Genomic DNA, 288,358 nt, shown 5'->3' on the forward strand with positions numbered 1-288,358 from the left:
TTTGGGTGTGTTGTTGGTGCTATCCGCCCTGAATGTGGGGCGTGTGTCTGAGCAGTTAGGGAGGAAGGGTAGCTTTAATAATCAAACCTCCTAGGTGTTCCCAGAGATTTAAGGCTGTTGCAAGAGTCCAAGCCTTCACCTGAGTCCCGCCACAGATCGTCTCTGCCACTGACCCACAAGTCCCTGGCACTTGTGTAGGGTCCCTGGGATTTCCGAGCAGGAGCCGTGCTCTTCCAGGACCCCTGCTGAGGGAAGGCTGCAGCACATCACAAGTGTGCGCTGGCCCTCCAGGGAAGCCCTGGGCTGCTGGGCCATGCAGGGGCATTCCCAGCCTGCTGTAAAGATGGCTGAATGGGGAATGTTAATTTCCCCCTTTTCACACAGCTCCTCCTTCCCAGCTCCAGGACAATCAGCTGTGGTTGCCCTAAAGGCCACTGTCCATGGCCAATATTGTGGTGTGTGCGCGGTGCTGCGGGAAACACTCCCCATCACAGTGGGTTTCTTGGTGCGGCTCTGGGCTGTGGGTCTGGCCCCAGGAGGGAGCGTCCCCAGCCCACTGGGGAGATGGTTGCAAGGGGTGCGGTTTCTTTCTCCTCTTGGCTCCCCTCTGCTCCCCAGGCCCCGAGACAATCAGCAGCGGGTGTGGGTAGGGCTATCCTCCACACCAGACACTGAGGTGTTGGGAGAGCCCACTCCTGCCATGCTTCACTGTGCACTTCTCACTGTTGTATCTGTAGTCAGTCCCAGGTTTTGTTTTTTTTTTTAAAAAAAAAAGAACTAGTCCATCTCCAAACACCAACCCACGGTTTCCCCACACCGCAGCGTGGCTGCTGGACTTTCAGCCAGCTCACTTACTTGTTTCAGAATGCAGACTCCCGGTTTCACCAAATGCACAGTCCCTGTGGATTTAGCAGACCTTGTCCGGCTGGCACATCGCTGGAACTGGTGTTCTGGGTCACTTTCTGGCTTTTATCTAGCATTTTTCATGGAGGTGTTTTTTTGACCTGCCTTACCTAGCTGCCATCTTGGGTTCTCTGCTGGGATAGCTGTTTTTTTACCCTTCATACTGGCAGCCACTTTAAAGATTGGTAAGATTCCATGCTGGCAAAAATGTGGGGGAACAGCAACTCATATCTCTAGTAGAAGAGTGAGTTGCTACAACCCTTTTAGAAGGTAATCTGGTAGTATCTATAAAAAATTTGAAATGTACTGACCTTTGATCTGGCAATACCTCTTCTAGGAATTTTCCTAATATATTATTCTCACAAGTCAGCAGAGATTTATGTCTGAGAATGTTCACTGCAATTGGTAGTGGCAAAAAATAAAAAAGGAAAACAATTTGAAAGTCCATCAAAAGGGTAATGGTTTAATGAATTATGGGGCTGCCATACACTGAAATAATGAAATACAGCATGAATTAGCTCTATGGCTGTCGATGATGTATTGTTCAATTTTTTAAAAAAGATGTAAAATGTTGTGCATAATGATGCTATTTTTGTTTTAAACTAGGTGCGAAAGGGGTCCTGTATCTCTACACATATATAATTGCATTGAGTAGAATACAGAGGAAGATCTGCACACACTCACAATTAGTCACAGATGCTCCTCTGCACTCTATAATCACTGCAGTTCATTAAATGTTTGTCGATTACACATTACAATTGAACATTTATACGGTAAAGGTGCACTTGTCTATCAAACCAAAATGCTTTACTTCTGTTAGAAGATGTAATAAACCACACTGGTAAGTGTTCTAAATAACAGAGTGTATATACAATTTTGGTAACATCCTCAGTTCTGGAGAAAGCCTATACCAAAAATGTATTAATCTAATGGGTGCATGCTTGCGCACATGTGTGTGTGTGCTAGTATGCTCATTGAGAAAGTGAAAGGACACTCGGTGTTAACACTGGTTACCCCAGTGGTTGATTGGGGGGAGGATACTTTTATTTTCAAATACATCATTGTACTGTTTGATAACATGCAAGGATTACTTTTGTAATTTAAAAAAGTACTTAGCAAAAATAAAGAGAGAAAGAAAAGAGCAGGGGGGAGGGAAAGAAAGAGAGGAGAGAGAGGGGGGGGGGCAGCAAGGCAGAAGTTGTTGGGGATCAGGTCTGAGCCCTACAGAGAGGCGAGTGCTGGAGGTCAGCCTCGGAGCTGCTAATTCCCACCCATCTGTGGCTGGACTGGCAGGAGCTCCAGTAATGTGGTAAGAAGCAGGACTTCAATGTAATTTTCTGAACCCTCACCTAAAGGAAAGAGAGCAGGCCTCTGAATACATGTTGATGGTTGCGGCTGCTGCAGAAAGCAGACCAGAAATAGGCGGTGGAGCCAACAAGCCAGGCTCCTGAGGAGCCTGGACAGGGCAGGGGCCAGCTTCAAGGAGATGCCAGCCTGGAAGCTTAGGGCTGCAAAACATTCTGCTGCTGCATTGGCAAGCGCCACCCACCCCTTGGGCCATTAAGCTCAGAGGCCGCAAGTACCTCTTGTCACAAGAGGGTGAGAATCTGGAGGAGTAGGTGAGGAAGCACAGATGATCACAGAGGACAGGAACAGGACAGAGAGACAAGCCAATGAGCTGTGCTCATTCCAGCTCTCTCAGCAGCCTGCTGTTTACAGGGGAGTCTGTGGAAGTCTCCTCTATCCATGAGCTGGGAATGAGGAGGTGCCAGGCTAAGGATGGGGGGTTGGAATACAATTCAGAAGAAGGGGAGGCCTGACTCTGAGGAGGAAGAGCCTGTAGCTGGAAACCTCAGCTGGGAAATTAGCCCACTTTGATGAAACATTTTGAGGCCTTGCAGACAAGGGAAGAAGTTGAGTGTGCAAGCTCTGGATTCAAATTTCAACTCTGCCACTTGCTAATGGTGACCTTGAGCAAGTTACTTGACCTGTCTGGGATTCAGTGTCTGTTTTGTAAAATTGAGACAATAATATTATTACCTATCCCACAGGGTTATTGCAAAATTAAAGATACTAATGCCTGTGAAGTATAGTGCCTGGCAAAATTTAAGTGCTCAATAAATCTTAGTTATTATTAGAACAGTAATTAATGTGTCATTTGTGTACAGAGCCCTATACCAGGTGCTGAGCTTTAATAGCTGTGAAGGCTCCTAAGATTCCCTCTCCTTCCACCATCTCTAAACCCTCCCCATCTCTACTTCCTGCTCCTGCCAGTGCCGGATCTAAAATTCTATCTTGCCTTGGAGTGTCTCCAGCTGTTTTCTCATTTTCCACTGGCCCGCTGGGTCCCCATACACACATCACATTCCCTTTGGACAGACTTTCACTTGGAGAGTGAAGCCCCCCCCCCCAAGCCCCCTCTCTTCCAAGTCTATGTGGAACGGAAGTGGGAGATGGAGGAGTTTGGGGGACAGTCTTAAGTCACAGTCACCACAGGGAACCGAGAAAGGATATGGAGTCCCTTCAGGGTGCTCGAGTCAGCTAACAACAAATGCTTAAGGTTGGGTTTTTTACCCAAGCATCTGCAGTTGCTGGGTGTAACCCTAGCCTCCTTTCTGTGAAATGTGTGAATGTGCTATCTCAAGCATTCCGCATATTGATTCTCTCACATCTCACTGACTTGATCCCTCTGTGCCCCCATTAACTCTGCATAATGGGCACTTGCTCTTTCAAATCCAGATCAACTCCACAGAAGACTGAGTGTTATAATGCTTAACCAACCGTCACTATCTGCCCAATGTCTTCTCAGAATATGTCAGTCTATAAATGAAAATCCCAGGCGTAAGGGGGAAGCCAAGGATTATTTCTTTGAACCTTCACTTGTTTGGCCAAAGTATAAATATGATGTTGCAGAATGTGTCCAAATGTTCCCAAAATAGAACCAGTGCTGAGACTGTGCTCATGCCTGGGCATTCCCGGAACTGGTTTCGCTACCCAGCTTCAAGTCACTATCTCCACAGAAGGTGGTGAGGAATTCTCACTTGATGTGGTGCCGAATAGCCAATTCTTTAAGATTAGAAAAGCATCTTGATTTAGGAGACATATGTTATGGAAAGATCTCAGTCGCCCACTGGGTAATCGCCTTCTCCCCTCATTTCTTACCCTTGCCCCAGCCCCTTCTCAAGCAGGTTATAGCCATTGCAATGATGTGATTTGTATATGGTCAGCTTGGACCACTCAGGGCAACCCTGGCTTTCCACATTCTCATTTATTTTCTCCAAGTTGCTCAGAGTAGACATGCTTCTCTTTAGCTACTCATGTCAGCTGCCACACTTGTCATCACCATCACCCACCATGTCTTTAGAAAACATATCTTTATTGAGTCTGTCTACAAACATTAAACAGGATTATTATAAATATTGAAAATTTACCGAACCACAGTCTAACCATGAGAAAACCATTAGACAACCCTAAATTGAGGGGCATCATATAAAATACTTGATCAGTATTCCTCAAAATTGTCCAGATCATCAAAAACAAGGAAAGTCTGAGAAACTCACAGCCCAGAGGAGCCTAAGGAGACACAGTGACTAAATATAATGTGGTATCCTGCACGGGACCCTGGAACAGAAAAAAGGACATTGGGGGAAACTAGTGAAATCTGAATAAAGTGTTGGCTTTAGTTATTAACATGCCAATATAAGTTCATTAGTTGAAACAAATATAACATAGTCGTGTGAGATGTTATGTGTAGGGGAAACTGGGTGCAGGGCGTATGGAAACTCTCTGTACTATCTTTGTACATTTTCTGTAAATCTAAAAATACTTTAAAATTAAAAGTTTATTTAAATATTTTTTAAGTTACAGAAAGGGGGTTGGGCAGAGATTGACCTGGGTGGGGCATGAGGGAACTTTCTAGGGTGTTGGCAATGTTCTATGTCTTGATAGGGCACACAGGGGTATGCTTCCATTTCTCAAAACCCAATGAGCCATTCACGTAAGATGTGTGCAATTCATTGCATGTAGATTTTATCACAAAAGGAAAAACACTGTAAACAAGTATTGAACTGCAGGTAATAACATGCACGCTGAAGTATTTGGGAAAAGTTACTGATGTCAGCAACTTTCCTTGAAATGCATAAAAATATAAGTTGGATTGAAGGGATGAGTAGAGAGATGGATAGTAGGAGAAATATGTGATAAAGAAGGTAAAGTAAAATGTTAATGGCAGGATCTAGATAGGGGAAATATGGCTGTTCACTGTATAATTCTACTTTTCTGAATATTAAAAATTTGTTCATGATGAAATGTCAGAAAAATTACAGGTAGATTTAAGGTGGAATGTACTTATAATCCTCCTACCCAGGAATAACCACTAAGTTTGTTGTATAGTTGTCCACATTTTTCCACAATATGCATATATTTTTAAAATTGAAGACAACTATACTCATACAGTTCTGAACTCACTGTTTTCATTGAGCCATTTATCTTGGGCATTTTCACATGGCATTCTTATTAATGTGGCTGCATAATACTCCATCATATGTTTCTGCAATAAGTTGTCATTTTCTATTGCAGGAAATTTTAGAATTGTATAAGGATTTTTGTTTGTTTGTTTACTGTTATAAACTTTGTGCACTTGTGTGAGTGTATCTGTGGAACAAATTGCTAGAAATGGAATTCCTGGGCTAAAAATACTGTGCCAGTTTATACTACCACCAATGATGTATGAGAAAGCTTGGGTCCTCACATCATCACCAATACTAATTATTACCAATTTTGTTTTAACATCTGTAAATCTGGAAGGTGAAAGATGAAAAATAATTGTATTTATAATTTTAATGTCTATATTAGTGAGGCTGAACATCTTTTCTGTGTTTACTGGCTTTTTGTATTTCTTCCCCTGATAATTGCCTATTCATTTCCCTGCCCATTTTCTACTTTCTTCTTACTTGTAGAGCCTTTTGTATACTAAGCCCTTTGTAGTATGTGTTGCAAGTGTTTCCTTTCTTTAATTTTCCCACATTTTATCATTCAGAGTGTTTGAAGTGGAGCTGTTTTTCATTTTCTTTTGTTTTGCTATTTTCATGCCTTGCATATGGCTGCTTTTGCCACACTCTCTCGCCTTTTTCTATCACCTTTTAAAGGTTAACACCCCTTCAAAGTAGATAGATGAAGGGATGTTAAAAGGTCACATTAGTTGCTCCAAGGTCACACAAGTGGTGATGAAACTGAGACTTGAACCAAGTCTCCTCACTCCTAATACAAGATCTTCTCCATTACCAGGGAAGATCAGGAATAGTTATTTCCACTTAACAGAAGGGAAAATGTTGTTCTCCATGCCTGTCGCTAGGCCTTGCTGGAGAAATACACGCCATCAAGTCATGATTACTAATCTCAACGGGACCCTTGCTGCTACCCCACAGTCTTTTTTAATTCCTAAATAGCTTATTCTACTCTCCTCCACAGTGAACAATTTCAAATATTCTTCCCTTTTCCCAAACATTTGACCACCATCTTCCACCTCCCCCCCTTTCATTTCAAAGAGAAAATACAGGAACACTCAACTTTTTACCCCACCACTCCTAACTTGTCTAATAGGTAGTTCCCCATCTTCTCCCTCCTTCCTCCTGTCACAACGGAAGAGGTGTCTCTTCTCTTTCATGCCGAATCCATCAGCCATGCAGGCAGGCAGGGTCCCACCTTTTGCCTTCCTCTCCAGGCTATTATTCCCTTCTCCTTCTTGTATCTTCAACTTCTCCCTCTCTATTGACTCTCCTATCAGCACTTAAGCATGCCCAAGAGTTTCCCTTTTTTAAGAAATGTAAGCAAACACAATCACCCTTTTTCAACCCTAGGTTCTTCTCCTAGTTTCCTGGACTCATTATGTAACTGTAAAAACAAAGATCCTGCCTCGGGACAAAGAGTCTGAGAGACTTTGGATGTGGTGTCAAGTTGCTACAAAACTGCCTTGAAGGTAAGGGGGAAAGTACTCTTTGTGGTACAGGAGACCTGCATTTGGGCCCACCGAGCTGCTTTGGGGAAAAATGTGTCTTGGCTAAGGAGAGAGGAGACTGACTTGGGAAATCGGCCTGACTCCTTTCCTCCACTGGCCCACTGGACTGAGTTTAAGCCCCCCAGTTGAGAAAAAGGGCCAGAAACAAACAGAGATTTTGTAAGATTCTGGGTGAGAGCTGAGGCCCAGAATCTGATGGAATAATTCACTATTGACTTTATGAGACTCTGGGCTTAAGCAAGCCTAGCTTTGAGTTCCGCTGGTACAGTGTGGAATAGAATTAGAGAAAGGATGGTTTGTCCTGCCTCTGCACATAACTCAGCTCTCTGGTGGCCCCCAGAGGGGTATATGATGCCAGATCCTAGGCATGGACATCAGCATGCTCAAGATGGCCACCCTTAGCAACAACAGAAGTGTGGACCATGGGTTCTGGAGTAGGAGAAAAAGAGTAGAGTTGTGACTACTGCTGAAAGACTAGTTTATAGACACATAGGAGGCATCGCTTTGAGGGATTCTCAGAAAAAAGTGGGGGGTGCTCTGAGGAGGACCAAGTTCCACCTGGAGCAGTGGAGGGATGGAGAAGCATAGAAACTTGAGCCTAACTATAAATGTGACCCAGAGTCACCCACATACAGAATTTATACAAGCTGTACATGTATACTGCACAGAGAGATAATGATTTGAAGGGTGGCATCTATCTTAAGCTACTATGGTTTGAGTTTAACTGCCACAACTTGGCTCCAGTCTAAGGTGACCCCAAGGGGACTGCTCCTATTGGCAGCAGTTGGCGAGTCCAGTCCAGCCATCTCAAAGAACCTGAGGAGGCTGTGTTTCCAGGATACTCAAGATCACCAAATTAGGTTAATTAGCATTTACTGAGCAACTATTAACAATAGCTAGTCATGTACTGATTCTTTCAGTGTGCTAGGCGCTTTACATGTATCATCTTGCTCCACAACCCTCTGAGGTGTGTATCATCATGAGGAAACTGAGGTGCCAAGAAGTTAAATCACTTACCAAGGTCACTCGGCATGTAAGTGGCAAAGCAGGAAGTCTGATTTGTCTGCATAATTCAAGATGCTGTGCTGACTCCTTCCAAAGATTTTTCAATCAATTATCTTTTCCCCGTCATTCCTTTCCAGCATTCTCAAAAGAGCAATCCACAGTAGCTGCCTTCTGTTCCTACCACCAACGCATTCTTTAACACTTTCCCTCTGGCTTTCCCTGTCCCTCCACTAATCAGCCATCTGACTGACCAGTGACAGTCACCAGCAAATCAAATGGCCTCTTCTCAGCCTTCAGTTGGAACACATCTGCAGCATGAGACACTTCCTCTTTCTTGAAACTCTCCTCTCCTTTGGCCTCTACAATTTTCCCATGCTCCTGTTACCTTCCTGATCCTTCCTCCTCTGTCATCTTCAATGGATTCCTTTATGCCTTTTCCTCCCCACCCATAAATGTAAGGCTCTGCCCTCAGCCTTGCCTTCACTGTCCTAGGCTCAGGTATTATCACTGCAGCTGAGATGGTCTTCTGTGAGAGGTAGCATAGCCTAAATGACTATACACACTGACTTCAGAGTCAGTCTGCCTGAGTTCCAATACCTCCTCTGTCACATGCTAGTAATTTGGCAAGTTACTCTATGCCTCTTTTTACTCATATGTAAAATGAGAATTAATTGAGATCTTGTATATAGAGCTCTTGGACCAGTACCTGACAAGTAAGCCTCATGCAAGTGAGGCCCTAACTTTCACCAGCACCTCAGGTCCATTCTAACTGGTTGCTTGACATCTTCCCCTGAGGGTCTCTAAGAAACTCAGCATGTCCATAATTGCTTTCATGTCTATTTCATTTACCCTCACAAAGTGCCACTTTTTATTTACTCAGCCCTGTTAATGGCATCACCACCATCCCAATCAGCACACCATCAAAATCTAATGAGCTTGACTCTTCCCTCTCACATGACTCCTATATTCTATTGGTTGCATAGCTTTGTCAATTCTATCTTTAAAACGTCCCCAATCTGTCCATGTCTCTCAACCTCCATTGCCACCACCATAATCCAAGCTGTTGCCATCTCTCTTCTGCACTACTGTTTTTTATGCTACCAATTCAGTAGGTTTAAGAGTAAAGCCTGGGAATGTGTGCTACTAACAAGTACCTCAGGGAATGCTCACTAAAGTTTGGGAACCATTGTCTATGGGATGAAATTCAAACTCTTTAGTTTGGCAAGGTGCTTTATTTCTGCACCTAGTGTGTCTCTCTTTCCCTTCATTTTACTTTTTCCTATAATTGCCTTATATTTGGGCCAAAGATGATAATTTGTCATGAACTGAGGAGTAGGATTAAGACAACCCTCTGATCTTCAAGGAGAAAGAAAGAGAGAGAGAGAAAGGAAGAGAGAGCAGGGGAGAAAGAGAGGGTGGAAAGGGAGAGGAGAGAAGGAAAGGGAGAGCTCTGGATTTAGATCTTAGTTTAAATCCTAGCTCCACTACTAAACGAGCTATATGACCCAAAGTAAGTTACTTAACCTCTCTGATCCTGTTTCCTCTTCTGTTAAAAAATAATAATATTACCTCACAGTCTTGCTGTGAAGATTAAATGAGAGAACATGCAATATGTTTAGTATTTATGTATTTGCAATACTTTTGTTAAAAAATTAATGGGTTTTTAACCTTAAAAAGGGAAATTACACGTGTAAATTACCTCACTTTTCAGTAAAAGTCACAGTTGTTTTCTCAGAGCTTAGTCCAGTGTGTGGTACATATCAAGGGCTAAATTTTGTTTTCTGCTGTTTTTGTAATTATTATAAATATTATCAAAGTTGAGGCTAGGATCAAGCACACTGGCAGAGACTTAACCTTGGCAAGGTGAAGGAGCACATCTGCCTGAGAGCCAAAAGTGTTTCAGATGGCTGTGTGGAGATGACTCACGTGGTAGCCGAAGGAGCTCCTGTCAGTTGGCCTCAATCTTCTCAGTAATGAAGGAGGTGAAGTCATCTCCTGAGAATGAGGGGGAGGGATGGGGCTGGGGGCTTGAAAAGAAGGCAGGAAGTTTGGAGCAGCTGCTGTAGGGAATGTGATAGGGAGTCAGTAAGTGAGGAATGAACGGATTGTTGAACAGCCAGAGAGGCCAGCTTAGGGTAAAGAGCATGCGCTGGCAGGGAACACGATGGGCAAGGTTTCCCCAACAAGCCAAGAGTGGAAACAGCCACCTTCAAGGGGTCACCCAGGGCTGTGTATTGGAAAGGCAGGAATGTGATGAAGGTAAGGTGGTGAGAAATTCTAAGGTGGGCACAAGAACAATGAAAATGCTAAAAAAGAAAGTTTATTCATTTTTTATCAGATATTTCCTGCATATTATATAAATAGTTTACAAGTGCTTAGGCATGGGAATACTGCAAGGAAATGGACACACAAAATCCCTGCACTTAACATAGATCTACACAAAAGATTGCACACAAATGCTCCTAAAAGCTGTCTTCATAATTGCCAAAAACTGGAAAAATTCATACGTCATTCAACAGGTGATTAGATAAACAAGTATGTTATATCCCTACAATGAAATATTACTCAGAAATAAAAGGAAACAAACTATTGATACATACAACAAACCTCGAAATCAGTATGCTAGGTGAAAGAAGTACATATTGCATGATTCCACTTACATAAAATTCTAGAAGATATACAATAATCTATAGCAACAAAAAGCAGATCATTGGTTGTCTGGGACCAGTAGGAAGGAGACACAAAGGATCACAAGGAAACTTTGGAGATGATGGGTATGTTCATTATCTTGATTTGGGTGATGATTTCATGGGTGTACACATATGTCAAAACTCATCAAATTATACACTTTAAATAAGTGCAGTTTATTGTTTGTCAATTATACCTCAAAAGAGGTATAAAAATATGTAAACTTTTAAAAATTTTGACCTAAAGAACCATGCCTTCATGGGAGCCTACATGGGAGAGACTGAAAGTTAATTTGTAATAAATAAACAAACATGATAATTTTAGACAGTATTTCATGCTATAGAGGAAATAAACAAGACAGTGGGGTAGAGAATACAGTGAGGGTGAGGGCAAAGGAGAAAGGAGTAACTATAGATAGGATGGTGAAGGATGTCCCCTGGGGAAGCAGCATTTGAGCCAAGACATAAATGACAAGGGAGACATCTTACATGAGGAGATGTTGTGGAAGAAACTTCCAGGCAGAGAAAACAGAACATGCAAAGGCTCTGAGACAGGAATGAGCTTGGTGTGCTCAAGAAACAACAAGAAGGCTAGTGTATCTTGAGGTTAGTGAGCAAGGGGACAGCATCAGGAGATAAGGTTTAGAGAAGTCAGCAAGGGTCAGATCATGTAGGCCATGTAGACTATGGTAAGAAGTTGAGATTATATTCTAACTGCATGGGTAATCCAAACGAGAGCTTTAAGTAGAGAAAGGATATGACCTGTTCTAATATTTTAATATTAATATTGCTCTGGCTGTTGTGTAAATAACTCAATGTGGGGTAGGGTGGGCAGAGGGCAAGAGTAAAGGCAGGGAGAGCAGTTAGGAAGTATTGTGTGTGTCCAAGTAAGAAATGATGGGAGTATAGACTAGGGAGCTAGAAGTGGTCATGAGTGGTAGTCATATGCAGAGTTCCTTTTGGAGGTAGAATTGACAGGACTTGGCTCCTAGATTGGGTGCAAGAGGGTGAGGAAAAGGACAGTCTTCAAATGACTCCTGTTTTGACCTAAGCAACTGGGTAGGTGGTGATACTATTTACAAAAATGGGGAGATTTAACATGTTGATGCCCTCCTGCCAAAAACCGCCAGGAACACACCTGTAGTTTAACAAGTTGGGTTTATTCCTCAGTGTAGCAAGAAAGAACACACACCATGGGAAGCCATGGGTGTCTCAGGAAGAGGCTGTTAGAAAGCACTTATTATTGGACTGGGTCTTATGTTTAGTGATTTGGGGGAGGGTCCAAGGGAACCAGTGTTTACTCTGGATTGGGTGCTGTCAGGAAGCAAGAGTAATTGTTTGAGTATATTAATAAATCTTATCTAGAATGAGGGCACTTTAGAGTGAGACTAAAGCTATAATTGCTAAAGAATTAGTAGTCCTTTACATTAGCTAGGAAAGGGAGATGTTTGGTATTTTGTGGATTTCATGGTCAACATTGTTTTTGTCTTTGCTTAGACAAAACTATGAAATAGTCTTGTTTTTTCTCACTTCATCATGGTCTTAGAGGGACCCTGACTGATTCTGGTGCTCTGTAAGATTGTTTGTGTCCAACAGGAGAATAACATGTCCTACCTGAGAGCACCAGTCCAGCTTCTAACATCCCTGAGGCATAGATGTGAGTGTCAGACTAGTTCCTGGATGTCAGAGGTTGCTTTTCCTTTCTCAAATAGGATAGCCAATTTTGAGGGCAGGTACTTGAGAACTCTGTTTTGGATATGTTAACTGTGAGGCAAGTTTAGATACCAAGGTGGAGATGTTAAGTGGGCAGTCAGATATGCAAGTCTGGAACTCAGAATAGGAACTTTAGGGATAAAAATATAAATTTGAGAGTGATCATTGTAAAGATGGTACTTATATGTAAATGTGGTAGTTACCAGGTTGGGACTAGTTGACATCACCAAGAAAGTATGTAGATGGAGAAGAGAAGAGGTCCCAGGATGGAGCTCTGGGCAGGTCAACATTTAGAATTTGAGGAGGTGAGAAGGTAAGGAGGAACCAGCCAAAGAGACTGAGAAGGAAAAGAGCTGGTGAAGAAGGAGGAAAACAAGGAGAGTGAGGTGTTTAAGAGTTCCAAGGAGGAAGGAGTGATCAAGTGCATTAAATGCTACTAAATAGTCACAGAAAATGAGGGCTGACTATCAAGTTTTAGATATGGCAACATGCAGATTATTGGTGACCATGATGAAGCAGTTTCACTGGCATTGTGGTGGTGACAACCCTACTGCAATGGATTGAGGAGAGATTATTAGGTGAGGAGTTTTACTCTAAACAGGAGAAGAGAAATGGGGCAATAGCTGAAGTGGAGACTGGGTCAAGAGAGGGTTGTTTTTAAGGTTGGTTTATATGCTGATGGGAATAAGACAAATAGAGCCAGAGGCAGCTTCTGACTCAGGAGAATAGGGAGGGTGGAGGGATTAGCAGTCAAGATGAGGGGGAGGCACAGAATGATAGCTACCATTACTGAACCCTTATACTAAGCCAGGCATGTGTTTACCATTCTATCTTTTCAACAACCCTGGGAGGAAGATACTGTTATTACTTCCATTTTACAGATGTGGAAAGGAGGCTTGGAGAAGGTTAACTAAATTTCCTGATGTCACCCAGCTAGTGAAAAGCAGACCATAGATTTGGACCCAAGCAGTAGGGCTTTTAGAGCCCATGCCCTTATGTACTACACTATTTTGCTTTAGTGGGTAATGGAGAAAGTCAAAATGTGGGGATTCTTGAGCTGACCAGCCCCTAGACTTGCTACACTGTAATCCCAAATTTCTGAGGGATGGTGCCAGTTACTTGGGCCCTGGAATGGAGTCGAACCCAGCTGACTCGGGAGCTGTCACTTCCAAGTATGGCTTGGTTTAGTACAGACTTTCAGGGAGATGGCAGTAAAATGATGAGAATTCCATCCTTACAGTCTTCAGGGAGGTGCATTCTAGTATTTTTTCCTGCACTGACTTCAGCCATTGATCTCCTGAGTCCTGTTTGTTAAGGTAGCCTTCCAATGGGCAGAGAGCTAATTGGGGAGTGGGACAAGGGCTGATCTCCCTTTCAATCTGCTCTAATTACTCCCATCCCTACCTCCACCCTAGGAAATGCAGGTGCCCACCTAGCTGGCTGAGGGTTGTAGTCTTCCAAACACCCTAAGAGGTAGTGGCGATAAAGAAAAAGTCATAGAAGGCTTGAGGAACAAGCCTTACTCATATCAGACTTGAGGGTCCTAGGACAAGCTCCTCTTCATACTTCTTTCCTTGAAAGTCCACCATAAAATTTGCATTTCTTTGGATCACCATCTGGATGAGTAGTAGATTAGATGTGAATGAATATGATCATTAGATTCTGGCAGGAGGGAAGGGATAATTTTGGGGTGAGAGGTAGCAGAGGGAAGCTTGGAACAGGAAGGGAAAAATTAGATAAATACCAATCCCACAATTTGGCCAAGGGCTGGTCTTGACCATGGTGCCTGAGAAAAGTGGGGTATGGCAGATAACCCAGCAAGAAGAAGGAGTCTCCATTCTTTCTCTGGCCGATACTGCTACAGCAGCAAATCCTACTAAATCAAATTGAGAGCCTAAAAAAGAGTGAAGGAAAGGCCCCCCTGTCCCTGAAATGTTTCATGAATGGACATCCTTTGGGCCAGGGAGATGGGAATTCTGCATATTTTTTACTGAAACCCGGTCATTCATGGCTACCCTCATCCTCCCCAGGGTTCCAAGAGCATCTGGCACTGAGTAGAATGTGACTTTAGAAGTTGCGGGAAGTACACATCCACAGGGGAACCCTCCTTACCATGCATAAACATTTCAAAACATCTCCCCTTCCAGATTCTACTGACATCCACAATTAGAGTCTTTCCTTGAGTCTTACCCTACATTGCCTTCAGTGATCTGTGATAAAATGCGAATATCCCTGGAAGGGGAGTCATCTCAAGCAATGATTAATCCTACAGCTTATATGTGAAGTTATTTAGCTGCCTGCTTTTTTTCTCTGACTTAAAAGGACACTGTGGGCCTTCAGGTAAAGGGAAGTAGAGTAGGATGGTGAGAGAGTTATGCGCAGTTTTCTAGTTACCCAAGATTCTGAGAATGGGGGAGGTAGGCTCAGAAATCTGGGAGTTAGTAGCCAAGTGCCTGCAACCCCCTTCTTTGAGCAATAAAAGCCAACTATACATAGTGGAGAATTTTCTCTCTCGCCTCCTCAAATGCCCAAGGACACTTTCCCAAGGAAGGACAATGTAAACCTAACACTTTATAATTCTATAGTTGCTGTACTTCTCCTGGCCCTCCCCGCTATATCTCACTTGATCCTCAAATCCCCACAGCTTTGGAGAATAGGGCCCAGAGAGGTTAAGCAGCTCATCCTGAGAACCAAAGCTCGTTAATTGGCAAAGCCAGGACTTGACCCCAGTTCTCCTGATTTCTGTTCCCTTGATCTCCCCACCACACCAGGGTGCATTTGCTTTACTCCTTAGGCAAGATTGTTTGGAAAGCAGCCCAGACCCCTTTTTAATTTGTTGATACAAATCATGTGCAGATCTCGGGTTTAAAAGCAATTGCAAATCGAAAAGGAGAAGATGGTTAAGTACAAACAAATGAAAAACCTCATTTATATCCCTCTAGAATAGTAAAATCAGCAACAAAGAATTATGTCTTTAAGGGAAGAATAGCTTCCATTTATTTTTGTAATGTTGATGAGCACTTCCAGGCATTCAAACTCAAACCATCTCCTAGTCCCACTTTGTCGAAACCTCAAGTTATGAGTGAGGAAGCATGGGTCTTCTGCTTCATTATTATTGTGGAGCAAAGATCAGAACCTGAACTGAAACAGGAGCTGCTTACATCGAGGGGAGAAATAAGATTGCTGTGGAGTTGAAAAAAGAATCCCTAATTTATTAGAATGTTTTATGTCTTTGAAATTACATTAAAGACAAGGCTATCATTTTCTCAATTTGTAGTCAGATCTTGCTATTCAGGGATACATTATGGGGGTTGGCCAAGCACCCAGATTGTTCTCCTCTCTCTCTTTTGCTGACCACAATTTGGTCACTTCAATATTTCTGACACCACCACTGGCTGGTAAAGAGTTGAGTGTCCAGACTTCTGGGAAACTTCATTATCTGGGACACAGTCACAACCCTGAAATTGTTTGAAAAAAGCTAAGGGGCAGTAAAGCAAATAGCTCTCTCAAAGCCAGTTCACATTTCTTCCTGGGAGAGTTATGTAACTACTCTCGCTAAATGTTTTAATGGGTAGCCTAAGTCATCCTAAAAAAATGTTTAAATGTTTTTAAAAGCAGGGATATTTTCCAACATGCTTTTTTTATTACAGGTATTGTCTCAGTTGCTCCCAGATTCCTTTCTTTTTGGCAATATATTTTTAAAAGATGTCTATGAAAACAATGTTACAAATATGTTTATGAAATTTCAATACTTAAAGTAGTGATTGCGTTTTTGTTAAGGAAACAATCTTGTGTTTCCAGCTATGCCAGATAAATAAGGGACATTATTGTATTTGAAATACAGGGCTCAGGACTGAGCCCCCACATGCTCCTGGCATGGCCGTACATCTGTGCCCTCCCTCCACATCCCCCTCAGGCCTCCCTGCCTGACTGAAATGGCTCTCACATCATCCCCTCTCTTTTTCCTTCACTGTCTTGGACTGCTGCCCAATCCCTGGCTCCTACCTTCCAGGAGAGGGGGCAACCTCAGGACCAGAGCTAGGACTGGAGAGGGGCCAATGGAGCAAGGTCAGTACATCTTCAAGGAGAGAAGCATAGAAATGGCAGTAAGTTCATTTAACTTGATAGCTCCAGATAGGCTGGAAGGTCAAAACAAATGCCTTGAATGAGATTTCTGTATTATCCATGTATTTAAGTGATCCAGAATATCTTTGTTCTGTGATTACTGTGAACCCAGCTGTATTTAGGCAAATTGGCTGTAGTGCTAAGAGGTGATTTTATGTGTTTGATGAAGCCCAAACAGTCATCATCAGATACGAGCATTTCAGCCCTAAGCAGGCAAGTTTCTGATAGCCCTCTTGAGACAGGGAAAATAAATCAGTGAACCCACACCTCTAATTTTACCCCTCATTGGTTGGGATTTCCTAGTACAAGCATTCTTCTCTCTGATTTAGAATATACACTATTTGATGATTTTTTTTAACCTTTAATGAGCCACTTCTTTGAGAGAGTTACAAAAGTGACTAATAAAAATTAGCTTTGATGGTAGCTAATTGTGATTGGTATGAGCTTTTTTTATAAGTGCATGCAGAAAAATTGCAAAAGGAAAGTGGGAAACCCTTATTAGTATTGTGATATTTGCAAGTGCTTCAGAATTAAGGGGAAAAAGGTGAGGGGAAGTAATAAAGCAGGTTTAACTTTGGAAACACTTGAAGAAACAACCTATTTGGCCATATAAACCTTTTCTCCCCCCACAACCATACCTATTATATTGGAACTGGATATGTAGGTAGAGTTGTGTAGGTATAGATATAACAACAACCCATCCCCAAATCCAAAACATCATTTCCAAAAGCAAGTAAGATTTCTTCTCTGGATGGTACTTGGTCTCAAGGCTGGGATATTTAAGAGAAGAGTCTTAAGTTATTGTTTCAACATTTATTATCTGCCTCTGATATTCCCCAGGATTACAGAGCAGGGAATGTCTGAGCCTCATGATCCATTGAGAAGTAGACAGCTGCAATAACAACTGAATCAATATAGAAGAGGCATATGGAGGTATTGGGGTGATACACCCAGTAATGGCTACTGAGAGCAGAAGATGGCAAAGCTACTAAAAATCAGGCAAGTTACCTTTGGGGTGACAACTGGGGATGCAGGAAAACCATACATTTGGGGTCATAGGTGTTCCCTCCCTTTTAAGCTCCCCTCCCCCTTCAGTCCTATTAAGTCCATTCTCTGCCACAGACTGGTCCCAGTGTCCTGCTAGCTCGCTGCTGAAAGAGGGAGGAAGGGAAAAGATGCCTGAGATCGCTTCATTTTCTTTGTTTCTGTCCCTAAGGCAACAGGAAGCTGGAACTGCTGCGGCTGGTCTGGCAGTGATGGCAAGCCTGTTGGCTCTGCAGAGTGAGCAGTCCCCGGCGGCCCCTAGAGTAGCTGCCAGTTAGACGGCCCAGAGTTTGATAGACTTCACTGCTTCATTCAATGCCAAGTGTTGGATTTGCTGGATTCAGTTCCCAGAAGGCTGGAGCATGGTGTCAGGGCTGTCTGAAGACAAGAGAGCAGAGGCAGTTTAGTGTGAGGGGTGGGGGTGGAGGCTTGTAGGGAGAGGAGGGAGAAAATGGTCGGGAGTGGGTAGGGTGGTGCCTCTCCTTCCAGGGCCTTCCAGACAAGGTCTCCTGGCCTCTCATCATTCATTGCCTGGGCCTCAGGTGAGGCAAACCCGGAAAGGGGAGGAAAGTGCGGGACTCACGCCCTGGGATAAGCGAGATGAGGCAGGCACGAGCAAGTTGGGGCAGTGGTTCTAGACCCCCTCGGCGCCCTGGGCGAGGGCAGGGAGCCCCCCGGTGGCAAGCAGGCGGCGGCCCTCAGCCGGTGAGCCAGCGGCAGTCTCGGCGTCGGCGGCGGCCGGAGCACCTCCCGGGGCCCACTCGTGCTCGGCGCAGACCTGGGAAGGCTCGTCCTTGGCCTCGACGAGCTTGCGGGAGCGGGTGTAGGCCAGGATGAGGCCTCCGGCCAGGCAGGCGTAAAAGATCATGATGAGCAGGATGTAGAGATAGGCATCGTCGCCCTTGGCGCTGGTCACCTCGCGGCCCACGAAGGGGTCAGGCACGACCCCCATGCCCATGCTCAGGCCCTGGCCCAGGCCGCTGGCGTTACCCCGGTGGTGCAGCTCGAGCAGCAAGCGGCTTAGGAGGGTTCGCAGCCGCTGGCTCTCGCTGCAGTTCATGGCTGTCGGGGAACGACACGGCGACTCCAGGACGCTGCTGACCTTTCCCCGTGGGCGAGGGGAAGCGAGCGGAGTGAGCGAGCTGGGTGCCGGGTGCGGGGCGCGGCGACGGCGACGGCGGCGGCGGCAGCAGCACCCAGCTCTTGGGCGGGCGGCACAGAGGCTGGGGGCGCCGCCCGCCAAGGACTCCTTATCCCCTCACCCGCGCCCCACCTCCCTGTCCCCACCACGCCCCCTCCCGCCCGCGTCCGGCTCTTCCCAGGCTCCGGCTGCCTCGCCGCTCCGGGGAAAGGGGACAGCTGGTGGGGGGAGGAGGAGGGGACAAGGGAGAGGGCGAAGCCATGGGAAGGGAGGAGGAGGAGGGGGCGGGGGCTCGGAATTCGCGAGGCCCCAGGCAGCAGAGGCTGGCAGGGCGGCTTGCTGGGGCCAAGCCTGGACCCCGGGCTGCGGAAGAGAATTCCTTCCAAGCTCTGGCCACCTGCCCTGCAGGCCCAGCTTTGGCCCAAATACAGCATCTGGCCCCCTAAGGCAGGCCCTGCCCGGGGGCCCTTGAGCGAGACTGTAGAAGCCTTTTCTCTGTTTTCCTGTAACATGGCAGCCAAGACCCTTTGTCCAAATCTTATGGCCATAGACAAGGAACTTGGCCTGTCACATCTTTCTAACCCTCATTCCTTCCCCCAGCCCAAGGGGAGCATCTTATTCAGAAGATACTCAGGCCAAATTTGGTGACTCAGTGGTCAGGTACTTGCTAGAAGACCACAGGACAAAGGACTCCCAGGTCTTCTGAAAAGGTTTCTGATACTCTACCACCCTCCTTGGAAATACCCCTGCTCTGATCTCCTATCACACATTTAGAAGGGCCCATGTCATGTAAGAGTTCAATCCAGGATGTGGCCCTGTTTCCCTTGGGTAAGCCATTTTCCAGAAGTGGAGCCAAATTCCTCCATTAAGAGGAGCAGGGCCATTAAAAAGGCCCTTTGACTATGTTCTCTAGATGTCTCAGGGTCTGAAAAGTGCCAGTTTTAGAGAATATGCTCACCCTTCCTTCACCGCACCCCGGCTTAGGCCAGCACACAGCTATATCCTTCTTCAGGACTCAGTAACAGGTCTAGGATTGCGGGGCAGCCATTTTTTTCTCACAAGGTTGTCTTCTTTTCAGGCGAAAACAGGCACTAAAACAAAGATGAGTCCAGAGTATGGAAACAGACTGGGCTTCATAAAGGAAAAGGGTTCAAAGGGTTGACCTGTAGATAGTGAGGTACAAAAAATATGAGATGGTGCTGGCTAGGTCTGTTTGTATATAGTTGAAAGAGAGAAAGAATATATGCACTCATGCACACCTTAAAATCAAGCTGCCTGCAATTCAATATGCAGGTGCCGTGGGTAAAAACAAAGGTTTTTCTGGTGCCTCTGCCCCAGCCACCCTCCAACTCACCATCCACTCAGGGGCTGCAGCCTTCTTGTGTGTTGGGATGAGGTTGGCACCCAACCAGGTCCAAAGTCTGAAAAAGCCTCTACACAGGCCTCAGAAACAGGCTGCATGACCCTTACTACCTTGCTTCAGTGTTCTCACTTCAGAGGAGCTCAGGGAAGAGTTGTTAAAGTGCTTGGAGTCATCAGTGCCAGAGGACCCAGCTAGGGAATTTTCAAAGCGGTACCAACCTAAGGACATGACTGTGAGATAAAAGACTACTCTGATCTGTTTAAACATTCCCAGAAATACCTAGTTTGTTGGGGTGAGCATGGAGGAAGAAGCCCCTTCAATATAGCATAGAAACAATCATTTAAACTTTTATTGTACTTTCCAACAGCCTTATGAGCTTAGTAGGATTATTCCTGTTTCAGAAGCTGAAACTGAGGTTCAGAGTGATTAAGTAGCAGGACTAGAATCATAGAAGTTAGACCTTGTTCTTAATCCTAATACATTACTCCTATCACATGGGTGGTATCCATGTGTTGCCTCCATTTCCACACTTCTTCCCTGGAACCTTCTAGAATCCAGCACTTTCTGTCAAAAACACTCTCTCTAAGTTCAACAGTTACCTCTGTCAAAACAACTCTCTCTAAGTTCAACAGTGACCTCTTGGCCAAATTCAAGGGCTTCTGCTCAATTTGCATCTTTGATCTCAAGGATGAATTTGATACCATCAACCACCCACTCCTTCCTGTGGCTGTCCTGCCCTTGGCTCTCAAGGCATTACTTTCTCAAGTTTCTCTTCTTATCTCTCTGACCCATCATTCTCTGTCTCCTTTGCTGGCTTTTCTTCTTTCCTCCTCCCATTAACTGTTGGAATCCCTGAAGACTCACTCCTCAGCTATTCTCAATACCCATTTCCTTGGAAATGGGTGTCTCTTTACATAGCTTCAACCATCACCTGGCATATATTTGGTCAAATTTGAATCTCCGTCTCTGATTCTTTCTTAGTAGCATCTCTTAGATATATCTGCTCCTTGCTTTCTGGCTTTACTGCCATAAGCCTAATCCAAGGTCTCATTACCCCAGGTCAAGCATGCAAACTGAGAGGCTCCTGGCAGATCTCCCTTCCTACAACTCAATCCACTATGCTATGGCTAGAATAATTCTCTTCCAACACCACTTCCATTAATTCTGAGCTCAGTCTTCTCCTGTCTTGCAACCCACTTTACCTGTTCCTAGCAGTGCCAGCTTGAAGGTGTGGCCTTCCACTAGCCAATACAGTAGATCCATTCTCAAAAGAGGAAGGAGAATAAATGGGACAGTTCCCGGGTCCAACTGGGGCTTCTCAGTTGTTCCATTGGGATATGTGTAGTATTTGGGGGAGGTAGGGTTGATAAAGATCAAGATATTTGTGAATTGGAGTGGATGTCAGGGGCCTCAAATGCCTTCCTTAGAGACTTCTTGGGTTGTGGTGGGCTTGGGATGAAGGCACCCTACATCCAGAAACCCAGAGTTGCTTCCCATTGTTTCTTTAAAGGAGTCCAATCTTCTGGGATGGGCCTAAAGTCCTCACCACCAATATAGACACTGCCTTCTCACCTTTGCACTTGAAAAATAGCATATTCCTGGAGTTCCTTTCCAATATTTGTGCCTTTGGTCTTTGCAAAGTTCATCGGCTTGAGGCAGCCTTGATTGATACCAGTTTGTGCTCTCAGATTCTTCACAATGCATCACCATCTCCTCCTAGCACTACCCCAACTCGGATTGCAGTGTTCAATGCGGACAACTGGGCAAACACAGATACGCACCAAGAGAAAACAATAGTGTGAATGCATGCACAAACACACACATTGATTGCTTTGTAGCTTATCTTTTTCACTTAACAACATATTGTGATTATTTCCCATGTTAATAACTTTTTCTACAAAAACATTTTATTGTCTATACAATATTTCAATGAATGACTGTACCATAATTTACTTAAACTAGCCCTTATTGTAAGATTTCAGTTATTTCTAGGTTTTTGCTAGTAGCAATAATGTTTTTAAAAACACATACAAGGCTAATTCTAATTCCAGTTAAGAAATAATTATGAGAGAAAGCAAATTGCTAATTTACAGAAGACTGGCATGGAGAGGGGGAGATGTGGAGAAAGGGATGGGGACAGAATAGGGAATAGTCCTAAAATTTTAAAAGTCTCAAAGGTCAAAAAATAAAACAACAGGTGTGTGTTTCAGGGGATAGTGTGAGGGGGTCTGGGTTTCTTTTCATCAAAGGCTGCTGGGAATCCTTTAAAATCCCAGCCCCAGGCAAGCCCTGAATGGCTGAGATGCCAGACACTTTCCCCAACACACTTAATGAAACTCAAATCCGTCAGACAGGGATTGGGTCTCATTCCTCCCCACCCTTCTACCCCCCCCTTCCACACCTGCCCCATACCTGTCAAATAATCATCTGTTTATTCATCATCAAGAACTCACTTATTTCCTGGGTAGTAATTCAGTATGTTGACAAAGGGAAGCAATTTATAATCATGTATTTAGACTTTCAAAAAGCCTCGGAAAAGGTTCTGTTGCATTCCAAGGTTGCTTAAAAGGTACAATGGAGGCGCCATGGGCTAGGAAATGCTTTTGCCATTCCTTGAGACTGTGAATGCTTCCTGCCAAATAGTGCAGCTCCATGGAAGTTGGTTGAATTGAACTCAGTTGAATTTGGCTAGGTGCCAAAGGACGGGCCCACTGGAGTCCAGGAGGCTGGCAAAGCCACAGTGGGCTCTGAGGGACAGGAAGAAACAAGGCTTCATGAAGCACCAACTACAGACTGAGAAAGAGTCATTCATTCATTCATTCATTCAAGAAATATTTATTGCAGGTCAACTTTGTGCTGGGTCCTAGAGACACATTGTTGAACAAGACACAGTCTGTGCCTTTATAACTGTCACAGCCACTTCTCCATGAACTGAGGGAAGGCATGGAGTACCAGAATCTGGAGCAGAATGAGCAGAGGACAGGAAGGCCAGCCAGGTTACTGGTTTGGGGAGAATTTTGACTCTGGATTCAAGCTGTAAGCACTGGACACCACAGCTTTGTTTGAAGAAGGAAGATCCAGTGGTCTGAGCTCAGTCTTCTCCTGTCTTGCAACCCACTTTACCTGTTCCTAGCAGTGCCAGCTTGAAGGTGTGGCCTTCCACTAGCCAATACAGTAGATCCATTCTCAAAAAAGGAAGGAGAATAAATGGGACAGTTCCCGGGTCCAACTGGGGCTTCTCAGTTGTTCCATTGGGATATGTGTAATATTTGGGGGAGGTAGGGTTGATAAAGATCAAGATATTTGTGGATTGGAGTGGATGTCAGGGGCCTCAAATGCCTTCCTTAGAGACTTCTTGGGTTGTGGTGGGCTTGGGATGAAGGCACCCTACATCCAAGCCACATACTAGACCATCAAATACAGTTTCCAGTCTCATTTATCAAGTGACTAGCATGTACCAGGCACATTATATACATTATCATCATTAACCTTACAACAACCCTATATGATGGGTAGAGGTGATATTAAAACTATATAATAGCAGTAGTACTTGGGTACTGTTCAATCAGAATGGAGTAATGAACAATCATAAAAGATCCTGGCCATCAACAACCAGTATGGCCTCTTACAGAGCCACAACATCACGGAGCAAAGACATAGGAGAGTAGCACAGACTAAATAGCCTTCCGTTGTCCAGTAGATCAAACCAAGACTTCATCTACTTGGGCTTCAGAGCTGTCCCTGGGTCATGCTTGAGCCTCTCCTCCACCCTGTGGATGTTCCTACCTGCATCCTGTGCTCATTGCAGGTGCATGAAAACCTCCCTTGCCTGGAACCCCCCTAAAGCAACAACATCTACTGCAGGTGCCTTTTTCTCCTAGCAATTTCCTAAGGATGTGTCTCCTTGACTCAAAATTCTTGAACAGGTCCCACCAGACTGTCAAATGAGTACCATAGTGTGGCCTTCAAGACTCTTTGTACTCTGGCTCAAAGATGCCTTCTGTGCTAGTTTGGATATATTATGTCCCTCCAAAAGCCATATTCTTTAATGCAATCTTGTGAGGGCAGACGTATTAGTGTTGATTACATTGGAATCCTTTGATTGAGTGTTTCCATGGAAATGTGACTCAATCAACTGTGAGTGAAATGTTTGTCGGATAATTTCCATGGAGGCGTTACCTCGCACATTCAGAGTGGGTGTTAATTGGATCAGTGGCGTGTATAAAGGAGTTCACAGACAGAAGGACCTCAGAACAACTGAGAGTGACATTTTGAAGAGGAGCTGCCGCTAAGAGAGGACAAAATGCCCCAAGAGCAACGTTTTGGAGAATGCCATTTTGAAACACAACCTGGGAGCAAGCAGACACCAGCCACATGCCTTCCAAGCTAACAGAGGTTTTCTGGATGCCAATGGCCATCCTTCAGTGAAGGTACCCTACTATTGATGCCTTACTTTGGATACTTTATGACCTTAAGACTATAACTTTGTAACCAAATAAACCCCCTTTATAAAGGTCAATCCATTTCTGGTATTTTGCACAATGGCAGCATTAGCAAACCGGAACACCTTCTAACCATATTTGCAACAATAACTACCCAACATGTCTTTGATGCCAGACACTTTCTCGATTAAACGAAATCTCACTGTCTGTAGCAACCCCACAGTGTAGGAAACAGTGATGTGTGATGTGATGAACTTGTCCAATGGCCCCTACAGTCATTTTGAGGGCAGGTGCTGTGTTCTTCCTCTTCAAATCCCTCACCTAGTCTGGCATGTAGTAGGTGCTCAGGAAATATTTACTTGTGTCTGAGGTCTGCTTTCCTCCACTGAAGGCTTCCAAGTTTGAATACAGAAAAATATTCACTCTGTGCAGGATGTGGAATTTTGTGGTTACATTTTCCCTCCAAAATTTTAGTATGAAAAATTTCAAATATGCAGCATAGTTGAAGGAATTTTACCATATATACCTTGTTACTGACCACCTAGATTCTACCATTAATATTTTACTATTACTATATTAAAATATTATAGTAAAATAATATAATATATTACTATTTACTATATTACTATATGTGGTTTTATCACATATATGTTCACCTGTCTATCCCTCTATCCATTTATCTATCCATTCTCTCTTTTTTAAAATTTTGAAGTTATTTCAAAATAAGTTGCAGAAACCAGTATATGTCACTCCCAAGCACTTTCAGCATGCCTACCATTAACTAGAATTCAATATTTGCTTATTATTCTTTTTCTTTCAAGGTAAAATTTACATGCAATGAAATACACAAACCTTAATTGTACATTGCTGTGTTTTAACAAATGTATTTTGTGTTACTCAAACCCATATTAAGATAAAGAACAGTACCACTGCTCCAGAAACATTTCCTTATGCTTCTTCCCACACAATCCCCTCCCCCATCCCTAGAAGCAACAGGTGTTCTGATTTTTTCCTGCCTGTTACTGAATTTCATATAAATGGGAATCGTATAGCTTGACCGCTTTTGTATAAGACTTGTTTACTCAGCATAATGTTTTCAAGAAACATCCTTGACCTTGTATGTATCAGTAATTTGTTCCTTTTTGTCACTGAGTAGTACTCTATTGTATGACTGCACCACAGTTTCTTTATCCATTCTCTTATTGGTATATGCTTGGACTGTTTCCAGTTTCTGCCTATCATAATTAAAGCTGTTATGAATGTTCTCATACAGATCTTTGTGTGAATGTATGTTTTCATTTTTTCTTGGGTAAATACCTAGGAGTGGAAATGCTGGGTCATAGGGGAGATTAGTTTTGTAAAAAACTGCCAGATCTTTTTCCAAAGTGGATGTATCATTTTACACTCCCACCAACAATGCATGAGGATTCTAATTGTTTCTGGTTACTTTTGCAGCTCTCTGCTTCAATCACATACTTAGCCTTGTATTGCACCCATGAGATGCATTTACCCTTGTACTTATAAAAGACCCAAGCCTGACTATTTGTGGTTTATTACTCAAAGCCCCTCCCCATTTTACTGGCTGCTAAATGTACAACCAAACTCTTGAAAGTTGCTAAAATGTGACAGCCAGCTGTATATAATAACAGCTTTTCCCGAAAGCGTATATGTCAAGCACTGTGTTAAGCATTTATATGCATTATCTCACTTAATCTATACAAAAACCCTGGGAGATAGGAACAATATCATTCCAATTTTACAGTTGAGGAAACTGAGGCCCAGAGAGGTTAAGAAACTTGCCAAATGTCATATAGCTAGTAGGCTTGAACCAGAGACCATGATCTTTGTTACTGCCATGCTATAATGCTGCTTTATAATGTCCTTTGTAGAGAGGCTAACAGGAAAAATATTGTCTCTGAGTTGGAAGGCTCACCTAACTACCTTATTTTATAGCTGAGGATGCTGAGGTCCAGAGAGGAAAAAGGACTTGCTTGAAGTCACCCACTGGTTAATGGCAGAGCCATCCAAATCCAAGTCTCCTGCCTTCCAGCCAGGAAACCTTTCTGCTCTGCTTCTTGGCCTCCTTCAATGCTTTGGGCAATTCAGATTTTATTTATAGCATTTTAATGGTGACAAGGGCCCGACAACTACTTTGAGATCTTTGAAAGTGCATGAATCTGAAAGGTTCAAGTAAAGTCAACCTTCCCTTTATGGCCAAGCCATAAGGTCACATATTAAATTGCCAAACTTGTGTTAATTACTGCCTAAACATCTTGAAAATGTTTCTCCCACCCACTCAGTTTTATCTGTAAAAGAAAAGAAAACAATGTGGATTCTTTTGGTATTCTGTGGGAAAGGAGTGGGAAAGGAAGAGTCCCGGAGGGCACTTTTTTCTTGGACTCCAACAGCACCATCTGGTGGACGCCTGGGGTTTTCATTTGTCGTCATTCAAGATGTTTTCCAGTGAAATGTTTATTGCATGCCTCTGTGCCAGGCTCTGTATTAGGCACTGGGGATGCAGATGAGACTTGATCTCTGGTTGTTAACATTCTTGGGGAGGGGAGGGCAGACAGCTACCCAGACATTACAACAAGGAGTAGTAAAGGCCTCATTAGAGGTAAATAGTAGTGCTTACGAGCAGCAGCTCCAGCCTCAGATGAACCTGCTGTGTTACCTTGAGCAGTCACTCAACTTCTCTGTGCTCAAGTATCCTCATCTGTAAAATGGGGATCATAATAAAAAGTGTTTACCATAGGGTTCTGTGGCAAGGCTTGAAAAAGATAATGCTCATAAAGCATTTAGCATTGTACCTGGAACATATTAAATATTCAATAATAGTTGTATTTTGTAATTCATCATTAACAATAAGCATATGGTGCTGTTGGAACCAGAGGAGGGGCATTTAACTTAACCTTAGAGAGCTCAAGGAAGACTGCCTTTTATTCAACCATTCATTCATTCATCAAACAGTCTCTGAGCACATACTACATGCCAGGCACAGTGGGAGGCAATGGAGATATAACAGCAAATGAGGCAGACACAGCCTTGACCTTCACAGAGCCTACAGTATGCCTGGGACTATGGACATGAAAACAAATCACTGTGACCGTGTACTACCAATGCTCTCCAAAAAGAGATACACATCCAGAATACTGCTTCCCAAAAGTTTCCGTCTCATACCAAACATAGATAATATATATGACCCACTGGGATAAATGGACAAGAGAGCAACATGATGTCAGGGAGCTCTAGCCACCTCAAGGGTGAAGGACACCAATATCACAGGCACACCTACAATCTCTTGAAAAATCTCTCATCTAGAACTACAAACTATGGCCCATGAGAACCTTGTTGCTCTCATCCCTTTTAGCCCTTGAGGGCTCATGGGGCACAGAAGGGATGCTGCTTCAGACGAATACACCCTCTTTGCTACTAGCTAGAATTTGGTAAGTCACTCTTGCCCCTTTAACATTAGGATGAGATTGGAGGCCCCAAGAAAGCCTTCCCAGACAACTGAAACCTAAAACGATCTCTGTCTTTTCCAAATTCCTGCACACTTAGAGTCTTTAGCTCACAGTTCAGCTTCTAATTCACCCTCATGTTCTGATATTATGTACTGATGGCACAAGACCTGCTTTTGTCTCTCCTGTAGTATCTAGCAATACTAAGCAAAAGAGGACTCAGAAGTACTTCTTGTTAGGTACCATGTTTTAAGACGAAGGAAATCTAAGAGAATTGGAATTTAACAGCACCTTAAGCAGAAATGGCTTTGCTATCTAAGAAAAGTCCAATGGACAACTTGTCTTTACAAATTAAATTCCCAAGTTTTAAGAGAGAGAATGAAGTCAGCAGCTCATGCTAACATATTTGTATAGGCTTACTCCTGGAGAGAGGATGCTGAATCCCTGCAGCTCCAGGCCAGTTTGGGAGTTTTTCTTCTCTGAGGAAAACCAAAAGGCCAACTAAGATATCCCAGAACCCCAGGAGCTAGGTTGAAAGAGCTATTTTATACCAAATGCTAAAAGGAAGAGTTCACAAGCAAAGAGAACCAGGGGACCTCTGGCAAAGAAAACAAAGACTCCTGCTGAAATGAAGCAGAAGCCTCCATACCCTTTGGTTTCACTTGGACTCCATGAGTAAGGTTCATTCTTTCACCATCATCAGTCCTGATGGTGAATAAACTGCAGATCTGGATGAGAAACAGTGTTACCTAGAGGAAGGCTAGGGATTCAGATTTGACAGATTTTAATTCATCTCTCTCCACATTACTCCCTCAGTTATTTCATGCCTCAGTCACTGGTTGCTGATTTCTCTCTCTGTCCCTTCCCTCACCCATTCTTGGGGAATTACTTTGCAGTCTTCCTGTGTAGATGTGTGCCATTAACCATTCCAAAGTGAGTGTAGGGATTGGAGTAGCCTATCCTAAGGAATGGTAAAGGTGCAGCTGAGATGAGAAAGATATTTATAAGAGCTGTTGGCCACAAAGAAGAAAAGATATGTGTATGTGTGTAATATATATGTATGAAGTGCATATATCTGATTCTGAGCTTCTTGTAACTCTACGAGGCCAGCAAAGAGCTGGGCACAAGAATAAATATCTGATTTCATAAAGATCATTTCCAGATTTCTGCTGCAAGAGTCGCTCTGGAGAATCACACAGGTGGTTGGATTTGAATATTGTCTCTCTTCTTTTCCCTTTTCCTTTGTCCCTAGGAGTCTTTCTGATAACTTTTTTGCCCAAAAATATGAATTAGCACCTCCAAATGGCCCCACCACTAGACTTCATTTTTGCTTCTTGATACCCTTAGGAGTGTCTTCCAAGAAACTTGCTGTTCCATATCTCATCCTCTCAAGATCTCTTAGGGTTTCTTGTGTTGAAGGAAATAGGTAGCTAACCTGCCAAAGCAAAAGAAAAATCAATTCTGTACAAATGGGAGAGGGGTGAAGGAGACAGCTAACCAGGAGCCGCCTTCCTTGGTAACCTGTGAAGACTGTTACATCTTCTGTGAAATATTGTTTTGGCTTAATCCTAAAGAGAGGTGCTAATAAAGGAATCTACAGATCTTGCAGGAAGGCCATGTTGGTCAGTGAGGGAGGATGAGGCATGGGCGCTGTTTTCTCTATTGTTGCTGTTTGTATATTTTGGGGTTTTTTGTTATCATTGTTAACCTTCCCATGTGATTCCTATCTGAAGCCACGGTGTAGAACCACTGGAACAGATAAGCTTGGCATCATGGAGAATATGGAAGTGAAATATAATGTGGGTTCCTGCTGAAGAGATAAGGTAGGACTGATCTTTTGATTCAGGGACTTGAAAGTCAAGCTGACATTTTTATTTGAGCAGGAATGGCATCAGCAGGGTGGTATTTTAGGCAGGTAAGTTTGGTTGGTTTATGCACAAGATGGAGTATATTGGCAGTGATGGTAAGAAAAGACTTGCCAAGAAATCAGTTAGGATTTTGATGTAGCTGTTATAGATGAAAAGAGGTGAGAATCTGAATGAGGATGGTAATAGTGGGAAGAGAGTAAGAGATGAACTTTATATGCGTGAAAATGTCATGTCTCTCAAAAACTAAGCCTAACTGAGACTACATTGGGGTAAACATTGAAATATACTGGCATATGTTCAAATGTTTTACATTTACCCATGTTGTGTGGCCCTTTCTTCACAGCTGCTTTGGGTCTACTATCTCTCAATCAGGACCACAAAGATGCTCCTCATCAAATGTCCTTTTCAGGCTAGCCCACAACCTTAATTAAACACACCTGCTCCAAAGACTTATCGGTTTGAGGATTAGCACATGCTGGACAATGATGGCTCTGTTTGGTTCATCCTTTTCTCCCCCAGCACACACACATATACCCATCCCTCAACTTCTCCTCTATACTACCAATCTCACCTCCCCAGACCAGACATGTCTGACCCTACCCAGGATGCTCCTGTAAGCAAGAAATAGAACATTTTCAGCACCCCAGAAAGTTCCCTCATGCCCTTTTCCAGTCAATACCACCACTCCCTTCAAAGAAAACCACTATTCTATTTTTCTGTCACCACAGATCTGTTTTGCCTGTCTTGGAACTTCAATTAATTGGAATGCTGTATTCTTTTGTGACTAGCTTCTTTCATACAACATAATATCTGTAAGATCCATCCATGTAGCTGTAGGTAATTTATGTGCTATGTAGTATTTCTTTGTATGGATACACCACAATTTATTTATCCATTCTCCTCTTGATGGACATTTTAGTTGCTTCCAATTTGGTTATTATGAATAGCTCTGCTATGATCGTTCTTCTAACATGTCTTTTGGTGGACAGAAGTACTCATTTCTCTTGGGTATATTCATAGGAGTGGATTGCTAGGTCAGAGGGCGAATGTATGTTTAGCTTTACAGATAGTCAAATGGCTTTCAAAAATACTTGTACCAATTTCCACTCCTTCCAGCAATGTATGAGAATACACATACATTGTTCCACACTTTCATCATCGCTTGGTATTATCAGACTGTAATTTTAGCCATTCTGGTGGATGCATAGCTAAACATCTCTTAGTAACTTAAGGGACAGACCTCTTCACATTTGATAAAGAAATCTTGGGGAGATTTCTGGGTAAAGAATAAAGGCACTCCAGAAAGAAAGAAAACCTGCTAAAAGTACAGTGAATAATTTTTTAAAGCTGTATACCCACAAGGACTGGGAAAATAGAAGTGACAATAGTAACAATATTTTGGAAGTGGAAGACAAATGGGAGATTGAATCTTAACAGAATCCTAAACTTGCAGTGGGAAAACAGAACCAACCTGATTTATATTGTGTAGACTATCCAAAAGGTGCTGGAAATGGCAGCACTAGATACCACTAGAACTGGAGATGAAAGAGTTGAGGCCAAAAATAAGGACTGGTTGAAAACTACTTACAAAAAACATATCCATAGACCACCTCCCTCAACCACACTGCTGGGGAGACAAATTCTCCTCCCCTCAACTCCAGTTTAAGATTGAAGCTGGTAAAACTGAGGGGATATTGGGCACAAGAGAGGGGTACCCTACAGAAAACAGGGCAATTAAGCAAATGTATGCATGCTAAATGAAGAAATAACCCCCGTCCAGCCCTCTGCTTTCACATGGCCCCTAGAACACTGACAGCTTGAAATTTACCCTTCAAAAGAAGAAACTGGTGAATCTTCTTGGGAAAACCAGATTGGTGCTATCGGAAAAATCTAAAGACACTGACATGGATTTCCCAAATGGCCCAGCCAAAATCGCTTTACAGTGAACTTCATTCAACAAGCTCCACCCACACTTAAATGTTCCAATCAGCTTTCAATTAATTTCTTTTGAAATGAGCAGATAAGGATTACCACACCTAACAGGAAATAGAGACTGAAACAAGCAGAAAAAAGCAAAGTGGAATAAACTCTAAAGAGTAGATAGAACATAAAAAAAGGAAAAACTTTTAGAAAACAACCATGAAATAAGAACAGAAAGCTGCAAAAATATTTAAAAAATCACTCTAGGAAAATATAAACATGACAGCAAAAATGAAAAATTCAAGAGAAGAGTTGAAATAACAAGTTGAGGACATTTCCCCAGAAAGTAGAAATTTCTAAAGATGAAAAATAAGAATAGATGAGACTATTAAAGGATCAGCCCAGAAGACTCATCATTTGAATAACAGGAATTAGAGAGAGAGAGAGAGAGAATAAAGGAAATGGAGGAGAAGATGTTAACCGAATAATTCAAGAAAATTTCCCAGAACAGATGTACATGATGAGTTTCTGGATTGCAATGATCTGGCACAATGAATGAAAAGACACCCACACCAAAGCACATCCTCATGAAATTTCAGAGACCAGAGAAGATGCTCTGAGCTTCTGAGAGGAAAAACAAGTCCCATAGAAAGGATCAGAGAAACCAGAATATCTTTGAATTGCCAAAAGTAACACTGGAAGCTAGATGGCAATGGAATCATGTTTTTAACATTGAGGGGAAATTTTCCATCTAGAAGTCTATACCCAGCCAAATTACCAATTAATGTCTCAACTTTACCTCCCATATATCCTTTCTCAGTAAGCTACTGTAGTATCCATTCCATCAAAAAAGAGGAAATAATCCAAGGAATAAAAAGACATGCAATACAGTAAACAGGAGATCCAATACATGATAAAGGTGAAGGGAAATCCCAGGATGATAGTGAAGGTAAATCTCAAGATAACAGGTAAAAGAGGGCAAATAATCTAGACTGGAGCAGGACAGAATGTTTCCAGATGAAATTATTAAAATTCTTATTTGCAGAGTGGTAAGTACATAGAAAACCAAGCAAATACCAAAAAAAGACAATTATTAGCTCCAGGAGATTAAAAATGTAGGAAAGTAAAATTAATCTAGATTTTCTACTACACGTTTCAGCTCTGAATAGCATAGTTACATAAACATTTATTATTGATCTAACTAAACATCTCTATTGGGAGAATGGGAAGTGTTTCTATGCACTGTGAGAGGCCAATAAACAGTGACAGAGTCAAGAAGCAGCAATACAAGCATGTTATTTAGACACAGGACATTAAATACCAAAACAATCAACTGTGATTGTTCAACAATCATGGTGGAAGTGGTTGCCTCTGAGGTAAAGAAAGTGGGAAGGACAAGGGCAGAGGATAGCTGTCTTTAATAGACTTTGTAGAACTAGCTGACTCTTCAAAACTGTGGTTTTCAAAGTGTGGGTTGCAGTCTTCTAGAACTGTGCTGTCCAAAATGGTAGCCACTAGCTACAAGTGGCTATTTAACTTTAAATTAAAATTAAAAATTCAATTCCTCAGTCACACCAGCCACATTTCAAGTACTTAGTAGCCACAGAAGGGTAGTGGCTATTGTAATGGATGGTGCGGATACAGTATATTTCCAACTTCACAGAAAGTTCTATTGGACAGCACTACATAAATTAGTTTAATGGGTCACAACCAGCATTTACATAAATGAAATAGAATAGAAAAATCAGTGCACATCTCATGTAGTGACATTTTTTGCAAAAACATTTCCATAAAATATTGATTTATGTACACATACCTAAGTGTGTGTGCACAGCAATGTGGATCACAGTAAAAAAAAAGTGTGAAAGCATGGCTTTAAATTATGTGTGTGCACAACCCTGATTAATATAAAAAAGCATCATGAGAGTGACAGATTCCCTGTACCTAGTAGAATCCTTATTTCTTCTGATGGCATCATCCACAGTAGTATATTCCCCTGTGGGAAACTAAGGAAATTGGGACATCATTAAAAAACCAAACAAACTTTGGGACAGCAAAATCACAATATTAAAGCTAGACGCGATGGATCTTATGGACTATCACACTCCCTACTTCTTTTGTCATTGTCTTTCCCTTTTTCTAAGGGAATCTTTTTTTAAAAAGCAGTTTTATTGAGATATATTCACACACCATACAATCCATCCAAAGTGTACAATCCATGGTGCTCAGCATATTCACAGTTGTGTATTCATCACGACAATCAATTTTAGAACATCATTCTAAAAAGAAAAACCTCATACCCATCATACCCCCTTTTGTTGACACTAAGCATCAGTGTGGTGTCTTTGTTGCAACCGAGGAAAGAATATTAAAATATTACTGTTAACTACAGTCGATTAGCTTGCATTGGGTTTATTTTTCCCATATACTACCCTATTGTTAACACCTTGCAATAGTGATGCACCCTTGTTCTAGTTCATGAAAGAACATTCTTATATTTGTACTATTAACTACCTTCATTATCCACAACAGGTTCTCTGTGTTATACAGTCCCATGTTTTATCCTCTACCTTTCCTTCTAGTGACATACACAACCCTAAACTTTCCCTTTCAACCAAAATCACAACACATCATTTGGTGCTGTTAATTACACTCACAATAATGTGCTATCATCACCTCTATACATCTCCAAACATTTACAATCAATCTAATTTAAAATTCTACACAAATTAAGCATCAGCTCCTCATTCTCTACACTCATTCTATTTCCAGGTAACCTATATTCTAGATATTAACCACATGAGTTTATTCATTATATTTAGTTCATATTAGTGAGAGCATACAATATATGTCCTTTTGTGTGTGGTTCATTTCACTCAAAATAATGTCTTCAAGGCTCATCTGTGTTGTCACATGAATCAAGATTTAATTCTTTCTTACAGCTGAATAATATTCCATTATAAGTATATACCACATTTTGTTTATCCATTCATCCACTGATGGACACTTGGATTGCTTCCATCTTTCGGCAATTGTGAATAATGCTGCTAGGAACATCAGTGTGCAAATGTCTGTTCAAGTCCATGCTTACAGTTCTCCTGGCTATATACCTAGAAGTGGGATTGCCAGATCATATGGTAATTCTATACTTAGCTTCCTGAGGAGGAACTGCCAAACTCTTCCGCAGTGGCTGTACAATTTTACATCCCCACCAACAGTTAATGAGTGTTCCTATTTGTCCACATCCTCTCCAACACTTGTAGTTTTCTGGGGTTTTTCTTTTTTAACAGTAGCCATTCTAGTATGTGTGAAATGTTATCTCATTGTGGTTTTGATGTGTATTTCCCTAATAGCTAGTTGTGTTTAGCATCTTTCATGTGCTTTTTAGCCATTTGTGTTTCCTCTTTGGAAAAAATGTTTATTCAAGTCTTTTACCCATTTTTAAATTGGATTGTTTGTATTTTTATTGTTGAGCTGTAGGGTTTATTTATATATTCTGGACATTAAACTCTTATCAGATATGTGGTTTCCAAGTATTTTCTCCTATTTAGTAGACTGACTTTTCACTTTCTTGACAAAGTCCTTTGAAACACAAAACTATTGAATTTTGAGGGGATCCCAGTTATCTACTTTTTCTTTCATTGCTTGTGCTTTGGGTGTAAAGTCTAAGAAACTAGAGCTCATCACTAGATCTTGAAGATGTTTCCCTACATTGTCTTCTAGAAGTTTTCTTTTTTTCATTTTATTTTGAAATAAATTCAAAGTTATAGGAACAGTTGCAAAAACAAATACAAAACCCATACACAGAACTCCAGCAAACCCCGACCCCCCTCCCCCGATACCCTGATCCACGAACTTTAACATCCTGTCACACCACCATTTCTTTCTTTCCCTCCCTCCCTCCCTCCCTCCCTATCACCCATCATCTATTGCTCTGTCTTCTGAACATATGAGAGCAAGCTGCACACATCCTTGAACAAACAATGTAATTCACATATATAATTCCCATGAACAAGAACATTCCTTTATGCAATCCCACTAAGCGCAGCTAAGGAGTTCAAGAAATTCAACATTGATATGAAGCTTATATTCTATATTTCCTCTTTTTTTTCTTATGTCCCAACTGTGTCCCTTTGAGCCTACTGTCCTCCATCCTCAGATTCCATCCAGGATCATCCTTGGCATTCAACTGCCATCTATTTAGACTGTCTTTTTTTTTTCCTCAATTGTGGAAACATATATACAGCCTAAATCTTCCCATTCCACCCCCTCCCTAGCATTCCATTAGTGGGATTAATCACATTTAGAATGTTGTAATGCTATCACTTTCCCACCTTCCATTACTAGAAATTTCCCTTCACCTCAAACAGCAACCCTACACTCATTTCTTAACTCCCCATTGCCCCTTCCCCCACTTCTCATAATCTATACTCTACTTTTCATCTTTATGGTCATATTCTCTGATAATTTCTTTGTGTTACTTTGTGTGTAACACAAAGAGCCTTAAATTTAACCTCTTAAATCCATAACAATCTTGTTTTTCTTTGATACCAACTTAACTTCAATAGGACACGTGAACTATGTTCTATACTCCTCCATTCCCCCACCTTTATGTAGTTCTTGTCAAAAATTACGTATTTTACATTGAGTCCAAAACCACTGATTTGTCGTTAGGGTGTGTGTATTTTATATCATGTAGGAAGTAAATAGTGGAGTTACAAATCAAAAATTATTGACTTCTATTTGTATTCCATTGTGGTCAGAGAATGTGCTTTGAATATATTCAGTTGTTTTTTCTTAAAAAACTTATTGAGGCTTATTTTATGTCCCAGCATATGGTCTATTCTGGAGAAAGATCCGTGGTCACTAGAGAAAAATGTGTGTCCTGGTGATTTGGGATGTAAGGTTCTATATATGTCTGTTAAAATTCTCTATATCTCTCTCTCCTTTCTTTGTTTCTCTGTCGGTAGGGCTCCTTTAGTATCTGAAGTAGGGCAGGTCTTTTATTGGCAAAATCTCTCAGTATTTGTTTGTCTGTGAAAAATTTAAGCTCTCCTTCAAATGTGAAGGAGAGTTTTGCTGGATAAAGTATTCTTGGTTGGAAATTTTTCTCTCTCAGAATTTTAAATATGTCATGCCACTGCCTTCTCGCCTCCATGGTGGCCGCTGAGTAGTCACTACTTAGTCTTATGTTGTTTCCTTTGTATGTGGTGAATTGCTTCTCTCTTGCTGCTTTCAGAACTTCCTCTTTCTCTTCAGTATTTGACAGTCTGATCAGAATATGTCTTGCAGTGGTTTTATTTGGATTTATTCTATTTGGAGTTCTCTGGGCATTTATGCTTTGTGTATTTATATTGTGTAGAAGGTTTGGGAAGTTTTCCCCAATAATTTCTTTGAATACTCTTTCTAGACCTTTACCCTTCTCTTCCCCTTCTGGGACACCAATGAGTCTTAAATTTGGACGTTTTATTTTATCTATCGTATCCCTGATATCCATTTTGATTTTTTTGATTTTTTTCCCCATTCTTTCTTTTCTTTCATTTTCCATTCTGTGGTCCTCGAGGACGCTGAGTCGTTGTTGAACTTCCTCTAATCTTGTACTATGAGTATCCAGAGTCTTTTTAATTTGGCCAACAGTTTCTTTTATTTCCATAAGATCTTCTATTTTTTTATTTACTCTTGCAATTTCTTCTTTATGCTCTTCTAGGGTCTTCTTCATGTCCTTTATATCCTGTGCCATGTTCTTCTTCATGTCCTTTATATCCTGTGCCATGCTCTCGTTCTTTGATTGTAGTCCTTTGATTAACTGCGCCAAGTACTGTGTCTCTTCTGATATTTTGATTTGGGTGTTTGGGTTTGGGTTCTCCATATCGTCTGGTTTTATCATATGCTTTAAGATTTTCTGTTGTTTTTGGCCTCTTGGCATTTGCTTTGCTTGATAGGGTTCTTTCAAGTTGTAAAAAATACAACTTGTGGGGAGTGTGTCTGGGTGGTTAGGGAGGCAGGGCAGCTTTAATAATCAAACCTCCCAGGTGTTCCTGGAGATTCAAGGCAGTTGCAAGAGTCTAGGCCTTCATTTCAGTTTTGCCCCAGATTTTCTCTGCTGCTGACCCACCAGTCCCTGGCATTGATGTAGCATCCCTGGGTTTTCCGAGCGGGCCCCCCTTCTCAGCTGTGATCTTCCAGAACCTCTGCTGAGGGAAGGCTGTGCTATGCCACAAGTGTGCGCCATCCCTCAAGGGAAGCCCTGGGCCACCAGGCCGTGCAGGGTCGCTCCTAGCCTGATGCAAAGATGGCTGAATGGGGCGTCTCAACCCCCCACCCCTTTTTGCACAGCTCCGCCTTCCCAGCTCCGGGACAACTGGTGTGGCTCTGGGCTGTGGGTCTGGCCCCAGGCAGGAGTGTTCCCAGCCCACCAGGGAGCCGGCTGCAAGCAGCATGGTTTCTTTCTCCTTTTGGCTCTCCCCTCTGCCCCCTGGCCCTGAGGGAATCAGCAGCAGTCTATCCTCCACGCCAGACACCGAGAGGTTGGCACAGCCCACTCTTGCTCTGCTTCGCTGCACGTTTCTCACCATCTTAACTGCAGCCGCTCCCAGGTTTTTTTTTTTAAAGGAACTAGTCCATCTCCAAACGCCAACCCACAGTTTCCCCACACCGCAGCATGGCTGCCAAACTTTCAGCCAGCTCACTCACTCGTTTCAGAATGCAGACTCCTGGTTTCACCAAGTGCACGGTCCCTGTGGTTTTAGCAGACCTTGTCCAGCTGGTGCATCGCTGAAACTGGTGTTCTGGGTCACATTCTAGTTTTTATCTAGTATTTTTCTTGGAGGTGTTTTTTTGCCCTGTCTCTTAGGTTCTCCTTCTAGAGTTTTATGGTACTGGTTCTTATATTTAGGTCTTTGATCCATTTTGAGTTAAGTTTTGAATAGGGTGTGAGGTAGGGGTCCTCTTTCATTCTTTTGGATATGGATATCCAGTTCTTCCAGCACCATTTGTGGAAGAGACTGTTCTTTCCCAGTTGAGTGGACTTGGCAGCCTCATCAAAAATCAAATGAGACTTCCTGGAAGATGGCAGAATAGGATAGGCAGCACAAACTTCTGCCCCATGGAATAACTAGAGAGAAGGCAGAAAGGACCAGGACAGTGGTTCTAGGGTACAAGCGGCCAGGAAAGGACCTCTACAATGTATAGTGGGGACCTGGATGAAAAAGTGGAGAAATTACATCTGAAAGGATGAGGTAAGTATATTCAATCATGACCGCCACCGCCGGTGCTGGCAGCTATGTGCAGAACAGAGCAGGAGAGGGAGGAGCTCTGCATTCCCACAATCCCATTTCAGCAACCAGCTGGGGAGATAACCCTTCTCAGTCCCACAGTCTGGAGCTCCTGTGAGGGAATTCGGGAACCAGCGGACTTGTGTTGGACACGCAAAGTAATCTTGGTGCAGCGCACAGTGCCTACCCCTCAGTTTTGAGGCAGGCCACTGCGGAGGCCTGGCTCTGAGGAGGATTGGGGGGCCCTCCCCTTGGGAAAAGAGGGGACACATTGCTGAGCAGGGCTGAATCCGACAATTAGCAGGCAAGAGCATCTGTGTGCTGCTGCCTTTACTCTTCCTCCATGGAAGCCCATGGTGTGCAGGGATAAGGGAAGGTGCCACATGGATGCAGCAGGAGCCCCCCACCCCCACTGCAGAGGCCCACAGATACAAGGCAGGCAAGGATCTTGTGGGTGGACTAAAAATGCACCCCTGAGCTGGCTGAGGGCTGGGGAAGGTGAAACTCACAGCCCCACAGGCTGATATTGATCCACTCAGAGGTCTGGGCATCAACAGACCCATTGTGCCCTTAAGTGGATTCTCCACCAAACTGCACAGCAACCACCCCCCATCCCTCAGGGCTGGCAGTCTCCAGTGTGCACAGAGGACTGTTGCACTGATTAGATTCGCACTAGGTTTGGACCCCCCCCCCTCAGTGTGCATATGCAGTCAGGGAAAAGTGGGCTTGAGGGGAAGAGGTGACCCAAGAGCACTATCTGCTGGGAAGACAGGGAAAGTGCACCCTGGCAAATAGCAATTCTGCCAAATTTTATAAAGATGCCCAAATAGATTTGCAGCTTCCAAAATAACCTTACTAGATAAGCAAATGCCATGAAATCAACAGAAAATCACAAAGCTTATGAAGATCCAAGAATATATGGCCAAGCCAAATGACCAAATTAAAAAGCCATAGGAGACACAGAACAAATCAAACTAATCATTAATCAAAGAAGTACATACAACTCTCAAAAGCAACTTCACCCCATTGGCTAAAGACATGAAGGATATCAAGAGGATACTAGAAGAGCATAAGGAAGATTTTGAAAGAGTAAATAGAAAAATAGCAGATCTTATGGAAATGAAAGATACTGTAGATCAAATTAGAAATATACTAGAGAACATAGCAATGTAAACAGCTACTGAAAACTTCTCTCCAGAGATTCAATGAAAAAAAAAGACAATTCTGAATGGTATGAACTCTGGAAGAGGATATAGACTGGAGAAGGACACTGCAAATGCCGAATTGAAGAAGAATCTCAGGTAGGAATTGGGTCTTCTCCCCGTCCCCTCACTTGGTCTCATGTGAGAAAGGCACAGAGTCAGCAGATGGGACCCTTCCCACCATGGACACAGACTATAAAATCTCTCACAGCAGTGAGACAATACCACCACCATTTGAAGACCTGTGGGACAGGGGAGGACATTTCAAGGCCCAAGTCAGTGAGGGACAAAGAGACTGAGAAAACGTGGACACTCCAGCCCTGGGTCTGAAAGCCCTTCCCCCATCCATGAGGGAAGCAGCAGCCAGTGGCCGTTTCCTTGCCTGGGGGATGGCTGAAGTACTGGGTCAGCTGAGGGACTCCTCTGCTACAGGTGGAGCCCCACATCAAGCCACATTTTGGCTGGCAAAGCGAGGGCATAGGAATCCCACTGTTTCAGCTCACCTGTGTAGATGCAGTCTGTGCTGGGAAGCAAAGAAGTTTCTGAGATCAATTAAGTTACCAAACATCACCATTTGCTGAACAGTCTGGAAGGTTCAAGGAAATTGAAAAACTTTTAAAAAGATGCTTCAGACCCTTTCTCAGGACAACAGGAGCAGGTCTACATGCCCTATATGGAAACCTGGCCCTGTTTTGGCTGAAAAATAGGGAAGACCCAACTGTTAAAGCAGGGCTCTAAAACATACCCAGGTATTGCTGGCTGGTGGAAAGCAGAGCACCCGTGGAAGCCAGCAGATTTGTATTACCACACACAGTGAACTTGCTGGGGTGCCCAGTGCCTACCTCCATCCCTGCGGCAGGCCACGGTGAGCACCTGATTTTGGGAGGAAGACTTGGGTGCACAGCCAAACTGACAACTGGCCAGGGAGAGAAAAAAGAAAAGATAGAGATCAAAGACAACCAACAAGAAACCCTAGGAAAAGAGAAAACAACCTCCAGAATAAATTAATCAAGAAAATCAGATGCCTAGACAGCAAAAAGTCATGAGCCACACCAGGAAACATGAATATATAGCCGAGGCAAAGGAACAAACTAACAACTCAACTGAGATTCAGGAGTTGAAACAACTAATTAAAGATGTTCAAACAAATCTTCTAAATCAAATCAATGAGCTGAAAGAAAATGTGACAAAAGAGTTGAAGGATATAAGGAAGACACTGGGTGATCATAAGGAAGAATTCATAAACTTGAAAAAACAAATGGCAGAACCTATGGGAATTAAAGGCAAAATAGAAGAGATGAAAAACACAATGGAGACATACAACAGCAGACTTGGAAAGGCAGAATAAAAGATAAATGAACTAGAGGACAAGACATCTGAAATTCTACGCACAAAAGAACAGATAGGGAAAAGAATGGAAAAATATGAGCAGGGTCTCAGGGAACTGAATGACAAAAAGAAGCACATGAATATATGTGTTATAGGTGGCTCAGAATGAGAAGAGAAGGGAAAAGGGACTGAAGGGATAATAGAGGAAATAATCAATGAAAATTTCCCAACTCTTATGAAAGACATAAAATTACAAGTTTAAGAAGTGCAGCATACCCCAAACAGAATTGATCCAAATAGACCTACTCCAAGACACTTACTAATTCGATTGTCAAATACCAAAGACAAAGAGAGAATTCTGAAAGCAGCAAGACAAAAGCAATCCATCACATACAAGGGAAGCTCAATAAGACTAAGTGCGGATCTCTCAGCAGAAACCATGGCAGTGAGAAGGCTATGGTATGATATATTCAAGATACTGAAAGACAAAAACTACCAAGAATCCTATATCCAGCAAAACTGTCCTTCAAAAATGAGGGAGAGTTTAAAATATTTACAGATAAACAGAAACTGAGAGAGTTTGTGAACAGGAGACCTTCTATACAAGAAATACTAAAGGGAGTGCTACAGGCAGATAGGAAAATACAGGAGAGAGAGGTTTAGAGAAGAGTGTAGAAATGAAGATACGAGGAGACAGAGAATAAAGATCGGGCATTTGATACTGAAGGAGTACAGTACAGAAGGGAGCAAAAGATGTTTCTACAATAATAGTGGGAGACTTCAATACACCACTCTGTTCTATAGATAGAACAACTAGACAGAGGACCAATAAGGAAATTGATATCCTAGCCTATATATTATATTAGCACCTACTAATAATCCACACAACATAGCTACATTTTGTCCCATAATTATCAATGTTACACAAGGGTTCTACTCTATTGACTGTATTACAGAAACAGAATGGGTTCAAATACTCCAAATTAATGCTTGGGACTAGTACAAGCCAGGTTAACTGATTAATGCTATTCCATAAGACTAGAGATGTGTACTTTCAAAATGTGTTTAAAAATTTGGTTAATGGCTATGATAAACAAAAAGGAAATTATTAATTGTCGGTAAGGATGTGGAGAAACTAGAACCCTCATAGGTTGCTGGTGGGGATGTAAAATATTTCAGCTGCTATAGAAAACAGTTTGTCAGTTCCTTAATAAGTTATCAGAGAATTACCATACAATCCCACAATAGCCCTCCTAGGTATTCAAACCTAGGATTTTGAACAAGTATATGAATATACATGTTCAAAGCTGCTCTATGCACAATAGTCAAAAGGTGGAAAGAGCTCAAATATCCACCAATGGATGAATGGATAAACAAATCATGGTATATCCACACAATGGAGTACTATTCAGCCATAAAAAGAGATGGAGTTCTGATACATGCTACAATGAGGATGAACCTCAAAAACACTAGGCTAAATGAAATAAGCCAGATGCAAATGGTCACATATTGTATGATTCCACTTATATAAAATATCCAGAATAGATAAATCCATAGAGACAATGCAGATGGGTGGTTGCCAGGGGCTGGGTGGGAGGAGGGAATGGGGGAAAAGTATTTAATGGATATGGAGTTTTACTTTGGCGTTATGGAAATGTTTTAGAACTAGAAAGACATGGTGGTTGCACCATATGAATGTTCTAAATGCCACAGATTTGTTCACTTTTAAACGGTTAATTTTTTCTTAAGTTTGGCTAATATTCTTCAAACTTGCAAATTTCACTCTTGACACATAATTAAGCACACATTGACTTGATAACATGGGTGGGTTTATTTCTTAAGATTCAAGTGCAAACATAAAAAACAAGAACAAAGCTTTTCATCAAGAATTAACACAAAAATCTAAACAACAATCCCGCAATCATTCATTTTAACAAAAAGTACAAATATGAATACATTCTAATCCTTAACTACATTTGAAAATTAAAATATTTCTCTCTAAATCCAAAATGCCATGCAATATTTAACCTCTTCTCATATCATTACCTTAGAAACATTTGTCATATGCTATCAGGAAAATATAAGCAAGGATTATTAATCAGTCCCAATGATCAAAGAAACATTACTGTCCTTAACTTCTGACTTTTTGAATTATTCATTTGTATTTCAACTCTGAAAAGCCACATAATTATACCTCCATTCTAGAGAAAAAAAATGAATACAAATATCAAGGTGGCAAGAAGATACATTTCATGTCATTAAAGCAAGCGTCACAAGTGTTAGACTAGAAATGTACATACTTGTAGTAAAAGTACAACTTTATTTGATGGCTGACATGTTGTAATAATATTCAACAGTGAACGATTTAAACAGGTATAAAAATGTGGGATCAAAATCTTTAGGCTCAAATACTTGAAAAGTCACCATGAATATGTAAAGATTTGTTTACATAAATATTTTATAGTTTTAGATGAAAAATCAGGGGGTAGTGGCATCTCCCTGGTCCCTTAACAATAATTGGATTTTTGCAAAGAATTAGCAGCACCCAACCTTAAGTGTTAATTATATGTTTCTAAAGGACCTATATAACAGATTAGATGGCAGTGTTCCAGCTTTGGGGAGATGGGGGTAGGTCAGGGTGCAAACATCTGAGATACGATAGCAGGCATGCATCGCACATTTAAAATCACCATTTCAAATGGGAAAAAATTACATATCGAAAAACTCTACAAAAATCATCCTTAAAAGATAAACAAACAGTGGGCCAGGAGCAGTAGAAGCTGAATAGTAGTCTACTTTATAATAACGGTCTTTCACTCCTCAGAGGCAAGTTGTAAAGAATGAGAATACTCACATACACATAACTTCAGGGAAAACTCGCCCAGAATTTTACAATGCAGAACACTGAACAGAAATCTTTACAAAAACCTTCATTCTTGTTTATAATAATATCAGATGATTTTTTCCTTTATTACCACCATATACATAACACTTAAATATTTTCTTTATAAATATTTCAGAGAAAAAAAGAATTAATTTTGTTGCAGTGGTGGCCCACATCTGTACAAAGCAATGTAAGCAACATATATATATGTTTATATATGTATAAAATGATTAAGAAAAAAGTGCAAAGAATAACAGTATTAAGAATTTTTGCCTTTTACAGTCACTATGGTTCAAGTGTGAATATCTGTCAGGGATATATAAACCCAAATTTTAATAAAAGTTTCAAAAAGAAATCCACACTCCAAGTCACTGCACAAATATCAATCCCTTATCGAGTAAGCCTTCTTTCCTCCAAAATCCAGCATTTCCAGTTTTTAAACTCTTCACAAACAGGAAAAAATGATAACAGTGTTATCTTCCCTTTTAGTTTACCTTTCCAAAATTCATCCAAGTTAGTTAATCACCCATAGTTTCAAACAAGATATTGGGGAAGTCATTCATCATAACCCACTTTGCTAAAATTAAAGCAAAATGAAAGGCTTTCTGAAAATACAAACTATGGATCAAGAAGCAAAGTAGCAACAGCAAATGGACCTTCAATTACCAATGTAATTCAATGCAAGTACATTTTTACATCAATTCTTGTTGCCAAAACCAAATTCAGAGTCTAAATCTCTTTCTCAGGTTCAGTGCTGTACAAGGGTCACAACTGCAATTATTTATGATTTTATCACTTTTTTATAAGAGAATATGCTTCCTGCTAAACTTTGTTTAACTTTATCTTTCTACTCTTGGTTTCAGTCTTTCATTTTGAACTAAAATAGAAAGACAGTTTTCAGCACTGTAAAAGATATACTTTCCTCCTAAGTCATTAGAATAATTAGTTACTGATTTTGGAACTCAAAGTTTCAAAAAGGCAGTTCAATTCCCCTTTAAATCTATTACTATATATTTTTGGTGTATATATGTTGTTTTATTCTTACTTTAGGCACTGTAATTATTCATGATATTACAACGAGTCTACATCTAATCTATGCAACAATTATGAATCTTAAAATGGTTTCCAGGGTATTATTTGATTCTATATGTTATATTACAGTCGAATTTTCCCTTCAAGGTAAATGGTTGGAGGAGAATTTTAAAGCCCTGATGCACTTTTGCTTTGAGTAGTGTTAATACCTATATTTTTGTCATGCTTAATATGTAAGCTTCTTCTGAATGAGGAAGACAATAGACATTGGAAGCTGCAAACTTCAAACTACATTCTACTCCAACTCCACTTTATTTTGTTCAATATTAAATATTTTTCTTTAGGAAAACAAGTATATCTTAGGCTAATTTTTAAAAACAGAATTTTTAGTCTAAAATTAGTAACAGTTAAAGGGAAATAACTTTTCAATTTCAGCTTTGCTAGAACTATGCAAATCTAAGCTAAAGTAGACAACAGTTATTTCAATCATTTTTGTTTTTTTTTTTTTAATTACCATATCTTTAGAATGATATACCTACATTCTAACAGACAGCTGGACAAAGGCTTAAAACTCTAGAACTGAAAAGCCTCCTCCCGCACTACTGTAAATAAGAGAGCAGCATTTTATTTGCCCCCATACATTCGCTCAATATCTTTGAGGTAATGGTTCTTCAGCTCCTTCCTTTTCAGTTTGAAAGCATCAGTTACCAAACCAGTTTCAGGGGTCCAAGGTTCTGGGCTTAAGCAAACCTTGATTGGAATTTCAAATCGCTCCAATTTCACTGAAATGAGAAGGAGGAAAAAAGAGAGGGAGAGAGAAATAATTAATAAATTAAACATGAATTTTGCAAGACTTCCTTAGATGATGCAGGTGATGAGGCAAATTTATTTAACGTTATGATAAAATAATTTATTAATGACACTACTAACTTACAATTTCATTTTGTATTTCTCAAAGTATACAAATTCTTTCAGTTGGATAAAGTTTTAATCTTTGCAAAGTTTTTATTCTAATATATATACATACATATACATACACACCCCCTCCTCTTCAGAGCCATTATATTTGTTGTTCCTTCTTCCTGGGATGCTCTTCCCAGCAAAGCTGCATGGCTCATTCCCTCACTTTGTCCAGGTGTCAGCTCAAATGCCACCTCTTCAGAGAAGACTTTTCTGACCACTCTTCCCAAAACAGAAGACCCCTTTGTCTCTCTATATCCTCTAACACTGTGTTTTCTTCAAAGTACTTATTACCACCTATCATATTACATATTTGTTTGTCTCACTACTACAATGTAAGCTCCATGAAAGCAGAGCCATTGTTTTGTTCATTGCAATCCTCAGAGACAACAATGAAAGGCCTCAATAAATACATATGTTTATTAATTCATTCTATAGAAAGTTAAGCCTCTTGACAAATGTTCTTCATAAGTTTTCATTATATACTCAAATAAGAATCAGAAAGGGGAGTATGAATTTCACAATTTTAAATAGTATAAGAATTAATGCAAAACATTGTTTTTGAGTTGGACAATGCAAGAAAATAAGGGCATAGAAACAATCAATACAGTATTCAGTAATTTTCAATTTGATAACATAGTCCATCAATTATGAATACAATTTATTCCTTAAAATTCTGAAGATGTATTAACAAATGTTAATTGGTAGATGAATCTTATTTTTTGTGATTATTTAAGGCAGCAATTGCAAAGAAGTAAACATCTGCATGTTTAAAAATTACTGCTGAACAGCCTTGGTGACTTGAAAAACAATTTGGTTCCAGTGACAAGTATAGAGAACTCAAATTCATGAAAGTTCTTGTTGTAATACCAGTCTAGGTTTTTATGAAAGCTTGATTAAATTTGTGAATTTCTTACTTGAACAAGAGAAAAACATAAAGCTGAGGTGAAAAACAATCTTTCAAATATTACTTAAAATCAAATTCCTAATAATGCCTGAACAGGTAGTAAAGGAACATAAAACATGCTTAAACAATCACTACCTGCTGATACATTTCAGCTTAGTTACACAGAGGTACCAAAAAGGAGCCCAAGTGCTCCCACAGTTGATTTTGATCTCAAGGAAACAGTTGAATTCTCACTTACGGATTTGACTCCAAAACCTTTTATTTAATCTTAATATTTACATAGGCCCTATTCTAGAAATGCTGACAAAATAGGGACAAGGCAGGCACATTGTTTCAGATGCATACAAGCAAATTAAAGCATATTTTAATGTTCTTGTATTTAATCTTTATTACCTAGATTTCTGTTCAAAGAGGGAAAAAAGGCTGCTTTACAGGTATCATTTTGCAAACCCCTAAACATTATCTAATACCACAAGCTATAGAACAACAGTTAATCACACAGTTTCCTATAAACAAAATAAATTGCCAAATAATGAGATTAGGGAAAAATCCTACAACTTTACAAGTGAGCATTTTTATCCAGTTAAGTAGAACATTGTAAAATGTTACTTGCAAGTGGCAGCAAAGGTAAATTTTTACAGCCATTGGTCATTGCTCAAATCAACCCCAAACAATTATTTTGCATCCTTATGACAGTACCTTTACCTCATTCACACCTCTATTTAAAACATGAACAGACCTGATACTAAAGATGTCTGGTTTCTGAGAGATTTAGCTGAATACAGTCAAGTATTTCTTGTATGAGTCTCTGAAATTACAATTTGAAGATCTAAAAATAGTTAACTCTGGCAGATGTATGGACTGGTATGGTATTTTTATTTTAACTTTATACTCAACCATTTTAGTTGAATTTTAAGAATAAGCATGATTTTAAAAATAAGAAAACAAAAATTTCTAATTACATATGTCAAGTGACTTTAGACAAGGGTACCAAGACAGTTCAATGGGGAAAGAACAGTATTTTCAACAATTGGTGCCCAAACAACTGGATAATCACATGCAAGGGAATGAAGTCAGACCCCCACATCATGCCATACAGAAAAATTAACACAGAAAAGATCATAGCAACTTCTCGGAAGATGGCAGAAAAGGAGAGGCAGAGCAATCTTCTCCTCCATGAAAAAAACTAGAGAAAAGGTAGAAAACACCCAGGACAGCAGTTCCAGGGTACGAGCGGCCAGAGAAGGACCTCTACAATACATGGTGGGGACTTGGATGAAGAAGTAGAGAAATTGCATCTGAAAGGATGGGCTGAGTTTATTCAACTGGGACCACTGCTGGGGGCTGGCTGGCAGCTGCAAGCCAGCCACCGATCAGGGGAGGGACGAGTTCTTCACTCCTGTGCACCCATCTCAGCAATTAGCTGGAGAGATAATCCTCCTCAGCCCTGTGGCTGGGAGTTCCTGTGAGGGAACTCAGGAAACAGTGGACCTGTGCTGATCCTATTTACTCTTCCAACACAGAGGTCAATGGTGTGCACAGGTGAGTGGCAACGGTAGGTGAAGGTGCCACACAGAAGCACCAGGATCCCCAACTTCACCCCAAAGGCTTGCGGATGCAGTCAGGCAGACAGCAGAGCACATTTGAGCTGGAGGATGTGACAAACAGGCCCACAGCCCAAGAATGATCCACTTAGAAGCCTGGGAAACACTAGAGCCACTGTGCCCTTAAGCAGACTCCCTGCGGAACTGCACAAGGTCCATACCCACCCACAGAGATGGCATTCCCCAGTGCACACAGAGAACTGGTACACTGATTGGATTTCTACCTTGTTTGGACCCCATCCAGCATGTAGGTACAGTTGGGGATAAGCTGTCTTGAGGGTGAGAGGGAGCTCAAGAGCGCCATCCACTGGGAAGACATGGAAAGTGCACTCCAGTAAGTTGTGGTTCTGCCATATTTTAAATAAGTGTCCAGTTAGTCCACCATTTCCCAAAATAACCTTATCAACATAAGCAAATGCCCTGAAGTCAACAGAAAATCACAAAGCACATGAAGACCTAAGAAGATATGGACAAGCCAAACAACCAAATTAAAAAGCTGGAGGAGACACAAAACTTGAAGCAATTAATTAAGGAAGTACATATAACTCTCCAAAGCAAATTCAATGGGTTGGATAAAGACAGAAAGGACATCAAGAAGACTCTAAAAGAGCATAAAGAAGAATTTGAAAGAGTAAATAGAAAAATAGCAGATCTTATGGAAATGAAAAACAATGTAGATCAACTAAAAATATACTACACACACACACAACAGCAGAATTGAAGAGGCAGAAGAAAAAATAAGTGAACTACAGGACAAATCAATTGAATGCGAAGCACAAAAGAACAGATAGTGAAAGAAATGGAAAAATTTGAAATGGATCTCGGGGAAATGATGGACACATGAAGCAAACAAATATAAGAATCATTGGTGTCCCAGAAGGAGAAAATGGCTAGGAAGAGTATATGAAGAGATAGCTGGGGAAAACTCCCCAACCCTTATAAATAACATAAATATGCAAACAAAGAAGCCCAACAAACTCCAAATAGAATAAATCCAAATAGACCCACTCGAAGACATATTCTAATCAGATTGTCAAATGCTGAAGAGAAGGAGAAAGTCCTGAAAACAGCAAGAGAAGCAATTCACCACATACAAGTGAAACCACATAAAACTAAGTACTGACTTACTCAGTGGGCACCATGGAGGCAAGAAGCCAGTGGTATGAAAAATTTAAGATTCTGAAAGAGAAAATTGCCAGCCAAGAATTCTTATCCAGTAAAGCTCTACTTCAAAACTGAGGGAGAGTTTAACATTTTCACAAACAAATTCGGAGAGAATTTGTTAACAAGAGACCTCCCTTGCAAGAAATACTAAAGGGAGTTCCAATGGCTAAGGAAAAAAGATAGGAGAGTAAGGTCTGGAGAAGGGCACAGAACTGAAGAGTACTAGTAAGGGTAACTTAAAGGAAAAAAAGAGAGAGAGGGAAAAAACAGATCTGACAAATAAAAACCAAAGGATAAGGTGGTTGGTTCAAGAACTGCCTTCACAGTAATAAATTTGAATGTGAATGGGTTAAACTCCCCAATTAAAAGACACAGACTGGCAGAATGGATTAAAAAGTATGATCCATTGATATGCTATTTACAAGAGACTCATCTCAGACCCAGTGACACAAAGAGATTGAAAGTGAAAGGATGGAAAGAAATAGGCCATGCAAGCTGCAGCCAAAAGAAAGCAGGGGTAGCTATACTAATATCAGACAAAATAGACTTTAAATGCAAAGATGTCATAAGAGACAAAGAAGGACACTATATATTAACAAAAGGGACAATTCACCAAGAAGAATGTTTATGCACTCAATCAACAAGCTCCAATGTACATGAGACAAACACTGGCAAACCTGAAGGGAGCATTAGCTATTTCTACAATAATAGCGGGAGACTTCAATACACCACTCTTTTCTATAGATAGAACAAACACACAGAGGACCTATAAGGACACTGAGAACCTAAACAATGTGATAAATGAATTAGACATAACAGACATATACAGATCATTACATCCCAAATTAACAGGATATACATTCTTCCACAGCACCCATGGAATATTCTCCAGGATAGTTCGTATGCTGGAGTACAAAACAAGTCTCAATAAATTTAAAGATTGAAAATTATTCAGTGCACATTTTCTGACCATAACACAATGCAACTAGAAGTCAATATCCACCAAAGAACCAGAACATTCAAAAATATATGGAGGAGAACCTAAGATGGAGGCTAGGTGAGACAGGGCAAAAAAAACACCTCTGTGAAAAATACTAGATAAAAGCCAGAAAGTGACCCAGAACACCAGTTCCAGCGATGCATCAGCATGACAAGGTCTGCTAAATCCACAGGGACCACGCATTTGGTGAAACCGGGAGTCTGCATTCTGAAACGAGTGAGTAAAGCTGGCTGAAAGTCCGGTACCTGTGGTGTGGGGAAACTGCAGGTTGGCGTTTGGAGACAGACTAGTTCTTTTTAAAAAACAAAACAAAACAAAAAAAAACCTGGGAGTGGCTGTAGATACGGCAGTGAGAACCGCGCAGTGAAGCACAGCAGGAGCGGGCTGTAGCCAACCCTTCAGTGTCTGGCATGGAGGAAAGCCCTTCCCACACCTGCTGCTGATTGTCTCGGGCCAGGGGGACAGAGGGGAGCCAAAAGGGGAAAGAAACTGCACCCCTTGCAGCCATCTCCCCGGCAGGCTGGAGACACTCCTGCCTGGGGACAGAGCCATAGCCCAGAGCCGCACCAAGAGTGTTTCCCACAGCATCGTGCACATGCCACAATATCAGCCATGGACAGTGGCCTTTAGTGCATCCACAGCTAATTGTCCCAGAGCTGGGAAGGCAGAGCTGTGCGAAAAGGGGGAAATTAACATGCCGCATTCAACCATCTTTAAAGCAGGCTGGGAACGCCCCTGCACGGACCAGCAGCCCAGGGCTACCCTGGAGGCTGGCGCGCACTTGTGACGTGGCACAGCCTTCCCTCCGCAGAGGTCCTGGAAGAGCACGGATGGGAAGGGGGACCCACATGGAAATCCCAGGGACCCTACACCAATACTAAAGACTTGTGGGTCAGTGGCAGAGATAATCTGTGGCAAGACTAAAATGAAGGCTTAGACTCTTGCAACAGCCTTAAATCTCTGGGAACACCCGGGAGGTTTGATTATTAAAGCTGCCCTGCCTCCCTAACCACCCAGACACACGCCCCACATTCAGGCGGACAGCACCAACAACACACCCAAACTTAGTGCACCAATTGACCCCACAAGAATCAGATCCCCACACACCACAAAGACAAAGTTGGGGAGAACTGACTTGAGGGGAATAGGTGACTTGTGGACACCATCTGCTGGCTAGTTAGAGAAAGTATACGCCACCAAGCTGACAAATTAGAGATTAGTATTTTATAGATCCAGAAAGAACCCTATCAAGTAAAGCAAATGCCAAGAGGCCAAAAACAACAGAAAATTTTAAAGCATATGATAAAACCAGACGATATGGAGAGCCCAAACCCAAATACCCAAATCAAAAGATCAGAAGAGACACAGTACTTGGTGTAATTAATCAAAGACCTAAAATCAAACAACGAGAGCATGGCACAGGACATAAAGGACATGAAGAAGAGCATGGCACAGGATATAAAGGACGTAAAGAGAGGAAAGTAGGTAGAAAGCCAGGAACTGCGTGGACTGGACACCACAGAGCAATCTGACTTTGGGCATACTTCATACAACACTCATGAAAACGTGGAACTGCTGAGATCAGCGAAATCTGTAAGTTTTTGCGGCCAGGGGACCCATGCCCCTCCCTGCCAGGCTCAGTCCCGGGGGAGGAGGGGCTGTCAGCTCCGGGAAGGAGAAGGGAGAACTGCAGTGGCAGCCCTTATCGGAAACTCATTCTACTGATCCAAACTCCAACCATAGATAGACTGAGACCAGACACCAGAGAATCTGAGAGCAGCCAGCCCAGCAGAGAGGAGACAGGCATAGAAAAAAAACAACACGAAAAACTCCAAAATAAAAGCGGAGGATTTTTGGAGTTCTGGTGAACATAGAAAGGGGAAGGGCCCTGAGGCGCATATGCAAATCCCGAAGAAAAGCTGATCTCTCTGCCCTGTGGACCTTTCCTTAATGGCCCTGGTTGCTCTGTCTCTTAGCATTTCAATAACCCATTAGATCTCTGAGGAGGGCCCGTTTTTTTTTTTTTTTTTTTAATCCTTTTTTCTTTTTCTAAAACAATTACTCTAAGAAGCCCAATACAGAAAGCTTCAAAGACTTACTATTTGGGCAGGTCAAGTCAAGAGCAGAACTAGGAGAGCTCTGAGACAAAACGCAATAATCCAGTGGCTGAGAAAATTCACTAAACACCACAACTTCCCAAGAAAAGGGGGGTGTCCGCTCACAGCCATCATCCTGGTGGACAGGAAACACTCCTGCCCATCGCCAACCCCATAGTCCAGAACTGCCCCAGACAACCCAGTGTGACGGAAGTGCTTCAAATAACAGGCACACACCACAAAACTGGGCGTGGACATTAGCCTTCCCTGCAACCTCAGCTGATCGTCCCAGAGTTGGGAAGGTAGAGCAGTGTGAATTAACAAAGCCCCATTCAGCCATCATTTCAGCAGACTGGGAGCCTCCCTACACAGCCCAGCAGCCCAGAACTGCCCTGGGGGGACGGCACTCACCTGTGACATAGCACAGTCATCCCTCAACAGAGGACCCGGGGTGCACGGCCTGGAAGAGGGGCCCACTTGCAAGTCTCAGGAGCCATACGCCAATACCAAGGACTTGTGGGTCAGTGGCAGAGACAAACTGTGGCAGGACTGAACTGAAGGACTAGACTATTGCAGCAGCTTTAAAACTCTAGGATCACCAGGGAGATTTGATTGTTAGAGCCACCCCCCCCTCCCTGACTGCCCAGAAACACGCCCCATATAAAGGGCAGGCAACACCAACTATACACGCAAGCTTGGTACACCAATTGGACCCCACAAGACTCACTCCCCCACTCACCAAAAAGGCGAAGCAGGGGAGAACTGGCTTGTGGAGAACAGGTGGCTCGTGGACGCCACCTGCTGGTTAGTTAGAGAAAGTGTACTCCACGAAGCTGTAGATCTGATAAATTAGAGATAAGGACTTCAATTGGTCTACAAATCCTAAAAGAACCCTATCAAGTTCAGCAAATGCCACGAGGCCAAAAACAACAGAAAATTATAAAGCATATGAAAAAACCAGACGATATGGATAACCCAAGCCCAAGCACCCAAATCAAAAGACCAGAAGAGACACAGCACCTAGAGCAGCTACTCAAAGAACTAAAGATGAACAATGAGACCATAGTACGGGAGATAAAGGAAATCAAGAAGACGCTAGAAGAGCATAAAGAAGACATTGCAAGACTAAATAAAAAAATGGATGATCTTATGGAAATTAAAGAAACTGTTGACCAAATTAAAAAGATTCTGGACACTCATAGTACAAGACTAGAGGAAGTTGAACAACGAATCAGTGACCTCGAAGATGACAGAATGGAAAATGAAAGCATAAAAGAAAGAATGGGGAAAAAAATTGAAAAAATCGAAATGGACCTCAGGGATATGATAGATAATATGAAACGTCCAAATATAAGACTCATTGGTGTCCCAGAAGGGGAAGAAAAGGGTAAAGGTTTGGAAGAGTATTCAAAGAAATTGTTGGGGAAAACTTCCCAAATCTTCTAAACAACATAAATACACAAATCATAAATGCTCAGCGAACTCCAAATAGAATAAATCCAAATAAACCCACTCCGAGACATATACTGATCACACTATCAAACACAGAAGAGAAGGAGCAAGTTCTGAAACCAGCAAGAGAAAAGCAATTCACCGCATACAAAGGAAACAGCATAAGACTAAGTAGTGACTACTCAGCAGCCACCATGGAGGCAAGAAGGCAGTGGCACGATATATTTAAAATTCTGAGTGAGAAAAACTTCCAGCCAAGAATACTTTATCCAGCAAAGCTCTCCTTCAAATTTGAGGGAGAGCTTAAATTTTTCACAGACAAACAAATGCTGAGAGAATTTGCTAACAAGAGACCTGCCCTACTGGAGATACTCAAGAGAGCCCTACAGACAGAGAAACAAAGAAAGGACAGAGAGACTTGGAGAAAGGTTCAGTACTAAAGAGATTCGGTATGGGTACAATAAAGGATATTAATAGACAGAGGGGAAAAATATGCCAAACATAAACCAAAGGATAAGATGGCTGATTCAAGAAATGCCTTCACGGTTATAACGTTGAATGTAAATGGATTAAACTCCCCAATTAAAAGATAAAGATTCGTAGAATGGATCAAAAAAAAATGAACCATCAATATGTTGCATACAAGAGACTCATCTTAGACACAGGGACACAAAGAAACTGAAAGTGAAAGGATGGAAAAAAATATTTCATGCAAGCTACAGCCAAAAGAAAGCAGGTGTAGCAATATTAATCTCAGATAAAATAGACTTCAAATGCAGGGATGTTTTGAGAGACAAAGAAGGCCACTACATACTAATAAAAGGGGCAATTCAGCAAGAAGAAATAACAATCGTAAATGTCTATGCACCCAATCAAGGTGCCACAAAATACATGAGAGAAACACTGGCAAAACTAAAGGAAGCAATTGATGTTTCCACAGTAATTGTGGGAGACTTCAACACATCACTCTCTCCTATAGATAGATCAACCAGACAGAAGACCAATAAGGAAATTGAAAACCTAAACAATCTGATAAATGAATTAGATTTAACAGACATCTACAGGACATTACATCCCAAATCACCAGGATACACATACTTTTCTAGTGCTCATGGAACTTTCTCCAGAATAGATCATATGCTGGGACATAAAACAAGCCTCAATAAATTTAAAAAGATTGAAATTATTCAAAGCACATTCTCTGACCACAATGGAATACAATTAGAAGTCAATAACCATCAGAGACTTAGAAAATTCACAAATACCTGGAGGTTAAACAACACACTCCTAAACAATCAGTGGGTTAAAGAAGAAATAGCAAGAGAAATTGCTAAATATATAGAGACGAATGAAAATGAGAACACAACATACCAAAACCTATGGGATGCAGCAAAAGCAGTGCTAACGGGGAAATTTATAGCACTAAACGCATATATTAAAAAGGAAGAAAGAGCCAAAATCAAAGAACTAATGGATCAACTGAAGAAGCTAGAAAATGAACAGCAAACCAATCCTAAACCAAGTAGAAGAAAAGAAATCACAAGGATTAAAGCAGAAATAAATGACATAGAGAACAAAAAAACAATAGAGAGGATAAATATCACCAAAAGTTGGTTCTTTGAGAAGATCAACAAGATTGACAAGCCCCTCGCTAGACTGACAAAATCAAAAAGAGAGAAGACCCATATAAACAAAATAATGAATGAAAAAGGTGACATAACTGCAGATCCTGAAGAAATTAAAAAAATTATAAGACGATACTATGAACAACTGTATGGCAACAAACTGGATAATGTAGAGGAAATGGACAATTTCCTGGAAACATATGAACAACCTAGACTGACCAGAGAAGAAATAGAAGACCTCAACCAACCCATCACAAGCAAAGAGATCCAATCAGTCATCAAAAATCTTCCCACAAATAAATGCCCAGGGCCAGATGGCTTCACAGGGGAATTCTACCAAACTTTCCAGAAAGAACTGACACCAATCTTACTTAAACTCTTTCAAAACATTGAAGAAAATGGAACACTACCTAACTCATTTTATGAAGCTAACATCAATCTAATACCAAAACCAGGCAAAGATGTTACAAAAAAGGAAAACTACCAGCCAATCTCCCTAATGAATATAGATGCAAAAATCCTCAACAAAATACTTGCAAATCGAATCCAAAGACACATTAAAAAAATCATACACCATGACCAAGTGGGGTTCATTCCAGGCATGCAAGGATGGTTCAACATAAGAAAATCAATCAATGTATTACAACACATTAACAAGTCAAAAGGGAAAAATCAATTGATCATCTCAATAGATGCTAAAAAAGCATTTGACAAAATCCAACATCCCTTTTTGATAAAAACACTTCAAAAGGTAGGAATTGAAGGAAACTTCCTCAACATGATAAAGAGCATATATGAAAAACCCACAGCCAGCATAGTACTCAATGGAGAGAGACTGAAAGCCTTCCCTCTAAGATCAGGAACAAGACAAGGATACCCGCTATCACCACTGTTATTCAACATTGTGCTGGAAGTGCTAGCCAGGGCAATCCGGCAAGACAAAGAAATAAAAGGCATCCAAATTGGAAAAGAAGAAGTAAAACTGTCACTGTTTGCAGATGATATGATCTTATATCTAGAAAACCCTGAGAAATCGACGATACAGCTACTAGAGCTAATAAACAAATTTAGCAAAGAAGCGGGATACAAGGTTAATGCACATAAGTCAGTAATGTTTCTATATGCTAGAAATGAACAAACTGAAGAGACACTCAAGAAAAAGATACCATTTTCAATAGCAACTAAAAAAATCAAGTACCTAGGAATAAACTTAACCAAAGATGTAAAAGACCTATACAAAGAAAACTACATAACTCTACTAAAAGAAATAGAAGGGGACCGTAAAAGATGGAAAAATATTCCATGTTCATGGATAGGAAGGCTAAATGTCATTAAGATGTCAATTCTACCCAAACTCATCTACAGATTCAATGGAATCCCAATCAAAATTCCAACAACCTACTTTGCAGACTTGGAAAAGCTAGTTATCAAATTTATTTGGAAAGGGAACATGCCTCGAATTGCTAAAGACACTCTAAAAAAGAAAAACGAAGTGGGAAGACTTACACTCCCTGACTTTGAAGCTTATTATAAAGCCACAGTTGCCAAAACAGCATGGTACTGGCACAAAGATAGACATATAGATCAATGGAATCGAACTGAGAATTCGGAGATAGACCCTCAGATCTATGGCCGACTGATCTTTGATAAGGCCCCCAAAGTCACTGAACTGAGTCATAATGGTCTTTTCAACAAATGGGGCTGGGAGAGTTGGATATCCATATCCAAAAGAATGAAAGAGGACCCCTACCTCACCCCCTACACAAAAATTAACTCAAAATGGACCAAAGATCTCAATATAAAAGAAAGTACCATAAAACTCCTAGAAGATAATGTAGGAAAACATCTTCAAGACCTTGTATTAGGCGGCCACTTCCTAGACTTTACACCCAAAGCACAAGCAACAAAAGAGAAAATAGATAAATGGGAACTCCTCAAGCTTAGAAGTTTCTGCACCTCAAAGGAATTTCTCAAAAAGGTAAAGAGGCAGCCAACTCAATGGGAAAAAATTTTTGGAAACCATGTATCTGACAAAAGACTGATATCTTGCATATATAAAGAAATCCTAGAACTCAATGACAATAGTACAGTCGGCCCAATTATAAAATGGGCAAAAGATATGAAAAGACAGTTCTCTGAAGAGGAAATACAAATGGCCAAGAAACACATGAAAAAATGTTCAGCTTCACTAGCTATTAGAGAGATGCAAATTAAGACCACAATGAGATACCATCTAACACCGGTTAGAATGGCTGCCATTAAACAAACAGGAAACTACAAATGCTGGAGGGGATGTGGAGAAATTGGAACTCTTATTCACTGTTGGTGGGACTGTATAATGGTTCAGCCACTCTGGAAGTCAGTCTGGCAGTTCCTTAGAAAACTAGATATAGAGTTACCATTCGATCCAGCGATTGCACTTCTCGGTATATACCCGGAAGATCGGAAAGCAGTGACACGAACAGATATCTGCACGCCAATGTTCATAGCAGCATTATTCACAATTGCCAAAAGATGGAAACAACCCAAATGTCCTTCAACAGATGAGTGGATAAATAAAATGTGGTATATACACACGATGGAATACTACGCGGCAGTAAGAAGGAACGATCTCGTGAAACATATGACAACATGGATGAACCTTGAAGACATAATGCTAAGCGAAATAAGCCAGGCACAAAAAGAGAAATATTATATGCTACCACTAATGTGAACTTTGAAAAATGTAAAACAAATGGCTTATAATGTAGAATGTAGGGGAACTAGCAATAGAGAGCAATTAAGGAAGGGGGAACAATAATCCAAGAAGAACAGATGAGCTATTTAACGTTCTGGGGATGCCCAGGAATGACTATGGTCTGTTAATTTCTGATGGATATAGTAGGAGCAAGTTCACAGAAATGTTGCTATATTAGGTAACTTTCTTGGGGTAAAGTAGGAACATGTTGGAAGTTAAGCAGTTATCTTAGGTTAGTTGTCTTTTTCTTACTCCCTTGTTATGGTCTCTTTAAAATGTTCTTTTATTGTATGTTTGTTTTCTTTTTAACTTTTTTTCATATACTTGATTTAAAAAAGAAGGGAAAGTTAAAAAAAAAAAAAAAAAAAAAAACAAGGAAAAAAAAAGATGCAGTGCCCCCTTGAGGAGCCTGTGGAGAATGCAGGGGTATTCGCCTACCCCACCTCCATGGTTGCTAACATGACCACAGACATAGGGGACTGGTGGTTTGATGGGTTGAGCCCTCTACCACAGGTTTTACCCTTGGGAAGACGGTTGCTGCAAAGGAGAGGCTAGGCCTCCCTATGGTTGTGCCTAAGAGCCTCCTCCCGAATGCCTCTTTGTTTCTCAGATGTGGCCCTGTCTCTCTAGCTAAGCCAACTTGAAAGGTGAAATCACTGCCCTCCCCACTACGTGGGATCAGACACCCAGGGGAGTGAATCTCCCTGGCAACGTGGAATATGACTCCCGGGGAGGAATGTAGACCTGGCATCGTGGGACGGAGAACATCTTCTTGACCAAAAGGGGGATGTGAAAGGAAATGAAATAAGCTTCAGTGGCAGAGAGATTCCAAAAGGAGCCGAGAGGTCACTCTGGTGGGCACTCTTACGCACACTTTAGACAACCCTTTTTAGGTTCTAAAGAATTGGGGTAGCTGGTGGTGGATACCTGAAACTATCAAACTACAACCCAGAACCCATGAATCTCGAAGACAGTTGTATAAAAATGTAGCTTATGAGGGGTGACAAAGGGATTGGGAAAGCCATAAGGACCACACTCCACTTTGTCTAGTTTATGGATGGATGAGTAGAAAAATAGGGGAAGGAAACAAACAGACAAAGGTACCCAGTGTTCTTTTTTACTTCAATTGCTCTTTTTCACTCTAATTATTATTCTTGTTATTCTTGTGTGTGTGCTAATGAAGGTGTCAGGGATTGATTTGGGTGATGAATGTACAACTATGTAATGGTACTGTGAACAACCGAAAGTACGATTTGTTTTGTATGACTGCGTGGTATGTGAATATATCTCAATAAAATGAAGATTAAAAAAAAAAAAAAAAGACATAATGCTGAGCAAAATAAGCCAGGCACAAAAAGAGAGATATTGTATGTTACCACTAATGTGAATTCTGTGAAAAACGTACAATGTTTTATACTGTAGAATGTAGGGGACCTAGAGATACCAATTAGTGGAGGGGAAATGATAAGCTAATAAGAACAGATAAACTATGGAGGGTAATCTCAATGTTATGGGAATGCTCAGGAATGATTATGGTTTGTAAACTTTCTTGGATATAGTAAGATCATGTTGGAAGCAATAGAGTTATTTTAGGTGTTTTTTTTCTCTTATTCCTTTGTTTTCTTAGGGGTTGTTAATTTTCTTGGGGTATGGTAGGAACATGTTGGAAGCAATGTAGTTGTTTTAGATTATTTGTTTTTCTTACTCCTCTGTTTTGACATGGTTTATTAATTTTCTTGGGGTATGGTAGGAACATATTGGAAGCAAAGTAGTTATTTTAGGTTATTTGTTTTCCTTAATCCATTGCTTTGTTTGAAATGTTGTGGGGTTTTTTTGGTTGTTGTTTGCCTGTTTGTTTTTAATTTTTTGATAAACAAAGTTAAAAAATTGAAAAAAAATCAGTAGAAAAATGGGAGTAAAAACTAAATGACAAATAGGGTGGGATGGGGGGATGGTTTGGGTATTCTCTTTTCACTTTTATTTTTTATTCTTATTCTGATTCTTTCTGATGTAAGGAAAATGTTCAGAAATAGATTGTGGTGATGAACGCATAACTATATGATCATACTGTGAACAGTTGATTGTATACCATGGATGACTGTATGGTTTGTGAATATATTTCAATAAAACTGAATTAAAAAAAAAAAAAAAAAAGGACGTAAAGAAGATCCTAGAAGAGCATAAAGAAGAAATTGCAAGAGTAAATAAAAAAATGGAAGATCTTATGGAAATAAAACAAACTGTTGTCCAAATTAAAAAGACTCTGGATACTCATAGTACAAGATTAGAGGAAGCTGAACAACGACTCAGCACCCTCGAGGACCACAGAATGGAAAATGAAAGAAAAGAAAGAATGGGGGAAAAATCAAAAAAATCAAAATGGATCTCAGGGATACGATAGATAATAAAACATCCAAATTTAAGACTCATTGGTGTCCCAGAAGGGGAAGAGAAGGGTAAAGGTCTAGAAAGAGTATTCAAAGAAGTTGGGGAAAACTTCCCAAACCTTCTACACAATATAAATACACAAAGCATAAATGCCCAGAGAACTCCAAATAGAATAAATCCAAATAAACCCACTCCAAGACATATTCTGATCAGAATGTCAAATACTGAAGAGAAAGAGGAAGTTCTGAAAGCAGCAAGAGAGAAGCAATTCACCACATACAAAGGAAACAACAGAAGACTAAGTAGTGACTACTCAGCGGCCACCATGGAGGCGAGAAGGCAGTGGCATGACATATTTAAAATTCTGAGAGAGACAACTTTCTAACCAAGAATACTTTATCCAGCAAAACTCTCCTTCACATTTGAGGGAGAGCTTAAATTTTTCACAGACAAACAAATGCTGAGAGATTTTGCTAATAAAAGACCTGCCCTACTTCAGATACTAAAGGGAGCCCTATCGACAGAGAAACAAAGAAAGGAGAGAGAGATATAGAAAAATTTAACAGGCATATATAGAACCTTACATCCCAAATCACCAGGACACACATTCTTCTCTAGTGATCACGGATCTTTCTCCAGAATAGACCATATGCTAGAACATAAAACAAGCCTCAATAATTTTTTTAAAAAAACAACCGAATATATTCAAAGCACATTCTCTAACCACAATGGAATACAAATAGAAGTTAATAATTTTTGATTTGTAACTCCACTATTTACTTCCTACAGGATATAAAATATATAAACTCTAATGACAAAACAGTGGTTTTGGATTCAATGTAAAATATGTAATTTTCGACAAGAACTAAATAAAGGTGGGGGAATGGAGAGCATAGGAACATAGTTTACATGTCCTATTGAAGTTAAGTTGGTATGAAAGAAAAACAAGATTGTTATAGATTTAAGAGGTTAAATTTAAGCCCCACAGTAAACACAAAGAAATTATCAGAGAATATGACCATAGAGATGAAAAGTAGAGTATAGGTTATGAGAAGTGGGGGAAGGGGCAATGGGGAGTTAAGAAATGAGTGTAGGGTTGCTGTTTGAGGTGAAGGGAAATTTCTAGTAATGGAAGGTAGGAAGGTGATAGCATTACAACATTCTAAATGTGATTAATCCCACTAATGGAATGCTAGGGAGGGGGTGGAATGGGAAGATTTAGGCTGTATATATGTTTCCACAATTGAGAGAAAAAAAAAGACAATCTAAATAGATGACAATTGAATGCCAAGGATGATCCTGGATGGGATCTGAGGATGGAGGACAGGAGGTTCAAAGGGACACAATTGGGACATAGGGAAAAAAAAAGGAAATATAGAATGTAAGCTTTGTATCAATGTTGAATTTCTTGAACTTCTTAGCTGCGCTTAATGGGATTGCATGAAAGAATGTTCTTGTTCATGGGAATTGTATATGTGAATTATATTGTTTGTTCAAGGATGTGTGCAGCTTGCTCTCATATGTTCAGAAGACAGAGCAATAGATGATGGATGTTAGATAGGGAGGGAGGGAAAGAAAGAAATGGTGGTGAGACAGGATGTTAAAGTTGGTGGATCAGGGTATCAGGGGAGGGGAGTCGGGGTTTGCTGGAGTTCTGTGTATGGGTTTTGTATTTGTTTTGCAACTGTTCCTGTAAGTTTGAATTTATTTCAAAATAAAATTAAAAAAAATATGGAGGTTAAACAACACACACCTAAAGAATGAGTAGGCCAACGAAGAAACTGCGAGAGAAATTAGTAAATATCTATAGGTAAATGAAGATGAGAACATAACATATCAAAACCTATGGGATGCAGTGAAGGTGGTGCTAAGAGGGAAATTTATATCTCTAAATGTATACATTAAAAAGGACAAAGAGCTAAAACCAAAGACCAAACTGAACAACTGAAGAAGCTAGAAAGTGAGAAGCAAACTAACTATAAGGCAAGTACAAGAAAAGACCTGACAAAGATTAAAGCAGAAATAAAGATCTGGAGAACAACAACAAAAAAACAATAGAGAGAATAAATAAAACCAAAAGTTGGTCCTTTGAGAAGATAAACAAGATTGACAAAACCTTAGCTAGAGTGACAAAGTCAAAAGGAGAAAAGACCCAAACAAACAGAATCAGAAATGAGAGGGGGGTTGTGTTGGTTTGAATCTGCTATTTACCCCATAAAAAACCATATTCCTTAATGCAGTGCTGTGGGGGCAGGCCTATTGTGGGTGGGACCTTTAGATTAGGTTGTTTCCGTGTAGATGTGACTCACTTAACTGTGGGTGAGACCTCTTGATTAGATTATTTCCATGGAGGTGTGGCCCGATCCATTCAAGGTGGGTCTTGATTAGTTTACGGGAGTCCTTAAGAGAGCTCAGGGGCTGACACAGACCCAGATGCTTGGAGAAGTAGACACAAAGATGGTTGGAGATGCGACGCTAAGAGATGAAACCCAGAGTTTGCCCCAGAGAAGCTAAAAGAGGACCCCAGATGCTTGGAGAGAAACGCCCTGTGAGAACAAGCAAGGATGCTCATGAGCTGAGAGAGAGAAGCTAAGAGAGACATAAGCCCAGAGACATTTTGGAGAAAGCCATTTTGAAACCAGAAACCAGGAGCAAGGACTAGCAGACACCAGCCATGTGCCTTCCCAGCTGACAGAGGTGTTCCAGGTGCCACTGGCCTTTCTTCAGTGAAGGTATCCTCTTGTTGATGCCCTAGTTTGGACACTTTTATGGCCTCAGAACCGTAAATTTGTAATCTAATACATCCCCTTTATAAAAGTCAATCCATTTCTGGTATTTTGCATAACAGCAGCTTTAGCAAACCAGGACAGGGGTCATTACTGTGGATCCTGAAGAAATTAAAAAATTCTTAAGAGGATACTATGAACAACTGTATGCCAGCAAACTAGACAACTTAGAGGAAATGGACAATTTCCTAGAAACACATGAACAACCTAGACTGACCCTAGAAGAAACAAAAGACCTCAATAAACCAAACACAACTTAAGTGATCCAATCAGTCATCAAAAATCTTCTTACAAAAAAAGCCCAGGGCCAGATGGCTTCAAAGGGGAATTTTGCCAAACTTTCCAAAAAGAGCTAACACCATTCCTGCTCAAATTCTTTCAAAAAATTGAAGAGAAAGGAAACTACCTAACATATTTTATGAAGCTAACATCATTCTAATACCAAAACCAGATAAAGATACTACAAGAAAGGAAAACTACAGGACAATCTACCTAATGAATATAGATAGCAAAAAGTCTCAACAAAATACTTGCAAATTGACTCCAAAGACATATTAAAAGAATCATACACCACGAACAGGTGGGGTTCACTCCAGGCATGTAAGGGTGTTTCAACATAAGAAAATCAATGTAATATAACACATTAACAAGCTGAAAAGGGAAAAGTCAAATGATCATCTCAATAGATGCTGAAAAAGCATTTGACAAAATTCAGCATCCTTTTTTGTTAAAATCACTTCAAAAGGTAGGGATTGAAGGAAACTTCCTCACTATGATAAAGGACATGTATGAAAAACCCACAGCTATCATACTACTCAACAGTGAGACAAGGATGCCCACTGTCACCACTATTATTTCAACATTGTGCTAGGAGTTCTAGCCAGAGAAATCTTGCAAGACAAAAAGTAACAGGCATCCAAATTGGAAAAGAAGTAAAATTGTCATTATTTGCAGATGATATGCTCTTGTATCTGGAAAATCCTGAGAAATCGATGACAAAGCTACTTGAGCTTATTAATAAGCAAATTTAGCAAAGTGGCAGGATACAAGATTAATGCACAGAAGTCAATAATGTTCCTATACACTAAAAATGACCTAAATGAAGAGGCTCTCAAGAAAAAAAATCCATTCACAATAGCAACTAAAAAAATTAAGTACCTAGGAATAAACTTAACCAAGGACATAAAAGACCTCTACACAGAAAATTACAAAACTTTACTAAACAAAATCAAACAGGACCTAAATAGGTGGAAAGATATTCTGTGTTCATGGATAGGAAGGCTAAACTTTGTTAAGATGTCAATTCTACCCAAAGTGTTCTACAGATTCAACACAATTCCATTCAAAATTCCAACAACCTACTTTGCAGACTTGGAAAAGCTAGTTATCAAATTTTTCCAGAAGGAAAAGGGGCCTTGAATTTGCCAAAAACATTCTAAAGAAGAAGAACGAAGTGGGAGGACTTATACTTCCTGACTTGAAAGCCTACTATAAAGCCACAGTGGTCAAAACAGCATGGTACTGTCACAAAGATAGATCTATTGATCAATGGACTCTAATCGAGAGTTTGTAAATAGATCCTTGGTCTATGGTCAACTGAATTTTGATTAGGCCCCCAAATCCACTGAACTGCGACAGAACAGTCTCTTCAACAAATGGGACTGGGAGAACTGGGTATCCATATCCAAAAGAATGTAAAAAGACCCCTATCTCACACCCTATATAAAAATTAACTCAAAGTGGATCAAAGACTTCAATATAAAAGACAGTGCCATAAAACTCCTAGAAGATAATATAGGGAACCTTCTTCAAGACTTAATAAAAGGAGGTAGCTTCCTAGACCTTACACCCAAAGCAAAAGCAATGAAAGAAAAAAAATAGATGAATGGGAACTCCTCAAAATCAAAACCTTCTGGGCCTCAAAGGACTTTGTCAAAAAGGTGAAGAGGCAGCCAACTCAATGGGAGAAAATATTTGGAAACCATACATCTGATAAGAGACTGATACCCAGCATAAATAAAGAAGTCCAAAAACTCTATGACAATAGTACAGACAACCCAATTATAAAATGGACAAAAGATATGAAAAGACAATTCTCTGAAGAGGAAATACAAATGGCCACGAAACACATGAAGAAATGTTCAGCTTCACTAGCTATTAGAGAGATGCAAATTAAGACCACAATGAGATACCATCTCACAACAATTAGAATGGCTGCCATTAAGCAAACAGGAAACTACAAATGCTGGAGAGGATGTGGAGAAATTGGAACTCTTATTCATTGCTAGTGGGAATGAATAATGGTACAGGTGCTGTGGAAGACAGTTTGGTGGTTCCTCAGAAAACTAGATATCATGTTACCCTATGATCCAGCAATTCCACTTCTTGGTATATACCCAGAAGATCACTGAAAGCAGTGACAGGAACACACATTTGCACACCAATATTCATAGCTGCATTATTCACAATTGCCAAGAGACGGAAACAATGCACATGTCCTTCAACAAACAAGTGGATAAACAAAATGTGGTATATACATGTGATGGAATACTATGCAGCAGTAAGAAGGAATGAGTTCCTGAAACATACGACAACATAGATGAACGCTGAAGACATAATGCTGAGTGAAATAAGTCAGATACAAAAGGAGACATATTGTATGTTATTACTAATGTGAACGCCCTGTACAATGTAAAATCAATGTCTTATAATGTAGAATATAAGGGATCTAGAGAAAGACAGAAACTAGAGAAGGGGGAGCGATTAGCTACTATGCACAGAATTGTTTATGAGGTTGAAATTAACTGTTTGTGAATGGATAGAGGTGATGGTAACTCATTATTGGGATTATAAATAATGCCATATTGTACTTGAATTTGATTGAAAGTGGTTGTTTAAAGTCATGTATGTCATTGATTAACACTACAAATATAAATAAATTCTTGTGTGATCTACTTCTAAGGATGACACTGGTACAAAGTGTTAAGAACAGAACAGTATATGGGAAAAACTACCTATTGCATACTAGGGACTATATTTAATAGGAATACCTTACTAGTACCATACTAATACTAGGGATAAATAATTAGGGAGTGATAAGAGGAGCTTTGGGGTGTTTTGGGCTATGAAAATTGTTTAAAATTGAGAGCAATGATGATTGTACTGCTAAGTGAAGATGGTGTGAGATACTGATTGTTTATCTTGCACAGAATATCTACTATGTGAAATTAGGAACCCCTACTTTATACGTCAAGCCCTCAATCTTGAGTCTTGCTCTTGTGTAACTTTTGGCTGTAAAGGGGAGACTAAACCTACTTATAATTATGACTAAGAGTCACTTCCAGAGATCCCCTTTTGTTACTCAGATATGGCCTCTCTCTCTCTAAGCCCAATTCTGCAAATAAATTCATTATCCTCCCCCATACATGGGACATGATTCCCAGGGGAGTAAGTCTCCCTGGAAATGTGGGGCACGACTCCCAGGAATAAGCCTGGCCCTGGCATTGAGGGATTGAGAATGCCTTCTTGACCAAAAGGGGGAAAAGAAAGGTAACAAAATAAGGTTTTAGTGGCTAAGAGATTTCAAATAGTGCCAAGACGCTACCCTGGAAGTTACTCTTATGCAGGTTCCAGCTAGATTTCCAAATGGCCACAGTAAGCCAAGCCTTAATCAACAGTAGTTCCGAAAATACTAGAGAATAGCTGGGTTCCCATGTGAGATGCCATAAAAGTTTTACTCACTAAATTTATTTTTCAGAAACTTAAATCCTCCAGAGGGTTCCTATGCCAGGGACATCCCCAAACCCAGTGGAAACAGCCTCTTAATGAACTTCAACCAGATGCATCTCCCTTCCCCATAATGTCAACAACCCTTTTCAATATCAACAAGTTAGAGTGGTCACTGCCCAGCTATCCCTGAAGATTGAGAAAGTAATCAAATGAGAGGGAGGGGTGGCAGCAGACAAGATATGATTTAACAAAGATTATGAACACTGAATCTCTATATAAATATATTTCTTTAGTTTCTAGGTTATTAGAATAGCTAGAAGGAAATAAATGACATGGTGGAACCGTAACACATAACATTCTTTGAAATTTGCTCTCTAATTACTTGTTAAATTAAACTTTGAAAGTTATCACCTTTCTGTATATATCTTATATTTCACAATAAGGAAATAACTAAAATTGTGGAAATGCAACCCATACCATTCTTTGAAATTTGCTCTCTGCTTGTTAAATTGCACTTTGAAAGTTTTCACTTTTTTGTGTATATGTTATATTTCACAATAAGTAAATAACTGAAATTGTGGAACAGTAAACAATAACATTCTTTGAAATTTGCTCTCTAACTGCAAATTATACTTTGAAAGTTATCACTTTTCTGTATATATGTTATATTTTACAATAAAAAATCATAATCCTAAAATGTAAGGACTAAAACTGAAAAAGAAAAGAAATGTAGAAAAAATATAGGGGTAAATCTTCATGACATTGGGTTAGAAAATTGTTTCTTACATACAATACAAAAAGCACAAGTGGCAAAAGAAAAAACAGATAAATTAGATCATCAAAATTAAAAACCTTTCAGCTTCAATAGACATAATCAAGAAAGTGAAAAGATAACCCACAGAATGGGAGAAAGTATTTGCAAATCATCCATTCATTAAGGGATTTGTATCTAGAACATATAAAGAACTTTTACAACTTAATAAAAAGACAAATAACCCAATTAAAAGTTTGTAAAGACCATATGACCAGGAAATTCCATTCCTCAGTATATACCCAAAAGAACTAAAAACAGGGCCTCAAAGAGACACTTGTACATCAGTGTTCATAGCAGCATTATTCACAATAGCCAAAAGGTGGAATCAACCTGAGTGCCCATCAACAGATAAAAGGATAAACAAAATGTGGATTGCACATGCAATGGAATATTATTCAGCTATAAAAAGGAATGAAGTTTTGATTCATGCTACAACATAGATGAATCTTGAGAATATTGCGCTAAGTGAAAGAAGCCAGTCACAAAAGGATAAATATTTTATAATTCTACAATATGAAAATCTAGACAAAGCAAAAAAGACAGAAAATTGGTGAGAGGTACCAGGGTCCAAGGAGAGGGAAGAATGGGAGTTATTGATTAATGGATACAGAGTTTCTGTATGAGTGACGAAAAAGTTTTGCTAATGGATTGTGGGAAATGGTAATTGTGCATCCACATTGTGGATATAATGCCACTGCATTGCACACATAAAAATGTAAACTGGCAAAAAAAGGATTGGGTTTCTTTACACTAGCAATGAACAATCTGAAAAGGAAATTAAGACAAAAAACTCCATTTACAATAGCATCTAAAAGAATATAATATTAGGAATAATTTAACCAAAGAGATGAAATAAATTTACCCTGAAAACTACACTATACTCCTGGAAGAAATTAAAGAAGACCTAAATAAATGGGTAGGCATCCTGTATTCATGAATTGGAAGACTTAATATTGTTAAGATAGCAGCAGTACTCTCCAAATAGATATATAAATTCAAATGCAATATCTATCAAAATTCTAGCAGCCTTTTTTTTTTTTTGCAGAAATGGAAAAACCAACCCTCAAATTCATATGTAATAGCAAGGAGCTGTGAATAACCAAAATTTTGAAAAAAAAAAAAAAGAACAAAATTGGAAGACTCAAACTCCTTGATTTCAAAACTTACTACAAAGCTACAGTAATCAAAGGAGTGTGGTACTGGCATAACTGGTAGACATATAGACCATTGGAATAGTATTGAAAGTTCAGAAATAGAACCACATATTCATGGCTAATTGATTTTTGACAAATGTGCCAAATACATGCAATGGGGAAAGAATAGTCTCTTCAACAAATCATGTTGAGAAAATTGGCTATCCACATGCAAAAGAATGAAGTTGGACACCTACCTCACACCATATATAAAAATTAACTCCAAATGGATCAAGGTCTTAAATATAAGAGCTAAAACCATAAAACTATTTGAGGATAACATAGGAGCAAATCCTTATGGTCTTGAATTCAGCAATGTATCCCTAGATATGACACCCAAGGCATACAAAAGAAACAATATATAAATTCAACTTCATCAAGATGAAAAACTTGGGTGCAATCAAAGGAAATTATCAAGAAAGTAAAAAGACAACTTACAGAATGGGAGAAAACAGTTTCAAATCATATATCTGGTATTTGCTATCCAAGGTATATAAAGTGCTCTTACAACTCAACAACAAAAAATAAACAACCCAATTTAAAAATGGGCAAAAACCTTAAATGGACATATTTCCAAAGAGGATATACAAATGGCCAATAAGCACATGAAAAGATGCTCAACATCATTAGTCATTGGGGAAATGCAAATCAAAACCACAATGATATACCACTTCATACTCACAAGGATGACTATTATTTAAAAAACAGACAATAACAAGTGCTGGAGAGTATGCAGAGAAATTGGAACTCTAGTGCATTGTAGATAGTAATGTAAAATGATAAAACCACTGTGGAAAGCAGTATGGTGGTGCCTCAAAAAGTTTAATATAGAATTGCCATATGACCTGGTAATTCCACTCCTAGGTATATACTGAAAGAAACTGAAATAGGGACTCAGAAACTTGTACCTGAAAGTTCATAGCAGCATTATTCACAATAGCCAAAAGGTGGAAACAACTCATGAGTCCATCCAAAGATGAATAGATAAACAAAATGTGGTACATATAGGCAATGGAATATTATTATTCAGCCATAAGAAAGACGGACATTCTGATACATGCTGCAACATGGAGGAACCTTGAAAACATTATGCTGAGTGAAATAAGCAAGGCAATTAATGACATGTCACTTAGCATTTTAATGTAAGCATTCTCCCTTCAGGAGTGGTGCAGTTTTGACCTGTATCAAGGTAAGTGAGATCTGGAGAACCATTAGAAAACAGGCATTCACATCTAATGACAGGCAAAACAAGAAAAACCCCAGAAGAGTGATTGCTGGGGGTGAGAGTCAGGGAGGGGATTGACTGGGAAATTTCTGGGTGTTGATAATGTTCTACATGTTAATGGGGTTGGATTATATAGGTTTATATGCTTGTCAAAATTCAGCAAATGTACACTTGGGATTTGGGTATTTCATTGTATGAAATTTCACATCAAAACAGAAAAACTGTAAAAACATATTGAACTTTGATTAATGATATACATCCAGAAGTATCGGTAATATCTGTAAGTTATACTGAAATGTATCAATAGTAAGATGGATTAGTGGATGAATAGAGACAAGGAGAGATGGATAGATGTCATGGAACAAGTATGATAAAATGTTAATGGTAGACACACTAATACAAGGTGTTAATAATGTGGGGGTATAAGGGAACTCTGTTTTATACATGATTTTTTGGAAATCTACAACTTCTTTAAACAAAAAATGTTAATGGTAGAAACTAGGTACTGGGGATATGGGCATTTACTGTAAAACTCTTTCAACTTTGCTGTATGTTTGAAATGTTTCACAATAAAATGTTGAGAGAAAAAACAAAAAAAAGTAATCTCACCACCCAAAAATAACTACCAAATAAGGAATTATTTCTTTCATCATAATTTTCTGTCCTATCCAATTTTTTATGATGATGGCTGCAATAAAATCAGAAAAATAACATTTTCATTTTTAAAGAAAAAAAATTGATTGAAATTAAGTTAACAGCTTCCAATTAAACATAAAGAGTACAGAATTTATCTGTTTCCCCTGGAACAGAATTTAAATAATTAAGAATAATTAAAAACTTAGGTATTACTCACAAGGATAAAATTAAAACACGATGTAGAGTTTCTGTTTGGGTGATGAAAAATTGCAATAATGGATGTTGGTGATGATGGTAGTACAATATTGTCAATGTAATTAATATAATTGAATAGCACACTTGAAAGTGGTTAAAATGGGAAATTTCAAGTTACACATGTTACTACAATAAAAAGTTCAGAAAATATTAAAATAGAACAAGAGAAGAGGGCAATGGATGAGAGATTTCAACAAAATTTTAGAAGACAAAAAGCAAACAGATTTGCAGCAGAGCGAGCTAAAACCTAACTGTCCACAGAGAATGATGCCAACAAGAAGCACACTGACCTCACAGTAGCACCTTGGAAAGTGCCTCTGAGCCCGTGCCTCTGAAGACGGGGATGAGGGGTGAAGCTAAAAACAAGAGGCCTTGTTCCAAGCCTACTTATAGAACCATTCTCCCTCACCCTGTGCAACTCTTCCCCAACAAGGTTGGAAACTGGTTTACTTTTTAGAAAACCTGAATTAAAGGATTAATGATCTAAATAAGAGCTAAAACTATAAAACTCTTAGAAGAAAATATAGGAAACATCTTCAAGACTTTGTATTAGGCAAATGGATTCTTAGACTACACCAAAAGCACAAGCAACAAAAGAAGAAATAGATGAATTAGACTTCATCAAAATTAAAAACTTCTGTGCACCAAAGGTCATTATCAAAAAAGTGAAAAGACAACTTACAGAGGGGGAGAAAATATTTGGAAATCATATATCTGATAAGGATTTACTACCTAGAATATATAAAGAATTCTTATAACTCAATGATAAGAAGACAAACAACCCAATTAAACAATGAGCAAAGGAACTGAATAGAGATTTCTCCAAAGAAGATATGAAAATGGCTAATAAGCACATGAAATGGCCAATAAACACATGAAAAGATAATCAACATCATTAGCCATTTGGAAAATGCAAATCCAAACTACAATAAGATCCAACTTCATACCCACTAGAATGGTTATTTTTTTTTTTTAAAAAAAAGGAACATAATAAGTTCTAGTGAAAATGTAGAGAAATAGAAACTAGTACATTGCTGGTGAGAATGTAAACTGGTGGTGCAGCCATTATGGAAAACAGTTTGGCAGTTCCTCAAAAAATTAAACATAGAATTACCATAAGACCTGGCACTCCCACCTACAAAAAATTGAAAGCAGGTACTCACACAGACATCTGCACAGCAATGTTCACAGCAGAATTACTCACATTAGCCATAAGGTGGGAATAACCCAAATGTCCATCAGCAGATGAATGGATAAGCAAAATGTGGTACACACATGCAATGGACTATTATTCAGCCATAAAAAGGAATGAAGTTCTGATACATGGATGGACCTTGAAGACATCATGTTGAGTCAAATAAGTCAGACACAAAAGGACAAATACTGTATGATTCCACTTATATGAAATAACTAGAATATACACATAGAAACAGAAAGTAGACTATAAATAGCTACCAGGGGATAGTGGAGGCAAGATGGCAGACTGGTGAGCTGTAAGTTTTAGTTACTCCTCCAGGAAAGTAGGTAAAAAGCCAGGAACTGCATGGACTGGACACCACACAGCAATCTGTCTTTGGGCATACTTCATACAACACTCATGAAAATGTCGAACTGCTGAGATCAGCGAAATCTGTAAGTTTTTGCAGCCAGGGGACCCGCGCCCCTCCCTGCCAGGCTCAGTCCCGTGGGAGGAGGGGCTGCCAGCTCCGGGAAGGAGAAGGGAGAACTGCAGTGGTAGCCCTTCTCGGAAACTCATTCTACTGATTCAAACTCCAACCATAGATAGACTGAGACCAGACACCGGAGAATCTGAGAGCTGCCAGCCCAGCAGAGAGGAGACAGGCATAGAAAAAAAAAAATAACACGAAAAACTCCAAAATAAAAGCAGAGGATTTTTGGAGTTCTGGTGAACACAGAAAGGGGAAGGGCGGAGCTCAGGCCTTGAGGCGCATATGCAAATCCCAAAGAAAAGCTGATCTCTCTGCCCTGTGGACCTTTCCTTAATGGCCCTGGTTGCTTTGTCTATTAGCATTTCAATAACCCATTAGATCTCTGAGGAGGGCCCGTTTTGTTTTTTGTTTTTTTTTTAATCCTTTTTTCTTTTTCTAAAACAATTACTCTAAGAAGCCCAATACACAAAGCTTCAAAGAATTGCAATTTGGGCACGTCAAGTCAAGAGCAGAACTAAGAGAGCTCTGAGACAAAAGGCAATAATCCAGTGGCTGAGAAAATTCACTAAACACCACAACTTCCCAAGAAAAGGGGGGTGTCCGCTCACAGCCACCATCCTGGTGGACAGGAAACACTCATGCCCATCGCCAGCCCCATAGCCCAGAGCTGCCCCAGACAACCCAGTGTGACGGAAGTGCTTCAAATAACAGGCACACACCACAAAACTGGGCGTGGACATTAGCCTTCCCTGCAACCTCAGCTGATTGTCCCAGAGCTGGGAAGGTGGAGCAGTGTGAATTAACAAAGCCCCATTCAGCCATCATTTCAGCAGACTGGGAGCCTCCCTACACAGCCCAGCAGCCCAGAACTGCCCTGGGGGGACGGCACTCACCTGTGACATAGCACAGTCATCCCTCAACAGAGGACCCGGGGTGCACGGCCTGGAAGAGGGGCCCACTTGCAAGTCTCAGGAGCCATACGCCAATAACAAAGACTTGTGGGTCAGTGGCAAAGACAAACTGTGGCAGGACTGAACTGAAGGATTAGACTATTGCAGCAGCTTTAAAACTCTAGGATCATCAGGGAGATTTGATTGTTAGGGCCACCCCCACTCCCCGACTGCCCAGAAACACGCCCCACATACAGGGCAGGCAACACCAACTACACACGCAAGCTTGGTACACCAATTGGGCCCCACAAGACTCACTCCCCCACTCACCAAAAAAAAGGCTAAGCAGGGGAGAACCGGCTTGTGGAGAACAGGTGGCTCGTGGACGCCACCTGCTGGTTAGTTAGAGAAAGTGTACTCCACGAAGCTGTAGATCTGATAAATTAGAGATAAGGACTTCAATAGGTCTACAAACCCTAAAAGAACCCTATCAAGTTCAGCAAATGCCACGAGGCCAAAAACAATAGAAAATTATAAAGCATATGAAAAAACCAGACGATATGGATAACCCAAGCCCAAGCACCCAAATCAAAAGACCAGAAGAGACACAGCACCTAGAGCAGCTACTCAAAGAACTAAAGATGAACAATGAGACCATAGTACGGGAGATAAAGGAAATCAAGAAGACTCTAGAAGAGCATAAAGAAGACATTGCAAGACTAAATAAAAAAATGGATGATCTTATGGAAATTAAAGAAACTGTTGACCAAATTAAAAAGATTCTGGACACTCATAGTACAAGACTAGAGGAAGTTGAACAACGAATCAGTGACCTGGAAGATGACAGAATGGAAAATGAAAGCATAAAAGAAAGAATGGGGAAAAAAATTGAAAAAATCGAAATGGACTTCAGGGATATGATAGATAATATGAAACGTCCAAATATAAGACTCATTGGTGTCCCAGAAGGGGAAGAAAAGGGTAAAGGTCTAGGAAGAGTATTCAAAGAAATTGTTGGGGAAAACTTCCCAAATCTTCAAAACAACATAAATACACAAATCATAAATGCTCAGCGAACTCCAAATAGAATAAATCCAAATAAACCCACTCCGAGACATATACTGATCACACTGTCAAACACAGAAGAGAAGGAGCAAGTTCTGAAAGCAGCAAGAGAAAAGCAATTCACCACATACAAAGGAAACAGCATAAGACTAAGTAGTGACTACTCAGCAGCCACCATGGAGGCAAGAAGGCAGTGGCACGATATATTTAAAATTCTGAGTGAGAAAAATTTCCAGCCAAGAACACTTTATCCAGCAAAGCTCTCCTTCAAATTTGACGGAGAGCTTAAATTTTTCACAGACAAACAAATGCTGAGAGAATTTGCTAACAAGAGACCTGCCCTACTGGAGATACTCAAGGGAGCCCTACAGACAGAGAAACAAAGACAGGACAGAGAGACATGGAGAAAGGTTCAGTACTAAAGAGATTCGGTATGGGTACAATAAAGGATATTAATAGAGAGAGGGAAAAATATGGCAAACATAAACCAAAGGATAAGATGGCCGATTCAAGAAATGCCTTCACGGTTTTAACGTTGAATGTAAATGGATTAAACTCCCCAATTAAAAGATATAGATTCGCAGAATGGATCAAAAAAAATGAACCATCAATATGTTGCATACAAGAGACTCATCTTAGACACAGGGACACAAAGAAACTGAAAGTGAAAGGATGGAAAAAAATATTTCATGCAAGCCACAGCCAAAAGAAAGCAGGTGTAGCAATATTAATCTCAGATAAAATAGACTTCAAATGCAGGGATGTTTTGAGAGACAAAGAAGGCCACTACATACTAATAAAAGGGGCAATTCAGCAAGAAGAAATAACAATCGTAAATGTCTATGCACCCAATCAAGGTGCCACAAAATACATGAGAGAAACACTGGCAAAACTAAAGGAAGCAATTGATGTTTCCACAATAACTGTGGGAGACTTCAGCACATCACTCTCTCCTATAGATAGATCAACCAGACAGAAGACCAATAAGGAAATTGAAAACCTAAACAATTTGATAGATGAATTAGATTTAACAGACATATACAGGACATTACATCCCAAATCACCAGGATACACATACTTTTCTAGTGCTCATGGAACTTTCTCCAGAATAGATCATATGCTGGGACATAAAACAAGCCTCAATAAATTTAAAAAGATTGAAATTATTCAAAGCACATTCTCTGACCACAATGGAATACAATTAGAAGTCAATAACCATCAGAGACTTAGAAAATTCACAAATACCTGGAGGTTAAACAACACACTCCTAAACAATCAGTGGGTTAAAGAAGAAATAGCAAGAGAAATTGCTAAATATATAGAGACGAATGAAAATGAGAACACAACATACCAAAACCTATGGGATGCAGCAAAAGCAGTGCTAACGGGGAAATTTATAGCACTAAACGCATATATTAAAAAGGAAGAAAGAGCCAAAATCAAAGAACTAATGGATCAACTGAAGAAGCTAGAAAATGAACAGCAAACCAATCCTAAACCAAGTAGAAGAAAAGAAATAACAAGGATTAAAGCAGAAATAAATGACATAGAGAACAAAAAAACAATAGAGAGGATAAATATCACCAAAAGTTGTTTCTTTGAGAAGATCAACAAGATTGACAAGCCCCTAGCTAGACTGACAAAATCAAAAAGAGAGAAGACCCATATAAACAAAATAATGAATGAAAAAGGTGACATAACTGCAGATCCTGAAGAAATTAAAAAAATTATAAGAGGATATTATGAACAACAGTATGGCAACAAACTGGATAATGTAGAGGAAATGGACAATTTCCTGGAAACATATGAACAACCTAGACTGACCAGAGAAGAAATAGAAGACCTCAACCAACCCATCACAAGCAAAGAGATCCAATCAGTCATCAAAAATCTTCCCACAAATAAATGCCCAGGGCCAGATGGCTTCACAGGGGAATTCTACCAAACTTTCCAGAAAGAACTGACACCAATCTTACTCAAACTCTTTCAAAACATTGAAAACAATGGAACACTACCTAACTCATTTTATGAAGCTAACATCAATCTAATACCAAAACCAGGCAAAGATGCTACAAAAAAGTAAAACTACCGGCCAATCTCCCTAATGAATATAGATGCAAAAATCCTCAACAAAATACTTGCAAATCGAATCCAAAGACACATTAAAAAAATCATACACCATGACCAAGTGGGGTTCATTCCAGGCATGCAAGGATGGTTCAACATAAGAAAATCAATCAATGTATTACAACACATTAACAAGTCAAAAGGGAAAAATCAATTGATCATCTCAATAGATGCTGAAAAAGCATTTGACAAAATCCAACATCCCTTTTTGATAAAAACACTTCAAAAGGTAGGAATTGAAGGAAACTTCCTCAACATGATAAAGAGCATATATGAAAAACCCACAGCCAGCATAGTACTCAATGGTGAGAGACTGAAAGCCTTCCCTCTTAGATCAGGAACAAGACAAGGATGCCCGCTGTCACCACTGTTATTCAACATTGTGCTGGAAGTGCTAGCCAGGGCAATCCGGCAAGACAAAGAAATAAAAGGCATCCAAATTGGAAAAGAAGAAGTAAAACTGTCATTGTTTGCAGATGATATGATCTTATATCTAGAAAACCCTGAGAAATCGACGATACACCTACTAGAGCTAATAAACAAATTTAGCAAAGTAGCGGGATACAAGATTAATGCACATAAGTCAGTAATGTTTCTATATGCTAGAAATGAACAAGCTGAAGAGACACTCAAGAAAAAGATACCATTTTCAATAGCAACTAAAAAAATCAAGTACCTAGGAATAAACTTAACCAAAGATCTAAAAGAACTATACAAAGAAAACTACATAACTCTACTAAAAGAAATAGAAGGGGACCTTAAAAGATGGAAAAATATTCCATGTTCATGGATAGGAAGGCTAAATGTCATTAAGATGTCCATTCTACCCAAACTCATCTACAGATTCAATGCAATCCCAATCAAAATTCCAACAACCTACTTTGCAGACTTGGAAAAGCTAGTTATCAAATTTATTTGGAAAGGGAAGATGCCTCAAATTGCTAAAGACACTCTAAAAAAGAAAAACGAAGTGGGAGGACTTACACTCCCTGACTCTGAAGCTTATTATAAAGCCACAGTTGCCAAAACAGCATGGTACTGGCACAAAGATAGACATATAGATCAATGGAATCGAATTGAGAATTCAGAGATAGACCCTCAGATCTATGGCTGACTGATCTTTGATAAGGCCCCCAAAGTCACTGAACTGAGCCATAATGGTCTTTTCAACAAATGGGGCTGGGAGAGTTGGATATCCATATCCAAAAGAATGAAAGAGGACCCCTACCTCACACCCTACACAAAAATTAACTCAAAATGGACCAAAGATCTCAGTATAAAAGAAAGTACCATAAAACTCCTAGAAGATAATGTAGGAAAACATCTTCAAGACCTTGTATTAGGCGGCCACTTCCTAGACTTTACACCCAAAGCACGAGCAACAAAAGAGAAAATAGATAAATGGGAACTCCTCAAGCTTAGAAGTTTCTGCACCTCAAAGGAATTTCTCAAAAAGGTAAAGAGGCAGCCAACTCAATGGGAAAAAATTTTTGGAAACCATGTATCTGACAAAAGACTGATATCTTGCATATACAAAGAAATCCTACAACTCAATGACAATAGTACAGACAGCCCAATTATAAAATGGGCAAAAGATATGAAAAGACAGTTCTCTGAAGAGGAAATACAAATGGCCAAGAAACACATAAAAAAATGTTCAGCTTCACTAGCTATTAGAGAGATGCAAATTAAGACCACAATGAGATACCATCTAACACCGGTTAGAATGGCTGCCATTAAACAAACAGGAAACTACAAATGCTGGAGGGGATGTGGAGAAATTGGAACTCTTATTCATTGTTGGTGGGACTGTATAATGGTTCAGCCACTCTGGAAGTCAGTCTGGCAGTTCCTTAGAAAACTAGATATAGAGCTACCATTCGATCCAGCGATTGCACTTCTCGCTATATACCCGGAAGATCGGAAAGCAGTGACACGAACAGATATCTGCACGCCAATGTTCATAGCAGCATTATTCACAATTGCCAAGAGATGGAAACAACCCAAATGTCCTTCAACAGATGAGTGGATAAATAAAATGTGGTATATACACACGATGGAATACTACGCGGCAGTAAGAAGGAACGATCTGGTGAAACATATGACAACATGGTTGAACCTTGAAGACATAATGCTGAGCGAAATAAGCCAGGCACAAAAAGAGAAATATTATATGCTACCACTAATGTGAACTTTGAAAAATGTAAAACAAATGGTTTATAATGTAGAATGTAGGGGAACTAGCAGTAGAGAGCAATTAAGGAAGGGGGAACAATAATCCAAGAAGAACAGATAAGCTATTTAACGTTCTGGGGATGCCCAGAAATGACTACAGTCTGTTAATTTCTGATGGATATAGTAGGAACAAGTTCACAGAAATGTTGCTATATTATGTAACTTTCTTGGGGTAAAGTAGGAACATGTTGGAAGTTAAGCAGTTATCTTAGGTTAGTTGTCTTTTTCTTACTCCCTTGTTATGGTCTCTTTGAAATGTTCTTTTATTGTATGTTTGTTTTCTTTTTAACTTTTTTTTTCATACAGTTGATTTAAAAAAGAAGGGAAAGTTAAAAAAAAAAAAAGAAAAGAAAAACAAGGAAAAAAAAAAGATGTAGTGCCCCCTTGAGGAGCCTGTGGAGAATGCAGGGGTATTCGCCTACCCCACCTCCATGGTTGCTAACATCACCACAGACATAGGGGACTGGTGGTTTGATGGGTTGAGCCCTCTACCATAAGTTTTACCCTTGGGAAGACGGTTGCTGCAAAGGAGAGGCTAGGCCTCCCTGTATTTGTGCCTAAGAGTCTCCTCCTGAATGCCTCTTTGTTGCTCAGATGTGGCCCTCTCTCTTTGGCTAAGCCAACTTGAAAGGTGAAATCACTGCCCTCCCCCCTACGTGGGATCAGACACCCAGGGGAGTGAATCTCCCTGGCAACGTGGAATATGACTCCCGGGGAGGAATGTAGACCCGGCATCGTGGGACGGAGAACATCTTCTTGACCAAAAGGGGGATGTGAAAGGAAATGAAATAAGCTTCAGTGGCAGAGAGATTCCAAAACGAGCCGAGAGATCACTCTGGTGGGCACTCTTACGCACACTTTAGACAACCCTTTTTAGGTTCTAAAGAATTGGGGTAGCTGGTGGTGGATACCTGAAACTATCAAACTACAACCCAGAACCCATGAATCTCGAAGACAGTTGTATAAAAATGTAGCTTATGAGGGGTGACAATGGGATTGGGAAAGCCATAAGGACCACACTCCACTTTGCCTAGTTTATGGATGGATGAGTAGAAAAATAGGGGAAGGAAACAAACAAACAAACAGAGAAAGGTACCCAGTGTTCTTTTTTACTTCAATTGCTCTTTTTCACTCTAATTATTATTCTTGTTATTTTTGTGTGTGTGCTAATGAAGGTGTCAGGGATTGATTTAGGTGATGAATGTACAACTATGTAATGGTACTGTAAACAATCGAAAGTACAATTTGTTTTGTATGACTGCGTGGTATGTGAATATATCTCAATAAAATGATGATTAAAAAAAAATAAATAAATAGTGGAGCTGGGATTCAAACTCCTAAAAAAAAAAAAAAAAATAGCTACCAGGGTGGTAGGAGGGAAAATGGGGAGTTAAAGGATAATGGGTGCAGGGTTTCTCGTTGGGGTGATGGGAATGTTGTGGTAAATGATGGTGGTGAGGGTAACAGAACATTGTGAATGTGATTAATCCCACTAAATCCTTGGCAATGGTTGAGACAGGAAGGTGTATGTTACATATGTTTCCACAGTTAAAAACAAAGAAAAAGCAACTACAAAGACAATGTCAATTAAATGCAATACATGATCCAGGATTGGATTTTATAATGGAAGAGAAAATGTTCAAAGGGTCTTTATTGGGACAACTGGAAAAAATTATAATATTGACTGTGAGCTTTATATCAATGTTTAAGGTCTTAAACTTGATAACTGTACTTAATGTGACTACATAAGTAAATCTCCTTATTCTTAAGAAATATGCATGGAATTATTAAGTGTTCCAGGAGCACGACAAATGCAAGCTATACTCAAATATTTAGAAGATAGACAGATAGACAGACAGACAGAAAGAATGACATAACAAATGTAGCAATATGTTAAAAGTTGGTAAATCTGGGTATCTGGGTAGGGGGTATATTGGAGTTCTTTGTATTGATTTTGTATTATTTTTGCAATGGTCCAATAGTTTGAAATTATCTCAAAATTTAAAAAAATATATTGAACTAGGGAGATGTTGGAGTCAAGGACATTAGGAACAACAGAGGTTGGAATAAGGCTGAAAACAGAAGGATTCAATGAGGGTTAAAGCCTGCCATCCCTTTCCCCCTTTTGGTTACCAGAATACTGATACCCAGACGAGAAACTGGAGAATTCTTTGGAAAAATGGAATTAGCAAAGAGAAAAAGACACTAATATTTGAGTAACTTTTCAGTGAAGCCCACTAAAACTTTCCAAACAGCTTTTTAGTCCTCATTCCTAAATATTAACGGACAGACAAGGATCAGCAGACCCTGAGAGGCAAAGACCAAAGTAAGCAAAATTGGAACTTGGAGGAAAAGGAGACAATAAGAGAAGAAAACTTCATTTAAAAAATCCCTTATCCTCAGAGAAATAAAGCACAGCACAATGCATCCATGAAAAAGAAACAAGATGCTATTAAAGATAACATTTAGAGGACATGAAAGAGCTCCTAAAAATTGAAACTTTAATAGTAGAAATTGAAATTAAATAGAACAGAAGATAAAGATGAGGGGACTCTACCAGAATACAAAACAAAAAGATAAAAGAGATACAACAGAGAGGCGGGGCAAGATGGCAGACTGGTGAGCTGTATGTTTTAGTTACTCCTCCAGGAAAGTAGGTAAAAAGCCAGGAACTGCGTGGACTGGACACCACAGAGCAATCTGTCTTTGGGCATACTTCATACAACACTCATGAAAACGTGGAACTGCTGAGATCAGCGAAATCTGTAAGTTTTTGCGGCCAGGGGACCCGCGCCCCTCCCTGCCAGGCTCAGTCCCGGGGGAGGAGGGGCTATCAGCTCCAGGAAGGAGAAGGGAGAATTGCAGTGGCTGCTCTCATCGGAAACTCATTCTACTGATTCAAACTCCAACCATAGATAGACTGAGGCCAGACACCAGAGACTCTGAGAGCAGCCAGCCCAGCAGAGAGGAGACGGGCATAGAAGGAAAACAACACGAGAAGCTCCAAAGTAAAAGCAGAGGATTTTTGGAGTTCTGGTGAACACAGAAAGGGGAAGGGCGGAGATCAGGCCTTGAGGCGCATATGCAAATCCCGAAGCAAGGCTGATCTCTCTGCCGAGGGCACCTTTCCTTAATGGCCCTGGTTGCTTTGTCTATTAGCATTTCAATAACCCATTAGATCTCTGAGGAGGGCCGTTTTTTTTTTTTTTTTTTTTTTTAAAATCCTTTTTGCTTTTTCTAAAACAATTACTCTAAGAAGCTCAATACAGAAAGCTTCAAAGAATTGAAATTTGGGCACGTCAAGTCAAGAGCAGAAATAAGAGAGCTCTGAGACAAAAGGCAATAATCCAGTGGCTGAGAAAATTCACTAAACAACACAACTTCCCAAGAAAAGGGGGGTGTCCGCTCACAGCCACCATCCTGGTGGACAGGAAACACTCCTGCCCATCGCCAGCCCCATAGCCCAGAGCTGCCCCAGACAACCCAGTGTGACGGAAGTGCTTCAAATAACAGGCACACACCACAAAACTGGGCGTGGACATTAGCCTTCCCTGCAACCTCAGCTGAATGTCCCAGAGCTGGGAAGGGGGAGCAGTGTGAATTAACAGAGCCCCATTCAGCCATCATTTGAGCAGACTGGGAGCCTCCCAACACAGCCCAGCAGCCCAGAACTGCCCTGGGGGGACGGCACTCACCTGTGACATAGCACAGTCATCCCTCAACAGAGGACCCGGGGTGCACAGCCTGGAAGAGGGGCCCACTTGCAAGTCTCAGGAGCCATACGCCAATACCAAAGACTTGTGGGTCAGTGGCAGAGACAAACTGTGGCAGGACTGAACTGAAGGATTAGACTATTGCAGTAGCTTTAAAACTCTAGGATCATCAGGGAGATTTGATTGTTAGGGCCACCCCCCCTCCCCGACTGCCCAGAAACACGCCCCACATACAGGGCAGGCAACACCAACTACACACGCAAGCTTGGGACACCAATTGGGCCCCACAAGACTCACTCCCCCACTCACCAAAAAGGCTAAGCAGGGAAGATCTGGCTTGTGGAGAACAGGTGGCTCGTGGACGCCACCTGCTGGTTAGTTAGAGAAAGTGTACTCCACGAAGCTGTAGATCTGATAAATTAGAGATAAGGACTTCAACTGGTCTACAAACCCTAAAAGAACCCTATCAAGGACAGCAAATGCCACGAGGCCAAAAACAACAGAAAATTATAAAGCATATGAAAAAACCAGACGATATGGATAACCCAAGCCCAAGCACCCAAATCAAAAGACCAGAAGAGACACACCTAGAGCAGCTACTCAAAGAACTAAAGATGAACAATGAGACCCTAGTACGGGATATGAAGGAAATCAAGAAGACCCTAGAAGAGCATAAAGAAGACATTGCAAGACTAAATAAAAAAATGGATGATCTTATGGAAATTAAAGAAACTGTTGACCAAATTAAAAAGATTCTGGACACTCATAGTACAAGACTAGAGGAAGTTGAACAACGAATCAGTGACCTGGAAGATGACAGAATGGAAAATGAAAGCATAAAAGAAAGAATGGGGAAAAAAATTGAAAAACTCGAAATGGACCTCAGGGATATGATAGATAATATGAAGCGTCCGAATATAAGACTCATTGGTGTCCCAGAAGGGGAAGAAAAGGGTAAAGGTCTAGGAAGAGTATTCAAAGAAATTGTTGGGGAAAACTTCCCAAATCTTCTAAACAACATAAATACACAAATCATAAATGCTCAGCGAACTCCAAATAGAATAAATCCAAAAAAACCCACTCCGAGACATATACTGATCACACTGTCAAACATAGAAGAGAAGGAGCAAGTTCTGAAAGCAGCAAGAGAAAAGCAATTCACCACATACAAAGGAAACAGCATAAGACTAAGTAGTGACTACTCAGCAGCCACCATGGAGGCGAGAAGGCAATGGCACGATATATTTAAAATTCTGAGAGAGAGGAATTTCCAGCCAAGAATACTTTATCCAGCAAAGCTCTCCTTCAAATTTGAGGGAGAGCTTAAATTTTTCACAGACAAAGAAATGCTGAGAGAATTTGCTAACAAGAGACCTGCCCTACTGGAGATACTAAAGGGAGCCCTACAGACAGAGAAACAAAGACAGGACAGAGAGACTTGGAGAAAGGTTCAGTACTAAAGAGATTCGGTATGGGTACAATAAAGGATATTAATAGAGAGAGGGAAAAATATGGCAAACATAATCCAAAGGATAAGATGGCCGATTCAAGAAATGCCTTCACGGTTTTAACGTTGAATGTAAATGGATTAAACTCCCCAATTAAAAGATATAGATTCGCAGAATGGATCAAAAAAAATGAACCATCAATATGTTGCATACAAGAGACTCATCTTAGACACAGGGACACAAAGAAATTGAAAGTGAAAGGATGGAAAAAAATATTTCATGCAAGCTACAGCCAAAAGAAAGCAGGTGTAGCAATATTAATCTCAGATAAAATAGACTTCAAATGCAGGGATGTTTTGAGAGACAAAGAAGGCCACTACATACTAATAAAAGGGGCAATTCAGCAAGAAGAAATAACAATCGTAAATGTCTATGCACCCAATCAAGGTGCCACAAAATACATGAGAGAAACATTGGCAAAACTAAAGGAAGCAATTGATGTTTCCACAATAATTGTGGGAGACTTCAACACATCACTCTCTCGTATAGATAGATCAACCAGACAGAAGACCAATAAGGAAATTGAAAACCTAAACAATCTGATAAATGAATTAGATTTAACAGACATCTACAGGACATTACATCCCAAATCACCAGGATACACATACTTTTCTAGTGCTCACGGAACTTTCTCCAGAATAGATCATATGCTGGGACATAAAACAAGCCTCAATAAATTTAAAAAGATTGAAATTATTCAAAGCACATTCTCTGACCACAATGGAATACAATTAGAAGTCAATAACCATCAGAGACTTAGAAAATTCACAAATACCTGGAGGTTAAACAACACACTCCTAAACAATCAGTGGGTTAAAGAAGAAATAGCAAGAGAAATTGCTAAATATATAGAGACGAATGAAAATGAGAACACAACATACCAAAACCTATGGGATGCAGCAAAAGCAGTGCTAAGGGGGAAATTTATAGCACTAAACGCATATATTAAAAAGGAAGAAAGAGCCAAAATCAAAGAACTAATGGATCAACTGAAGAAGCTAGAAAATGAACAGCAAACCAATCCTAAACCAAGTAGAAGAAAAGAAATAACAAGGATTAAAGCAGAAATAAATGACATAGAGAACAAAAAAACAATAGAAAGGATAAATATCACCAAAAGTTGGTTCTTTGAGAAGATCAACAAGATTGACAAGCCCCTAGCTAGACTGACAAAATCAAAAAGAGAGAAGACCCATATAAACAAAATAATGAATGAAAAAGGTGACATAACTGCAGATCCTGAAGAAATTAAAAAAATTATAAGAGGATATTATGAACAACTGTATGGCAACAAACTGGATAATGTAGAAGAAATGGACAATTTCCTGGAAACATATGAACAACCTAGACTGACCAGAGAAGAAATAGAAGACCTCAACCAACCCATCACAAGCAAAGAGATCCAATCAGTCATCAAAAATCTTCCCACAAATAAATGCCCAGGGCCAGATGGCTTCACAGGGGAATTCTACCAAACTTTCCAGAAAGAACTGACACCAATCTTACTCAAACTCTTTCAAAACATTGAAAAAAATGGAACACTACCTAACTCATTTTATGAAGCTAACATCAATCTAATACCAAAACCAGGCAAAGATGCTACAAAAAAGGAAAACTACCGGCCAATCTCCCTAATGAATATAGATGCAAAAATCCTCAACAAAATACTTGCAAATCGAATCCAAAGACACATTAAAAAAATCATACACCATGACCAAGTGGGGTTCATTCCAGGCATGCAAGGATGGTTCAACATCAGAAAAACAATCAATGTATTACAACACATTAAAAACTCGAAAGGGAAAAATCAATTGATCATCTCAATAGATGCTGAAAAAGCATTTGACAAAATCCAACATCCCTTTTTGATAAAAACACTTCAAAAGGTAGGAATTGAAGGAAACTTCCTCAACATGATAAAGAGCATATATGAAAAACCCACAGCCAGCATAGTACTCAATGGTGAGAGACTGAAAGCCTTCCCTCTAAGATCAGGAACAAGACAAGGATGCCCGCTGTCACCACTGTTATTCAACATTGTGCTGGAAGTGCTAGCCAGGGCAATCCGGCAAGACGAAGAAATAAAAGGCATCCAAATCGGAAAAGAAGAAGTAAAACTGTCATTGTTTGCAGATGATATGATCTTATATCTAGAAAACCCTGAGAAATCAACGATACAGCTACTAGAGCTAATAAACAAATTTAGCAAAGTAGCAGGATACAAGATTAATGCACATAAGTCAGTAATGTTTCTATATGCTAGAAATGAACAAACTGAAGAGACACTCAAGAAAAAGATACCATTTTCAATAGCAACTAAAAAAATCAAGTACCTAGGAATCAACTTAACCAAAGATGTAAAAGACCTATACAAAGAAAACTACATAACTCTACTAAAAGAAATAGAAGGGGACCTTAAAAGATGGAAAAATATTCCATGTTCATGGATAGGAAGGCTAAATGTCATTAAGATGTCAATTCTACCCAAACTCATCTACAGATTCAATGCAATCCCAATCAAAATTCCAACAACCTACTTTGCAGACTTGGAAAAGCTAGTTATCAAATTTATTTGGAAAGGGAAGATGCCTCGAATTGCTAAAGACACTCTAAAAAAGAAAAACGAAGTGGGAGGACTTACACTCCCTGACTTTGAAGCTTATTATAAAGCCACAGTTGCCAAGACAGCATGGTACTGGCACAAAGATAGACATATAGATCAATGGAATCGAATTGAGAATTCAGAGATAGACCCTCAGATCTATGGCCGACTGATCTTTGATAAGGCCCCCAAAGTCACCGAACTGAGCCATAATGGTCTTTTCAACAAATGGGGCTGGGAGAGTTGGATATCCATATCCAAAAGAATGAAAGAGGACCCCCACCTCACCCCCTACACAAAAATTAACTCAAAATGGACCAAAGATCTCAATATAAAAGAAAGTACCATAAAACTCCTAGAAGATAATGTAGGAAAACATCTTCAAGACCTTGTATTAGGAGGCCACTTCCTAGACTTTACACCCAAAGCACAAGCAACAAAAGAGAAAATAGATAAATGGGAACTCCTCAAGCTTAGAAGTTTCTGCACCTCAAAGGAATTTCTCAAAAAGGTAAAGAGGCAGCCAACTCAATGGGAAAAAATTTTTGGAAACCATGTATCTGACAAAAGACTGATATCTTGCATATACAAAGAAATCCTACAACTCAATGACAATAGTACAGACAGCCCAATTGTAAAATGGGCAAAGGATATGAAAAGACAGTTCTCTGGGGAGGAAATACAAATGGCCAAGAAACACATGAAGAAGTGTTCAGCTTCACTAGCTATTAGAGAGATGCAAATTAAGACCACAATGAGATACCATCTAACACCGGTTAGAATGGCTGCCATTAAACAAACAGGAAACTACAAATGCTGGAGGGGATGTGGAGAAATTGGAACTCTTATTCATTGTTGGTGGGACTGTATAATGGTTCAGCCACTCTGGAAGTCAGTCTGGCAGTTCCTTAGAAAACTAGATATAGAGCTACCATTCGATCCAGCGATTGCACTCCTCGGTATATACCCGGAAGATCGGAAAGCAGTGACACGAACAGATATCTGCACGCCAATGTTCATAGCAGCATTATTCACAATTGCCAAGAGATGGAAACAACCCAAATGTCCTTCAACAGATGAGTGGATAAATAAAATGTGGTATATACACACGATGGAATACTACGCGGCAGTAAGAAGGAACGATCTGGTGAAACATATGACAACATGGATGAACCTTGAAGACATAATGCTGAGCGAAATAAGCCAGGCACAAAAAGAGAAATATTATATGCTACCACTAATGTGAACTTTGAAAAATGTAAAACAAATGGTTTATAATGTAGAATGTAGGGGAACTAGCAGTAGAGAGCAATTAAGGAAGGGGGAACAATAATCCAGGAAGAACAGATAAGCTATTTAACGTTCTGGGGATGCCCAGAAATGACTATGGTCTGTTAATTTCTGATGGTTGTAGTAGGAACAAGTTCACTGAAATGTTGCTATATTATGTAACTTTCTTGGGGTAAAGTAGGAACATGTTGGAAGTTAAGCAGTTATCTTAGGTTAGTTGTCTTTTTCTTACTCCCTTGCTATGGTCTCTTTGAAATGCTCTTTTATTGTATGTTTGTTTTCTTTTTAACTTTTTTTTTCATACAGGTGATTTGAAAAAAGAAGGGAAAGTTAAAAAAAAAAAAAAAAAAAAAGATGTAGTGCCCCCTTGATGAGCCTGTGGAGAATGCAGGGGTATTCGCCTACCCCACCTCCATGGTTGCTAACATGACCACAGACATAGGGGACTGGTGGTTTGATGGGTTGAGCCCTCTACCATAAGTTTTACCCTTGGGAAGACGGTTGCTGCAAAGGAGAGGCTAGGCCTCCCTGTATTTGTGCCTAAGAGTCTCCTCCTGAATGCCTCTTTGTTGCTCAGATGTGGCCCTCTCTCTCTGGCTAAGCCAACTTGAAAGGTGAAATCACTGCCCTCCCCCCTACGTGGGATCAGACACCCAGGGAAGTGAATCTCCCTGGCAACGTGGAATATGACTCCCAGGGAGGAATGTAGACCTGGCACCGTGGGACGGAGAACATCTTCTTGACCAAAAGGGGGATGTGAAAGGAAATGAAATAAGCTTCAGTGGCAGAGAGATTCCAAAAGGAGCCGAGAGGTCACTCTGGTGGGCACTCTTATGCACACTTTAGACAACCCTTTTTAGGTTCTAAAGAATTGGGGTAGCTGGTGGTGGATACCTGAAACTATCAAACTACAACCCAGAACCCATGAATCTCGAAGACAGTTGTATAAAAATGTAGCTTATGAGGGGTGACAATGGGATTGGGAAAGCCATAAGGACCAAACACCACTTTGTCTAGTTTATGGATGGATGTGTAGAAAAGTAGGGGAAGGAAACAAACAGACAAAGGTACCCAGTGTTCTTTTTTACTTCAATTGCTCTTTTTCACTCTAATTATTATTCTTGTTATTTTTGTGTGTGTGCTAATGAAGGGGTCAGGGATTGATTTAGGTGATGAATGTACAACTATGTAATGGTACTGTAAACAATCGAAAGTACAATTTGTTTTGTATGACTGCGTGGTATGTGAATATATCTCAATAAAATGATGATTTAAAAAAAAAAAAAAAAAAAAAAAAAGATAATTGAATTCCTATTTTCATGGATATAAGACAAAGCATTAAAAGCTTGTAAAAATTTGAAAGTCTCTCTCTGCCCTCTCTTATTAGCTCCTGTCCCTCCCCTCCCTTCCCTTCCCTCTTTATCTCTTTCTCAGTCCTTATTCATTTATTTTTTAACAGCTTTATTCGGATATAATTCACATACCATACAACTCATCCATTTAAAGTGTACAATTCATAGGTTTTTATATTGTATATTCACAAACAGATGCAAGCATCACCACAATTTAGAACATTTCATCAAATTAAAAAAATACCCTGTAAAAAAAAAAAAAAAAAAAAAAAAAGAATAAATGGATCCTTAATGAGATCATCAATTAACCAAAAAAAAAAAAAAAAAAAAAAAAAAAAAAAAAAAAAAAAAAAGAGATACAACAAGGAGAGAAAAAACAGATGATAAAATTAGAGGATAAAATGAGGAGGTTCATCAGCCATATAAAAGCCATCCCTGAAACACACACACACACACAATTTACAGGGAATAAATTATGAAAGAAAACAAACAAAAAAGATCATAAGGGGACATCATTAGGAACTATCAGAATATCAAGAATTTTTTTAAAAACCCAAAGTCTTAGAGAGATAAAATAAAAAACACAAAGGATTAGGAATTACAATAGCATTAGACTTTTCAAACAGCAACACTAGAAGTTAGAAGACTTTGGAGTCAAGATTTCAAAGATCAAAGGAAAATTGATTTTCAATCTAGAATTCTAAAATATGCCAAATTACTTCTCATGAGGATAGAATAAACATGTATTCAGACATACAAGGTTTCCAAAATTTACCTCCTATGCACCTTTCTCAGTAAGCTGTTGGAGGTTGCGCTCTACCTAAATGAGGGAGTAAACCAGGACAAAAACAGAAATGAGACCTAGGAAATGGAGTTCAACACAGGAGAGAGGAAAAGGAAATTTCCAGGATGATACTAAAGGGAAGCCTCAGGAAGCAAACACTCCAAATTTCAACGTGAGTATGAAGGGCTCTAAAACGATATCTCCAAGAAAAAAGAATGTAAGTTTGATGTGCTTTCTTATATATGAAAGGACTCTTACCAGAGTTTAGGCTTAATTGTAGGTACAAAGAAAACTAAGGAAATGAAGAAGAGAGGTAATCTTTAAATCCAGGAGAAAACAAAAAGTTGTCCAAGAAAAACTGTAATCATAAAATACTACCATAGCTCAGCTGTGAATATTTACATAGTTATAACAATGTAAACATGGATATAAAATGTAAAATTGTACTATATACCAGGAATGGAAGTATGTGGAGCTGAACACAAGAAAGCTAAATCATCCTTTATGGTAGGAAGCCAGTAGACAACATCTAAAATGAAAACAGTCAAGAAATAGCAACATAACCATTTTCTTTAGAAATTGGGAGACAAATGCCAGAAATTACAAAACAGCTAAAGTGGAAGGAAGATGGGACTTGGGGGTGAAGAGGGACCCATCGTGGGCTGACATTTGATGCAAGCCTCATAATATTATGTGATTTTTAAAAACCATGTACATTTTTATTATTGATAAAAAATGAAAATTAAACTTAAAGAACTTCTATAGCCCACCTTCTATTTTGCTTATTGAAAGTTTATCTATTTAATTTCCCAATGCAATGTTCCAGGAAGCCTTTTCAGACCTACGTGCTAATTTGAAACTGGTGGGTACTTCCTCTTTCCTGAGACTCTCTTAACAGTGTCCCACACTACCTTTGCTCTCCTTGCATGTTACTCATCATTTCTTCCATGACTTTTCCCCCACCCTTTCCTTAATCGATGGCTGTCTGGGGACACGTCCTCATTTTACAGCTGAACCCATCTATTTTCACAGCTTCAAATATCCTCAAGTCTATATGTACAGACCAGGACTCTCCCTTAAAGTTTGGACTAACATATACAATTTCCTGCTGGACAATTAAAACTTTGATTATCCAACCAGCACTTCAAACTATTTATGTCCTAAAGTGACCTCATCACCTTTACATATAAGCCTGCTCTTCTTCCCGGATTTTCTAGCTAAATTAGTAGCACTGTCTACCCTGTCGTTTGAGCTATAAATCTGGAAGTTAACCTTGACTCCTCTTTTCCCTTACCCACATTACCCAATTATTCAGGACAGCTTGCCAATTTTGCTTCCTCAATGTTTTTTTGACATCTACCACTTCCCTGGTTCAGGCCTCATTCTCCACAGCCCACTCCCATTTAAACCTTTAAACTGCCCTCTGGCCTCAGTCCTGGCCCCCTCAAAAGCATCTTCAGCATAGCCTCCAGAGTGAACAGATCTATCTGAAATGCAAATCTGACCATATCACTAACCTGCTAAAGTCTGTCAATGGCTCTCAATTGCCTACAGGATTAAGTCCAAATTTCTTAACATGACATATAAGGCACTCTGTGACTTGGCCTCTGCTTACCTCTACAGCTTCATCTTGCACTTTGTAACTTCACTAATGACACCAAACTCTTTGGTAGTTCCTTGCACACACTATTATCTTTTTCACACCTCTGCCTTTACTCATGTTTGTCTCTCAGCCTAGAATGCCCTCCCTACTTAATTTCTAGTCAATCCTTAAAGATGAGCTTAGGTAACATCTCCATGAGGAAACCTTCCATAACCTCCTAGATAGGGTTAGGTACCCTTCTCTGTGGTACCATGATCCTCTATCTGTATCTCTATTGCTGTTAAGATTGCTATCCCTCTATATGTCCTTCTCACTAGACAATGAGCTCCTTGAGGGCCAGAAATGTGTCTTACCACCTTCTATATACCTGGTGCATAATACAGTACCTGGAATGCAGTATATACTCAGATGCTCTCCAATTGGTTGAATTAATGCACCAACTTGGACAGTCCATTTAAAGAGCCAAAGTATATAAATAAAATATAATCAGGGTTATGACACTAAAGAGTTATTAGTTTTTACTTTACAGATATAAGGTAGACCTTCATAAGAGATCTATTCAGAATTGGATCTTGGGGAAGTATAAATTCCATTCCCAAAACAGGCTTATTTTGCAGGGATATTGTAACATGGAGTAAAGAATGAGGTAGGTTGTTTTACTATATATAGCATTTAAGGATTCTTCAAACATGAAAGTTCATTCTATATATAGTTGAGAGGAGGTTGTCTTCAAAATCTTGTATTAATGCACAAGACACCATCGAATGAATTTTAGGGACTTCAACAGACAAGACATTTCTTACTGGTATTTGCAGCTTCTCTAATTTCTTTCAGTATTTCAGCTTCCATGGCAGGGTTATTGCAGATATCAACCCAAGTTCCTTCCACCCCTTTCTGTTGTGCCAAAAGAGTCAACCTTTTCTGATTAGGGACCACAAAGCTGATCACATAGGACTGGTCACTAAAAGATTAGAAAATTAAACAAAATAGAAATTAAAACATTGAGAACAATTATTCATAAATTACTCAAAGAAACAATACAGTACAGATAAGGCCAAATATACTTTTTCTTATTTGATAAAGTTTCATTAAGAAATAATAAAGCCCATAATAACAAAACATATTGATGTACAAAGGAAGGGGTTCAATCTCTCGGGCTTTTAATTTAGAAAGACCTGGGTTCAAAACTGATCTCAACATGCAGTAGCTGTGGTACTGTCTTGGGAAAATTATGCTAAGTCTCAGTTTTTATGGATATTAAATGAAACAAGTTTTGTGGCATAGGTAAGTATTAGCAAGATATAGTAGGTGTCCTGTTGAATTCAAGAACTTTCAGAAATGTATAACATTTCCCAACTGTGATAAATGTTCTAAGAGGAGTTTGAGGTTACCCTTAAGATTATATATATAATCTAACTGTTTGCTAATTACCTTTTTACTGTATGTATATGAAACACAAAATGCAACTTTTGAAAGTTACCTTTTGGCAAAAGCACAGATGTTGTCAATAAGTGGACAGTTCTTCAGTGCAGCCTCTACTTTCCCAAGAGATACATACTCTCCTGCTTGCAGCTTCACCAGATCTTTCTTACGATCTAAAAGTCATGACGAATGTTAACTTATCCACTGTTCACTTTATTAATGTATCTACAATTCTGATTTTCTTTGAATCTCTTTGCCTTGATCTTTATTTAAAAAGGTACTTCTTTTAAACTTGCTACATATAATGCTTGCCCGTACACATCAGTGAAAAAGAAAATGCCTAAAGAAGTACTGGCTAAAATGTTACATCATATACCCAAACCTTTAACATCTTAATTATAATCTTAAATACTATAATGGAGTTAATAGAAGGAACAAAGATTTTGGAGCATTAGATTTGAATAGTAGCTCTGTCCATTACCTGCTATGTGACCCTAGGCATGTCAGCTAACCTCTCTAAACCTCAATTTTATCAGAAATAATGATACCTACTTCAAACAGGCATGTAGCACAATGTCTGGCATGCAGAGCATGCTCAAAAAATGGTAATTCACCCTTTTCCATATTTGAGATTATCTTGCTAAAATTAAAGTGCTCTAAGAAAGTGCTGGCACAGGATGGCATAGCTTGTATAATCATCAAGTTGCTATAACCTTTGTTTGAGGGCTGATATGCCTATCCATATACTGGGAGCCCACTCTACATGTTCAAGGAAACAACTTGTGATTCCAGAGAAATTGAGGATCAAGGGGGGAAAAAAAAGGCTTATCAGTCTACATGGACCACATTTCCTGGAAATTTCCCCAGAAGATAAAACTTCTCAATGGGCCTTAGAAACAACCTTCCAAGGAAATCTCTAACTATGTTCGTATACTGTGAGATCAGTGGCAGATTGAAAGGGGTCATGAGAGATGTGACAGGGTAAACTTTATGGCTTGAAAAGGACCTGACAGGGATCCTGCAAAATAGTCCCTATGAGCTAGTCAATTTTTATTCTAACTTTTGCCTGATTAGAAATGATTAGCATAAGGGCCCATTTTAGAGAAGCTTTTTGAACCTGAAGGTCTCCTTCCATAGGCCCCAAAACAGCAATGTGATAGCCACCAACATTTTTCAGAGAAACAGACTACTGTTGAGGGTTGATGTCATCGTTTTCTAAAGTTTAGGGTTAGTTAGAGACATATAAATGGCCACCAGAAGAAAAAAAATCTTTCCTTAGGTGGGGAGAGAAACTGACTACAGGGGTCATATTAGACAAGACTAAAATGAAAAGGTGAGGAAGGCCTAAAATAGGTATGTTACAGTAGATAGTTACCTCTTCTTAGCTCTTTTTGTTTTCTCATTACCAATCTGCTGTTTCCCTGCCCATTTCCCCACCCCTAATGCTGCTGTTGCTTCTAATCCTGCTATTACTTACCAAGTTTCAGGTACTGCTCTAAACATTGTATATATGTCAACTCCTTTAATCCTCATAACAACCCTATGAACTCGGTATTGTTATCTCTGTTTTACAGATGGGGAAGCATAGACATAAACTAAATAATTTTTCCAAAGGTTGAACAATGGAACCATCAACCCTATTAGTGACCTGACCAATATTACCTATCATATATGTTGAAGTTACCAAATGCAAAGAAAACCACATAAAAAGAATACACTGACCAACGATCTGTAAACATCCATCAGGATGGAATTCTCCAATATCACCAGTGCAAAACCACCGCTGTCCATTTTCATCCACAGAATAATCTTCTGCTGTTTTCTCTTCATTCTTAAAATATCCCATGGAGATATTCTGTCCACCAATTACGATCTCACCTCTGGGGTTTGGCTTGTCATGAATTGTATAACCACCTGGCAATCACAAAGCAAATTAGTTAATGTTCTAAAAAAAAATCAACCTTCATTAATTCTTAAAGCTACTAATATTTTTTCTGCTGGTAAAATTTTACACCACTTTATGTAAGAATACTAGCTTAAATTTACTCAGATTTATGTGAGGATAGTGGATGACTGCTCATTGGGTGTGATTTCAGAAGGCTCAATGAGAATCGCCACCATCAACCACCCATCCCAAACCCTCCCATGACCATGAGGCTGAGAAATGAAATTTCACACTTAGAACATCAAGTTTAGTGATTTATATAGTATTGGTAAGATAAAATTATTGGTATTGGTAAGATAAAGTATTGGTAAGATAAAATTACCGCCAAGAAGGCTAATGTAATTCGCTGTTAAAAGCGAATTACTAATACGTTACTATCCATGCATTTCAGATGTTTTCTAAGGAGGTTTTAATCAAAGAGAACAGGTAGTAATCGTCTAAGGAAGGCAACACCAGTAAATGAAAGGGAGGAGGCTAGAAGAAACAGGAGGAAAATTTTTCTTAATTTTGCCTATGGCCAGTCATGACTTTAAAAATTGACACACTGAAATAATTTACAATAACTACTGAAATATTTTATCATTACCTCTTTATTAATGAATAAACCTTACTTTAAGAAAAATACACAAAAATCTGAATTCATAAATTGAGATACTGGTTGGATTTTGTGTCACAAAAGGATTAAAAGTAGAGTTCCTCTCAGCTCTTAACTGTTCTTATAAATTTAAAACTATTCAACATTCCAAAATAACAAATTCCATTACATGCAAACCATGAAGATCATCCCTACTATATGATATAAAGGAGCCTTCATAGCAAGTAAACCCCTCCCCAAAAAAGAGCAAAAATGGACCCACTCCCAAAAACTCACACTAAAGCAGAAAACCAGAACAGTAGAAAATAAAAATTAAAGGTAAAAGTCTCATTACCAAGTTTTACTGTAAACATTGTTTCTCTGATTCTATTGCTTAATAAATTACCCAATATGACAATTTTGATGCTGATGCCCAATACACAGTATTCTACTTATATTTTCTTCAGGTTTTCACTATAAAATTGGAAAGGCATTACTACCAAGGGAAAAAGAAGGAAAAGAACTTACTCAAGATGCAAAACTCTTGGGAATGCAATTGGATTTTAAATGTGATTTTAAAAACAAATAGTAGTTTGCTCATAGAACATTCACAGTAACAGGCATATTAAGAAAGTCACAAAGTAGAAACACCTTCAGAAACTTAGTTTACATCAAATAAAGCCCATTCATGGGATCTGAACATCCCTTAGGTTGTTCAAGGTAACTGGTTCTTTAAATTTTTAGCTCATGGATCCACCCCAAGGTAAGGTATCACCTTTAATATCTTACACATTTTAATTACTCTTGCTTTATCTGGTATGACTAGGCTGTTAATTATTTATCAATCCATCTTATTGCAGTTAAGGCACTTGTTTAATAACTTTCATAAGTTCATTACAGGAAGACTGGTTTACTTTTGCTTTCAGCTCATGTGTTAAAAGGATTATCACCATCACTGATGACTTTCAATGTCTGTGAAATGCAAGTTTCCTCTGAGTGGCTCACCTCAGCAGTTACATATCAAAATTCAACTACATAAGTAGCTAGACAGTTGAGTCTCAACTATGAAAATGTTTGCTGGGGTCATGATCTAAGAAGAGTGTGTGTGTGTGTGTGTGTGTGTGCACCTGCACATAATCAGTTACTCCAACCTCTGAAAATCTGAGGTTTCACTTCCCATCTCAACATGTTCACTAGCAAAGTTGAGCTTCTAACGATAGGGCATATATATCCTCATCTTCTTCAAACCCAGAGAAAGCCCCACCAAGCAATTTTCCCTCTTTACCATCAAGTATTCCCAAGTTCAGAATTGTCATGCCTAGATTCTAGAAATTTCCTTTCCTCTTGGGAAACCAACAATAGAGTTTTACTGGGGAAAAAGAAAGCAAAAAACAAGTAGTAAAGAATCATTTGGTACCTCAGACAACCTAGCACTTTAAAGAAACAAACATCTTAAGGCTCACAGTGGTTTTCAGTGTATCTAGTGTCACTGGAGATTGTCATAAAATTCTTACCTTCCTGCCAATCTTTTAACTTAATTTCACAGCAAATAAGAGGGGCTCCAACTCTGCCAGTAGTATAGTCAGTAACTAGGAGGGGAAAAAAGTAATAAAGATATCAGCATACCAGATTTCAGATCAGTGCTCATATGAGACGAAGAATACTGGAGTTAGAGCCAGAGTATAAGAATGACCAAAGAAGAAGCCATAGTGAAAGGGAGTACAAAGTATGATCATTTTTCAGCATTTCAATTCCATTTCAACAGTGCATTTGATTCCAATGTTGTTACATCATTTTTGCTTCTTATGATTATATTTTGTAGAATTAAGTACAAAAATCTCTTTTTAAAAGAACTGAGACTTTGATTGGAATTTCAGCTCTACCACTACTTAGCTGTATAACTTGGGCAAGTTACTTAAGCTCTCTAAACCTCTGTTTCCTCATCTATGAAATGGGCATAGTATGCTGTGAGGATTAAATGAGATGTTGCATGGACAGTGCTTAACACTTTCTGACACAAACTAAGTATTCAATAAATGTTAGCTGCTATGATTAAGTATGATGATGCTGATGATGCTATTAACTTTAAGAAACTTGCAATTATTCCTAGCACTAACCAACTGTTTATGGGCAGTCTATTACACACCTAGCACTATATTCAATACTGTGAGGAAAACACATAAAGGATAAGGAGATCCTGCCCTCGATAAGCTTACAAACAAACTACTTGGGAAGAAATGCACATGAAACAACTTAGAGAACATTTAAATACTAAACAGCACAGGACTGATTAGTAAGCAAATAGTACCTGAGAGACCACAAGGATGAATGTAAAATGAAAGTAGTTGGGAAAGACTTTATTGAAGAGTTGGGCCTTAAAGGATGGCTGTGAACAGTTAGCAAAAAGAGCATTACAAGACAAGGGAACTGAAAATGCAGAGAGGCAAGTCCAAGAATGCCTGTATGAGAACTAGTGAGAAGACTGGACTGTCTGGAAAGAAAGCTGGGTATGTATATATGTATATGTGTGTGTGTGTGTGTGTGTGTGTAGAAAAGAATGGAAAGTAATGATGGAAGTGTATAATGGTGACAGATCAGAGAGGTCTCAAAAGCTAGGTAAAGGTGAGTTTAGGTTTTATACACTAGGTATCAAGCAATGTTTGAGGTGGGTGCATCTAATAGACATACAGGATAAGTTAGAAATGATATAATATAGGCAGACACAGCAGCTGAAAGGCTATATCTCAGAGCAGTGAGAAGTAATAAAAGGTCAGGTGACAAAGACGGCATAGAGTAAAAGGATTAAACTAATAAAGAAATGGCAAAACCTGATGAAAGTTAAAAGATAATAAAAAAATAGCCAGATGACTTTAAAGCTTATACCCTGAATGACTTTAAGGATGGTGATACCATTGACAAACATTTTGGCTATGGGGAGACAGTATGGGATAACAGCATTGATGAAGGACACAGTAAGTTTGACGTAAAAGTGGAATAACTCGAAAAAAAATCCAAGAATCCAGTGATTCTCAACTGGGGATAATTATCCCCCCTGGGTAGGCATCTAGCTGCTAAACGTCCTACAATACACAGGAGATCCCCCAAACAGCAAAGAATTTTCTGGTTCAAAATTTCAACAGCTCCAAAGTTGAGAAACCTTACTACAGGTTGTTTAAAAATAAAAGAATTGAAAGTAAGCGAGAAGACACAACAGGTATATAGATACGAGAGGAAGCAGGACACTTTAAACCAAGTGTGCAGTTCTCCAAGGAAGTGAGCATTTAGACCAAGGAGACAGTATGTTGAGGAATGACACTGTGACATAAATCATTAAGAGACTTAAAACAAGGTATACATGATATTCTAACTCAAAGTCTATAAAACTAAAAACTACGTAGGTGTGCATAGAATCTGATATTACTTAAGAGGTAATATAAAGTTACTATGGTTTCCCAAGATAATTCAAATGGATTTTATTAGTAGTGGCTAATGTAGAATTATTTGCCACATTAACAATGCTTACCTTAACTATAGAGATAGTAAAAAACCAGTGGTTACCAGGGGGTTTGGTGGGGGGGGATGAATAGGTGGAGCACTGGGCAGTGAAATTAGTCTGTATAATACTACTATAATGGTGGATACATGACATTATGCATTTGTCAAAATCCATAAAAGTATACAACACAAAGAGTGAACCCTAACGTAAACTATGAACTTTAGTTAATGATAACTTATCAATATTGGGTCATCAATTCTAACAGATGTACCACACTAATGCAAGATGTTACCAACAGAGAAACGTGTGTGTGTGTGGAGGGGGTATATGGGAACTCTCTCTACTTCCTGCTCAATTTTTCTGTAAATCTAAAACTGCACTAAAAAATAAAGTCTACTAAAATTTTACCTTCAGTAACTGTCCCAGCACCACATGATTCTGTCAATCCATAGCCCTGGCCAATTGGACAGCAGAAGCAGACATTCATGAATCTATGTGTCTGAGGAGACAGTGGGGCTCCACCAGACAGCATCATCCGGACATTCCCTCCTAGCAGAGCCTTCACCTTTTTAAACAGTATTCTTGATTAAAAAAAAAGGGGGGGGGGGAATACATTATTTTAATACATACACACACACTATTCTTGCCAACATGCTAATTAATAAGCCTTGGGAAGAATTTTCACAATATTGTTTGAACACCTAAATTTCAGAATCATGGTTACAATGAGAGGTTAACAAAGCAACAACTAGTAACAATGAAAAAATGCCAGAAAAACTTTTTTAAAATGCAGAAGTATGTGAAGTGCCTGGAAACTGCTTTGACCCAAGTAAATGAAAGAAAATGATGATGTCAAAGAAAGGAAAAATTGTTTTAAAATTTAAAGTTATCTTTGGAACATTTAATCACCTATCTTATCTCCCTTCCGATGAAAAGTGCTTCTCCATCCTCATTCCCCAGTACCACATGTAAAATAACTGTTATATTTTCATATACTTACTACACTGTTTTATGAATACAATAAATTAGAAGCCTTCATGCAGAATAAATCTAAAAGTAAAGCTTACTTTATTAGCTAGAAAAAAATACTGTTTTTCAACTCAGATATGTTGATTCAAAAGTTTATTCTAATTTGTCTTCATGACACCAAACTTTATAATTAAATCTTTTTCTTTTTTATTGTGATAACATATATATACATAACACAACTTTCCCATTTTAACCATTTTCAAGTGTACACTTCAGTGGTATTATTTAAACTCATAATGTTGGCCTACCATCACCACCACCTATTACATATAATTAAATCTTAAATATTCACTCAGTTATTAAAATGTAATTGCAAAGATCAAAGTTCAGAGTCCTCTGCTTGCTATACAAGCAATGAGGATTAGAAACAAATAAAGGAGAAATTCGATCCTATTATTGTGGTGGTGACCCTCAAATTAAATTAACTAGCCATGTACTTATTCATCTTCCAGATTTATAAAAACACAAAAAGATTTAAAGGCTCAAACTATGGATCCCAAGAAATGTACTTACAGATTGCAAAGAGGTGCATCATATCCCTTTTTGATCTGTTCCAGTTTATAATCATACCCTATCTTGAACAGAGTTTTCTGAATATAGTTCATCTCTTGGACTTTGCTCATAACATTCTTATAAATTCTATCCATGATTTCCTAAAAGGTAAACAAAATATTCAATAATCTGAAAAGAATTACACCAGCACTGAGATAGTCTTTAGTTGCAGATACCTTATTTATAACATCTTAGTTAAAACTCTTTAGTATAATGGACATATTTATTTCCTTTATTATATAATTAATTTAATTGGCTTTACTTGTTCACTATTTTAGGAAGGACAAGTATAGGGGTTTCTTCAGTTCTATATACTAAGCTCATCAGAATTTTAAGAAATGGTCAACCTGAGTGTAGCGCATTCATTCAACTCTCACAAAAAGGAATGTTTTAAAAATATTCATCTCAAATATATTCACTTATTCTCAAACACTACCAAACATTCCAAACTATGCCGAACCTGATCCTGATGCTTTTCTCTTTTTTACTGCTACCTTCTGACTCTCTTATAGCATGGTGTAGAGCTTTATAGTTGCTTAAAAATCTGAGACGTCCCCGAAATTTAGGGATTTTTATTCCACTTTAATAGAAATAAAGATGACAAAAAAATAGAATTATTGCTCATAGCTATTTGGAAAATTAGAGGTAGGACCAGGTTTGGGATATACTAACTCCCAGGGTGATACTTACTAAACAAAAATCAAACAGATTCAACCCAGATAATCATTAAATGATGTTTTCTTAAAATTACTAAGCAGCAAATTAACAAGAATTATTGCATAAAGCATATCTATTTATAAATACCTAGCTATAAATATTTAAAAATAGCAATTATCAATGTAAATTATTCAACAGCACTACAATAAATAGCTTTATGGATTGCTCTTTCAACATTAGAATATAGCCATCCATTGAAAAGGCTACACCATTCAAGCAAGGTACACTGTTATATTTTCTAGTTCCACAAAAGGAATCACCATTATAAAACTGAAATAAATGTCTAGATCTGTGACTGAGAAATTCCAGTAGTTCCCTAGAAGGACTTTAGCATCCATATAACAACACCTCCTAATAAGCATGTGGGAGAAAGACGTGTGAGAACCACTCTCACTGCTCTCAATTTTAAAGATGAGTACCAACACTATTTACTAATTATAGGCATGGAAAATCCCCAGCGAGTGAGGAACACAATACAGTCGCAGCAAATTGATGGGATTTATTGTTAGCACATCATTTTTAAAATTAAGTGCTTAAAAATGATCTGTAAAATATATTCTACCTTAAAAATACTATAACCACATTTCTCATTAGGTAATTTGAACCAGGTTATTTTCATCACGTAATTTTCAAGTATCAGCAAACATTAACAGGCATACATTTCAGAAATTTGCCATTTCATCTTTCCCCAAAATTATAAACTTTTAAGGAATCCATCTGCCATAATTTCAACAAAGTACAACTATTTAAAAATATATAAGCAAATATCTAGAGCATTACTTTTTAAAAAGTCCATGTGCAATCCAATAAATCATTTAAATGATCCTCTTCTATTCATATTCATATCCTATACTCACCGGAACAGCTGCCATAAGTGTAGGCTTCAGTACAGTACAATCTCCTTTGCTTCCTTTTTTAATTTTGCTGGACTACATTAAAGAAAAAGTAAATACAATCATGGAAACCAACTTCAGCGTAAAATGTTACTGTTCAAGTATTAATAATAATATACCCAGAATTGTATTCTAATGTGACCTTTTCCAAAAAGGCAAAAATTACACATGGAGTTTGATTTTCTATTGCTCTGTGAGTCATAACCTACTTAGTCTGTTATTCTGGAGATTATTTCTTCTAACACCTTTTAGCCATCCTTATAGGAGAAACTGATCCAGAATCAATAGATGTGGATATTCTGGCAAATCAAACATTCTTATCAATAAAGTATCAAATATAGTGCAGAATACCAGTTTTCATAAAATAAAATAAAATAAAAATAAAATAAAACTCAATTAAGGTAGACCAAACACCAAAACAAAATTGAAGATAATTTGAACTTTCTTTGATTAGTCAAAAGGCAAAGCCACATCTCAAAGTCACCATTATAAACATCAATTAACATCAAACAGAAATACTAATTTGATAATATTCTGGTTGGTAGAATATTAAGAAGGACACCACCAGTGAGTAAACAGACCAAGTGACCATACCATGTACACATATGCATAATTTGTATTTTTTACTTGTATATATTTATACACACACACACACATACACACTAGTTGGGATTTCAAATGTCAGGGTTCAGTACATACAAAAGTTGATAAATAGACAACCACTGAAAAAGTAGACAAAAATAAGAATCTGCTGTAATGCAGTCCATTTGTCCTTAAGTTCAGATGTATCACATTTCAAGCAATGTTCCTCAGATGTTAGCTGTGGCTACTATGGAAAAGAAGTAAACCAGCTATCGAAAAACAGTGTGATCCCCCAGAATCATCAGCTTTGCCATATATGAAATTTTGCTGGTAGAACTAAATTGCCTTTATCCTGCTTTTCTTCATAAGGGTAAAGAAAATAAAATAACTACATGTATTTTCTGTATGTGCAAGTGTGTATGCATTTGTGAATGTAAATCTATGCAGGCACATACACACCACATGTGGGAGGTCTGCTCTGTAGGGAGAAAGATCTCTTTCAAGCCAGAGCTGCCCTCCATGTGCTTCTGACCAGGGTTTGCTATCAAGAGCAGTTCCAAGGTATCAGTAGCCACAAGAAGCTCTTCCTTGTTTCTTTATTACTCTTAGTAATATCATCACTTCTTTTGTCTTATTATGATCACAGTAACCCTGGTTGTTACAATATGGCAATCATAAGCTGACTTCAAATGTGATGGTTCTGGGCTCCCAAGTCTTTCTGATATCCTCTGTGAGGGAGATTCCTGGGTTTCAGATTCCACATAAAGCTGAGACTCTTAATAATAAGACTAATGAAAAAAGTAGGTATAAATGCCCCCTGGCTTTTTTTTTCCCCACACTGATCATGACTGTATTTAAAAATTAGCAAACAATATTGTAAAAACATTGATATGTAAATTCCTAAAATGCTGCATCTTAGATTTAGTTGGTATAGACCACATTTAGCTATAAGCATGAATTTAGTCTTCAATGTAGAAACCAGGTACTAAACTATAAAAAAAAAAGAAAGAAAGAAAGGAAAAAAAAAAGTAAAACAAGAAAAAGAAACAAGAAACTTCCTGTTGTCTAAAAATACCAGTTTAAGCAGAAGGTTGTAAAAATGCATAGATCTTTAATAAAATAATTGGCTGTACAAGAGTATTCCCCTTTCACAGTATTCCTTTTTACTTCATATGCACATTATTGGTTATGCTGTATGATTTAACTGTCACAGCACTAAAAGGCAACTATTTAGGGAAGAGGCAGAAAAAAGAAAAAGGAATGTATGTAAGGCAATATTTCTTTTACGTGCAATAAGCATAATAGTGTTTTAGGAAGACAAGATAAAAATTACTCAAGGCTAGCTTGGTTCTCACTGAGTAAAAACAATGGACTAAATAATGAGCTCCTCTCTGTGTATCTAACAATCAATGCCTTGGTCCCCATATTGGTAATCTCTGGGGTAGTCTTCTTGGTACTCGCCATGATATTCATCAGAGTATTCTGCCTGATAATCGCTATCACTGATTTCTGACCCATTTGTTCCTGTTCCTTGGCTTCCATTGGGAATGACGGGTTCTGTTGGAGCAGCACAGTATTTGGGATCTGCCCAAGCCCATACACACTCATTCCTTTCTGGGAAGCAACTTTGTTGGTGCCCATCTGTAGAGAAATTGTCGCGTTGTCCACGGGTTGTAGTGTCAGCTTCTGATCGTAGATGTCTCTTCTGGTACCTGGTGGTAACATTCCCGCCTGACTGGCTCCTTTGTTCGTGCCTATCTGCAGACTAATCGTGGTCTGGTCAAAAGGTTTGTCAGTTTGCATTTTGGGATCATAGAGATTCCTCATAGTCCCATAGGCTGTCATACCTGCCTGGTTGGCACATTTGTTGGTTACCATATGCAAGCCAGTTATACTTTGGCCAGCTTTTAATTTTCCTTCATCAAAATGCCTTGTTTGTTTTTCTGCATACTTAACACCAATGTCAATGGTTGTATGGAATCCTTTCGTTTTAGCCAGACCTACTAGAGCCACCAGCGTAGTCTGAACTTGGGTCATGTTTCCATTCTCAAAAAGATCATTTGCTTCAAATATATCATGTGGCTTCATACCATAAGCCTGAATAGCTTTATGAAGTTGCCAATATTCTCCAACTGAGGCTAGTTTAAGGAAGACTCGTTGACCTTCTTCACTGAACCTGGCTGTAGTTTATGAGTTCGCAGAAGATGATGCCATCTTTCAAGCCCAGCTGGAAGTTGGTACAAATGCTCATGCCCATCACCCCTTCTATCCAACTGTGAAGATCTTCTTCTGCCTGATGATCATACTTGGAAGCAACCTTGTTCTTGACCTCAGCCGAGAGGCCGTAGGAAGGGCCCTTGTTGAAGTGGGTCATGGTGGTTCGGGCAGCGGGAGGAGGTTGCACTGGGCTCGGGAGGTCTCTCGCACTTGGCTTCCTCGCTCCTGGCCCTGAGGAGTGGCCGCAGCGGGAGATGCTCGGAGCTTGTGCCTCTCGGTGGTGCACTAGACAACCAGACGCGGCTGCGGGGCGCGGGCAGTGCCTTGGCAACTCGATCCGCCTGGGTCCCGCAAAGCCTCCAGGTCTGCTCCGGAGTCCCGCTTGCTCACCCTCCAGCCAGCAATGCAACTCTCCACAACCTTGCCCCCTGGCTTTTTCACTAATAGACTTCTAATGTACTACTTAGCCTAGGAGTCAGCAAGAATTAAGTCAGACCCGCAAAAGACTCTGCTTACTCCTTCACCAAACTGAGGCTATTGCTTGCTGAAACGCAGCGGGAAAAAAAAGTTGCTAGTCAACTGGCTTCTGAACTTCCCCAAAGGGGAAGAAAGCATACTCAGAGCTTATCAAAACGCTTTTTACATTTTGATAACATCTCTGGACAGTCTACTTCTTTTCTCTAGTACTATTCTAGAAGATTTTTAATTTGAACTTTTAGCTGAGTGATATAGTTAAATACAGCAGTACCCCATCTTAGAAAAAGGTTGTGTTCCTTAAAGTTCCAAAAGTAGCCAGTTATTTGGTACATAGAACATTTTCTCATTGAAAAGCCATCTTAAAACAGGTTGGTAATGTCTAGGAGGGGATGCAAGGAACCCTTATGAGGTGCTTCAAATGTCCTTTTTCTTGATCTAGTCTGTGATGATCACAGAAGTGTATGCATGTATGCATGTGTTTATTAAATGTATTAAACAGTACACTTAAGATTGGTGCACTTTAAGTTATGCATTAAAAAACAAAAAAGATGATTGGAATCTCAAATAAATCTACCAAAATCTATTTAACATTTTTTGTCTTAATATCTATCATCTCCCTAAAGTGGTGTTTCTACAAAAAACAATAAAAGGTATTACAATTACTGGCTGTGAGCACCCAGGACATATCTTGCTAAATGCGTGCTCCATCAAGAACACCATACAAAAGGCACCTTTGCCTTGGGTTCTAAAAAATAACAGTGGGGCTCCAGTATGGGAGTGGCAGAAGTCACATATATAGTCAAGTCATTCCTACTTATATCCAGTTTATCTTTCAGCATCCTAAACCCCACAGCTCCCTAAATAGCTCTTTTTCCCTGCTTATGCCTGGTTCAGGCTGTTCTATAGCAACTATTCCAAAGAGGAGTTTTTATAATTGTGGACAATAGGTATTAGACATATGATTTCAAATGGGCTTAAAATACATGAGCTAGCCCTACCTGCTGCTGGCTTCCTGCTATGAACAACAGAGAGAAGAAGGAAGAACCCTGAATCAGTGAAGTAGCTGGAGGGATGCCTTTGGAGATGCTACAGCACTGTCCAATAGAACTTTCTATGATGATGGAAATGTTCTATATCTATTGTGTCCAATATGGTCACCACCAGTCACACATGGCTACCGAGAATTTGAAATGTGACTAGAATGACTTAGAAACTGAATTTTAAATTGTATTTCATTTATTTATTTAGATTTAAATATGAGGCTAGTAACTACTGTATTGGATAGCACAGCTGTAGAGAAAAGTCTGAGGAAAACCGGGATAAAACTTTACCTCCATATCCTCTCTAAAAATTCCCACCAATGTTCATGGGCAGTATGTAAAAAAGGCTCAATGTATTTGCTATCTTAGCTATCCAGAGAAAAAAATTCTAATCAAGAACAGACAAGATGAAAATAGTTATCAGTTTCAAAATAATTTTTAAATATGTAAATAAACCAATACTACAAATCCACAAGTTTATTTATGACAGCTACATATCTCTCATGGAAGCTATGTTTGAAGTCAAGGAGAAAGTTTTAGGTGGCTTAAAATATCTAATGAGTTTTAATATGTTCTCAGCCATACCAGGTAATTTAATATGATCATGCCAATATACTGAAAAGTTTTGTCACCTGATCAGAGAGTGTAAGTGGAGAAGAATATCCAATCCTACAGCCATAGGTAAAACACGATATCTCTGCTGTCAATTCTAGTACATGAGCCAAAGGCAAGTAACCAATATATGTGTCCTTTGGTCTAAAATAAAATAAGAGAAACATTTTAATTCTTCTTAAAAAGACATTTTAAATTAGCAATGTCAATAACTTTTTCATTTTAATATAGATTGAATTTAGAGAATGCCAAACCTGAGCTCTGATTTCGAAGTTCTTAGAAAGTTGAATAGTTCTTTCTTACCCCAATCCAGGTATTCTTTCACATTGGCCTGTCATCCCAGCTATCAAATTGCTGTGATGCATCATCACTCCCTTAGGTCGGCCAGTTGATCCACTGGTATACATTACGATAGCCATGTCTGAAGGAGTTGGTCTATTTGGAGGAATGCTTGCTAAATGAATGAATGAGAAAGTACCACATTTTCTTCAGATTAAAAGTTAAATTACTAAACAAAGCTATTTAGATTTTGACATAATGACAGACCATTTAAAGCAAATATTCTCTTCTGAGAATTAAAACAAAAACAATCAAATTCTGGTTAACTGCAATGAGGATTTCAAACTCAATTTGGCCCATTTTCTGGATGCTTAGCTAAATCCCTGTATGCCCATGGCTCTCCACAGTGTTTGTATAGAGTAGTGTTGTGGAAAAATCTCTGGGACTTTGGAGATTTGGGCGGGTTGTTTATTGTGTGTAAGCTCTTCAGGCCTCAGTTTCCTCATCTCTAAAATGAGATGGTAGAACGAGACTGTGGTTCTTAACCAATGGTGGGCATCTGAATCACCTGCAGATCTTAAACAAAATACTATTCCTGGACTCCATTTCTGAAAATTCTGATTCAGTATGTCTGGGATGGATCACAGGCTCCACAGGTGATTTTCATGCACATCCCTGATTGAAAACCACTGGACTAGATCTTCAAGTTGACTTCAACTCAAAAATTCTAGGATGCTAAGTTTTAAACAGCACACTGGAGCTTCCAATTTCAAAATAGTGTATTGTGCTAACATAGGAATCTCCTTGCCTTTCCAGAATACACCAAAATGGACAAGCATCCAAAGATATACTATCAGAAATAATAAGAGTTTAACAAGATTATTGGATTAAAGAAAGTCAGTTACAAAAAATAAATTACATTTTTATATACCAAACTGTTAAATTAAAGTTTTAAAGAGCACTCTTTACCACTGAAATAACCAAAGAAACAAGAAGATAAAGGGTACATTTCAGGTAAAGTTATACTTAAATTGACTATTTCTAATGATTCTTAAAGCCACCCACTGTCATAGTTTATAAACCAAGGAAACAGGGACTGTATTCCTTCTCTAAGAGTTAATCAAAGCATCTGCAGTAGATATGTCAAGCTTTTCTGAGTCTAAGCTTACAATGTGATGGTTGGCTTCTGCCCATTTTTTTGAGTAAATAAGCAAAAAGTATCATCATCATAACAATTTTCTTCTCAAATAAACTACCACAAAAATATATGTATCCTATCTGTGGTAGGTTGAATTGTGTACCCCAATTTAGACATGTTTTTAATCTTAATCCATATCATTGTGGGTTTGAACCTGTTGTAAATAGGACTTTTGAAGAGATTATTTTTTGTTAAGGTGGAGCAAACTGAACCAGGGTGGGTCTTAATTTGGATAACGGGAGGCCTCATAAGGAGAAGGCCACAGGGAGAAAGTCAGTGGGAACCTGGAAGAGAAAGGAGAGGACATCGCCATATGATGGGAAGCCATGGAACCTTAAGGATTGCCTGCAGCCAGCACAAGAACACTACAGCCTTGGGAGAGAAAGCAAGGCTTTCTGATATCAAGAGTTTAGACTTCTATCCTCAAAACTGTGAGCCAATAAATTTCCATTGTTTAAGCCAAAACCGTTTCGTGGTATTTGTGATAGTAGCCCTGGCAAATTAAGACACTATCTGCTAAAGAGATGAATGGAACTAGGTGAGATACATTGTCTAAAATGATACTGCTCGAACAAAAGTATAAGGACTACTACTTCCTTAGTTTTATGCCAACACTCTTGAGTGAATCCACAGAATTAGCAACAGATCCCTACCAATCAGGACTTCCCAGTCAAATTTACCCCAATCTAACAGGGTCAACCTGGTATCGAGAGACAATTCTCCATGGGTCTCTTGCATTTCTGCACATCTTGTGAGGAAAGGCACTTACTGCCCTTTATTCTGTACTATCTCTTCAAGTATAATGAATAGTTTTGGAAGACTGAGATAATGTCTCCTCCTGGAGCAAAGAGCAGGCATGCTTACTATTCAGTATAATAAAGATAATACCTCTCTCCAGAGCAAAGATTAGCATGCTTACTGCTCATTGTGAAAGAATCAGGTTCCCTAAGCTCAGGGTTCCTCTCCTATAACACAACCCACTGTGTGTGCAGGTGTCAGTTTACCCTCTTCATATTGCCCCACGAAAACTGGGGTGCAAGGAAGCAAAACAAATGCTGACATTCTGGCTACTGCTATTTCTATGTGTAAAAAACTGTCTTTTATCCCTGACCCAGGAGTCTTGCGTCTCTGTGAAACCATGGCTGGTTCACTATAAGCCTGCAAGTAAAGTGAAATCTCAGAGACTCTTCCCTGTCCTTAATACCAGGTTGAAAAAAGTATCTGTACTTATTGTAATCACGTGTTCAGTCTCAAATGGTAAAATATTCAGCAGCTAAGCAGAGCTTCAACAAACATTTTCTCCTGCCAAAATGAATGCTTTCCTCATCTAGTAGGGTATTTGACCTTCACATGGAACACAAGAAGGAAACTATTCAATCGGAGTACTATTTCCCCAACTGTATGTCTTGATGACCAATGGGCATACTTTTTGCTACACGGTACAATTACTTGTTTCAAATATAATATGAACTACCAAATTAGTGGTAGAATAAATCCAAGTAAGACTCTTGGAAACCAGCATTACATCCTTTGAAACATCATTAAGATCACTAAGCTTTAAGCATAAAAAAAGTTTAATGAATAAAATGCCTGAGATCATTTCCTTACATGAAGCCCAAAATGGATGGTTATAATAGGTTACTTAAAAAAAGAAAAGTTTGGGCACAATTGCCAGAAAGTCTGAACCACAGAATACATCTCAACTATGTAGTAAATTTTAAACAGTGGTTATCCTTCTGTGAAGAAAAGGGAATAAAAAGACATCATATATTATCATGATAGTTTTGCAAACACTTAAAAACTTATTTTTAAATCAAAGAACTTTAGAGTTTTCATTTGGGTCACTTCTTTTACTAACCTACTGAAATAAACTTCAAATAGATCAATGAACTTGCTTTAACTGCTTTACTTACCGTTTTCTGGCTTGGATCCCAACTCTTCTACTGATTGCATGCTGTGAATCTCAAATCCTTCAGGGTATTCTGCTTTATTGATAGTCTTATTGTCCACATAAATGATATGTTTAACACAATTGATTTCTAACAATGCTGTCTGTTGAGCAGAAAGACACCCAGCTATTAAATTAGGGCCTATAATAAAAACTAAATTATTGAACATTTTCCTATCATGCCAGATAACACTACCATGAGTTAATGAGAAGGAGATTTCATATTTACCTTAAGTTTACTTTCCAGCAGTTCAACACTAGTAATTAGATAAGAAGCCTCAGATTCATTTAGTCCATGAATTACTGCCTCTTGGCCAAGTGTGGCATATAAAGTCACAACTACATAATAAAAAATAAACACAAAAAGTAAATGATAAACATTTATAAGAATGACATTAAGCCAGTCTTTAATGATAGGTACATTCACAGACACAAAGACATTTTATAATTTGATTTCCTAGTTTCTGCTATTACCCTTTAACCTTGCCTCAAACACCCCAGTAGCTTGAAATTTTCCTTACAAATTCTCAGGATTCTAACTTCCTAAACTTGGAGAAACCCAGAATTACTGGAAGTCAAAAATCAGCCAATCTCAAGGCCAACAGGTTCTAGCTGAACTCTCAAATCAGGTCAGAGCTAAGCCCAGCTAGGACTCCCTTGTGGTACCCAATTTCATTGTTCATAGCCCCAAAGAATGTGTAACTGCTTGAAAAACCTCAAATTTTGAGGTTCTCAAGTCAGATCAACCATGAATCATGTTCTCATTCCTTCCAAAAAGCTTTTCAGTGAGTCCAATGTCCAATCTGATTGGTGACCTCCATGTCTTAACTGGAGAAGCTGATGAAATTTATTCCCTAGGAGCCACCAGGCAAAGACATCATAAACTGCAACCAAGAACAGTTAGAATTGAAGGATATCTGGCTAAACTTAGAACAGACTGCGATATTCAGCCCTAGGCTGTAACAAGAAACAGTAATACTGTTAAGAATAGCCACTTTCCGTGAGTGGTTTAGTGTTGAAATTGAGTGATGGGTACACAGAAAAGCATTTTCATATTGCCCATTTTTGTTTGTTTGAAATGCAAACTTGATTCCTACACTAAACCTATACTGTGATATTTCATTCAACAGATAATTGAGTGCTTAGTATGTGACACGCACATACTAAACACAATTGCAGAATGAATGCTTAAATATCAGAAATACACCAAACCTTACATCTCTCCCGCATATCTAATGCCAGTTCAACCTGTCACATGCTTATTTCACATTTAAAATGGAATAAGTCAAGTAAGAGGTCTCAAAGTGAAGAAATGAACCAGAATTTGCCTAAGCAATATTTTTAATGTTTTAATCATTACTTTGGGTATCACCTTCTAAAAATATCCCCAAATCCAAAATCTTCCAGGTACAATTCAATTCCTACTGAAAAATAAAATTCTAAACTATATCCATAAATTGCCAATTCCCATACTAATATTACTAGCTCATAGAAGTTACTCCATTTACTAGGATTAATTGGACAGCTTTTAACCACATCGCATACTGTCTTATGGACATAATTTATGCAGAAAAATAGCTAAAGAATACCTACTTTGAAAGCAAGAGCATCACAGGACAATTTTCACATATAAGAAAAAGCCCTCTCCCACCCCCTCCAAAAACACAACACACTTACGAGGAAAGTTGTACTTAAAGCAGGTCTGTGCCGCAATCATCCACTCGGCCCTGGTCTCACAGAAAATGGCAATAGTGTTCTTTGGTTTTAGTCCCAATGCAGTGAGTCCACTACCAAAGTTATTGACTCGGCAGTTCACGTCAAGATAGTTAATCCATTTATAATTCCCAAGAATTAACTGTTAAAGCGAGACATTCTCTAATATTAGTACATTTATTCAAGCAAACAACTAAAATACTACTTGAAATGTAGAACTCTTATAATGTCCTTAAGTGAATATACAAAAGCTATGAGTACCTGGAGAATTAGTTACACGCACTGTAATAGAATGCCCACATATTTGAGATGCATTCCACTTACAATAAATTACAATGTACCTTCCCCTTTAAAAAGAAATAAAAAATACAAAAATGCTTTACCTTCTTAAAAACCTTTCCATTTGGCTGCATTTCATTTTCTTCACTTAGGATTTCCCTGGTCCCAAGGCTTTCCTTCTTCCCAAACTTGGATACAGCATGATCAAACAATTTATCCAGGGTGTCTGCTCCAGGGATGTCTATGACAGCTAGCGAGTCGAAGTGTGTGACAGAGCGATATGGACTTCCAGGTTTGTCTGAAGTGGGCTTAGCTTTTATTCTCTTTGCCATAGCGTTTTTCTTCTTGGCATTGGTAAGAAAATACCATGGAATAAATATAAGGGCACTGTATATTGTTATTAACAAGTGGACAGGCAGCAAAATAATGGTGAGCACATTTAGCTTAAGTTTCATAGTGGAAATGTTTCTAAAAATGGTGTTTATTTCTTGTTATTCTGTGGCTTCTGAAAGCCTTATTTTGCTGAAGAAGGCAATAAGGGAAGCAGCAGTAAGAGCAGCAGTATAGCCAAGGCAGTTCAGTTTTAATGTTATAGATAAAAGTTAGTAATCTTTGGAAGCCGATAATAAAGTACACCTGTAGGTGAAGATAATGAACCAGTCCGAGAGCAGGAAAACAAAACAAAACAAAACAAAACAAAACAAAAGAGAGTGTTAACAAGTTGATAGCACTGTTGATTTAAATACTCAGGTCTTTATTAGTTTACATAATTGATTTGATACAGAAAGCTGAAATAACTGGTCTGAAAGACTGGCATTTTTCATTTTTATCATTATTGCTATAAATTCTTTTTAGTGCACCTACTTCTGAATTAAATTTTTTTCTAGGCTATAAGGTGTACCAGTACTCTGCACATCATTCTGTAAGTCAGTTGAGTAACACAGCTTCGATGTTACATGAATGAATGAATGAATGAATGAATATGATATTTAAGTTTGCACAATGTTTTCTCTTAAATATGATTATATAGACCAGACTGCTCTAAATAGGATGAGATTTTTTATTCAAAGGGGGAATATGTTTATTTCTCAAAGATGAACCAGAAACATTATTCTGGTTTCTTCATTAAGGTAAATTTCTGAGGCAATGCTATTCACTATCTCCCACCCTCATAATTGGACCAATACAATCACTAAAATTATTTCCTACATGTCCACTTTGTGTTCAAAATTGTACCAGTTGCCTGGGAGCAGTAGTATAAGTCTGAAGTAGCGTAAGGCACTTACGAGGCAATTAGCACACGAGATAAATCCAGTGTTTTCAAAATTTTTTTTGCAGCCAAACTGTTTCTTTAAATAAAAATTCACGCAGACTGCCAATACACAAAACTAAAAGTAGAGTGTTCTGGCTGAAGCAGGGACTGGGAGGGTGTCCAAGGTCCGATACCAGACTTCTTGAACCATACTCCAAAGGTGACCACTGAAGCATTTTCAATGAAAAGCACTGAAGTAATAATACATAAATAAGCACTAGAGCATGCAGTAGATGCAATTAATGCAATAGGAGTTCAGAGAAAGTGCAAACTGGCCAAGAGTAACCGAGGGAGGCTTTGTGGAGACTCAGTTTAAATTGGACTTCATATTGGGGGGTTTAGAAATGAAGAAGGAAGAATAGAGGGTATTCCAGGCAGGGGAACCACATGAAGAAGGACCTGGAGATAGAAATAAAAGGACTTTGGGAGAGTAGGGAATTCCTATTCTATGGGGACACTAGCCTCTCTGGGGCATAGGGTGCATGTTGGCTAAACAGAGCTATGGTAGTAGAGGATCTGACAAATCAAGCAAAGTAGTTTTGATTTGATTAGGCAGAAAACCAGGGGCCACTGAAGGTCAATAAAACAGTGCCAACTGGAAAAGAGTTGTGGAATCAGCCTCACGGATCATAACAATTCTCTCAAGGAATTTGCTTTCAGCTGAGAGACCAGGGTTCTGGCACTATTTTGGTGAGTGGCAGCATATTTCAACTATAAAAACTAAATCATTAGTTCACATTGAAAAGACAAACTGAAGTCCATCTTTCTGTATCTCTTGTATAAATAGACTGACAGACTTAATTCAGTTGACCCCACTGGTGGAGACTGAATCATGTTCCCCCACAAAAGGCCAAACCCTGATTCTGTGGGTATGAACCCATTTGTAAATAGGACCTTTGAAGATGTTATTAGTGAAGATGTGCCCAAACTGAAAGAGGGCAAGCCTTAATCCAATATGGCTGAAGTCCTTATAAGGAAAGGAAATTGGACAGGGAAGGAGAGGCCACAGGGAGCAACCAGGCGCTACAAGTCAACAGAACCCAGAAGAGAAAGAAGACACCACCAATGTGCACTGCCATGCAATAAAAAAGGCAAGGAACCCCAAAGATTGCCAGCCAGCCAGAAGATACTGGCCACAGGAGTAAGCAAGCCTTCTAACCTCTGAAACTGTGAGCCAACAAATTCCTGTTGTTAAGCCAACCTATTATACGGTATTTGTTTTAGCAGCTAGGAAATGAATACACCCACCTTACCCACCCTACTCAGGCTGGTTGTTTAGTTTCTTTGTTTTACACCAAATTGGAGGCTTAATCTTGCCTGCCTTTGAGTGCTCATTTCACCACAGCTGAGTGTGGTGAAATGAGCAAGAAACCAGAATGGAAAGACCTGGGTTTCAGTCTCCATCTCTGCTATTAAGAGTCTGTGTGAGTTTGAGCAAACCATCTATCTGAGCTTGGGATCAGACTAGATCAGCGGCCCATTTTAACCTCTTAGAGGTGATGACCCCCTTGAGAATCCAGTGAGCACTATGAAAGCAATTCCCCTCAGAAAAATATGCAAAATTGTATATATAATTTTGGGGAATCCATGAGTTCCCTGAAGTCTATCCACAAATCCCAAAGGGTGACATCAACCCTGAGATAAGAATTTCTGGCCTAGTCGATTTTCTAGGGCCCTTCCAACCCTAAATTCTATGATTTATCCAACTTAGAAATTGTTTTCCCAATTTCTCTGACAAGTCTGGTCATTTTTTCTTCAAGATAAGGTATGTCAAGTGCCTCAACACAGGGCCTTGCCTTCAATATGCAAAACTCCCTCTAACAATTCTCTCATCCATGGGACATTTCATAACTACCCACGTCCACAATAATCTTTCCTTTTTTTCTAAGTTCCTGTATCACTTGAAATATCAGCTGCACATTCTGATACCAGATTATACTACCATTATTTCCAAACATCTGAGCACCTAAGTATACAGCACAGACCAGTTCTCAATCCTATCAAACTCAATACCTCTTTCATATAAGAAGCATTTTTTATACTCCTTTATAAATCTTAAAGGAAAAGTCATAGATGATAGCCTGCAAACATGATTTTTAAAAACAATATAATGCTTTAATGGTAATATAAAGGAACAACAAAAGAAAACTAATTAGAAATAAAATAATACTTATTTAAATATGTAAATTATCAGGGACAATACCAAAAGACCAAGAAAAAATGCCCTTGAATTCATAAAAAGCCTCTAGAGATGAGTACCACCCCAACTTCAACTGAGAAACTGTCAGATTTAGGGCAGAAGATGACTAAAGAAGCAGGGCTTATAATCTGGTTGGATTTACACTGTACTGTATTTTTTAGTTTTTCGTGATGTTACATATATTTAATCTTTTATATACATCTGCCTTAAGCCTTGGTGGAAGTGATATGCCTTCTACTTAATCTTCATAATGCTTTGTACACACGCACACACAAACACACGGGTAAACAGTAGTAAGACATGGTTTTTTATTTTTCAAAAGTCTGATTTAATTTTTACTCTTTCTAGTTAGCATTACCAACCCAATTATCTTCTGAGGATACTGAAGAGGAAGGATCCTACCAGAAAAGGTAAAACTCCTAGAATCAAGTATGTAGTTTGGATATATTTCAAATACAAGCTAAATCCCTAGAGTCTGAGAAGGGTAGGGGTAAAGGGAGTAGAAATGATAAAGGAGCACATGGAGGAAGTCTGAGAGGCACTAGAGGCAGGCATGCAGACAGGCTACAACCAACGAACTGATCCTGCATCTTACAGATGAGTAATCAGTGGCAGAGTGCAAATTGTGACTGTGGCCCATCTCCAAGTCCAGTGTTCTTTCAAGTACACCAGCCAGCCTCTACCCAGTTTTGCCTATCATCTTAAAATCCTTCCTTGTTGAAGGTTTTTATGGGTTACACTCGATCTATTGATAAATTTATTTCAAAAAAGATTTGAACACCTACATTGTATAAGGGTATGGTGTTGAGCACTTAATAGAGGGATGAGTAAAACCTGCCCTCAATCCTGTACATGCATACATGCACACACGTGTTCATGTGTAGTAGGGGGCATGGAGATCATTTCACAAATAATTATAAGGCAGAATATGATGAGTGCCATGAGAGAAGCAAGAATAATATGCTAAGTGTATTCAAAAGATGAGGAAAATACATCCAGTTTGGGAAAAAAGGGATGAGGAAGGAAATACAATGATCAGGAGAGGCTCACAAGAAAACACAGTATTTGAGATATACATGAAGAGTGAATACGTTTTCAAAAGGAGGGGACAAATATTGGGATACAAGAAAGACGGTCCTATCAGAGAACACATGGAAGAACAAATGGCTAAGGGCAGAACAGCGCAAGATGCATTTGAAAAACAGCAATTAGTTTAGCAAAATGCTAATGCTTTCTGTGTAAAGTGCTACTCCACTTTTATGATGGAAGGCAATGGGAAAATTGAATTATTTCATAGTCAACCTTCTAGAACATAGCTGTAACACAAAAGATACATGCATTTGATAAATGGCAACCCAAAATTAAGTACCCTGTTAGTGTAGTAAAGGAAAATGAACTGTTCTATAAAGAAGAGGAAGTCTGGTATTCTGAGGGAAAATGTGCTAAACAGACAGGAGATCTGAGTTCTAACCTCAATGCCAGCTCTCGAGGGTGACTTTGAAAAGTTATAGAGCCTCTCACTTAAAGGCTCTATAACATAGTGACTTCATCTGTAAAATAGAAATACTGCTCGTATTAGTTACCTTGTAGTATTATTGTGAGAATCTTTTGTCTTACCCAGCTTAAATTCTATGGGCAATCATTATCATCAGTCCTTGGCATACACCCTTAACTCTCTTGCCTCTCTCTCACTTTGTTGGCCTTAGCTAAACCCCAACTTGGTTAAATGCAGTTCTCCACCTCATCTGCACCTGTACCTATGCAATTGAATATGGCTGGAGAAAAACAGGACCGTGCTAGGTACCTCACTTTAAATTCATGACTGCTGCCTCAAGTGGGCCCTAAATGCTGCACAGAAACCACACTGTATTTCCCAAATCCATTCACTGGCCCACTCTCCCAGATGACTATTTTATACCTTATTCTCTCTCTTCAGACCACCAACACTCCTCCTCCATCTTTATTCTCAGTTCCTGACCTGGCATTCTACTTCATTGAGAAAGTGAAAGCAATTGGAAGAGAACTTCTACAGGATCACACCACTATACCTGCCCACCTATCTGCATCTGGGGCCAGATACTCCTTTCCCTCCTGTGACTACAGATGAACTGCTGAAGTTCCTAGCAAGGCCAGCTCCTTCACTTAGGTACTATACTTTTGTCTATATAAGGGAATCACAGCATCCCTCCATCAATTCTGCCCCCCTCTCTCCTGCATCATGCATTTTTTTCTGTTCTACTGAATCATTCCCATCAGCAACATAACAAGCCATATTTTTCTCATCTTTAAAAAACTCAATCCCACCTTTTCCTAGAGCCACAGATACATTTCTTCTCCTTTCCTTTAAGGCTCCTTGAAAGAGTTGTTTATGCTCTGGGTCTCCCATTTCTCTCTTCATATTTTCTCTCACACCCATTATACTGGGGCTTTTGCCACCACCACCCCTGCCCACTCCACAAAATTGCTCTGATCAAGATTACCAATTACTTCCGTAGTGTTAAATCCAAAAGTCAATGAAATCTCAATCCTCATCTTCCTTGACCCACCAGCAGCCTTTGAACACAATTGATCCTTCTTCTCCTGCTTGAAACTTCTTCACTTGACTTCTAGGATACCAGATTCTTCAGGTTTTCTCCCTACTTCTCTAGCCATTCCCTTTCAGTCTTCTTTGCTGATTCTTCCTCATCTCACTGATCTCTAAATGCTATAGTATCCAAGTGCTCAGTCTTTGAAATCTCTTCTCTTCTTTGTCTACACTCCCATGGTGATCTCATTTAGTTTCAAAGCTTTAAATACCACGTATATGGTGATGACTACAAAATTTCTCTCTCCAGTCTACAGATGGCCCCTAAACACCAGATTTGCATACCCAACTGTTTCCTCAACAGATCCTCTTAGATATCAATTAAGAATCTCAAACTTAACGTGTTCAAACCTGAGCTATTGGTCTTCCTTCCACAAACCTATATTCTACCAGTCTTGACCATCTCCACAAAATTCCAGCTGCTTCGACCAAAAACCTAAGGTTCACCCTTTTACTCCTCTCTCTTTCTCATACTTTCTACACTCAATTCATCAGCAAACCCTACCAACTCTACTTACAAAATAGATATCTAATTTAATTACTTCTCATCACCTTCACTGCTACCATCATGGTTCAAGCCACTATCATCTTTCACCTGGATAACTGCAATAGCTCACCTGAACTCCCTGTTTCCACCTTTGCATCCCTACAATAAACTGTTAAAATGTTAAAAGTTAGGTCATGTCATTCCTCTGCTTAAAATCTTTCAAAGAATTCCCATATTGCCTAGAATAAAAGCTAAAATCCTTACTATGACCTTCAAGACTACATGACCCTTCTTCTACCCCTTAATTTTATGACTTCATCTCCTACTATATTTTACCCTTGCTCATTCTGCTGCAATTCCACTTGCTTCTTGCTGTTCCTAGAACACACCAAGCATGATCTTGCTTCAGAGCCTTGGTACTTGCTATTCTCTCTGCTTGGAATGTTATTCCAAGATACCAGCATAGCTCCCTCCCTTTCCCCCTTTTTGTCTTTATTCAAATTTCCCCTTCCCAGTGAGGACTTCTCCAGCCACCAACTCTAAAATTGCACCCCCAGTACTTCCTGTCCCTTTCCTAGTTTATTTTCCTCCTTAGCACTTATCACTAATAACCATGTTTTATTTTTCATGTTTATTGTCTATGTCCCCATTGGAACATAAGCTCCATGAGGCAGAGTTTGTTGTTTGCTGCTGTATCCTTAGCAACTAGAATAGAAACTGCATGTGTTACTTGTTCAAATAAGTTGTTAAAATAAATAAGAACGTACATGAATTGCTCTGAAACTATTAAGTAAAAATGTATGCAAGTGAGTCGAGAGGTCACTCTGGTGGACATTCTTATGCACTATATAGATAACACCTCTTAGGTTTTAATGTATTGGAATAGCTAGAAGTAAATACCTGAAACTACCAAACTCCAACCCAGCAGTCTGGACTCCTGAAGACGATTATATAATAATGTAGCTTACAAGGGGTGACAGTGTGACTGTGAAAACCTTGTGGCTCGCACTCCCTTTATCCAGTGTATGGATGGATGAGTAGATAAATGGGGACAAAAAACTAAATGAAAAATAGGGTGGGATGGGGTGGATGATTTGGGTGTTCTTTTTTACTTTTATTCTTTATTCTTATTCTGATTCTTTCTGATGTAAGGAAAATGTTCAGAAATAGATTGTGGTGATGAACGCATAACTATATGATCATACTGTGAACAGTTGATTGTATACCATGGATGATTGTATGGTATGTGAATATATTTCAATAAAACTGAACTTAAAAAAAAAATGTATGCAAGTACAATAGCCTGAAAGCAACCAACCTTAGTTATCTTTAAAAATTATTTGTCCATGCCAATATTCTAGGAAATAGGATACTCATAATCTCTGGTAATTAAAATAAATTTGAACATGTTATTAGTTGCTTAATAGAAAATGTGGAACTGGAAAAACTGCCTGTTGTACAGAGGGAAAAGATGATGCTGTAAAAGCATGAAGGTTACACAATCTGTACTCTAGGCTTTTTCACTGATGCCTTTTATAAAACTCTGCTGTCCTTCAATGTATGAAGAGTGATACTACTGCCCCCCCGCCACGAGTAGAAGATGAACTCTGAGTTACACTCCCTTGAGATCAAGTAATGTATTTGTATGTCAACCAGCAAAAGTCAGGGGGTCATCTTTAGTCATGGAATAGTCACTCCTGTTGAAGTTCACCATTTCATATGGAAATCGGATTAATAGCCATTTATGTGCTTGGCACTGTGCTGTCCTTTAGATACATTATTGCATTTAATCCCTCAGAAAACACCTTTGAGGTAGTACCTTCATTTCATAGATGATTTAACGGACTCAGAGAGATTAAATAATATGTCCAAGGTAACACAGTTAAGCAGAGATTTGAACCCAGTTCTATCTGATTTGAAAGTCAGATAGTTCTATTGTCTGTGACTCTGGTCATTTTGATGATAATCTAAATAGATGAGAGTGGCAAACCTTGTGTATGAAGAAGTCCTGGTGACAATTTTGAACACTGATCTCTATCCTACACAGATAAGACATTTTTTTTTTTAGAAAAATAAAAGCCCTTTAGACATCTAGCAAATATTAGAAGTTTTAGTGGAAACTCAGATGCAATATTATTTTTTCAGTTTTGAGGTCCAGTTTAACGATAAGTGTTTCATTCCAGTTACTTCAAATACTCTGAGATAGTTAGGTTAAATACAAAAAGCATTAGTGATACAAACAAACACTATATACTGATTAAAGTCTGAATTTAAAAGAAGGAATCATCTCCCCAAAAGCATGTGACACAACACCAATTTAAGAATGAAAGAGGAAAATTAATAAACCAAATTCAGTTAATGCCAAGTTGTTTTTTTCAAATGTTTTAGACAATGAATTACACCAAGCATGGATCCATGTATCTGCCAAGTTCAAACATACAGTAGTAACCAATTAACTTCATCTGTCCTTAGCATAAGATCTTATGAAAATGTAAATAATACCAATTTGAAAAAAACGTTAAGTATATAAGTACTACTTTAAGAAATCACATTTTCAAATGACACATTTTTAAGAGTAATTTTAATTCCAAATAAATTGATAAACTGCCTTCTGAAAAGGATTTCATTTGGATCCACTAAACATTAAATAAAAAAACTATCACAAAAAGGTCCAAGAGATTAAACAGATAAAAATACCTGTTGTACTTTAAAAGATAATATTTCTAAATAGATGTTGCATCACCAAGATTTTTATAAAAGGGTGGAGTGCTTTTTTAAAAAAATCCCATTTTCTTTCACACACCATCAAAAACTTGCAAATGATTTGAAAACATATCGGAGAAACCTCAAACACCAACTAAAAAAAGAATGGATTGCATTTGGTTAATGAACTCCAACATTACAAGAGACATATTACAATAAATTAACTTTACATTCTTATATTAAAACTTATAGAATGTCAATATATTAGGAAAATAAAGGCATCAAGACTAGCAGGATCTTTTGCTATCAGTCTGTAAGACTGAATAATCATATGAAATGTTTATCAGTCTGTCCCTTAGAAGTCTCATCTGATTCAAATTGTTAAATTGCAACTAATGATCAGTCTAATCAACATAAAATAGCTTGTCCAAACTCTAACCCAAGTATAGAGTAATTAGAATAAATGAATACATTTGAAAACTAAAAAAAAAGCAAAGCAAAGCAAAAACAAAAACCTAAGATGAATATACAGATGCCCAATACCAAAACATTACACCTGTACCTAGCTATTTTGACTAGCTATGACTGATCTTTGGGTGTGTCTCTCACAAGATTAACCAAACCTGTTTACTTCATCACCTGACGAGATATTAACTCCTGAAATCGCCATCCTGTCAGTCTCTTCCCAGCTTTTCCAAGCAAAGAAAGCACTTCAGCAGCCATGATGAAGATGCTCTTTCATGGTTTAGCAAGAGTTCCCTCCCATACTGCCTTAAGAACAGCCCCAGCATGCAACAGATAATGTTTTTTTTTCTAGGTCATAGGATGGAATAATTGGGATCCTATCTATGTATGTTGAAATGAAGAGATCTAGAAGCCAGTGCTGCTGCCTACACACTTCACATACACCATGTATAATTATATATAGCTATTCCTCATTTTAAGTGATCACAACACACTTGATTTTTAAATATGTAGATTTCAAAAGGAATTAGTTTTATATAATTTAATCCCAAGCTTAAATTTAAGGAATTTTGAGGACAAATCATGCTAGTAGTGGCACCAACTGGCTAAGTATGATGTTATAATCCAACTTTATTAGACATCAGGAAAAGGCAAAAAACTAAATTCTGGGAGTTATGTGTTTGGGGATTAACTGCTATAGATCCCTGTAGACAAAACCTCACTGCTAAATTAGACTGCCAATTGAGCCATCCTGTAGACTTTAATTTCACCTGTAAAGTATTCCACTTAGTGGGTATTTTTTCTCTATGGGAACACTTTTATGGTTTTAACATAAGTTAACAAAAAAATGAGGTGCAGAATTTAATTTTAACGTTAAGTTACAGTTATAATAAATGTGTTTTGTCACATAAGGAACATACAGCCTATACCTATAGGTTACACAACTACCTCTTGTCATCTTACATATTTATATAATAAAGTATTACAATTGAGGGCTGCCAACCATAAGTGTAGGTTCCAAAAAAACACTCTGTAGTCAGCAGTAGGAGTATTTCCCACAGGAATATCTTTGTTTTACAGGAAGAAATTTGCAACAATGCCAGTTTTTTTTTTTTACGTTTGTTTGTTTTTTACTACATGACCTGCCCCCTACATTTGCTTGAGGAGAGCCCGTTTAAAAGGTTAGTTCTTTGCTAATGTTGTTTCCTGGTACTTTATAATGTTAAAAAATTATTCAACAATGTGGTCTTAAACTATTTCTTAGAAAATGGCTAAATAAGTCACCACAATTCAGCTGCCTGGGCACCATAAAGTAAACCTCTATCATGGTACAAAAGCTCACTCTGCTCTTCAGTGTTAAATATATCTTGTGAGACTAATAAAAGAACTAAAAGACTACTAAATCTGTGAAAGATTGAAATTTTATGACCATTCAATCTCAAATATTAGTGCTAATAAAGTTGACCTATGGCACATATATTCCAAAGACAGCAGACAATTAAAAAACATACTTTTATCCTTAACATGTCTGTCAGACATTACAGAAGATAAAGAATCCTTAACTAAATAATGAAGCCACACAAAGGCCAAATACAAGAAGCCACAGAAAAGTATTCCTAGAGTTAATGTCTCCATGCTAGAAATGGGAAATACTTTCCATACTGTTTTCTTTCAGTTTGAATTCATTGGTTTACCTGGCCCTTATTTCAATAAGGTGAGTGCAACCATGGCAATAAAGGAATTAAGTATTTCTGTTTTGAAATGCATTTGGGGATAGCTAAGGCAAAGCTATGGCAGTTGAAGGGGAGCCTACAAAGTGCCCAAGTACAGTGTGTAAACTCCTGAACACAACTGGCCAGAATTTCCTTTCAGTGCTAGTTACTCCCACTCTTTACCTTTGTAACTTTTTTACCCTTCCAAGTCTAGATGGGCTGCAGGCCTATTGCGTGCGCGCGCGCACGCGCGTGCGTGCGTGCGTGTGTGTGTGTGTGTGTGTGTTAAAGACACGGGGGTAGGAGGAGGGAAGGAGGCAGAGGGAGGAAGGAGAGAAAGAATGCACTCTTTGTGGATAAATAAACTATAGAAGCTTGAATACTACCACCCTCACAATTGCATCAGTCTGTCAATTTCCAAAGGAAATGCTAAACTTTTTGATAATTTACCTCCTTTGTCAATCATGTGATAGCATGCTTCCTAAGCAGCTGAATTCAGAAACAGTTAATTCTGTCCTCCTGATGGAAATCTTCGGCCAGGTTAACATTTTCCTGATGCTGGCTAATTGGTGAACTTCAGCACTTAGCTACATAAGAATATTTGGTCTTTTGAGTTTCTTTATGCTTGCAATTCAAAAATAGTTATTAGCACATAAGAACCACTAGATTTTTTAAGTTCACAATCTATTACAATGAAATTAATTCTCAGAAGACCAAAAATACTAGAGAGGCAGCTTCGTATACAGGACTTTGGCCCTGCTTTGGCAGTTTCCCAGCTCTAAGATGCGGAGCAAATTAAATAACCTCTCAAGATCTGTTTTCTCATCTGTAAAATGAGAAAATTGGATCCAGATTTAAAATATCACAGGCCAGTACATTTTTAAAATGAAAAAAAGAGTGGTGGTAGATTAACACAAGGCTGCCAAATTTTTGCCAGGTATGAACATCAAAAAAGCAAAACAAACAAACAAACAAAAAAACCCTCACCATTTACTATCAGAATCATTTCAAAAAATGAAAGATATGTTTAATTTCCCTAAATTAGAAGGATATAGCTTATAATAAAAGGAAATCCTTTAAGTTGAAAAAGTTTAGCTTTAAAAACTCAGAACCTATTTGTCCTTATTTTCCTCACTTCACCATGGACCAGTAAAAACTTCATCACTGACCAGCACTGGTCTAAAAACCTATGTTTGGGAACCACTGGACTCGGCAATTTTAAAAGTCCAAAGCTCAAACACTATGATTCTAGTTTTAGGTGCTTGTTGTTTTTTTTTTACTCTATATTATGATCTAGAGGGTAGACATCTCAATGAAAGACAGTGCAAATACTTAAATTTTGAAGATCTTAAACTTAAAGCAGTTTAAGAAATAGCCACTAAGCTAGAACAAGCTCTGATTTATTGGGGCAAGTATAAACTGCTACAGATTTAAATTCGTCAATAATGAAGAACCATTCATTGTATACTTACTGTGTGAGGAACAATGATAAATCCTTATATACAATACGTACTTTACTCCTCAAAAAAATTCTGTGGAGGAGGTATTATTAAGCCCATTTTACAGACAAGGAAACTGAGGCAAAGTGAACCTAAGTAGCTTGTCAAAGACTCACAGCCAACAAACCTCAGTAATCAGAATGAGAATCCCAATCTATGACTCCATATTTTGGTATTATTCAAAGAAAATAATTTTATTTGGATTTTAATGATTACTTCCCCATTTATAAATGAGTGGCAAATGCTTTAAATTTTAGAAGTTGCACAGGGTAAAAATTTTTCCTATTTTACTTTTTCAAACATTGCCTTTTTAACAGAAATATAAGTATTGGTAGGTTTTTTCACTATAAAGAGTTGATGGAAGTTCCAGGTAAGATGGCAGAGGGGGAGCTCTAGGACTCAGTTTGTCCCCCAGGGCAGGTAGTAAACAGCCAGGAACTGCCCGAAACAACTGTTCAGGGGCTCTGAAGATCAGAAGAACACTGTACGCTATCCAGGGAAGAGCATAAGGAAGAGACTGATAATCTGCGGTGAAGAGCTGTGAGTAAAACCCTCCATGCTGCAGTGGCTGGTGCTCATCCCCTACTCTTTCAGCAGGCCACCCCAGGATCCAGTCTCTGACTAGAAATAAAAGTCCTCTTCCCCAGAATGGGGGGCGAGGCATGGCTGAGCACCAATCCCAGCTTTTGTTTAGCAAATTCAGATCACTGAGTCCTGGCTCTGAGGGCAGCTAGAGTTTCAACCCTCCCTGGACAAAAGCAGCTAGCAGCCTCTGTTTCAACTCCACCCCCAACAGGGGTGGAAGCAGGGGTGAATTAAAGACACAGTGCCTTCTTAGGGCTGCAGGAAACAGTGAAGGGTGGCTCTGCCCCAAGAAAGTTGGGGGAGGGGGGCACAGCCAAGCACTGTTCAAAGCTTTTAATTAACTAATTCAAATCACTGGGTCCCAGCTCTGAGGTATGATTTCAACCCACCACGGACAAAGGCAGGTGGCAGCCTTCTCCCAGACTTTGCCCTGCAAGCAAAAGCAGCTAGAGAAAATGAAAGGAGTGTTATAAAACTACAGACGCAAATCAAAAACATGCAGAATATATCAGATCAACATTCCTGGGTAAGGAATAGGGGAAAGGAAGCTTTCTCCTGGAGGTGAAACAATTGCACAGATAGTGCAATTTCAAAAATTATACTATAAAACCAGGGCAAGAATCAGGTGAATAAGAGGTGAAAAAATCTGATCAGTTAAACATGAGCTTTTCTAAAGATCTAGAATAATTTGAACCAAGTGTCAAGAAGAGCCCCAGCACAAAGCCAATCAATAAGAAAACCCTAGGCAAGAGACAGTAAACTCCAGAGTAAGCTCGAGAAGAAAATCAGATGCCTAGACACCAGGAAAAATTATAAGCCATACTAAGAAACAGGAAGATATGGGCCAGTCAAAGGAACAAATTAAAACTTGAAAGGACACACAGAATCTGGAACAACTAATCAAAGATATTCAAACAAATCTCCTAAATCAATTCAAAGGGGTGAAGGAAAATATGGCAAAAAAGATAAAGGATATTAAGAAGACACTGGGTGGGGGCAAGATGGCGGAGTGGTGAGGAGCAGAATTTCGTCTCTCCCCTAGAGCAGCTGGCAATTACCCAAGAACTATATGAAACAGTGTTTTCGGGGTCTCCACTAACCAGTCACACATTGGACACAAGTTTGGAATTGGAGGAAAAGCTGAGATCGCAGCGAACATTGTAAGTTCCCCGGACCAGGGGTCTGGCGCCCCTCCCCACCCAGACCTCACAGACTGTCTTGCTGCCGGCTCCCTGAAAGGGGGGGGGGGGGGGCAAAAAAACAGCAAACTGCTGAGGGCAAGAAGGGAGGCTCAACCCAGCCTCAACTGCAGAATTAATTAACAAATTAATTAACTAACTTTGGGAGCTGGGGTGCTAAAGAAGGGCTGGGCTGCGAGAAGTGGGGGCACGTAAAAGCGGGCACCCATTCCTAGACTCCAAAAAAGCCATTTTTTTTCCCCTACATTTTGTCCCTTCTGGCTTCTCACTGATCCCTTATCTTTATGCATTTCAATAGCCCCCTGCAGGGGTGGAACTGAAGCTGTTGGAGAGTAATTATCAGACAATAGCACAAAGCATATCTTTAAATGCTCTATTCTGACACTGACAAAACTTCCAGGCTGGGGAAAGACTTTTAAAAGAGACTCTTTTTTTTTTTTTTCCTTTTTTCTTTTTCTTGATTTCTTTTCTATTTTTTTTTTTTTTTTTTTTAATCTATAAGTAATATATGTGGTTATTTTCTGTCGGAAGGCCCAGGTTGGGGGACTAGGCTGGGCTTGGGGGAGATGGAGTGCCCACAGTGTCTTTGAGTTCCGTGTTCACTACTGAAGGCCTCCACCCCCATCTTTAATTGGCAACTCAGGCTGACCAAGGAATCTACCTGGAGAGGCCCCAAAGACGAGAGAGAAGAAGGGAATAGTGCCCCTGAGAGACAACTGCAGTTCTGAGGATTGGGAGAGTGGAGGGAGGTCCAGCTCAACTGGCAGTCCTCCTTCTGGGAATTCAGACCCCAGGGGCTGGAATTCAGATTCCTGCTTCAGTCAGCCACGCCCCAGACAGGATCAGAGTCACCAGGAGAACTAAAGTCTCCACACCTCCTTACACTGGTGGGGGAGCTGCGGGCTGGCCAGCGCCACCTGCTGGACAGGAGAGGAAAAGCACCAATTCTAAAGGCCTCATAGGAGGGTCTCATTCTCAGGAAAACTCCATACCCTCCCAATGAGACCTGGGCCTCACTAGACTGGGAAAATCTGACTAGGATCGACCATATCTGAGGAGACCCACTCACAAAAAGGTTACATAGAGGCAGAGCAAGAAACAGAAAAAACAAGAGGGGAAAAATTCTGATCAACTAAATAGAACCTAAGTTAGAGGTCTAGAATAAGTTGAACTGAATAACAGAGGCCAGAGAACAAAGCCAACCAACAAGAAAACCACTAGGTAAAAGACAGAAAACAAGCTCCAAAATAAACTAATCAAGAAAATCAGATGCCTAGACAACTTAAGATAACAAGCCATACCAGGAAACACGAAAACATGGACCAGCCAAAGGAACAAACTAATAGCTCAGCTGAGACACAGGAGTGGAGGCAACTAATGCTAAATAAATTTGATGAAATGAAGGAAGATATAGCAAAAGAGCTGAAGGATATAAAGAAGACACTGGTTGACCATAAAGAAGAATTCATAAACTTAAAAAAACAAATGGCGAACTCATGGGAATGAAGGCCACAATGGAGGAGATGAAAAACACAATGGAGGGACACAACAGTAGATTTGAACAGGCAGAAGAAACGATCAGTGAACTGGAAGACAGGTCATTCGAATTCATACACACAAAAGAACAGATGGTGAAAAAAATGGAAAAATATGAGCAGGGTCTTAGGGAGCTGAGTGACAACATGAAACGCACAAATATATGTGTTATGGGTATCCCAGAAGGAGAAGAGAGGGGAAAAGGGGCAGAAAGAGTAATAGAAGACATATTCACTGAAAATTTCCCAACTCTTATAAAAGACAGAAAATTAGAGATTCAAGAATTACAACGTACCCCAAATAGAATAGATCCCAATAGACCTACTCCAAGACACTTACTGGTCAGATTGTCCAATGTCAAAGATAAAGAGAGGATTCTGAAAGCAGCAAGAGAAAACCAATCCATCACATACAAGGGAAGGTCAATAAGACCATGTACAGATTTCTCTGCAGAAACCATGGAGGAAAGAAGACAGTGGCATGATATATTTAAGATACTGAAAGAGAAAAACTGCCAACCAAGAATTCTATATCCAGCAAAACTTTCCTTCAAAAATGAGGGAGAGATTAAAACATTTTCAGACAGACACTGAGAGAGTTTGTGAATAAGAGACCGGCACTACAAGAAATACTAAAGGGAGTGTACAGGCTGATAGGAAAAGACAGGAGAGAGAGAGTTGGAGAAGAGTGCAGAAATGAAGATTATCAGGAAAGGTAAAAGGAGAGGAAAAAATAAGATATGACATATAAATTCCAAAAAACAAAATGGTAGTAGAAAGTACTGCCCTTACAGTAATAACACTAAATGTAAATGGATTAAACTCCCCAATAAAAAGACACAGACTGGCAGAATGGATTAAAAAACAGGACCCATCTATATGCTGTCTACAAGAAACTCACTTTAGACACAAGGACAAACATAGACTGAAAGTGAAAGGTTGGAAAAAGATATTTCATGCAAACAACAACGAGAAAAAAGCAGGAGTAGCTATATTAATATCAGACAAGTTAGATTTCAAAAGCAAAACAATTAAAAGAGACAAAGAAGGACAGTATATATTAATAAAAGGGTCAATTCATCAAGAAAACATAACAGTCATAAATATTTATGCACCAAACCAGAATGCCCCAAAATTCATGAGGCAAACACTGAGATCACTGAAAGGTGAAATAGATACCTCTACAATAATAGTTGGAGACTTCAATACACCACTCTCATCAATGGATAGAACATCTAGACAGAGGATCACTAAAGAAACAGAGATGTTGAATTGTATGATAAACGAACTAGACTTGACAGACATTTATAGAACACTACATCCAACAACAGAAGGATACACTTTTTTCTCAAGTGCTCATGGAACATTCTCTAGGATAGACCACATGTTGGGTCACAAAGCAAGTCTCAACAAATTTAAAAATATTGATATTATACAAAACACTTTCTCAGACCACAATGGAATGAAGTTGGAAATAAATAAAAGGCAGAAGGTCATAAAATTCACAAACATATGGAGGCTAAACAACACCCTCTTAGAAAACCAGTGGGTAAAGGAAGAAATTACAAGAGAAATTAGTAAATACCTCGAGGAAAATGACAATGAAAACACAACTTATCAAAACTTATGGGATGCAGCAAAGGCGGTGATGAGAGGGAAATTTATTGCCCTAAATGCCTATATTAAAAGAGAAGAGAGAGCAAAAATTGAAGAGTTAACTGCTCACCTGGAGGAATTAGAGAAAGAACAGCAAACTAACCCCAAAGCAAGCAGAAGGGAAGAAATAACAAAGATTAGAGCAGAAATAAATGCAATTGAGAACAGGAAAACAATAGAGAGAATCAACAAAACCAGAAGTTGGTTCTTTGAGAAAATCAATAAAATCGATGGACCACTGGCTAGGTTAACAAAAAAAAAGAGAGAGCAGATGCAAATAAATGCAATCAGAAATGGGAAAGGAAATATAACTACCGACCCTGCAGAAATTAAGGAGATAATGAGAAGATACTATGAGCAACTATATGCTAATAAACTAGACAACTTAGATGAAATGGACAACTTCCTAGAAAAGCATAAACAACCAACATTAACTCAAGAAGAAATAGATGACCTCAACAAACCAATCACAAGTAAAGAGGTTGAGTCAGTCATCAAAAAGCTCCCAAAAAGGAAAAGCCCAGGACCAGATGGTTTCACATGTGAATTCTACCAAACATTCAAGAACGAATTAGTACCAATCCTGCTCAATCTCTTCAAAAAAATTGAAGAAGAGGGAAAGCTACCTAACTCTTTCTATGAAGCCATCATCACCCTAATACCAAAACCAGGCAAAGATACTACAAAAAAAGAAAATTATAGACCAATTTCTTTAATGAATATAGACGCAAAAATCCTCAACAAAATACTCGCAAATCAAATCCAGCAGCACATTAAAAGAATTATACACCACGACCAGGTGGGATTTATTCCAGGTATGCAAGGCTGGTTCAACACAAGAAAATCAATTAATGTAATACACCACATCAATAAATCAAAGCAGAAGAACCACATGATCATCTCGATTGATGCAGAAAAGGCATTTGACAAAATTCAACATCCTTTCCTGATGAAAACACTTCAAAGGATAGGAATAGAAGGGAACTTTTTCAATATGATAAAGGCAATATATGAAAAACCCACAGCTAACATCACACTCAATGGGGAGAGACTGAAAGCTTTTCCTCTAAGATCAGGAACAAGACAGGGATGCCCACTATCACCATTGTTATTCAACATTGTGCTGGAAGTTCTAGCTAGAGCAATTAGGCAAGAAAAAGAAATAAAAGGCATCCAAATTGGAGAGGAAGAAGTAAAACTTTCACTATTTGCAGATGACATGATTCTATATGTAGGAAATCCAGAAAAATCTACAGCAAATCTACTAGAACTAGTCAATGAATACAGCAAAGTAGCAGGCTACAAGATCAACATGCAAAAATTTGTAGTGTTCCTATACACAAGTAATGTGCAACAAGACGAGGAAATCAAGAAAAAAATCCCATTTACAATAGCAACCAAAAGAATCAAGTATTTAGGAATAAACTTAACCAAGGACACAAAAGACCTTTACATAGAAAACTATAAGAAACTGCTAAAAGAAATTGAACAAGACCTGAAAAAATGGAAGAACATACCATGTTCATGGATTGGAAGACTAAATATAGTTAAGATGGCAATTTTACCTAAACTGACTTACAGATTTGATGCAATACCAATTCAAATCCCAACAACTTACTTTACAGAAATAGAAAAACCAATAACTGAATTTATTTGGAAGGGTAAGGTGCCCCGAATAGCCAAAAATGTCTTGAGAAAGAGGAATGAAGTGGGAAGTCTCACACTACCTGACTTTGAAGCATATTACAAAGCTACAGTGCTCAAAACAGCATGGTACTGGCATAAGGACAGATATACTGATCAATGGAATCGAACTGAGTGTTCAGAAGTAGACCCTTACATCTATGGACAACTGATCTTTGATAAGGCAGTGAAGCCGAAGCAACTGGGAAAGAGCAGCCTGTTCAATAAATGGTGTTTGGAGAACTGCATATCCATTTCCAAAAGAATGAAAGAGGATGCCCATCTCACACCTCATACCAAAATTAACTCAAAGTGGATCAAAGACCTAAACATTAGCACCAAGACCATAAAACTCTTAGAAGAAAATGTAGGGCAATATCTTAAAGATCTTGTAAAAGGAGGTGGTTTCTTAGACCTCACACCCAAGGCACGAGCAACCAAAGAACAAATAGACAAATGGGATCTCCTCAAAATTAAACACTTTTGTACATCAAAGGACTTTGTCAGAAAAGTCAAAAGGCAACCTACACAATGGGAGATGATATTTGGAAACCACATATCAGATAAGGGTTTAATATCTCGAATATATAAAGGAATCCTGCACCTCAATAACAGAAAGACAAACAATCCAATTAAAAAATGGGCAAAAGACATGAACAGACATTTTTCTGAAGAGGAAATACAAATGGCTCAAAAGCATATGAAAAAATGCTCAACTTCACTGGCTATTAAGGAAATGCAAATCAAAACCACAATGAGATATCATCTCACACCTACCAGAATGGCCATTATCCAAAAAACAGAAAATGACAAGTGCTGGAGAGGATGTGGAGAAAGAGGCACACTTATTCATTGTTGGTGGGAATGTAGAATGGTGCAACCACTCTGGAAGACAGTATGGAGGTTCCTCAGGAAGCTAAATATAGATTTGCCATATGACCCAGCTATTCTATTGCTGGGTATATACTCAGAGGAACTGAAACTTAAGACACAAACAGACATTTGTAAACCAATGTTTATTGCAGCATTATTCACAATTGCCAAGAGATGGAAACAGCCCAAATGTCCATCAAAGGACGAGTGGATAAACAAACTGTGGTATATACACATGATGGAATATTATGCAGCTGTAAGACAGAACAAAGACATGGATCATGTAATAATGTGGATGAACCTTGAGGACATTATGTTGAGTGAAGTTAGCCAGAAACAAAAGGACAGATTCTGTATGGTTTCACTAATATGAACAGACATTAATGAACAAACTTTGGGAGTTAAAAGCTGACAACACAGGCGACCAGGAGATAGAAAGAGGGCAGAGACCAGCCATTTGATGCTGAAGGACTACAGAATGCTTAGGATTGATTGCATAGATCCAGAAATAGATAGCATAATACTGTGTGATGGTAGCATGGTATTGTAAGTACACTGAACAAAGATGTCTGTGAGTAAAGCTGAAAGAGGTGGGATAGGAGAATGTACGACACCAGAGGTAAAGATAGATGATAAAGACTGGGACTGTATAACGTGGCAAAAACTGGAGTGGCCAATGACTGTTACTAAATATACAAATATAAAAATGTTTTTGCATGTGGGAAAGCAAATGAATGTCAACCATGTAGAAATTTGAAAAAGGGATGGTATTCAGGAGAAAACATAATCAAAGCAAACTGGAGTCTATGGTCAACAGTAACATTGTAATATACCTCCATTAAATGTAACAAAGGCAATATGCCAATGCTAAATGTATATGAGAGGGGGATATAGGGGAGTAATATGGGATTCTTGGTAGTGGTGTTATTTGCTGTCCTTAGTAGTATATTGTATTGTATGACATGTTATTTTTCTTTTTATCATTTTTTCTTATTGCTAAAAAAAAAAAAAAAAACAATTTTTCTTGTAGTAATCAGTATGTTCAAGTGCTGATTGTGGTGATAAATGTACAACTTTATGATGATACCATGAACAACTGATTGTACACTGTGGATAAATGTATGGTATGTGAACATAACTCTATAAAATTGTAGGAAAATATATATATAGGAGTACCAGTGTTAGAGAAAACATGGTGAGAGGGATGATGCCTCACCAATATGGAATAACTACAATGTGTAAACTCAGAATTGAATCTTAGAACATAGCCTAACGTGGACACAATAATTGTAATAGTCCCTAGATTGTAAGCTCTTACAGCAGTTAACTCTATCCCTGAATTGTAACGCCTATCTCTAAACTTTGAGATGCTGATCCCCTAGCGTATAACCTGATTGGTCTCTGGAACAATGCATATCTCTGAGACACCTGAAACTCAGAGCTAGAGCTCAGCAGATATGAATGTCAGTATTAGTGCATACAGCCACTGTCAAAAAAAAAAAAAAAAAAAAGCTGAAAAAGAGCCCAGACTTCAATTAGCGATATGAATGAAGCAGGTCTGGTTAAGACCAGGGCAAGCCAGGCCAAAGGGTAAAGGTTGAAACTGATTGTGTTTTAAAACTTAAACTTTCATCTGAGACCAAGGGAATAGATATCTATTGGGTACAGGATCTAAATTTTCTAAACGGTACAACTCTACAGTCGATTTGTTCAAACACCACAATTGCATGGAACTTTGAATAGGAAGTGAGATACGGTAGGTTAGTATAGGCTGGAGTGAAATAGTGACACATCCTAGAGTAATTTGGGCAGATAATAAAAAATATATTTACAGCCTCCCCTTCCCCAGCCCTGAGGATCTGGGAGAAGGTGCGGATGTGTTGGACATCCTCACCTGGACTGGTGTTGATGTTGCCACAAACATTGGGACTGGCAGTTTGATGTGCTGAGCCCTCGAGCATGGGACTTGCCCTTATGAAGCTCATTACCACAAAAGAGAGTCTAAACTTGCATGTAATTGTGCCTAAGAGTCTCCCCCTGAGTACCTCTTTGTTGCTCAGATGTGGCCTTCTCTCTCTCTAACTGAGCCATCTCGACAGGCGAACTCACTGCCCTCCCCACTACGTGGGACCCGACTCCCAGGGGTGTAAATCTCCCTGGCAACGCAGAGTATGACTCCTGGGGATGAATGTGGACCCGGCATCGTGGGACTGAGAGTATCTTCTTGACCAAAAGGGGGATGCAAAATGAGACGAAATAGTTTCAGTGGCTGAGAGATTCCAAATGGAGTCGAGAGGTCACTCTGGTGGACATTCTTATGCACTATATAGATAACACCTCTTAGGCTTTAATGTATTGGAATAGCTAGAAGTAAATACCTGAAACTACCAAACTCCAACCCAGCAGTCTGGACTCCTGAAGACAATTATATAACAATGTAGATTACAAGGGGTGACAGTGTGATTGTGAAGACCTTGTGGATCACACCCCCTTTATCTAGTGTATGGATGAGTGGAGGAATGGGGATAAAAACTAAAGGACAAATGGGGTGGGATGGGGGGATGATTTGGGTGTTCTTTTTTCACTTTTATTTTTTATTCTTGTTCTGGTTCTTTCTGATGTAAGGAAAATGTTCAGAGATAGATTGTGGTGATGAACGCATAACTATGTTATCATACTGTGGACAGTGGATTGTATATCATGGATGATTGTATGGTGTGTGAATGTATTTCAATAAAACTGAATTTAATAAAAAAACAAAACAAAACAAATGAGGGACATTAACCTTACCAAACATTGTAATACACCAAACAGTTACTTATAATCAATTTCATAGGCATGGAAATAGACATATAGACAAGTGGAACAGAAAAAAAATAATCAAAAAATCAGATCTGCTATATGTAGAAATGTAATTTACTGGAGAAAAGACAGTTTATTGGATATGTGGTGTAAAAACAATGGCTATCCATATAAAATAAAATACAATGGAACTCTCCACTTTATAAAAATAAAAAAAAAAAAAGAAGACACTGGGTGAGCACAACAAAGAATATGAAACTACAAAAATAAACGTAACAGAAATGATGGGAATGAAAGACAAAAGAAGAGATTAAAAATACACTAGAAACTACAATGGCAGATTTGAATAGTTAGAAGAAAGAATTGGTGAAATAGAAGACAATCAAATCTTGCAGACAGAAAAACAGATAGAGAAAAGAAGGGGGAAAATTGAGCAGGATCTCGGGAATTTGAATGACAGCACAAAGTGCATAAACATATGTGTCATGGGTGTCCCAGAAGGAGAAGAGAGGGGAAAAAGGGCAGAAAGAATATTTGAGGAAATAATTGCAGAAAATTTCCCAACTCTTATGAAAGAAATAAATAATGTCTAAAAAGTGCAATGTACTCCAAACAGAATAAATCTGAAAAAATCTTCAACCAGGCACATATTAATCTGAATGTCAAGTGCCAAAGGAAAGAATCCTGAAAGCAGAAAGAGAAAAGCAATTCATCACATACAATGGAAATGCAACAAGGCTAAATGCTGATTTCTCATCAGAAACCATGGAGGTGAGTAGGCAAGGTATGATATATTTAAGATACCAAGAGAAAAACTGCCAGCCCAAAATTCTTTATCCAGAAAAATCTATCCCTTAAAATATTCACAGTTAAATAGAAACTGAGAGAATTCATCAACAAGAGGTCTGCCCTACAAGAAATAGTAAAGGGAGTTTTGTAGGCTGAAAGGAAAAGACAGGAGAGGGAGGTTTGCAGGAGAATGCAGAAATGAACATTATGAAAAGGGTAACTAAAAGGGTGAAAATATTGACAAAAATGAGGAAGGACATATAAAAACCAAAAGATAAAGTGGCTGAAATAAGTACTGCTTATACAGTAATATCATTGAATGTTAACGGATTCAACCCCCAATCAAAAGACACAGATTAGCAGATGGATAAAAAAAAGTATGATCCAACAAGAGATCATCCTTAAACTGAAGGACACAAATAGGTTGAACGTGAAAGGCTGGAAAAAGATATTCCACAGTAACCATGAAAGAGCTGGGGTAGCTCTACTAATACAGGACAAAAAGACTTTAAATTAAAAACTGTTATAAGAGACAAAGAAAGATACTATTTATTAATAAAAGGGGCAACACACTAAGAAGAAATATCAATCATAAATATTTATGCACCTAACCAGAATGCCCCAAAATAGATGAGGCAAACACTGGGAAAACTGAAGGGAGAAATAGACGTCGCTACAATAATAGTCGGAGACTTCATTACACCACTCTCATCAATACACAGAACATCTAGACAGAGGATCAATAAGGAATCAGAGTACTTGAATAATATGGTAAATAAACCAGAGCTAAGAGACATATACAGAACACTACACCCCAAAAGAGCAGGATATACATTCTTCTCAAGTGTTCATGGATCATTCTCCAGGATAAACCACATGTTGGGTCACAAAACTAGTCTCAATAAAATTAAAAAGACTGAAACTATACAAAGTCCTTTCTTTGAACTTAATGGAATGAAGATGGAAATCAGTGACAGACAGAGAACTGGAAAATTTTAAATACATGGAAGTTAAATAACAAATTCTTAAACAATCAGTGGGTCAAAGAAGAAATTGCAACAGAAATAAGTAAATATCTGGAGATGAATGAAAAGGAGTACATGAAAAGGATGCAATGAAGGCAGTGCTGAGAGGGAAATTTATAGTCAAAAACGCCTACATTAAACAAGAAGAAAGAGCTAAAATCAAAGACCTACTTGCACTTCTGGAAGAATTACAAAAAGAACAGCAAACTAATCTGAAACCAAGCAGAAGGAAAGAAAAAACAAAGATTAGAGCAGAAATAAATGAAATTGAAAATTAAAAAAACAATAGAGAGAATTAGCAAAACCAAAGGTTGGTTTTCTGAGAAGCTCAATACAATTGAAAAACATATAGCTAGATTGACAAAGAAAAAAAGAGAGAAGATGCAAATAAAATCAGGAATGAGAGGGGGGTATATTACTACTGACCCCAAAGAAATGAAAAAGGTCATTCATTAGAGGGTATTATGAACAACCACAGGCCAACAAATTAGACAACATAGGTGAAATGGACAAATTCGTGGAAACACACAGACAACCTACACTGACTCAAGAAGAAATATAAGACCTCAACAGACCAATTACAAGTAAAGAGATTGAATCAGTCATCAAAAACCTCCCAACAAAGAAATCTCAGGACCAGATGGCTTCACAGGTGAATTCTACCAATCATTCCAAGAAGAATTAATACCAATCCTGCTCAAACTCTTCAAAAAAATTGAAGAGGAGGGAACGCTATCTAAATCATTCTATGAAGCCAACATCATACTAATACCAAAGCCAGATAAAGATACTACAAGAAAAAAAAATTACAGACCAATTTCGCTAATGAATATAGAAGCAAAAATGCTCAACAAATTACTTGCAAAATGAATCCAATAGCACAATAAAAGAATTATACACCATTATCAAGTGGGTTTTATCCCAGTTGTGCAAGAGTGGTTCAATTAAAAAAACAATTAATGTAATAAAACACAACATTAACAAATCAAAAGGGAAAAACCACATGATCATCTCAATTGACACAGAAAAGGCATTTGACAAAATCCAGCATCCTTTCTTAATAGAAATACTTCAAAAGACAGGAATAGAAGGAAACTTCCTCAACATGATAAAGGGCATATATGAAAAACCCACAGCTAACCTCATACTCAATGGTAAAAAAATAAAAGGTTTCCCTCTAAGATCTTGAACAAGATAAAGATGCCCACCATCATCACTGCTACTCAACATTGTGCTAGAAGTTCTAGCTAGAGCAGTTAGGCAAGAAAAAGAATGAAAAGGCATCCAAATATGAAAAGAAGTAATACTTTCCTAATTTTCAGATGACATGATCCTATGTAAATAGAATTCCCCAAAAATCTACAACAAAACTACTAAAGCTAATAAACGAATTTAGCAAATTAGCGGGATACAAGGTCAATACACAAAAATTAGTAGTGTTTCTATACATTAGTAATGAGCAGCCCGAGAAGGAAATCAAGGGAAAATGCCATTTACAAGAGCAACTAAAATAATCAAATATCTAGGAGTAAATTTAACCACGGATGTAAAGGACTTGAAAACAGAAAACTACAAAACATTGCTAAAAGAAATCAAGGACATTTGTGTTCATGGATTGGAAGATTAAATATTGTTAAGATGTCAATTCTACCCAAATTGATTTACAGATTCAACACAATCCCAATCAAAATTCCAAAGCATACTTTGCAGAAATGGAAAAGCCAATTATCAAATTTATTCAGAAGGGTAAGGGGCCCTGCACAGACAAAAACCTGTTGAAAAAGGAGAATGAAGTTGGAGGACTGACATTTCCTGAGTCCTGAGCACATTACAAAGCTACAGTGGTCAAAACTGCATGGTACTGACATAAAGATAGATATATTGACCAATGGGATTGAATTGAGAGTTCAGAAGTACACCCTCACACCTATGGTCAACTGATTTTTGATAAGGCTGCAAAGTCTACTCAACTGGGACAGGACAATCTCTTCAACAAATGGTGCTCGGAGAACTGGATATCCATATCCAAAAGAATGAAAGAGGACCCCTATCTTACCACTTATACAAAAGTTAACTCAAAATGTATCAAAGACCTAAATATAAGAGCCAGGCCAGAAAACTCCTAGAAGAAAATGTAGGGAAGCATTCTTCAAGATCTTGTGTGAGGCAATGGTTTCTTAGACTTTACAACCAAAGCACAAGCTAAAAAAGAATAGATAAATGGGACCTCATCATAATTAAATACTTTCATGCTTCAAGGGACTTTATCACAGAGTGGAAAGGCAGCCTACACAATGGGAGAAAATATTTGGAAACCACATATCTGATAATGATTTAATATCCAGAATATATAAAGAAATCCTACAATTCAACAAGTAAAAAGACAACCCAATTAAAAAATGGGCAAAAGACTTGAGTACACTTTTTTCCAAAGAAGAAATACAAATGGCTTAAAAGCACATGAAAAGATGCTCAACATCACTAGCTATTAAGGAATGCAAATCAAAACCACAGTAAGATATCATTTCACACCTACTAGCATGGGCACTATTATAAAAACAAAAAAGTACAAGTGTTGGAGATGATATGGAGAAATGGGAACACTCATTCACTGCTGGTGAGAATGTAAAATGGTGTAGCTATTTCAGAAGATAGAAAGCAGGGATGTAAACAAACATTTGCACACCGATGTTCATAGTAGCATTATCCACAATTGCCAAAAATGGAAGCAACCCAAGTGCCCATCAACCAATGAACAGATAAAGAAAATGTGGTCTATCCATACAGTGGAGTGTTATTCAGCTGTAAGAAGGACTGAAGTCCTGATGCACACATGGATGAACCTTGAGGACATTATGTCGAGTGAAATAAACCAGACAGAAAAGGACAAATATTTTATGATCTCACTGATATGAGCTAATTATAATAGGCAAATGTATAGAGTTATAATGTAGAATATATCTTACCAGGAGACAGAATAAAGGTAGAGAATGGGGAGCTAATGCTTACTCTTGCATAATGTTTGGAGATGGATAGAAGTGATGGTAGCCCATTACTGTGAGTGTAATTAACAATGATGAATTATGGGTGTGATTGTGGTTGAAAGAGGAAGTTCAGGGTCGTGTATGTCACTTCAAGGAAAGCTAGAGGATAAAACACCAGACTATATAATATAGTGAACCCTGTTGTGTTTGATGACTGCGGTTAATCGTACAAAAAAAGAATGTTCTCTCCTGAACGAGAACAAGGTACTTCAGTATTACAAGGTGTTAACAACAGGGTGGTATAAGGGAAAAAATACACCTGGTGGAAGCTATGGACTGTAGTTAATGGTAATATTTTAATATTCTTTCATCAGCTGTAGCAAAGGTACCACACTAATGCTAAGTGTCAATAATAGAGGGCTATAAGGGGTATGAAATATTTCTTTTTGGAGTAATGAAAATGTTCTAAATTTGTGCTAATGAATGCACAATTTTGTGTTTATACTGTGAGCCACGGAATATACACACTGGATGGATGGTATGGTGTGTGACTATATTGCAATAAAACTGCTTTAAAAAAAGAGTCACAATGCCTCTTGATATGGTTACTTGGTTTTCTTAAAAAAATATATACAATTTCAAATTTAGAATTTTTAAAGGACAAATACTTACAGATTTTCTTTTTTCTTTAGGAAGAAAACACGTATATCTTCTGTGATTTTGATCTGCAGTAAGAGATAACACTGATGAGTACATCAACATGAGAAAAGAACCCCCTTAATAAAGGTGAAGTGCTGTTTCACTTTATCTGTGCACCTTGGCCCATGATAAGCCAGGTACCAAAGTAAACAAGAAATGTCTAGAGATGAGTGTCTGACTAGAGGCAGTGCTATTATGTTAAGCGAGATTTAAGAGCTGGTAGTCAAAAGTTGGAAAATGACAAGAAGCAAGAATCATGTTCTTAATGGCTTCATTTTTACTTTTACCCCACCACTTCCCCATTGTTAAGATAGGAGTAAAGTTCAGAGACAATGTCTGACCATAGCAAACTTGTCAATCTAACAAAACAGGCATCCCCACCCTCAAATACCTATAGGTGCCTAGCTATTTTTCCCATCAAATTCCAAAATGAATAATTTCCTTTTAAAATGATGTTCTTTCCAAATTCACATACAGCACTGGTCTAAGAAGACCCCTAAAGATATTTTCATCTTCCCTGAATTTACATACAGATCAGTTTTGTGACATTCTTCAGGTTATATGTGCCAACAAGGTTTAGGGTCGTTTACTGTCAAGATTGACCTCGTTTGGACAATGCAGAAGAAAACTGGGGGCATAATAGGCATGATTGGCCTGAGTCTGGAGAAGAATTGTAGCTTCATTTCCATCTAGTAGTATTCACTGCTACTTGAATATAATTATGTTATGAGAATAACCCTTCAAGTTAAAAAAAATCTGGACATCCAAACAGAAGTCATAAAAATAAACATCCACATAATTGTAATTACTACACTAACTAGCTGGAGTTAATTCTGACAGTTAATTTTCCTGTTTGATACTATTAGAAGGACAAAGAAAAGAATGATGTGTTCCCAGATCTACCACTAAGTAACAGAGTATGTCTTTTGTTTTATGAGAACTACTTTTCAACTTCAAGTTAATATCCCCAACCTAATTTGAGGAAGGATGTGCCGGAGACAGTATCAGTACATGTCTGAACACAAATGGTTAAATCTACTTAAAAATAGAACAAATGCTATAATATTTTCTTTCTTCTCTCCCAGGAGGTAACATTTGATATCAACACAAAGGGGGAAAGGGGAGTCTTTATGTACATACTAACATAAGGTCCAAAGAGTTCCCAAGGAAATCTGGGCAAAAGAAGAACTTCATATTTCTATACACAAATGTATATATTTTCCTCCACAGATGATTCAGATAACTGAGAAATAAATCTAACCTTCCATAAAATCATTTAAAGACCTATATGTTGTGGGGAGTGGTGCTGGATAAAATACAAAACTATCCACTAGTTTGCTTGATTTGGAAAGTAATTTCATCAATTAATATTTGCATAGGATAGTCAACACTTGATCCTTTGCATTGGGGAGGGAGAAGTGGGAAAGGATAATCTAAAGTATCAGAGAATTCATTCAACTGTATTAGAGCCCCAGCTTCAACCTTCTACTCATCTCCAGTCTCAGCCCAAAATCAGTTGAGCAAGAAGAAACAACTCTCACACACACAAAAAAAACCCATTAATATAAGAGAAAGATAAATTTTTCTCAGTGCCTATAACCTTAAAGGACATTTCTTTCATGATTAAAAAAAGACAAACAGCTACCCAGCAGATAAAAGGAAACCATACTAAATCTTCAAAAACTGACCTGCACCCTCCTTTCTCCTAGCTGCCCCCTGTAAAATTACCATACTCCTCTAAGTCATTCTATTAAAATAAATTGAAAAAATAATTTAATATAAAATAATTAAGCAGCTTACCATCATGCAAAAGTTCTATTTACTGATGATCAGGAAAAGGGATGATTTGGCTAAAATTATAATGAAAACTTTAGCCATACTTTTCACTTTTAGGGATATGCAAGTTTTTGTAATATAAAGAAATTAGAAAGCCTTAGATTAACAAAGTTTTAATAGACTGAAGCATAAAATATGGTTTCTTGCAACTTAATGGTAATCTGGTGGCATGAAAAAAAGAGATCTTACAACTTCAAGGGTTTATCTTCTTACAAAGGAAATAAAGCAGCACTGAGAAAGCCTGACTCACAAATAAGACGGAGCAAAACAATGCCCATGCAGGTAGAGTAGGAACATGTTGGAAATAAAGTAGTTATCTTAGGTTAGTTGTCTTTTTCTTACTCCCTTGTTATGGTCTCTTTGAAATGTTCTTTTATTGTATTTTTTTTAATTTTTTTTTATTTTTATTTTTCATACAGTTGATTTAAAAAAAAAAAAGTTAAAAAAAAACAAGGGAAAAAAATATAGAGAGCCCCCTTGAGGAGCCTGTGGAGAATGCAGGGGTATTGGCCTACCCCACCTCGATGGTTGCTAACATGACCACAGACATAGGGGACTGGTGGTTTGATGGGTTGAGCCCTCTACCGTAGGTTTTACCCTTGGGAAGACTGTTGCTGCAAAGGAGAGGCTAGGCCTCCCTATAATTGTGCCTAAGAGCCTCCTCCCGAATGCCTCTTTGTTGCTCAGATGTGGCCCTCTCTCTCTACCTAAGCCAACTTGAAAGGTGAAATCACTGCCCTCCCCACTACATGGGATCAGACACCCAAGGGAGTGAATCTCCCCGGCAACGTGGAATATGACTCCCAGGGAGGAATTTAGACCCGGCATCGTGGGATGGAGGACATCTTCTTGACCAAAAAGGGGATGTGAAAGGAAATGAAATAAGCTTCAGTGGCAGAGAGATTCCAAAAGGAGCCGAGAGGTCACTCTGGTGGGCACTCTTACGCACACTTTAGACAACCCTTTTTAGGTTCTAAAGAATTGGGGTAGCTGGTGGTAGATACCTGAAACTATCAAACTACAACCCAGAACCCATGAATCTCGAAGACAATTGTATAAAAATGTAGCTTATGAGGGGTGACAATGGGATTGGGAAAGCCATAAGGACCACACTCCCCTTTGTCTAGTTTATGGATGGATGAGTAGAAAAATAGGGGAAGGAAACAAACAAACAAACAAACAGACAAAGGTACCCAGTGTTCTTTTTTACTTTAATTGCTCTTTTTCACTTTAATTATTATTCTTGTTATTTTTGTGTGTGTGCTAATGAAGGTGTCAGGGATTGATTTAGGTGATGAATGTACAACTTATGTAATGGTACTGTGAACAATCGAATGTACGATTTGTTTTGTATGACTGTGTGGTATGTGAATATATCTCAATAAAATGAAGATTTAAAAAAAAAAAAAAAAAAAAAACAATGCCCATGCAGATAACAGGAATGTAATTCAGGTAAAAAGTGAAACAAATTCAATGTGGTGTTGTTCAACTTCAGACACCCTCATTTTGGGACAAACTTAAAAAACAAACCATTACTGTGTGTTTTTTTAGGTTTTGGCCTCTCTGAAAATAAGTTACTCTGTTAACCAATATTTTGAAAAAATTTGTCCATAAGGAAAATGTAGTAAATTTGTGATAGCAACCTGTTGGAAATGCTTCAAGCATAATTCACCTTCATCCTGTACTTAATGTCAAGGTCCAGTCTTAATTAAATTGAAAATTGCATGTTTCAGAAAAGAGTAAAAAATATTATAATAGTCCTTAGCATTTAATCATCAAATCCAAACGTAAATTCTGACGGGTCCCTTTCAAAACAATTTCACTAAGCAATGATCTTTTATAAGTCTTATTTCAGATAAATATATAAAAATCATATATTGACAAGTACTAGTGGATGAAAACTGCCATACACAACACAGTTCAAAGTTTAGAAATGTTGGTATCAAAAAATAATATAGGTAGGAAACAATATGTATGACTCCATTATATATTCATGTATTTGAGTGTGTATATATGCATAGAAAAACTGGGAAAATATACACCAAATAATATTCACACTGGATATTGCTAGTTGGTAGGGTTACAGGTGATTTTTATATTTTTAAATATTTTTATATATTTTTGTATTCTCAGTGTCAATTAGTATTGCGAAATTTCTGTAAATAAAAATGTACACTAAAAATTAAATAAATTACAAAAGAATAAAAATGACTCATATAAAATAAGGCTATATAACTGGCATAAGACAGTCAAAGAACTGGAGAGTACTGCTAGAATCTAAGATGTAGTAAGAATCTTTTTTTAATCTCTTAAGAATATACGTGATCACACCACAAAAAACATTAACTCAAAACGGATTAACAACCTAAATATAAGAGCTAAACTATAAAATTCTTAAAGAAAACAAGGAAAGATCTTCTAGACCTAGTATTATGCAATGAATTCTTAGACTTTATGCCAAAAGAATGAGCAACAAGAAAAAATAGGTAAACTGAATTTCATCAAACTTTAAAACTCTGCATCAAAGGACATTATCAAGAAAGTGAAAAGACAAAATCCATAGTGGAAGAGAATAATTGCTAATCATATGTCTGATAAACATGTAGCATGCAGAATATATAAAGAACTACCACAACTCAACAACAAAAAGACAAACAACCCAATGTTAAATGGACAAAGGACTTGAATAGATATTTCTCCAAAGAAGATATACAAATGGCCAATAAGCACATGAAAAGATGCTCAAAATCATTAGCCATTAGGGAAATGCAAATTAAAACCACAATGAGATACTACCTCATACCCACTAGAATTGCTATTTATTAAAACAGAAACTAGTAAGTGTTGACAAAGATGTGCAGAAATAGGAACCCTCATTCATTATTGGTGGGAATGCAAAATGGTGTGGCTGCTGTTGAAAACAGTTTGGCAAATCCTCAAAAGTTAAACGTAGCACTACCACATGACCTGGCAATCCTACTTGTCGGTATATACCCGAAAGAACTGAAAGCAGGCACTCATGCAGATATTTGTACTCCAACGTACATAGCAGCATTATTGCACACCAAAACTCATTGCAGCATTATTCACAATTGCCCAAAGGTGGAAGCAACCCAAATGTCCATCAACAGATGAATGGATCAACAAAATGTGGTACAGAGAGAGCAGGGAGATGGTGGATTGGAGAGTCAGGGCAAAAAAATGTCTTCATAAAAAGCACTAGATAAAAGACAGAAAGTGTTCCAGAATACCAGTTTCAGCATTCCACCGACAGGAAAAGGTCTGCTAAATCCACAGGGACTGTGCACTAGGTGAAACCAAGAGTCTGCGTCCAGAAACAAGTGAGTGCTAGGGAGCCAGCAGCCACACTGCAGTCAGGAGAAACGGGGTTGGCGTTTGGAGAGGGATTAGTGTAAAAATCCCAAAAGTGGCTGTGGATCTGGCAGTGAGAGGCGCACAGTCAAGCGTGGGGGGAGTGCCTTCAGCACCCCAGGCACCCGCCTCAGTATCTGGTGTGGATGATAGTCTTTCACAAAACCGTGAAAAGGGGGGAATTACCACGCCCCAAACAGCCATCTTTACAGTGGACTGGGAACGCCCTTGCGCAGCACCACAGCCCAGAGCTAATAAACAGATTTTGCAAATTGGCAGGATAAAAGATTAATGCACATAAGTCAATAATGTTCCTATACACTAAAAATGATGGAACTGAAGAGACACTCAAGAAAAGGATACCATTTTCAATAGCAACTAAAAAAATAAAGTATCTAGGAATAAACTTAACCAAAGATATAAAAGACCTATACATAGAAAACTACATTACTTTACTAAAAGAAATAGAAAGGGACCTAAAAAGATGGAAAAATATTACTTGTTCATGGATAGGAAGGCTAAATGTCATTAAGATGTCAATTCTACCCAAACTCATCTACAGATTCAATGCAATCCCTATCAAAATTCCAATAACCTACTTTGCAGACTTGGAAAAGCTAGTTATCAAATTTATCTGGAAGGGGAAGATGCCTTGAATTGGTAAAAACATTCTAAAAAGAAAACAAAGCAGGAGGACTTACACTCCCTGACTTTGAAGCTTATTATAAAGCCACAGTAGTCAAAACAGCATGGTACTGACACAAAGACAGACATATTAAAAATGGAATCGAATTGAGAATTTGGAGATAAACCCCCAGATCTACGGTTGACTGATCTTTGATAAGCCCCCCAAAAACCACTGAACTGGGACATAACAGCCTTTTCCACAAATGGGGCTGGGAGAGCTGGATATCCATATCCAAAAGAATGAAAGAGGACACCTACCTCACACCCTACACAAAAATTAACACAAAGTGCATCAAAGACCTCAATATAAAAGACAGTACCAGAAAACTCCTAGAAGATAATGTAGGGAAACATCTTCAGGACCTTGTATTAGGAGGTCATTTCCTAGACCTGACACCCAAAGCACAAGCAACAAAAGAAAAAATAGATAAATGGGAACTCCTCAAACTTAAAAGCTTCTGCACCTCAAAGGAATTTGTCAAAAATGTGAAGAGGCAGCAAACTCAATGGGAAAATGTATTTGGAAACCATGTATCTGACAAAAGACTGATATCTTGCATATATAAAGAAATCCTACAACTCAACGACAGTAGTACGGACAGTCCATTTATAAAATGGGCAAAAGATAGGAAAAGACAGTTCTCTGAAGAGGAAATACAAATGGCCAAAAAACACATGAAAAAATGTTCAGCTTCACTAGCTATTAGGGAGATGCAAATTAAGACCACAATGAGATATCATCTCACACCAATTAGATTGGCTGCCATTAAGCAAACAGGAAACTACAAATGCTGGAGAGGATGGGGAGAAATTGGAACACTTATTCATTGTTGGTGGGACTGTATAATGGTGCAGCCACTCTGGAAGACAGTCTGGCGGTTCCTTAGAAAACTAGATAGAGTTACCCTTCAAACCAGCAAATGCACTTCTCGGTATATACCCAGAAGATCTGAAAGCAGGGACATGAACAGATATCTGCATGCCAGTGTTCACAGCAGCATTATTCACAATTGCCAAGAGATGGAAACAACCCAAATGTCCTTCAACAGATGAGTGGATAAATAAAATGTAGTATATACACACAATGGAATACTTCATGGCCATAAGAAGGAATGAGGTCATGAAATATGACACCATGGATGAACCTTGAAGACATAATGCTGAGCAAAATAAGCCAGGCACAAAAAGAAATATTTTACGTTACCACTAATGTGAACACTGAAAAATGTAAAATAAATGGTTTATACTGTCGAATGTAGGGGATCTAGCGATAGACAGCAAATAGTGAAGGGGGAATGATAATTCAATAAGAACAGATAAGTTATCATGGGTAAACTTAATGTTCTGGGAATGCCCAGGAATGACTATGGTTTGTTAATTTCTGGGGGGAATGGTAGGAATAAGTTCGCAGAGATGTAGATATTTTAGGTTGCTTGTTTTTCTTATTCCTTTTCTGGGTTATAGTCTAAATATTCTCTTGGGGTAGAGTAGGAACATGTTGGAAGTAACGTAGTTATTATAGGTTATTTGTTTTTTCTTATTTCTTTATTTTGCTATTGTTTGAAATATTTTTAGTGTCTATTTTTTTTAATTTTCTGATAAAGTTAATTGAAAAAAAAAATACACTGAAAAAAGTATATATATGCAGAGCCCCCTTGAGGAGCTGGGGGAAAATGCAGAGGTGTTGGGCTTCCTCACTTGGATGGCTGTCAATGTTCTCACAAACATTGAGGACTGGCAGTATGATGTGCCAAGCCCTCTATAACGGGATTTGCCCTTATGAAGCTTGTTACTGCAAAGGAGAGGCTAAACCTCATTACAATTGTACCTAAGAGTCTCCCCCTGAATACCTCTTTGTTGCTTAGATGTAGCCCTCTCTCTCTAGCTAAGCCAAATTAGCGAGTGAAATCAATGCTCTCCCCCCTACATGGGATCTGACTCCCAGGGATATAAATCTCCGTGGCAATGTGGGACATGACTCCCAGGGATGAATCTGGACCCGGCATCGTGGGATTGAAAACATCTTCTTGACCAAAAGGGGGAAGCAAAATGAAATGAAATAAAGTTTCAGTGGCTGAGAGATTCCAAAAGGAGTTGAGAGGGGACTCTGGTAGTCACTCTTACGTACATAGATAACCTTTCTTAGGTTGTAATGTTTTGGAATAACTACAAGTAAATACCTGAAACTAACAAACTGCAACCCGGGAGCCTTGACTCTTGAAGACATATGTATAACAATGTACCTTACAAGGGGTGACAATGTAATTAGGAAAGCCTTGTGGACCACACTCCTCTTTATACAGTGTATGGAAAGATGAGTAGAAAAATGGGGACAAACAAAAGGAAAAATACAGCGGGGGGGGGGACGATGTGGTGTTCTTTTTTTAGTCTTATTTTTTTATTCTTTTTCGGGTACAAGGAAAATGCTCAAAAAATAGATTGGGGAGGAGCTAAGATGGCAGCATAGAAAAGAGTGGAAGCTAGTTAGTACCCTTGGAACAACTAATAAGCAACCAGGAACAACTAGTAAATAATCTGAAATAAATGTGGGGGGACAAACATGACTGTCTACACATCATACACCAACATGAATTGGGAGGAATGCCCGAGATTGCAGCATAAAATCCGTAAGTAAAAACTGCAGACCCAAGCTGAGAGCCCCCCTCCCCCGCCACGGCAAACTGCAAAGCCTGAGACCCCTCCCCACGGCAAACTGCAAAGCCTTGCTGTGCTAGAGAGAAGCACTCTCTGAGCACGCGAATATAGCTCAGCTGAGCTCCAGCTGGGGTTTTAATTAACAAGCATGGACTGCTCAATTCAAGCTATGAATCACCAACAAGCAGACAAAGGCTTTTGGTGATGACTGAACTTGGAGAGCCTGAGGACCTCTCTGGGAGGGAGGAGAGCCCAGAGGACCAGGTGCTGTCTCTGGCCGACGGGTGAAACTGAGGGTGGCTGTGGACTTGGTCCTGAATGGGGGATTTCTGTCCCTTTTTCGGCTCAGTGGAGAAAGTCTCAGTCATTTTCAGTTCCCAGTGCTCTGACCCAGACAAGGGTGGAAATAGCACAGGCAGAGAGACTATTCGAACGTAAATGACCTCTCCCCAGGGGGTGTATCTTCCCTAAGAGGAAAAAGGTGGTGCCAACCTCTACTACCTGCCTTCCATTCAGAACCAGACCCCAGAGCCTGGGGGAAAACAGCCACAGGCCACACCTCCTTACACCAGTCTGGAGCTACAGTCTGACAGGTGCCACTTGCTGGGCAGAAAAGCACAGTGACTTGAGGCCTCACAGAGTGTATCAATCTAAGACATCCTCAGGGAAACCAGATACTACTGCCTCCTTCTAGACCTGAGCCTATTCCAGTCTGGGAGAACCTGATTGGGGTAACCAAGGAAACCACATACCTAGACAACAGAAAACTACAACCTACACTAAGAAAAACAAAGTTATGGCTTAGTCAAAGGAACAAACGTACACTTCAACTGAGATACAGGAATTTAAATAACTAATACTAAATCAATTCAAAAAGTTTAGGGAAGATATGGCAAAAGAGATGAAGCATATACTGAAAACACTGGCGTACATAAGGTAGAAATCCAAAGTTCAAACAACTGGCAGACTCTATGGAAATGAAAGGCACAACACAAGAAATGAAAGATACAATGGAGACATACAAGAGCAGATCTCAAGAGGCAGAAGAAAACACTCAGGAACTGGAGAACAAGGGATCTGAAAGCCTACACACAAAAGAACAGATAGAGAAAAGAATGGAAAAATATGAGCAACATCTTCAGGAACTGAATGACTACATGAATTGCAGGAATGTACATGTCCTGGGTGTCCCAGAAGGAGAAGAGAGGGCAAAAGGGGCAGAAGCAATAATAGAGGAAATAATCAATGAAAATTTCCCATCTCTTATCAAAGACATAAAATTAAAGATCCAAAAAACACAGCATACCCCAAATAGAATAGATCTGAACAGGCCTACACCAAGACACTTAATAATTGGATTATCAAACGTCAAAGATAAAGAGAGAATCCTGAACACAGCAAGAGAAAAGCAATACATCACATGCAAAGGAAGCTTGATAAGACTATATGCGGATTTCTCAGTAGAAACCATGGAGGCAAGAAGGAAGTGGGGTGATATACTTAAGATACTGAAAGAGAATCCTATATCTGGCAAAATTGTCCTTCAAATATGAGGAAGAGCTTAAAATATTCTCTGACAGACAATGACAGAGTTTGTGAACAAAATACCTGCTCTACAGGAAACACTAAAGGAAGCACTGCAGACAGAAAGGAAAAGACAGGAGTGAGAGGTTTGGAACACAATTTTAGGACATAGTAGCACAGCAATGTGGGTATACTGAACAAAGATGACTGTGAATATGGTTGAAAGTGGAAGGTCAGGAGCATGTGGGACACCAGAACAAAAGATGAAAGACAGAGACTGGGACTGTATAATTCAGTGAAACCTAGGGTGCTCAACAATTGTGATAAAAGGTACAAATATGTTTTTACATGTGGTACAACATGAATGTCAACATTGCAAGGTGTTATCAATAGGGTGGGATTGGGGGAAAAACATAATCAATGCAAACTGGAAGACTATAACTAACAGAAATTTTGTATTATGCTTCCTTTAAGATAACAAAGGCAAAATACCAAAGCTAAACGTGTATTGGGGGGGGGCAATGGGGAAGGGTATGGGACTCTTGGCACTGGTGATGTCGTCTGACTGTTTATTCTACTTTAGTTTAATGCTATCTTCCCTTTTGGTGCTTCCTAGCTGTTCTGTTTTTGTTTTTTTTTTCTCCCTCTCTCTCTTTCTTTTTTCTTTCTCTTTTGTCTCTCTGCCTTCTTTGACTTCCTCCTTCTTTGGAGAAGAAATGGAGATGTCTTTATATAGATAGTGGTGATGGTGGTGAATACATAAATATGTGACTATACAGGGAACCATCAATTGTTTACTTAGGACGGAATGTATGGTGTGGAACAAAACCGTCTTAAAAATGGGTTGATGAGGAAACCTTGAGGACACAATACTGAGTGAAATAAGACAGACACATAAGGACAAATATTGCAGGGTCTCACTGATATGAACTAATTATACTATGTAAACTCATAGACATGAAACATAAGTTACCAGGATATAGAAGGAGACTAAAAAATGGGGAGTGATTATTTATTATGAGCAGAATGTTCAACTAAGGTGAATGTAAGCGTCTGGAAATGGACAGAGGTGATGGTAGCACATTGTGAGAATAACTAACAGTGCTGAATGGTGTGTGAATGTGGTGGAAAGGGTAAGCTCAGAGTCACGCATGTCACCAGAAGGAAAGTTGGAGGTTAAAAAATGGGAATGTATAAAACAGTGACTCTTGTGGTGGAAAATGTCCGTGATTAACAGTACAAATATTAGAAATCTCTCTCATGAACTAGAATAAATGTATGACACTATAACTAGAAGTTAATAAGATAGGGGCATATAGGAGAAAAATATATCTATTGCAAACTATATACTACAGTTAGTAGCATTTTAATGTTCTTTCATCAGCAGTTACAAATATACTATACCAATACTATGAATCAGTAACTGAGGGGGAGTGGTTAGGGGTATGGAAGATTTGAGTTTCCTTTTTTTGGTCTCTATTTCTTTTCTGGAGTAATGAAAATGTTCTAAAGTTTGAAAAAACATTGTGGTGATGGATGTACAACTGTATGATGGTACTGTGGGCAACTGATTGTACACTTTGGATCTTTGAAATAATTGTATGGTATGTGAACAATCTCAATGAAAAATAAAAAATAAAAAAATAGGTTGGGGTGATGAATAAACAACTATATGATGGTAATGTGAACAAGTGATTATACACATTGGATGATTGTATGGTATGTGAATATATCTCAATAAAATTGAATATAAAAACGTGGTATATACATACAATGGAATATTATTCAGTCATAAAGAGGGAAGAAGTTCTGATGTGTGCTACAATGTGGATGAACCTTGAAACCATCATGTTGAGTGAAATAAGCCAGACACAAAAGGACAAATATTGGATGATCCCCATTATATGAAATAAACAGAATACGCATATTCATAAACTCAGAAACTATAATACAGGTTACCAGGGCTGAGTGGGGAAGGCAAATGGGGAGTTAATGCTCAACTGATACAGAATTTCTTTTTGGGGTGATGGAAACGTTTTAGTGATAGATGATGGGAATGGAAGCACAACTTTGGGTATATAATTAACACCACTGAATTGTATATTCAAAAAGGGACAAAAGGTTGTTCCTCTTGTTGTACATAGGTTGTGTATAAGTTACCACACACACACACACACACACACACACACACACACAAACTATACAAACCAAAGAGTGAACCCTAATGTAAATTGTGGGCTAAAGTTAAAAGCATAATTATAATAATATTGTATCAAACTAATGCAAAATGTTAAGAATACAGAGAGGGGGGTATATAGGAACTCCTTACTTTTTGCATGATATTTCCATAAAGCTACAATTGTTCTAATAAAAAAGAATCAAAGAATTTTTTTAAATGGTAGGAAAAGCTCATGGCACCCTTGTGTCCTGCCCCTGCATCCTTTCCAACTCAGTGTGGAGCCTGCCTGTGCTCTTGGTTTTGGTCCCTGGCTTCATTCTTGAGGGAATAGAGTAATCCCTATGTGCATGTATGTCTGTATCAATCTATCTGATGGAAGCCCTGAGTACTGAATCAGGATACTCATCTCTGGCTCACTGTCCCAAAATTTACCTTGCATGCAAAAACAGCAGGGCAGCACAGCTTACAGACAGCTAAGTCAGTGCCAGAAGCAACAAAATCAAAGCGGCCTGGGCAAAGGATTACCAGCTTTAAGACCTGCAAGACAGCACCTGGGAGGGGGAGAAATTAGTGGGAGAACAGGGGACATTCAGATCCCTGTGAACAGGGGAATTCCTAAAGTCAGGAGCACATGCCCAAGACAAGATACATGCTCAGATAAGGCCAGAGAGGTCCCTGTGCTTTTGCCAATGGTGGATCTTCTATGTAAGAGGACTAAATTCTGAAAGGGAGCATTGGCCAATACAGAGAGACCTGTGAGACACCATCAAACATACCAATGAACACATTATGGGAGTCCCAAAAGAAGAAAAAGAAAGGGGCAGAAGGAACATTTGGTGAAATAATGGCAGAAAACGTCCCAAATTTAACAAGGATATGAATATACACATTCAAGAAATCCAACAAACCACAAACAGGATAAACTTGAAGAGATCCATCACTAGACACATTATAATTAAACTCTTGAATGCCAAAGACAAAAAGAGAATCCTGAAAGCATTCTGTTGCAAGACAGAAGCAATATGTCACGTACAAGGGAGTTTCTAATAAGATTAATTGCAACTTTCTTATCAGAAACCACGGAGGCAAGAAAGCAGTGGGATAAAGTATTTAAGTGCTGAAAGAAAATAATTGCCAACCAAGAATGCTATGTCCAGTGAAACTGTCTTTAAAAAATGGGGGAGAGATTAAGATGTTCGCAGATAAACAAAAGCTGGGGGAGTTCATCACCACTGACCAGCTCCACAATGAATGTTAAAGGTAGTTCTTCACATTTAAAGCAAAGTACAATAGACAGTAAATTGAAACCGCATAAAGAAATAAAGACCTCTGGTAAAGGTAACCACACGGTTAAATACAAATGCTGGTACTACTGTATTGTGTTTTTGGTATGTAACTGCATTTTTTACTTCTCACAGGATCTAAAACTCAAAATCCTAAAAAGTAATGATAAAGCTATGGTTTTCAACACACAATGTATGAAGGTATCATTTGTGATGAGAACAAGAAAAATCTGGGGGGATGGAGATGCATAGGAACATGCTTTGTGTATGCTATTGAAGTTAAGTTGGTATCAAATCAAATGAGCTTGTTGTAGATTTAGGATGTAAATTTTAAGCCCCATAGTAACCACAAAGAGAATATCTGAAAAACACACACAAAAGGAAATGAGAAGGGACTCAAAATGGTTCACTGCCAAATATCAAATAAATAAGAAAGTAGGCAGTAATGGAAGAAATGAGGGACAGAAAAGGTATAAGCCTTAATTAGCAAAATGGCCACAGAAAGTCCTGCATTATCATTGGTTACTTAAAATGTGAATGGATTAAACTACTCAATGAAAAGGCAAAGATTGGCAGAATGGATAAAAAGCATGCCCCAACTATATGCTGTTTACAGGAGACTCACTTGAAATTCAAAGACACAAGTAGATTAAAAGCAAAAGGATGGAAATAATATTCCATGCATATAGTAACCAAAAGATTACTAGTGTAGCTATATACTAGTAGCTATTAATATGGCTAGCTATGCTAATATCAGATAAAACAGACTTAAAGTAAAAAATTGCTAAAAAGAAGGACACTATATACTGACAAAGGGTTCAATTCAACAAGATATAACAATTATAAATATATAAAGATGCACCTAACAGCAGAGCCCCAAAATATATAAAGCGATTATTGGCAGATTTGAAGGGAGAAATAGATGGTTCTACATTAATAGTAAGAGACTTCAATACACCACTTTCAATAATGGAGAGAACATCTATACAGAAAATCAATAAGGAAACAGAAAACTTGAACAATACTATAAACCAACAAGACCTAAGAGACATATATAGAATACTTTGTCCAACAACAGATAGACATTCTTCTCTAGAGCCCATGGATTATTTTCTAGGATAGACCATATGTTTAGTCACAAAACAAGTTTCAATGAATTTAAAAATATTAAAATTATACAATGTATCTTCTCTGATCACAGTGGAATGAAGCCAGAAATCAATAACAGAGGGAAAATGGAAAATTCACAATATGTGGAACTTTTCAATACATTTTCAAACAGCCAATGCATAAAAGAAGAAATCACAAGGGAAATTAGGAAATATCTTGAGGCAAATGAAAATGAAAATACAACATACCAAAATTTATGAGACGCAACAAAGGCAGTGCTGAGAGAGAAATGTACAGCTTTAACTGCTTACATTAAAAAGAAGAAAGATCTCAAATCAGAGACCTACCATCACAACTGAAAGATCTAGAGAAAGAAGAGCAAGCTCAAATCCAAAATGAGCAGAGGAAGGAAATAACAAAGATTAGAACAGATATTTGCAATGTGTTCATAGTAGCATTGTTCGCAATTACCAAAAGGTGGAAGCAAACCAAGTGTCCATTAACAGATGAATGGATCAACCTAATTAGGTATATTTATATAATGGAATATTATTCAGTTGTAAAAAGTAATGAAGGTCTGGTACATGCTACAACATGGATATTCCTTGAAGACATCATGTTGAGTGAAATAAGCTAGACACAAAAAGACAAATATTGTAAGATCTCACTTTTATGAAATAATTGGAATATGCAAATTCACAGAAATCAGAATATAGTTTACCAGGGGCACAGGGGTTAGGGAGGGGAACTGGAAGTTAATGCTTAATTGGTACAGACTTTCTGTTTGGGGTGAAAAGTTTTGGTAATGAATAGAACTCATAGTACAACATTGTGAATGTAACCACTGAATTTTATACTTGAAAGTGGTTAAAATTGAATGTTTTAGGTTATATATATGTTACCAAAATAAAACTTAAAAAAAAAAAACTACAAAACATAAAACCATACAACATAAATGTGAACCCTAATATAAACTATGGGCTGTGGTTAATATTTATAATATTGGTTCATCAATTATAACATTGGTACCATACTAATGCAAAATGTTAATAATTGGGAAAACCAGGGTGGAAGGAGGTGGGGTATATGAAAAATCTGTACTTTCTGAATTATTTTTATGTAATCCCACAACTGTTCTCACAAAAAAATAATTTTTTAAAAAAAGGACATGAGACAATTTGAAAGAGCTCCCAACGGTTAAAGCTGGCACAATCTGAGCAACAAAATAAGTAACAAGGGCATTAGATTATATCCCTAGGAATAAAATAAATAATCATGAGTCTATACTAATACAAATAAATGATTAAAAAAATAAATGGGGAAAAGGGGATAAATCTTCCTTACAGAAAAATTCTAATTAATAAATGTAGAAGGAATGAGGGAAAGAGAAAATATCCATTAGAAGGCCACAGTAATAACTGCTGCAGACAAAATCCATCAGTTTACTACCATTAGTGGGCCATAGTTGAAGGCTGAAACTGGATATCTGCATGGTCTCAAAGTAGCTCCCCCAAATATTTATTAATACATTGTAATATAAATATTAATATTCATTAATTACAAAGGGAAAAATAACATTACTGTGGAGAAACACATTTGATATCACCTTAATCAGGTAATCAAAGTTAATATCACCAGTAACAAGAATATTGATCTCATGTACCTCATTACATGATGTACTAAGAACGGCACATTACTTCTGTGGTATTCTTACCCAACATGTATACCTCAATCTAATCATCAGAAAACATCAGGCAAGTCCCAATTAGGGATATTCTACAAAATAACTGATCATTATTTTCTTCAAAATTGTAAAGGTCATGAAAGACAAAGATAAAGAACTGTCATGGATTGGAAGAAATGAAGGAGACATGACAACCAAATGCAATGTGGGATCCTCAATTGGATACTGGGACAGCAAAGGACATTAGTGGAAAAACTAGTGAAATGTGAATAAAGTCTACAGTTCAGTTAGTAGTATTTATTGTACCAATGTTAATTTCTTAGATTTGATAACTATACTATAATTATGTAAGATGCTAACACTAGGAGGAGCTCGATGCAGGATCTGCGGAGATGCTGTGCTATTTTGCACTCTTTTGTAAAAGTTTATAATTACTTAAAAATAAAAAAAAAAGAATGTACCATTTGACATTCCTACCAGGAGTATATAAATGTGCTCATTTCCCCACATCCTTTCCAACAGTGACTCTAACTGCATTGGAGAGGTGCCAAAAAAAGCCTGTTTCAATTTGTCTTTTTTTCATTATTAGCCAATTAACATATTAAACACTTCACTATATGTAAATTTCTTCTATGATTGACTTGTTCAAGTCTTTTGCCTATTTTACCATTGGTTATTCATTTTTTCTTATTGATTTTTGTAAGAGCCTTTTGTATACTAGGAAAATAAGCCCTTTGTCTGATGTACTGCAAATATTTTTCACAGTATGGCTTTCCTCTTTGTTTTGAGCGCTTCTTTGTCCAAATATTGGGTTTTAAATTCTAAGTAGTAAAATGTATCAATATATTTTGTGGCTTCTGGGACACTTTCCCTCTTGAATATTATAAAAAGTGTGCCTTCATGTTTCCTAGAAATGAGATTATCATGACAAAGATACATCTTTTTTGATATGGAGTGGGGGGGAAAGAGGAGAAGGCTCTTGGTATATAGTACAAAATTATTTTCAAGAAAGGCTGTGCCTATATATATATATACTCCCATCAGCAGCACTTAATATTTTACAATAATTTCATTAATTTAATAAAGAAAAATATCTACCTTACCTGTACTCTATGCAAAAGAAATTACTTATTACCTAAAAGAAATTCATATTTACATTCTATTAAGTGTTCTTGCTTCTGAGACAATATTCATACCTTTCTTTCTGTCCAGATTTCTGCTCAAAAGCAACCTTTACTGGGATGCCTTCATGAATACCTCTAGATAAAATTTCTGGCCTTTTGGAACTCTTATAGCATTTTCTTTGTAGCTCTCTATAGCTCTTACCTTGCATTATTTATGAATTTATCTTAATTACTTACCTAAACTATAAGCTCATTCAATGCAAGGATTTTGTCTTATCTCTGTATCCCACTTGTAAATAACAGGCAGCAAGTATTTGTTGGAATGGATAAGAGAAATAATTAATACTTGTCATAGAATACAACTGGTTTATGACATTTTTTCTTTCACAATATCAGTCTTCATTTGTTTATAATTATTTTCAAGCTAGGGTTTTTATAGATTATCACCTTCAATAGATATTTTGGGAAAGTACTTATGACACAAAGCAATTATTATTTTTTAGAATAATGATATTTTAGTTTAGCCAAAAAGATAATCCTTGGTTTGACTCAAAACCCACAAATTATTATTTTCAGTACTAGAAGAACACATCTTAAATTGTATATCCATGACAACAGTAAGTCTTTCTTTGCATAGTTAAATCTGCAATACTCTGAGAAAGATACTTTTAAATTTCTCTTTATCTGTTTTGAAGCAATGCTTATTTACACTAGATTCATTGTCTTCCCCAAAGCTCAAAGACAGGGTCTAGTTTGTGTGCCAAGAGAAATATTCCAACCCTAGCTAATAATTTTGTTATATAAATTCTCCCTCTAGATTTAGTATGATAAATAGCAAAAAGTATATAACAAGTGCCTAACTCACAAGGTGAGTACCAGACTTCATCTGGGACAGGAAGATAAACTACACGCATAAAATTTCCACTTCTTACTTAGAAAGTAGTAGAAATTCAAAGCTGAAATAGAATTTTAAATGAGGGTAGTCAAGTAGTGTCTAAAAAATAACTCACCCCACCCTCACCATCATACCAAATGACCATAGAAGGTAAAATAGGGCCTACTTTCTAAAACATTAAGAAAGCACCATACGTGCTTCAGTAATCAATAAAATTAAGAATTTCTTTCTATCCAGTTTTGATCATAGTTTTACTTTTAAGAGCATCGTGAGAGACCAGATAGAAGGTGAGGATGCGAATATAAGAAAACAACAAAAAGAAGTGCACTATTTCTAACCTATCAGTTACCTAAGATGAAATTAACAGTATCAACAGGGAAACATATTCTCTTTCAAAGTTCCCAGTATATCAATTGCAGTATAAGGTTTTTTTAAAAGTCATAAATATTAAGAGATTATACTTTTGAGGTTCGCTAAGATGTAGCTTAAAACTGGTGTAAGACTATCATGAAACAACCACAGGAGGGAGGTGTTTTAATAGATGAAAATTACCATCACACTCAAAATTCTTGACTCAGTGAATTAAGAATCTTACATTACTGGAGGCGGGGCAAGATGGCGGACTGGTAAGCTGTATGTTTTAGTTACTCCTCCAGGAAAGTAGGTAGAAAGCCAGGAACTGCGTGGACTGGACACAACAGAGCAATCTGACTTTGGGCATACTTCATACAACACTCATGAAATTGTGGAACTCCTGAGATCAGCGAAATCTGTAAGTTTTTGCGGCCAGGGGACCCGCGCCTCTCCCTGCCAGGCTCAGTCCCGTGGGAGGAGGGGCTGTCAGCTCCAGGAAGGAGAAGGAAGAACTGCAGTGGCAGCTCTTATCGGAAACTCATTCTACTGATCCAAACTCCAACCATACATAGACTGAGACCAGACACCAGAGAATCTGAGAGCAGCCAGCCCAGTAGAGAGGAGACAGGCATAGAAAAAAACAGCACGAAAAACTACAAAATAAAAGCGGAGGATTTTTGGAGTTCTGGTGAACATAGAAAGGGGAAGGGCAGAGCTCAGGCCCTCAGGCTCATGTGCAAATCCCGAAGAAAAGCTGATCTCTCTGCCCTGTGGACCTTTCCTTAATGGCCCTAATTGCTTTGTCTCTTAGCATTTCAATAACCCATTAGATCTGTGAGAAGGGCCCTTTTTTTTTTTTTTTAATCCTTTTTTCTTTTTGTAAAACAATTACTCTAAGAAGCCCAATACAGAAAGCTTCAAAGACTTGCAATTTGGGCAGGTCAAGACAAGAGCAGAACTAAGAGAGCTCTGAGACAAAAGGCAATAATCCAGTGGCTGAGAAATTTCACTAAACACCACAACTTCCCAAGAAAAGGGGGGTGTCCACTCACAGCCATCATCCTGGTGGACAGGAAACACTCCTGCCCATTGCCAGCCCCATAGCCCAGAGCTGTCCCACACAACCCAGTGTGACGGAAGTGCTTCACATAACAGGCACACTCCACAAAACTCGGCGTGGACATTAGCCTTCCCTGCAACCTCAGCTGATTGTCCCAGAGTTGGGAAGGTGGAGCAGTGTGAATTAACAAAGCCCCATTCAGCCATCATTTGAGCAGACTGGGAGCCTCCCTACACAGCCCAGCAGCCCAGAACCGCCCTGGGGGGACGGCACTCACCTGTGACATAGCACAGTCATCCCTCAACAGACGACCAGGGGGTGCACGGCCTGGAAGAGGGACCCACTTACGAGTCTCAGGAGCCATACGCCAATACCAAGGACTTGTGGGTCAGTGGCAGAGACAAACGGTGGCAGGACCGAACTGAAGGATTAGACTATTGCAGCAGCTTTAAAACTCCAGGATCACCAGGGAGATTTGATTGTTAGAGCCACCCCCCCTCCCTGACTGCCCAGAAAAACGCCCCATATACAGGGCGGGCAACACCAACTACACACGCAAGCTTGGTACACCAATTGGACCCCACAAGACTCACTCCCCCACTCACCTCAAAGGCAAAGCAGGGGAGAACTGGTTTGTGGAGAACAGGTGGCTCGTGGACGCCACCTGCTGGTTAGTTAGAAAAAGTGTACTCCACGAAGCTGTGGATCTGATAAATTAGAGATAAGGACTTCAATTGGTCTACACATCCTAAAAGAACCCTATTAAGTTCAGCAAATGCCAAGAGGCCAAAAACAACAGAAAATTATAAAGCATATGAAAAAACCAGACGATATGGATAACCCAAGCCCAAGCACCCAAATCAAAAGAACAGAAGAGACACAGCACCTAGACCAGCTACTCAAAGAACTAAAGATGAACAATGAGACCATAGTACAGAATACAAAGGATATCAAGAAGACCTTAGAAGAGCATAAAGAAGACATTACAAGACTAAATAAAAAAATAGATGATCTTATGGAAATTAAAGAAACTGTTGACCAAATTAAAAAGATTCTGGACACTCATAGTACAAGACTAGAGGAAGTTGAACAACGAATCAGTGACCTGGAAGATGACAGAATGGAAAATGAAAGCATAAAAGAAAGAATGGGGAAAAAAAATTGAAAAAATCGAAATGGACCTCAGGGATATGATAGATAATATAAAACGTCCTAATATAAGACTCATTGGTGTTCCAGAAGGGGAAGAAAAGGGTAAAGGTCTAGGAAGAGTATTCAAAGAAATTGTTGGGGAAAACTTCCCAAATCTTCTAAACAACATAAATACACAAATCATAAATGCTCAGTGAACTCCAAATAGAATAAATCCAAATAAACCCACTCCAAGACATTCTGATCACACTGTCAAACATGGAAGAGAAGGAGCAAGTTCTAAAAGCAACAAGAGAAAAGCAATTCACCACATACAAAGGAAACAGCATAAGACTAAGTAGTGACTACTGAGCAGCCACCATGGAGGCAAGAAGGCAGTGGCATGATATATTTAAAATTCTGAGTGAGAAAAATTTCCAACTAAGAATACTTTATCCACCAAAGCTCTCATTCAAATTTGAGGGAGAGCTTAAATTTTTCACAGACAAACAAATGCTGAGAGAATTTGCAAACAAGAGACCTGCCCTACACATACTTTTCTAGTGCTCACGGAACTTTCTCCAGAATAGATCATATGCTGGGACATAAAACAAGCCTCAATAAATTTAAAAACATTGAAATTATTCAAAGCACATTCTCTGACCACAATGGAATACAATTAGAAGTCAATAACCATCAGAGACTTAGAAAATTCACAAATACCTGGAGGTTAAACAACACACTCCTAAACAATCAGTGGGTTAAAGAAGAAATAGCAAGAGAAATTGCTAAATATATAGAGACGAATGAAAATGAGAACAAAACATACCAAAACCTATGGGATGCAGCAAATGCAGTGCTGAGGGGGAAATTTATAGCACTAAATGCATATATTAAAAAGGAAGAAAGAGCCAAAATCAAAGAACTAATAGATCAACTGAAGAAGCTAGAAAATGAACAGCAAACCAATCCTAAACCAAGTAGAAGAAAAGAAATAACAAGGATTAAAGCAGAAATAAATGACATAGAGAACAAAAAAACAATAGAGAGGATAAATATCACCAAAAGTTGGTTCTTTGAGAAGATCAACAAGATTGACAAGCCCCTAGCTAGACTGACAAAATCAAAAAGAGAGAAGACCCATATAAACAAAATAATGAATGAAAAAGGTGACATAACTGCAGATCCTGAAGAAATTAAAAAAAATTATAAGAGGATACTATGAACAACTGTATGGCAACAAACTGGATAATGTAGAGGAAATGGACAATTTCCTGGAAACATATGAACAACCTAGACTGACCACAGAAGAAATAGAAGACCTCAACCAACCCATCACAAGCAAAGAGATCCAATCAGTCATCAAAAGTCTTCCCACAAATAAATGCCCAGGGCCAGATGGCTTCACAGGGGAATTCTACCAAACTTTCCAGAAAGAACTGACACCAGTCTTACTCAAACTCTTTCAAAACATTGAAGAAAATGGAATACTACCTAACTCATTTTATGAAGCTAACATCAATCTAATACCAAAACCAGGCAAAGATGCTACAAAAAAGGAAAGCTACCGGCCAATCTCCCTAATGAATATACATGCAAAAATCCTGAACAAAATACTTGCAAATCGAATCCAAAGACACATTAAAAAAATCATACACCATGACCAAGTGGGGTTCATTCCAGGCATGCAAGGATGGTTCAACATAAGAAAATCAATCAATGTATTACAACACATTAAAAATTCGAAAGGGAAAAAGCAAATGATCATCTCAATAGATGCTGAAAAAGCATTTGACAAAATCCAACATCCGTTTTTGATAAAAACACTTCAAAAGGTAGGAATTGAAGGAAACTTCCTCAACATGATAAAGAGCATATATGAAAAACCCACAGCCAGCATAGTACTCAATGGTGAGAGACTGAAAGCCTTCCCTCTAAGATCAGGAACAAGACAAGGATGCCCGCTGTCACCACTGTTATTCAACATTGTGCTGGAAGTGCTAGCCAGGGCAATCCGGCAAGACAAAGAAATAAAAGGCATCCAAATTGGAAAAGAAGAAGTAAAACTGTCATTGTTTGCAGATGATATGATCTTATATCTAGAAAACCCTGAAAAATCAACGATACACCTACTAGAGCTAATAAACAAATTTAGCAAAGTAGCGGGATACAAGATTAATGCACATAAGTCAGTAATGTTTCTATATGCTAGAAATGAACAAACTGAAGAGACACTCAAGAAAAAGATACCATTTTCAATAGCAACTAAAAAAATCAAGTACCTAGGAATAAACTTAACCAAAGATGTAAAAGACCTATACAAAGAAAACTACATAACTCTACTAAAAGAAATAGAAGGGGACCTTAAAAGATGGAAAAATATTCCATGTTCATGGTTAGGAAGGCTAAATGTCATTAAGATGTCAATTCTACCCAAACTCATCTACAGATTCAATGCAATCCCAATCAAAATTCCAACAACCTAATTTTCAGACTTGGAAAAGCTAGTTATCAAATTTACTTGGAAAGGGAAGATGCCTCGAATTGATAAAGACACTCTAAAAAAGAAAAACGAAGTGGGAGGACTTACACTCCCTGACTTTGAAGCTTATTATAAAGCCACAGTTGCCAAAACAGCATGGTACTGGCACAAAGATAGACATATAGATCAATGGAATCGAATTGAGAATTCAGAGATAGACCCTCAGATCTATGGCCGACTGATCTTTGATAAGGCCCCCAAAGTCACTGAACTGAGTCATAATGGTCTGTTCAACAAATGGGGCTGGGAGAGTTGGCTATCCATATCCAAAAGAATGAAAGAGGACCCCTACCTCACACCCTACACAAAAATTAACTCAAAATGGACCAAAGATCTCAATATAAAAGAAAGTACCATAAAACTCCTAGAAGATAATGTAGGAAAACATCTTCAAGACCTTGTATTAGGCGGCCACTTCCTAGACTTTACACCCAAAGCACAAGCAACAAAAGAAAAAATAGATAAATGGGAACTCCTCAAGCTTAGAAGTTTCTGCACCTCAAAGGAATTTCTCAAAAAGGTAAAGAGGCAGCCAACTCAATGGGAAAAAATTTTTGGAAACCATGTATCTGACAAAAGACTGATATCTTGCATATATAAAGAAATCCTACAACTCAATGACAATAGTACAGACAGCCCAATTATAAAATGGGCAAAAGTTATGAAAAGACAGTTCTCTGAAGAGGGAATACAAATGGCCAAGAAACACATGAAAAAATGTTCAGCTTCACTAGCTATTAGAGAGATGCAAATTAAGACCACAATGAGATACCATCTAACACCGATCAGAGTGGATGCCATTAAACAAACAGGAAACTACAAATGCTGGAGGGGATGTGGAGAAATTGGAACTCTTATTCATTGTTGGTGGGACTGTATAATGGTTCAGCCACTCTGGAAGTCGGTCTGGCAGTTCCTTAGAAAACTAGAAATAGAGTTACCATTCGATCCAGCGATTGCACTTCTCGGTATATACCCGGAAGATCGGAAAGCAGTGACACGAACAGATATCTGCATGCCAATGTTCATAGCAGCATTATTCACAATTGCTAAGAGATGGAAACAACCCAAATGTCCTTCAACAGATGAGTGGATAAATAAAATGTGGTATATACACACGATGGAATACTACATGGCAGTAAGAAGGAACGACCTCGTGAAACATATGACAACATGGATGAACCTTGAAGACATAATGCTGAGCGAAATAAGTCAGGCACAGAAAGAGAAATATCATATGCTACCACTAATGTGAACTTTGAAAAATGTAAAACGAATGGTTTATAATGTAGAATGTAGGGGAACTAGCAATAGAGAGCAATTAAGGAAGGGGGAACAGTAATCCAAGAAGAACAGATATGCTATTTAACGTTCTGGGGATGCCCAGGAATGACTATGGTCTGTTAATTTCTGTTGGATATAGTAGGAGCAAGTTCACAGAAATGTTGCTATATTATGTAACTTCATTGGGGTAAAGTAGGAACAGGTTGGAAGTAAAGCAGTTATCTTAGGTTAGTTGTCTTTTTCTTACTCCCTTGTTATGGTCTCTTTGAAATGTTCTTTTATTGTATGTTTTTCTTTTTTGTTTTGTTTTTTTTTCCATACAGTTGATTTAAAAAGGAAGAACAGGTTAAAAAAAAAAAAAAAAACAAGGAAAAAAATATGTAGTGCCCCCTTGAGGAGCCTGTGGAGAATGCAGGGGTATTGGCCTACCCCACCTGGATGGTTGCTAACATGACCACAGACATCGGGAACTGGTGGTTTGATGGGTTGAGCCCTCTACCGTAGGTTTTACCCTTGGGAAGACGGTTGCTGCAAAGGAGAGGCTAGGCCTCCCTATAATTGTGCCTAAGAGCCTCCTCCCGAATGCCTCTTTGTTGCTCAGATGTGGCCCTCTCTCTCTACCTAAGCCAACTTGAAAGGTGAAATCACTGCCCTCCCCCCTATGTGGGATCAGACACCCAGGGGAGTGAATCTCCCTGGCAACGTGGAATATGACTCCCGGGGAGGAATGTAGACCTGGCATCGTGGGATGGAGAACATCTTCTTGACCAAAAGGGGGATGTGAAAGGAAATGAAATAAGCTTCAGTAGCAGAGAGATTCCAAAAGGAGCCGGGAGGTCACTCTCGTGGGCACTCTTACGCACACTTTAGACAACCCTTTTTAGGTTCTAAAGAATTGGGGTAGCTGGTGGTGGATACCTGAAACTATCAAACTACAACCCAGAACCCATGAATCTCGAAGACAGTTGTATAAAAATGTAGCTTATGAGGGGTGACAAGGGGATTGGGAAAGCCATAAGGACCACACTCCACTTTGTCTAGTTTATGGATGGATGAGTAGAAAAATAGGGGAAGGAAACAAACAGACAAAGGTACCCAGTGTTCTTTTTTACTTCAATTGGTCTTTTTCACTTTAATTATTCTTGTTATTTTTGTGTGTGTGCTAATGAAGGTGTCAGGGATTGATTTAGGTGATGAATGTACAACTATGTAATGGTACTGTGAACAATCGAATGTACGATTTGTTTTGTATGACTGCGTAGTATGTGAATATATCTCAATAAAATGAAGATAAAAAAAAAAGAATCTTACATTACTGATTTTAAAATATTTTAGACAAATAGATTGCATAATAACAAATATTGACCATACCAAGTTTATTCAAGAAGTGTGTTGATACACAGGTAAGTCTAAACTTACAAGGCTTTGATTAAAATACTAAAGACATGAACAATCCTTGAAAGAAGTGTTATTTTAAGCGATCTTGACCAGAAAGTACTCCTACATGACAATCAACTTTCACAAAATTTGTGCAATTTTTTCCGGAATTCACATAAAACATTAGTACTAATAAATATACACATGGAAATGACTAACAAAATAAGCAATAAGCACTCATGAAGAAATAATTTTAGAAGAAAAAATTAGCACTTTCTCTAAATTAAATTTGAGATTGATAAACTATTCGATAAAAGAAAAATATAGAAACAAGACTCTTAGAGCTAAAAAGGGTCTGTTACAGTAATTCTCAAGGTGTCATCTAGGGCCACCAGTTCCTTATAGTTTTACTCTTTATAATATTACACCCATACTTTCATTTCTGCCATGAATAATTTACTTTTACTAAAACAGACAACAATGCATTGGGATTCCATCAAAGGTACTGCCAATTCAGCAGTATTCACAATATGCAATGAATGGAGGCAGCAGTACATTGATGGGTGAATAGAAGGGCAAACTGTGGTGTATACATACAACAGAATATTGAGCAGCTGCAAGAAGATATGAAGTCATGAGGCATGCAACTAGGTGAACGAGCCTTGAGGACATTATGTTGAGTGAAATAAGCCAGAAACGAAAGGACAAATATTGTAAAGCCTAACTAATATAACATTACCATAATGAGCAAACGCTGAGAATTGAATTTGAACACATAGGTTATCAGAGAATAGAATGCGGACAGAGATTGGGCAATCAACAAAGCAGGAGTGTGGAGTGTTCAATGAGGCTTGCTGTAAAGGTCTGTAGATTATAAGCTCTTACAGCAGCCACTTCTATTCCTGAGTTTTACTGTCATTTAAGAGACATTTATTTGGTAGAGAATTTATATTCTCTGTAGCACACTGTCTAATATAACCTGTATGGTCAGTCTATTTAAACAACATGGTTACATGAAAACTAGAATGGGGAAGGAGATCTTGTTATTCTGTACGAGTTAATGTAATAGTCCAATGCACCCCAGAGTACTTTGGGCAGAAAATAATAAAGTGTTTGCAAAGTCCCCTTGAGGAACTGGGGAAAAATGTGTAAATATTAAACTGCCTCAACTGGGGAATTCCTGTTATTCCCACAAGCATTAGGGACTCCCAATTTAATAAGTCAAGCCCCTGATCTTGGGGCTTGCCCTTATGAAACTTATTACTGCAAAAGAGAAACTAAGCCTACTAATAATTATGCCTAAGAGTCCCCCCAGAGAACCTCTTTTGTTTCTCAGATATGGCCTCTCTCTCTCTCTCTAAGACCACTTGGCAGGTAAACTCACTGCCCTCCCCCCTAGGTGGGACATGACTCCCAGGGGTGTAAATCTCCCTGGCAATGTGGGACATGACTTTCGGGGATGAGCCTGGCCCTGGAATTGTGGGATTGAAAATGCTGTCTTGACCAAAAGGGGGAAAAGAAATGAAACAAAATAAAGCTTCAGTGGCTGACAGATCTCAAATAGAGTTGAGATGTCAATCTGGAGGTTATTCTTAACACATTCTATAGATATTCCTTTTTAGCTTCTAGTATATTAGAAAAGCTAGAAGAAAATACCTGAATCTGTTGAATAGTAATCCAGAAGACTTGATTTTTGATGATAATTGTATAATTATATAGCTTTTATCATGTGACCATGTGATAGTGAAAACCTGGGTGACTAATGCTCTCTTTAACCAGTGTTTGGGCAGATGAGGAATAAAATAATGACAAAAATATATAATTAATGGGGGGGGGGTAAGGGATATAGGATGGCTTGGGTGTTCTTTTTCACTTCTTTTTTATTTTTATATATTTTTCCTTTATTTGAGAATAATGAAAATGTTTGAAAATTGATTGTGGCAATGAATGCACAACTATATGATGATACTGTGAACCACTGAATTGCATACTTTGGATGGATTTTATGGCATGTGAGTATATCTCAATAAAATTGCATCAAAAAAACAAAAAAGTAGTACCAATTAAGAATAAAGACATTACCCAGTACTGCCAAAAGTATCTAAAAAGGCACTTTTATGTACCGTTGACAGAAATGTAAACTGGTACAAGCTTTTTAGAAAGCAGTTTGGCAATACGCATCAAGAGGCTTTAAGTTCATCCCTCATGACCCAGTAATTTCACTTTCTACTTCTAGGAATAGCCTAAGGAAATAATCAGATGCACACACAAAAACTCCAAAGGACAAGCAATCTCACTTCTTGGTATATACCCAAAAGAATTGACAGCAGTGCCTCAAACAGATATTTGCACACCAATGTTCATAGCAGCATTTTTCACAATTGCCAAATGATGGAAGCAACACAAGTGTCCATTAAAAGATAAATGGATCAATAAAATGTGGTATTTACACACAATGGAATATTATTCAGCCATAAAAATGAATAACACTACGATACATGGGACAACATAGATGAACCATGATAATATCATGTTGAGTGAAACAATCCAGGAACAAAAGACAGATAGATGAAATCGCCGTATGAAATAATAAGAACATGCAAAGTCATAGAGCTAGAAGTCAATTACATGTTACCAAGGGCCAGGGCATGAAGGGAATGGGGTGTTATTGCTGAATGGATGCAGAGTTTCCATTTGAGGTGAATAAAAGATTTGGGTTATGGATGTTGGTGATAGTAGCTCAATATTGTAAATATAATTAATACTACTGAATTTTACACTTGAAAGCAGTTTAGTAGCAAAATTTTAGTTGTATGTTTGTTACTACAATAAAAAGTTTTAAAAATATACAGGATAGTCATCATTGTGTTATAGATAGCAGAGGAAACTTAGAAACAACTTCAAATACTCTACCATAGGAGATGGTAAAATAAGGATGTATCCATATGATCAAATGCTACACAGCCATCAAATGCAGCATATATGGCAAAATGTTCAAGATATATGAAGTAAAACTGGTTATAAGATGAAATTAAAAGTCAAATATCAAATTTTAAAAATAGATGTAGAGGAGGCGGGGCAAGATGGCGGACTGGTGAGCTGTATGTTTTAGTTACTCCTCCAGGAAAGTAGGTAGAAAGCCAGGAACTGCGTGGACTGGACACCACAGAGGAATCTGACTTTGGGCATACTTCATACAACACTCATGAACACGTCGAACTGCTGAGATCAGCGAAATCTGTAAGTTTTTGTGGCCAAGGGACCCGCACCCCTCCCTGCCAGGCTCAGTCCCGTGGGAGGAGGGGCTGTCAGCTCCGGGAAGGAGAAGGGAAAACTGCAGTGGCAGCCCTTATCGGAAACTCATTCTACTGATCCAAACTCCAACCATAGATAGACTGAGACCAGACACCAGAGAATCTGAGAGCAGCCAGCCCAGCAGAGAGGAGACAGGCATAGAAAAAAACAGCACGAAAAACTCCAAAATAAAAGCGGAGGATTTTTGGAGTTCTGCTGAACATAGAAAGGGGAAGGGCAGAGCTCAGGCCCTGAGGCTCATATGCAAATCCCGAAGAAAAGCTGATCTCTCTGCCCTGTGGACCTTTCCTTAATGGCCCTAATTGCTTTGTCTCTTAGCTTTTCAATAACCCATTAGATCTGTGAGGAGGGCCCTTTTTTTTTTTTAATCCTTTTTTCTTTTTCTAAAACAATTACTCTAAGAAGCCCAATACAGAAAGCTTCAAAGACTTGCAATTTGGGCAGGTCAAGACAAGAGCAGAACTAAGAGAGCTCTGAGACAAAAGGCAATAATACACTGGCTGAGAAAATTCACTGAACACCACAACTTCCCAAGAAAAGGGGGGTGTCCGCTCACAGCCATCATCCTGGTGGACAGGAAACACTCCTGCCCATCGCCAGCCCCATAGCCTAGAGCTGCCCCAGACAACCCAGTGTGACGGAAGTGCTTCAAATAACAGGCACACACCACAAAACTGGGCGTGGACATTAGCCTTCCCTGCAACCTCAGCTGATTGTCCCAGAGTTGGGAAGGTGGAGCAGTGTGAATTAACAAAGCCCCATTCAGCCATCATTTGAGCAGACTGGGAGCCTCCCTACACAGCCCAGCAGCCCAGAACCGCCCTGGGGGGATGGCACTCACCTGTGACATAGCACAGTCATCCCTCAACAGAGGACCAGGGGGTGCACACCCTGGAAGAGGGGCCCACTTGCAAGTCTCAGGAGCCATATGCCAATACCAAGGACTTGTGGGTCAGTGGCAGAGACAAACTGTGGCAGGACTGAACTGAAGGATTAGACTATTGCAGCAGCTTTAAAACTCCAGAATCACCAGGGAGATTTGATTGTTAGAGCCGCCCCGCCTCCCTGACTGCCCAGAAACACGCCCTATATACAGGGCGGGCAACACCAACTACACATGCAAGCTTGGTACACCAATTGGACCCCACAAGACTCACTCCCCCACTCACCACAAAGGCAAAGCAGGGGAGAACTCGCTTGTGGAGAACAAGTGATTCGTGGACGCCACCTGCTGGTTAGTTAGAGAAAGTGTACTCCATGAAGCTGTAGATCTGATAAATTAGAGATAAGGACTTCAATTGGTCTATAAATCCTAGAAGAACCCTATCAAGTTCAGCAAATGCCAAGAGGCCAAAAACAACAGAAAATTATAAAGCATATGAAAAAACCAGACGATATGGATAACCCAAGCCCAAGCACCCAAATCAAAAGAACAGAAGAGACACAGCACCTAGAGCAGCTACTCAAAGAACTAAAGATGAACAATGAGACCATAGTACGGGATACAAAGGATATCAAGAAGACCCTAGAAGAGCATAAAGAAGACATTGCAAGACGAAATAAAAAAATAGATGATCTTATGGAAATTAAAGAAACTGTTGAACAAATTAAAAAGATTCTGGACACTCATAGTACAAGACTAGAGGAAGTTGAACAACGAATCAGTGACCTGGAAGATGACAGAATGGAAAATGAAAGCGTAAAAGAAAGAATGGGGAAAAAAATTGAAAAACTCGAAACGGACCTCAGGGATATGATAGATAACATAAAACGTCCGAATATAAGACTCATTGGTGTTCCAGAAGGGGAAGAAAAGGGTAAAGGTCTAGGAAGAGTATTCAAAGAAATTGTTGGGGAAAACTTCCCAAATCTTCTATACAACATCAATACACAAATCATAAATGCTCAGCGAACTCCAAATAGAATAAATCCAAATAAACCCACTCCAAGACATATTCTGATCACACTGTCAAACACGGAACAGAAGGAGCAAGTTCTGAAAGCAGCAAGAGAAAAGCAATTCACCACATACAAAGGAAACAGCATAAGACTAAGTAGTGACTACTGAGCAGCCACCATGGAGGCAAGAAGGCAGTGGCACGATATATTTAAAATTCTGAGTGAGAAAAATTTCCAACCAAGAATACTTTATCCAGCAAAGCTCTCCTTCAAATTTGAGGGAGAGCTTAAATTTTTCACAGACAAACAAATGCTGAGAGAATTTGCTAACAAGAGACCTGCCCTACTGGAGATACTAAAGGGAGCCCTACAAACAGAGAAACAAAGACAGGACAGAGAGACTTGGAGAAAGGTTCAGTACTAAAGAGTTTCGGTATGGGTACAATAAAGGATATTAATAGAGAGAGGGGAAAAATATATATGACAAACATAAACCAAAGGATAAGATGGCTGATTCAAGAAATGCCTTCACGGTTATAACATTGAATGTAAATGGATTAAACTCCCCAAGTAAAAGATATAGATTCCCAGAATGGATCAAAAAAAATGAACCATCAATATGTTGCATACAAGAGACTCATCTTAGACACAGGGACACAAAGAAACTGAAACTGAAAGGATGGAAAAAAATATTTCATGCAAGCTACAGCCAAAAGAAAGCAGGTGTAGCAATATTAATCTCAGATAAAATAGACTTTAAATGCAGGGATGTTTTGAGAGACAAAGAAGGCCACTACATACTAATAAAAGGGGCAATTCAACAAGAAGAAATAACAATCATAAATGTCTATGCACCCAATCAAGGTGCCACAAAGTACATGAGAGAAACACTGGCAAAAGTAAGGGAAGCTATTGATGTTTCCAGAATAATTGTGGGAGACTTCAACACATCACTCTCTCCTATAGATAGATCAACCAGACAGAAGACCAATAAGGAAATTGAAAACCTAAACAATCTGATAAATGAATTAGATTTAACAGACATATACAGAACATTACATCCCAAATCACCAGGATACACATACTTTTCTAGTGCTAACGGAACTTTCTCCAGAATAGATCATATGCTGGGACATAAAACAAGCCTCAGTAAATTTAAAAAGATTGAAATTATTCAAAGCACATTCTCTGAACACAATGGAATAAAATTAGAAGTCAATAACCATCAGAGACTTAGAAAATTCACAAATACCTGGAGGTTAAACAACACACTCCTAAACAATCAGTGGGTTAAAGAAGAAATAGCAAGAGAAACTGCTAAATATATGGAGACGAATGAAAATGAGAACACAACATACCAAAACCTATGGGATGCAGCAAAAGCAGTGCTGAGGGGGAAATTTATAGCACTAAACGCATATATTAAAAAGGAAGAAAGAGCCAAAATCAAAGAACTAATGGATCAACTGAAGAAGCTAGTAAATGAACAGCAAACCAATCCTAAACCAAGTAGAAGAAAGGAAATAACAAGGATTAAATCTGAAATAAATGACATACAGAACAAAAAAACAATAGAGAGGATAAATATCACCAAAAGTTGGTTCTTTGAGAAGATCAACAAGATTGACAAGCCCCTAGCTAGACTGACAAAATCAAAGAGAAGACCCATATAAACAAAATAATGAATGAAAAAGGTGACATAACTGCAGATCCTGAAGAAATGAAAAAAAATTATAAGAGGATACTATGAACAACTGTATGGCGACAAACTGGATAATGTAGAGGAAATGGACAAGTACCTGGAAACATATGAACAACCTAGACAGACCAGAGAAGAAATAGAAGACCTCAATCAACCCATCACAAGCAAAGAGATCCAATCAGTCATCAAAAATCTTCCCACAAATAAATGCCCAGGGCCAGATGGCTTCACAGGGGAATTCTACCAAACTTTCCAGAAAGAACTGACACCAATCTTACTCAAACTCTTTCAAAACATTGAAGAAAATGGAACACTACCTAACTCATTTTATGAAGCTAACATCAATCTAATACCAAAACCAGGCAAAGATGCTACAAAAATGAAAAACTACCGGCCAATCTCCCTGATGAATATAGATGCAAAAATCCTCAACAAAATACTTGCAAATCGAATCCAAAGACACATTAAAAAAATCATACACCATGACCAAGTGGGGTTCATTCCAGGCATGCAAGGATGGTTCAACATAAGAAAATCAATCAATGTATTACAACACATTAAAAATTCGAAAGGGAAAAAGCAAATGATCATCTCAATAGATGCTGAAAAAGCATTTGACAAAATCCAACATCTGTTTTTGATAAAAACACTTCAAAAGGTAGGAATTGAAGGAAACTTCCTCAATATGATAAAGAGCATATATGAAAAACCCACAGCCAGCATAGTACTCAATGGTGAGAGACTGAAAGCCTTCCCTCTTAGATCAGGAACAAGACAAGGATGCCCGCTGTCACCACTGTTATTCAACATTGTGCTGGAAGTGCTAGCCAGGGCAATCCGGCAAGACAAAGAAATAAAAGGCATCCAAATTGGAAAAGAAGAAGTAAAACTGTCATTGTTTGCAGATGATATAATCTTATATCTGGAAAACCCTGAGAAATCGACGATACAGCTACTAGAGCTAATAAACAAATTTAGTAAAGTAGCGGGATACAAGATTAATGCACATAAGTCAGTAATGTTTCTATATGCTAGAAATGAACAAACTGAAGAGACTCAAGAAAAAGATACCATTTTCAATAGCAACTAAAAAAATCAAGTACCTAGGAATAAACTTAACCAAAGATGTAAAAGACCTATACAAAGAAAACTACATAACTCTACTAAAAGAAATACAAGGGGACCTTAAAAGATGGGAAAATATTCCATGTTCATGGATAGGAAGGCTAAATGTCATTAAGATGTCAATTCTACCCAAATTCATCTACAGATTCAATGCAATCCCAATCAAAACTCCAACAACCTACTTTGCAGACTTGGAAAAGCTAGTTATCAAATTTATTTGGAAAGGGCAGATGCCTCGAATTGCTAAAGACACTCTAAAAAAGAAAAACGAAGTGGGAGGACTTACACTCCCTGATTTTGAAGCTTATTATAAAGCCACAGTTGTCAAAACAGCATGGTACTGGCACAAAGATAGACATATAGATCAATGGAATCGAATTGAGAATTCGGAGATAGACCCTCAGATCTATGGCCGACTGATCTTTGATAAGGCCCCCAAAGTCACTGAACTGAGTCATAATGGTCTTTTCAACAAATGGGGCTGGGAGAGTTGGATATCCATATCCAAAAGAATGAAAGAGGACCCCTACCTCACACCCTACACAAAAGTTAACTCAAAATGGATGAAAGATCTCAATATAAAACAAAGTACCATAAAACTCCTAGAAGATAATGTAGGAAAACATCTTCAAGACCTTGTATTAGGCGGCCACTTCCTAGACTTTACACCCAAAGCACAAGCAACAAAAGAGAAAATGGATAAATGGAAACTCCTCAAGCTTAGAAGTTTCTGCACCTCAAAGGAATTTCTCAAAAAGGTAAAGAGGCAGCCAACTCAATGGGAAAAAATTTTTGGAAACCATGTATCTGACAAAAGACTGATATCTTGCATATATAAAGAAATCCTACAACTCAATGACAATAGTACAGACAGCCCAATTATAAAATGGGCAAAAGATATGAAAAGACAGTTCTCTGAAGAGGAAATACAAATGGCCAAGAAACACATGAAAAAATGTTCAGCTTCACTAGCTATTAGAGAGATGCAAATTAAGACCACAATGAGATACCATCTAACACCAATTAGAGTGGCTGCCATTAAACAAACAGGAAACTACAAATGCTGGAGGGGATGTGGAGAAATTGGAACTCTTATTCATTGTTGGTGGGACTGTATAATGGTTCAGCCACACTGGAAGTCAGTCTGGCAGTTCCTTAGAAAACTAGATATAGAGTTACCATTCGATCCAGCAATTGCACTTCTCGGTATATACCCGGAAGATCGGAAAGCAGTGACACGAACAGATATCTGCATGCCAATGTTCATAGCAGCATTATTCACAATTGCTAAGAGATGGAAACAACCCAAATGTCCTTCAACAGATGAGTGGATAAATAAAATGTGGTATATACACACGATGGAATACTACACGGCAGTAAGAAGGAACGACCTCGTGAAACATATGACAACATGGATGAACCTTGAAGGCATAATGCTGAGCGAAATAAGCCAGGCACAAAAAGAGAAATATTATATGCTACCACTAATGTGAACTTTGAAAAATGTAAAACAAACGGTTTATAATATAGAATGTAGGGGAACTAGCAATAGAGAGCAATTAAGGAAGGGGGAACAATAATCCAAGAAGAACAGATAAACTATTTAACATTCTGGGGATGCCCAGTAATGACTATGGTCTGTTAATTTCTGATGGATATAGCAGGAACAAGTTCACAGAAATGTTGCTATATTAGGTAACTTTCTTGGGGTAGAGTAGGAACAGGTTGGAAGTAAAGCAGTTATCTTAGGTTAGTTGTCTTTTTCTTACTCCCTTGTTATGGTCTCTTTGAAATGTTCTCGTATTGTATGTTTTTTTTTTATTTTTTTTTTTCATACGGTTGATTTAAAAAGGAAAAAAAAGTTAAAAAAAAAAAAAAAACAAGGAAAAAAATATGTAGTGCCCCCTTGAGGAGCCTGTGGAGAATGCAGGGGTATTGGCCTATCCCACCTCAATGGTTGCTAACATGACCACAGACATAGGGGACTGGTGGTTTGGTGGGTTGAGCCCTCTACCATAGGTTTTACCCTTGGGAAGACAGTTGCTGCAAAGGAGAGGCTAGGCCTCCCTATAATTGTGCCTAAGAGCCTCCTCCCGAATGCCTCTTTGTTGCTTAGATGTGGCCCTCTCTCTCTAGCTAAGCCAACTTGAAAGGTGAAATCACTGTCCTCCCCCCTACGTGGGATCAGACACCCAGGGGAGTGAATCTCCCTGGCAACGTGGAACATGACTCCCGGGGAGGAATGTAGACCTGCCATCGTGGGACGGAGAACATCTTCTTGACCAAAAGGGGGATGTGAAAGGAAATGAAATAAGCTTCAGTGGCAGAGAGATTCCAAAACGAGCCGAGAGGTCACTCTGGTGGGCACTCTTACCCACAATTTAGACAACCTGTTTTAGGTTCTAAAGAATTGGGGTAGCTGGTGGTGGATACCTGAAACTATCAAACTACAACCCAGAACCCATGAATCTCGAAGACAATTGTATAAAAATGTAGCTTATGAGGGGTGACAATGGGATTGGGAAAGCCATAAGGACCACACTCCACTTTGTCTAGTTTATGGATGGATGAATAGAAAAATAGGGGAAGGAAACAAACAAACAAACAGACAAAGGCACCCAGTGTTCTTTTTTACTTCAATTGCTCTTTTTCACTTTAATTATTATTCTTGTTATTTTTGTGTGTGTGCTAATGAAGGTGTCAGGGATTGGTTTAGGTGATGAATGTACAACTATATAATGGTACTGTGAACAATCGAATGTACGATTTGTTATGTATGACTGCGTGGTATGTGAATATATCTCAATAAAATGAAGATAAAAAAAAAAATAGATGTAGACTCAAAACCAAACTGTTAATCTCTAGGTTGTGAAGTTACAGGAGATTTTTGGTTTTGTCCTTATATTTTTTCATATATTTCCCAAAACATCTACAGTGAATATATTTTTTATCATTTAAAAGTAAAGTACAAAATACTGCACCAGTCTAATTAATTCTAGTATGTGTCTGTGTATTTGTGTGTTGACAATGAATAGGACCTATAAGGTGTCTGACTCTACTCATATAGCAAAGTGATACTGTAAAAGGAATCAAAAGTGTTTAACTGCACTAAGTTAAAAAGATTGCACACTTCTGTTTTTATACTAGTCTCAAAGTAAAAGAAGCTCTTCTTTTGCTCATATAATACGATCAATGAGGCAAAAGAAATGAGGTTGCTTATAATTATGCCTAAGACTCACCCTCAGAGAACCTCTTTTGTTGCTCAGATTTGGCCTCTCTCTCTAAGCTGACTCTGCAAATAAATTCACTGCCCTCCCCTCTACATGGAACATGACTCCCAGGGGTGTAAATCTCCCTGGCAATGAGGGACATGACTCCCAGGGATGAGCCTGGCCCTGGCATTGTGGGACTGAGAAAGCCTTCTTTGACCAAAAGGGGGAAGACAAATGAAACAAAATAAAGTTTCAGTGGCTGAGAGATTTCAAATAGAGTCAAGAGGTCATTCTGGAGGTTATTCCTGCATTATATATAAGACATCCCTTTTTAGTTTTTAGTGTATTAGAATAACTAGAAGGAAATACCTGAAACTGTTGAACTGTAATCTAGTAGCCTCGATTCTTGAAGACGATTGTATGACTATATAGCTCTTAAGGTGGGACTGTGTAATTGTGAAAACCTTGCGAATGACATTCCCTTTAACCAGTGTATGGACAGATGAGCAAGAAAATAAAGACAAAAAATAAATAAATAATAGGGGAGACAAGGGATATGGGATGTTTTGGGTGTTCTTTATTTTTATTTTTACTCTTACTTTTATTGTTTTGGAGTAATGAAAATGTTAAAAAATTGATTGTGGTGATGAACGCACAACTAGATGATGGTACTGTTAACAATTGAGTGTACACTGTGGATGACTGTATGGTATGCAAATATATCACAATAAAATTGCATTAAAAAAACAAAATGAGGTTGCTTTTTCCTTACTATAATGGCAATATTAAATGTTTCCTAAAGCTGAGCATCCCTGTGATCCCCTATGTCAAAAAGTAACAAAAATTGACTATTACAAGTAAGTGAACAGACAATATTTGTGATGGTTGGGTTCATGTGTCAACTTGGCTAGGTGGCCTAGCTGTCTGGTAAAGCGGGCACTGGCCTGACAATTGCTGTGAGGATATTTGAGGCTGGTTGATAAACCAACGGGCTGGTTTGTCGGATCATCAGTCAACTGACTGCAGCTGACTGATGACTCATCAAGGGGCGTGCTTCCACAGTGAGAGAATGCAATTGGCTGGATTTGGTCCGGGTGATCAGTTGGAGGCTTATAAGCTGGACGGTTAGAGAACCTTCACTTCTTCTTCAGCTGCTCAGTGAAGCATTTCCTGGGGAGCTCGTCGAAGTTGCCAGTTCGTTTCCTGAGGAGTTCGTCAAAGTTGCCGGTTCGTTTCCTGAGGAGTTCGTCAAAGTTGTCGGTTCGTTTCCCGAGGAGTTCGTGGGACGTCTTCCTTGGAGTTGACAGCTTGTTGATGGCTCTGCAGAATTTGGACTCGTGCGCTCCCGCAGTTGCGTGAGTCACTTTTACAATTTGATAATCAGAGACATCTCTCATTGATTCTGTTTCCAAGGAGAACCCTAACTAATACAATATTAAAGAGTCAGTCATGAGGGGTTCAGCTCAGACAAAAAAGATAAATATTTCCTTTAAAACCCAGGGTTCCACTCACTTACATTATTAAAATAAACAGAAACCCAAATGCCAGATGATATCTGCATAAGATTTAATGGGTACCACTTCATACTCACACTTTTCTGCCTCACAATGAAAATATGTTGCAGCTGACCAAAATTATCCCCTATGGGGATTGAGGCCTGCCCCAGGAAAATGTATCACCAGCAAAAAGGACCCAAATGGGTGTCACTTCTTTAATGTCTGTGATTTACTATGCCCAGAGTGCTATTTTCCACATATATGGTCAGAGTGATTATGAAGGGAGGGGGTTTCAGAAGGTAGCTCTCCATCAGTCCCCTATGGTTAACAATCTGAACTCAAGGACCAAATACTCAGACTTCAGAGGGTATCATCTTACCTAAGGCTGACCTGCTTCAGACATTCCAATCAACTGTGATATCACATTAAAAATGTGTACCAGCTGACTTCAAAAGTAGTAGGAGGCATGAAAGACTGAATCATTTCTTTCCCTCAAAGTTTTCATTTCAAAATGTTTCGGGCAATGATGAAGTATCATTAAGTAATCTCACTTACTGTAAGACCCACACATCTAAAAAAGTGTACTGCAATAACCTCTACTGGGCCTAGCAGCAAGGAGTTCATAAAAGTAAAAATTAGCAAAAAAAAAAAAATGCAGCTGCTACATATACAATATACAATAATATATTTACTCAAAAAATAATGTTTTTACTCCAAAATAAAGGGAAATCTATCTGTGGCTTCTGGTTAACCCAGCAGGCTTGGCTTGATCCCTGGATGAATTGTTTAAAAGGGGGGTGAACACATTTCCCAGCTTGCCAAGGACTGGCCCCTACTTTATGTCTGTTGTTGCAGCGTAATTATTAGTAGAGCGCCCTTTCTTTGGCGAAAATATCCCTAGTAATGACCTTATCTATAAACCTAACTGGTCTCTCAGGGAACAGAGCAATAATGTGTGGCTACACGAGCAGAAGCCAGCTTTCATTACTGGAAAAACACTTCTAAGTACATACTACTGAGTGAATTGACAGTCATATATGATAAGCAAGTAACAAGTAAAAGCAGCAGCTATGTGCCATTAAACACACACAGAGTTCTTTATTCCAAATATCTTGACAATATCAAATGATTACTATCTTAAACACTTTAGGTACAACAGAATATTTATAATTCACCTTCTAAAATCTAGATTAATGTCTTAACTCATGATTTAAACTGAAGTAAATTCATCTTACAGAAAACACATGAGAACCACCTAAGAAAATATCTCCATTTATAGTTTATTCATTGATTTTTAAAAACTGTAGTCTTATTTAAAAAGCTGTGTTCACCCTTTAATTTTAAAAGCCAGAGAAAAGAATACTGCCAAAGTAAGTTTAGCCATCAAAGAGAAAATCTAGCCTTGCAGGGAATACATATTTTATACTAAGTTTCTTTTTTGCAAAAAACTAAAACCAATTAAAACTTCCCACCTATTGTAGTCTGGAAAATACAGGTTAGCAATCTTGGAGTTGCATACCAAATGGAGTATTTAATTTCAAATCAATGATAATAGACTAGAACACACCTAAGAGTTTGGTAGCTAACCCAGATCCTGCAAGCCTAAAGACTCTTTGAATAGTCTGTGCCTAGTACAATCTAACATTCAGTTTATTAAGAAAGATTTTGTTTAAAATGTTCCATCCAAAAAAAAAAATACCACAGATTAATGGGATAAAGGTGGAAAGCTCAATATAACAAAATACCCCAGCTGAGAAGCAGTCTAGTAAGGAAGTCAGGAGCCACAACAATGGAGCCAGATGGCTTGTGTTCAGTTCCTGGCTGAGCCACTTATTAGAGATAGTTGACCTCAGACAACTCATTTTTGTCTCATTTTCCATAACTATAAAATGGAGAGAATAATATCTAGTAAACTTGTTGTGAGGTTTAAACAAGTTGATCTCACAGCCCTAGCCATTATGAACTTTATTTTGGTTTCTCAAAAGCACCAAGCTTAAATTTCTGATCTCTTGTTCTAGCACATACTTTTCCCTCTGCCAAGAACATTCTTGTTGCCCTTTCCCTGGCTACGTTTAGGTCTTAGTTTAAATGAAACCTCTAGAAACCTTCCTTGACCTTCCCACACTATGTTTGGTGCCTCTGCTAATTGCTCCCAGAGCACACTATATCCCAGTATTTAAACTTGTTTAAGTTTCTGTTCCTCTGCTCCTTAAAGGCAGAGGTCACATCTGTCTTGAGCACCACCATAATCCCCAGTACCTAGCACAGTACAGGTACACAGTAGGTACTCAATAAAGATTCCCTAATGAACATGGAATGGAATGACAAGTCATATTATGGAGAAAGGAAACCAAAAATGATCGCCAAGTTAAATCTTTCACTCTAGGTGGAAGTTTATACCTCTTCACATCTGAGATAATGTAACAGTGCTTCCTCTCATATATTGAGAGGCTTGAAAGTAAACATGGGAAGTGCCATATCCTGAGTACAACTTTAAGCCCATTTGGGGAAAGAACCATGACTTCAAAAGCAGAGCAAGTAACAGTCTGTTTATTGTGTTCATGTTTATCATTTTATGTCCTATATTCCAAAATCTTTATTAAAATTAGAACATCACAACAAAATTACATGACTAGTATATCTCTCTGGATATTATCAGTTGGTCTAAATGGGACCAATAAATGCCACTGGCATAGATGGGGAAAAGAAAAGGAAAGCGAGGCCATGAACACAGAAGCGTATAAAAGAAAGAAAAACAAAATTTAAAGTATTTGTATATGGTGGAGAGTGGTGGAGCAATATAAGCAGCTTTTCTAAAAGGTACCACTGGGTGGCATCATTGCAACTGTCTATTCAATGCAGATATGGAACCAGGAGACTGTAAAACAAATCAGGCTACCTTGCAGACCTTAGGATGAATGCTCAGCAGTCTATCTCCAACCTATTAACGGGAACGTGCAATTTACTGGAGTTCAAGTTCCCTGCTTATGTCATCAACACAGGAACAAGTCTTAAGGATGTGTTTATCAGACACCCCTAGAAGGGGAGTTTGTCAACATTTGATCCTAGCCAAAATGTTTCAGAATCAGCTGACCAGAAATTCTCAGTGGAGTGAGGGTGGGAAAGGGATTAAAATAACTGCAAAAGCTTTTTCAGACTATTAGGTTGCACTGCATAAAATTGCCAATAGTCAAATATGTGTGGCATACTAAAAAACAGCAATCTTACATGGTTCAATGTAATACACTGCATTTAGAATCAATGGCTTAGTGAGCCATCATTACAGATGAGAGTATGTCATATTTCTCAAGCTTGTTAGGGGAGTAAAGGTTGAGAACCTATGCAAGCACATTCCTTTACTTAAAGTCATGAAGAATGAATTGAGTAAAGAAGTGGGAATAACACAGTATCTATGAATAGGAAACAGAGTAAATGATAATACATCTATTAAAAACAGCAGACATGGGAAGATGTTTACACAAAAATTGAATGCTATATTAAGTGCAAAAAACAAATTACAAAACAGAATATACAATATGTTTTGTAACCTCTTACAGAATTCCAGTGTTTGGGGGAATGGATATATATTCCCCGTAGAAAAAAAGTATGAAAGGATATATACCAAAATATCAGGAATTATCTCTGGGTAAGGTATTACCAATACATTGTTTTCTTATCTTTTTATCTACACATGTTTTCTAAAATAAACATGTGTAATTGTGGCTCTTAGAACAGAAAAAAGACAACAGTAGAAAAACTAGGAAAATCCAAATAAATTCTACAGTTTAGTTAATAATACTGTACCAATGTTAATTTATTAGTTTTGACAAATCCACCATGGTTATGTAAAATGTTAAAGGTGGAAGGTATATTGGACCTCTGAATTATCTCTGTAGACTCTCTGTAAATCTAAAATTATTCCAAAATAAAATATCTATTTTAAAATATAAGCCATGTATTAAGATCACATTTTAAAAACCTAAAATAAATTATCCATTTGGGTAAGCAATCCCTACATATAAACTAGAATGTGTTGGAATAAAATTTCTTTGGTAATAAGTCTCTATGCCTTCTATCATTACAAAAGAAAATTTAAAGACAGGTACAAACTATGGCCTCTCCTAAATAAGATGACATCCTACTGGATACAGACTCACTGATGCAGGAAACAAATAGTTAATCTCTGTTTTGTTTCATTTGGTAAATGTCATTGCTGAAAACTAAGCACCATAATAACATGTCTATTTGAGGGGAGAAGAAATTAAAAATAAGTACAGGAATCATCAACAATAACTGGCAGAAACATGTTTCTTAAAGCTCCAGAAAACATTTAAAGGATTGAAATAACAGGATGAGCACTGAATTAAGAAAAAGGCTACCTAAAAGCCAAAGGATTTCATGGTGCCCTGGCTCGCCCTGCTCCCACCCCTCACCTGCTCAGCATAGAGAAGGCCCCTGCTTCCAGTGTGGGTCCTGGTCCCAGTTCTGGAGAGAGCAGGGTAACCCTAGTGCACATACTAGGAGGTTGTCTGTCTGGTCCAATCTGTCTGGTGGTGGCCTGAGGGCCTCAGTGTCCCAGAAGTTACCCTGCATCTAGAGGGAAGCTCACCAAGCTGTCATACAGAATGCTGTGGGAGAGCAGTTAAGTGGCTACCTAGGGCAAGGAATTTTGGGCTATAGGACATACAGTGCAGTGCCTGGGACTGTGTGGAAACTGTTTCCTAGGAAAGAGGGTACATTTATATTCCTGTAAACAGGGGAATTCCTAGGACCAAATATGCATACCCAAGACAAGACTCAAGTAAAAAAAGGATGAAGGAGGCCCCAATGCTTTGGCCTGCAGCCATTCCCTAAACTATATGGATAAACTCTGAAGGAGAGCAAAGACTAGGAAAGATGTTTTCTTGTTTTCCTCCTTTTTGTTTGTTAGCTCCCGACATTCAAGGAAAGCTCTGTCATAACACTAGATGAATACAAGCTTAAGAAACAGACACCTCAGAGTCTAAATTCCAGTGATAACAAATCAAAATATCAAAATGTGTAGGTTTCAACAAAAGATTACAAATATACAAAGAAACAGGAAGCCATGGCCCAGGCAAGAGAGAAGATTAAAGCATTCAAAACCATCAATGAGGAGGACCAGACCTGGGATATATCAGACAAAAACTTTTTTTTAAATGGCCTTAAATATGCTCAAAGAGCTAAAGGAAAACATGGACAAAGAACTAAAGGAAATCAGGAAAACAACAGAAGAATAGAAAGAGAATATCAATAGAGAAGTAGAAATTATAAAAAGGAACCAGAGGTGAAGGCTACAATACCAGAAATTAAAAATTCCCAAGAGGGGTTCAACAGCAGATTAGAGCTGGCAGAAGAATGAATAAAAGTGAACAGAGCCTGAGGAACCAGTGGGACACCATCACATTATGGAAGTCCCAGAAGGAGAAGAAAGAGAAAGAGGCAGACAGAATATTCAAGAAGTAATGGTTGAAAACTTCCCAAATTTAATGGCAGACATGAATATACATATCCAAGATGCTCAATAGGCTCTAAAAAGGTTAAACACAAAAAGACTCATGCTGCAGCATATTATAATCAAACTATTGAATGCCAAAGATAAAGAGAGAATTCTGAAAGCTGAAAGAGAGCAGCAACATGCCACATACAAGGGAGACTCAGTAAGATTAAGTGACAATTTTTCATCAGAAACCATGGAGGCAAGAAGGCAGGGGGATGAAATATTTAAAGTGCTGAAAGCAAAAAATTAACAAACAAGAATTCTATATCCAGCAAAACTGTATCTCAAAAAATAAAGGAGAGATGGGGCAGGGCAAGATGGCAGAGTGGTGAGGTGTGGGATTTAGTCTCTCCTCTAGGGCAGCTGGTAATTAAACAGGAACTGTATGAAACAGTGTTTTCGGGGTCTCGAGTGACCAGTCACACATCATACACAAATTTGGAAACAGAGGAAAAGCTGAGATTCCAGCGAACTTTGTAAGTCCCCCCAACCAGGGGCCTGGCGCCCCTCCCCACTAAGACCCCATGGACTGTCTTGCAGCTGCCTCCCTGAAAGGAAAAAAAAAAAAACAACAATCTGCTGACAGGTACTCAACCCAGCCTCAACTGCAGAATTAATTAACAAATTACTTAACTAATTTTTGGACCTGGGGATGCTAAAGAATGGCTGGGATCCAAGAAGGGGGGCACATAAAAGCAGGCACCCAATCCCTGGCTCCAAAAAAGCTTTTTTTTTCCCTCCTACATTTTGTCCCTTCTCCTTTCTCACTGACTCCTTATCCTTTTGCACTTCAATAGCCCCCAGCAGGGGTGGAATTGAAGCTGTTGGAGAGTAATTATCAGACAATAGCCCAAAGTGCATGCATCTTTAAATGCTCTATTCTGACAAGGACAAAACTTCCAGGCTGGGGAAGGGCTTCTAATAGGGACTTCTTTTTTTTCTTCCTTTTTTTTCTTTTCTTTTTTTTTAATTAAAAGTAACATGTGGTTATTTTCTATCAGACAGCCCAAGTTGAAGGTCTAGGCTGGTCTTGGGGGGAAACAGAGTACCCAGAACTTCTGTGAATTTCAGATTCACTTCCGAAGAAGGTTTCCACCCCAGTCTTTAATTGGCAACTCAGGCAGACCAAGGAATTAAGCTGGAATTGCCCCAACGAGGAGAGGGGAGAAGGGACTAGTGCCCCTAGGAGACAGCTGCAGTTCCTAGGATTAGGAGAGCAGAGGGAGGTTCAGTTCAATTGGCAGCCCTCCTTCTGGGAACTCAGACCCCAGGGGTTGGAATTCAGATTCCAGCTTCAGTCAGCCATGCCCCCAACAGGCTCAGAGTCTGCAAAGAATTAAAGGCACTACACCTCCTTACACCAATGGGGGAATTGTGAGCTGGCAAGTGTCACCTGCTGGACAGGATAGGAAAAATACCAAGTCTAGAGGCCTCACAGGAGGGTCTCATTCTCAGGGAAACTCCATATCCTCCTCATGAGACCTGGGCCTCTGTAGACTGGGAAAACCTGACTGGGGTCGACCATATCTGAGGAGACCCTCTCACAAAAAGGCTACACAGAGGCAGGGCAAGAAACAGAAAACAAGAGGTGAAAAACTCCGATCAACTAAATAGAACCTAAGTTAGAGGCATAGAATAAGCTGAACTAAACACCAAAGGTTAGAGAACAAAGCCAACCCACAAGAAAACCCTGGGTAAAAGAGACAAAACAAGCTCCAGAATAAACTAATCAAGAAAGTCAGATGCCTAGACAGCTCAAGATAATGAGCCATACTATGAAACACAAAAATATGAACCAGCCAAAGGAACAAAGTAATAGTTCAACCGAGATATAGTAATTGAGGCAAGTAATGCTAAATCAATCCAATGAACTGAAGGAAGAACTAATTAAAGATGTTCAAACAAATCTCCTAAATCAATTCAAAATCTAGTCAATGAAGTGAGTGAAGATATAGCAAAAGTGATGAAGGATATAAAGAAGACACTGGATGACCATAAAGAAGAAGTCATAAACTTGAGAAAACAAATGGCAGAACTGATGGGAATGAAGGGCAAAATGCAGGAGATGAAAAAGACAATGGAGGGACATAACAGTAGATTTGAACAGGCAGAAGAAAGGATCAGTGAATTGGAAGACTAGACATTTGAATTCATACACACAAAAGAACAGATGATGAAAAGAATGGAAAAATACGAGCAGGGTCTTAGGGAGCTGAGTGACAACATGAAGTGCACAAATATAAGTGTTATGGGTGTCCCAGAGGGAGAAGGGAGGGGATAAGGGGCAGAAAGAATAACAGAAGAAATAATCACTGAAAATTTCCCAACTCTTATGAAAGACAGAAAATTACAGATTCAAGAAGTACAGCACACTCCAAACAGAACAGACCCCAACAGACTTATTCCAAGTCACTTACTGATCAGATTGTCCAATATCAAAGACAAAGAGAGAATTCTGAAAGCAGCAAGAGAAAAACAATCCATCACATACAAGGGAAGCTCGATAAGACTATGTACAGATTTCTCCGCAGAAACCAGGGAGGCGAGAAGACAGTGATATGATATATTTAAGATACTGAAAGAGAAGAACTGCTAATCAAGAATTCTATATCCCGTGAAACTGTCCTTCAAAAATGAGGGAGTGATTAAAGTATTTTCAGACAAACAGACACTGAGAGAGTTTCTGAATAACAGAATGGCACAACAAGAAATACTAAAGGGAGTGCTACAGGAAAAGACAGGAGAAAGAGGTTTGGAGAAGAGTACAGAAATGAAGATTATCAGGAAAGGCAAAAAGAGAGAGAGGAAAAAATAAGACATGACATATAGAATCCAAAAGACAAAATTGTACAAGAAAGTACTGCCCTTATAGTAATAACACTAAATGTTAATGGATTAAACTCCCCAATAAAAAGATACAGGCTGGTAGAATGGATTAAAAAACAGGACCCATCTATATGCTGTCTACAAGAAACTCACTTTAAACACAAGGACAAAAATAGGCTGAAAGTGAAAGATTGGAAAAAGATATTTCATGCAAACAGCAACCATAAAAAAGTGGGAATAGCTATATTAATATCAGACAAAGTAGATTTCAAAAGTAAAACAATTAAAAGAACCAAAGTAGTACACTATATATTAATAAAAGGGTCAATTCATCAAGAAAATATAACAATCATAAACATTTATGCACCAAGCCAGAGTGCCCCAAAATTCATGCAGCAAACACTGAGAACACAGAAAGGACAAGTAGATACTTCTACAATAATAGTTAGAGACTTCAATACACCACTCTCATCAATGGCTAGAACATCTAAACAGAGGATTAATAAGGAAACAGAGATGTTGAATTGTACAATAAATGAACTAGACTTGACACACATTTATAGAACACTACACCCCACAACAGCAGGATACACATTTTTCTCAGGAACATTCTCTAGGATAGACCACATGTTGGGTCACAAAGCAAGTCTCAACAAATTTAAAAATATTGGTATTACAAAAAACACTTTCTCAGATCATAACAGAATGAAGTTGGAAATAAATAACAGGCAGAAGATTGTAAAATTCACAAATATATGGAGAATAAACAACACACTCTTAGAAAACCAGTGGGTAATGGAAGTAATTACAAGAGAAATGAGTAAATACCTTGAGGCAAATGACAATGGAAACACAACATATCAAAACCTATGGGATGCAGCAAAGGTGGTGCTGAGAGGGAAATTTATTGTCCTAAATGCCTATTTTAAAAGAGGACAGAGAGCAAAAATTGAGGTATTAACTGTCCACCTGGAGGAACCAGAGAAAGAACAGCAAACTAACCCTAAAGCAAACAGAAGGAAAGAAATAACAAATATTAGAGCAGAAATAAATGAAACTGAGATAGGAAAACAATAGAGAGAATCAACAAACCCAGAAACTGGTTCTTTGAGAAAATCAACAAAATTTATGGACCCCTAGCTAGGCTAACAAAAAAAAAAAAAAAAGAGAGAGAGAGAGAGCAGATGCCAATAAATGCAATCAGAAACAGGAAAGGAAACATAACTACTGACCCTGCAGAAATAAAGGAGATATGAGAAGAAACTATGAACAACTATATGATAATAAACTAGACAACTTACCCAAAAAGGGCAACTTCCTAGAAAAGCATAAACAAACAACATTGACCCGAGAAGAAATAGACTACCTCAACAAATGAATCACAAGTGAAGAGATTGAGTCAGTCATCAAAAATCTCCCCAAAAAGAAAAGCCCAGGACCAGATGGCTTCACATGTGAATTCTACCAAGCATTCAAGAAAGAATTAATACCAATCCTGCTGAAATTTTTCAAAAAAATTGAAGAGCAGGGAAAGCTACTCACCTCATTCTATGAAGCCATCATCCTAATTCCAAAATGAGACAAAGATACTACGAAGAAATAAAATTATAGACCAATCTCTTTAATGAATATAGATGCAAAAATCCTCAACAAAATACTCACAAATCAAATCCAGCAGCACATTAAAAGAATTATACACCACAACCAAGAGGGGTTTATTCCAGGTATGCAAGACAGGTTCAACGCAAGAAAATCAATTAATGTAATACACCACATCAATATATCAAAGCAGAAGAACCACATGATCATCTCGATCGATGCAGAAAAGGCATTTGACAAAATTCAACATCCTTTCTTGATGAAAACACTTCAAAGGATATGAATAGAAGGGAACTTTCTCAATATGATAAAAGCAATATATGAAAAACCCACAGCTAACATCGTACTCAATGGGGAGAGACTGAAAGCTTTCCCTCTAAGATCAGGAACAAGACAGGGATGCCCACTGTCACCATTGTGATTCAACATCATGATGGAAGTTCTAGCTAGAGCAATTAGACAAGAGAAAGAAATGAAAGGCATCCAAATTGGAGAGGAAGAAGTAAAACTTTCACTCTTTGCAGATGACATGATTCTATATGTAGAAAATCCAGAAAAATCTACCACAAAGCTATTAGAGCTAATCAATGAACACAGCAAAGTGGCAGGCTACAAGATCAACACACAAAAATCTGTAGGGTTCTTATACACAAGTAATGTGCAACAAGAGGAAGAAATTTTTAAAAATCCATTTACAATAGAAATGAAAAGAATCAAGTATTTAGGAATAAACTTAACGAAGGCCACAAAAGACCTATACAAAGAAAATTACAAGAAAATGCTAAAAGAATTCTAACAGGACCTAAAAAAACAGAAGAACATACCATGTTCATGGATTGGAAGACTAAATATAATTAAGATGTCAACTCTACCTAAACTGATTTATAGATTCAATGCAATACCAACTCAAATCACAATGTCTTACTTTGCAGAAATAGAAAAACACATAACCAAATTTATTAGGAAGGGCAAGGTGCCCCAAATAGCAAAAATATCTTGAGAAAGAGGAAAGAAGTGGGAGGACTCACATTACCTGACTTTGAAACATATTACAAAGCTACAGTGGTCAAAACAGCATGGTACTGGCATAAGGACAGATATACTGACCAGTGGAATTGTATTGAGTGTTCAGAAATAGACCCTCGCATCTATGGACCATTGCTCTTTGATAAGGAAGTCAAACCAAAGCAACTGGTACAGAGCAGCCTCTTCAATAAATGGTGTTTGTAGAACTGGATATCCATATCCAAAAGAATGAAAGAGGACTCCTATTGCACATCTTAAACAAAAATTAACTCGAAATGGATCAAAGACCTAAACATTAGTGATAAGACCATAATACTCAGAAAAAAATGTAGGGAAATATCTTAAAGATCTTGTGACAAGAGTTGGTTTCCTAAACCTCACACCCAAGGCACGAGCAACCAACGAACAGATAGACAAATGGGATCTCCTCAAAATTAAACACTTTTGTACATCCAAGGACTTTTTCAGAAAAGTAAAAAGGCAGCCTATACAATGGGAGATAATATTTTGGAACCACATATCAGATAAGGGTTTAATATCCCAAATATACAAAGGGATCCTACAACTCAACAACAGAAGACAAACAATCCAATTAAAAAATGGGCAAGGAGGGCGGGGCAAGATGGCAGACTGGTGAGCTGTATGTTTTAGTTACTACTCCAGGAAAGTAGGTAGAAAGCCAGGAACTGCGTGGACTGGACACCACAGAGCTATCTGACTTTGGGCATACTTCATACAACACTCATGAAAACGTGGAACTGCTGAGATCAGCGAAATCTGTAAGTTTTTGCGGCCAGGGGACCCGCGCCCCTCCCTGCCAGGCTCAGTCCCAGGGGAGGAGGGGCTGTCAGCTCCGGGAAGGAGAAGGGAGAACTGCAGTGGCAGCTCTTATCGGAAACTCATTCTACTGATTCAAACTCCAACCATAGATAGACTGAGACCAGACACCAGAGAATCTGAGAGCAGCCAGCCCAGCAGAGACGAGACATCCACAGAAAAAAAACAACACGAAAAACTCCAAAATAAAAGCGGAGGATTTTTGGAGTTCTGGTGAACACAGAAAGGGGAAGGGCCCTGAGGCGCATATGCAAATCCCGAAGAAAAGCTGATCTCTCTGCCCTGTGGGCCTTTCCTTAATGGCCCTGGTTGCTTTGTCTCTTAGCATTTCAATAACCCTTTAGATCTCTGAGGAGGGCCCGTTTTTTTTGTTTGTTTGTTTTTGTTTTTTTAATCCTTTTTTCTTTTTCTAAAACAATTACTCTAAGAAGCCCAATACAGAAAGCTTCAAAGACTTACTATTTGGGCAGGTCAAGTCAAGAGCAGAACTAAGAGAGCTCTGAGACAAAACGCAATAATCCAGTGGCTGAGAAAATTCACTAAACACCACAACTTCCCAAGAAAAGGGGGGTGTCCGCTCACAGCCATCATCCTGGTGGACAGGAAACACTCCTGCCCATCGCCAGCCCCATAGCCCAGAACTGCCCCAGACAACCCAGTGTGACGGAAGTGCTTCAAATAACAGGCACACACCACAAAACTGGGCGTGGACATAAGCCTTCCCTGCAACCTCAGCTGATTGTCCCAGAGTTGGGAAGGTAGAGCAGTGTGAATTAACAAAGCCCCATTCAGCCATCATTTCAGCAGACTGGGGGCCTCCCTACACAGCCCAGCAGCCCAGAACTGCCCTGGGGGGACGGCACTCACCTGTGACATAGCACAGTCATCCCTCAACAGAGGACCCGGGGTGCACGGCCTGGAAGAGGGGCCCACTTGCAAGTCTCAGGAGCCATACGCCAATACCAAGGACTTGTGGGTCAGCGGCAGAGACAAACTGTGGCAGGACTGAACTGAAGGATGAGACTATTGCAGCAGCTTTAAAACTCTAGGACCACCAGGGAGATTTGATTCTTAGGGCCACCCCCCCCTCCCTGACTGCCCAGAAACACGCCCCATATACAGGGCAGGCAACACCAACTACACACGCAAGCTTGGTACACCAATTGGACCCCACAAGACTCACTCCCCCACTCACCAAAAAGGCTAAGCAGGGGAGAACTGGCTTGTGGAGCACAGGTGGCTCGTGGACGCCACCTGCTGGTTAGTTAGAGAAAGTGTACTCCACGAAGCTGTAGATCTGATAAATTAGAGATAAGGACTTCAATTGGTCTACAAATCCTAAAAGAACCCTATCAAGTTCCGCAAATGCCAAGAGGCCAAAAACAACAGAAAATTCTAAAGCATATGAAAAAACCAGACGATATGGATAACCCAAGCCCAAGCACCCAAATCAAAAGACCAGAAGAGACACAGCACCTAGAGCAGCTACTCAAAGAACTAAAGATGAACAATGAGACCATAGTACGGGAGATAAAGGAAATCAAGAAGACCCTAGAAGAGCATAAAGAAGACACTGCAAGACTAAATAAAAAAATGGATGATCTTATGGAAATTAAAGAAACTGTTGACCAAATTAAAAAGATTCTGGACACTCATAGTACAAGACTAGAGGAAGTTGAACAACGAATCAGTGACCTGGAAGATGACAGAATGGAAAATGAAAGCATAAAAGAAAGAATGGGGAAAAAAATTGAAAAAATCGAAATGGACCTCAGGGATATGATAGATAATATGAAACGTCCAAATATAAGACTCATTGGTGTCCCAGAAGGGGAAGAAAAGGGTAAAGGTCTAGGAAGAGTATTCAAAGAAATTGTTGGGGAAAACTTCCCAAATCTTCTAAACAACATAAATACACAAATCATAAATGCTCAGCGAACTCCAAATAGAATAAATCCAAATAAACCCACTCCGAGACATATACTGATCACACTGTCAAACACAGAAGAGAAGGAGCAAGTTCTGAAAGCAGCAAGAGAAAAGCAATTCACCACATACAAAGGAAACAGCATAAGACTAAGTAGTGACTACTCAGCAGCCACCATGGAGGCAAGAAGGCAGTGGCACGATATATTTAAAATTCTGAGTGAGAGGAATTTCCAGCCAAGAATACTTTATCCAGCAAAGCTCTCCTTCAAATTTGAGGGAGAGCTTAAATTTTTCACAGACAAACAAATGCTGAGAGAATTTGCTAACAAGAGACCTGCCCTACTGGAGATACTCAAGGGAGCCCTACAGACAGAGAAACAAAGACAGGACAGAGAGACTTGGAGAAAGGTTCAGTACTAAAGAGATTCGGTATGGGTACAATAAAGGATATTAATAGAGAGAGGGAAAAATATGGCAAACATAATCCAAAGGATAAGATGGCCGATTCAAGAAATGCCTTCACGGTTTTAACGTTGAATGTAAATGGATTAAACTCCCCAATTAAAAGATATAGATTCACAGAATGGATCAAAAAAAATGAACCATCAATATGTTGCATACAAGAAACTCATCTTAGACACAGGGACACAAAGAAACTGAAAGTGAAAGGATGGAAAAAAATATTTCATGCAAGCTACAGCCAAAAGAAAGCAGGTGTAGCAATATTAATCTCAGATAAAATAGACTTCAAATGCAGGGATGTTTTGAGAGACAAAGAAGGCCACTACATACTAATAAAAGGGGCAATTCAGCAAGAAGAAATAACAATCGTAAATGTCTATGCACCCAATCAAGGTGCCACAAAATACATGAGAGAAACACTGGCAAAACTAAAGGAAGCAATTGATGTTTCCACAATAATTGTGGGAGACTTCAACACATCACTCTCTCCTATAGATAGATCAACCAGACAGAAGACCAATAAGGAAATTGAAAACCTAAACAATCTGATAAATGAATTAGATTTAACAGACATATACAGGACATTACATCACAAATCACCAGGATACACATACTTTTCTAGTCCTCACGGAACTTTCTCCAGAATAGATCATATGCTGGGACATAAAACAAGCCTCAATAAATTTAAAAAGATTGAAATTATTCAAAGCACATTCTCTGACCACAATGGAATACAATTAGAAGTCAATAACCATCAGAGACTTAGAAAATTCACAAATACCTGGAGGTTAAACAACACACTCCTAAACAATCAGTGGGTTAAAGAAGAAATAGCAAGAGAAATTGCTAAATATATAGAGACGAATGAAAATGAGAACACAACATACCAAAACCTATGGGATGCAGCAAAAGCAGTGCTAAGGGGGAAATTTATAGCACTAAATGCATATATTAAAAAGGAAGAAAGAGCCAAAATCAAAGAACTAATGGATCAACTGAAGAAGCTAGAAAATGAACAGCAAACCAATCCTAAACCAAGTAGAAGAAAAGAAATAACAAGGATTAAAGCAGAAATAAATGACATAGAGAACAAAAAAACAATAGAGAGGATAAATATCACCAAAAGTTGGTTCTTTGAGAAGATCAACAAGATTGACAAGCCCCTAGCTAGACTGACAAAATCAAAAAGAGAGAAGACCCATATAAACAAAATAATGAATGAAAAAGGTGACATAACTGCAGATCCTGAAGAAATTAAAAAAATTATAAGAGGATACTATGAACAACTGTATGGCAACAAACTGGACAATGTAGAAGAAATGGACAATTTCCTGGAAACATATGAACAACCTAGACTGACCAGAGAAGAAATAGAAGACCTCAACCAACCCATCACAAGCAAAGAGATCCAATCAGTCATCAGAAATCTTCCCACAAATAAATGCCCAGGGCCAGATGGCTTCACAGGGGAATTCTACCAAACTTTCCAGAAAGAACTGACACCAATCTTACTCAAACTCTTTCAAAACATTGAAGAAAATGGAACACTACCTAACTCATTTTATGAAGCTAACATCAATCTAATACCAAAACCAGGCAAAGATGCTACAAAAAAGGAAAACTACCGGCCAATCTCCCTAATGAATATAGATGCAAAAATCCTCAACAAAATACTTGCAAATCGAATCCAAAGACACATTAAAAAAATCATACACCATGACCAAGTGGGGTTCATTCCAGGCATGCAAGGATGGTTCAACATAAGAAAAACAATCAATGTATTACACCACATTAAAAACTCGAAAGGGAAAAATCAATTGATCATCTCAATAGATGCTGAAAAAGCATTTGACAAAATCCAACATCCCTTTTTGATAAAAACACTTCAAAAGGTAGGAATTGAAGGAAACTTCCTCAACATGATAAAGAGCATATATGAAAAACCCACAGCCAGCATAGTACTCAATGGTGAGAGACTGAAAGCCTTCCCTCTAAGATCAGGAACAAGACAAGGATGCCCGCTGTCACCACTGTTATTCAACATTGTGCTGGAAGTGCTAGCCAGGGCAATCCGGCAAGACAAAGAAATAAAAGGCATCCAAATTGGAAAAGAAGAAGTAAAACTGTCATTGTTTGCAGATGATATGATCTTATATCTAGAAAACCCTGAGAAATCGACGATACAGCTACTAGAGCTAATAAACAAATTTAGCAAAGTAGCGGGATACAAGATTAATGCACATAAGTCAGTAATGTTTCTATATGCTAGAAATGAACAAACTGAAGAGACACTCAAGAAAAAGATACCATTTTCAATAGCAACTAAAAAAATCAAGTACCTAGGAATAAACTTAACCAAAGATGTAAAAGACCTATACAAAGAAAACTACATAACTCTACTAAAAGAAATAGAAGGGGACCTTAAAAGATGGAAAAATATTCCATGTTCATGGATAGGAAGGCTAAATGTCATTAAGATGTCAATTCTACCCAAACTCATCTACAGATTCAATGCAATCCCAATCAAAATTCCAACAACCTACTTTGCAGACTTGGAAAAGCTAGTTATCAAATTTATTTGGAAAGGGAAGGTGCCTCGAATTGCTAAAGACACTCTAAAAAAGAAAAACGAAGTGGGAGGACTTACACTCCCTGACTTTGAAGCTTATTATAAAGCCACAGTTGCCAAAACAGCATGGTACTGGCACAAAGATAGACATATAGATCAATGGAATCGAATTGAGAATTCAGAGATAGACCCTCAGATCTATGGCCGACTGATCTTTGATAAGGCCCCCAAAGTCACTGAACTGAGCCATAATGGTCTTTTCAACAAATGGGGCTGGGAGAGTTGGATATCCATATCCAAAAGAATGAAAGAGGACCCCTACCTCACCCCCTACACAAAAATTAACTCAAAATGGACCAAAGATCTCAATATAAAAGAAAGTACCATAAAACTCCTAGAAGATAATGTAGGAAAACATCTTCAAGACCTTGTATTAGGCGGCCACTTCCTAGACTTTACACCCAAAGCACAAGCAACAAAAGAAAAAATAGATAAATGGGAACTCCTCAGGCTTAGAAGTTTCTGCACCTCAAAGGAATTTCTCAAAAAGGTAAAGAGGCAGCCAACTCAATGGGAAAAAATTTTTGGAAACCATGTATCTGACAAAAGACTGATATCTTGCATATACAAAGAAATCCTACAACTCAATGACAATAGTACAGACAGCCCAATTATAAAATGGGCAAAAGATATGAAAAGACAGTTCTCTGAAGAGGAAATACAAATGGCCAAGAAACACATGAAAAAATGTTCAGCTTCACTAGCTATTAGAGAGATGCAAATTAAGACCACAATGAGATACCATCTAACACCGGTTAGAATGGCTGCCATTAAACAAACAGGAAACTACAAATGCTGGAGGGGATGTGGAGAAATTGGAACTCTTATTCACTGTTGGTGGGACTGTATAATGGTTCAGCCACTCTGGAAGTCAGTCTGGCAGTTCCTCAGAAAAGTAGATATAGAGTTACCATTCGATCCAGCGATTGTACTTCTCGGTATATACCCGGAAGATCGGAAAGCAGTGACACGAACAGATATCTGCACGCCAATGTTCATAGCAGCATTATTCACAATAGCCAAAAGATGGAAACAACCCAAATGTCCTCCAACAGATGAGTGGATAAATAAAATGTGGTATATACACACGATGGAATACTACGCGGCAGTAAGAAGGAACGATCTCGTGAAACATATGACAACATGGATGAACCTTGAGGACATAATGCTAAGCGAAATAAGCCAGGCACAAAAAGAGAAATATTATATGCTACCACTAATGTGAACTTTGAAAAATGTAAAACAAATGGCTTATAATGTAGAATGTAGGGGAACTAGCAATAGAGAGCAATTAAGGAAGGGGGAACAATAATCCAAGAAGAACAGATAAGCTATTTAACGTTCTGGGGATGCCCAGGAATGACTATGGTCTGTTAATTTCTGATGGATATAGTAGGAGCAAGTACACAGAAATGTTGCTATATTAGGTAACTTTCTTGGGGTAAAGTAGGAACATGTTGGAAGTTAAGCAGTTATCTTAGGTTAGTTGTCTTTTTCTTACTCCCTTGTTATGGTCTCTTTAAAATGTTCTTTTATTGTATGTTTGTTTTCTTTTTAACTTTTTTTTCATACAGTTGATTTAAAAAAGAAGGGAAAGTTAAAAAAAAAAAAAAAAAACAAGGAAAAAAAAAAGATGCAGTGCCCCCTTGAGGAGCCTGTGGAGAATGCAGGGGTATTCGGCTACCCCACCTCCATGGTTGCTAACATGACCACAGACATAGGGGACTGGTGGTTTGATGGGTTGAGCCCTCTACCACAGGTTTTACCCTTGGGAAGACGGTTGCTGCAAAGGAGAGGCTAGGCCTCCCTATGGTTGTGCCTAAGAGCCTCCTCCCGAATGCCTCTTTGTTGCTCAGATGTGGCCCTGTCTCTCTAGCTAAGCCAACTTGAAAGGTGAAATCACTGCCCTCCCCACTACGTGGGATCAGACACCCAGGGGAGTGAATCTCCCTGGCAACGTGGCATACGACTCCCGGGGAGGAATGTAGACCTGGCATCGTGGGACGGAGAACATCTTCTTGACCAAAAGGGGGATGTGAAAGGAAATGAAATAAGCTTCAGTGGCAGAGAGAATCCAAAAGGAGCCGAGAGGTCACTCTGGTGGGCACTCTTACGCACACTTTAGACAACCCTTTTTAGGTTCTAAAGAATTGGGGTAGCTGGTGGTGGATACCTGAAACTATCAAACTACAACCCAGAACCCATGAATCTCGAAGACAGTTGTATAAAAATGTAGCTTATGAGGGGTGACAAGGGGATTGGGAAAGCCATAAGGACCACACTCCACTTTGTCTAGTTTATGGATGGATGAGTAGAAAAATAGGGGAAGGAAACAAACAGACAAAGGTACCCAGTGTTCTTTTTTACTTCAATTGCTCTTTTTCACTCTAATTATTATTCTTGTTATTCTTGTGTGTGTGCTAATGAAGGTGTCAGGGATTGATTTGGGTGATGAATGTACAACTATGTAATGGTACTGTGAACAATCGAAAGTACGATTTGTTTTGTATGACTGCGTGGTATATGAATATATCTCAATAAAATGAAGATTTAAAAAAAAAAAAAAAAAAAAGACATAATGCTGAGCAAAATAAGCCAGGCACAAAAAGAGAGATATTGTATGTTACCACTAATGTGAATTCTGTGAAAAATGTACAATTTTTTATACTGTAGAAAGTAGGGGACCTAGAGATACCAATTAGTGGAGGGGGAATGATAATCTAATAAGAACGGATAAACTATGGAGGGTAATCTCAATATTATGGGAATGCTCAGGAATGATTATGGTTTGCAAACTTTCTTGGATATAGTAAGATCATGTTGGAAGCAATAGAGTTATTTTAGGTTTTTTTTTTTCTCTTATTCCTTTGTTTTCTTAGGGGTTGTTAATTTTCTTGGGGTATGGTAGGAACATGTTGGAAGCAATGTAGTTATTTTAGATTATTTGTTTTTCTTACTCCTCTGTTTGGACATGGTTTATTAATTTTCTTGGGGTATGGTAGGAACATATTGGAAGCAAAATAGTTATTTTAGGTTATTTGTTTTCCTTAATCCATTGCTTTGTTTGAAATGTTGTGGGGTTTTTTTGGTTGTTGTTTGCCTGTTTGTTTTTAATTTTTTGATAAACAAAGTTAAAAAATTGAAAAAAAATCAGTAGAAAAATGGGAGTAAAAACTAAATGACAAATAGGGTGGGATGGGGGGATGGTTTGGGTATTCTCTTTTCACTTTTATTTTTTATTCTTATTCTGATTCTTTCTGATGTAAGGAAAATGTTCAGAAATAGATTGTGGTGATGAACGCATAACTATATGATCATACTGTGAACAGTTGATTGTATACCATGGATGACTGTATGGTTTGTGAATATATTTCAATAAAACTGAATTAAAAAAAAAAAAAATGGGCAAAAGACATGGACAGACACTTTCCTGAAGAGGAAATACAAATGGCTCAAAAACATGTGAAAAAATGCTCAACTTCACTGGCTATTAGGGAAATGCAAATCAAAACCACAATGAGATATCATCTCACACCTACCAGAATGGCCATTATCCAAAAAAACAGAAAATTACAAGTGCTGGAGAGGATGTGGAGAAAGAGGCACACTTATTCATTGTTGGTGGGAATGTAGATTGGTGCAACCACTCTGGAAGACAGTGTGGAGGTTCCTCAGGAAGCTAAATATAGATTTGCCATATGACCCAGCTATTCCACTGCTAGGTATAAACTCAGAGGACACAAATGGACATTTGTAAACTGATGTTTATTGCGGTATTATTCATGATTGCCAAGAGATGGAAACAGCCCAAATGTCCATCAACAGAAGAGTGGATAAACAAACTGTGGTATATACACATGATGGAATATTATGCAGCTGTATGACAGAACAAACACATGAAACAAATAATAACATGGATGAACCTTGAGGACATTATGTTGAGTGAAGTTAGCCAGAAACAAAAGGACAAATACTGTATGGTCTCACTAATATGAACTAACATTAATGAGCCAACTTTGAGAGTTAAAAGCTGATAACACAGGTACCAGGAGATAGAACGAGGGTCGAGATCAGGCATTTGATGCTAAAGGACTATAGAATGTTCAGTAGGATTTATTGTATAGATCCAGAAATAGATAGCATAATACTGTGTGATGGTAGAACAATATTGTAAGTACACTGAACAAAGATGTCTGTGAGTAAAGTTGAAAGAGGTGGGATAGGGCTATGTATGACACCAGAGGTAAAGATAGATGATAAAGACTGGGACTGTATAACTTGGCAAAAACTGGAATGGACAATGACTGTTACTAAATGTACAAATATAAAAATGTTTTTACATGTGGGAGAACAAATGAATGTCAACCATGCAGAGTGCTGCAAAAGGGATGGTATTTGGGAAAAAACACAATCAAAGCAAACTGGAGTCTATGCTCAACAATAACATTGTAATATGGTTCCATTAAATGTAACAAAGGCAATATACCAAAGCTAAATGTGTATGAGAGGGGGATGTAACAGAGGAATATGGGATTCTTGGAAGTGGTGTTGTTTTCTGTCCTTACTATTATTATATTGTATTTATAACATTTTATTTTGCTTTCTATTATCTTTTTTATTATTTGCTAAAAAAAAACAAAGAAAACTTTTTTTGTAGTAATCAATATGTTCAAGTGCTGACTGTGGTGATAAATGTACAACTTTATGATGACACCAAGAACAACTGACTGTGCACTGTGGATAAATGTATGGTATGTGAATGTATCTCTATAAAATTGTAGGAAAAAATATAAATGGGCGTAAAAGTGCCGGAGAAACCACGGAGAGAGGGATGTACCTATCTACTGTTGATGAGGAGGCAGAATGGTGTAGCCTTTCTAGAGGTGTGGTGGTTCCACAAGAAGCTAAGTATGTGGGGGCCATAAGGTCCTTCAGCGTCATTATGGGGTATGTACTTGGAGGATCTGAGAGCAGAGACATGAATGGACATTTGCACACTGATGTTTATGGAGGCAGTATTCATGATTTGCAACGGGTGGACGTGGCCTAACGGCACACTGACTGAGGAACAGAATGGTGAACTGTGGTGTATGCATACAGTGGAATATTGAGCAACTAAGAGGAGTGAAGCTGTGAGACATGCAAGGAGGTGAATGGCTCCTGTAGACAGCATTTTGAGTGAAGTATGCCAGAAACAATGGGAAACACTATAATGCCTCACCAATATGGACTATCTGCAATGTGTAAACTCAGAATTGAATCTTAGAGCACAGCGTAACAGGGGAATGATTATTGTAATGGTCCCTAGATTGTGAGCTCTTACAGAAGTCTAATCTGTTACTGAATTGTAATGGTTATCTCCAAACTCTGAGATGCTGATCCCTTTGTGTTAACCTGATTGGTCTCTGGAACATTGGGTATCTGTGTGACACCTGAAACTCAGAGCTAGAGCTCAGCAGATACAAAAGTCAGTATTAGCGCATACAGCAACTGTTAAAAAAAAAAAAGCTGAAAAAGAGCCCAGACTTCAATTAGAGATATGAATGAAGCAGATCTGGTTAAGACTAGGGCAAATCGGGCCAAAGGGTAAAGACTGAAACTAACTATATGTTAAAACTTCAACTTCTATGTGAGACCAAGGGAAGAGATGTTCATTTGGTGCAGAATCTATATTTTCTAAACAGTATAACTTCTATAGTCAGTTTGTTCAAACACCACAATTACATGGAACTTTTGAATAGGAAGTGAGACATGGTAGGTTTGTATAGGTTAGAGTAAAATAGTGACACATCCCAAAGTAATTTGGGTAGAGAATAAAAATATATATGCAGGGCCCCCCTAAGGAGCTGGGGGGAAAATGTGGAAGTGTTGGACTTACTCACCTGGATTGTTGCTGATGTTCTCATAAACATTGAGGACTGGCGGTTTGATGCGCCGAGCCGTCTATCATGGGACTTACCCTTATGAAGATCGTTACTGCAAAGGAGAGGCTAAACCTGCATATAATTGTGCCTTAGAGTCTCCTCCTGAGTACCTCTTTGTTGCTCAGATGTGGCCCTCTCTCTCTAGCTAAGCCACCTCAGCAGGTGAACTCACTGCCCTCCCCACTATGTGGGACCTGACTCCCAGGGGTGTATATCTCCCTGGCAATGCAGGATATGACTCCTGGGGATGAATCTGGACCCGGCATCGTGGGATTGAGAACATCTTGACCAAAATGGGGATGTGAAATGAAACAAAATAAAGTTTCAGTGGCTAAGAGATTTCAAATGGAGTCGAGAGGTCACTCTGGTGGACATTCTGATGCACTATAGGATAACACTTTTTAGGTTTTAATGTATTGGAATAGGTAGAAGTAAATACCTGAAACTACCAAACTCCAGCCCAGTAGCCTTGACTCTTGAAGATGATTGTATAACTATGTAGCTTACAAGGGGTGACAGTGTGACTGTGAAAACCTTGTGGATTGCACTCCCTTTATCCAGTGTATGGATGGATGAGTAGATAAATGGGGACAAAAAACTAAATGAAAAATAGGATGGGATGGGGTGGATGATTTGGGTGTTCTTTTTTACTTCTGTTCTTTATTCTTATTCTTTCCAGTGTAAGGAAAATGTTCAAAAATAGATTGCAGGGGCAAGATGGCAGACTGGTGAGCTGCATGTTTTAGTTACTCCTCCAGGAAAGTAGGTAGAAAGCCAGGAACTGCATGGACTGGACACCACAGAGCAATCTGTCTTTGGGCATACTTCATACAACACTCATGAAAATGTCGAACTGCTGAGATCAGCGAAATCTGTAAGTTTTTGCGGCCAGGGGACCCGCGCCCCTCCCTGCCAGGCTCAGTCCCGTGGGACGAGGGGCTGTCAGCTCCGGGAAGGAGAAGGGAGAACTGCAGTGGCAGCCCTTATCGGAAACTCATTCTACTGATCCAAACTCCAACCATAGATAGACTGAGACCAGACACCAGAGAATCTGAGAGCAGCCAGCCCAGCAGAGAGGAGACAGGCATAGAAAAAAAAAAACAACACGAAAAACTCCAAAATAAAAGCAGAGGATTTTTGGAGTTCTGGTGAACACAGAAAGGGGAAGGGCGGAGCTCAGGCCTTGAGGCGCATATGCAAATCCCGAAGAAAAGCTGATCTCTCTGCCCTGTGGACCTTTCCTTAATGGCCCTGGTTGCTTTGTCTATTAGCATTTCAATAACCCATTAGATCTCTGAGGAGGGCCCTTTTTTTTTTCTTTTTTTTTTTTTCTTTTTTTTAATCCTTTTTTCTTTTTCTAAAACAATTACTCGAAGAAGCCCAATACAGAAAGCTACAAAGACTTTCAATTTGGGCACGTCAAGTCAAGAGCAGAACTAAGAGAGCTCTGAGACAAAAGGCAATAATCCACTGGCTGAGAAAATTCACTAAACACCACAACTTCCCAAGAAAAGGGGGGTGTCCGCTCACAGCCACCATCCTGGTGGACAGGAAACACTCCTGCCTATCGCCAGCCCCATAGCCCAGAGCTGCCCCAGACAACCCAGTGTGACAGAAGTGCTTCAAATAACAGGCACACACCACAAAACTGGGTGTGGACATTAGCCTTCCCTGCAACCTCAGCTGATTGTCCCAGAGTTGGGAAGGTGGAGCAGTGTGAATTAACAAAGCCCCACTCAGCCATCATTTGAGCAGACTGGGAGCCTCCCTACACAGCCCAGCAGCCCAGAACTGCCCTGGGGGGACGGCACTCACCTGTGACATAGCACAGTCATCCCTCAACAGAGGACCCGGGGTGCACGGCCTGGAAGAGGGGCCCACTTGCAAGTCTCAGGAGCCATACGCCAATACCAAGGACTTGTGGGTCAGTGGCAGAGACAAACTGTGGCAGGACTGAACTGAAGGATTAGACTATTGCAGCAGCTTTAAAACTCTAGGATCACCACGGAGATTTGATTGTTAGGGCCACCCCCCCTCCACGACTGCCCAGAAACACGCCCCATTACAGGGCAGGCAACACCAACTACACACGCAAGCTTGGTACACCAATTGGACCCCACAAGACTCACTCCCCCACTCACCAAAAAGGCTAAGCAGGGGAGAACTGGCTTGTGGAGCACAGGTGGCTCTTAGGTTAGTTGTCTTTTTCTTACTCCCTTGTTATGGTCTCTTTGAAATGTTCTTTTATTGTATGTTTGTTTTCTTTTTAACTTTTTTTTTCATACAGTTGATTTAAAAAAGAAGGGAAAGTTAAAAAAAAAAAAAAAAAGAAAGAAAAACAAGGAAAAAAAAAAAAGATGTAGTCCCCCCTTGAGGAGCCTGTGGAGAGTGCAGGGGTATTCGCCTAACCCACCTCCATGGTTGCTAACATGACCACAGACATAGGGGACTGGTGGTTTGATGGGTTGAGCCCTCTACCACAGGTTTTACCCTTGGGAAGACGGTTGCTGCAAAGGAGAGTCTAGGCCTCCCTATGGTTGTGCCTAAGAGTCTCCTCCTGAATGCCTCTTTGTTGCTCAGATGTGGCCCTCTCTCTCTGGCTAAGCCAACTTGAAAGGTGAAATCACTGCCCTCCCCCCTACGTGGGATCAGACACCCAGGGGAGTGAATCTCCCTGGCAACGTGGAATATGACTCCCGGGGAGGAATGTAGACCCGGCATCGTGGGACGGAGAACATCTTCTTGACCAAAAGGGGGATGTGAAAGGAAATGAAATAAGCTTCAGTGGCAGAGAGATTCCAAAACGAGCCGAGAGGTCACTCTGGAGGGCACTCTTATGCACACTTTAGACAACCCTTTTTAGGTTCTAAAGAATTGGGGTAGCTGGTGGTGGATACCTGAAACTATCAAACTACAACCCAGAACCCATGAATCTCGAAGACAGTTGTATAAAAATGTAGCTTATGAGGGGTGACAATGGGATTGGGAAAGCCATAAGGACCACACTCCCCTTTGTCTAGTTTACAGATGGATGAGTAGAAAAATAGGGGAAGAAAACAAGCAAACAGACAAAGGTACCCAGTGTTCTTTTTTACTTCAATTGCTCTTTTTCACTTTAATTATTATTCTTGTTATTTTTGTGTGTGTGCTAATGAAGGTGTCAGGGAGTGATTTACGTGATGAATGTACAACCATGTAATGGTACTGTGAATAATCGAATGTACAATTTGTTTTGTATGACTGTGTGGTATGTGAATATATCTCAATAAAATGAAGATTAAAAAATACCATTAAAGAAAAAAAAAATAGATTGCAGTGATGAATGCATAACTATATGATGGTACTATGAACAGCTGATTGTACACCATGGATGATTGTATGGTATGTGACTATATTTCAATAAACCTGAATTTAATTAAAAAAATAATAAAAGAGAGATTAAGACATTCACAAATACACAAAAACTGCAGGGGTTCATCACTACTAGACAGGCCCTACAGGAAAAGCTAAAGAGAGCTCTAAGTATTTAGAATTCCTCAGTATAAGGTATTTTTGCATAAGGATGGTATCTAAACCATGAACTCCAAGAACAAATTCAAAGAGAAATGCCAGAGGACTAAGAAAAGCCTAAACCTTGTGGCTCACACTCCGTTTATCCAGTATATAGACAGATGAGTAGAAAAATGGGGACAAAAAAGTAAATAAATATTAGGGAGGGACAGGAGGGATAGGTTGTTTTGGGTGTTCTTTTTTACTTTTATTTTTATTCTTATTTTATTTTTAATAATTTTTGGGGAATGAAAATGTTCAAAAATTGACTGTAGTGATGAATGCACAACTATATGAAGATACTGTGAATAACTGTACACTTCGGATGACTGTATAGTATGTGACTGTATCTCAGTAAAATTGCAAGGAAAAAAAACCTAAGCAGAGCAGGAGTTTTTCCCCATCTCAGTAAAATACTATTTAAGGAAGGGGAGTTATGTACCTCATCCTATGGTCAGCCAATAAACTTGCTGCAATTTCAATAGTGTTGATATTTCCTACTAGTAGATATTACTTATTTTTGTCTGATGCATTTAGCTTCTGCTGCATCTGCGATGCAATTTGCCTTTAAGACATCCCTTTGCAGTTATTTCTATGAATATTTAATTGAAAACCAGGCCATAATTGAATCCTCCTTGAAGTATCTGAAACCAACTTAAACAGTAAAAGATAAGAATGTAGCTTGCTTTTTCATAGTTTGAGGCAATCTGTGATTACTCTTCCTCAAAAGTAAAACTAAGGTCAACACGGAGGACAGTTTTGAAAACAAAATGTTCTCTCTTACCATGCAATTTGTGCTCCGATGGTTTTGTGACAATATCTTACAGGTCAGAATATTTTTTAGAATAACAAGACAAGATATTATCAAAATGGTTTCAACACCCCCATCTTATGGTTTCCAGGGCTGCTATGCCTGGAAGTAGAAGGGAATGGCATTGAGGTTCTGAGTCTGGTGCCAAGCTCAGACAACATCCTGATCTTTCAGCAGCAATGCGGCAATGTCAGGGAAAACAAGAAAAAAAGAGGTCTAGCAATAGCAGGACATGGCCCCAGACCTGGCCAAGTACCAAACTCAACAAAAATTCTCAAAATTTAGAGGATCATTCCATAGAACAACTTTATGCAACCCAGATAAGTAACTGTGCATCTTTGAAATATCGTAGATTTTCTTTACTGCAAGAGGCAGAGGTCAACTGCAGAGTCAGCAAATCTAGGAACCTATTTTCGTCCTAAACAAATTCCTGCATACTCCTCCCCATGCAGAAGAAACAGTTTTCCATGATTTCATACAGAATGTTACGACATTTAAAAAAGAATGAACAAATAAAATGACCTTAGTGTTACATTAGCCAGGAATGATGCAAAATTAGAGAAATCAATTCTAGGTTGAAAAAACATTCTTTCAACAAAAATTACAACATATTCAATACATTAAATTTACCTTTCAGTATTATGTAACAATAATCTCACCTTTGAAAAAGAAAGAAATATGATTTTCACTCAAATTTGCAGATGTTTTGCTCGAGACTGTGACATTATCAATTTAAACACTACAGGGCTTCCCAATATACTACTTAGTTTAAGGAATCCCATATATTTTGTTTTCAAAATATATCTTATGTACAGACTGTATTTGAGGTTCCTAGTTGTCAAAACTCAAGGTACACTCTGGCTATGCACCATAAATTCAGATGCCACTTCCTCCTCATCTTTGGTAATGTCCTAGTATAGCATCCACCTCCTCTTTCCTGTCTGCAGTGTCCTAAGCAAGGGGATCCCTCAATTAAGGATGGTGGGGAGCAGTCAACAATCTTTCTCAATTGAAGACAATTAGAAACAAGATTGAAAGCAAGAACTTTTTCCCTGTGATGTTTTAAAAAAAAGTAAGGGTTTTTTTGTGAAAAAGATCAGCAGTCTGAAATGAGTTAGGAACAAATCTTCCACTTTACTTAGTATTATCATTGCAATCTTAGGCCAATCACTCCACAGAAACAGTTCATGTACCAAACAATAAATCAATGCAGGGTACTACAGAGATGCGACAGGAGTCGGGGAGCTACCCTACACTGGAATATCCTCCTCCCAAAGCCAGAGGTGCCACTTTTGTATAGTTTTTCTGCTTACAGCAGCTCAAGGATGACCCCACTGAGCTAGGTTTCAAGACTGCTGCCAGGGATGGTACAAGTGTCTTTTTAACCCCACTGAATATTTTGTACCCCCAAGGCTGAAGATCATCCCTCATTAAGTTCTACCCACCCAGAACCAAAATGATGGCAAACATTTGGCTAAGCTATAAAAGTGACGTTTGGGAATTCCATTTCAAAACAGGAGTAAAAAAGGAGTGGAGCGGGGTACTCAGGCAGCAGGATTTTGCGATTGTCTCATTTAAAACAGTCTTTTCATCAAGGGATACCACCTGTAAAGAAGTATGTTATTTGGGGGATATTTCCTAAAGAAAACTACTACCCTACAAACTTTTTAATACTTACTCTCTCGGTGATTGGTGAATGTTAAAATTAATGTAAACATATATATATATATATAAGTAAATAAACCTGCTTCCACTTAAAAATTCTGAGTCTATACTTGAGACTAAAAACAAAATCTAAGTAAAGCAGTCCACAAAATTCTAGGGAAAAATTTGAGTCATATAATATCCTTAGGATTTCAGTCACTTTGCTTAAAAAAATAATGTGTTAACATGTAACTATATTTGAATGAATATGCTAATGCTAACATTTCTTTCTATTCAGGGAAATAAACATTACATGGCTTCCCATCTGCAGGTTGCTATAATAGTTCACAAACATGGAGCTCCCCTCAGGAGTTTTGAACCCTGCTTTTTCTGGTTTCCAGGTTACAGAAACTACTGGCTTCACAGAAAATCTAACCTACTCCTGTAAGGAATCATCACCTGGGCACAGAGGGGACCCTACTGTCTTCCAAAGCCTTTTGGGTCTTGTCTTGGTTTCCGACACTTTCTGAACCCCAAATATTCCTCCAAAGACTTTAAACTATCTTAGGTATCCTTGCAATTGACGTTTGACCAAATCCTGAAGGTTTCTGTGGTCCCAGGTGTAGGAACAGCATTATCTCTGGCCTGATTTTCTCTTTTCTCTGTTTTGTCTGAAACATACTCATCTGATAATCATTACAGCTAGTTCTGCCCAGTTCTAAGTTCTACCCTTCAGTAAAGTCAGGATTTTTCAACAATTCTTTTAAGCTACTTCCTCAACTAGTATCTTCAGTGGTCATGTGGAACATAGCATCTTTTACTAGGATTCATCCCATGTGATATTAGTGCTTGTTCTTTCATCTCTTCTCTTCAAAGCCACAACAGAATTTTATGCTCATTCACCTTAAATGTATGTTCCTGCTTCCTGTCTGAGGGAAGCTTTCAGCTTTCAGTTCATTAGAGCAGCAGCAATGACTAACATACTCTGAATACAAAGGATAACTGATCACCATCTCATCAGTACCAGCTCCAACCATTTCCCCAGGTTTTCTTGGATGTCTCAGGTACCCCCAAGGGAGTGTTTTTTCAAAATCCTATTGCTACTTTTTTAATAGTATTAAAATACTTTAAGCACACATTAAAGTTAATAAACAGAATACCTAAGAGAAAACAGATATTTTACCATGTCTCCCCACTGCATTAACCTCTTAACAACTACTAGAATCATCAAAATTTTTAACACTCTTCTTATACTAATCTCGAATGCCCCTCTCATTAATCAAGTGAGAAATAGGGAACCTCTATCCCGTCACACCCATAAAATCTGCTAAATTGGCAGCACCTATGAGAGAGAAATTCTAGTGCTGTGAAATCAATTCCAGTAAGGCCAAGATGCACAGCCTTGGAAGACAGGGACTCTGTTTCAATTACCACAACAAAAGCATAGGCAGCTACACTGGGCCCTCACATTAAAACCTCTGTCTACAAGGTCAAATCTTTTTTTTTTTTTTTTACTACTGTATTGGATTCACAGAAAAAGATTTAGGTATCTGAGTCTTCAGCACAAAGTAAGGTACTTTCACCTTTAAGTCCCATGGCATAGACCCAGAGGAGGTTAAAATGAGCCTTCAGTGGAGCTGTTTAATACTTCTAGGGATGTGAGAAAGCAGAATACATACTTGCCCAAATCAAACTGGGTCCTCCAACACAGTTCTCAGTATATTCAACTGCATATACTGTAGACTAAGATACCATAGACCAAGATTTATGTTACTACAGATACCCAGTTTCTTTACTTTTGTAAATTTTAAAATAATGCACCCACACCAAAACCTTTACCAAAAACTAGTCAGATTGTATACCATGGATGACTGTATGGTTTGTGAATATATTTCAATAAAACTGAATTTAAAAAAAAAAAAAAAAAAAAAACTAGTCAGAGCAATTGGTTTTTCTTTGAACAAAAATCACTTTGCAGGTTCAGTTTTAAATCTTCATTAAAACCAAACTCCTACCATAAAAGAGTCCTAATAACATTTTTAAATGCAATTTTATTGAGATATATTCACACATCATGTAATCCATCCAAAGTATACAATCAATGGCTCACAGTATCATCATATAATTGTGCATTCATTGCCACAATCAATTTTAGAACATTTTCATTACTCCAAAAAAATAAAACAAATAAAAAAGAACATCCAAACATCCCATATCCCTTTATGCCCCCCATTATTTATTTATTTATTTGTCTTTATTTTATTACTCATTTCCCTTACACTGGATAAAGGAAATGTCAGTCACAAGGTTTTCACAATCACATGGTCACATGATAAAAGCTATATAGTTATACAATCATCTTCAAGAATCAGGGTTACAAGATTACAGTTCAGCAGTTTCAGGTGTTTCCTTCAGCTATTCCAATACACTAAAACCTACAAAGGATATCTATATAACACATAAGAATAACCTCCAGAATGACCTCTCGACTCTATTTGAAATCTCTCAGCCACTGAAACTTTGTTTCACTTCTCTTCCCCCTTTTGGTCAAGAAGGCTTTCTCAATCCCATGATGCCAGGGCCAGGCTTATCCCTGGGAGTCATGTCCCACATTACCAGGGAGACTTACACTCCTGGGAGCCATGTCCCATATAAGGGGGAGGGTAGTGAGTTTATTTGCAGAATTGGCTGGGAGAGAGAGGCCACATCTGAGCAACAAAAGAGGTTCTCTGGGAATGACTCTTAGGCATAATTATAAGTAGGCTATCTTCTCCTTTGCATGCCCCAAGATTGAGGGCTTGACTTATTAAACTAGGAGTCCCTAATGCTTGTGAGAATATCAGGAATTCCCCAGGTGGGGAAGTTTAATATTTTCACATTTTTCCCAAGTCCCTCAAGGGGACTTCACAAATAATTTTTTAATTTTTTGCCCAAAATACTCTTGGCTGTATCGGGGTGTTACATTAACCTGTACAGAATAACAAGATCTCATTCCCTATTCTAGGTTCCATGTAAGTATATTGTTTAAATAAACTGACTATACAGGTTAAATTGGATAGTGTGTTACAGAGAATTTTGTACCAAATAAACACCTCTTAAATAACAGAACTCAGGAATAGATGTGACTGCTATAAGAGCTTACACTCTAGGAACTTTTACAATAAAACTTATTGAAATTTCTGTATTCCTGCATTGCTGATTGTCCAATCTCTTCCCCTGTTCTACCCCCTGATAACCTATGATCTCAAATTCAATTCTCAGCATTTGCTCATTGTAGTTAGTTTATATTAGTGAGGCCTTAAAAGATTTGTCCTTTCATTTGTGGCTTATTTCACTCCCTAATAACATCCTAATGCATTGTACTTATACATCATCACTAGTAACTATAATTAAATAATGTGTTCATAGTTAACTTCAAAACAGAACTGAACTGGTTCAGCATTGAGAACTTAAAAATTCCTTGGTTATTCACTTTTGGTGATAGTGACTTCTTTTTTCTTTTAAGATTATAGTTTGTCCTAGAAACCAGTTATTTTAACTAGAACACTGTATTTAAATGGCACAGTGTTGTTCTTTCCCACCAGATGTCTTTTTCATTTATTCAGAATTATGGACTAGGAAGTACATCCACAATACAGTGTTAAGCTAAATGAAGCAAATAACAAATCAGTATGTACGGTAAGAACCTATTTTTGAAGAAAAAATGTATGTGTGCGTACATGTGTACATGAACAAGTACACAAAGCATATATACCAAAAGGTGGACAATGAAATCTCTCTAGGTGTGGGATTATGGTGCTTTAATCTTCTTCATACTTACATTTTCAGCGTAGAAAATTTAGAAAATGCAAAGGGTCCTTCAACAAAGGGGAGAAAAGATATATTGGGAAAAAAAAAAAAACCTGAGTGCTCACTAATCACAAGGCACTGGATTTCTAGCACAGCACCACTGTATAATGCACAGTGAATGAATCTTATTCTAAGTTTCCTACAGTGTACAAATGTTTTATTTTATTACTCTGCATAATTACTATCAGAATAGTAATTATAAATTTTAAAATATACTATAGAATTATATAGGGTAAATGTAAAAGCATCCCTACACTCCCTTCCCCTAACACCATTCTCATTTCCTCTAGAGATAACTACTCTTGGTGTCTATCACTTAGACCTTTTTGTATTATCTATATATACAGTAAGGTTCTGTTTGTTTTTTTAGATAAGTGGAATTATGGTATACATACTGTTCTGATCCCCACCCTCCACTTAACGTACTTTAGAACTCCTACATTAGTATATACAGGTCTCTGAGGTTTTTTTTTCTTTAATAGTTTCATGGTATTTCAGAGTATGGCCTATTATTTAAACAGCTCCCCTACTGATGGACATTTAGATTGCTGTCAAGTTTTCACTCTTATGAACAATACTGCAGTGAAACCCTGTATATATCTTTATATACATGTGCAGATATTTCCCTAGGATAGTTTCCTAATAGATTTGCTGGGTCAAAACATAAGCACATTTAAAAACGATAAGATTTTGTTATTCTCTATAAAAAAGCTGTAGCAATTTACACTCTTATTAATAGTGTATGAGAGCACCCTTTTTTTGCTAACAGTGGATATTATAAATTTTTGCCAATATATTGGGTGAGAAATGGTGTGCATTTCCCTTATTACTACAGTTAACTTGGGCATCTTTTTGTGTGTATTAGCCAACCGGATTTCTTTTTCTGGGAAATGTCAATACATAATTCTTTGCCACTTTTTCTAATTTGTGCTTTTTCTTATTAATTAACAGGGGCTCTTTACAAATTACGGATATTGGCCCTTTGTTATATAGTAGAAGCCCTCTTATCTAATGTGATTTGAAACGGCTAGCTAATAGAAAAGGTCAAGTAAGGTGAACAATCATAAAAAAATGTGTGCATTACTTAAACATTTTATCTTCAATCCTTTAAAGTACACTCATTCACTAATCTTTTGATATAAGACTAAGATCTTTTTCTTTGACTCCAACACGACTGATAATAAAGAAATTAGTTTAAATTTAAAGTTTCAAATTTAAATTTTAAATTTAGAATTAAAATTTTTAATTTAAAGTTTACGTTCCAGTTTAGAATTCTTAGGGTAGAACTTCCAAGTGAAAGAGAACTTAAAAGAAAGTTGCAAAGCAATTCGAGTGCAGAATCCTTCTAGATTTTTATATTTCTTTTACACAAAACTCTTAACAGTTGTCTTACCCGCACCTAACTGGACAGCAAATTTTTAAGCAACTTACTTTAATCAACTCTTTCCACTCACTTTGTTTTGTTATGGTGAACCTAATGTATCTATCACCTAGCTTCAACAATGATCCATATGTGCTAAATTTTGTTTCTATGATATCCCTGCCTGCTCCCCAACTCTACCTCCCTCGTTTATTATTTTGAAGCAAATCCCAGACATCATATCATTTAATCTGTAAATTTTCAATAGAGGACTCCATTTCCCCCACTCACAGTTCATCATGTTACAAAATATTAAAATAAATTATTTATAAAAATGAGTACAACCAACATATACAAGTTTAGTAATAAAAACATCACCTCTACTGGTAGGTATGCAAAGACATTGGCATACCAGAGAACAACGTACTAATAGCAAGTGTTCAATGTATTTTACAAAGGAAACAAAGAACATGATTTAATCAGGTGAGTCAGTTAAGTGGCAGTCAAAGTTTCTACTGCATATGAAGATGCTATTATCCCCTAGTCTGTCACTTATTTTGTCACATAACTTCATTATGGGATTTTATGTTTTCCTGTTTTTTTAAATATATATTTAATTTTTAAAAATACATCCATAATTTATTTTTGTGTATGATATGAGGTGGAGAGCCAGTTCTTTCCAAAAGGACAGCCAAATGTCCTATCTCAATTGCCATTTTAAACATCACACTTAGGGCATTTAAAAGAACTAAAGTGTCAACCTCTAACTTACAAAACAAAGAAGCTGTGCAAACAAACTAATAAAGCAACAGTCTAAGTTCAGTTTGACAGGATCATATAATACCACTCCCTGCTTCCAAAGGCTTTTAACTTTAGAAAGGGGTACTTGTCGTCCTACTATGAATTTAAAGATTGCACAGCACTCCCAGGAGCAGAAGCAATAACGCTGCCATACCTGGCTCTCTTATTATCACTCTTGCTCACAATGGGATCTCCAAAGAACTGTCATCACAACTGCATAGGCCTCTTCCTGAATCTCGGTTTGCACAACTGTAAATTTACATTTGCATTGAAATAACCCATTTGTCACAACAAAAAAAATCAACCTTCCTAACTCTCCATCCAGTCCTTAATACTGCCCCTCAAGTACAATGTGTCCTGTAGACATTACTGAATAAATGACTTAGGTAAGAATATACATATACTCTTCCACAACACAATTTCCCATGGAAAGGTCACTAAAAGGTACTGAAAGTCAAAGTAAAGTTTGTTAAATTTCCTTTATAGGATAGACATTCAATTATTTATAAGGTTGCCTTACTCAGGGGTCGGCACTTTTTTTTTTCTGTACAAAGTAACATAATAAATAGACTTTGTAGGCTATAAAGTATCTATTTCAATTACTCAACTCTGAGTAATGTGAAAACAGCCATAGAAAATACATAAAAGAATGGGTATGGCTGTGTTCCAATAAAACTTTATTTACAAAAACAGGGGGTAGGTGGGATCTGGCCCATGGGAGTATTTTGCTGATGCCTGCCCCTCCCTGCCTTACACAAATGATTGATCTTTTCCCAACAGTATTCCATTATCCTATACACTTATTTGAGCAAATATAACGACACTGAAGGAACCAGAAATAATTTCAGTGCCACCCAACAGACATGAATACTTTCAAAATTAATCACCAACTTTTTTCTATAAGTTCTTCTCATGATGAACACATAGGTTTTTCAAAATACAAGATTGTAAAGCACTTTAAGGCTAATGTTTATTTTAAAAGATGGTTAAAGTGAACATTAAATAGCTAGTGAAAAAGGAAAATAGGCCATCTGAACAGTCAAATTCAACAATCTTCCATTATTCTAACAATCAATATGAGTAGTAAAAAGCCCACTAAATACATGGTCATGATTCGTAATGTCATTTCTCAAAATGTAGAAGTAGCCTTTAAAGTATACTTACGTGAGAACACACATTTGGATCTCGGATTACTTACCATAAACCTGGATTTTGAAAGAAAACTATACAGCTTTGCCAAAATATTTTTAATTTAGAAAGTGAAACCAAAAACTTCCTTGGCACAGTGTGCAAAATTAATTTTAAAATACTAATTTTAATGTTTCACCTTGACAGCCTGGTAAGATAGACATTACATTTTAAAGGCACACAAGGATGGCAGCCATTTTAATGTAGTTAGAGCACAGGCAAGTATGTCTTCTCACTCTAAGCCATCAAGGCTACTTGCTCACAGGATGTATTTGAAGTCCAGGATCGTTGAAAAAGAAAATGCTTCTGTGAGGGATGTTCACACTGCCTACAGAAATATTGGGTGTAATACAAAATATAAAGGAATAAAAATAATAAACTCAAGTACATAAGACACCTTGACACCAAAAGCATAGTCCATAAAAGAAAAAATTGATAAACTGGACCTCATCAAAATTAAAAAGTTTTGCTCTGCAAAAGGCCCCATGAAGGGATGAAAAGAAAAACTACAGACTGGGAGAAAATGTTTGCAAACCACACATCAGACAAAGGACTAGCATCTAGAATATATAAAAGACCCCTCAAAATTCAACAGTCAAAAAGCCAATAGACCAATTAGAAGATGGACAAAAGATGTGAATGGACATTTCACCAAAGAGGATACACAGATGGTATATAAACACATATCTAAGCACAAAAAATGTTTAACATCGTCACCTATCAGGAAAATGAGAAAACTACACAGTACAACTATCAGAAAGACTAAAATTTTAAAAATTTACAACACCAAATGCTGGTAAGGATGCAGAGAAACTGGTTTAGTTATATATTGCTGGTGGGAATGTAATGGTACAGTCACTCTGGAAAATTTTAGCAGTTCCTTACAAAACTAAACAGGCAACTACCATACAACCTAGCAACTACACTCCTGGGCATTTATCCCAGAGAAATGAAAGTATGTCTGCACAAAACCTGTACACCACTGTACACAGAAGCTTTATTTGCAATAGCCAAAAACTGGAAATAGCCCAGATGTTCTTCAACAGGTGAATGGTTAAACTATGCTACATCCATACTATTGACTACTATCCAGCAATAAAAAGGAAAAAAAAAAAAAACTATTGATACATAATACAGCAACTTGGATGAATCGCTAGGGAATTATGCTTAGTGAAAAAAAGTCAATATCAAAAAGTTATATACTATATGATTCTATTTATAAAGCACTCATGTAATTACAAAATTATAGAGATGAAGGATGGATAAGTGGATGCCAGGGGTCAGGGAAGGAAGGAGATGGGTGTGGTTATGAAAGGGCAAAATGAGGGAACTGTGTGGTGATGCAGCTGTTCAGTTTCTTGACTGTGGCAGTGGTCACACAAATCAACTCATGATAAAACTCCACAGAACTAAATACACACATGCTAACGAATGCATGTAAAGCTGGTGATATCTGAATAAGGTGGATATATTGTATCAATTTCAATTTCCTTGTTGTGGCATTGTAATATAGTTATGCATGATGTTACCATTGGGGAAAACTATAATCTGTAATTATTTCAAAATAAAAATTAAAACAGAAAGAAAGGGGAAAAGTGCATACGACTAACCAATGGCAGGAATGGAAAAATAAAGCTTTTATTTTTGCTAATGGCTCAGCAATTGAAAGTTAAGGAATGGAAAAGGAAAAAAGAAAAGGGATTACCAAAAAAGAGAATCTACAGTCCACAATTAAAATCATCTCTCCCTCCCATATGGAGTCTTACCCTCCCCAGGATTTTGTTTATATCTCTGATTTGACTGTTATTGTTGTTTTTTATAAAAATAAACAGTATATATATTTGTCTCTCCACAACCCCACGACAACCACCACCATCACCATTCCAGACCATAAACTCATAGGGTAGGGATTTCTTCCCTAATCTCCATTCCTCAAGAGACTGGTATAAAATAAGCAATAGATGAAGGAACAAGTTGAATGAATCAATGGATGAATGAGATATGTGCATATTCTTTTAATGTTCCTAGCCAATTACAGTTATATAAGGCAGTACACACACACACACACACACACACACAGACACACACACATTCTTACAAATTTGTAAAAGCCATGAACATTAAAAACATTTTGCTTCACTTGCAAGCAAAAGTTAACACTACAACAATACCTTACTTTTGTAAAATGCTTCTCAATTTACAGTCTTCCAAGAATCATGTATACTTAGGTTGGAACTAGTCTATGCAGATCTTTGAGAAAAACTTTCTAAACAACTGGTATAACTAGGAATTTATAACACAGCCTTAAAATGTGTGTATATGTATATTCATACATACATATATATGCATATGCATACATATATGTATATATAAAATCAGTATAAGAATATAGAATTTGAATGGGGGTAGGGCTTATGGATCATTCTGCCCAACCATCAAGAGACACTTATTTTACAGATGCAAAAACTGAGAGGTAAAATGACTTGTTCAAGATTATACAACTAGTTAGAGAGATGGGATTGGTACCTGAGCCTCTTTTAGAGTCCCAATTCATTTCTCTTCTCACTGAATTGGGCCAAGAGTCTTCTTTTTCCACCCACCCACCCCTACCCAAAATAAACAAACAACAAAAATCTTAATCTGAATCACTTGTGGTTCAGATTTTATCAAAAATAAACTTTTAATTGCTGCATTATACCTTCCATGGATTTTTAGGTGTTGAATTACTTCTCATATTAGGACCATAAGGTACTTTATTCTATGGTGCAAGTATACTAACATTTAAATGTTTCATCCCCCATCTAAATGGCAGGAAGGGTTAATTCTAACAGAAGTCTTACATATCTTACACTTGAGCAGCTTCCATCGATAAGGTGAACTATTTTACAATTTAAGGAAGAGACATTACTCTATTAAAATCTTTAGTTGATTTCCTCATTGACGGTACTTTAATTGAATCGGTTTGTTTTCCACTTGCAGCCACCTGATACATCAAAAACATTTAAAATTTCAAGTGACAAGCAACTATCTGGAAATAGGGCTTTTTAATCAGGTTAAATCTCTATTACGCAGCAACATGTTACCAAGCACGAATTTAGAGACCCTAAAATCTAAATACTAGAATGATCCTCAGTTTTGCTCTAGTTCAATATCCTCATCTCATTTTTGTATATGAGGAAACAGAGGCGTTGATCTAACCAATAAAGCAAACTGCTTACTTTTTCAAAGGGATTCATTTAAATGTCATTTTACTCTTATTCTGCATCCCACCGTCGTTTCTTAGAACAACGGTTGGTTTCTTTTTAAGGTGAAAAGAGAGAACAGGGCAAATTAATTTCAAGAGAGTGAAAAAAAAAAAAATGCCTTTGAAGGAGGCGATGGTGGAGCGAAGAGGAGAAATGACGTCTTATTTAAAATATGTAACCCCTTGGTGGATTAGGCAATGAATCATATTCTCCTAGATTTTTCTATGTGCTATAGACATCAGCCACAGTTCTTTCTGTCCGGCACTCAAATGAAAGGAAGAGGAAGTGAATAAAGCTAATACTAAATATACAGCACCCACTGAAGGCAGAGATGTACACAGAAAGAATAGGAAAAAATAAGACCATGCTTCTGCTAGAATCCAGCGGTTTTGTAACATACCTAAAGGTACGGAAGATAAGATGAGATCGGAAGCCAAGGCATCCCTCAAACTCGAAAGGGTGGATGCTTCTAGGGCCAGAGAGACTCCCTAGCCCTCGGATATGGAACGACTAGGAGGGGACAAAATGGAGCTGAGGTCTTAGGGGCGTCCAAAAGGTCGTTTGGAGGTCTGACAAGCACTTGATGTGCTCCTCTCGAAAGGGTGGGGACAAAGCAGAGCACACTGATCAGAAAGGTGACTCCTAGCTCTTGGGCGAGGTGAGGGTCAGGAATAGGCAGGCCGGGTTCTCAAGGTCCCCCGACTCCAGCTAAGGAGATGATACGGTGACCTCGGGAATCTTCCTCGCCCCGGGTGAGGCGGGAGGGTAGATCGCCCGGGCTTTAGATCTTCCGGGGGCTTAAGAAGAAAGCGGGTCGATTACGGGAACAGACATGCCCACTCAATCTCCTCAATGCTCAGGTGAAATAGACAGGGTAGGGGTGCCGCCAGGGCCGCAGCCTCACCAGCTGGGGTTACTCACCACAGGCACTGCCCACCACAGCTTTTCCAGCCGGCCGGCGCCTTGCACTCGGGAAGCTAGCGAACAGGAACCGCGTGCCCGCTAGCGCTAGGGCGAGGAGGAGAGCGAGGCGGAGGCCAGAGAAAAAGCCGCAGAAGCGCGCGCGCACCCGGAGGGGCGGCGGGGACGGGGCGGGGCGCGGCGCGAGCCCGGAAAAGACGCGCCCGTAGGGGCGGGCGGAGCGGGGGCGCGCGGTGGTGTGGCTGAGCCCGCCGAATCGCGGGCGGTCTACGGCTGGGTCCACCCACGCGCCGGCCGCCGCTCGCCCAGCGACGTCACCCGAAAAGAAGAGGCCGAGCAGGCTTCTAGCGGGAAGGGAGGGGCGTTGCGGTGGAGCAGAGTCGGGTAACGGCTCCCCGCGGGTTCGCCTCAGGCTGTTGATCCCACTTTGGAGCAGCTTCTGCCGGTTTTGCTTGCAGCGTTATCTAAGGTGTTGATCAAAAGGTCTGGGGGCCTATTTTCGGCGAGGTGCAAAAGGGGCCCATTTTCGGCGAGGTGCAAAAGGGGCCCAAGCCCGCACCTGCGCCTGGTTCCCAGGATTCCACCCCTGAATGAAAGTTACCCTCGGGTAATCCTTCAGCTGCTCTTTAAAGATACTCATCTTTGGGCTTCACTTCCTTTAGAGGTTTTAACTTTCTTTAGCTGAAGGCATCCTACTCCTGGATGACTGAGTTAATACACATTTAGCTTGCCTCTCCGCAGCATGAAGACCCCCTCTTCCTCCCTCTAATTAAACATTACAAGGATGTAGGGTTTTCATTTTATGCTTTCCATTTCCACGGTGGTGGAATGGTAAAAGAGCCCACAATTTATAAGGAAAAGTCACAGCAGCACTATATTTTCCTAGCCCCTGATCGCTACTTATGGGCCAGTCCTGAAAATACTGATGCCGAGAAGTTCACGAAATTGCTCTGTTAAAAAAATTCCAACGAATTGTCTCAGGATTTCAAAGGGTACAGACCATAATTGCAAATTAGCCCCTACAAACTGCCAAGAATATATCACCAAAAGAAATAAAGCTCTAGTACTATACTCGTCCAGTTCCCTGATGCATAATGGTGGACTAGCTTCCTCTTCCTGCTAGGAATGGACATTTCACTTCACTTGACCTCAGATTCTTAATTTCTATAGAAATTTCTCTACTATTGCTTTATTTCATAACTTGCTATTTTCTGTTTTCCCATAGAATTACAAGAGGTAACAACAACATATATATCTCGTTGCTTCAGATTAGAATGTAGTCAAACTTTAGTAGGTGTCAGAATCATCTGGGGTGCTTGTTAAAATGTGAGTTGCTGGAGCCAGAACCCCCAAATATTTTGATTTGGATCTGAGTGGGGCTGAGAAATTTGAACTTTTAATAAGCATCCCAGGTAACACTACAGGGGATTGGAGGCCCACTAAGCTTTTGTGTGTTACTACCCTGAAGTTGGATTACTCATCCAATTTCCAACAGGGCCCATCCACTTGTATATAATGTGCCTGTAAATGTTGCTGTGGCAGTCATGTAACTTCCTTTTTCAGTATTGACCTAGAAAATTCAGAACTTCAAACAACAAGTTTAATTGTCATATTTATTTTATGAGGTCTTCTTGTAATACCAGAAATAAGCAATCATTTTGTCAGCTATAATGCACTGGGTACCTACAGTGTACTGTCATCTGCAGTAGGGTAATGTAAAAGAAATTGAAGGGATGATCATCTCTGCCCTCAACAAACTTAATGTCTAGTTGTGGAATTAAAACACAGACACAAAACAGATCCAGTGTAGCACAAAGATCAATCTGTTGGACCAAGATGAAAAAGAACTTGTAATTTAAGTGTACTTTTGTCAGTTTCCTTTATTATCAATCTCTTAGCCCAGATCTTTTCAATTAGCTAACTTCCTCTGAACACGGAGTCCTCAGCTTACTGAAGTTCCTCCAACTTTACAAGGTATAAAGGAAAGAAATCACTAAAGCCTGAAACAACTATCCATTTTTGTATGTATGTATGTATGTGTGTATGTATACACATACATATATTTCATCAGACCAAGAAACCACTTAAATTTTCAGGATCTTTGTTAATGCATGCAATGCTGGCTACCTTTATCAGCTACGGTATCTCGCTTTTCCCTCCACTTTTAGCCATACCCAGCATGAAGAGGAAAGAAGAGCTACATCTCCAAAAGGAAAATAAAATATATCCACACTATTCCCAGCTTCTTTTTTCCTTTTACAAGGTCAAAACAAACTCTGTTTAATTTCTTGTCATCAGAAACCCTCTGGAACCCAGGAGCAAAACATTCCCCAAGCCAGCTGTTTGACATTTTAGAGAGAACATTTGCATCATTGTTTACTAGTTAGGAAGACAAGAGGTTATTATCCCTGTTTTACAGATGAGAAGACAGATGCAGGTTAAATGGCTTACCTAGTCATAGAACTAACCAGCAGCAGAGCCTGGATTTCCCACCACAAGTCTCCTGACTCCTTAGACCAGAGCTATTGCCACTATGTCAGGCTCCCTTGCTAAGTCCTACCCAGAATTACCAGTACAATTAGATATGGAATATATAAACACATGGCAATGGAAAAGAGGAAATATACAATACAATTGACAAATTCAAAATACAACTGAAAAAAGTACTGAAAGCCTGAAAATTAAACTGTTCAAAGCTAGATAGAATTTACCAGGAGAGCTCTGTTAGCAGGCACTGATATTTAGGCCTAGCCCATTTTTCTCTCCTGTAACAAGAAGCTGAAACAGATAGCCAGGTTGCTCTTGGCATTAGTTATTTATGGAAGGGCAGAAAACAACTGTTCTTCAGTGACTGGGTAGCAAGTCTTTGTGTGTTAAACATACTTCACAGGTTTTTACAATAATTTTCTCCTGTGGTCCAACTACAAGCAGCAGGACTTTATAATAATATTTTATAGAAAAAAGTTAGGCTTTGTCATTAAAAAAACCTTATTTTTGGTAGGCCCCATAACCAGGCCAAATATTGTCTTCAGTGGTGTGTCTTCGAGGGCTTTTCAACAACTGGTGAAATCAGAAACCTAGGCAGAAAATGATCTCACTGTGAACATAAATAATAACCTAAGCCACTCCTTTCAAAAATGGTCAAAGGCATGGTTGCTAAAAGTAAATGTTATTTTTTGAGAAATACTTATTTCATCTTTTCAAATAACCACCATGTTTAATTCCAGCACATTTTACAGGTTTTAAAATTAATTGAAAGACCAAAACAAACGGAAAGACGTAATGCTTCTGGATGAAACACAGTATCATAAAGACTTTCAGTACTTCCCAAATTAATCAATAAAATCCCAGCAGGATTTTAATAGAACTTGATTTCACTTTTTCTTATTAAAGTCATTCTTAAAAAAAGCTAACTCCTATCCCCTTTAGATGAAATCCTCCACAGTTATCCTTGCAATTTTCTATAGAAGTCATCCCAAAAAGATAAGAAAAAGAACAAAATATTCACATTATCCATAAGGAGGGAAGCAAGTGAAATGGGCTGCATTTCATGAAATCTGCAAGAATGTTATCTTTGGTACATTGTTGCCCATCAACATCACAACTCACCTTAAATCTCTCTTTATTACTCTTTCCTTTTCATAAACAAAAATATTCAGTTATCTCCCATTCTTAAAAGACAAGTAAGCATAACAACTTAAAATGCCCTTTACTTATAATTATTACTATTAAAGCTGGGAGGCCACTTAGAAGCAGAGTAGCAGGATGGAAACCATGTGGATGGGCATTGCATTTAGATAACCCTAAACCAAGTTACATAACCTCTTTCTGAGTCTCAGCCTCCTCATCTGTAAATTGGGATAATAGTGGTACCTCCCTCACAGGGCTCTCCTGAGGGAGGATTAAATGAAATCATGCTCGTAAAATGCCTTATGGCAAGTGTATAGAAAATGGTGGCTATTAATTACCAAGTTCAGCCTCATTTTACAGATGAGAAAAAAATGAAGCCAGGGCCAGAACTTATATCCTTCCATTATGCTACACTGGTTTTCCTCCAGACTCTCCTACTTATTGGGTGACTTTCTTTAAAGCCAAGAGCTAAATTCCTTGAGATTATGGAGTACAACCACCACCTTCACTTTCATTCACTAAATCACTCTCTGAACTCCAAGCTCCTCTCCATTCCTTTCAATCCTTCAACTATACCCTTTGTTAATGCCTTCTATGAAATGGACAAACCCCATAATTATACCTCACATCCACTCTGCTTAAACCTTCAGACATTTATTCAAAGCAATCCTTTTGCAAACTAAAATGCTGTAATAAAGCTGTCTCCTTCACTTAGTACATATTATAGCACCTGGTACAGGTCAAGTTAACGTTATTCAAATGAAAAATCTTTACCAACATGTTTGAATGAAAATAGCCACCATTTATTGAGCACTTAACTGTATGACAGGCACTGTCCAAGTGCTTTACATGCATCACTTCACTTAACCCTCAGAATAACCTTATGAGGTAGGTACTATTATTATTTCACAGGACAATATACATATTGTTTAGTAAGCAGTGTCTCACGTGTCCATCTCATTATCACAGAAACCAATCTAAAAGAAAAGCAAAGTCTCTTTTTGGACCGCCCTACTTCCATGTTGGACCCAGGAGGAATCCCCTCCCATGAGAAATTTATAGTAACTATCTTGAAAGGGAACCCCTAGATTTTGATAAAGTCATTTTAGCAATTATATTGATGTAATTCAAACTGTCTATTCAGGCAACTTTCAGAACTTAGTGGCTAATGTCAACTTTCTACAGGCTCACATCCATGGTATTTATGACATAATTCAACTAATCTGATTTTGTTGCCACTGGGCAAGAATTTAGGTATGGTGATACAGATCAGTTTATTAATCAGTTCTTCCCTGTGACTGTACTCCCTTTATTGAGCCATCGTGCGCATTAGGCCCTATATGAATGTGTCCCTACTCTATGTTGCTGTACATCACTGTACAAAGACTACATACTTTCCCGAAAGGCTCTTCATAAAGCAAATTTTCACACCATAAGCCCTACATTCCATCTGATGGTCTCTTTATTATTTTTATTATAAAAGAAGTACATGTTCATTGTAAACAATTTGAAGAAAGTGTATGAAGTTAAAGGATCGCTGATCCCCCTCCACAGAGATAAAAACTGTTAATGTTCTGATATGTATCTATCCAAAGGTGTGCTGTGCATATATATGGTCACATATAGGTATTTTTTCCAAAATGAGAATATACTATGCATATTGCTCTACAAAATTGCTTTTATTCCCTTAATATATCACAAATATCATTTCATGTCATTCATGTTTGTATGTAGAGATCTAAATAAAGCATCTTATTCTTTATTTTTATGGCTATGCAGTTTTCCACAGTATGGATATACCATAAATTATTAGCCATATCCCTGCTGTTGAGCATTCAAGAATTTTTTTGCCAATTTTTGACATTACAAATATTGCTCCAATTAATATCCCTGGGCATATATCTGTGTATATTTGTTCAAGAAACTCTGTTTAGTAAAGGCCTATAAGTGGAAATGATGCTGGATCAAAGAGCATGTGCATTTTCAATTTTAAAATATACTGCCAAATTGTCTCTTAAAAGAGCAGAACCATTTTTCACTCCTACTCAGAGTGTATAAAAGTGCCAGTTTCCTCACATCCTTGCCAACATTGAATATTGTCAATCTTTTCATATCTTGCCATTCTGACAGGCAAAAAAAAATGCTATCCCATTGTTTAACTGGTTTTCATTTAAATGTTTAATAAACTTTTATATCTATTTCTAAAAGTAATAAGCATTCATTGTAGAAAATATAGAAAGCACCAAAAATACATAAACAATGCTTTTTAAATCCATAGTTCTACCACCCTGGGAGAGCCACAGCTAAAATTTTGATATATTTTCTACCAGTTTTTTCTTATGCATATTTTTTCCAAAATTGGGACCATTCTTTATATGTAGACTTGTGTGCTTTTTTCACTTCACATTTTATCACAAGCTTTACCCATGTTATTAAGTATTCTTTAAAAGCATATTGTTTAGGGCTGCATAATATTCTAGTACGTAGATGTCACATAATTTTTTAAGTAGTCTCCTATTAGCTGTGGGACATTTAGGTTGGTTCCTAAATTTTTCCAGTATTATCCATGATGCTTATTATGAACATCCTTGAACAAAAATTTGAGTTCCTCCCTATTTTCTTAGAATAAACTCTTCAATGTAGACTTGCTGAACAAAATGTCACATTTTAAGGTAATTGACTCATATCACCAAAACACTTCCCCTCTGATTTCCAAAATAAAATTAAAATAATTTATAGTAATAGTGCTATTGATAAACAGACCACAATAATAAAACAAATCAATGTGCCAGTTTGTTGTAAGATCACAAAGGTGATTTTTAAATTAAATTAAATAACAATGATTCTCTACATGAGTCATCAACCCAAAATATAGAGAGTTTAATTCAGGAGTAGAGAAATCATTTCTTTTGTTTAGGATTTGTGTTTGGGGAGTTTCTTGCAGAAGTACAATATTTTAGCATTCTACTAGGAGAAAGGGGGAGGATAGACAGCTTAATTGAACAGAACAGACTAAGTTTGTATACAAGTCCCTTCAGCTTCAATTACACTTTCCCCTCATACTCTATTTTGTTTCCCAGCATTTTGTAGAGGCTGCTGCCTTCTTGCAAACAAAAAGGCTGACCTAGGGCTGAAGGAAAGACTAACTGCAGAAACAGGACAAAATCACTGATGCAAAGTACACCTGTAAATTAACAAAAAATAAATAGCCAAGAGGTAATAAAAATATCAAAACAGGTGTTCAGATAATGCAGATCTGATCAGTTCTCTGACAAAGTCCTGTGCTACTGAATTTTGATATAGCCTTCATCTGCTACAGTTTCTAGAAAGAGAAAATCTCTAAAATCAGGAATAAATACTAATGCAACTACCAGGTCAGCTATACTTATGTGAATTGACCAGCCTCACCCTTTCCATTGGCTTTTTATTTTATTCCCATGATTATGAACAAGCTCATGTACCTAAGTGTAGCATAAGACTTCCCAGGTAAATTTTACACTCTTGACTTGTCATGGGGGACTAAAGTTGACAATTGTACTCTCCTGGCAATAGGAGAACCCAGAGCTTGCTGAAGCCTTCTGTTAGAAGGCCCGGAGGGGCACTCTTATGGTAGTAGGCCAGAATCACCTCACCATTTATGATGACTATTCCTAAAAGTGAAGAAAAAGAAATAATTTCAAAATGCAGTAACTTCCTGCAGGAAATAAAATGCATCATCAGATTAAATGAGAGTCAAGTTTTCCTTATTTGAGGTCACAGAAGCTATGGAATGAATGACTGGAAAAGTTCAGGATATGAGAAATGTTTTAGCTACTAAGTAGGAAATAGTGCTGTGTCCTGTCTGAGCCAGTTGTGGTATGTTTGATAAACAAACATCTACGATATACATTGCAAAGCATAGATTAAGAAACCTCAGGGCAGAGGGCAGATCATCAGTCATAGAAGTGTACTGAGGCACTTGGCCAGAACCCAAAATGGAGCACGCTTCAGCACTTGAAAGTCTGTGTCCCTGAGCTTTCTCTTTAACTTTGCTCTGTTGATACAAGTTTGATCTGAGGCAGCAGTTTTAATTACTACACATGTAACAAAGAAAGAATGTGCATTTTCTTTTGCAGTACATGAATCCTTAATACATGAACTTCTCAAAAAGAATTTTAGAGCCAGAAGGGACTTTAAAGATCACATAGAGTCCAATCATTTATTTACTAATGACACAGGGAGGGCAAAGAGGACACAGCAAGAGGTTAAGTAATTTATCCAAGGTTATTAAAACTAGTTATTTCATAACTGGGACTAAAACATAGAGCTCTTGATTCCCTTTTCAATGCTCATTCTATTCTGCCACATTGCCTACTTCATACCAACAACTGTAAGCTAAATTACCATGACCACACATATTGAAGTGTCTTGAGTTACTTGGATAAAAAGATCAGGAATATCCAAGGGAAACAGAAAATAAGGTCTGTTCAATTTATGTGGAACATGTCAGTGAAGCAAGTGGAATTTTTTAGGGGGAAAGTGATTTCTCCTCTCTACTATAATTCTTGCAGGAAAAAAAACACACATACTTTTCCTTATGTTCAATCTAATCCTGTAGTAAGGTCTGCTCTGGCTTTCAACCTTCTCCTTACCCAGTGAATGAATGGAGTTGATAGTCTGCTTGCTTCATCTACCATTGTGTCACTTTTATGACATCCTTGCTGTTTCCTTTGACTGTGTCAGAAATAATCAAAGCACTTAAGACCTGATATTAGAAAGGTACTTTCCAGTATTACAGAAAATGCAACCCCTGCTGGGGTTGGGGCCAGAAAGACATCTACCAAATACAATTTTGTAAAATAGCTCAGCCTCTCATTCTTAATGGCTTCTGATACTTCCATCTTCTGTGTTATATAAAAGAAACTATGAAAATTAAAAAATATCCTAAATTAAGAAATAATGTACTTTGAAAGAACAAAAGATTGTAAACTTTCCATTTTCAGAAGTTTGTGAGATGACACATCAAGGAAAATATTACTGATGGTATTATCACAGAAAATAAAAATGAGTAGACCAATTCCCTTGGGATAAAAATGTATTCAGCTTTTTCTAAAGCTGCTTAAGCGGAGGTGGGGCAAGATGGCAGACTGGTGAGCTGTATGTTTTAGTTACTCCTCCAGGAAAGTAGGTAGAAAGCCAGGAACTGCGTGGACTGGACACCACAGAGCAATCTGACTTTGGGCATACTTCATACAACACTCATGAAAATGTGGAACTGCTGAGATCAGCGAAATCTGTAAGTTTTTGCGGCCAGGGGACCCGCGCCCCTCCCTGCCAGGCTCAGTCCCGTGGGACGAGGGGCTGTCAGCTCCGGGAAGGAGAAGGGAGAACTGCAGTGGCAGCCCTTATCGGAAACTCATTCTACTGATCCAAACTCCAACCATAGATAGACTGAGACCAGACACCAGAGAATCTGAGAGCAGCCAGCCCAGCAGAGAGGAGACAGGCATAGAAAAAAAACAACACGAAAAACTCCAAAATAAAAGCGGAGGATTTTTGGAGTTCTGGTGAACATAGAAAGGGGAAGGGCCCTGAGGCGCATATGCAAATCCCGAAGAAAAGCTGATCTCTCTGCCCTGTGGACCTTTCCTTAATGGCCCTGGTTGCTCTGTCTCTTAGCATTTCAATAACCCATTAGATCTCTGAGGAGGGCCTGTTTTTTTTTTGTTGTTGTTTTTTTTTTAATCCTTTTTTCTTTTTCTAAAACAATTACTCTAAGAAGCCCAATACAGAAAGCTTCAAAGACTTGCTATTTGGGCAGGTCAAGTCAAGAGCAGAACTAGGAGAGCTCTGAGACAAAACGCAATAATCCAGTGGCTGAGAAAATTCACTAAACACCACAACTTCCCAAGAAAAGGGGGGTGTCCACTCACAGCCATCATCCTGGTAGACAGGAAACACTCCTGCCCATCGCCAGCCCCATAGCCCAGAACTGCCCCAGACAACCCAGTGTGACGGAAGTGCTTCAAATAACAGGCACACACCACAAAACTGGGCGTGGACATTAGCCTTCCCTGCAACCTCAGCTGATTGTCCCAGAGTTGGGAAGGTAGAGCAGTGTGAATTAACAAAGCCCCATTCAGCCATCATTTCAGCAGACTGGGAGCCTCCCTACACAGCCCAGCAGCCCAGAACTGCCCTGGGGGGACGGCACTCACCTGTGACATAGCACAGTCATCCCTCAACAGAGGACCCGGGGTGCACGGCCTGGAAGAGGGGCCCACTTGCAAGTCTCAGGAGCCATACGCCAATACCAAGGACTTGTGGGTCAGTGGCAGAGACAAACTGTGGCAGGACTGAACTGAAGGATTAGACTATTGCAGCAGCTTTAAAACTCTAGGATCACCACGGAGATTTGATTGTTAGGGCCAACCCCCCTCCACGACTGCCCAGAAACACGCCCCATATACAGGGCAGGCAACACCAACTACACACGCAAGCTTGGTACACCAATTGGACCCCACAAGACTCACTCCCCCACTCACCAAAAAGGCTAAACAGGGGAGAACTGGCTTGTGGAGAACAGGTGGCTCGTGGACGCCACCTGCTGGTTAGTTAGAGAAAGTGTACTCCACGAAGCTGTAGATCTGATAAATTAGAGATAAGGACTTCAATTGGTCTACAAATCCTAAAAGAACCCTATCAAGTTCACCAAATGCCACGAGGCCAAAAACAACAGAAAATTATAAAGCATATGAAAAAACCAGACGATATGGATAACCCAAGCCCAAGCACCCAAATCAAAAGACCAGAAGAGACACAGCACCTAGAGCAGCTACTCAAAGAACTAAAGATGAACAATGAGACCATAGTACGGGAGATAAAGGAAATCAAGAAGACCCTAGAAGAGCATAAAGAAGACATTGCAAGACTAAATAAAAAAATGGATGATCTTATGGAAATTAAAGAAACTGTTGACCAAATTAAAAAGATTCTGGACACTCATAGTACAAGACTAGAGGAAGTTGAACAACGAATCAGTGACCTCGAAGATGACAGAATGGAAAATGAAAGCATAAAAGAAAGAATGGGGAAAAAAATTGAAAAAATCGAAATGGACCTCAGGGATATGATAGATAATATGAAACGTCCAAATATAAGACTCATTGGTGTCCCAGAAGGGGAAGAAAAGGGTAAAGGTCTAGGAAGAGTATTCAAAGAAATTGTTGGGGAAAACTTCCCAAATCTTCTAAACAACATAAATACACAAATCATAAATGCTCAGCGAACTCCAAATAGAATAAATCCAAATAAACCCACTCCGAGACATATACTGATCACACTGTCAAACACAGAAGAGAAGGAGCAAGTTCTGAAAGCAGCAAGAGAAAAGCAATTCACCACATACAAAGGAAACAGCATGAGACTAAGTAGTGACTACTCAGCAGCCACCATGGAGGCGAGAAGGCAGTGGCACGATATATTTAAAATTCTGAGTGAGAAAAATTTCCAGCCAAGAATACTTTATCCAGCAAAGCTCTCCTTCAAATTTGAGGGAGAGCTTAAATTTTTCACAGACAAACAAATGCTGAGAGAATTTGCTAACAAGAGACCTGCCCTACTGGAGATACTAAAGGGAGCCCTACAGACAGAGAAACAAAGACAGGACAGAGAGACTTGGAGAAAGGTTCAGTACTAAAGAGATTCGGTATGGGTACAATAAAGGATATTAATAGAGAGAGGGAAAAATATGGCAAACATAAACCAAAGGATAAGATGGCCGATTCAAGAAATGCCTTCACGGTTATAACGTTGAATGTAAATGGATTAAACTCCCCAATTAAAAGATATAGATTCGCAGAATGGATCAAAAAAAATGAACCATCAATATGTTGCATACAAGAGACTCATCTTAGACACAGGGACACAAAGAAATTGAAAGTAAAAGGATGGAAAAAAGTATTTCATGCAAGCTACAGCCAAAAGAAAGCAGGTGTAGCAATATTAATCTCAGATAAAATAGACTTCAAATGCAGGGATGTTTTGAGAGACAAAGAAGGCCACTACGTACTAATAAAAGGGGCAATTCAGCAAGAAGAAATAACAATCGTAAATGTCTATGCACCCAATCAAGGTGCCACAAAATACATGAGAGAAACACAGGCAAAACTAAAGGAAGCAATTGATGTTTCCACAATAACTGTGGGAGACTTCAACACATCACTCTCTCCTATAGATAGATCAACCAGACAGAAGACCAATAAGGAAATTGAAAACCTAAACAATCTGATAAATGAATTAGATTTAACAGACATATACAGGACATTACATCCCAAATCACCAGGATACACATACTTTTCTAGTGCTCATGGAACTTTCTCCAGAATAGATCATATGCTGGGACATAAAACAAGCCTCAATAAATTTAAAAAGATTGAAATTATTCAAAGCACATTCTCTGACCACAATGGAATACAATTAGAAGTCAATAACCATCAGAGACTTAGAAAATTCACAAATACCTGGAGGTTAAACAACACACTCCTAAACAATCAGTGGGTTAAAGAAGAAATAGCAAGAGAAATTGCTAAATATATAGAGACGAATGAAAATGAGAACACAACATACCAAAACCTATGGGATGCAGCAAAAGCAGTGCTCAGGGGGAAATTTATAGCACTAAACGCATATATTAAAAAGGAAGAAAGAGCCAAAATCAAAGAACTAATGGATCAACTGAAGAAGCTAGAAAATGAACAGCAAACCAATCCTAAACCAAGTAGAAGAAAAGAAATAACAAGGATTAAAGCAGAAATAAATGACATAGAGAACAAAAAAACAATAGAGAGGATAAATATCACCAAAAGTTGGTTCTTTGAGAAGATCAACAAGATTGACAAGCCCCTAGCTAGACTGACAAAATCAAAAAGAGAGAAGACCCATATAAACAAAATAATGAATGAAAAAGGTGACATAACTGCAGATCCTGAAGAAATTTAAAAAATTATAAGAGGATACTATGAACAACTGTATGGCAACAAACTGGATAATGTAGAGGAAATGGACAATTTCCTGGAAACATATGAACAACCTAGACTGACCAGAGAAGAAATAGAAGACCTCAACCAACCCATCACAAGCAAAGAGATCCAATCAGTCATCAGAAATCTTCCCACAAATAAATGCCCAGGGCCAGATGGCTTCACAGGGGAATTCTACCAAACTTTCCAGAAAGAACTGACACCAATCTTACTCAAACTCTTTCAAAACATTGAAGAAAATGGAACACTACCTAACTCATTTTATGAAGCTAACATCAATCTAATACCAAAACCAGGCAAAGATGTTACAAAAAAGGAAAACTACCGGCCAATCTCCCTAATGAATATAGATGCAAAAATCCTCAACAAAATACTTGCAAATCGAATCCAAAGACACATTAAAAAAATCATACACCATGACCAAGTGGGATTCATTCCAGGCATGCAAGGATGGTTCAACATAAGAAAATCAATCAATGTATTACAACACATTGACAAGTCAAAAGGGAAAAATCAATTGATCATCTCAATAGATGCTGAGAAAGCATTTGACAAAATCCAACATCCCTTTTTGATAAAAACACTTCAAAAGGTAGGAATTGAAGGAAACTTCCTCAACATGATAAAGAGCATATATGAAAAACCCACAGCCAGCATAGTACTCAATGGTGAGAGACTGAAAGCCTTCCCTCTTAGATCAGGAACAAGACAAGGATGCCCGCTGTCACCACTGTTATTCAACATTGTGCTGGAAGTGCTAGCCAGGGCAATCCGGCAAGACAAAGAAATAAAAGGCATCCAAATTGGAAAAGAAGAAGTAAAACTGTCATTGTTTGCAGATGATATGATCTTATATCTAGAAAACCCTGAGAAATCGACGATACAGCTACTAGAGCTAATAAACAAATTTAGCAAAGTAGCGGGATACAAGGTTAATGCACATAAGTCAGTAATGTTTCTATATGCTAGAAATGAACAAACTGAAGAGACACTCAAGAAAAAGATACCATTTTCAATAGCAACTAAAAAAATCAAGTACCTAGGAATCAACTTAACCAAAGATGTAAAAGACCTATACAAAGAAAACTACATAACTCTACTAAAAGAAATAGAAGGGGACCTTAAAAGATGGAAAAATATTCCATGTTCATGGATAGGAAGGCTAAATGTCATTAAGATGTCAATTCTACCCAAACTCAACTACAGATTCAATGCAATCCCAATCAAAATTCCAACAACCTACTTTGCAGACTTGGAAAAGCTAGTTATCAAATTTATTTGGAAAGGGAAGATGCCTCGAATTGCTAAAGACACTCTAAAAAAGAAAAACGAAGTGGGAGGACTTACACTCCCTGACTTTGAAGCTTATTATAAAGCCACAGTTGCCAAAACAGCATGGTACTGGCACAAAGATAGACATATAGATCAATGGAATCGAATTGAGAATTCAGAGATAGACCCTCAGATCTATGGCCGACTGATCTTTGATAAGGCCCCCAAAGTCACTGAACTGAGTCATAATGGTCTTTTCAACAACTGGGGCTGGGAGAGTTGGATATCCATATCCAAAAGAATGAAAGAGGACCCCTACCTCACCCCCTACACAAAAATTAACTCAAAATGGACCAAAGATCTCAATATAAAAGAAAGTACCATAAAACTCCTAGAAGATAATGTAGGAAAACATCTTCAAGACCTTGTATTAGGAGGCCACTTCCTAGACTTTACACCCAAAGCACAAGCAACAAAAGAGAAAATAGATAAATGGGAACTCCTCAAGCTTAGAAGTTTCTGCACCTCAAAGGAATTTCTCAAAAAGGTAAAGAGGCAGCCAACTCAATGGGAAAAAATTTTTGGAAACCATGTATCTGACAAAAGACTGATATCTTGCATATATAAAGAAATCCTACAACTCAATGACAATAGTACAGTCGGCCCAATTATAAAATGGGCAAAAGATATGAAAAGACAGTTCTCTGAAGAGGAAATACAAATGGCCAAGAAACACATGAAAAAATGTTCAGCTTCACTAGCTATTAGAGAGATGCAAATTAAGACCACAATGAGATACCATCTAACACCTGTTAGAATGGCTGCCATTAAACAAACAGGAAACTACAAATGCTGGAGGGGATGTGGAGAAATTGGAACTCTTATTCACTGTTGGTGGGACTGTATAATGGTTCAGCCACTCTGGAAGTCAGTCTGGCAGTTCCTTAGAAAACTAGATATAGAGTTACCATTCGATCCAGCGATTGCACTTCTCGGTATATACCCGGAAGATCGGAAAGCAGTGACACGAACAGATATCTGCACGCCAATGTTCATAGCAGCATTATTCACAATTGCCAAAAGATGGAAACAACCCAAATGTCCTTCAACAGATGAGTGGATAAATAAAATGTGGTATATACACACGATGGAATACTACGCGGCAGTAAGAAGGAACGATCTCGTGAAACATATGACAACATGGATGAACCTTGAGGACATAATGCTGAGCGAAATAAGCGAGGCACAAAAAGAGAAATATTATATGCTACCACTAATGTGAACTTTGAAAAATGTAAAACAAATGGCTTATAATGTAGAATGTAGGGGAACTAGCAATAGAGAGCAGTTAAGGAAGGGGGAACAATAATCCAAGAAGAACAGATAAGCTATTTAACGTTCTGGGGATGCCCAGGAATGACTATGGTCTGTTAATTTCTGACGGATATAGTAGGAGCAAGTTCACAGAAATGTTGCTATATTAGGTAACTTTTTTGGGGTAAAGTAAGAACATGTTGGAAGTTAAGCAGTTATCTTAGGTTAGTTGTCTTTTTCTTACTCCCTTGTTATGGTCTCTTTGAAATGTTCTTTTATTGTATGTTTGTTTTCTTTTTAACTTTTTTTTCATACAGTTGATTTAAAAAAGAAGGGAAAGTTAAAAAAAAAAAAAAAAAAAAACAAGGAAAAAATAAGATGCAGTGCCCCCTTGAGGAGCCTGTGGAGAATGCAGGGGTATTCGCCTACCCCACCTCCATGGTTGCTAACATGACCACAGACATAGGGGACTGGTGGTTTGATGGGTTGAGCCCTCTACCACAGGTTTTACCCTTGGGAAGACGGTTGCTGCAAAGGAGAGGCTAGGCCTCCCTATGGTTGTGCCTAGGAGCCTCCTCCCAGGTGCCTCTTTGTTGCTCAGATGTGGCCCTGTCTCTCTAGCTAAGCCAACTTGAAAGGTGAAATCACTGCCCTCCCCCCTACGTGGGATCAGACACCCAGGGGAGTGAATCTCCCTGGCAACGTGGCATACGACTCCCGGGGAGGAATGTAGACCTGGCATCGTGGGACGGAGAACATCTTCTTGACCAAAAGGGGGATGTGAAAGGAAATGAAATAAGCTTCAGTGGCAGAGAGATTCCAAAAGGAGCCGAGAGGTCACTCTGGTGGGCACTCTTACGCACACTTTAGACAACCCTTTTTAGGTTCTAAAGAATTGGGGTAGCTGGTGGTGGATACCTGAAACTATCAAACTACAACCCAGAACCCATGAATCTTGAAGACAGTTGTATAAAAATGTAGCTTATGAGGGGTGACAAGGGGATTGGGAAAGCCATAAGGACCACACTCCACTTTGTCTAGTTTATGGATGGATGAGTAGAAAAATAGGGGAAGGAAACAAACAGACAAAGGTACCCAGTGTTCTTTTTTACTTCAGTTGCTCTTTTTCACTCTAATTATTATTCTTGTTATTCTTGTGTGTGTGCTAATGAAGGTGTCAGGGATTGATTTGGGTGATGAATGTACAACTATGTAATGGTACTGTGAACAATCGAAAGTACGATTTGTTTTGTATGACTGCGTGGTATATGAATATATCTCAATAAAATGAAGATTAAAAAAAAAAAGACATAATGCTGAGCAAAATAAGCCAGGCACAAAAAGAGAGATATTGTATGTTACCACTAATGTGAATTCTGTGAAAAATGTACAATGTTTTATACTGTAGAATGTAGGGGACCTAGAGATACCAATTAGTGGAGGGGGAATGATAATCTAATAAGAACAGATAAACTATGGAGGGTAATCTCAATGTTATGGGAATGCTCAGGAATGATTATGGTTTGTAAACTTTCTTGGATATAGTAAGATCATGTTGGAAGCAATAGAGTTATTTTAGGTTTTTTTTTTCTCTTATTCCTTTGTTTTCTTAGGGGTTGTTAATTTTCTTGGGGTATGGTAGGAACATGTTGGAAGCAATGTAGTTATTTTAGATTATTTGTTTTTCTTACTCCTCTGTTTGGACATGGTTTATTAATTTTCTTGGGGTATGGTAGGAACATATTGGAAGCAAAGTAGTTATTTTAGGTTATTTGTTTTCCTTAATCCATTGCTTTGTTTGAAATGTTGTGGGGTTTTTTTGGTTGTTGTTTGCCTGTTTGTTTTTAATTTTTTGATAAACAAAGTTAAAAAATTGAAAAAAAATCAGTAGAAAAATGGGAGTAAAAACTAAATGACAAATAGGGTGGGATGGGGGGATGGTTTGGGTATTCTCTTTTCACTTTTATTTTTTATTCTTATTCTGATTCTTTCTGATGTAAGGAAAATGTTCAGAAATAGATTGTGGTGATGAACGCATAACTATATGATCATACTGTGAACAGTTGATTGTATACCATGGATGACTGTATGGTTTGTGAATATATTTCAATAAAACTGAATTAAAAAAAAAAATGTATTCAGTGAGTCTCGGGGTGTTTTTCTTGCTCATTTCACTCTGCTCATTTTCTGAGAATGAATGTTTTTTGTATATGTTTAGAATCCTAAGTCCTAAAACCTACCAGCTTCATTTATTTTACATTGGTGCTTTCATCTGTCCTCAATGGTTTTCTTGTTTCTCTTAAATGAGGAAAAACTCAAAACAAAATTTTATTTAAAAAGAAAATTCAATGGTAAATTCATAATTACTTGAATTATGTTTTATTTATATGCAGCATAGAAAGTATAATCATTTTATGACCTGTTCTGGTTTGCTAAATCTTCACTGGAGAGAGGCCACTGGTGTCCTGAAAACCTCTGTTAGCTGGGAAGGCATGTGGCTGGTGTCTGCTTGCTCCTAGGTTATGTTTCAAAATGGCATTCTCCAAAATACTCTCTAAGCTGCATCTCCGAGCTTCCTCTGTCTGAGATCTTATAGGGCTCCGGTAAACTAATTAAGACACACACTGAATGGGCGGGGCCATGCCTCCATGGAAATAATCTAATAAAAGGTATTACCCACAGTTGGGTGGGTCACATCTCCATGAAAACAACCTAATCCAAAAATTCCAACCTAATCAACACTAACACATCTGCCCCCACAAGACTGCATTAAAGAACATGGTGTTTAGGGGGATGTAATACATCCAAACCAGCACATGACTTCAACAAATTTATATACTAAATTTACACACTAAGCACTAAATAGTGTGTTCCTAAATTACAAAGCATTAAAACTATAAATGGTGCTTTAAAAAATTCCATATTTTGAAATTTTACCCCAAAGTTTCCATTTATCCTTAAGAAGCTAAAGAGGTAAAAAATGTTTCCTATGAATTTAGAAATTACAAGAAATCTTAAATCTCTACTCCCAACTCATTCATCCACTCATTCAGTCATTCAACATTTATTTATTTAGTTCAGACTCTGTGTCATACTGGGTATGGTGCTCTACTCACACAGCACTGAACTAAAGAGACATGGTCTCTGTTGTCAGGGAGCTTGTATGTTAATATAGAAAACAAACAAAGATAACGTCAAAAAGTGGTAAGTGCTATGGACAAAAAGTGGTAAGTGCTATGGACAACAATGTGATTATGAGATGAAGGGTGTGTTTTATGTGGATGTGCACTTTAGATAGGGTAATTAGGAAAGGTCTCTATAAGAAAGGGACATCTGAACAGAGATGGGAATGATGAAAAGAAGCCAGCTATGCCCTGATCTGGAGAAAGGGTGGTCCAAGCAGGAGTATCATCAAGTGCAAAGGGCATAAAGCCAGCCTGGGTTTGAGCCTTTTACATCTGGATGCATGATAGAAAACCAAGGATGGAGGGATATGGAAAGAAGTCAAAGCAGTGGGGATGGGCCAGTTTTCAGGGTTTTTTTTTTAATGCCAGATTAAGGAGTTTGATTTTTCTCAAAGTGCACTCACACTCTGAAATGTCTTTCAAACCAACAATAATTTGGTCAAAGCAGTAGATAAAAAAGGTTGATGAAACACACACCCACAGTATTTAAAAGGGCATATACCAAGACAACTATACCTTCCTCTGGTTATGAAAAATTAATTTGGTCAACCTGGAATATAGTTTTCCTTCCCTCTAGTCCAGAGTTGCTCAACTTCAGCACTATTGACATATTGGGTAGGATAATTGTTTATTGTGGGTGGCTATTCCATGCATGTACTGTAGGATGTTTAACAGCATCCCTGGATTCAACCCACGAGATGCCAGTAGCAGCCCCTCTCTCCCCCAACTTGTGGCAACCAAAACTATCCCCAGACATTGCCAAATGTCTTCTGGGGGGCAAAATTGACCTCAGTTGGGAAATACTGTTCTAGCACAAGGCAAGGAAGTGAAAGGGTGCCATGTAGAGGAGGTAGACCTTGAAGGAAATGGCATTTTCTTTTTAGTTTCCTCTTTCCCACCTCCAGGCTCATTCCAAACCCTCTCTTGATTTCCCTGCCTCTGCAATTCAAACATTGGTGCTAAGTAAACATTCGGTAAATTCATTCAATACAGACTGCCACTCTGTACACCTTGAGCCAAAAATTTTCTTCAATAACAGGGTGGTGGGTGACGATATCACTGGACTTGAATTATCTGGTAGCTGCCTCAACTTTCCAGCTCATTTTGTTTATACAGAGCCTTAGAGAGACTAAACCTCCTACAATGTGTCTACAGAACACCAAAAGAATTATTCATTTTATGCATTACAACAAAGTTTTCTAAAAACACCACTTTTATTCACTGACTTCAATTATAAAATTAGAGCTGCATTTCCATTTGCAACATCTCCTAACAGAATAGAATATCAGAGGCTTTACAGCAGGGTTTCTCAACCTTTGCACTATTGACATTATGGGCCAGATAATTCTTTGTTGTGGGGGGCTGTCCTGTGCATTTTAGGATATTGAGCAGCATTCCCATGAATGCCCACTAGATGCTAGTAGCACACTCCCCCAACCCCTCATGAAAATAAAAATTGTCTCCAGAAATATACATGATTCCATACTGATGTAAATAAGTGATCTAATAAATAAATAAATGTGAAAGCAGAGAGAAATGTCCCGCACAGAAGAATGCTATATAATTTAGGTAGCTGCTTCCCCCTCAAGGAAGTGAAGCTTAACTCCCTACCCTTCAAGTGAGGGCTGCACATAGTGACTTTCTTCCAAAGAGTGGAGTATGCAAAGGGGGGAGGGGGGGATAACTTTACCATGGAGAAACCTCTCAAACACTACTTTGGACAGGTGATCAAGGTTCACACCATCAGTGATAAGGTATGATGATAGGATTTATCCTAGATATGATGTGGTGAGAATGGCAATTTACCTCTATAGTCTCCACCACCACCCCCAATTCATAATACCAATCTAATCATGAGAAACACATCAGATAAATCCCAATTCAGGGACATTCTACCAAATAAATGACTAGTACTCCTCAAAAAGTCATCAAGACCAAGGAAAGTCTGAGAAATGTTCACAGACCAGAAGAGGCAAAGAAGACAGATGATAATCTGGATGGGATATTAGGTAACAATTTAGGAAATTGAAATAAAGTATGGACTTCAGTGAATAGTAATGTTTCAATGTTGGTTCTTTAGTTGTAGCAAATATATCATACTCATATAAGATTTTAAGGTTAGGGGAAGCTGAGTGGAGGTATACAATATACAGGAACTCTACATTATAAGGAAACTACATTATACAGGAACTCTGTACTATGTTTGCAACTTTTCTATTACTATAAAACTATTCTAAAACAAAAAGTTTATGGTAAGAAATATCTGCAGACATTGCCAAACATCCCCTAGGGGGTAAAATCCCCCTCAAATGAGAGTCACCATTCCAGGCCAATCTAGCCATTTGCTTTTTTGTATTAGCACTTTCGATCCTTTACAATATTCTTCCAACTCCAGGTTCTCCTCTATGTTGTCAGCATCACTTAATGTTCAAAAATTCTTCTAACCACTTTAAGATCTCCTGTGTCCCCAACCACAGCTTCCAGAACTTTCTTCCTCTTAACTTTTGGCTGGCTATCCACAATTTACCAATTGAAGTGGATTTCGATATAATTTACCCTGGGGGTAACACTATCCAACAAATTGAGTCTCTAAATTCTTCTACTTTAAGACTGGAGGAAATAGTTTGACTATATTTTTTTCTTTTTTTAAGTTTGAAAATCTGTACCCTGAGATGATTGATTTAAAAGGGCTACTTGGATCAACAACTTAAATTTGAGAGCTAAAACTATAATGCTCTTAGAAGAAAATATAGGAAAATATCTGCAAGACCATTTATTAAGCAACAGATTCTTAGACTTTACATGAAAAGCATAAACAGCAAAAGAAAAAATAAACTGGACATCACCAAAATTAAAAACCTTTTTGCATCTAAGGACATTATCAAGAAAGTAAAAAGACAGCCAACAGATGGGGGAAAATAACTAGAATACATAAAGAACATCTACAACTCAACAACAAACAAACCCAATTAAAAACTGGGCAAAAGATTTGGATAGACATTTCTCCAAAGAAGATATGCAAATGGCCAGTAAGCACATGAAAAGATGCACAGCATAATTAGCTATTAGGGAAGTGCAAGTCAAAACCACAATGAGACACCACTTCACACCCACTAGAATGGCTATAATTAATTTTTTTAAAAAAAGGAAAATAATAAGTGCTGATGAAGATGCAGAAAAATAGGAACCCTCGTTCATAGTTGGTGGGAATGTAAAATGGTGCAGCCACTGTGGAAAATGGTTTGGCAGTTTCTCAAAAGTTAAACATAGAACTACCATAGGACCTGGCAATTCCACTTCTAGGTATATAACCAAAATAGTTGAAAGCAGGAACACAAACAGATATCTGTACACCAATGTTCATAGCAGCATTATTCACAATAGCTAAAAGGTGGAGGCAACCCAAATGCCCATCAGCAGATGAATTGATAAACAAAATGTAGTATGTATATACAGTGGAATATTACTCAGCATTACAAAGGAATGAAATTCTGATATGTGTCACTACATGGATGAACCCTGAAGACATCATGTTGCATTAAATAAGTTATACACAAAGGGACAAATATTGTACTATTCTACTTACATGAAATAGCTAGAATATGTAAATGCATAGAGACAGAAGTAGAGTATAGGTTACAAGGGTGGGGGAGGAGAATGGGGAGTTAATTCATAATAGGTATAGGGTTTCTGTTTGGGGTGATGGGAAAGTTCTGTTAATGGATTGTGATGAGGGTAGCACAACATGATGAATGTGACTGATCCCACTGAATGATATGTTTGGGGGCTGTCATGTTGTATAAATGCTTCCATAATTAAAAGAAAAAGAGCAACTAATGTGACAATGATAATTAAATGCAACACACAATCCTTGACTGGATCTAGTAATGGAGGAAAAAGTCCCAAAATGACATTATTGGGACAAGTGAAAAAAACTGGAATACACATTATAGCCTTTATACCAATGTTAAAGTTCTTGAACTTGATAAATGTACTTAATGAGTTTAGAAGAGAGAGTATCTTTGTTCTTGGGAAATGTACATGGAAGTATTATGTGTTCAAGGAGAATGATGCTTACCACCTACTCAAATGTTTAGAAAATTGATAGACAGACAGATAGATAGATGGATAGACAGAATGACACAGCAAATGTGGCAAAATGTTGAAATTATGGATCTGGATACGTGTGGAGGGGTATGTTGGAGTTCTCTGTATTGGTTTTATATTATATTTTCAACTATTATGTAAGTTTGAAATAATTTCCAAATAAAAAGTTTAAAAAGAACAAAAGGGCTACTTGCTATTCATCACTGTTGCAATAACAGTATTTCAAGAGTGATTCTGTCTTCCTATTAAGCCTGTTTAGCCCTAGAAAGATATTCCACTGATTTATGCAGCAGAAGACTTCAGCTGCAGATATGAAATAGAATTAATTTAAGGCAAAGAAGTGCCAAACCCAATGTCATCAATCATTTTCCATAGCATATTGTGATGAAAAACCACCTTCCCTAGTGGTTGTTCAGCTATGAATACTAATTTCTGTCCTCTTCTGGGTCTAAAGATGAAGGAAAAGTGTTTGACTCAGTATTGAAATTAAATCTGAAAAACTGAAAGATAGCAGTAAGGAAGACAAGAATAGTCTCTGACTCTTATGAGGTTTAATACTTTCTGAAGTGGTGGTTCCTTTTACAACACCCTTTCCTTCCACTGATAATGCTTTGCATATTCCCACTCAAGGCCCTACTATAAATATAGCCTATATTTTATTATAAGTGTAACAGAGTGTCTTGGTTGGGCTGGAGTTAGTGCTAGAATCCTGTCTGTGAGGAATTAGGTGACACTTTGCACCATTTTTTCCTCTATTTATTCGTGTAAGTCTATGTGTATGGTGACTTTGGGGTGTGGGCTGAAGAGGGAGCAATAAGTTGGTTTTAGTTTGTTGTTTTTTTTTTTTTTTTTCAGAAGAAAGGAGAGAGCTGGAAAGAATAGAAGGGAAGGTAGAGTGTCTGTGTCCTGGCTGGCCCATTGGATTCGAGACCCAGAGGGAAGAAGGGTAGATTCAAAAGCTGAAGGAAACATTTTCATGAAAAATTTTGTGATTCTGTGTTCAAATAATGCTGATCAGGGCCTAAGTGGCAAAATTATCACAGAGTTTGGGGAGGGCCCAAGATCCCAGTTCTTCAAGGCCTGGAAACTTTGGGATATTTGGGAGCAGGCACACTTGCCCAGAGATAATGCTGGTTTCCTGGAGGGCATCCACTGTAGAGGCAGTGATAAGGTGCCTTGGGGCATAAGAAAATGAATGGGTTCCTTACAAGTACCTGCTGAGGATCACCTTGCTGAAGATGGCCAGAAACAACTGGAGAGTCTTTGGGAAAGGGTTAAATTCCTTTGTGAACAGGTGGGGGTTTGCATCTGATGAAATTTGAATGTTAGTGTTCATGTGATCTCATTTCACAAGCTAGCCAAATCTGGGATATTTGGCTTCTATATTTCTTGTTTTCTAGGTATCACTTCTAATAAGAACTGAGACTTCTTAAATCTACCCCTATCTTAGAAGAGTACTGCTCCAAGCCAAAGCCACCATTCCCTTCCCATTTCTAAAAGTATCTTACTGTACTTTCTACTGAGAGCCCTTTGAGCTATCTAGTTTGACATCATAGTAACTAACTGACTACAGCTCTTATCCTTCTGTAAGTTCCCTAGAGTTGGTCTTCCTCAGATCTTTTCCTAAATCAACAAGGACACGCCTCCTTCAAAAGATAGCTTATTTTTACTTTATCCCCCTTGGTAAGCCCTAAGTATCCTTTTATAAACACTTCCCATAGGGAGCCACTTGCCTCTTTCAATGACCAGAATTTCTTTTTATGAACATGGATTATTTCAATCATTACTTTGCTGAAAATCCAGGGTTTTGTGACTCTTGGATAACCACAATCATCATTTTCCTTCTGTCTCATTTTATTTGTACTGTCTAGTCAACATGGAGTAGCAGGGATTTATGTTCTTAGTGCTGTGGCAGACACAGAAAAAAATTCAGTGAACATCAAGACTTCTAAACTATGTTATCAACTGATAAAATATTTAGAAAGCACAAACGTCCCTGGACTCTAGCAACATGTCTTGTTCCCTGTGAAATTCTTTAAGATCCAAAGGTATTCCATAATAATACGGCCATCGTACTGTAGGTGTTGGTATCCTGACCATTTCCCCCCCCCCCCCATCGTTAACAGGTTGAAAGGAGGTCATACAATACGCTTATTTTTATTTTTAGTACTTAGGGCTAATGACCCAACAAGGAACTTGTAAATTGGCAGTTGGAGTAAACTTCCACTTTGTTTGCCAATTAACATGTAATTCATATAAGATCCAAGAGCTGCCATAGTCTGAGAGTGGGCTATGGAAAATATTCACAAGTTGACGTGCAAAGGACCAAGAAAATGAGTATGAAGATGACTGAGGTCATTTACCAGTCTGTATCATGGAAATCTTGCATAACATCCTAAGATATTCGTGAAGATAGGCAGCTGAAAACTAGTGCTGAATTCTGCTATCTAGACAAAGCAGAAAACCAAAATTATAAAACTGATGTCACAGGAGATTTGAGTAGGCAGACATAGTGTTAAAATAACATTAATCTTTAGTTCAATCCAAAGGTCTTCAGAGTTGGATCCCGGGTTCTTTATTAAGTATATCACCATTGCCTTTAAGAAATCCTTAAAATCAAAGGACAAACCTGGACCACCAAAAAAGGGGTCTTAGAATGAAGGAAAGGGGGATTTTATTAGATTTGACACAGAGTCCAACAGTTTTCTATATAGCAAGGGCAAGTTGGATAATTATCAACAGATCTCCCCATGCCCCAAAACACCCCAAAGTCAAAGTAAAGCAAAGCTTTGAGCATTTTCCCATAACTATAGAATTTCAGCCATCCATAGCAGTAGGCATGCCACTGTGGCAGACAACAATTAGGCAAACAATCAACAAGCAGAAGCTGCTATGCGCCTACCCCTATACTAGGTGCTATGGGGGCTATTAAAGAGACACAAGATATAATCTCTTATAGAGGAGACAATACTTGAATACATAAAGCAGAAGAAACTATAAAACAGAATAAGTGGGCTCAAAGCTGTGGTGCAGACTAGAAATGGAAGAACAAGTCCAAAAAGGGAGTGATCACCAAAGGCCAGAGCAGTCAAGAGTTTCATAGACAAAGCTGGATTTGAGCTGGATGAACACTGAAGAATAGCAGAGGGATGAGAGAGCACTTCATTGGAAGAAGAAACAATATGAGTGAGGTCAGCGACTGGGAATGAACAGGACATGTTGGGGAGAGTCAGAAGACTGGCCTGTCTGAAGCCGAAGGCTCACACTGAAGAGTGAGAAGGAAGTTTGGGAAAGGCAGGTTGCAACTAGGAATAGATCTTTAAAACTGTAAACCTTGAAAGACCACAGCAATGGCAGTTAGACCTCCTTACACACAGCAGTGTAGAGGGGACTGCATCACTAATGAGACTCTCTAGTCACTCTTCCACATGTGGAGGACTCTGCCAACAGTGTCATCTTTTAATAACACAAGGGGAGAGAATGATGCTGATATGGAACAAAGTAAACATAAAAAAGGAATGGCTTGGGGTGGGGTGTGGTCCCTGACTTCATGAAAGCAGACAATTATTATTCCACCCATTGAGGTTGAAGTCAATTTCTTACAGGGAACTTAACCTTTGCCTGGGGAGAATAATAGTTATTTGAACAATTGTACAGTTAACACACAATTAACTGCCTACCTCTCCATCCTGCCAATATTTTAGTAGCATTCACTCTTCAGTACAGATCAGATTACTTTCCCTTGTTTTTAAAAATGTTTATTGAAGAGTTTCTGAGATGATATCTACATTGGAAGGTGACATTAAAAACACAGTGGACAAAATATTAAAAGTTAAATTATTTGAATGGCACTAAAAATAGTTGGTATTTCATTTGTAACCACACAGCATTCAACTTTGCAATGCTTAGAAGTAAATTTGGAACATGAAACTTGTGGCTTCACCAGACCAAATGGGAAAAAATAAGGAAGTCAATTCAGTTCCCCACAGAGAAAGAAAAATCAGCACATCAGTGAAGCCAGAGGCATGCTCTTAACAGCTCCCATGATCCAAACTACCTACAGTTTGGCCTACAGACTGGACAGACCAGAACAGTGAGAGAGAAAAAAAAAAACCTTTTATTAGCTCTGCCTTACTGAGCAGCAGGTTTGTTTCCTTACTGAGAATTTTTGTTTGCTTGATATGGGGTAAGAATCAGTTAATGTTCTGTGTCATTCAGGAGTAGATTTATTATTACTCTTTTATAATAAAAAGAAGTAGGTTTAGCTGTCACAGAAAATTGCAGATTAGGAAATGCCAAGGTGAAGGTTGGGGGTAGGGGTGGGGGTTGGAGCAGTCAGCTGCTTCTTTGAAAAGTGTAAATCTCTGTTTAACTCTGTTACAAGGTCATTTGACATACTTGGATTCCTAACCCAACTCAGATGCTTTCAAAGCTCCAGGGCACCCTCAACCCACCCCACCTGATTCCAAGTTGTTACCTTACTATGGATGCCATCCAGGCCTTTTTTTGTCATAGAAAATAGAACCAAAATTTTAGGAGACAATATTATATTAAGCAGTACTAACAAACATTGCAAATGTTCACAGAGAATCTGCAGTGACCCACTGAGGCTAGACCTTTGACTATGACTATTTAGCGCATGTGGGATCTAGAACTTACCCAGGAGAGTCCTATTTGTATATCAAAGATGAACCACTGCAGTCATTAAATTTGGGAAGTTTTCAGCCATTATTTCTTCAAATATTCTATTTTCCCTGTTCTTTCTTTTTCCTCCTTCTGACACTCCCATAATGCATATTTTGGTATGCTTGATGATGTCCCACAGATCACACATGTTCTATTCACTTTTTTCCATTTTTTTAAATTTCTATTCCTCAGCCTGAATAGTTGCAACTATATTATCTTTGAGGTCACTGATTCTTTCTTCTGACAGCACCAATCTGCTAATGAAACCCTCTAGGGAAATTTTTTATTTCAGTTATTGTGGTCTTTAACTCCAGTATTTGTATTTTAGTTCCTTTCTATATTTTCTATCTCTTTATTGAAATGCTCATTTTGTTCATAAATTATTTTCCTGATATCTTTTAGTACTTTGTCTGTGTTTTCCTTTAGCTCTTGAGAATATTTAAGAACAAATTTTAACAGTCTTTTTCTGCTCTATCTGTGCAGGAAGCTGAATTAACTGTTCCCAAACCACCACAATAGGGAAGATTCATCTCCTGTGTTTCCTCTCTTCGTTCTCTCTGTTTCCAGAACCTAGTTCAGTGCCAAGGACATGGAAGGTCTCCAATATGAGCCCATCAAGTGAATAAATCAGGCTAGGTGGTCCAGAAAGAGGAAGAAGACACATTGGAAAGAAAAAAGAAAGTAAACAAATAGAAAAACCCAAAATCCTCAGGATGAAGTAAGAAGGAAGGACTGACAAACACAGCAGGAGAAGAAAATCATATTTTATGAAAAAGACAGAAAAGGACACTCAGAGACACAGGGGAGGCCAGTTGAAAGTGGAAGCAGCAACTGGAGTGGTGCTGCCACTAGCCAAGGAACACCAGGAGCCTCCAGAAGCTGGAATATGCAAGGAAGGATCCTCCCCTATAGCTTTTGGAGGTAGTGTGGCTCTGCTGACATCTTGATTTGAGATTTCTATCTGGCCTCCAGAACCACAAAAGAATATCTTTCTGTTGTTTTAAGTTATCAAGTTTGTGGTAAATTTGTTGCAGTTCCCTAGGAAACTAATACAGGTAGTTTTCTGTGATTTTTGTGGTATAAAAACCCTTCCTCTGTTTCCCCAAGAAACTTCAGTAAAGTCTACACTGCTGACTAAAAAAAAAAGTCTTTGTCTGGTATGTCCAAAATCTGATCTTCTTAATTGATGGTTTCTGATGTTTTATCTTGCTTCTTTGGGTGGGCTATCATTTCCTGTTTGTTTGTTTGCTTACCTTACAATCTTTTGTTGCGCACTGTACATTTTAATATTTTATTGCGTTAACTCTGGAATTTAGTCCCTGAAGTGTCCGTTCCTTAAGTTCGTATCTAACTAGCGATATGACGGAGATTTACTTTAATGCCAGGAGCTAACAAAGACAGGCAAACCAAAAAACCAGCTTTTACAGTCTTGGCAGATCAGGTCTATGTTGGTTGATGATCTCCTCCAAGGCTTAGCCCTTCTAACAATGACCCTAAAGAATAGCCTGAGGTAAAAATGCAATGTCCTTTCTGTTTTTTCTGAGCATGTGTCTTGTTCTGGACATGTACGCATGGCCTCAGGAATGCTGCTGTTTACATGGACCCAAATTCCCCCTTTTTTTAATGAAATATTCTTTCCTCCTAGTCCTGGAAGCTATAATATATGTCTTAAAGCCAGTAATCCTTTGCCCAGGCTGCTGCAATTTTTTATTAGAGAAGTTGTAGATTTACAGAATAATCATGCAGAAAATAGAGTTCCCATATATCCCCCTATTATTAGCATCTTGCATTAGTGTGGTATCTTTGTTACCATTGATGAACAAATATAATTATAACTGTATTATTAAATATAGTACATGTTTATATTAGGGTTCATTGTGTGTGTTGTGCAGGCCAATGGTTGTTTATAAAATTTTTATTCTAGTAACGTATATGTAACCTAAAATTCCCCCTTTAACCAAATTCAAATATATAATTCAGTGCTGTTAATTATATTCACAGTGTTGTGCTACCATCAACACCATCCATGACCAACTTTCCATCTTCCCAAATAGAAACTTTGTTTAATTTAGCATTAACTCCCCGTTCCCTACCCCCACCCTGGCCCCTGGTAACCTATATTCTTTTCTGACTCTATGAGTTTGCTTATTCTAATTGTTTCAAAACAGATCATACAATATTTATCCTTTTGTGTCTGGCTTATTTCACTCAACATGATGTCTTCAAGGTTCATCCATGTTGTTGCATGTATCAGAATTTCATTCCTTTTTATGGCTGAATAATGTACCACTGTATATATATACCACATTTTATTTATCCATTCATTGGTTGGCAGACAATTGGATTGCTTCCATCTTTTGGCAATTGTGAATAATGCCTCTTCATAGAGCATTGATGGTAGATATCTGTTAAAGTCCCTACTTTCAATACTTTTGGGTATATACCTAGAAGTGGGATAGCTGGGTCATATGGTAATTCTATACTTAACTTTCTGAGAAACTTCCAAATTGTCTTCCCCAGCAGCTGCACCATTTTACATTCCTACCAACAATGAATGAGTGTTCCTATTTCTCCACATCCTCTCCAACACTTGTAATTTTCCATTTTTAAATAGTAGGCTGCTGCAATTTGATTGTTTTTTACAATGATTTAATTGCCTACATTTACTGCTTCTGCATGCAGAGCAAGCCCTGGGATGATGAACCAGAGTCTGGAGTCCTGGTTCAGTCTGTAGGCTGCCACCAAATGGACTGGAGCAGACATGCATGCACATAAATATGTGCATAGGGGTTACTCTGCTCCCTCAGGGACATGAACTGAGATCATGGGCTGGCTCCACATTGAATTGGGGAGGGCTGGGGGAAAGGCAAGCAATGGCATAATGAAGTTTTCCAATTGTTTTTGAGTTGTCTTTTTCTTGATTCAGCATTTGCCCAGTTACTGCAAACCTTTAACTGTTTTCTTGAGCTCTGAGAAAGATGTTCCCTGTCAGTTTTTGCTAGTTATATAAAGATTCTGTGGGGTGAATGGAACCCTGGAGTGTTTCACTTTGCCATCTTGGTGACATCACCTGAACCAATGAAGTCACCCATGAGAGCCAAAGTCTTAAGTCCCATTGGCTCACTTGCACAGATCTTGGAGGAAAGAAAGCACAATGACCCAAAGTTTCCCAATTATTAGAAGATAATTCAGTCTGACTCACTCAAAGAATGTATTGTGAGAATGTTTATTTGCATATATATGTACACCTCTTCTGAAACATTAGGCCGAAGCTTACCACCAACATGGATATTGGTTCAGAATAATAATAACATTTATCAAATACTCACAAACGGCTCAACACAATACTAGCCACATACTTTACATCCCATTTATTCCTTGTACTTGTCCTATGAGGGAGACATTAATATTGACTCCACCACTCAGCTGGGAATTGGCAATCTGATGCCAGACCCTGCACTCCTAAGCACTCTACTACCCTATGATCCAGTTTTTACAGAGGAGGAGGAAAATTCTGTGAATTGAAGTGAATTAGATCAATGCTAATCTCAAGTAAGGCTGGTGATCAGTGCCAGCCCATGAATTGTTTGTTACCAGTCTAAGCAAGATAAGTCTGAAATTGAGAGTTATCTTTTAGAAACATTTATAGCAATTTAGGAGTATTTTTACATCTGTTGAGCCTAATTATTTTTAAAATGGGCTTGTATTTTGTATGCCTTTTTGTTTGTTTTTTTAATTTCACTTTTTATAATAAATCATTTTTATTGTATTTTATAAAAATATCAGTCCATGATGGATTGAAATAGGAAGGAAGGAAGGGAGGAAGGAAGGAAGGAAAACTGGTCCTTTACTATGGATAATTTGAGAAGCACTGGACCAAATGGAACAGCAGCATATTTTAGTGGCAATCATTGTAGAGGGGAAAATGGAAGATTTAGAAATGTAAGCTCTGAAGAGCCTTCTCCTCCTTTATGAGGTTTCTGAGGCTTTTCCGTTTGTCTTTCTTATTATCCCTTTCCATTTCTCCCTGATAAATCATAAATTTATCCATTGCTTTGTTGGGTTTTAGGAGAACAATCAATAACACCCTGTTTCTTCTCCCTAATTTGAAAACAACTGAGACATTGGCAATGGAATCAGACAGAAGATCAAAATATTAGATTCAAAACTGGACTGGAGGACATCACTGAGATGTGCAACATCACTTGTCTTTCTAATATGTTCCACACCCATGAAGCATTACTCACTCAGTCACTGGCAGAGTAGGACAAGGTCAGGCTTTCCCCACAAACTAAAAGCAGACCACAATAAAACATTTAGAAGGAAAAGACTGGAAATGGTAAGGCAGACCATACTCAGTTAATTCTCAACAACTCATTACTCAGATAAGGCTCTCTTCACTTGATAGGGCATAAGGGAGGGGCAAGGAGGGACATTCCCCTAACATGTGCTATTTATCCATTCATTTAATTCCCACCTCTGACTATTCTCCTAAAATACATCCAATCCAATTCTATAAGTTTCATTTTTCCAATTATTTAAACAATCCCTGGAAGCCTATATCCACCAGAATGCCTTGAGAAACTGGTGGTAATTCTTCATTCTAGCTTCAACTCTCTAAAAACCATACCTAACTTTTTATTTGTACTCATTGAAAATATGAATTAATGTCAGCTATTAATTTTTCAAGTTCTCACATTAGCTGTCAAAATTCCAGCAGCCTTTTTTGTAGAAATGGAGAAGCTGATCCTCAAATTCAGATAGAATTTCAAAGGGCCACAAATGGCCAAATGAATTTTGCAAAAGAAGACAAAGTTGGGAGTCTCACACTTCCTAATTTCAAAGCATACTACAAAGCCACAGTAATCAAAATACAATGCTACTGGCATAAAATAGACCTTTGGACCAGTGGAAAAGAATTGAGAGCTCAGAAATAAACACATGCAATTATGATCAACTGATTTTTGACAAGGGTACCAAGTATATTAATTAGGAAAAAAAGTCTCTTCAGCAAATGGTGCTGGAAAAACTGGATATCCATTTGCAAAAGAATGAAGTTGGACCCCTTCCTCAAAATCTACACAAAATTAATTCTAAGTAAATTAATGACCTAAACCTTAGAGCTAAAATGATAAGACTCTTATTATAAAACAGGGGAAAATTTCATAAGCTTGGATTTGATAGTGGTTTCTTAGATATGACACCAAAATACAAGCAACTAAAGAAAAAATAGACAAAATGGCCTTCATCAAAATTAAAAACCTTTCTACATCAAAGAACACTCTCAAGAAAGTGAAGACAACCCACAGAATGGGAGAAAATAATTGCTAACCATATATCTGATAAGGTTTTAATATCCAAAATATATTAAAACTGCTGCAATTCAACAATAAAAAGAAAATTAACCTAATTAAAAAAGGGCAAAGGTCTTGAATGGACATTTGTCCAAAGAAGATACACACATGGCCAATGAGCATATGAACAGATGCTCAGCATCATTGGTTATCAAGAAATGCAAATCAAAACCACCATGAAATACCACTTCACAACCACTAGGATGGCTATTATTTTAAAGAAAAACAGAAAATAACAAGGGTTGGCAAGGATTTGAAGAAATAGGAACCCTAAAACATTGGTGCTGGCATTGTAAATTGGTGCAGCCACTGTGGAAATCAGTTTAGCAGTTCCTTAGAAAGTTGAACAAAAATTGCCATACAATCCAGCAATCCCACATTTGGTATATACCTAAAATAATTGAAAACAGGGACTTGAACAGATACTTGTACTACAACATTTATAGCAGCATTATTCACAATAGCCAAAGTAAATGTAATGTAAGTGTCCATCAACAAATAAATGGATAAACAAAATGTGGTATATACATGCAATGGAATACTATTCAACTGTGAAAAGGAATGAAGCCTTGATACATGCTACAACATAGATGGACCTTGAAAACATCACATTGACTGAAATAAGCCAGGCAAAAAATGATAAATATTGTATGATCTCAATTAAAAGAAATACCTAGAAGAAGCAAACTTAATAGAGAAAGATAGTATAGTGTAGGTTACCAGAGGCAAGAGTGGGATAGCGGGGGAGAAGGGGGAGTTACTGTTAATGGGTGCAGAGTTTCTGGATGAGGTGATGAAAAAGTTGGAGTAATGGATGTTGGTTATGGTAGCAAAATAGTGGGGATGTAATTAAGACCACTGAATTGTACACTTGAAAACAATTAAAATGAGAATTTTTGAGTTACATGTTACTACAATAAAAAGGCAGAAAACTTTTTTTCAAGTTCTGCATTTGTTTAATGTATTTCCACCATGGAATTATCTATAGCATTATAAATTCCATAAAGGCAGGGGATCATGCATGTGTTTCACTCATTTGCAAAAGCTCAGTATACCAAGAGGTATTAGAGACTGCTTTATCTGGCAAAACAGTCCTTTAAAAATGAAGGAGAAGGAGAGTTTAAAATATCTACAGGTAAACAGGAACTGAGAGAGTTCATCAACAAGATACCTGCCCTACAAGAAATACTGCAAGCTGAAAGGAACAGACAGGAGAGAGTGGCTTGCAGTAATGTGCAGAAATGAAGCTTATCAGTAAGGGTAAAGTAAAGGGTCAAAAAAGAGACAAAAAAGATGTTAAATATAAAAACCAAAGAATACAATAGCTGAAGTACTACCTTTACAGTAATAACACTGACAGTTAATGAATTAAACTCCCCAATCTAAAGAAACATATTTGCAGAATGGATAAAAAGCATGATCTAACTATACGTTGTTTACAAGAGACTCACCTTAGACACAAAGTCACAAATAGGTTGAAAGGGAAAGGTTGGAAAAAGATAGTCTATGCAAATAGTAACCAAAAAAAGAAAAAAGAGCTGGGGGCAGCTATATTAATATCAGACGAAATAGACTTGAAGTGCAAAGCTGTTATAAGAGACAAAGAAGACACTATATAGTACTAAAAAGGGCAATCCACCAAGAAGAAATAACAATCATAGATATTTATGCACCTCACCATGGTGCCCCAAAATACAAGAGGAAAACACTGGCAAAATTGAAGGGAGAAATAGATGTCTCTACAATTATACTTGGAGACTTCAATACACCATTCTCATCTAGACAGAGGATCAATAAGGAAACAGAGATGTTAAATAGTATGATAAATGAACTAGACCTAACAGACATATTCAAAACACTACACCCCAAAACATCAGGATATACATTCTTCTCAAGTGCTCATGGATCATTCTCCAGGATAGACCACATGTTGGGTCACAGAACAAGTCTCAATACATTTAAGATGATTGAAATTATACAAAGCATTTTCTTTGGCCATAATGAAATGAAGCTGGAAATCAGTAACAGGCAGAGAACTGGAAAATTCACAAATATTTGGAGGTTAAACAACAATATCAGTGGGTCAAAGAAGAAGTTGTAAGAGAATTCAGTAAATATTTTGAGATGAATGAAAACTGGAACACAACATATGAAAACTTATGGAATGCAATGAAGGCAGTGTTGAAAGGGAAATTTATTCCCCTAAATGCCTACATTAAAAAAGAAGAAAGAGCTAAAATCAAAGACCTAACTGCACATCAAGAAAATAAAACAGCTAATCAATCCCAAAGCAAGAAGAAGGAAAGAAATAACAAAGATTAAAGCAAAAATAAATGAAATTGACAATAAAAACAGAGAGAATTGACAAAACCAAAAGCCAGTTCTCTAAGAAGATCAATAAAATTGTCAAACGCTTAGCTAGACTGACAAAAAAAGAGAGAAGATGCAAATAAATAAAATCAGAAATGGGGGGGGGTATTACTACTGACCCCCACAGAAATAAAAGGATCATAAGAGGCTACCACTCTGACTATAGAAGAAATAGAAGACCTCAACAGAACAATTACAAGAAAAAGATTGAATCAGTCATTAAAAACTTTCCAAGAAAGAAAAGCCCAGGACCAGATGGCTTCTCAGGTGAATATTACCAGTCATTGCAAGAAGAATTAATAACAATCCTGCTCAAAGTCTTCCAAAAAATTGAAGAGGAAGGAACACTTCCTAAGTCATTCTATGAGGCCAACATCACCCTCATATCAAAACCAAATGAAGATACTACAAGAAAAGAAAATTACAGACCAATTTCTCTTCTGAATATAAATGCAAGAATTCTCAACAAAATACTTGCAAATTGATTCCAATAGCACATTAAAAGAATTATACACAATGATTAATTGGATTTTATCCCAGTTATGCAAGGCTGGTTCACCAAAAGAAAATCAGTTAATGTAATACACCACATTAACAAATCACAGGGGGAAAACCACATGATCATCTCAGTTGATGCAGAAAAGGCATTTGACAAAATCCAGCATCCTTTCTTGATAAAAACACTTCAAAGACAGGAATAGATGGAAACTTCCTCAACATGATAAAGGACATATATGAAAAACTCACAGCTAACATTGTTCTCAATGGTGAAAGAATGAAAGCTTTCCTTCTAAGATCTGGAACAAGGCAAGGATGTTCATTGTCACCACTGCTATTCAACATTGTGCTAGAAATTCATTGTGCCAGAGCAGTTAAGCAAGAAAAAGAAATGAAAAGACACCCAAATTAGAAAGGAAGAATCAAAACTTTCCATATTTGCAGATGACATGATCCTGTATATTGAAAGTCCTACAAAATCTTCAACAAAACTACTAGAGCTAATAACTGAGTTCCACAAAGTGGAGGGATACAAGGTCAACACACAAAAATCAGTAGTGTTTCTATGCACCAATAATGAGAATGAGGAGGAAATCAAGAAAAAAAAGCTATTTACTATAGCAACTAAAAGAATCAAATATCTAAGAATAAACGTAACTAAGGATGTAAAGGACTGGTACACAGAAAACTGCAAAGCATTGCTAAAAGAAGTGAAAGACCTAAGTAAATGGAAGGTCATTCCGTGTTCATGGATTGGAAGACTAAATATTGTTAAGATGTTAATTCTACACAAACTGATTTACAGATTCAATGCAATCCCAATTAAAAGTCCAACAGACTACTTTGCAGAAATAGAAAAGTCAATTATCAAATTAATTTCAAGGGATCAGGGGGATTCCAAAAACCAAAACCATCTTGAAGAAGAAGAACTAAGTTGGAGGATTCACACTTCCTGACTTTAAAGCATATTACACAGCTACAGTAGACAAAACAGAATGGTACTGGCATAAAGATAGATATATTGATCAATGGAAGTAAATTGAGAGTTCAGAAATAGACCCTCACATCTATGGTTAATTGATATTTGACAAGACTGCCAGGGCCATTCAGATGGGATAGAATAGTCTCTTCAACAAATGGTGCTGGGAGAACTGGATATCCATATGGAAAATAAATTAATTCAAAATGAATCAAAGACCTAAATATAAGAACCAGAACCATAAAACTCCTAGAAGAAAATGTAGGGAAGCATCTTCAAACCTTGTGGTAGGCAATGGTTTCTTAGACTTTACAGTGAAAGCATAAACAATGACAGAAAAATATAGATAAATGGGACTTCCTTAAAATTAAAAACTTTTGTGTTTCAAAGGACTTTGTCAAGAAATTAAAAGTGCAGCCTTCTCTGGGAGAAAATATTTGGAAACCATATATCCAATAATAGTTTAATGTCCAGAATATATAAATTAATCCTACAACTCAGCAATAGAAAGACAAACAACACAATTTTAAAATGAGCAAAAGAACCAGATAAACATTTTTCCAAAGAGGAAATACAAATAGCTAAAAAGCACACGAAGGATGCTCAGCATCACTAGCTCTTAGGGAAATGCAAATCAAAATCACAACGAGATACCATTTCACACTTACTAGAATGGCCACTATTAAAAAAACAGAAAACTACAAGTGTTGGAGATGGTGTGGAGAAATAGGAACACTCATTCCCTCCTGGTGGGAATGTAAAATGGTGAAGCCACTGTGGAAGACTATTTGGCAGTTCCTCAGGAAGCTAAGTATAGAATTGCTGTACGATCCAGCAGTCTGCTACTAGGTATATACCCAGAAGAACTGAAAGCAGGGATTCAGACTTTTGCACACTGATGTTCACAGCAACAGTATTCACAATGGCCAAAAGATGGAAGCAACCCAAGTGTCTATCAGTTGATGAATTGATAAACAAAAAGTGGTATATACATACAATGGAATGTTATTCAGCTATAAGAAGGAATGAAATCCTGATGCATGCAACAATATGGATGAACCTTGAGGACATGGCATTGAGTGAAATAAGCCAGACACAAAAGGACAGATATTGTATGATCTCATTGATATGAACTAATTACAATAAGCAAACTCATTAGAATCTAGAATATAGTTTACCAGGGTATAGATCAGGGGTACAGAAAGGGGAACTGATGCTTAATTTGTACAGAATTTCTATATGGCTGGTTGTTAAGTTTTGGAGATGGATGGTGGTAATAGTAGCACAATATTGTGAGTGTAATTAACAGCACTGCATTATATATGTGAATATGATTAAAAGGGAAAATTTTAGGTTGTATATATAGTACTAGAAAAAATGTAAAGGTAAAGCTTACTACTGTGCAACACAATGAACCCTGTTGTGGACAATGACTGTGGTTAATAGTACAAATATAAGACTGTTCTTTCATGAATTACAACAAATGTATAACATTATTACATGTTGTTAATAATAGGGTGGCATATTGGAAAAAATATACCTAATGTAACTATGGACTATAGTTAACAGTAATATTTCAATATTCTTTCATCAATTGTAACAAAGGTACCACACCATGCAAAGTGTCAACAATAGGGGGGTATATGGGAACATTGTATTTTTTACGTTATGTTTTAGTAAACCTACTACTTCTCTAATTAAAAACATAATAATTTTAAATAAAAGTTACCTTATATTGCCATTTTGAATAAGCAGACACCAACTGACGTTGGCCATGGATGTCAAACTATTAGTGGGCTGTGACATAATTAAGTTCTATGTTTATCCAAATAAAGTTTTAATTAGTGTCACAGGGGAAAAAATGATAGTTTGCCTCTGTAGGCATTAATTAGACTCAGACTATGCAGACATTCAGACCAGGTATTTTCCTTATCCTAAGCTATTATTTCTATTTAGCTTATTAAAGGTCTAAATGTAATTTTTAAAATTCCCTTAGAGAACATCTTGACCAAAAGGGGTATGTGAAAGGAAATGAAATAAGCTTCAGTGGCTGAGAGATTCCGAAAGGAGCCGCGAGGTCACTCTGGTGGGCACTCTTATACACAATATAGATAACCCTTTTTAGGTTCTAATAAATTGGAATAGTTAGCAGTAAATACCTGAAACTATCAAACTACAACCCAGAACCCATGGATCTTGAAGATGATTGTATAAAAATGTAGCTTATGAGAGGTGACAATGTGATTGGGAAAGCCATGTGGATCACACTCCCCTTTGTCTAGTTTATGGATGGATGAGTAGAAAAATGGGGGAAGGGGGGAAAAAAGGGGCACCCAGTGTTCTTTTTTGCTTTAATTATTCTTTTTCACTTTAATTTTTATTCTTATTGTTCTTGTGTGTGTGGTGGTGAAAATGTCAAAGATTAATTTTGGTGATGAATGCACAACTATATAATGGTACCATAAACAATTGAATGTATGCTTTGTTTTGTATGACTGCATGGTATGTGAATATATCTCAATAAAATGAATAAAAAAAATTCCCTTAGCTTCAAGAGTCAACAAAGATTGCAGAGGGACATGTTTGGTTAATCCTTTGATCATTCCCTACTCCTGCTCCTATATAGGAATCTGATAGGACTTATTGTAGAAGCATAACAACAGCAGAATATACAACAAAAATGCAGTGAAATGCTGCAGGATTCGGCTCCCAAGAAAGGCCATGCACTTTGTTAATATGCAGGAGGTCAACAAGCTCATCTGACTAAATAAACCATGTTTTGGGTTCACAGCTATCTGAGCTTTCCTTGTGAAAACATAAGAAGAAAGTGGTTTAGTGGGGAAAGAGTGAATTTCTTCAGTTTCAGAGCCATCTATGCTGTAGACTCCTTCAGACCCAACTCTCACTGAGTGTGATGCTAGCAGAGAGAAGAGTAACATTTTTTTAAGCCAGCTGAGTGCCCCTCCTCAGACAAAAACTTTTTAAAATTCAGTAATCCCTTAAAAATGTATTTCTTACATGTTAGAATGTTTATTTGGTACAATGTATGAGCATACATAAAAGCATATGTGAATCCCAGAAAGATGTGTATATAATAAACTTTTACTTTAACTTTAAAAAAAAGAGACTGCTTTAATCTCAATTATGATGAGTATATAGATGGTGGTAAAGATGTCTCCTTTGACTATTTGCATTTAAGTCCTTGAGCTTGGATGACAAACCAGTTTTCCCACTTCTACTGTTGTTTTCTGGTAATACCTGATTTGCAACTTTGGTTCCAGAGTATCAGTTCTCAGCCAAATGCTTTTCAACACCCTGCTAGTATTAGGAAAATTAAATGCTGCTCACATAATATGCGACTTGGCTTTTTGAAACCCAATTCTTCTATGGAGTAATTCTTACTGTGTTTGTATTGTTGGGTGCTGTCACAGGGCCATCACAACCCTGTGATATGGCCAAGTTTGTCTTCCGATGCTTCCAATCTGCTTGTCTTGGCCTCTTTGTCATTGCTCCTCGTCCAGGAGCCTACGGTTCCCATGGCACCTCCAGGTCTTCTCAGAACTGCCCACATGGCATCGTTTTCAGGCTTGTCCTCTCTGCCTACACTCTAGACCTTTTTTGTCCCACTCCTTTGTTAGTCCTCTTTAAAAGTTCCTGTTCCATTTTAACAAGTGCCTTCTAGAGCTAACTCTTCCCCCAAACAAGTAACAATAATGGTGGGAATGTCATTACACTGTGGCAGTTCACTAGGGGGACATGTTGGAGCAGGGAGGTTTTTGATCACCCTTCAGATCACACCAGGTAGGTGGCTGCTTACATGTAAGCCCAAGTCTATGTATTAATATTGGTATCACCTATAAGTACATAATTACATTTTAAAGGATGAATTATATATTCACATATATGGATATGATTATAATTTTTATAAGTGCATGTCTGTATAAACCATTCATTAATGCATCATTAAAAAGTCTTCTCTGGTCACCTAGTATCAGTAGTTTCTGGAACAAGTATCCATGCTGAGCTCATAAAACTAATTGCTACTTTCTTTAAAAAAAGCTGTGCTAGATATAGGCTTAACAAAATGGTGATCTGAATCTCTGAATCTAGGTGCTATAAAAATGGCCAGCCTGGAATACACCCACCACCATCTACAATTTAGCAAACTGGAACCCCTACCTTCATGCCTCCCTTAAACTTAAAACTGGCTTGGCTTAGAGCAGACCTCTCTGAGTGGCTCTTCATCACATAAATCTACTTCCCTCACCCTTGATTAGGTTCCTGGTCCTAGGAGGCTCCAGACTAGCTTGAGAGTCCAAGGTATGGTGCCAGTATCTAACCTCCACATGCAATCCTGTGGCCTTGAACAATTTGCTATTATTTCATTTGCATTCTGTTTATATCTGTAACTCAGGTATATAAGGAAATTTGGAATAAGCAATAAAGAATACTGTGCATCTCTATTGGAAAACTGTGCACTGTTTAGAGCAGACTCTTCTGGGTCATCTGACTCTAGGCTTTCATTATCTTTGAGCTACTTTAAAACTCTGTAAGTTGTACATAACTGATAAGCAATGCAAAATGATTCTTGTCCATAGACATTCAAATGAATTCTGTCGGGTGGAGATAAAATTGACTTCCCTCTTCTCTTCCCCCCATGGAAAAAGTCAGTTTCCAGTCTATTTGCAAATTCATTTCAACATTCCTTTACTTATTTGCTTATTTGAATACTCCTTTGAACTGGTTGTAACATCTTACCAGTTCTCTCATTAATAATTAATTAAATAAAATCCTTAACACATGTTCATTTTAATATGTCTGTAGGTCATGGTTAATGGGTGTGAATTCCTTGCATGTAGAGGCTCTGCGGGAGCTGGAGTGGTTAAGTGGCTTCCACTTACTGGCTCTATACTTTGTGAAAGTTACTTAACCACTCTGCATCAGGATCGACCTATCAGCTAGGATAATAATGCTTATTCTGTCTACCTTAAGGGCTTGCCATGAGGATAAAATTAATCTATATGTGGAAAAAAATCATACATACTAGAAAGTGTTAAACAAATGTAGAATATTCACCTTTATCTGCTCTACTGGTCTAACTGTTAAGACTCAGTACGATTCCTACCTCTACCTTACGAAAGCTTCTTTGCCTGTGTTAGCATCACAATGCTCTCACCTTTGTCTAAACTCAAAATGTGCTTATATGAGTTTATATGATCAATAACATACCAATCATTATTTATTCTCTTCTACTGATTCCTTGTGTATTAGTCTCATCTGTTCAGATAGATTTTAAGGTTCTTTAGGGCCAGGACAATGCCTTAAACTTGCTTTGCATCTCTTGTTGCATATAACAGTGTAAGGTCCCTGGTAGGATGGATTCTTTGATTGAAATGGAACATAATTTTGATGTAAACAGTACCACCTTGCAAATCACCTTGTCCTGATTGCAGATGATGATGGTGAAGTAGTTGAAGATGATTAGTATGCTCATCATCAATCAAGAGTTTATTGGTAGAAAAGATGATTCAGAAAGTGAGAAGAAAAGCTAATTGTCACTAAACTACTACTGTGTGTTTGGCTGGCACTGTTGCAAGCCCGTTACATATATTAACCCATTTGAGCCTCACAACAATCCTGTGAGGTGGATACTGTTATTATCACCCAGTTTGCAGATAAGGAAACTGAGACACAGAGAGATTAAACAACTTGCCTCAATGTCACCCAGGTAGTGAGTAGAGGTTGGCTCCAGAGTCTGTACTATTAACTACTAGTCTGCGAAGATGATAAATTTTTTTTTGTGTGTGGAAGTGAGTTTTTTGGGGAAGTGAGTTTTGCATTATTGTTATGTGATGGTCTTTTTGATTGTGAGAACAAGAAGTTACAGTTAAAAAGTAGCAATAAGGGGAAAAAAAAGAGGATGTTGGAAATGAAGACAAAATAGTAATGATAATGGTCAGGACATCTTGAGAGTATGTCATCTTGGCAAGTCCTTTAACTCCTTAGTAAGGAGTTGTGGGTATTACATGAGAAGATTTATGTGAAGTGTATAAAGCACTGCCTGGCACATAGTAAACTCTCAATAAATGGCAATATTACTATTATTATTTTCTATTACTTTTATGAGCCAGAGTGGACGAAGACAATTGATCTTATTGCTGTCAAGATCTGGGATTTTACGCTACTTGTAAGTGAAGAAGTTAGCTTGTTGCCATATCATGGAGGCTGTTTTTCTCTGAACTCCTCTAATTTCCTTGTCCTGATTGCAGACTTAGTTTCCTCTAACTATTGCTTCTATTTTATTTCAGCTCGAAACATCATAAGTACTTTTAATATTTTTCTCCCCCCCTAAAATAGGCATTTTGAAAAAGCATTAATTATGCGGGGCCAGAAGGGGTATATTATCTTCCAGCATAACATCTCAGTCTGTATGTTTCCATATGAATCTGAATAAAGCATCACTTTCTAGGCAAGATGTGGCTGTCTCCAAAATGAGTTTTGAAGAGTTAGGATCAACATAAATTTCACTGGGCTGCCTGTAATAGCTATCTACATTTCATTGGATATTAAACATGCCTGACACTGTTAAAGTACATTTGCCAGAAATTCTTTTCTAAATCAGTGTCACAAAATGTTAGTATGGAAAGAAAACTTAGGTGTTGAGTGATCTAATTTCTTTTTTTATTTCACAGATGATAAAACTGAAACACAAAAAGGTTACAATGTACCCGTAGTCACTGGTCTTCAAATTTCATGTCTTTCTGGATTTGGGACCCTTCCCATCTTCTCGTTTAAGGACTGCTTGAGCCCTCACACTTCACCTAACTTCCTGTACTTCTAACCCCTTTTATGTGTTGACTTTAAAAAAAAATGTTTTATTTGAAATAATTTCAAACTTACAGGACAGTTGCTAAAATAATACAAACCCCATAAAGAAGAACTCCAACATATTTCCACCCTCTCCCAGATACCCAGATCCAATTATTTTAACACTTTTCCACCTTTGCCAGATCATTCTATCTATCCATTTATCAACTATCTATCATGTATCTATCTATATCTGTCATCAATTTTCTGAACATTTGAGAGCAGGTTGCACGCATCATACTCCTTGAACACATAATACTTCCAACCCCTCCCAAGCATACCATTTAGTCGGATTAATCACATTCACAATGTTGGAATAACCTCACCATCATCCTTGACTAGAACTTTCCCTTCTCCCCAAACAGAGACTCTACACACATTTTTCTTTAACTCCCCATTTCGCCCCCTCCCCCAACCTTGGCAAATTCTACTCCAATTTCTGTCTTTATGAGTTTGCAAATATTTTCTTTGTGGTTACCTTGGAGTTTAAATTTAGTATCTTAAATCTTAGTGATCTTGTTTGCTTTGATACCAACTTAACCTCAATAGTATATATAAATTATGTTCCTATACCTCTCCTTACCTCCACCTTTATGTAGTTCTTGTCATAAATTACGTATTTCCACATTATGAATACAAGACCATTGATTTATCATTACATTTTATGCATTTGCATTTTAGATCCCGTAGGAAGTAAAAAGTGGAATTACAAATAAAAAATACAACAGTACCATAATTTATATTTACCCATGTCATTATCTTTATTGGAGATCTTTATTTCTTTATGTATCTTCAATCAATTGTCTAGTATTCTTTCTTTTCAACATGTAGAACTTTCTTTAGCATTTCTAGTAGCACCAGTCTAGTGATGATCAACTCCCTCAGCTTTTGTTTATCTGGGAATAGCTTAATCCTTCCTTCCCTTTTGAAAGACAGTTTTGCCAGATACAGAATCCTTGTTTGGCACTTTTTTGCTTTCAGCACTTTAAATATGTCTTCCCACTGCCTTTTTGCTTCCACTGTTCATGATGAGAAATCAGCAGATAATTCTATTGAAGCTCCCTTGTATGTGACATGTTGCTTCTCTCTTGAGTTTTTAACAATTCTCTTTTTATCTTTGGCATTTGACAGGTTGATTATAATATGTCAAAGTGTGAGTATATATATTTGTATTTATCATGTTTGGAGTTCACTGAGCATCTTGGATGTATATATTCATGTCTTTCATTAAATTTAGGAGGTTTTCAGCCATTATTTCTTTGAATATTCTCTCTTCTCCTTTCTCTCTTTCTTCTTCTTCTGGGATTCCCACAATGCAGATATAGATATGCTTGACCATGTCCCACAAGTTCCTTGGGCTCTTTTCATTTTTCTTCATTCTTTCTTCTTTCTGCACCTCAGACAAGATGCTTTCAATCATCTTATCTTCAAGTTTTCTGGTTCTCTCTTTGCCAGCTCCAATTTGCTGTTGAGCCCCTCTAGGGAATTTTAAGTTTCTGTTACTGTGTTTGGTTCCTTTTCGTAATTTCCATCTCTCCATTGATAATCTCTTTTGTGCTCATCTATCATTTTCCTGATTTCCTTTAATTCTCTGTACATGTTTTCCTTTAGCTCTTAAGCATATTTAGGACGATTTTAAAAAATTTTCATCTGGAATATCCCAGGTCTGATCTTCTTCAATAATGGTTTCAAATACTTTAATTTTATCCCTTGCTTGGGCCATTGCTACCTATTTCTCTTTATGTTTTGTAATCTTTTGTTAAAACCTAGACATTTTGATATTTTAAAGTGTTATCAATGGCATGTATCCAGCTAGTGTTATGGCAGAGCTTTCCTTGAATGCAAGGAGCTAACCACAACAAAAAGAAGGGGAAAAAGAAAACACCTTTCTCGTTCTTTGCAGATTGACCTATGTGACTGTTCTCCTTCAGGGCTTATCCGTACAAAGAATTTAGAGAATAGTTATAGGCCAAAATATAGAGGCCCCCCTGGTCCTTTTTACACATGCAAGTTATTGAGCATGCACATTTGGCCCCAGAAATTCCCCTATTTACAGAGATACCAATTCCCCTCTTGCTTAGGAAACAGTTCTCTTGCAGTCCTGGGCATTGCACTGTATGTCTTACAGCCAATAATCCCTTGTCCCAGGTAACCACTTGACTACATTCCCACAGTGCTCTGTAGGAAAGTTTTATGAGCTGTGGGGCAAGCTCTGGGATGACAAATCCCTCAAGCTACCACCAGACAGATTGGGCCAAACATACATGCTCTCAGTATGTGTATAATGGTTACTCTGCCTCCTCTAGAATTGGGACCAGGAGTCCACACTGAGAGTGTGAGCCAGCTCTGCACCAAGTTTGGTGAGGGGATGAGGGAGAGGCCAGCCAGGATGCCATGAGATCCTACTGCTTTTAAGTGACCTTTTTCTTGATTTGGTACTGTAAGAAAGGAATAAGTTTCGTTTTCACATAGAGACAGCATGGAATAAGGGAAATGGAGGCAAAACCAGTTTAAACAAGCCCCAGACAAAGAGAAGAGAGAATCTGCCTGATGTAAAGAGACATGAGGTAGTATCAGAGGCGGGAACTCACAGCAAAAAAAATAAATAAAATAAAATAAAAATTTGGGGGGGAATTGGCTAATCAGTTCAAAATCTCAATAATGAGCTAGTTGGCTCTCTTGGATTGGCTGTACAAATTAAAATCTCAAAAGATGAATTAGTTAGTGTTCTCGGATAGGCTGTAACCTCTGTAGTACCCAGTCAATGGGGAAACAGGGGAGGGACTTGCGAATTAGGAGTAGGAGATTTAAAGATCGCCATTCTCTTCCTCTGGGGCGCCAGCCTTCCGCGTGTTTGGCTGGATGCCCCATCTTGCAAGATTGTAAATAAATTCTTTTCTCCTCCAGAACCGAGAGAGCGTTTATTCCCTTACAGGTACCGCTTTATTTCCGACAACTTGGGGGCTCGTCCGGGATCCAAAGCTTCGGAGGGGGACTCCCGAGGTGGACAAAGGGAAGGCGCGCCCCGCTGATTGAGCGGTCTCGGACTCCGCCATTGGGGGCCCATCTCCGGCAGCTAAAGGGCCCGAGACCAGACGCTTGGATCTGCCGGTTGTGGATGAGAAAAGGGGGAAAAGGCTTGCCTCTGTTTGACCAGGCAACTCCGTGTACGGACCAAGGTAAGGAAAGTAATATATATTGCCTTGGTGGTCGGGAATTCCTGATGAGTCTGGAGCTGCTTGTGTGTGACTGAGACGTGCGACATACTGCACGAAGCGAGTGCGGAGTCTCAATCTGCGGTTCCCTTCTCCCGCGAGGGAAAGGGCCAGAGACAGACGAAGCGAAAGGAACTGAAAGAAAGAAGCCCAGACAAGACTCAGGATGGGAAATAGAGGCAGTTGGCCGGCCGGGGAAGAAGAAAAGGGGGCACCTATAGAGTCCCTCGGGGACATCCCTCCAGATAGCCCACTAGGTAGAATGTTAAAATATTGGACCGATAGCGATCGGACCAAGGGAAAGAACAAAAAGAAAATGATTAAATACTGTTGTTACATTTGGACTGAAGAAAGCATTTCACCGCCAGACGTATTCTGGCCAAAGTATGGGTCAGAGGAGGACTGGCTCTGTGCCAACCTTGTAATTTATGTTAATGAGAAGAAACCCTTTTCTAAGGAGGAGTCTGATTATGCCACGTGCTGGCTAAAGAACAAAAAAACTCCCCTTTACCTTGTGAAAGATAAAAACCCAAACTTGGAAGATGAGTTGGTAGAATCTAAACCCTGGGACCCCTTATTAAGCCTTCCTCCTCCCTACTATTCCCCTCCTCCCCCAGGGCAGAGATTGTTAGAGTCTGAGGACCTAATAAAGTCCGCACAGGTTCCAGGGGAATCAGGAGGCCCATCGGCGCCAACTGCCCCACCAGATATGACCCATCAATGGTTGAGGAAAGAATTAACACAGTGCAAAAAGGATGCACAGAATTTTCCATTTCCAAAAACTCTTGAAGGAAAGAGAGTAAGGGAACATCACCCCGTTAAATCCCTTTACCCCTTGAGGGAGGTGCCTATGGGGCCAAAGGAAGTCGGGTATGTAAATGCCCCATTAATGAGTGCAGAAGTAAGAAATTTTAAGAAGGAGATGAAATCGCTAATAAAGGACCCAATGGGGCTGGCTGAGCAAATAGATCAGTTCCTAGGCTCTAGCCTATACACGTGGTCTGAACTTATGTCCATATTGAACATCCTCTTTATAAAAGAGGAGAGAGGAATGATAAGAGGGGCTGCTATGAAAGAATGGGAAAGGCAACACCTGCCAGGGCAAGGGGTGATGGCAGCAGAGCAAAAATTTCCAAATACTGACCCTGATTGGGATAATAATGATAAAGAGGATAGGGCACAAATGAAGGATCTCAGAGACCTCATTGTAGAGGGAATAAAATTGGTGGTACCCAAATCTCAAAATTTGGATAAGGCCTTTGAGGTAAATCAAGAGAAAGATGAGTCTCCCTCTGCTTATCTACAAAGATTGAGAGAACAAGTAAGGAAATATTCAGGTATGGATCCTGAAGACCCTGTAGCCCAGGGAATGTTAAAGGTCAGCTATGTGAAGGGATCTTGGCCTGATATTCAGAAAAAGATTCAGAAAATAGATGGATGGATGAATAAGCCATTGGAGGAGTTATTAAGGGAAGCACAGAAAGTATTTGTAAGAAGGGAGGACGAAAAACAAAAGCAGCAGGCTAAAGTCATGATAGCCACTGTTGACCACTTGGTCAAGAAAAGATTAGAAACAGGAAATGGGGGATGCAGACAGAGGCGAGATAGGGGAGGGGGCTGGGCTGATTTAAAAAAAAGGAGCAAGGAAAATGCAGAACTCTGCAGGGTGTTATCATTGTGAAAAGCCTGGCCATTTCAAAAGGGAGTGCCCAGACTTACAGAAGGAGGGTCGAGTTATACCGCTAATGAATTTTGAAGACTAGGAGAGTCAGAGGCTCCTCATCTCAGAAGCCCACCGGGAGCCTTTAGTAAATTTAAAGGTGGGCCCATATCAAGAGGAAATTACATTCTTGGTAGACACTGGAGCAGCTTGCTCCTCTGTAAATCATCTTCCAAAGGGGGCCAGGCTCTCTGGCAGTTCCCTCACCGTCACAGGGGTAAAAGGGGAGGGATTTAAAGTTCCCATTCTTGAACCTACTAACATTTGTTGGGAAAATAATCAAATCATAGCTCCCTTGTTGCACATCCCAGAACCTGGGAGTAATTTATTAGGAAGAGACCTAATAATACCTATGAGACTGGATTTAGAGGTAAGGAATGGACGGATTGAGGTTTTGGCCCTGCTCACTGAAGAAGATGAAAGAGACATTAAGGAGGAGGTATGGGTAAAAGAAGGAAACAGGGAGGGTTGCAAATTCCCCCAATTAAAATCAAGTTAAAAAAGGAAGGGGAGGTCGTGTGCCAGAAACAATATCCTATTCCTCTTAAAGAAAGACAGGGACTCCAACCCATCATTGAGGGTCTCCTTCGGGATGGACTCTTGGAAACCTGTATGTCCTCTTTTAATACTCCCATTCTCCCCATTCAGAAACCAGATGGTAGCTGGAGAATGGTGCAGGATCTAAGGGCCATTAATAAAATTGTCCAGGTTCGACACCCTGTAGTTCCTAATCCTTACACTCTCCTGAGTAAAATTCCCTTCCATCATAAGTGGTTTAGTGTAGTAGCTTTAAAGGATGCCTTCTGGGCCTGTCCCCTTGATCCAGAAAGTAGAGACCTGTTTGCCTTTGAGTGGGAAGATCCCTTCAATGGGCGAAAGCAGCAATACAGATGGACGGTCTTACCTCAGGGTTTCACGGAGTCCCCCAATCTCTTTGGGCAAGAGTTAGAGAGGGTACTGGAAAAATTTCCAGTCCCACCTGAAATCACCCTTCTGCAATATGTAGATGATCTATTAATATCAGGTAAAGAAAGGCAAGTGGTGGCTCAAGCTACGAAAAATCTACTGAACTTTTTAGGGGAACAAGGATTAAGGGTATCTAAAAGTAAACTGCAATTTGTAGCAAGGGAAGTTAAGTACCTAGGCCACCTCATAAGTGAAGGAAAAAGAAAAATCCATCCAGGAAGAATCCAGGCCATAGTAGAGTTGCCTCTTCCTCAAACAAAAAGAGAGCTAAGAAAATTCCTGGGATTAGTAGGGTACTGTAGATTGTGGATAGATTCTTTTGCATCTCGAACTAAAGAGCTATACCAAAAATTACTAGAGGAAGAGCCTGACAAGATAGAATGGGAGGAAGTGGAAATAAAGGCATTAAATGAACTCAAGCAGGCACTGGTGCAAGCTCCTGTTCTAGCACTTCCTTCCCTCGAAAAACCCTTTCACCTGTTTGTTACAGTAGATAAGGGAACAGCTTTGGGGGTCCTAACCCAAATCTGGGGAGGCCAAAGAAGGCCGGTGGCTTTCCTTTCGAAGGTTTTAGATCCAGTCTCTAGGGGGTGGCCTGGGTGTGTTCAAGCCATTGCAGCAACTGCCCTTTTAGTAGAAGAAAGCAGGAAATTAACCTTTGGAGGGGCATTAGTAGTTAGTACTCCTCATCAAGTGAGAACTATTCTGTCTCAAAAGGCAGGAAAATGGTTAACTGATTCTCGAATATTAAAATATGAAGCAATCCTAATGGAAAAAGATGATTTGGTCTTAACAACAGATCATAGCCTAAACCCGGCCTCCTTCCTCTGGAAGGGGCCTGAGCAAGTAGAGACCCCTGAGCATGACTGTTTAGACCTAATTGAATACCAAACTCGAGTCCGACCTGACCTAAGGGATCTTCCCCTGCACTCGGGGGAAAGACTGTTCATAAATGGATCCTCCAAAGTCCTAGAAGGAGAAAGGCACAATGGCTATGCAGTTGTGGATGGGATAACTTGTGAAGTAAAAGAAGCTAGCCGATTGCCCAATAAGTGGTCAGCTCAAACTTGTGAATTGTATGCACTAAATCAAGCCCTCAAATTATTAGAAGGAAAGGATGGTACAATATACACTGACTCTAAGTATGCCTTTGGGGTAGTCCACACCTTTGGAAAGATCTGGGAAGAAAGGGGATTAATCAATAGCAAAGGAAAAGAACTGGTTCATGGGGAATTGGTGAAACAAGTATTAACCAATCTACTCTTACCTAGAGAAATATCAGTGGTGCATATAAATGGACACCAAAAGGGACCTACTTTTGAGGCAAAAGGCAATAGGTTGGCTGATGAAAAGGCTAAGGAGGCCTCTCTCTACCCCCCTTTAAAAATAATGATCCTAATACCCTCTATCCCTAAGGAATTTGGGGTCCCTACATTCTCTGCCAAAGAAGTAAAAGAGTTGAAACAGTTAGGAGCAACCTTAAATGATCAGGGGAAATGGTTTCTCCCAGATGGCAGACAAATGTTAAATAAACAAATAATGAGGGAGATATTAGCAGTCCTACACCAGGGGAGTCATTGGGGGGTACAAGCCATGTGTGATGTAGTACTTAGACAATTTGGATGTGTAGGCCTTTATACAGTTGCTAAACAAATCTGTGAGCGGTGCATAATTTGTCAAAAAATTAATAAAAAGGTTTTAAGAAAACAGGTACAAAGGGGAAGAGAGCCGGGCCTGAGACCATTCCAGAGCATTCAAGTTGATTATACTGAAATGCCACCAATCGGTCGTTTAAAATATATTTTGGTAATTGTCGACCACCTCACTGGATGGGTGGAAGCCTACCCTCTATCCTCAGCTACAGCATTGGGAACTTCTAAAGTTATCCTTGAACAAATCATTCCCCGTTATGGGTTAGTGGAAAATATAGACTCTGACAATGGCAGTCACTTTACCTCCCGTGTGTTGCAGAATGTCATGAGAAGCCTGAGTGTCACTTGGGACTTCCACACTCCCTGGCATCCACCATCCTCTGGGAGAGTGGAAAGAATGAATCAAACCATAAAGAAACATCTTTCTAAATTAGTTTTGGAAACAAAGTTACCTTAAATCAAGTGCTTACCTATAGCTCTACTAAGAATCAGGACTGCCCCTAGAAAAGAACTGGGAATTTCCCCTTATGAAATGCTTTTTGGTTTGCCTTTCCCCAGGTGGACTGGAGAGCTCCCCTCCCTAGACACAAAAGATCTTTTTCTTAAGAATTATATACTGGCCTTGTCTTCTACTTTATCATCTCTCAGGCACCGTGGACTGCTGGCTCAGACCCCGCCTCTTGAATTTGCTGCCCATCGACATCAGCCTGGCAGCTGGGTTCTGATCCGGTCGTGAAAAGAATACAAACTTCAACCGATCTGGGAAGGACCCTATCAGGTCTTGCTGACAACTGGGACGGCAGTCCGAACGGCAGAAAGAGGCTGGACTCATTACACACGAGTGAAGGGACCGGTGCCTGAACCAGACGATAAGTATCCAGCAACTCAACCTGAATCCTGGAAAGTGACTCCTACCTCAGATCCCCTAAGGATCACTTTAAATAGGCAACAGTTGAAAGAACATACTAGGAGGGAGGAAGGGCTGGATTAAACCCTATGTTTGCATTGCGCTCTGTGTATAGTTTAATGATGAAATTGCTTATACTGATCATAATGTTCTATATTCAAGGAGTAACAGGTTCTGCTAAGCTGGTTATAAGTGTAGTCAAAGGCTTAAAGTCTCAAACTGTACAATTTGATGTTTGTCAAGTAATGAGCTGTAAAAATCTAAAACGTCAGCAACAACTGAGGGAGGAATATAAGCATTTATGTAAGCAGACTGTTCAAATAGAAAGCAAGATTGTTGGGGGGCAAACATTTGAGAGTATAACTTATGAGACACCTAACCCCTGTTATTCTTGAAACACTGCTTGGTGGACCACACAGTATGAGGGATGGGTCTTACCCAGGTTGGAGAAAAAACCATTAAGGGAAACTTGGCTGGAATTTAACTCTCCAGTTCAAATTGACCCCAAGGTCATTAGAATTCTTAAGGCCAAAGACTTAAAGCAAACCACAGAAATAGAGACAGGTTATGGAAATACAAATGCCTGGGTAGAATGGGGCAAACATACCATCCAGAGTCTAAACAGAAGTGAGTGTTATGCTTGTACAACCAAACAACCCACTGTTCAGATTATGCCCTTCCCCTTGGGGATGAAAAAGCATGAAAGGGAGTTTAAATGTATAACACTCCTCTTTCAAAATGCTACTCCTGGTGAAAGTTGTAGTACGTTGTCCTCCCTTTTCCCTCCAGTCCAGAAGGGAAGTGTCAAAGCCATACCAGCGTCTCACCTTGGTCCCGGAAACCACTCTGCCTGTCTCTCCAGATGGAAAGAAGGGCTCCAGGATCTTGGTACCATGGCTCTGTGTACACAGGTGTGGAATGTGAGCAAGGATAGTACTGGCAACTTCTCCAGCCTAACTATACCCCGAGCAGACCTCTGGTGGTACTGTGGGAAGGGCATCCTCTGGCCAACACTACCTGAAAGGTGGGGAGGAACCTGTGCTCTGGTTCAATTGGCTATCTCATTTACCCTGGCATTTGAAAGTAATAAAAAAGTACCAACCCAAGGCAAAGAAGAAAAGAAAAATGTACAAAGTGTACCTAGTTCCTTCAATAAAAAATGTTTGTAGATAGTATAGGGGTTCCCCAGAAAGTTCCTAATGAGTTTAAAGCTAAAAATCAAGTAGCTGCAGAATTTAAATCGTCCTTATTCTGGTGGGTCACCATCAATAAAAATGTCAATCATCAGCTAAAATTTATCAACTATACCAGGGATGTCAATAACCCTAACCCTAACCCTAACCCTAACCCTAACCACTAGCCGAATGGCATGGGAAAACAGAATGGCCCTAGACATGATGCTAGCTGAAAAAGGAGGCGTCTGTGCTATAGTTGGGGGAAATTGTCGCACATTCATCCCCTATAATACCGCGCCTAATGGAACTATCACCAAAGCCCTACAAGGCTTAACAGCCTTATTTCAGAAACTAGAAAAGAATTCTAGCATTAACAACCCACTCATAGAATGGTTGGAAAATTGGTTCGAGAAATGGAAAGAAATTGCAACATCTATTTTAATTTTCCTTATCATTCCAGCCAAAATGTTTATAACAGCTGGGTGCTACATAATCCCGTGTGCTCAAAGGCTAGTTCAAAAACCCATCAAAACCACTAGAATAAAAAATAAGAAAGATCCATATGATGAGGAATGTGAAAAAGCCCTTAGCAAATTTGAGAATCTAAAATGTGAAAACTAAAAGTGTTTAAAAAGAAAGAGGAGGGAATCTGTAAGAAAGGAATAAGTTTCGTTTTCACATAGAGACAGCATGGAATAAGGGAAATGGAGGCAAAACCAGTTTAAACAAGCCCCAGACAAAGAGAAGAGAGAATCTGCCTGATGTAAAGAGACATGAGGTAGTATCAGAGGCGGGAACTCACAGCAAAAAAAATAAATAAAATAAAATAAAAATTTGGGGAGGAATTGGCTAATCAGTTCAAAATCTCAATAATGAGCTAGTTGGCTCTCTGGGATTGGCTGTACAAATTAAAATCTCAAAAGATGAATTAGTTAGTGTTCTCGGATAGGCTGTAACCTCTGTAGTACCCAGTCAATGGGGAAACAGGGGAGGGACTTGCGAATTAGGAGTAGGAGATTTAAAGATCGCCATTCTCTTCCTCTGGGGCGCCAGCCTTCCGCGTGTTTGGCTGGACGCCCCATCTTGCAAGATTGTAAATAAATTCTTTTCTCCTCCAGAACCGAGAGAGCGTTTATTCCCTTACAGGTACCGCTTTATTTCCGACAGTACTCACCTGGTTACTGAAGTACTTTAACTGTTTTCTGGAGTTTTGAGAAAGATGTTTCTGCCAGTTCTTGCTGGTTGTTCAAAGCTTCTGTGAGGTGACAAGAGCTCTGAAGCTCCTTGCTCTGCTATCTTGATTGAGGCCTCTACAGTGACTTTTTATATTTGATCCTTCATCCCTTTCTGAGTCCCACTCTGCTGAATAACCCTTGCCCTGATTCCAGAGTATAGACAGTGGGAGGCAGGCCTCACACCTCTGAATACTCCAGGGTGAAGAGACAATAGGCATTTAAAAGCATTTATGGCTTTGCTTCAGAAGACTGAGTCAGCATGAGCCTCCTGAGGAACACGTTGGCCAGGAGAAAATTAATATAGGCAGTATTCATCTATGGGAGAATTTATTGTTGAAATTCTTGGAATGGTAGGCAAATTATAGCCATTTAACTTAAAGTGACACAAAACAAAATAACATATCTGAATGAGGTCTTTCTCCAAAATATCACAGAGCAAGTATAAACATGTGAAAGCTTTGGACTATCTCATTTTAAAGGCTTTTTCTGGCTCCAGGGGTTTGGTCATGTTCCTCTGTGGTTGTAAAACACTCAGGTGATTCAGAGCTTCCTTTCATGGATTAATGGTTCAAAAGCCAAACCCTCTGGGCATGCAAACTTTCCTTCACTCTTCTTGAGATATTTTTTTTTACTTAATGCTGAAGGTATTTCAGCATTAAGTATACTCATAGGTATACTCATTAGGAAATATTTACCTTCTCATCTTAATTAAACTGTAAAATACCTATACAAAGACTATATCAAGTTCATTCCTATCACAGAATGGATTTGATGGTGTTATTTTATATTATTGAAGTGTGTTAAAACCTCTTGTTGCTTTTATATTCTGAAAACATCAACTACATAGGGGGAAGAGAAGGGGAAACATTAGTAATCAGAAAATTTTTACCATTTAGAGAAAGAGCATAGCACTTTCAAAATCTAAGGAACCTTTAAAAAAAGCAGTCTTCCACAGCACAGCACTCATTTTTGCCTCTAGAGTTCATCAAGTTTCAAAACTAGGGTCAATTGGCAGGGTTACTTAGGTTACTCCTACATGTTGGAGTAGAAGTGGTAGAATTGGTTTCTCAACTCTACCATAACCTACATCCATCATTTTGGGCTTAAGTAAAAATAAAGCTGTGACCTTCCTTTAATATCCAAATTGAAGCTGTTATGAACAGAGGCCAACTCTATTCAAAGGTAGATATGATATTGTGATTTAATAGGAGCCATAAAGTCTCACCTACCCAAAAGGCTCTTCTCAGTGGCCTGATCTATTACTAATGATTTCCCCCACCTGGATTAGAATCCTTCATTCAGGTGAAAGCACTTTCTAGATCAGGATCCCATTTAAAGTGCAAATAGATTTGCAGGAGGAAAACAGTCAGATAACTATTAACATGAACTACTTTATTTAAAATGTATAGGTGAGAAATTAAGACATAAAACTAGATAATGTTTAATGGAAGAGAGGAATCTGGAAAAGTTGGAAATATGGGACACCCTGAGAATACAGACATAAGAAGTGTGAGTGAGGGATGACTAAGGATAGTAAGGATGCCTAAGATAGAAGGCAAAGTCATTAATATGAATGCTGAAAGTACTTAGGAGTACGCCTAACATGCAATTTATCTAATGCACAATCAAATCTATGTTGACCCTGAATCAAATCTAAGAACATGGATGCTGACAATTTTAGGGATCAGGAAAACAGAAGCCAAGGCTAGCTGCCCAAGAAAGCTAGGTACACAAGCAAACCATGCCCAGTGAAGATCCCATAAATATCTTCTTTAGCAAAGCTGGAAATCTGAGACCAGGTCAAGATCCAAAAATCAGTAGAACCAGACAGTGATCAGAATAAGGTACTCAGACAACAGTGAGAGTTTAGGGAAGTATAAGGTTACAACAGAGAGCAGTTCTGGGCAGCAGTTCTGGGCACTGGCCTTGGTATTCAAGCAAACAGTATGCTACAGGGATTAGAAAATGAGATTAGGAATCTTTGTGACAAATACTGAAACAGAGGCAAGAAGTCCTGGCAATGTGTAAAAGGGACAAATAAAGACTTGATGCTGATCCAATTTCCTGTCTCAGATTTGGAGCTTAATATCATTTCTGTTAAGGCAAGAACCAACCCAGGAAAACTTCTAGGCCCTGTAGGACAGAGTAGCTATTTGGGACTCCCTGGCTGAGAAAAACTTCATCCGGGACCCATAGATTAGCTGTTTGGGACTCCCTGGCTAAGATGTAGGATGAGAAAGACAAAGAATAGCTTATGGCAGGAAGATTCTGACACTTTGATGTTAAGGACACGTGGCAAGGAAGGTGATCCTAAATGCATAGGCTTTTAATTGTTAATTTTTCACTGCTTCCTAGACCTCCATGTTGCTCATTTGATATTTCAAGTTAACATATACCTTTCTAATTTTGCTGTCTTTCCCCATTTATTCAGCACTTCCTACCAGTGTGTGAACATACCAAGACAAGAGCCCATATATAGTCTTATGTTCATCATGGGCATTCTGTGAGAATTGTTTTGTAATTCTGCCTTAATCTGGTAATTATCATATTTAGTTTTTGTATGAAGTATAGACTGCTTTAAAAAATGTGCAAGAGTGATTTCACAGCAATTATTACTTCCAATTGGTTTGATTTAATTTCAATAAAGAGTTTAAGGATAGTAAGGGTGTACCAGTTTGTATATATTATGTCCCCCAGAAAAAGCCATGTTCTTTGATGCAATTGTGTGGGAGCAGACATATTAGTGTTGATTAGGTTGGAACCTATTTGTTCAGTGTTTCCATGGAGATGTGACTCAATCAACTGTGGGCGAGACCTTTCATTGGATTATTTCTATGGAGGTGTTGCCCCACCCATTCAGGGTGGGTTTTTATTGGATCACTGGAGTGTGTTAAAAAGAGCCACACAGGCCCAGACACAGAGCAACTGAGAGTAACATTTTGAAGAGCAGCTGCAGCTAAGAGAGGACAAAACACTCCAAGAGTAACACTTTGGAGAATGCCATTTTGAAACACAAACTGGGAGCAAGTGGATGCCAGCCACATGCCTTCTGAGCTAACAGAGGTTTTCCAGATGCCATTGGCCATCCTTCAGTGAAGGTACCCTATTGTTGATGCCTTACCTTTGACACTTTATGGCTTTAAGACTGTAACATTGTAACCAAATAAACCCCCTTTATAAAAGCAAATCCATTTCTGGTGTTTTACAAAAGGGCAGCATTAGCAAACTGTAACAAGGGGGTAGGTGAAATTACCTAACCAGGTCATTTAGATCTCACCTGAAGACACAGCCCCATCCCAGTCTCAAGGACCAATGGTTGTTCTTGGTCAAAGAGATTTAAGGAGCCTTGGGCCAGTAGTTCTGGTGTCTCAGAATTAAGTTAACTGTGGTGTTAGTTTGTTTTGCATCTCCCTTCCCTGTCAAATGGAAATGGGACAAAGGGTATGACCAACTGGGCAGCTCTAGTGGAATCAGAGCACAGTTTCTCCATGGCTACAGAGAGCACTGCCAGGATTTCCAAGTGTCCTGGATGATGCCAAAGACCAAAGTCAAGGCAGTATATACAATTACAGAGATAACATTCCATTGGGTTAAATATAGTGCAAGAGCTGAAGTCTGCAGTCAGACTAGAAGCAAACAAAACAAAATAAATGCAAATGACAAAACAAAAAACTAAGAAGCCAGTGATGGTTGAATGAATGGAATCAAACCTAGAGAAATTCTAAAGATAAACTGTGTTCTGGTTTGCTAATGCTGCCATTTTGCAAAACACCAGAAATGGATTGGCTTTTATAAAGGGGGTTTATTTGGTTACAAATTTACTGTCTTAAGGCCATAAAGTATCCAAAGTAAGGCATCAATAGTAGGGTACCTTCACTGAAGGATGGCCATTGGCATCTGGAAAACCTCTGTTAGCTTGGTAGGCACGTGGCAGGCATCTGCTTGCTCCCAGGTTCCATTTCAAAATGGCATTCTCCAAAATGTTGCTCTTCGGAATAAAAATATATTTACAGGGCCCTCCTGAGGAGCTGGGGGAAAGTGCAGAAGTGTTAGACTTCCTCACCTTGACTGATGCTGATGTTCTCACAAACATTAAGACTGGTGGTTTGATGTGCTGAGCCCTCTATCATGGGACTTGCCCTTATGAAGCTCGTTACTGCAAAGGAGAGGCTAAACCTGCTTATAATTGTGCCTAAGAGTCTCCCCCTGAGTGCCTCTTTGTTGCTCAGATGTGGCCCTCTCTCTCTAACCAAGCCACCTCAGCAGGTGAACTCACTGCCCTCCCCCTCAACGTGGGACCCAACTCCCAGGGGTGTAAATCTCCCTGGCAATGCAGGCTATGACTCCTGGGGATGACTCTGAACCCAGCACTGTGGGATTGAGAATATCTTCTTGACCAAAAGGGGGATGCAAAATGAGATGAAAAAGTTTCAGTGGCTGAGAGATTTCAAATGGAGTCGAGAAGTCACTCTGGTGGACATTCTTATGCACTATATAGATAACACCTCTTAGGTTTTAATGTATTGGAATAGTAAATACCTGAAACTATCAAACTCCAACCCAGTAGTCTGGACTCCTGAAGACGATTGTATAACAATGTAGATTATAAGGGGTGACAGTGTGATTGTGAAAACCTTGTGGATCACACTCCCTTTATCTAGTGTATGTATGGATGAGTAGAAAAATGGGGACAAAAACTAAATGAAAAATAGGGTGGGATGGGGGGATGATTTGGGTGTTCTTTTTTCACTTTCATTTTTTATTCTTATTCTGATTCTTTGTGATGTAAGGAAAATGTTCAGAAATAGATTGTGGTGATGAATGCATAACTGTATGATGGTGCTGTGAACAATTGATTGTACACCATGGATGATTGTATGGTATGTGAATATATTTCAATAAAACTGAATTTAATTTAAAAAAAAACAAAAAAAATAAAAATTAAAAAAAAGGAAAAAAAAATGTTGCTCTTGGGGCGTTTTGTCCTCTCTTAGATGCAGCTCCTCTTCAAAATGTCACTTTCAGTTGCTCTCCAAAATGTCACTCACAGCTGTTCCCTCTCTTGGCTGAAGCTTCGAGCTCCTTCTGTCTGAGCACTTACATAGGGCTCTAGTAAACTAATCAAGGCCCACACTGAATGGGCGGAGCCACACCGCCATGGAAATTGTCTAATCAGAGTTATCACCTACAGCTGGGTGGGTCACAGCTCCACATCAACAACCTAATCCAAAGGCTCCAACTTAATCAACACTAATACATCTGCCCCCACAAGACTGCATCAAAGAATATGGCTTTTTTCTGGGGGACATAATAAACACAAACTGGCACAAACTGAGTGCAGAAGCCACCCACTTTTTTCACCCTATCATGGCAAGGCTTAAGTGAGTTGGTGTATCAGGTTCATATAAAGTGGTTCAAGCAGAAGGAAGAGTCTGGCTTCTTTGTACTCAGATTTTGATAATTGAACCCTTGCCTTGTTTCTTGTAACCATGTCCCTATCTTATAACTTAGTCTGCATCTTGCTCCCTTGTTCTTGCATATCTGATTTGGTAATCTCAGAATCCTAGTTCCCTTAGACCAGGGACCCTGACATTCCCCTCCACATCTGTTTCTCTGCTTGAACCTCACTCTCTACTTGTTTCTTGATACTCATATCAACCCCAGGACTTTGATTATAGCCAAATACTTCTATCAGTGATTCTGCCAGCCACCTAAGGAACACACCTACCTCCTTTAGCAAATCTCCCCTGATGCCAATTATCTGCTTACATACAACCTGTTGTCATACTCTACCAACATGCTGTACACTGATCCAGATGTCCTCTTATTGCACAATAAATTTTTATTGAATTTAACTTCCTGGAAATGTCCCAGATTGCCATGCCTACTCCACTGGGTCTGGCCTTCCCTGGAGAGGTTGCCAGGTGTCTGATTTTGACACAGTCTGATGTTTGAGCTTGTTGTCCATTAAAAATTCCAGACATATGGTTGTTCTTTTTGTCCAATTAAATAAATTGCATCATTATGGTATAACAGAATGTTATAACAGAACTTGTACACAAATAAGTACACTCTAATAAAAGTTAGAGATTATTATTGTAAGAAAGGGATAAGTTTAGTTTTCACATAGAGACAGCATGGAATAAGGGAAATGGAGGCAAAACCAGTTTAAACAAGCCCCGTGATAAAGAGAAGAAAGAATCTGCCAGCCCCTTATATGGAAAAGTAACCATGGTTACTGGAATGTAAAGAAATATGAGGTAAAATCAGAGGGGGGAACTCACAGCAAAAAGAAAAAAAAATTTTTTTTAAACTAAATGAACTCTCTGGGATAGGCTGATCAGTTCAAAATCTCAATAATGAGCTAGTTGGCTCTCTGGGATTGGCTGTACAAATTAAAATCTCAAAAGATGAATTAGTCTTCTCAGATAGGCTGTAACCTCTGTAGTACCCAGTCAATGGGGAAATAGGGGAGGGACTTGCGAATTAGGAGTAGGAGATTTAAAAATCACCATTCTCTTCCTCTGGCGCGCCAGCCTGCCACATGTTTGGCTGGACGCCCTATCTTGCAAGATTGTAAATAAATTCTTTTCTCCTCCAAAACTGAGTGAGCGTTTATTCCCTTACAGGTACCGCTTTATTTCCTACATTATCAGTGCATTTTCTATATTATGTCTTTTTAAAAATTAGGGTATGAGATTTTTTACCCAACATATCCAGTATCTTCATGGATACAATCTAAGAAACCTATTTAGGCTATCCTTCCTCCAACCACATCTTACAATAGAAGAAAATGTAGAGGAGAAAAATTGGTCAGTTTGTAACTTAGAAAATAAATTTAATTATAGGAACACCATTTTCATCAACAAAGACATTTTGAGAAACCAACTTTAGTGATTTGAGCACAGCTTTAGAATAAAAGCAATTATTGCTATTATCTCCACTTCTTAAAGGAGGAAAAAATACTTTAGCTGTAACTTCCTTAGAGGGCTTTCTTTATAGATAGATAAGACTTGAGCTGTAACTTCCTTAAATGTCTTTCTTTATAGATAGATATAAATAAATATATAAAAATTAGTATGGACACAGATTTAAAAATAAAATAGGCTTTCTGCCAGTGTAAAGTAAAAAGCATCTTTTTCTCTTAAGTCAGGTTTGGTGTGACTTCTATTAGCTGCACTGAGCAATGAACCCATATTTGGGAAATGTCCCTTCTTCAGTTTGGTGACTACGAAGGGACAAAATGTCTAAAGGATGAGCTGCTCGGTGGATTCTTGGACCCTCGAGAACTCCGACTAAGAATAATTCATTCTCCCCCAAAGAAAATCAACAATAACTACAAGTTATAAGTCAGAAATTTCACCAGATAACCCCTTAATTTCTTCACCCCATTTGCCAGGTCGAAGCAGCCAGAACAACTGGCAGCCCTAGTCCCAAGATTGGAAATGAATATTATTTTAAGGGGGAAATTGTAACAGTGACTTTTAAAATATAATCTTAAACTGTAAGCAGGCAAGAAATTGTAAAATGTAACCTTCAAAGCTAGAGACAGGATACAATGAAAGCTCCTATTCTCACAAAGGAGCAATTTGAAAGTGCCAAGTTTGCAAACATATGTAAATGTGAAGTCTCCTGGTGCCTGAAAAAGACAGGAAAACAGGAGATAACAAACCAAAGTTCTACAAACCTGTTACAGGATATGTAAATGTAAAGTTTGCACCTTGCCACCTGGCTCCCTTTTTCTCTAATGGAATTAGCCAATTAAAGAATCACTAGGAGAGTATCTCAAACCTCCCAGATAAATGGGCCTTTTGTCTATCACTCTTGTTGCATGATTATCTCTCTTTGTCCAACTGGAGAAGCAGATTGGGGAGGCAGATTTGGGAAAACATCCCCTGCTTTCTGCCAGTGTAAAATAAAAAACCATCTTTTTCTCTTCAAAAAATAAAATAAAATAAAATAGGATACTTTTGCTTCTGGGAAGATGGAGTACACTTACCTTTCCTTATTCCTCCCACTAAACGCAGCTAAAAACCCTGGATACTGTATATAAGACAAAGATAAGACTTTGAAATGTGGGGAGAAGAAGGCAGACTGGCTAATGAGTTCAGGCCCTGAGGAATAACATGGTGGTGAGTTCCTTGGGTTTTCTTTTTGCCTCCTATATCTAAGAATTGTAGTTGAAGAAGCCAACAACACAGAACTGTGAATGGGCACAGAGAAAAAGAATCTCAACAAATAAGCCTGCTCTCTCTAGCCAAAGGACCAGATAAGGGACAGTCTAGCAAGATAGAAAATTTTTAGAAAAAACAATTACTCCAGCCAAACACCACATGGCCCCTGTGTGAGCCCCTGGCCCCCAAGCGTCTTGAAAACTGCACACAGCAGTTTTCTTGACCTAGGACATATTCTCCTTGTAATATCAGATGCTAACTGTAATCTGTAAGAAAGGAATAAGTTTCGTTTTCACATAGAGACAGCATGGAATAAGGGAAATGGAGGCAAAACCAGTTTAAACAAGCCCCAGACAAAGAGAAGAGAGAATCTGCCTGATGTAAAGAGACATGAGGTAGTATCAGAGGCGGGAACTCACAGCAAAAAAATAAAAATTTGGGGGGGGCATTGGCTAATCAGTTCAAAATCTCAATAATGAGCTAGTTGGCTCTCTGGGATTGGCTGTACAAATTAAAATCTCAAAAGATGAATTAGTTAGTGTTCTCGGATAGGCTGTAACCTCTGTAGTACCCAGTCAATGGGGAAACAGGGGAGGGACTTGCGAATTAGGAGTAGGGGATTTAAACATCGCCATTCTCTTCCTCTGGCGCGCCAGCCTCCCGCGTGTTTGGCTGGACGCCCCATCTTGCAAGATTGTAAATAAATTCTTTTCTCCTCCAGAACCGAGAGAGCGTTTATTCCCTTACAGGCACCGCTTTATTTCCGACAACTTGGGGGCTCGTCCGGGATCCGAAGCTTCGGAGGGGGACCCCCGAGGTGGACAAAGGGAAGGCGCGCCCCGCTGATTGAGCGGTCTCGGACTCCGCCATTGGGGGCCCATCTCCGGCAGCTAAAGGGCCCGAGACCAGACGCTTGGATCTGCCGGTTGTGGATGAGAAAAGGGGGAAAGGGCTTGCCTCTGTTTGACCAGGCAACTCCGTGCACGGACCAAGGTAAGGAAAGTAATATATTGCCTTGGTGGTCGGGAATTCCTGATGAGTCTGGAGCTGCTTGTGTGTGACTGAGACGTGCGACATACTGCACGAAGCGAGTGCGGAGTCTCAATCTGCGGTTCCCTTCTCCCGCGAGGGAAAGGGCCAGAGACAGACGAAGCGAAAGGAACTGAGAGAAAGAAGCCCAGACAAGACTCAGGATGGGAAATAGAGGCAGTTGGCCGGCCGGGGAAGAAGAAAAGGGGGCACCTATAGTGTCCCTCAGGGACATCCCTCCAGATAGCCCACTAGGTAGGATGTTAAAATATTGGACCGATAGCGATCGGACCAAGGGAAAGGACAAAAAGAAAATGATTAAATACTGTTGTTACATTTGGACTGAAGAAAGCATTTCACCACCAGACGTATTCTGGCCAAAGTATGGGTCAGAGGAGGACTGGCTCTGTGCCAACCTTGTAATTTATGTTAATGAGAAGAAACCCTTTTCTAAGGAGGAGTCTGATTATGCCACGTGCTGGCTAAAGAACAAAAAAACTCCCCTTTACCTTGTGAAAGATAAAAACCCAAACTTGGAAGATGAGTTGGTAGAATCTAAACCCTGGGACCCCTTATTAAGCCTTCCTCCTCCCTACTATTCCCCTCCTCCCCCAGGGCAGAGATTGTTAGAGTCTGAGGACCTAATAAGGTCCGCACAGGTTCCAGGGGAATCAGGAGGCCCATCGGCGCCAACTGCCCCACCAGATATGACCCATCAATGGTTGAGGAAAGAATTAATACAGTGCAAAAAGGATGTACAGAATTTTCCATTTCCAAAAACTCTTGAAGGAAAGAGAGTAAGGGAACATCACCCCGTTAAATCCCTTTACCCCTTGAGGGAGGTGCCTATGGGGCCAAAGGAAGTCGGGTATGTAAATGCCCCATTAACGAGTGCAGAAGTAAGAAATTTTAAGAAGGAGATGAAATTGCTAATAGAGGACCCAATGGGGCTGGCTGAGCAAATAGATCAGTTCCTAGGCTCTAGCCTATACACGTGGTCTGAACTTATGTCCATATTAAACATCCTCTTTACAAAAGAGGAGAGAGGAATGATAAGAGGGGCTGCTATGAAAGAATGGGAAAGGCAACACCCGCCAGGGCAAGGGGTGATGGCAGCAGAGCAAAAATTTCCAAATACTGACCCTGATTGGGATAATAATGATAAAGAGGATAGGGCACAAATGAAGGATCTCAGAGACCTCATTGTAGAGGGAATAAAATTGGCGGTACCCAAATCTCAAAATTTGGATAAGGCCTTTGAGGTAAATCAAGAGAAAGATGAGTCTCCCTCTGCTTATCTACAAAGATTGAGAGAACAAGTAAGGAAATATTCAGGTATGAACCCTGATGACCCTGTAGCCCAGGGAATGTTAAAGGTCAGCTATGTGAAGGGATCTTGGCCTGATATTCGGAAAAAGATTCAGAAAATAGATGGATGGATGAATAAGCCATTGGAGGAGTTATTAAGGGAAGCACAGAAAGTATTTGTAAGAAGGGAGGACGAAAAACAAAAGCAGCAGGCTAAAGTCATGATAGCCACTGTTGACCACTTGGTCAAGAAAAGATTAGAAACAGGAAATGGGGGATGCAGACAGAGGCGAGATAGGGGAGGGGGCTGGGCTGATTTAAAAAAAGGAGCAAGGAAAATGCAGAACTCTGCAGGGTGTTATCATTGTGAAAAGCCTGGCCATTTCAAAAGGGAGTGCCCAGACTTACAGAAGGAGGGTCGAGTTATACCGCTAATGAATTTTGAAGACTAGGAGAGTCAGAGGCTCCTCATCTCAGAAGCCCACCGGGAGCCTTTAGTAAATTTAAAGGTGGGCCCATATCAAGAGGAAATTACATTCTTGGTAGACACTGGAGCAGCTTGCTCCTCTGTAAATCATCTTCCAAAGGGGGCCAGGCTCTCTGGCAGTTCCCTCACCGTCACAGGGGTAAAAGGGGAGGGATTTAAAGTTCCCATTCTTGAACCTACTAACATTTGTTGGGAAAATAATCAAATCATAGCTCCCTTGTTGCACATCCCAGAAGCTGGGAGTAATTTATTAGGAAGAGACCTAATAATACCTATGGGACTGGATTTAGAGGTAAGGAATGGACGGATTGAGGTTTTGGCCCTGCTCACTGAAGAAGATGAAAGAGACATTAAGGAGGAGGTATGGGTAAAAGAAGGAAACAGGGGAGGGTTGCAAATTCCCCCAATTAAAATCAAGTTAAAAAAGGAAGGGGAGGTCGTGTGCCAGAAACAATATCCTATTCCTCTTAAAGGAAGACAGGGACTCCAACCCATCATTGAGGGTCTCCTTCGGGATGGACTCTTGGAAACCTGTATGTCCTCTTTTAATACTCCCATTCTCCCCATTCAGAAACCAGATGGTAGCTGGAGAATGGTGCAGGATCTAAGGGCCATTAATAAAATTGTCCAGGTTCGACACCCTGTAGTTCCTAATCCTTACACTCTCCTGAGTAAAATTCCCTTCCATCATAAGTGGTTTAGTGTAGTAGCTTTAAAGGATGCCTTCTGGGCCTGTCCCCTTGATCCAGAAAGTAGAGACCTGTTTGCCTTTGAGTGGGAAGATCCCTTCAATGGGCGAAAGCAGCAATACAGATGGACGGTCTTACCTCAGGGTTTCACGGAGTCCCCCAATCTCTTTGGGCAAGAGTTAGAGAGGGTACTGGAAAAATTTCCAGTCCCACCTGAAATCACCCTTCTGCAATATGTAGATGATCTATTAATATCAGGTAAAGAAAGGCAAGTGGTGGCTCAAGCTACGAAAAATCTACTGAACTTTTTAGGGGAACAAGGATTAAGGGTATCTAAAAGTAAACTGCAATTTGTAGCAAGGGAAGTTAAGTACCTAGGCCACCTCATAAGTGAAGGAAAAAGAAAAATCCATCCAGAAAGAATCCAGGCCATAGTAGAGTTGCCTCTTCCTCAAACAAAAAGAGAGCTAAGAAAATTCCTGGGATTAGTAGGGTACTGTAGATTGTGGATAGATTCTTTTGCATCTCGAACTAAAGAGCTATACCAAAAATTACTAGAGGAAGAGCCTGACAAGATAGAATGGGAGGAAGTGGAAATAAAGGCATTAAATGAACTCAAGCAGGCACTGGTGCAAGCTCCTGTTCTAGCACTTCCTTCCCTCGAAAAACCCTTTCACCTGTTTGTTACAGTAGATAAGGGAACAGCTTTGGGGGTCCTAACCCAAATCTGGGGAGGCCAAAGAAGGCCGGTGGCTTTCCTTTCGAAGGTTTTAGATCCAGTCTCTAGGGGGTGGCCTGGGTGTGTTCAAGCCATTGCAGCAACTGCCCTTTTAGTAGAAGAAAGCAGGAAATTAACCTTTGGAGGGGCATTAGTAGTTAGTACTCCTCATCAAGTGAGAACTATTCTGTCTCAAAGGGCAGGGAAATGGTTAACTGATTCTCGAATCTTAAAATATGAAGCAATCCTAATG

The 288,358-nt window shown here is 38.7% G+C and overlaps 2 protein-coding genes, 1 long non-coding RNA gene and 1 pseudogene across 7 annotated transcripts; 1 reads left to right on the forward strand and 3 right to left on the reverse strand.

Annotated features, from left to right (window-relative positions):
• Positions 1-6,783: 6,783 nt before the first annotated feature.
• LOC119522757 lies at positions 6,784-119,375 on the forward strand. The gene is made up of 3 exons (XR_005214515.1): positions 6,784-6,880; positions 117,653-117,714; positions 119,241-119,375. It is a non-coding gene; the product is annotated as an uncharacterized LOC119522757 (long non-coding RNA).
• On the reverse strand, positions 17,276-18,744 carry KCNE5 (potassium voltage-gated channel subfamily E regulatory subunit 5). 3 transcript variants are annotated; one of them, XM_037821381.1, is made up of 2 exons: positions 18,272-18,744; positions 17,276-17,871 (listed from the first exon to the last, which is right to left on the reverse strand). In XM_037821381.1, the coding sequence occupies exons 1-2, from the start codon at positions 18,551-18,553 to the stop codon at positions 17,806-17,808; spliced, it is 348 nt and encodes a 115-aa protein (XP_037677309.1). In that variant the 5' UTR covers positions 18,554-18,744; the 3' UTR covers positions 17,276-17,805. The 3 variants fall into 3 exon arrangements, with proteins under 3 accessions (XP_037677309.1, XP_037677307.1, XP_037677306.1); XM_037821379.1 differs by having other exon boundaries at positions 17,276-17,867; positions 18,077-18,744; XM_037821378.1 differs by having other exon boundaries at positions 18,077-18,744.
• ACSL4 (acyl-CoA synthetase long chain family member 4) lies at positions 43,301-221,705 on the reverse strand. 3 transcript variants are annotated; one of them, XM_037821375.1, is made up of 16 exons: positions 221,549-221,705; positions 142,558-142,610; positions 113,897-114,428; positions 113,478-113,655; positions 112,030-112,139; positions 111,766-111,904; positions 108,679-108,829; positions 108,396-108,519; positions 103,412-103,483; positions 101,799-101,938; positions 100,665-100,837; positions 98,275-98,349; positions 95,964-96,155; positions 94,300-94,414; positions 93,623-93,780; positions 43,301-46,191 (listed from the first exon to the last, which is right to left on the reverse strand). In XM_037821375.1, exons 3-16 carry the CDS (start codon positions 114,245-114,247, stop codon positions 46,034-46,036), a joined length of 2,136 nt encoding a protein of 711 aa, XP_037677303.1. In that variant the 5' UTR covers positions 114,248-114,428; positions 142,558-142,610; positions 221,549-221,705; the 3' UTR covers positions 43,301-46,033. The 3 variants fall into 3 exon arrangements, with proteins under 3 accessions (XP_037677303.1, XP_037677305.1, XP_037677304.1); XM_037821377.1 differs by having other exon boundaries at positions 113,897-114,133; positions 221,549-221,703; XM_037821376.1 differs by having other exon boundaries at positions 113,897-114,136; positions 221,549-221,703.
• On the reverse strand, positions 105,094-106,652 carry LOC119522755 (annotated as a pseudogene).
• Positions 221,706-288,358: the final 66,653 nt, after the last annotated feature.

This window comes from Choloepus didactylus, chromosome X (assembly GCF_015220235.1).
Source record: "Choloepus didactylus isolate mChoDid1 chromosome X, mChoDid1.pri, whole genome shotgun sequence".
NCBI lineage: Eukaryota > Metazoa > Chordata > Mammalia > Pilosa > Megalonychidae > Choloepus > Choloepus didactylus.

Excerpts from the sequence above, each read along its gene's own strand:
- KCNE5 (XM_037821379.1), bottom strand. The coding sequence starts at position 18,553 with ATGAACTGCAGCGAGAGCCAGCGGCTGCGAACCCTCCTAAGCCGCTTG.
- ACSL4 (XM_037821375.1), bottom strand. The coding sequence starts at position 114,247 with ATGAAACTTAAGCTAAATGTGCTCACCATTATTTTGCTGCCTGTCCAC. Across the intron at positions 100,838-101,798 it reads GATGCACCTCTTTGCAATCT|AATACTGTTTAAAAAGGTGA; the intron begins GTAAGTACATTT and ends TTTTTAATCAAG. Across the intron at positions 94,415-95,963 it reads TGGATGTTTACAGATCGTTG|ATCGTAAGAAAGATCTGGTG; the intron begins GTCAGTGTATTC and ends CATGACTTTTAG.